Genomic DNA, 225,174 nt, shown 5'->3' on the forward strand with positions numbered 1-225,174 from the left:
AAGAAGCCATTTAAATCAGTAGATAGACAGACTGAAGTACTAGAACTTGTTCATAGTGACTTAGGTGATTTTAATAATCACGAAAGTAGAGGGGGTAAAAAGTATTATATTACTTTTGTTGATGATTGTTCACGTTTTTGTATGGTTTATCTTCTCAGGTCTAAGGACGAAGCTGAGGAAATGTTCCTCAAATATAAAGCTGAGGTAGAAAACCAGTTGGACAAAAAGATCAAGAGGGTTAGGAGTGACAGGGGTGGGGAGTACAGCCCTGACACTCTTAAGGCATTTTGTGAGCAACTTGGCATTGTTCATGAGACGACGGCTCCCTATTCACCCGAACAAAACGGTATAGCTGAAAGGAAAAATAGAACTTTAAAGAATATGATGAATTCTATGCTTATTAGTTCTGGGCTTCCTAATAACATGTGGGGGGAGGCTATTCTTTCTGCTTGTCATGTTTTGAACAGGGTTCCTCACAAGAAGCTTGACGAGACTCCATACGAAATATGGAAAGGTCGAGCGCCAAACCTGAAATACTTGAAAGTGTGGGGGTGCCTAGCAAAAGTAGGCATACCTAGCTTCAAGAGGGATAAGATTGGTCCCAAAACTGTTGATGCTATTTTTATTGGCTATGCTTATCAAAGTGCAGCTTATCGTTTCTTTGTTAAAGGTGCTAACAATTCTTATGCAGGTGGTCATATCATTGAAGCAAGAGATGCTGAGTTCTTTGAGAACATTTTTCCTTTGAAAATGTCTCCTTCTAATGATAGTGAATTGCATGCTAGTAGTTTTGTTAGTTTACCTATTGCTAATGCTCCTATTACTAACGATGATTCTGTTTTGGAGCCAAGGAGAAGCAAAAGGGCAAGAAAGGAAAATAGTTTTGGTCCTGATTTTATTACTTCTTATTTATCTGAATCTTCCTTAATTGATGATGATTTTGTGCATATTTTTGTTTTGGAAGATGATCCAAGAACCTATGATGAGGCAATGAGGTCAGTTGATGCTGTATTTTGGAAAGAAGCAATTGATAGTGAATTACAATCAATTCTCAATAATAACACTTGGGAATTGGTTGAACTTCCTAGAGGTTGTAAGCCCATTACTTGTAAATGGATCTTTCGGAAAAAATTAAAGGCCGATGGATCCATAGACAAGTATAAGGCAAGGATAGTGGTAAGGGGTTTTACTCAAAAGTTTGGCATTGATTATTTTGATACTTACTCCCCTGTTACTAAAATTGCAACCATTAGGACTTTAATTGCTCTTGCTTGCATTTTTGGTCTTGTTGTTCATCAAATGGATGTCAAAACTGCATTTTTGAATGGTGACTTGGATGAGGAGATTTACATGGTCCAACCTGAAGGGTTCGTTGTTCCAGGACAAGAGGAGAAGGTTTGTAAGTTAGTCAAGTCATTGTATGGGCTTAAACAAGCTCCAAAGCAATGGCATGACAAATTCGATAAGACTATGACTGGTAATGGTTTTCATGTTAATGAAGGTGACTCTTGTGTTTATTTTAAGCATGATAGTCATGGGTGTGTAATTATTTGTCTTTATGTGGATGATATGTTGATTTTTGGGACTAACTTGGATCGTGTAAATGAGACAAAACAGTTTTTGAGTTCGAATTTTGAAATGAAAGACATGGGTGAGGCAGATGTGATTTTGGGAGTAAAAATCAAGAGGACTCCAAATGGCATCTGTCTTAATCAGTCACACTATGTTGAAAAACTTCTTAAAAAGTTTGACTCATTTAATGTCGATCCAGTTAAGACTCCCTATGACCCAAGTTTCCACTTAAGGAAAAATAATGGTAATCCAGTTAATCAGTCTGAATATGCTAGAATTATTGGTAGTGTTATGTTTCTTATGAACTACACTAGACCTGACATTGCTTATTCTGTTAGTAGGTTGAGCAGGTACACTCATAATCCAAGCAGTGATCATTGGATTGCTCTAAGGAGGTTGCTTAGGTACCTTAAGGGTACTATGGATTGGGGTTTGCACTACTCCAAATTTCCTGGAGTTTTGGAGGGTTTTTGTGATGCCAACTGGGTATCCGATAATGATGAAGTTAACTCCACTAGTGGCTATGTCTTCACCCTTGGGGGTGGAGCCGTATCCTGGAAATCTTGTAAGCAATCTTGTACTGCTATGTCTACTATGGAATCTGAGTTTATTGCTCTTGAATTAGCAGGTCATGAGGCAGAATGGTTGAGGAACATGCTTGCAGATATTCCACTGTGGGGGAAGCCAGCTCCTTCAGTTGCACTTCATTGTGATTCGCAAGCTGCTATTGCTGTTGCACACAACCATGCCTATAATGGGAAGAAGAGACACATCCGTCTGAGGCATAAAGCCGTTAGAAATTTGTTGTCTGAAGGGGTGATATCACTGGACTATGTTAAGTCCGAAAAGAACATTGCGGATCCGTTAACTAAAGGCCTATGTAAAAAACTAGTTTTGGAAACATCGGAAGAGATGGGGCTAAAGCCCGTTGTATGAATTGTGAAATAATGAACTCCTACTCACTATGAGTTCAAAGGGGAACGTTATGTAATAATTCGGAAGCACATTTTCATTTTATTTGTCCATCTCTAGATGTTTGTTTTGTGCTTAGCTACATATGAGAAGGAGGTTGAGCATACGGCTCTTAATGAACCCATATCCATATTTTTGGAGGTGTGTTGTAGCTCACACTTGATGGAGTTCACCTACTTAGGTGTGGAAGTGTGGCCGCTTCCTATGAGTATTTCGTGGGCTTATACTCTAGAGCACCTATGAGCATCCAGGCTGGACGTATGGCCAGTATAATGCGTCATCTTTATTCGCGGAATTTCAGAATATTATACATGTTCAATTGTGTGGCTCAAAGTGACGGGTCCCTAACTCCCTATTGAGTTCAAGACGAAGGTCACTTGTTAGGTGAGGGATCATAGCTTGATGTCCACTATGTGTTAATTCAAGTCGCGAGACATTGACACTTATGCAATTGTTTTGTTTTGCCCAGAATTCATTTTTCCTTTCTTTCTTTTTCATATCTTCGAACCTGTGGGGGATTGTTGGAAGTTCTTGATATAAAACAAGAGTGTTGGGAAAAATAAGAGAGAAAGAGAGAGAGAAATAAATGGAAGGGGAAAAGTCCCACATTGATTGGGGAGGAAGGTTTTTCCTTGTTTTTATAATGTATTGCTTTAGCACTACTTAGTTGAGTGAGTTGGAGGTGTGTGTTACTCCACACACACACACGCGCGCGCGCGCGCCGAGCCGAGCCGGGTCGGGTCGGGCTCGGGCTCGGGCCTCGGGCCTCGGGACTTGGGGTCTTGGGGAATGCGATGCGCGGGCGTGGGTCCTTGTTATCTTTTTGGAGAAATTTTATTTCCCTTTTCTTTGTCAAACAGAATATTCCTTTTTTGTCTGTTGGGTTTATTCTTTTCTGACTGTTGTGAGAATTAATCAGCCATTAATTCCTTGATTGTAGCTGACTGATTAATTCCTTGTTTCTTGCCTCAGTTGTTGACTGACCAGATTAATCTGGTCGTTTTCTTGGCCAGATTCTTCCCACCTTTCATGCTTTCCGTTTTTCCTCTTCACCCTATAAATATTCGGTGGTTTTCTTAGCCAAAACACACAACACAATCAGTCTTCTCTTTTCTCTAAACTTATCTAAATACATGTTCTTTCTGTTCTGTTTTCTGGGCAAGTATTCTGAGTTCCAGTCGGGTTTGTGAGTGCACATAAACTCCGGCGCCGTGCTTATCCTGGAGGGCGACCGCAATTGTCTACTGCACCGGGAGGTAGCGCGGAATCGTCTTTTAGGTCAGTGGTTCTCCACGACGCGGCTATTGTCAGTTTGGTTCACGCATCAAGAGATAAGTTATTTCTGGTTTATTGCTTATTAGTATAACATTAACATGAATTGACAATACAACTAAACTAAGCATCCCCATCCATACTTTTGTTGACATTAAACCCGTAGTATATACCTACTTGTGAAAGTCTTACTTTATAAGGTATATGAGTTACTCATACAATCACCAATTAATTTTAGTTTTCATACTCGTGTATTGTAATATCCTTAATCATACATATATGACTTACATTATGCAGCTACGGTGGTTGAAAAGATGGCAACAACTTCTGACCAAAGGCCTATAATTGTATTCGAAGAAGTGGTGATAGTCGAACAACCAAAAATCGATCATAATAAAGGAAACCGAAAGACAAAGATGATGTTTATGGAACCAAATAGTGGTGGATTAGATGCACAAATTATTAAAGAAGTGACAGCAAGTGATAACGGGGTAGCTATAAAAAAATGCGCAGCACTAGGCGAGGAATGTAGTATTTTATGGAGGTGTTGTCCGGGTACCAGTTGCGTTTCAGCTACATTTTGGGATACAGCTGTTTGTACTGCGTAAAATATATGAACAAGATGCCTCGGCTCGAACAACGGATTGCTGAGCTGATGAGCTTATCTCTCGTCTTTAATTCTTGTTTTCAATTGTGGACTATGTCATCTACTTAATTACTTTCAAATTAAAGCTTTTAAGCTATATGTAATACTTCGTTCGTTCTTTTTTACTTGACCTGTTTTAATAAATACGTTTGCTAATGTGTGCATAATTTTGACTCCCAATAACTTTGATTCTCAAAAAGTAAAATTATTTCCTTCATTCCTAAATCATAGACACGTTTGACTTTTTTTCACTATTCATATATTAACTTTGTCCATCAATTTTCAGTAACGTATTAAAAGCATACTTTTTTATCATGAAATATTATTGTTAAAAATAAGTATTATTATAAAATTTCATAATATCAACTTTTTTTAATTTTATACAAAGTAAATTTTACAAATACTTAATCATGTATATTTTAGGTCAAACTAGTGCATTGGCATGTGTGTCAAATTTAATTTAATGTCAATTATTCAAAAACAGAGAGTGTATGAAATTTATATGATATAATTTATTAATATTTATTGAGATGGATCTAATAAAATTCCACATAGACATAGCATGACTTTTCATTACATGTAACTCACAAAAGATTATGAAAGAAAAAGTGTTGAATCCTGTAAAAAAACAATGGAGGAAATATACGATAGTTTGTTTGGTTAATCATGATCATGAATCATATCATGTACTCCCATACTATGCATGTACAGTATCATGATGGACCATAATATATAATTAAATAAGTTAAGGAGTATTTTATTATATTTTGATATTTGTTACTACTTTCCTTTTTTTATTATTAGCAATAACAAAAAAAATTTATCCCATAAATAATATCTTTTTGTTACAAATTCTTAAATGGACCTGGTTCACACTAATTTATTGTGGACCACTAACATTAGAGAAAGTATGGTTGTTTTATTAATAAAAAAAAGGGTCACTATAATTAAAAAAAGGTCACTATATTGAAATAAATATCATTTTGGTAATATATAGGCCTAAATGGTTATTTTTGTAATGAAATATTTTATATACTGATCAATATGAATAATAAAGGTCACTATGTTAAAATTAGGGTAATAGCGTCGTGTTTCAAGTTCACAATATTATTAAACGTTGTAGTAGTTTTAATAAAGGTTACTAGGTTAAAAATAAGGTTACTATGTTAAAAATAATGGTCACTATGTTCAATATAAAGTCAGTTGCGTGTGTATAGACCTCGGGTCCACAATAATATTATTGTGGACCAGGTCCACGCAAGTCTTTTTGTCTTTTTGTTGTAGATAATAAAAAATAAGGCAATATATAACAAGCATATGACAAAAGATTTAGGGATCATATAGCATGTATTAGAAATTTATATAAAAACGTAACACTATTACATCCTCACACATTTTACATTTTGCCAACTTAATTAGCTTGTGTACTAAACAAACATAAAACAGAAAATCCAGCAAGCAAACGAAGCATCATAAAAAATAAAAATAAATAAATAAATTAATAAAAAATAAAAAAAAATTAAAATCTAGAAACGAGCCCAATGATATACTAAGTTACGTGCATATACTTACTCTGTTCATAAAATTACAACACTTAGCTTTGACTAAAAACGTGCAGAGTTTTTGAATAAAATGTTGCAATTTTTATGAAATGGAGCATAGTACATATGTATCAATATGTGAACTGTGCTGTAGATCTTAATTGCAAAAACCGCCAGCAACGCCTGCAACAATCATACAAGATAATCCTGCGCAACAAGAAGGTCCGATAAACGGAATCGGGTTACAATACTCCCATATTTTGGCACACCCTAAACCGTTCTCCATAGTAGTTATTGAGACGTCGTCTTGTTTATTTTTAACATGACTATCTGTTTGTTGTAAAATCATCTTTCTGTTCTTATTTTCGGTCTCTATATTTGGTCGGACTATCACCACTTCTTCTACTTCGATGTCATATCTAACCGCCGTTTCTTCCGGATCAGCTGCGCGCATAAATACAATCATTAGAATCGTGAATAAGCTTCAAAATTAGTGCAAATAAATCAAGCAAATATATATACTACCTCCGTTAAATATTAGCTGTAATAACTTTAGAATATTTAATACGGAGTACCTCACAATGTACCTCAAAATTGCAACTAATACTTAAAAGAGGTAGTATAAGTATATATACATACATACGAAACCGAATAAAAAATTAACCTGTTGTGAAACTCATGAGCATGAATAAAATAGCTAAAACAGCAAAACCAAGGAGTTTGACTGAAACCCTCTTCATTTTGTTAAATTGAGCTGAAATCTAAATAGAAATCACAAATTATATATTCAGTTACTAATTTAATGCTTGAATGGCTGTATCATTTCCTCATACAACTCTTTCTATATATACTGTATATAATAATAATATAGTAAATATAACCTTTATATTATTATTCATCAAAAAATAAAAATAATAAGATCAGTTTAATGAAAATAATGCTCAGTTATGCTATTACATTTATATTATTATTCCTTCACCTCGGTCTGTCCATGCCTGAACACCTTCCTTCACGACTTGATCACTTCTATTATTATTCGATTATTGATGCCCCCTTATTATTTTTGTTGTTTTTATCTTTCGATTTGCATTTTGTGCGATCTTCAATGTATATCTTTATTGGTTTGTCCTCTAATATTTCCAATTCCGAAGCTTTCAATTACAATTACTTCATCCGTTTCATAAAATGTAACATTGTGCCCAAAATATTTTTACATTTTTAGTCAAAGTTTTGTACTAGAAATATTTGTGAACCAGGAGAAGTGTTTTCTTATACCTAAGTTCGTTATTGATAGAATTATCTAATGTGTGAATGAATAGTTTATTACATACAAGTGTTACAATTTTGATTAAATATATTATTGGTCAAAGTTTGCATTGACATACTTGATTGAGAGAAATGTTTGCTTAAATAAATATGAAGGGAATATATATATTACTCCGTCATATTTTATAAACCATTTCCCAATTAATTAAAAATTTGACCATGCTTTTTATGGAGTAATTTGTAAAAATAACATAAAATCTGTGCCTCTCCCATGTTACTATAGTGGGGTACAAAGAGTTATAGCATACAGAGTAGTAACATTTGATTTTTTACATATTAATAAGAAAATCTGGTCAAATTTTAGTTATTAAAAACGCCAAAATCAAACTATTGCAAGTATTCAGAAACAAACAAATGCAAAAGTCAAACTCAAAATACACCTTTGAAAATGGGTTTTGGTTACTCTTAATAAACTAGGTCAAAATAAAACCTTCCAAGAGTGGCTGAACTAAAAAACTGAAGATAATTTAGATCAATTCCTACAAGCTACTGCTCTAAATGAATTTCATGTAACTTAAGATCTATTAGCCGAACATAAAATTAAAAATCAGTACCCAAAAGTTGGTAATTTTTTAACATCTGGAAACCTGATTGAAATTGCTTCAAAAGCAGAACTCGCCAAAACCGACATCAACATAAACGAGTCAGTGAAAAACTCAGCTGTGAGCCTGCAATCCAAAGCACAAAAGCACTTTTCAGCACGCATAAAACTCTGTTGGACTGTCGGCTTGATTGTGCATGGTAAATGAGCTATGAAGGGCTCCTTCAAAACTTGTATCTTGTAATAACCTTCAAGTTCCAAATGCGCACAGACGCACAGTATCCACTAGGCCACTGGCAATCAATACAACAGGCAGTGAGGTTTTTTCATTTCTACTTATCAGTCACTTAGCTACACGACTAGACGTGGATCCCCCACTGTCATGAATAAACAGAGTCAATGACTACGAGTATCAACTATAACTATAATATAAAAGCAGCATCACCTGATGCTCACCCTCAAGGTTGAAAACTGGAAATACATATCTACTCAAACAAATATGACCTCAAACTTAGAGCATGGATTGTTTTCTATATGACTTCTAAAATCACTTTCCTTAAATTTAAAGGTATACAAAGCTTGTCTCTGTGTCATGCCAAGAGGATATATTCTATAAACTTTGAGCTCGTCTCTTCCTCTAATACTTTCAGGTCTTTCAAGTTTCCAAATAGGCACATGTCTTAAGTAACTAAACTTCTTCAGTACTGCAGACTCCAAGGCCTCCATTGTCAAATTGTTAGACCTACACGGCAAATTTTCAAATTAATCCATGCAAATCAAATACAAGTGACGCAACTAAAGCAAATGAAGTAACATTATAAAAACACTGAAGAATTATACAACTCATGTCCAGCCATATGCTATACATAAGAACATAAATTAAATATAACAGAAATTTGCTTGTGCTCTAATAGAACAGTTTTCTTTGATAATCTCAAATATAGGCCTCAAATTCTCTATAATGGTGAATGGAAAACTATATTTTACATGCGTTATTTCATGTAATACAGGACTGAAGTTTGCATATCTATCTCCAGTCTTTACACATAACAAAAATGCAGATCCTAAGATTCAAGAAAGCAAACAAACTGAACCTAGAAGGATCATGCTTATTCTAGATAACAACAATAATCTTGTAAGGCTGAGAATTTAACAGTAACAATATTGTTACCATATTCTACTGTCATTAAAGGCAGGATTTCAATCATCAATTAATAAAAACTACTCCAGTCCTGCCCTTTTTCAAGATTTCCTTAGGAATAAACAATAAAAATGAGAAAATAATCACTCTAAATTAACCGCCAAAAATAAAAATTGCCTGATCCCAATTGTTTAACCACAAACACCTCAAGCCATTGAATCTTCCAGTAATCCAGTTAATAGCATTGCAGTGCAATACCCTAGGAATACTAGTTCTTTGTAATATAGTTTTGCTTTACTCACACTATACATGATGCTGATAAGAATTTAGAGATCTATGCTGGCTGTAAGACGAAACCCTTATTAACTTACACAAGGCAGGAATAAGAAGGTAAAATTACAACAGAGAGATTCTTACTATGCAATAACGAGGCAAATATTTAAATAAAATACGAAAGCAAAATGAATCCTTACCTAAGGAAAATAGACTCCATCTCAAATCTGCCTCTTTCCCTTACATATATATGATGAATAGTTTCTGAGCCTTTAGAACACTTGCAAGGACGTTTCTTCAATCCTGGTCTTCTCTCTTCATCCTCACGGATTCTAGTTGCCAGGTGAATACAAAGGCGGCATGATGAGTGAACTGCAGCCATATCAACTAGGGCCTTGAAAGAGTCATCTGGGCCGTCATATTTCCACCTACCAACAGATAGCCAATGTCTTACAAAATTCTCAAAATACCAAACAGATTTCTGCAACAATACAGCTATGAGCCGGTGACTGTGAGACCACTATATGAGAAACAAATAAGTGTACCTCAATGACTGGTTGTATGCAACAGAATTTTCAGCAAGATACTTCATAGTCTTGGCAACTGGGTCAATATCTTCCAGCTCTTTTATATGCAGCACTGATCCAAGGCAAGGAGCAAAGTCTTGAATATTTGGAGCGCCAACAACAACAGGAATTGTCCCTACATCAATAAGAGCAGTCTCTAATTATATTATAACAGAAATGTGTAATACTGATTTCACTACATAGATTAATTTCCACTTCTGGGGAAAAAAAAAAACACTTTAATTTTCACTTATCTTCATTTTTGAGGCCTTATATTTTAAAAGAAAAAAGAGGTCAAACATATTCCTCAATAGCAGCCACTAAACCCTGACCCATCAATCAGTTTCTCACTACTTCACTGGTAGTCCAAATGTCCAATAGCATCTAGAACCCACATGACAAAGCATCAACTTGTCATAGCGAGGCTATTGATCAGCTAATACATGTAAGCCAACAGATTTGGGGAGACAACTACGTAAAATTGCTATAAATTAACTATTAGTTAAAATAGCCACCAACAAGTGACTATGACCCATCTCCAAGTGTTACATAATCTGTCTTTCACTAAATCCACACTATGAACCATGTGCAGATTTGCCACTTTAAATAAGCTTTTCAGAATTTACAAATTAACAATATACTAACACTGATGCAAGACCTCATGTTAATCATTCCCAAATCAGTCAAGAGTCATTGTCGAGAATTTTTAGCATAGAGAAAATTAAATTTAACCCTCCCTCCCTCCCTCTCTCTCTCTCTAGAAGAAACTAAGATATAAAAGGATGAATGATGTTTCGGTTGAGAGCCTATAAGTGAAGTTTAGGAGGAAACAAGCTTCATTTCCCTGGCTCGGAAGGAAAGGATTGTGACAGATAGTTGCAATTAATATTGGAATCTTCTTAGGTAGAATATAGATACTATCTACATTATCCTTCACACTGACCCCACTTAACAGTTCAAAACTTGACTTGACTTCCGTAAGTTGGACATCTCAGATATACAGAAGCAGTGGCCATGAAACAAGTATCCAAAATTCTAAATACATTTAACATATGCGTAAAAAGCACCAGATGTAGAAGATCAGCGTTCATACCAGCAACAAGGGACTGGAAGAATTTCTCCGTGACATAGTCCTCCTCGTTCGAATTTTCAAAAGCCAAGCTAAATTTATACCGCTTCAATGTTTCAACTTTGTCAACTGAAATGTTAACAAAATGATTTTGTTAACTAACAGTCACCAATCAGATGGTAATACAAATTAAGAAAGATGATGAAGAATCTGAAATGGATGGGATCTCTATTAAATGAATAAAAGGCAAGTATGTAAGAGAGTCGTAGTTAATAGTTATCTAGCATGAAACATTTTCTAGTATTCTATATCTGACAATCAATTTGAGAAGCCAATAAAAGCAAAATATGCACAATAACCACCATCCGCAAATACATCAAAATTGGCATCCAATTGTCACAAGGAGCAAACATGAATGCATCCTGCCACCCTTACAAGAGAGACCCAAATTTTCAAAAGCAACATTTAAAAAGGTATGAATTAGACAGAGGTGACAATACAACTGGAATCTAGCACCCGGTGCAAAGCAAAGGTGAGTACCTAACAAAGCAGTGTATGCATTTCTTATACCAAACTATAAAGAACATTCCAGGTAACCAAATCAAAATCTGGCTTTCAACTAAAGTTTTTGAATAAGAAGATGCCGCAAAATGGAGCACTCTATCATATGCTTTTACTTGAAAATTTGAAATATAAAAGAAAAGAATAAGATAGAAGCTCTATGCCTAAATCACCAAATTTTTTTTATAGAAATGCAAAAAAATAAGATGTAATAAGGCCCTTAAATGATATAATTTCACTTGGTAAATGATAAAAAGAATCAGAACATTTTTTTGTTAATAAGTTAGTAATGATTTAATATAGTGTCTTTGAAAACCAAAAATCATTTTCCAATAAAGATATAAGAAGATGGTAATTTAAAAGAGTGTCAATAGAAATGCCTACGGCATGAGAAGCAACTTAAGATGCCTAGGTTTTTAATAGATAAAAGTGAAGGGTTGCAGCATCATAAGTAGAAAGAAAGAAAAAAAAGAAGAAGAAGAAGATAATTCAAGCAAGCAGAAGACATAAAACAAGAGAAATTTCCTTGATTTCACAAACCTCTTCCATCTCGGTTACGGTGACAACCACCATAAGAATCTATCTTCATCCCACTCTTCTCAAGACCTTCAAGTGCTTGCAATCGAAAGTTGCGAGCACCACAATTAGAGATGAAAGCTGCAGCCAAAGCATTCTCGGTTTTTGGTTGCACAGGTGCCATGATGTCATACTCTGCCCAAGAGAAATATCCTACTGGAACATCAGACGACAGGCTAGTGGTCATAATGACGTCATAACCCTTCCTGACACAGAGCAACCCAAACATAATAAAGGGATCAAGAAGCATCCAACTCAATACAGCATTGGTAGAAATATGTCGCGGAATAAGGATATGATATGCATTATCATATATGCTTATATTGCCTACAATGCTAGGCATTATAGTCATGCATGAAGGATCACTCTCCACAGAGGTGGCAAAGGGAAGAGATGCTAAATCTACATGTACTTCATCCTATGAGAAAACACATGTTCTTACCTACCCTCGTGCATTGGCAATATTGTTTTCTGCATAATACTGAGCTGATTCCATTGAACGGAGCACACTAGTCGTTCCATGCCCTTGAGGCCAACCAAATGCAGCATCTGGTTTCCTACCAGAATCCTGTCCAAACTTGCATCCCACCGAGCAAGTATTCCACTCCTAAATGAGGAACAAAAAGACAATGTGGGCCAAAAGCATATCATCATAGTTTCAAAACATGTAGGCAAATCACATCTTGAAGTTAAAAATAATTTCTGGTTGACTGATTGATGAAATGACATTATTATTTACCAAGGCATAGCAAACAAAACCAAAACTTAGTAAGTAATGAGGAAACAGCACAGTCCCTAGACAAACTATCAGCTCATAAAACAGCATAACATTAAAAAGGTTATGGGAAAAATCAGCCAGGTATTCACTTTTAGAATAGGAAGCACGAGACATTTAGTTTTCACAACCATAAATGCGGGGTGGGGGTGGGGGGCACTTAACCATCTCCATGTTTGACAGTCACAGGACAAACAGGATTCAAGCAGTTCAGTTGCAATAAGAGAATTTAAACCACCGCTTAATTTTGTAAATTGGAATCTGGTTCTGTGGTAGTGATTCTGTTTCTACTTTGTGGAGCAGAGTTTCACCCAGCTTATGAAAATTCACTTATCATATACTCGTACTTATCATCAAGTCATTGATCAATAAATCTCCAACTCCAAATAAACCATATCAGATCAAAGGAGCTCAAATCAATATCCGAAATGCCATTGTCTTGAACTACAAATCTTTTCTGCCTTTCAGCAAAAAACAAATTTTATATTTTAGTTATATATAGCTTTGGACTATTGAAGTCAAGGTTTTTTTTTTTTTTGGTTGAAATAAAAAAGGCAGCTCACAATTTCCCTTTGGATCTTCTTAAGTCACAAATATCACAAACAGGTATGCCTTTCCCTTGCACACCAAACAGATCCTTGATAGGCGAGTAGGTGAGTCATTCTTACAGTCAGCAACCTTAATTTGGCAGATTTTTTCTTCTGAAGTACAAATTCCCCAACATATTGAGACACTGGTAAACCCATCAGATCCACTCACTCAACCAATTTCTGATAGGTAGTAGATTGGAAAGAAGGGTAGGAATGTATGATAAGAAGGGAGGGTAGATATTGATGGACCCAATTCACTTAAAGATATTTTGTATCAACACATCCCATCGTATGAACATTCCTAAGTTTAGAAAAATGCCAATCTCCTCTTGCATTTCTATGTGTACTAAGGCATGCACCTTAAGTCATGAAGAGCAGTCTTTACCAAGATTCAGATACATTCAAAACTTGTACTAGATTACCGTTTTACTTGAGCTATAGGCTTTGAAAGTAAGGGTAGCAAAAGGATCAAATTGACGCCACAAACAAGTTTCCACGGTCTAAGTTATATGCAATTTTGGAGGTTCATTACAGAAATCCAAACAAAAGTTTCAATATTGAATGGAAACCTAGAGAATTGGAAGGAAACCCATTGAGCTAACCCCAGAATTTGATGGACATTAAAGCCAAACAAAACTCGCGGAGGAAAAGGAGAAGCGAATACATCTGGACTCAAGCACACCATATGGGCAAACTATCACACCTAACCATCATCAACCTCCCAAAACCCTATTCATCATTGGGGATTTGAATTTTACTGTTTCTTTACCACATCTGACTACAAGTCGAACAATTGCTTCCAATTGTACATTTTTCCTCAACATAAATCCACCAATTAAACATAACAGCTAAAAAAACCAACATAACAAGCAAATTAAAATTTCAAAAACCCTAATTTACTACACCCACAAGTCAAATTTCATCATTAACTTCAAATAAAGCAAACAAATTACTACTCCTATCGAAAAAATATAAAAATTAAACATCAAAATATTGCTAAATTGATCAAAGTAATCGCACAAACCTGATCACCACCAGCAACCAAAACAGGATCTTTATCAAAATCCCTAGAATAAATCACAGTATCCTCTTTAAGCAACCAGCTCTCGCAAAAACCACCATCTTCCTCCGAATCGGCCGCCGCACCACCGCCATCATCGGTGGCCAGGAACGAAACTGCCGGCGATGATTGGCGCAACAACGAGTCCGCCCACGAGTTAACCATAGCAGCATTTTTAGCCATATCAAGGCGACCTAAAAAAGTGATTTCTGCAATTACAACTAAACCTATGAAAAACGGCATTAAATTCGTCCATTTTTTTCTGGAGTTTGCCGGAGTTTCGCCGTCGAAGGTTGTTTTCGGCGGCCTTCCGCCGGAAAATCCAGGATTCATCGGAATTTTGCGGAGTTAGAAGAAGGATTTAGTGGAGAAGAAAGCATGGAAAGATGAAAGGTTAGAAAAAGCAAAGTTGTTGGGTTGATTAGTTTGATTTGGTGAGTCAATGCCTAAAATACAATTCTACAAGTTTGAAGTTTCCTAATGGGATTGGTCATTTTAGATCATAGGAATAGAAATTGGATGAATGGTAGTTGATGTTATGGTACAACATCATTCAACTTTGAACTTTCCACAAAGTGTTAATTTCGAAAAATTAAGGATTTTTTAGGTTTTAGGTTTTAGGATTTAGGATTCGGTTGTTTTATTTGTTAAAAATCGGATCAAGGATTGATTTTTAATGCAGAATTAGTGAGTGATCCCGGGCGTTACCCGGGCTGTTATTGTTGTAGATGTACAATCGGTAATTTTTTAAAAAAAAAAACTTTTTAAAACTGCAATTGCCATTGTCAAATCAAAATTGAGTTTTTTTTTTTTTTTAATTAAATCTTGTGGTTTGTAGTTATGTGAATTTTTTTTCCATACAAACAATATAGTTGATATTGGCTTAGATGGTTAAATAGTCATGTGTTATTAGAGGTTGATGATTCGAACCTCCTTATCCAGTTCTTAATTCACAATCTCATACTTTTATTTAATTCTAATTTATATTTTCTCCGCATTACGATTGACTTTTACCTTAATGATTTTTTTTTTTTTTTTTTTTTTTGAGGCAAAGCTACGGACTTTTTTTTTTTTTTTAAATTTGTAACAAATTCAAATGTTTAATGAGACTATCTTCCTAAAATAAAATGACAATCAATAATCAATGATTTCATACGTGTCACTCCTTTCACCAAAACCATTGCATGTCCACCATTGACTCCCTTATTTTAGGCCTATATTTCTCCCACTTTCTCCTCCTCCTCCTTTGAAGAAATTGTTTGTTACAAGAAAAGTAGTTATGTCAATCTCCATCTTCATCCTATGGATAGCAAGCATCCCATTATCATTAATCCATGCAGATGATATTCCTGCTCCTAGAGGTAATATTTAATAACCTTTTCTATACATCAAATCATGAGTTTGTTTATTTCATACGGAGTATTAATTAGTAAGATAGACGATAATATTTTTGTTACAACACCCACGTATATGGTACACCTAGATAATGCGTGTGTATCTTGCATGCAATTGGAAGGGTGTGTGAGATAACGCACCCCACTAATTGATTGATCTTAACATAGGTACATTTTGGTATATAGCATAATTCGTGACTTTAATATAACTTTTATTTCAGGATTCTTGGTAAGTTGTGGATCTACGGAGAGCATAAACATTAGTGGTTTAAAATACATACCGGACCTAAGTTTTACCTCCGTCGGAAATGCAACAACTGTGAAAAACAATACAAATCAACTATTTCCTATATTGTCAAATCTAAGGTTCTTCCCTGACAAATCAGCTCGCAAATTTTGTTACACCTTCCAAGTGATTCAAGGAGCAAAGTACCTTGTTAGGACCACTTACTACTATGGAAATTTCGATGGAAAACAAGATCCACCCGTGTTCGATCAAATCATCGACGGAACTAGATGGAGCATCGTCAATACCACAGATGAGTATAGCAAGGGTCTTGCTTCTTATTATGAGCTTGTAGTTGCTGCCCATGGCAAGGTCCTTTCGGTTTGCCTCGCTCGTAACGAGTATACTAAAGGTGCTTCTAGCCCCTATATATCTGCCATAGAAGTCATGTTCCTAGATGACATTCTTTATAAGTCTGTTGATTTCCACAAGTATGCACTTAGCACGGTTGCTCGTCATACCTTTGGTAAGGATAACAAAGATAATGGTGAAGCCAATTTTATCAGGTACATAATCAATCTTATTAAAAAAAAAGGTCTCATACAATTTCCTTATATTTGCAAGTTTCAAGTTTCTAGCTAAAGATTTGTTTGGTATCATCGTTGTTAGTTTTCAGTTTTTGGTATGCACTTTGTACATAATGCAATCAGGAACCAAAAAACTGAAAACTAACGGTGGTAACTAGAAAGCTCTACGATAGTCGTTTGAAATATGACTAGCATAATGTTTTAAATATATAATACGTAGTTGATTGATTATTTGGAGACTAGTTATCCAGATGACGAGTATAACCGAATGTGGCAACAATTCAAAGATACAAATCCGACAGTGAAATGTCAATCTAACATAACACCATCAGATTTTTGGAACGTGCCACCAAGCCAGGCATTAAGCTCAGCAATAACAACAAGCCGAGGCAAAACCCTAGAAATCAAGTGGCCGCCAACGCCATTGTCCGATAGCAACTACCACATTTCTCTCTACTTCCAGGACAACCGAACTCCTAGCCCATACAGTTGGAGAGTATTTAACATTTTGATCAATGGCGACGCGTTTTATAACAAGATCAACGTATCAACTAGTGGGGTGAACGTCTATACACCTGAATGGCCTCTATCGGGTCAAACTCAGATCACGATGATCCCGGAGGATGGCGGTCCCGTTGGACCTCTCTTGAACGCTGCCGAGATGTTTCAGCTACTTCCCCTTGGTGGGAGGACTAGTGACAAGGATGGTAATATTATGGTACCAAATTTTCTTGCTTGGTTGCTATTCTTTTTACTTAATGTATGGTTGGTGCACCGGGTGCACCATGCGCATGGTGCACCCGAAAAGAACATAAGGTATATTTAAAAGAACATGGGAAAAAAAAGAACATTATATATATTTATAAAGAACATGAGCATAATATGTTCTTTAAGTTTGATGATTATGTTATTTGAGTTTGAAATATATGTTCTTTATATTATACAATATGTTCTTTATATTATACATATTCTTAATGTTTAATGTATGTACATTAAAAAAAAAAAATCAATCACTTGAGTAACCAGAAAAAAGAACATGTTCTTTAATGTATTATCATGTTCTTTTTGTAAAGACTTTATGTTCTTTGGCTAGAGGTGATCAAAGTTAGAACGGCCCGACCCGATTTTGGACGGGTTTTGGGCAGAATTTTTTCGCCCCCAAAATCGGGTCGGACCCGGCCCTTAAATTTAATTTATTGGGCGGGTTTGGGAATGCGTTTTATGCATTTTAGTTGATTTTTTTACTCGACCTGAAAAGCCCGCATGGCCGGACAATTTTGGGCACAAAAACTTTGGCCCAAAATTTGGCCCGACCCGAGAAGTGAGCTGATTTTTTAACCTTGGCCCGGCCCACCCAATGATCACCTACATCTTTGTCAAACACGAACATGTTCTTTTTTGTCAAATATAATGTTCTTTTTCAAACACGTTCAACACCTAAATAACCATGAAAAATAACATGTTCTTTTTGTAAAGACTTTATGTTCTTTGTAATGTCATGTTCTTGTCAAACACAAACATGTTCTTTAGTCAAACATAGGTATGTTCTTTTTCTAACACTAACATGTTCTTTTTTTTGCCCATGTTCTTTAAAATATGTCTAATATTCTTTCCGGGTGCACCATGCGCATGGTGCACTCGGGTGCACTATACTATTTTCACTTTTTACTAGTCTGATTTTAACAAGAATAACTAAAAAGTCGTGATAAGAATAAGATGAAGAGAACAGAACCTAAATCCAAAGGTTTTAACGTAGTTGTAAAATTTGGCAGTGACTGCAATGACTGATTTGGATCGAAGCCTGAACAATCCACCCGGTGATTGGAACGGAGATCCTTGCTTACCTCGAAAAAATTCATGGAGTGGCGTTACATGCTCCCAATCAAACGGCATTGCTCGAGTTGAAGCTATGTCAGTTCAATTCTTATAAGAAGAATTACAGTAATTTTCATCCCGGTACATTCACATTTAGTAGTGTTTCAGTTAAGCTTAGGGTCTGTTCTCATTGACTGAACTGAAATGATATTTTATAAGAAAAGGAAATTAGGAGCTGAATTAAACTGAGCTGAACTAAACTAAACTGAATTTCAACGTATGAGAACAGACCCTTAGTCCAACATAATTAAAATCTTTTGTTTAAAGACACCTTAATTTACAACAATCAATCAAATAATTTTGGAGAGGCCATGCTACTTTTGTCATTAATTAGGAAAATATTATACATAACCCTTAGGGCTATATATAAGTATTAAATTTACACTTGAGAATCGTAAAAAGTTAAGAAATCATCAAAATATAAACACTAATAACACTAATTTACGCTTGTTTTTGTCATGAATTCCTAATTTTATACAATTCCAAGAGTATATTTAATGCTTATATATAGCCCTTAGGGCTACATATATATAACATTACCCAATTAATAATTACAATGAAATTGAACTTACAATTATCAAAACTTAACATCACTAAATTACAAAAATACTCAAAAATTGAGGATGCATGCGAAGATGAACATACACTAAATGTGAATGTATCGGGATAAAAATTATATGTACTCAATACAACATATAGTTTTTACTCACTTATGTTGAAAAATTTTATATCATTTTTCTTTTCTAACTTTGATCAGGGAAGTTCTATCTTGTACCATATTCTTTGTATAAGTTGTGTAATATGTATACAACTTATGTGAAGAGTTTATTACAAGAAAGAATTTTCCTTTCCTTTTTTTTTTGGTGTTATAGGAATTTGACAGGTTTGGGGCTCTCTGGATCTTTATCAACAAGCATAAAAGATCTAACTGCAGTTGCCCATCTGTAAGTCGTAAACCAAATTTGCCTAGCCCATTTACGTGCACATACGTACTCCGAATCGAGGCATGGTACTCATTTCTTTGGTAGACACTAGATATTGTGTGTGCATTTTAGATGGACAACTCTACGTCTCTACTACTTTGTGATTTTATTTCAAAAATATTAAGACATAGTTTTTTCCAAACAACACATATAAGCCGGTTTCTTTATAATTCGGTTACATATGATGTTTCATGAGCTGAAGCGCATTATTTAAGGGATCCCTTCCTAGTGGGCTAGTGGTGTAAAGTTTAGTCATGTTAGCTGTTGTGTAACACCACTGTTATTCACCATGTCACTATAGTAGCGGGTATGACTCATTTTTATATTACGTATATATATACCATGTGCTCTTAAAAAGTACACTTTTATTTGACGAGGAATTCACTTAATTTGTTACCTCCTTTAGATGTGTCTAACCTACGTTACCTCTTTCAATTCTCATAATATGAAAAATAGTTGATTATGACATTACTACATAACTTTTTTTTTTTTTTTTGTTATTATAGTTGGCTTGGGCATAACAAACTCTCAGGTACGTTGCCGAATATGAGCTCCATGAAGATGCTAGAAACCTTGTAAGCTTGCTTAATAAAATGCGTGCATATTAAAATTATAAATCAATTAACCATTTTTTTTTAATTTGGAAATATTCTATCAATATTATTGTATTACTGTGTAAGATTTAACATGCAAAAATTTGATACAGGCATTTGGAAAATAATCAATTTGAAGGATCAATTCCTGAATCATTAGCCAAACTTCCACGAATCCGTGAGATGTACGTCATTATTAATCTTATTACAAAAATCACCTCTAAATTTTCTAATTAAATTTTGCAATTTCGGCAGTATAATTTTGTATTTATGCCACCTCTAATATAATTTGCTTATTAAATTTGATGGCAGATATCTTCAAAACAACAAATTCAAGGGTGGTATCCCTAGCAGTCTAAAGAATCGACAAGGCCTTACGATTCGGTAAGTACAAATTTCAATATATAGTAACATTATTTCAAGAACATTACAGAATACAGATGAACCCCTTCTTAGTTCGTGATTACAGAATTATCATACCAGGCCTTCAATGCTAACCAAAAATAACTAAGGATGTGTTTAGTATGGGATTAGTGTAAGAAACGGAATGGAAATAAATTTGGGGGGGGGGGGGGGGGGGGGGGGGGGGAAGGTAACAAATAGTGTTACCCTTACTAGTCGTTTGGTACAACAAAGAAAACGGAAACAATTATCACCATTTTGTTTGGCACTCATTTTAAATTTCGGAACATTGACTAATATGTCATTCATAATCATATCATCATCAAATGAATAATCCTCTAGGAAAACAAATTTATACATCAAAACTTCATAAACATAAAAAAGCTGTAAAGACCAATGAAATTTGAGTTTCAACTACTACCAATTCAGCTCTGCTTAAGCTATGAGTTTTTTTGCTTTATTACCAAAACCTCCACTTCTCTACATTTTCTCAAAGAGCTTCCTCACATAACAGCACGCAACCAAACGCTACTTCTTCTTAAAGAGATCAACTGCATATTGTTTTTTCATATTAAATGGAGCTTGATAGAAGATGTGAAGCTTATGTTGTTCCACCATGAGAATAGTAGCTAACTCTAAAGTTTCGGATGGAGAAATATCATCCAACTTCATCACCTCGTCCAAAACCTTGTTCACCTTTTCATCCATCCTTTGCTCCCTTTCTTCCGCTTTAGACCATGCACTAGCCATAGTCTTGAGATTAACATTGATATTTTCAAATATCTTCCCAATATTGTTGAAAACATCATGGAGGGAGGCAACCAAATCATCATCATCATTCCTACACAAACTCTTCAAATTTACCATGTTCTTTCCTTTTTCCTTAGCCTCCTTCGCCTTTACAAAGTGTTCTCCGGATTGAGTAGTCGAATCACTTGCGGAAGAATGAATTGTAGAAGCCTTCACATTTGCCATTTTTGAAGGAGTTGAATGATCATCCTCTATCTTCATGGAATGTTTTCCGGATTGACTTGTAGGAGAATAAGTGTCCGAATGAGTAGAATTCACATCTTCTTCTTCATCACTCTCGACATTCAATGGTTGCTTATCAATCTCTTGATCAATATCTTCTATAGCATCAACGAACGACTCACTTGCATCTCCGGTAGCTTTGTCTTTTGCGTATATCTCCGCAAGAGTTTCATAGTGAATGAATGAAACTCCAAACAACCCCTTAGCTTTCTTATGAGTCTGCCATATAAGAGATAATACAACTAGATTAATATATTTTATGCATACACTAGTTTATAAACTAAACTCTTTGTTCAGAGTTAAGAGTTTAGATTCCGAATAATCTATCTCTCTGCTGTATGATTCTAACTAAATATTCAGATATTCAATAATAAAATAAAAGTAAACTATCCTTGCTCAGCACCTGCACAGTTGCTCACCTACCTGAACTGCAAGGTGTAGACAATTTAGGCATGCCATTTATACAATCTTACAATATTAATAGTATTTTTCTATGATAATGTTGAACTACTGCATCAAGATTCAACTGCCCAGCATATAAAGATATATCTAGAGAAACCAAATATTTTATTTTATTTTTTGACAAGCTAGAAGCCAAATATTTAGAAGAAACAGCATCATAAATATAAATTCAGCTTAAGATTGGTTTATTCCAGAAACAAAAATGACACCAAAAACAGAAAAAAAAAAAAAAGTATAATACAGGTCAATTTTAAGTTGGCTAAACTCAGATTTGTACAGGTAATTGTTAGGTCTTTTTTTAAAAAAAAAATAGGCTTTATAACAGGCTGCAAGGCTTATATAAAATCTGTTCAGCACCATATATTTTTGTTCAAGTTCTGTTTTGTACAAGAATAATAACCCTTAATCGTACTGTTTGGTACAAAACTCTGTTAGCCTATGCCTGCAATTAAAGTCACTCCTCTTTCTTCCTTGCACTAAACCAGGATTTTTGAAATAAAACACTGCATATTTCAACTGCAATCTGAACAGAGAAGTCAAGTTATCATCTGAGAAGTCTATTAGTATGTAAATTGTCCCTATGATAAATTAACAATCCAATGAACCAAAGATTACAACTATGCAATCAAACAGTCACAAATAGGTAGTAGTGTAGTACAGTCCTACAGACCAAGCAGCACATCACCAGTAGACATTATTCTGAGAGCAGAAACAAAGAGGTGTGAAAGAGCAGTTCATACCTTCACCCATTCATCGAACATGGCCTTATCTACTTGCAACATGTTCTTTTCAGCATCCCATCCAAATCCTGATGTGGATAATGCACTATATTTCTCTGACCAATGCTTGATCCTTGACTTAATGTGGGGAACCGCTTTCAAGCCACAATTAGGAAGTACGCTATTGATCATCTCTTCTAATCTATTCATGTAACCATTCTTAAACCCATTCTTGCACTTCCACTTCGGATCACAACTCAAGTACTCAACTCGTGCAAATATCTTATTAGAACTGCATCTTCTTCATATGTCCAATCCCTTCTATTTTTACCTCTTCCTCGATTGCTAGCCTCCATCCTAAACAAATTGCAGATTAGAAGGTAGATTAGAAATGAACATAACACAAGGCAAATTAGAAATGAACATAACACAAGGCAAATTAGAAATGAACATAACATAAGGCAGATTAGAAATGAACATAACATAAGGCAGATTAGAAATGAACAGAACAGAAGGCAGATTAGAAACGAACAGAACAAAAAGCAGATTAGAAACGAACAGAACAAAAAGCAGATTAGAAGATTTAGTACTGTGCAAAGTAGAAGGCAAATTTAAAGTGGCAGTGGCTTCAAATTTTCAAAATGAACAAAAACAGGAAATATATACAGTCCAACCAATCCCATTCATTAGACAATTCATCACATAAACTTGCAAATACACCTATATATATACATAATGTAATCAAAGAATGAAAGAAAAAAAAAAAAAAAAAAAAAAAACATACACTTTGGGTTATTGACCATGTCTACCTCTCGCCCTGCAATCCTTAAACATATCTTGGGCTAATTTGTTTCTAAAATTGGTCCAATGATCCGAAGTAGCAATACTTGTAATAAATTCCCTTTCATCATCGGAATCACTTTCGGAATCATCATCGGATTCATCCAATTCATCTTCGTTTATATCATCCTTAGGCATGAATTTTCTAATTAGATTATGCAATAAGCAACAAGCCATCAAGATACGTCCATGAGTTCAAAGAATACTCCATCTTCTTAAGTAGGCCAAAACATCTCTCAATCACATTTCACGCCCTAGCATAATCTCCTCGACACTTTCAAGTTATCGATCCGTCCATTCCTTTAAATGGTATCTTCGGCCTCTATATGGAGCAAGAAAGCTCTCACAATTCGTATATCCCGCATCAACCAAATAATAGTTACCTTAAAAATTATTAGAGAAAATGATTACTACCTACCAAAACTAACAAAACTTATATACTCACAAAAAAATGAGCTTCACTTACCTGGACCGAATGCATATTGGGACCCAATACATTCATAGCAATTGTTCCTTTTCTTGTTCTATACTTTGGTCGTTCTTGTGCAAGCACATTTACATTAATGTAAATCCCATTTAATGCCCCTAAACAATTCTACAAAAATCAATCAATCAAAGCCTTAATCCCAAAAGGGGGGTCGGCTAACATTAACCAAATTTGATTATTCCGTGTAGTCATTGACATGGAAAAAATATTACGAGTACTTATAAACAAGAAGGAAAAAAAAAATAATAAAATAATCCTGGCAAAATTTAGGAGCTTAGAAAAAACCAATACCTTGAAAGATTTCCACCTTTCATCTTCACAATCATCCGATATTGGTATGGGATTGTAAAGGAGTACTTCATGCAACTTGAGAAAAGCCCTTAGACTTGAAATTGTCAACTCACGGTTTCTCCACTTCTAAAGAAGTATTGTCCAATAGACCTATTCTTCTTATGGTGAGCCAACGTGTATTAAAAGGCTACTATCTCTTGAAGCGCCATGTTTTTTATTCCACTCAAACCCCCAATGTCTCTAAGCATCTCACAAATAATATTGAAAGTTCTACTATTAACACGAAGCTCACTCTTGCATTTCACATCACTCTCCCTATAAAGCCCTCTTAATACTAACATTCGCAACAATTTTTTTGTTTCTTTTCCTTTCTTTTGATTGAACACCCCTTATTGTAACAACACACATCATATGCCACATCCAATACATCATCAAAATAATGATAACCATAATACATCATCAAAATAATGATAACCATTGAAACAACTCGTTGTATTTGTTTTAGCTTTTTCTTCCACATGGAACGCATAAGTCGAGGCATTATTGTAGAAACCTTGAAAAAACGGTCCAAAAAATATACATTAGTATCAATATAAACTAGTAATACATGTTGGGAATATAAACTTGCTAATACTTTTAGTTTTATATTAGTAAACAAAATTTATTCAACATTTAAATGGAATATATAAAAAAAAAATCCTATGTGATAAATCTTTTTTCTTATATACAACACAAAATTTGATTGTAGTATTTTTATATATAGAATATAAATTATTTGTAAGAAATTAAATTCCATCAAAATAATCTTTTAAAGTTTAATGATTAATAATTACTCCTACTCGGTATGAATGACACATATGCCAACATAAAATTATGACTAAGCTAATATTATCAATAATGTAAATGTTGATAGTTGAAAATCAAACTATACGTTGAGACAATTATAACAAGATAAATATCCATATCAATATGTTCAATGTACGTGTAAAACACCAATATATTAGTCAAAGTGATGCATGTGAATAGTAAAAAAGTCAAAATAAGACACTTACAAAAACCGGAAGGAATACACTTACGGCAACAAAACGCATAATATAAAAACTAACCCAGTTTGTTTGATTGACTGTTCTATTTTTATTTTTTTGGATCCGGTGCTACCCTTGGTTTGAACTCCTGGATCCGCTGCTGCCCCTGATGATCCTGGGTTTCACACCAACTTCACTATCATATAAGTTTATAGACAAAACATTCAACTCGAAAATCGCAATTACATTACAAAAAAGTGAAAAGCACAACTCTTCAATGAATAGAATTATTATGAATGAAAGAAAGTGACTCACTGGGAGCATTCTTGAGCCCATTATCCTTGCTACTATTGTCAAGAGACGGAAGACTCTTCTTCAACTCTGAAAAATAATTATGACTCTGCTTCTCCTCATCCTCCCAGGCTGATAAAAGCATGAACATAGATCCTTAAGTCCCCATTTCAAGAAGAGAGCTTTAACATCAAACATATCAAATATGTTCACTGCCTTCCATGTCTACAAAAGGATTTCACTTCCTCTAGCATTTCATACTTTTCTATTTTATATAACACATTTTAAGCCCAGAATTATCATGCCAGGCCTTCCATGCTTAAACCAAAAATAAACTAAAATTATATTCAGCCTTGAATATAAAATGAAACAATTTTCTACCCACCTACCCCAAGTCCCCAACTTAATCCCACACACAAGATGATCATAAGAGATAGGAACTATGAAATAACGAACTTCCGTAAATACATAAATCAAGTCCACGGACTGAGAATAAAACATCATTATAACGGAAGCATTGAATCAACATCCTTAAGCTCAACAAATTTGCTGAGATAACTAAAACAGTAGAGTGTTAAGTCATTTCTTCAAGCTCAAACAAAAACTATGAATTCATTCTTCAATACACAACACTTCAATATAACAATCCCAAAACCAAGCAAAGTCCATTAGCAATTTTTTTCCACAGGAACATTACAGATGAAAATAAAACAAGATGAGATTATATGATATTACCTTAGCATCAGAAAGCACCAAATAGGTGTATAACTAGGGATGTCAATGGGGCGGGGCGGGGCGGGGCGGATGTTGGCCTTCCCATCCCCATCCCCACCTAATATTTTCATCCCCATCCCCATCCCCATCCCATTTTCATCCCCATCCCCGCCCCACCGGGTACAACTCCAAAACCATCCCCGCCCCACTCCCCACTTGGATATCCATCCCCACCTAATCCCCACCAAAAACCCGCCTAATCCCCACCCAAGATCCACCTAATATCCGTATATCAAATACACAATCTTACATAATTAATACGAATTATAAAATAAAACATTATATACACATTTTTGTGTTATAATATAAATTTCGTACAAAGTATTATAATTAATATTGTATTTCATGTAATTATTTTATAAATAGAATAAAAGTATGTAATTTTGCTTTAAAAGATATATAGATGTGGGTATGAGGTGGGGATGGGGCGGGTGGGGCGGGGCGGGGATGGGGCGGGTACAACTTAAAATCCACCCCCGCCCCATCACCCATGGCGGGTATGATTTTTATCCCCATCCCCGCCCCACCACCCGCCAAACCAAGACCCATCCCCGCCCCATTGGGGCGGGGATGGGGCGGGTCTCCTACTTGACCCGCCCCACTGACATCCCTATGTATAACACTACTCTTACTTTGCTATGTCCAAAAAAATAACATTCATATGGAGTTTCCCACCTAGGATAACAAAGCAAACTAAGGGTTTTGACAATTGACATTCCAATAGAGTGTGACCAATGATGAATAGAATACAACATCCTTAATCCATCACAGTAAAACTATTTCTTTCAAATGTTTATTCAAAAGCAAAAAAATCACACCTTCTACCCAAACTAAGCATCATCCCCTCCAAGTCGTATATTCATGCTTTTAACAAAGAAGTCTGCCAAATGCATGAACATAGATCCTAAAGTTCCCATTTCAAGAAGAGAGTTGTAACCCCAAACATTAAACAGAGCAAATATGTTCACGCCTTCCGTGTCCACAAAAGGATCTCACTTCCTCTAGCATTTCATACTTTTCTATTCGATAACACATCTTAAGCCAGGAATCATCATGTGAGGCCTTCAAGGCTTCAATGCTCTAACCAAAAATAAACTAAAAATATATACAGCCTTGAATATAAATGAAACCATTTTCCACCTACGTACCCCAACTTAATCCCGCACTCAAGATGATCATAAAAGCCAAGTACAATGAAATGTTAACCTTCCTTGAATACATAGATCAAGTCCACGGATTGAGAATAAAACAACATCATTAAAACATAAGCATTCAATCAACACGCTTGAGCTCAGCAAATTTGCTCGGATAACTAAAACAGCAGGGTATTAAATCATTTCTTCAAGCTCAAACAAAAACTATGAATTCATCCCTCAATACACAACACTTCAAAATAACAATCCCAAAACCAAGCAAAGTTCATTAGCAATTTTTTCCATAAGAACATTACAGATGAACCCCTTCTTAGTTTGTGATTACTATACCCCTGATGATAGAAATCCTGGGATTCACACCAACTTAACTATCGTGTACGATTATAGACAAAACATTCAACTCGAAAATCGCAATTACAATACAAAAAAATGAAAAGCACAATTCTTCAGAGAATAAAATTATTATGAATGAGAGAAAGTGACTCACTTGGAGCATTCTTTGGAGCATTCTTGAGCCTATTGTCCTTGCTACTATTTTCAATAGACAAAATAGTCTCCCTCAACTTTCTAAAATAAGAAAGTGGTGTTGGAAGTTCTTGATATAAAACAAGAGTGTTGGGAAAAATAAGAGAGAGAGAAAAAAACAAATGAAAGGGGAAAAGTCCCACATTGATTGGGGAGGAAGGTTTTTCCTTGTTTTTATAATGTAGTACTTTAGCACTACTTAGTTGAGTGAGTTGGAGGTGTGTGTTACTCCACACACACGCGCGCGCGCCGAGCCGGGTCGGACTCGGGCCTCGGGACTTGGGTCTTAGGGAATGCGCCTTGTTATCTTTTTGGAGAAATTTTATTTCCCTTTTCTTTATTAAACATAATATTCCTTTTTGTCTGTTGGGATTATTCTTTTCTGACTGTTGTGAGAATTAATCAGCCATTAATTCCTTGATTGTAGCTGACTAATTAATTCCTTGTTTCTTGCCTCGGTTGTTGACTGACCAAATTAATCTGGTCATTTTCTTGGCCAGATTCTTCCCACCTTTCATGCTTCCCGTTTTTCCTCTTCACCCTATATATATTCGGTGGTTTTCTCAGCCTAAACACACAACACAATCAGTCATCTCTCTTCTCTAAAATTATCTAAACACATGTTCTTTACATTCTGTTTTCTGGGCAAGTATTCTGAGTTCCAGTCGGGTTTGTGAGTGCACATAAACTCCGGCGCCGTGCTTATCCTGGAGGGCGACCGCATTTGTCTACTGCACCGGGAGGTAGCGCGGAATCGTCTTTTAGGTCAGTGGTTCTCCACGACGCGGCTATTGTCAGTTTGGTTCACGCATCAAGAGATAAGTTAATTCTGTTTTATTGCTTATTAGTATAACAATCTAAAAGACGATTATGGCTTCCAAATTCCTTGTTCCTGATATGTCTAAACTAGAACCTCTTGATGGAAAGAATTATAAATGTTGGGCTGTTAGGATGCATTTTTATTTGGAGCAGATTGATGTTGCATATGTTCTTGATGATATTGTTGAACCTGTTGATAAAGATGATTTGTCTGAATCTGAGATTAAGTTTTCTAAGGATGATAGAACTTGTAAGGGCATGTTGTTGCATTATATGTCGAATAGTCTGTTGGATATTTATATGGGTTTTTATCATGCTAAGGATATTTGGGATGCTTTAGAGAAAAAATATGGAACTGATGATGCTGGTACTAAACGTTATTGTGTTAGTAAGTGGTTAAGTTTTCAAGTTGTTGATGATAAGCCTATTATTGATCAGATTCATGCTTATGAGAGTATTTGTATTAATATGGCTGCTGAAGGTCTGTCTATTTGTGATACTACCCTTGCTATTGTTCTGATTGAGAAACTCCCTCCCTCTTGGAAGGATTTTCGTAACCAACTCATGCACAAAAAGAAAGACCTAACCTTAGAGGAACTTGCTGCCCACCTCAAAATTGAGGAGGAAAACCGTATCAAAGACAAAACCCCTTCTGTTTTTCCTTCCTCTTTTTCTGCCAAAGCCAACCTTGTTGAACCCAAATCAAACAGCCAGTCCAAAGCCAAAAACAGTAACCTTAAGCCTAATGGGAAAATTCAGAAGTACAAGTTTAAGGGGATCTGTTATGAGTGTGGTTTGACTGGTCACAGGGCTAGAGATTGCAGGGTCAAGAAGAAGAATGGGCAAAGTCAAGCAAATCTTATTGAGGATTCTGACGTTATTGTTGCTGTTGTTTTAGAAGCTAACTTTACAGGTAATGCTGCTGAGTGGATTGTTGACACTGGAGCTACCAGGCACATCTGCGCCAACAAAGACATGTTCACTACCTATGACAAGGTTGAAGGTGAAAATGTCTTCATGGGCAACTCAGCTTCTGCTTCTATCCAAGGCAAAGGGAAGATCGTTCTCACTCTCACTTCTGGAAAATTGCTTACTCTCACTAATGTTTTGCATGTTCCATAAATGCGCAGGAATTTAATTTCTGGCAGTTTGCTCATGAAAGCTGGACTGAAGCTCTCCTTTGATTCTGATAGATTAGTTCTTACTCGCAATGGGGAATTTGTGGGGAAGGGCTTTTGTAATGGGGGGCTTTTTACTCTTGATGTTAAGATTGACACTATGAATAAGAATGCTAGTACTTCTTCTGCTTATATTGCTGAGTCTATTGATTTATGGCATGCTAGATTAGGTCACGTTAATTTTGATTCTGTTAAAAGGCTTAAACACTTAAATTTGATTTCAAGTTTTTCTAAAACTGATTTTTCGAAATGTCAAGTTTGTGTTGAGGCCAAATTTACTAAGAAGCCATTTAAATCAGTAGATAGACAGACTGAAGTACTAGAACTTGTTCATAGTGACTTAGGTGACTTTAACAATCACGAAAGTAGAGGGGGTAAAAAGTATTATATTACTTTTGTTGATGATTGTTCACGTTTTTGCATGGTTTATCTTCTCAGGTCTAAGGACGAAGCTGAGGAAATGTTCCTCAAATATAAAGCTGAGGTAGAAAACCAGTTGGACAAAAAGATCAAGAGGGTTAGGAGTGACAGGGGTGGTGAGTACAGCCCTGACACTCTTAAGGCATTTTGTGAGCAACTTGGCATTGTTCATGAGACGACGGCTCCCTATTCACCCGAACAAAACGGTATAGCTGAAAGGAAAAATAGAACTTTAAAGAATATGATGAATTCTATGCTTATTAGTTCTGGGCTTCCTAATAACATGTGGGGGGAGGCTATTCTTTCTGCTTGTCATGTTTTGAACAGGGTTCCTCACAAGAAGCTTGACAAGACTCCATACGAAATATGGAAAGGTCGAGCGCCAAACTTGAAATACTTGAAAGTGTGGGGGTGCCTAGCAAAAGTAGGCATACCTAGCTTCAAGAGGGATAAGATTGGTCCCAAAACTGTTGATGCTATTTTTATTGGCTATGCTTATCAAAGTGCAGCTTATCGTTTCTTTGTTAAAGGTGCTAACAATTCTTATGCAGGTGGTCATATCATTGAAGCAAGAGATGCTGAGTTCTTTGAGAACATTTTTCCTTTGAAAATGTCTCCTTCTAATGATAGTGAATTGCATGCTAGTAGTTCTGTTAGTTTACCTATTGCTAATGCTCCTATTACTAACGATGATTCTGTTTTGGAGCCAAGGAGAAGCAAAAGGGCAAGAAAGGAAAATAGTTTTGGTCCTGATTTTATTACTTCTTATTTATCTGAATCTTCCTTAATTGATGATGATTTTGTGCATATTTTTATTTTGGAAGATGATCCAAGAACCTATGATGAGGCAATGAGGTCAGTTGATGCTGTTTTTTGGAAAGAAGCAATTGATAGTGAATTACAATCAATTCTCAATAATAACACTTGGGAATTGGTTGAACTTCCTAGAGGTTGTAAGCCCATTACTTGTAAATGGATCTTTCGGAAAAAATTAAAGGCCGATGGATCCATAGACAAGTATAAGGCAAGGATAGTGGTAAGAGGTTTTACTCAAAAGTTTGGCATTGATTATTTTGATACTTACTCCCCTGTTACTAAAATTGCAACCATTAGGACTTTAATTGCTCTTGCTTGCATTTTTGGTCTTGTTGTTCATCAAATGGATGTCAAAACTACATTTTTGAATGGTGACTTGGATGAGGAGATTTACATGGTCCAACCTGAAGGGTTCGTTATTCCAGGACAAGAGGAGAAGGTTTGTAAGTTTGTCAAGTCATTGTATGGGCTTAAACAAGCTCCAAAGCAATGGCATGACAAATTCGATAAGACTATGACTGGTAATGGTTTTCATGTTAATGAAGGTGACTCTTGTGTTTATTTTAAGCATGATAGTCATGGATGTGTAATTATTTGTCTTTATGTGGATGATATGTTGATTTTTGGGACTGACTTGGATCGTGTAAATGAGACAAAATAGTTTTTGAGTTCGAATTTTGAAATGAAAGACATGGGTGAGGCAGATGTGATTTTGGGAGTAAAAATCAAGAGGACTCCAAATGGCATCTGTCTTAATCAGTCACACTATGTTGAAAAACTTCTTAAAAAGTTTGACTCATTTAATGTCGATCCAGTTAAGACTCCCTATGACCCAAGTTTCCACTTAAAGAAAAATAATGGTAATCCAGTTAATCAGTCTGAATATGCTAGAATTATTGGTAGTGTTATGTTTCTTATGAACTACACTAGACCTGACATTGCTTATTCTGTTAGTAGGTTGAGCAGGTACACTCATAATCCAAGCAGTGATCATTGGATTGCTCTAAGGAGGTTGCTTAGGTACCTTAAGGGTACTATGGATTGGGGTTTGCACTACTCCAAATTTCCTGGAGTTTTGGAGGGTTTTTGTGATGCCAACTGGGTATCCGATAATGATGAAGTTAACTCCACTAGTGGCTATGTCTTCACCCTTGGGGGTGGAGTCGTATCCTGGAAATCTTGTAAGCAATCTTGTACTGCTATGTCTACTATGGAATCTGAGTTTATTTCTCTTGAATTGGCAGGTCATGAGGCAGAATGGTTGAGGAACATGCTTGCAGATATTCCACTGTGGGGGAAGCCAGCTCCTTCAGTTGCACTTCATTGTGATTCGCAAGCTGCTATTGCTGTTGCACACAACCATGCCTATAATGGGAAGAAGAGACACATCCGTCTGAGGCATAAAGCCGTCAGAAATTTGTTGTCTGAAGGGGTGATATCACTGGACTATGTTAAGTCCGAAAAGAACATTGCGGATCCGTTAACTAAAGGCCTATGTAAAAAACTAGTTTTGGAAACATCGGAAGAGATGGGGCTAAAGCCCGTTGTATGAATTGTGAAATAATGAACTCCTACTCACTATGAGTTCAAAGGGGAACATTATGTAATAATTCGGAAGCACATTTTTATTTTATTTGTCCATCTCTAGATGTTTGTTTTGTGCTTAGCTACATATGAGAAGGAGGTTGAGCATACGGCTCTTAATGAACCCATATCCATATTTTTGGAGGTGTGTTGTAGCTCACACTTGATGGAGTTCACCTACTTAGGTGTGGAAGTGTGGCCGCTTCCTATGAGTATTTCGTGGGCTTATACTCTAGAGCACCTATGAGCATCCAGGCTGGACGTATGGCCGGTATAATGCGTCATCTTTATTCGCGGAATTTCAGAATATTATACATGTTCAATTGTGTGGCTCAAAGTGACGGGTCCCTAACTCCCTATTGAGTTCAAGACGAAGGTCACTTGGTAGGTGAGGGATCATAGCTTGATGTCCACTATGTGTTAATTCAAGTCGCGAGACATTGACACTTATGCAATTGTTTTGTTTTGCCCATAATTCATTTTTCCTTTCTTTCTTTTTCATATCTTCGAACCTGTGGGGGATTGTTGGAAGTTCTTGATATAAAACAAGAGTGTTGGGAAAAATAAGAGAGAGAGAAAAAAACAAATGAAAGGGGAAAAGTCCCACATTGATTGGGGAGGAAGGTTTTTCCTTGTTTTTATAATGTAGTACTTTAGCACTACTTAGTTGAGTGAGTTGGAGGTGTGTGTTACTCCACACACACGCGCGCGCGCCGAGCCGGGTCGGACTCGGGCCTCGGGACTTGGGTCTTAGGGAATGCGCCTTGTTATCTTTTTGGAGAAATTTTATTTCCCTTTTCTTTATTAAACATAATATTCCTTTTTGTCTGTTGGGATTATTCTTTTCTGACTGTTGTGAGAATTAATCAGCCATTAATTCCTTGATTGTAGCTGACTAATTAATTCCTTGTTTCTTGCCTCGGTTGTTGACTGACCAAATTAATCTGGTCATTTTCTTGGCCAGATTCTTCCCACCTTTCATGCTTCCCGTTTTTCCTCTTCACCCTATATATATTCGGTGGTTTTCTCAGCCTAAACACACAACACAATCAGTCATCTCTCTTCTCTAAAATTATCTAAACACATGTTCTTTACATTCTGTTTTCTGGGCAAGTATTCTGAGTTCCAGTCGGGTTTGTGAGTGCACATAAACTCCGGCGCCGTGCTTATCCTGGAGGGCGACCGCATTTGTCTACTGCACCGGGAGGTAGCGCGGAATCGTCTTTTAGGTCAGTGGTTCTCCACGACGCGGCTATTGTCAGTTTGGTTCACGCATCAAGAGATAAGTTAATTCTGTTTTATTGCTTATTAGTATAACAAGTGGCTCGTGGTCGCCTTTTTCATCCCCAGCTTTCCCTGTATTCATCTCCTTCTCCTTCATCTCCTTCCCAAACACCGACATTGGCAAATTCTCACTCTACAACTTTGCACTCGTATTACTCCCAGTATTTTTCCCAGAATTATCATTAGGGTTCCCGGCATTTCCGGTCTGAAACATCGTCTGCTTCTGCTGCTGCTCGAAACCCAGTGGCGGAACCGTCGATCGACGGCGAAACCCCCGACAAATTCTTCTTCATTTCATCAAATGAAGCAGCATTTTTGGGATTCAAAGACCCTTGAGGATTTACCCCAATATTCGAATACTTAAAGCCCGAAGTTTGCTGTTCTTGTTCTCGCTGCTGTTCAAGGATTTTCAGCTTGTATTTGATGCCATCAGAGTAAGATGAAAAGGGGTGCGACTTATCGGGGGGATTACCGCCGCCATTGTTGTCGTTGTCGGAGAAAGAAGATGAAGAAAAGAGGAGAGAGAAAGTGAGGTTAGAGGAAGTGGGTTTTAGGAGGAATTGAGAAGGTTTTTGATGGTGGGATTTAAGGTGAAGAGCTAAAGACGCCATTGATGAATGCTTGTGTAGTAGTAGCAGAAACAAACCCTGAAATTTTGGGGAAGAATGAAGGGTTAACCTTAGAAATTGGAAGCCATTGAAGAAGCTAAACAAAGGTGGTTAGCTGAAGTTGGGTGCATTTTGATTTAGGTGAGCTTGTGTTTGTATTGGGTTTTTTTTATCCTATAATGTTTGGGTTGGGTTGCTTGAAGCTTGACCCAAATGTTTTGGTTGGACTAAAGCAAACATAAATTGATCCAAAAAAAAAAAAATTGATGATGGTTGCACGAGTTGTAAATTTTCATCTCTTTTTAAATTTTTTGAAGTAAAATTGATTAATAAATAAAGTTATACTACATCTACAAAGAGATTTAAATTTAATAAATACATAATAATTAAATCAAATAAAAACATTCCGTAAGCAAAGTTACGATCGTTGTTGTAAATCGTACATTCTTCATACCCTCTTTCATATCACTGTGATTTACAGCCTTTATCGGTGAAGGGGTCTATCGATCTATTGTAGCCGTGTAGAAATTTTCCGTCTGATTTGTTAGATTGTAATCAAAATATTAACCTCTTTTTCGATCCCGCACAAAATTTTACCCATTAAACAAATCTATAGCAATCCATAAAATAAAAAAACAAATTCTCCCTCAAAAGAGAGAAGAAAAACTCGATTTTTCGAAGGAGCCAAATCCTCCTAAAGAAGAAGAAAAACCTTGTCTTTCGAGGGAGAAATATTCCTCCTAACAAAGGAAAATTATTATAAACCTAAAACAATAGAAAAAGCACAAAAAAAAAAAAAAAAAAAAAAAAAAAAAAAAAAAAAACCAAACAATTGGGACTTTCCACCGATAAAAATCGATGGAAGCCCTTCCAAAATTCAACAATGGAGGCTAGGATTTTAGAGAGAGAAGAGAGGAAAGAGAGGCTAGGGTTTTTTTTTCTTCTAGCTATCTAGACTCTAATTCTTTCATCTCTTTTTAAATTGTACTACGTAGATTTGTAGTCGTGCAATCTACCTTGTCGAATTACATGCACACTCCACTTCACATTAGTATGATGTTGTTCGTTTTAGGTTAGAAATTTGCTTTTAGGCACTTTTCCAAAAGAACTCGTACAATGACTCATACTAATGCAGCGTGTTTCCACTTATAAAAAAAGCATCCCTTCCTTATTTCTTCCATGTTGTCAAGGGTTAGTTGTTTGCTAATGCAAAATTATATATATAAAAAAAATGGTGTATTAAAAATACACTTCAAAAAAACAACAAGATCTTACTTTAAAATTCCCCATTCTTAATACATCACTATTTTATATAGTTTTATTTATAAATTGTTAAAGATTTGTATTTGAAACCATAAAAGAATCAACTCTAAATAATTTTAGTAATAGATGTACAGTAGTATTTAACAAATGGCACACATGACGGTTAATGTTCTGTAAATCTGTAATACTACCTCCATTTCTTATAAAGTGCAACAAAGAGGTATTATTTGTGAGACATAAAATATTCTATTGTTGCACATAATAGGAAACGGAGGTAGTATTATATTGTCAATTCTTGTTATTATGCCTAAAAAAAATCAAATGTAAATAAAAATGCATGTTATTATACATTGTTAATTACTCCGTATAAAGGTCGATTTCTCTCTTGATGCAGGTTCTGATTAATGTGAAATTGGTGTTGATCATGAAGGAGGTGTAAAGCTGAACTTGACAAAGTTAAAGTAACATTGTATATTTATCATGCATTTTAATTTGTAGTTTTATCTTAAGAAGAAATAGTATATTATTGTGTTATTATTGAGTATATGTATGTATCTTATATCGTGCATTTTGTAATACGTATAATTTTGTTTAATTGGAACTAAATTGATTGCATCTTTATCTTTTTTTAGACGAGAATGCTTTGAGAGGTTTCATACATTAGCTGCAATTCTGGCTTATATACTAAATATTTTTAAGGTGAACAATTCCTATGAGGCTATGACTTATATACTTATCATTATTATTTTTATTATTATTTGCACCAAAATTATTATTATTATTATTATTATTATTATTATTATTATTATTATTATTATTATTATTATTATTATTATTATTATTATTATTATTATTATTATTATTATATCTCAAAAATAGACAAAGTCATACAACTTATTGAAAATTAGGGGGAAGTCAAGACCCAATCTGGGTACCCACTCCTCTAGCGATAGCAAAACTTATTGAAAATATGAGCATCAGCACGTCCCCCAATATTTTGAGTCATCGAGAACTTCTGAACTCTCTTTAGCAACGCAATTGTCTCCTTCTCTAATTCTCCAAGTGAAGAAAAAGGAGAAGGGGAGGAAACCATATCCAATTGTCCAACTGGATTCTTACGTACTTGACCTGCTTTTGATGAGCCGCATCAGTCACAACCCCTCCAGGAGGAACAAATTAAAGTCAACCAAATTACAAGAAATTAGAGGAAAATCGAGATACAATTTGGGCCTCCACTTCTCTAGATATAGCAAATCCTATCCTAGTGAAGATATGAGATGCAACACGTGCCCCAGTGTCTTGAGTCTTCGAGAACTTCTGGATCCGCTTTAGCAACGCAACCACCTCCTTCTCTAAATCCCCAAGAAAAGAGGTAGAGAAAGAAAGGAAACCATACCTAATTTAATAGCCTGACAACTAGCTTCAATGCTTCATACTTGATCCGCTTACGACGAGCCGCATCAATCACAACCCGCCTAGGTGCGAAGTCACAACCCAATCTGAGTCAAAGGAGATGACCCAGTAAAGTCAACACACACATTGCGACCTTGTTCTCAAGAGTAAAGCAACACATATGCAGGTAGGGCTGGCACCAGTCCAAAACTGGACCGGAACCTGAAATCGACTTTTTTTGGGACCGGGACCGGACCGTAATCAACCGGTCCAGACCTGTTTATTCAGGTCTGGTTTTGGACTGGTTATATTCTTTTTTTTTTTTTTTCTTCGTGCTTTCCTATTTTGCACCTAGAATTCATAAATTAAAAGTTTTGTACCTAATTTTTTTAGAAATTTAACCTTCAAAATTAAAATTTTCACCCAAAAAATTACAAAAATACACTTTTCGATCCATTCCAGTCTGGACCGGGATATTCTGGTTTTTACCCGGACCGGACCGGAAACCCGAAATCGCCATTTTTTAGGACCGAAGACCGACTCGAAATCCCCCGATCCGATCCGGTTCGATATCGTTTAGTTTTCCGGTCCAGGTCCATTTCTGCACACCTATATTCAGGTATGAGGGCCCCATCGTTCCCCCTGACAACCCAATGTCAATCTCTTTTCTTGCTAAAATCCCAAACTGATAGCATACATCAAGAAGAGTATCCCGAACAACATTATGGCGATGTTTAATACCCACCATACCAGCACATGATACAGCATAATCCCTAAAAATATCCCCAACAAAAACCTTAGAGCAAGTAGAGCACGATGCCAAAATAGAGAATAAAGAAACACCCAATTGATAGCACAACACACAACGATAAGTCTTAGCATTCATCATTTGATCCAGACCAGAAATAGGGACCACACGTCCACACGAAGCCAAGTCGAGGTGTGTTCTCCTTGATGAGACTTCTAAAAAGCTAACTGACAGGGAGATAAAAACGTGGATATAGCAGAAGCAGTAACCTTTGTGAAATAAAATATCCGTCAATTTCTTCATAAGTTTTTGGGCAGCGATCTCACTAGGATTACTAAAAATTTCATAATCTACGGTTTTATTAAATGGACCTCTGCCTCATCAAAGGCACGACCAAGACCAACTATACTAGCACGCCGTAGAAGTTGAGTTTGCAAGCCAGCTGACTGCAAATGAGAAACGAGAAAAGCATAATGCCTAATATCACTCACAGAATAAACACCAAGCCCTCTAAAAGCAAATGACAAGGTAACAAGACGCCACTGCCAATCCCCAAATCTCGGCCCCAAAGCAATATCAATATGCTCCAAATTTTGGTAATATTGTTAAAGACGTGTAGGACTTTATTGTGATCCAATTTAGGAAAGAATACCATTGAACTTGAGTAAAGATTAAATACGGTCCCTAAACTATCGCATTTGTGCCGTTTTAGTCCCTCTCTAACTATTTGTGCCCTTTTAGTCCCTCAACCACCTTCTTTGGTGTTTGTCAACCAAAAGTTGAGGGACTTTGATGACTAAGCAAAAGTTTAGGGACTATGACTCATTTTATTTTTTGTTTTATTATTTTTTTTTCTTAAGATTTTATTAAAAAATAAATCTTTTAATTATTTGCTTAAAAAATATTAATAAAAAACCAGCCACTCTTAAAAAGCTCAGCCACCTTCCCCCTTCCGCTGCCGACAGCCAGCGCCGACGACGGCGACTAACACCACTAGCCACACCCATCACACGCACCACCAGCACCATAAAAATTCAACAAACTCCACTAATCAATCGATCATACAAATCAAAACCCCTAATTTATCACAAAATCATGAATTCTACACAAATTATTCAACAAATTGGGCAAAATCATACTTCCTCTGCTTCTAAATCATAATAATTAAATAGTTAATATAAATTAATCAAACATTATCAGTTGCCGAACCCACCACCGACACCACCTTAACACTTTTCCATCACGATAAACTTCACAGACCACCATCACCATCGATCCTGCTGCCCTCATCTCAACTACCCCTCGACACTCGTCGTCGTCGCCACATCTAGACCACCGTCGTTGCTGCCACCCCCATCTAAACCACCACCGTAGCCGCCCTCTTCTAAACCACCCCCCGCTGCCGCTCGACCCTCTTCTAAATTAAACTACCACCCCGCTGCCATCGTCCAAACCACCACCAACATTGTACCACCCATATTTATCCCTTAAAAAATGGCTTGAATTTTTAAGATCTGAAGAAAGAAAATCAAGAAATCCCCACCCTAACCCTAAACCCGCCTAAGCCTACAGCCACCACAAACCCAGCCTAAGCCACGCACCACCACCAGCACCACACGCACCACCACCAGCACCATCACACACGCACAACCACACCCACCACACGCACCACCAACACCATCACTACCCAAAAAATTTTAAAAAAAAATTCCTCAACGTACCTTATGAAATCTTCAACGTTTGGTTTATATGGTTAAATTCGACCATGAAAACCCCAGATCTGGAGTTTTCATGGTCGAATTCGACCTAAAAAACCATTAATTGATAGTGGTCGAATCCGATCAAAAGCCCTGGGGGTGGGTGGTGCTGGACTTCAAAAACCAAGGACAGAGAATGAGAAGGGAGGGGGGAGGCGGAGATGATAGAGAAAGAGGGAGGAGGGAGGCGGAGATCAGAGAGAAAGAAACTTAGGAGATGGAGAGGAGAGAGAATGAGAAGAGGAGGCTGGGTTTAAAAAATATTAAAAGATTAATTTTTTAATATATTCTTAAGGAAAAAAAAATGAGTCATGGTCCCTAAACTCTTGCTTAGTCATCAAAGTCCCTCAACTTTTGGCTGACAAACACCAAAAAAGGTGGTTGCGGGACTAAAATGGCACAAATAGTTTTTGAGGGACTAAAAGTGAGCGTAATACGAAAGTTCTGGGACCGTATTTAGTCTTTACCCCATTGAACTTTCTAATTTATAAGTACTACTGTATTTTATACTTCAAAATTAAATAAAGTTGTTATAATTAAATTAATAAATTTGAACTTTCTAATTTAAGTATAAAAATATTAATTCATTTAAATTGAAATTGCAGCAAATGAGGGATTTGAGAGAGCTGCATTTTATGGGATGGAGCCCAATATAATACTCCCTCCGTCCCATTATTACATGCCTGCATTCTCTTTTGGGGTGATCAAAATTAAGTGCCTATTTCTATTTATAGGTTGTACTTTTTGACAATATTATTCTCTTTTTGATGATTTAATTTGTCACCTTTTTTCTTTTTCTTTTTTGTACTTTAACATCAATTTCCAATACTTTCTCTCTCCTAATTCCCAACCACTTTTTCTTTCTCTCTATCTCTCTCTAACCCCACATGCATATTTATACTCCCAATTATTAGTTTTAAGGAATCTTTAACTTTCTTAATTCCCGTGCAAAATGAGAAACAGGCATGTAATAAAGGGGCGGAGGGAGTAGTTTATCTAATGGGAAATTATGGATTGGAAATGGCAGTCCAACATTCTTTTTTTTTGTGGGCTGCTACTACCAACTAGGTCCAAATATGTCTGAAACGACACTAGATCAAATGCGATCCAAAGTCCTAATTTTCCCCACGGTGATCTAAAACGATTGAAACTACGTGTCCTAAAACGCTAATCTATATCTATATCTATATCTATACTCTATACTTTATTAGTATTTAAAAACAAAAAACCATCATCCCTATAGTGCCACATATATATTTCATTTTTTTTCTCCAATGCCACATGTCACTTCATTTAATCTTTCTTTTTTTAATCCCTTTTCTCATATGAAAAAAAAAACTTTAATTCAATACATGTATAAATTATTGAATGTTGTTTAGTTCACTTTCCTCCGGTTTAATTTCTACTACAATTGCATTCAATTTTTACCTCTTCTTCTCCTTTATAAACTATTCATTTGCCAATATAAATATGTTAAAAAATAATTATTTATATAGTATACCTAATTACCTATAAATAAACCGTGCATTGCACGGGCCAGAAGGCTAGTTCCTATAAAATACGATTAACACTACAATAACACATTAACACATAGTAGAAGTGCAGAACATATATATTAGTGGTTAAAATGGCTCTAAAGGAAACAAATAAGCTCAAATAATAAGATCACGAAACAGGGGTGAAATTATCATATGAATTAGACACATCACTTATTACAATCGATACTGAGTGCAATTCTCTTGTCCCTAAACATGTATCACCACCTCCAAAAATGATACACGCGACATAGTGCATCTTGTAACCATTTATTATTGAAATTGAAAACTTAAATTGTACATAATAACCATTTATTGAAGAGATGATAAAGAGTACATAAATATAATAACCATATTACTTCGTGCATGTATTGGACGATAGATCCCCTCCCAAGTCAATTATCATCAGTATTGCACATTCGTCTATATTTTGAGTAGCAGCATTCAAGAAGTTTTCCTTGTCAGTAGTGAATCTCTTACAAAACCAAGTTTTGTACATGTTTAGTAGTGCAACGACGTTAACGTCACGCACAACAGCCCTAAACGTTGCAGCAGTGTTAGTAGTGTTGCGAGGATCATCTGCATCGACGACGATCCAATCACGGTCACCAAGCCTCCAAAACTTGCCAAGGTGATTCGATTTTATGCAAAGTGTACCATCATGAGTTTTGAACAACTCGTGGGAGACCTTAGGATCTTCAAGATTGTCATACGAAAATGATAGATATTGAATCCCTTTTTGTTCGAATGCACCTAAATATTTACCATTGTCCCCCTTGAATGCAACATGCTTAGGAAAATTAAACAACGATTCCCAGTTTATGAAAGTGAAAACATCATAAGAGTCTTTATCAATTTTATTTGACCCAGCAAATAAGCATGAATCGAAAGGTGCATTGAGCCTCCACAAGCATGCAAAATGACCAAGTTGGACATGTAAAAGTCGCATTTTTTGGGAATCGTTATTGATGAAATAGATTGGCTTGAACAATGTACAAGTCCAATTGGTTTGATCTTCATCTAATTTGTCGGCTGAGGCAGTAATCCAATAGTGATTGGGAGACCACCTAAAACAATGAATAAATACATACTTCTAAATTCTAACATAGAGATTGAATAATTAATCATGCAACTTAATTTGATTGAGTTTAGGCTGCACTCATCATAAAAAATGTTCCATCCAAAAACATTACTTGATTATTGAGTCATTAATAACAAAGTATTTAAGTTATAACTTAGATTATAACCTTTTGTTTGCACTAACTAACATTTTGGCCCGTTCAATGCACGGATTATAACTTAGATTATTTTTAGGAAATTTTGATTTTTACCACCTTCAAATAACGACTTTGTCGAATTTACCACCTCAAAAAAAAAAAAAAAACATTTACTTTACCACCTCATAAAAAAATTTAACATCAGTTTTACCACCAATCACCTCCAACTAACGGATTCCGTCCAAAAATCCGTTAGTGGGGCCTACCTTGCACACGTGTCGCCATATTATTGGGTAAGTTTTAAAAAAATTAAAAAAAAAACATAAAAAATTATTAAAAAAATCCCCATCAAGCAACCGGTGGTTGCTGCCACCGTCGGGACCCCCACCGCCGGACCGGCTACGACCAGCCCCACCACCTAACCGTTACGACCAGCCCCCACCACCTAATCGCTACCAGCCACCGTCGAGACCCACAGCCACCGCACTAATTTCGACCTCAAAACCCTAGCCACCACCTAACAGCTATGACCAACACCACCACCTAACCACTACCACCGCACCGCACACCACAGCCGCGCCGATTTCGACCCCCTTTCCACCAATTTCCGACCTCAAAACCCTAGCCACCACCTAACAGCTACGACCAACCCCACCACCTAACCGCTACCACCGCACCGCACGCCATAGCCGCACCGATTTCTACCCCTTTCCACCAATTTCCGACCTCAAAACCCTAGCCACCACGTACCTAACAGCTACGACCAACCCCACCACCATCCAAACCCAGACCAGAAACCACCGCCACCTAGACGCAAAACCACCGCGACCCGAAAATCACCACCACCTAGACGCGAAACCACCGCAATCCACCCCAGCCAACCTAACCCCAAAACCAACCTAACCCCAGACCAGAAATCACGCCACCCAGACGCGAAACCATCGCAACCCAAAATCACCACCACCCAGACGCGAAACCCACAAAAAATTCCGCCAACTGAGGTAGTTGATTTCGTTGCTTGCTGGTTGGTTGACATGGAAGATCGGGGAAGATAAAGAAGAAACGTCAAAAATGTGGGCCCTACTAACGGATTCATGGACGGAATCCGGTAGTTGGTGGTAAAATCAAATTTTTAGAAATTTTGGTGGTGGTAAAGTAAATCTTTTTTTTTGGAGGTGGTAAATTCAATTAAGTGGTTATTTGAAGGTGGTAAATATCAAAATTTCCTTATTTTTATACAAAAGTATGGTTTTCAATAGTTGAAACTACGAAATTATTGTTACATAACTATTGAGTCGAATGCTGTGAAAACTTATTAAGGAAAAAAAAAGTGAGGGTGGAATTATGGAAGAAGATGAAAGAATTTAGTTAGATATATCTACATGAATATTGTGGAATATGAAATGACATATTAATTTAAGCTATATTTTAAGTTTAAGAGATAAAAAAACTTTTTATTATTTAATTCAACTTTATTTTATCATGGTGAAATAAAACACTTTATTTTCTTACTTAAATGTGCAAGTTACGGAATGCATAAAGACTTTAACATTATGTAATACATTTACTTTAATTTTTTTAATATTAAAATGGCAAGAGAAGTAACATGTGGCATATGAGTGAGTTGTGAGGATATGTGGCATATGAATGATTGTGACTCTTGTTTTTAAATACTAACTAAGTATAAATAGATATATATAGATGTAGATTATGAAGAATTATTTTTATATCACGGTAAATTGGTAATACTATCTAATTAAGTACAGTACAATGTGATAGCAACAAACATTATTAGAGTTAACATTATTAGTCCATAGTCATTATATTTCTTCTATATCGAACCATACTGTGTAAAAAAAGAAAAGAGTATGTAGTACATACCTAACCAAATATTTATTATTGTACCGAGATTTGAGATGAACAAGACCATCAAAATCTATAGATTGCTGGACCTCAAATTGGGCATATGGATCCGTAACTTGATCAGCAGCAAACTGAAGAAGGCCATGTGTTTGGACATCTTCATACCTATAACGCAAAAATTTATTGTTTTTAGCTGATTTTAGACACATTATCTTCATACCTAAAGCCAGTGGTGGTAGACTCATTTTTATCACACTCTCTCTCTCCCTCTCCTTTGTTAACTTCGATCTACAAATATTATATCTTGTGATAGGTAAACTAATATTGTCATGCCATTTATAGATCTTAATTTTCATATGTATTATTATTGGACAGTCCAATACTTGGACTGAGAACATGTGTTTCACATATTTGTTGTTTATTGAGTGTGTGGTGTGTCGTACGAATGTATAACTGTTCATTTTTTTTTTGTTGAAAATATGTTACTTTTTATGACTGAGCGTGTTTTTAAGCTAAGCTAGAAAAACGAGGATTGCTAGGACTCTAGTAATAAGAGTCATATATGACTCTAATAACCCACATCGGCCACATGATACCAACAACAAATTATACCAATATTAACAAAAAAAATTTGCATTTGTTGGTATTAATGAATAAGGTTGTTATAAGTGAATGGACAAATATGCCCTTATTAGAGTCATGTATGACTAGTTCAAAACATTTGAAAAAGTACTCCGTCATTTTTGGCACGCTATCTTAGGAGTTGATTACAGTAGGTAAACAATCTACTTTATCAAAATAATTAAAAAATCAAGATTAGAGAAGGATTAAATTAGTTAGTACTCTTAGTAGTAGTAGTACGTGTATAAATTATTTTGATTAATTTGGCCGTTATCATTACTTAATCTTTTCCGTAAAGTTCGTTCATACTTAAAAGGTATGTTTCATTTAATATATATATATATATATATATATATATATATATATATATATATATATATATATATATATATATATATATATATATAATAATAATAATAATAATAAAAAAATAAAAAAAAAACTACACGTCATGTTGCTTCTCCTAATCTCCTTTGTTTGTTACCGTTGCATTCCATTTTCCATCCATGCCATCATAATTGATTAAAATGTGGCACCCTTCTACTCTTCTAGCCTCCTTTATTGGTTATCATTCCATAAGCCATACCATCACACATTCACACATACTACAAAAATAAATGTATGACTTTTACATTGAACATTTGAACCCTGGGAACAAAAGAGAGCATATGTAAATACATGTTTTTTGGTCTTGATATATAAATACATGTGATAGGCCTTTGCACCGTTCCGGCCCAATAACTCATTGATTTCTTAGATTGAGAACATAATAAATAGAGAACATACATAGTATATAAAATTATAAATACAATTTGTTTATTTCTTAAATAGAAAACATAAATATCAGAACCATTGAAGTATGATATATTTCCTTTGTTTTATTAGTTGTTACACTTTTATTTTCATAGTCTCTTGAACAATTTTTTTAAAAGGAGAGAGATAGAATGAAAAATAAAAGGAACTCATGTGGCTAGTATCATTTCACATATAGAACGGCGCGGCCCGTTAAGTTCCCAAATCAAACATCTCTAGTGGTGTAAACATGTCAACATGTTCAGTTTCAGCTCTCATAGAGTCTTCAATGACACGAGTCGTATATCTCTTGCAAAACCAAGTGTTGGACATGTTTATTAGTGCTACGACATTAAGGTCACGCACAACAAGCCTAAACTTTGCATCAGCGTTGTTGCTACTACCACAAGGATCATCTGCATCAGTTACGATCCATTCATTGTTACCAAGCCTCCAAAACTTTCCGACGTAACTCGATTTTATGCTAAGTGTACCATCAGGAGCTTCGAACACCTCATGGGCGACTCTAGGATCATCAAGATTATCGAATGAAAATTGAAGAAGCGGAAGACCTCTTATTTCGACCGCACCTAAATATCTGCCATTATTTCCCTTAAATGCAACATGCTTGGGTATTTTAAACAAGTTTACGATAGTGAAAACATCAAACGAGTCTTTATTAGTTTCATTTGACCCTGCTTTTAAGCATGAATCAAAAGAGGCAACATCATTGTCCTTCCACAAGCATGCATATTGACCGAGTTGGACATGCAGAAGTCGCATTTTTTGTGTACCATCATCACCACTAAAATATATTGGCTTGAACAATGTACAACTCCAATTGCATTGATTTTCATCTATGTTGTGGGCTGATGCACTAATCCAATTGTGAATGGGAGACCACCTATAAATAAACCATACAATCCATTATTAACGGAATGACATCGAAATTTTGTTAATTTTTAAATAAAGAAGTTTAATTTCTAATTGAATAGCATCACTTTCTCTTTTAATTTATAAATTCTCTCTATCTCACATCACATAGATTCGTTTGGCCTCTTTTCCTTCTCTACTCTATTTCTCTCATCACATAGGTTTGTTTGACCAGAATATAACTCACAAACTATTAACCTGAACCAAATCCGACTTGGACTTGAGAATGACCCAAACCAAATTTAACTTATTGAAACCCGGATCAATATTCATTCAATTCATCAATATCGACTCGACCAAATTCAACTTAACCTATCACTAACCAAACTCAAATTTGATCAACTCGACTTGATATTGACTAGTTGACCGTATTCAACATAAACATCTTATATATTTTGTATCTTATATAATATAGTTACATTACTTACATACATGCTCCTTTTTTTTAGAGAATATCAGAACTATTACCTCTGTTTCATATTTTTTGCAACTTTTGCCAAAAATGAATGCTACATATTATTTGCAACTAATATTTTTTTTTTCCTATATAGGTTGTCATTTCTCTCTTTCTCTCTCCTCATCACATGCATTCTTATTTTTCTCTCTCTATCTTACACTCACAAACAAATTTTGCCTAGGAGTCCATGCACCCTTCAAAGTTGCAAAAAATGTGAAACGGAGGTAGCATATCATTCTCCAAACAAAACTATATCAAGTTGTAATAAAGTCATCACTAGCAACGATTAGATATTATCTACGTTCGTTTTGAATTATTCGTAACGATCAGATATTATCTATGTAGTAACACTTTATTTAAAATCCTTGCAAATAATTAGAAACATATGCCTAAAAATGCATACCTAACAAAATATTTGTTATTGTAGCGGGATTTGAGATGGACAAGACCATCATAAGTCTTGGATTGCTCAATTTCAAAGTGGGCAAATTGATCCATTACCTCATCACCAGCAAACTCAAGAAGGCCATATGTTTGACTATCTATGTCATTCTTATAGCGCAGGAATTTGTTATTATAGTCTGATTTCAGACAGATTACCTTACTTGCAACCGTTGTTGGTACCGCCGTTGTTGGTATAGACGCCATTTTTATGTTATCTTTGAATATCTCTCTCTTCCTTATATTACTCTCTCAACTTCTACAAGTGCTAGTATTAATTTTCTTTGCATAGCTTGTTCCAAATTGCCATATTATTTATACCCACTTCTTATGCTGTTACGTAGAGTAACTGGACCCGAGTGGATAAGCTCACGTGCTTCACACATTGTTTGAATTGCGAGTTAAATAATTACATGACCATGTTACTTTTTGTTTTCATGATTACGACTAGGGCTGTACACCGGTCCAAAACCGGACCGGATCTGTTAGGACCGGGACCTGAATCAGCCAATTTTGAGGACCAGGGACCGGACCTGATTCAGCAGGTCCGGGTCAGGTCCAGACCTGAGAAATCAGGTCCGGGTCAGGTCTAGACCTGAACAGACCTGTTTTGTGTGTGTTTTTTTTTTTTTTTTTTTAAAAAGAAAATAAATAACCTTTTGGACCTGTTTATAGACCTGTTTATGGACCTGTTTACAGAAAATCCGAAAATATCAATAACAAAACTAAAAAAACCTCAAAAAATGAATCAAAAACAGAACTAAAAAAACCTCAAAAAAAATCATGAATTCGAAAAAAATGAACTACAAAACATAACTTACAAACATGCAAACATCATACAATCTTTATAAGCAATACCAAATCAGAATTATAAACCCAGAAAATCAGAATACCAAATCAGAATTATAAACCCAGAATTATAAGCAATACAATCTTTATAAACAATACCAAATATAATTAGATTTAATTTAAAAAAAAAAAACTTACAATTCACACCGTTTTCGTGCAGATGCAGGGTGTAGTCGTTGCAGACTCGCAGCCTCGCAGGTGATGCAGCGTGTAGTCGCTGCTGGTCTGGTGGGCGGTGGCGACTGCCGACTGGTGTCTGGGCGCCTGGGCGGTGGTCTGGAGGGAGTGGGTGTTGGTGTGGTGTCGGCTGAGAGAGAGAGAGTGAGTGAGGAGTGAGTTAGGGTTAGTGGGTTTACAAAAATGCAACTGACTTCTTTTGAAATTTGGGATTTTTTTTTTTTTTAATAAAAAAACGCATTTTTTACAGGTTTCAGGTCCAGACCTGAAAACCCCGGGTTTGGACCTGATCCGGACCGGGACCGGAAACCTTGATTTTCAAGGACCGGGACCGGACCTGAATCTACAGGTCCGGGTCAGGTCCGGTCCCAACAGGTCTGGGTCAGGTCGGTTTTCAGGTCCGGTCCTGTTCATGTACACCCCTAATTACGACTCCCTTGTCCTTTCATTTTTGCTCCATTGATATTTTTTTGGGTCAAAACTTTAATCATAAATTATCGTGAATGTATACTCCTTTTGTTTTTAAATACTTGTTCCACTTTTTTTTTCCGGTCATTTTTAAATACTTGCTCCGTTTCATTAATTGAAAATCTTTTACAATATTTAATTCATTTCTCTTACCTAAATCCAACATAAATCATATTTTATTAATTTTATATTCTCTCTCTTCTAATTTTCTCAACTACTTTTGCTTTTTACAATTTTTATTCTTTCTCTTACTCCATTACCTCCATATTTTATTTTTTTTCTTCTAAAAATCCGCACATGGAGAAATGGAGCAAAAATTTAAAAATGGAGGGAGTAAAAGATAATCATGTGATATCAAAGTGGCTTTGGATAAAGTGAAATTACATAGCTTTGTATAGATATGTAGTTTCATCAAAGCTCGTACAACCCTTCTAGCTCCACCAGGGCCGTCCCAACCTTTGGAGGCCCTGTGCAAATACGGAGTACATAGTATAAAATTTTTCCATTTAATTAATTTTATCATTAAAATGACATATATACTACATCTATTTTTTTTTTTTTTTTTTTTGGTGTTTAGAGAGCCACAAGGGCGGGGTGAGAATCGATCCCAAGATCTATTGGAATCGGGAGGGAAACTCTAACCACTTGAGCTACCCCTCACTCTCACATACTACATCTATTTCATATGAGGTGCAACATTTACTAAAAATAGATGCTACACTTTATTTACAACAAATGTTTTCTTTCCTTTTATTGGTTGTCAATTTGTCATTTCTCTCTATCTCTCTCTCCTCATCACATGCTTTTTTATATTTCTCTCTCTATTTACCACGCACTCACATACAAATTTTGTCTAGGAGTCTATGTCGATATTTTTGTTGCACATAATATGTAACGAAGGTAGTATATATATTCATCATTGCATTTTAATATATATATATATATATATATATATATATATATATATATATATATATATATATAATACTCATGACTTATTTTTATTTAATAAAACAAAAGAATGAATTATACTCATAATGTTCTCAAATGAAATATAAAGGCATTTTTTTTTTTTTTGAAAGCATATAAAGGCATTGCTTATGCACTAAAGAAAAAGTTAAAGGCATTACTTTGCTTTTTGGAAAGGAAAAAAAATGGAATTAAGAGACTTCAGTGGGTTTGAACATAAATTCATCCTAAGAGTAACTATAAACATCAAACCACCAAGCCACATTGAATATACATGCCACATATATATTGTAGCTGATAATTTATACAAAGTATATATTTCTCATAATTTAAGGCCCCATACATATTTGGGCCCTGTGCAGCCACACAGGCTGCACATGATATGGGCCGGCCATGAGCTCCGCAATGGCTTGCTAGTAGCTCACCTCGAACATTGTGGATGCTCTTAAAAATTTTAAAGTTTAACCCAAAAATTATTAATGGATAAAAAAAATAGAGATCGAGGGAATACATACTCTTTAAAATGTAGTCTAGAATCATGACAATAATGCAACAATTTGATATAAAGTGGAGAGGGAAAATGTCTAATCGTTGCACATAACCTATAACGGAGGTAGTATATACAATTAGCGTGTCAATTATGGTCCACATGTTATAAACAAGCTCTGATATTTTTTTTTTCTTTTTCTATTTTGGTTTTTTTATTAGGTCTATAATAACTCTTTCTTTTTTTGAAGGGACATCGTTTCTTTATTGAATAATGACAAGGTTTTTCATTATCTTTATTAGGGCGATTTTAAGCTTATGAAAGACCAAGTTCTTCTTATCTATTTGGAGGGAGGATATTTTTTTTTTTGCTTGATGAACTACTACATGGTGTGCCGTTGTGGTGTGTCGTAATAACGCACTTGCTACATGATGTGATGTGTCCAAATTATCAAATGAAATGCTTAGGCATGCCAAAATAGGCCATACCATGGGTTTCGTGAGATAGGTACCCAATTTAAAACTCTATCAAAAAAAATAAATTATTAATGATATATGAATTCATATCCGAAAATTTTAGATATCTTGTATACAAAAATTATTAGATCGAGTAATTTGGATATCCAACATTCGTAGTTTATTTAAAGGTAAAATGTATTACATTAATGAAAACTAGCAGTGCTAACTATTGAAGACTATTATAACTATTATTATATATATATATACTAGATGAAGCCCGTGCGATGCACGGCTTGTTAGTATTTTTTTTTAAAAAATCAGTTTCATATTTATGTGATTATTAAAATTATTATTATATTAGTTTAAAATATTATATAAAATTCCTAATCTCAAAAGATAATATTTCGTATTTAATAAATTTAAGCTTTAAAATCCCATTCGCCAATTTTGCTTATGTGACATTTGAATTATTAAATTATAAAAGAAATTGATAATCTCTCATTTATTTGGCTACAACTTAAATATATAATCCTACATGGCGCTCTAAGAAAATTAAATCCTACGTGACTCTCTAAAAACTCGGGGAAAAACTCTCCTTTATATATATACTAGTTTTGTGCCCATGCGATGCCCGGGTTGTTTATTAAATTTTAAGATATATTTTAATCTATATGTCAAATTTTAAAATATATCATTGATGCAAAATTAGTTAGCAATTGACGTATTTTTGTAACGATTTAAACTTGTAGACATGTAATGACTAATAATAATATTGGTGGAAAAACATTTCTTGACCCTGTCTGAAATAACTCGTGACCCGACCTGATTAACAGGTCTACACACAATAATAAAATCTAATATATATATATATATAAAGGGGAGTTTTTTCCCGAGTTTTTAGAGAGCCACGTAAGATCTAATTTTCATATTGTGTCACGTAGGATAATAAATTTTAGTAGTAGCCAATTAAATATGAGATTATTAATTTCTTTTAGAATTAAATAATTTAACTGACACGTAAGCAAAATTGGTGAATGAGATTTTTCAATTTAAATTAATTAAATATAAAATATTATCTTTTCTTATTAGGAATTTTATCTAAATATATAACAAATTTTAGCACATAAATATATGTATAAAGAAATTATTTTTAAAAATTCAAACAAACCGTGCATCGCACAGGCTTCATCTAGTTATATTAGATTGTGAAGTATATTATTTTAATTGATTAGAATATATTATAACCCATGTATGTGGTACATTTTTAAGCTATTTTGAACTAATTCCTTCGCTCTAAAAAAATATTATGATATAAAAAATAAATTTATATGATAATTTATGAGAGTTATAATCTAATTATTTTTTGAATAAAATTATAATTCAATTTGTACATATGAAATATTGGAACTTTATCAAAAATAAAACTCTAAATTAGCAATTTTATCCTAAAATTATATCCAAAGTTGATTGAAAATAAAATTCTAAACTAACTTTTTTATCCTACAAATTGAATGTTATATAACTCTATCCTACGTGGCACGACACTTGGCAAAAAGTTGGAACGCCAAGTGTCGCTGTCTCGTCACCTGGCTAAAAGTTTAGCTTTATATATTAGTTACTAGTTTTGTGCCCGTGCGATGCCCGGGTTGTTTATTAAATTTAAAGATATATTTTAATCTATATGTCAAATTTTAAAACATATCATTGATACAAAATTAGTTAGGAATTGACGTGTTTTTGTGACAATTTAAATTTGTAGGCATGTAATGACAAATAATAATAATATTGGTGAAATTTTTTTTTGACCTTGTCTGAAATGACTCGTGACCCGACCTGATTGACAGGTCTATACACAATAATAAAATTATATTAGATTGTGAAGTATATTATTTTAATTGATTAGAATATATTATAAACCATGGACGTGGTACATTTTGAACTAATTCCTTCGTTCCAAAAAAAATTATGATAAAAAAAAATTTATATGATAATTTATGAGAGTTATAATCTAATTTTTTTTTTTGAATAAAATTATAATTTAATTTGTACATATGAAATATTGATACTTTATCAAAAATAAAACTCTAAATTAACAATTTTATCCTAAAATTCTATCCAAATTTGATTGAAAATAAAATTCTAAACTACCTTTTTTATCCTACAAATTGAATTCTATATAACTCTATCCTACGTGGCACGACACTTGGCGAAAAGTTGGAACGCTAAGTGTCGTTGTCTCGTCGCCTGGCTAAAAGTTTAGCTTTATATATTAGTTATATGATATGATATATTAGATTGTACATAACTCAAAGACTATTATAATTAAACTAACTTTAGTAAGATCTCCCAACCTCTCGATCAACAATTGACACACAACTATTCACATTTTTAAAATTATAAAATAAAAATATACTATGTAAGATTAATTTTTTTCAAAGTATTTTATATGTATAAATAATTATTTTCAAATGATATGGAGTATTAGTTTATACATTTTCTTTATTTTTTTAGATCACAAGTTTTTTTTTTTTTATCATGTGTTGAATTGTTTATTTTTCCAACTCCTTATTTTTGTAATGTAAAGGGGTAATTTCATTGTCATTGATAGTTGATGAATTATATTACTTAATGCATATTTTACGATAAGATTGGAAAATTTGTTAATTACATTTTTAAAGTTTGTATTTTGCAATGCAAGTTGTAGCCATTTTTTTTTTAAAAAAAAAATTGCAAATTGTAGCCCAAAAGTACTAATAGATTGTAAATTAGAACCCAATTTAATTTTTTTTATCGATTTGCGTGTCGAAAAATGTTACATTAAGGTTTTAGGGATATTTTAGCCCTTAAGCCTCTAAATTGAGCTCAAAATTGTCAAAAAAATAATAGCATAAGTGCAATTTGCAATTTTTTTAAATCAAAATATTGTGGTTCTGTTTCGATTTGGGCAATAAACCAAACCGAAAATCGAAGTTTCACCCCTAAACACGAATGACTCTCTTGAACCTAAATAATATAATTTCACTCAATGCATTACATATACTACGTATAATTTTTTTGTGTTCCACCCGCTTCACCCTTTGGTCTAATCTGAATTCAGGGATCGGTTTTCAGTAGTTAGGTTCCAGTCCCCTCCCCATCACTGGATATATAACTATATAAGAGCAACTCCAATGGTTGAGAAAAGGGACTAGCTTGCAAATATTAAAAATTTTAAGCTAGTAGCTACACCATTGTTGCACATCTTGTTGATTAGCTTTGGCAAGCAAATTAGCTTTGTAGAGCTAATTAGCTTGGCAAATATTTATTAGATAAAAAATATTATAAATTTAAAAATAAATTAATTTACAACTAGCTTAACCGTTGGAGCAACAAATAGCTTGAATTGTTGTAGCTTAAGAAGATGATGTGGCATGCCAAGCTATTATATAAATTAGCTAACCATTGTAGTTGCTCTAAGGGAGTACAAACACTTTAAAATAAATAAATAAATAAATAAAAAGCGCACAACAGACCATGCATCAAACCTAACACACAAACCAAACATGAAACCTAAGAACACAATAAATTGCACATAAACATAACCGCCGTTGAAGAGATGATATATTACATCATACACAAGATGACCCCGTTCCCAAATCAATCATCTCTAGTATTGCAAATTCGTCAACATTTTGAGTAGCAGCATTCAGGAAGCTTTCCTTTTCATTAAGAGTAAATCTCTTACAAAACCAAGTTTTGGACATGTTTTGAAGTGCAATGACGTTAACGTCACGCACAACAGCCCTAAACATTGCACCAGTGTTGCTACTACCGCGAGGATCATTTGCATCAGTTACAATCCAATCACCGTCACCAATTCTCCAAAACTTTCCAACATGACTCGATTTTATGCAAAGTGTACCATCAGGAGATTCGAACAACTCGTGGGCGACCTTAGGATTGTCAAGATTGTCATAAGAAAATTGTAGACATGGAATCCCTTTGTGTTCAAATGCACCTAAATATTTACCATTTTCCCCCTTAAATGCAACATGTTTGGGTAAATTAAACAGTGATTCCCAATTTACGAAAGTGAAAACATCACACGAGTCATTATCAATTTCTTTTGACCCAGCAAATAAGCATGAATCAAAAGAGGCATTAGGCCTCAACAAGCATGCGTAATGACCAAGTTGGACATGTAAAAGTCGCATTTTTTGTGTATCATCATTATTATCACTGAAATATATTGGCTTGAACAATGTACAATTCCAGTTGCTTTGATTTTCATCTACTTTGTTAGCTGATGCAGTAATCCAATAGTGATTTGGAGACCACCTTAAAAGGATAATAAAGAACGGAATTATTAATAAATAATTGATCATTAGTACTAATGTTTGAGTAAAATTATCAATATCTTATAATACTACCTCCTTTTCTCATTATTTGCAACAAAGGGGTAATAATTGTGAGATATAACAAGAAACGAAGGTAATAAGAGAATTATAAGAGAAGTGAATGAATTCACGCCCTCAAAGAGTAGTTCTGGGTGGGAATATATCCCATTCCTTAACCTAACCTTTAAGTCTTGAGGTTAAACCCTTACCATTAGCCCACTAGGTTAATTTAAAAAAGAATACATACGTACCTAACCAAATATTTGTTATTGTAGCGGGATTTGAGATGGACAAGACCATCATAAGTGTTGGATTTCTCGACCTCAAATTGGGCATATGGATCCATGACATGGTTAGCAGCAAACTGAAGAAGACCATGTGTTTGAACATCTAACGCAAGAATTTGTTGTTGTAATCTGATTTCAGACAAACTATCTTCATACCTTCAGCCATTAGTGGTACGCCCATTATTTCTATCTCTTTCTCGTCTTCCATTCTTTAGTGTGAATAGCTTGTGGTCACTGAGATAATATTCTTTGCTTAGCTACTTCTAAATTGCCTTACTATTGATACCCTTCTTTGAAATTTATAGTGATGAGCCCAAATGTTTCACATATTGTTTGTTTTGTTCCAAGTTTGTGTTACACGAAATCACGAATACGTAACTTTCTGTGGTCCCTCAAGCTAATAAGCTTGATTACTACACTTTTAAAAGTAGTAATATTATGGTCTACTTTATATAGAAGGAGAGATTAAAGATGGATGTGGTTAATTTGTACACATATATTGTGATCCATCTAAATGACTAATTCGTTATATGTTGTGACATGTTAAAATAACTCACTTGTGATATGTTAACTTGTGATCTAATTAATGTGTCAAAAGTTGTAAAAGAACTATTTAGACATGCTAAAGTCCACGTGATCCCATGTCATGTCGTGTTGTGCTTACACGTTTCAGCTCTTGCTCTCTCCAATACATGCAAACTTAATTGCCTATGTTATCTAGCCACGCCTAGCACCACCCTCAGCCACCCACTTGTAAAATTCCCTTCCTTTATTTTCTTTCTCTATTTTGTCTCTCCGATCCTTGCTTCTTTGTCACTCTCGAACCCCTCTCTCTCGCTTTCCTTTGTGAAATTGTCAATATAGCCCATCCCATGACGACTATCATTCCTTTGCTATAGCTCAACTTGGAAAAAGTGACCCATAAAGTTGATTCGAACTTAGAATTTTTCGCATTTTTAATGTATTGTATCAAATAAATATGTTTGTACTATGTATAAAATATATAGTTTTTTTTTTTTTTTTTGAAAAACTACCTATTAAAGTCCAAAATTTGCGAAAAAGCTACCTAATAAAAAACATGTATTGTTGCAATTAACAACCTATTAAAGTATAAAATGTTATAATTGACTATCTCCCATCAAATTCTCAACCTTGACTTTTTTTTCAGAGTTGACCAAGACTCTTAATGACTCATTTTCTCCCCTTTTTATCCCCAAATTTTCCCACCACAACTGCACCACAATCAACCGCCATTACCAATCACCAATTCACGCCTCTCCTCCACCGCATACATCAAGCAGCACCAACAACACAAACCGCAACCCCATCCTTTCTTTTCTGTTGCCCACAACACGACAACTGCTGCCATCACTCACCACCATCAATTAACTCCACATATAAAGACTATTATATTCTTTTTTTTTTATTTATTATACTTTCTAAATTATCCTTCAAGTTTGCACATGCTTTGTACTCCCTCCGTCCCTAAATTACATTCCTATTTTTAACATTTATTTCTCACATAATAATAGAGAGAAATAAGAATGTAACGTAGGGGCGGAGGAAGTATTTTTTTCCCCCCTTTTTTAACAAAAATGAGAGGAAGAAATAAGACCTTAAACTACACATTTACGGTCGTTTTTAAAAAGGAATATAGAATTTTCAACTTTTGCCGCCAGTTTTAAGAGGTAGTCTAGGAGAGTACAGACTCAACATTCTCCGCGCTCACTAGTTCCTTCCTCAACACAACACCACACCACTTCAATGGAAGACGAAGAAGACCTAGTTTATCTAGCTTCAGATCTCTCCGATTCAAGCGAAGAATTCCAGGTTGAAGACGACGATGACGATGATGAACTCAACGAAGTATTCGAAGTTGCCGATGAAGAAGATGATAAACCTGTTAATTATGTCGCCATTAAAGACAACGATTTGAAATCTCAAAATGTCGCTGCCCTAATTAGGTATATCTCTATTTTCACCCCCAAATCCCTAATTCCAACCTCAATTTCATCCGATTTCGAATTATTTTCTATTTTTCTAGGTTTTATTGCGATTTTTAATTGAATTTTGGACTAACCTAACAACTAATTTTGTTTTTGGATGATTTTAGTTAGTTGAGTATTTAGGTTAAATGTGATAAGTTTCGCATTTATTTAAAGTACATAATTGTGATTAATTTGGGTGAATTATAGAGGGAATCTTGTGGCGGAACGACAATCATCGCTTCCGCGAGTTCTTTCAGCAAGGAAGCCTTTTAAGCCACCATTTGCTAATGGTTGGAGTAAATCAAATGAGGACTTACTCCGGCGGCTTTCGGCTCGTAAACGATTTGTCCCATGGGGCGCTAACAGCTCTGATGTGGTTCCATTAGTTAAATTTCAACCAATAGTAGTTGAAGAGGATGATGAACAGGAGGAAGTTGTGAATTTGCCTCCGGGGATCGAGCCGTTGGTTTTGTGGCAACCTGAAGAATCTATGGATGGAGGGAGTGTTTTGACACCTATAAGTGTTGATTCCTTGCTCGTTCGATTCCTTCGACCCCATCAAAGGTATAACTCTTCATCTGATGTAATGAAGTTACTTGGTTGGTGTTCTTAGCACCTTGGCATTGATGGAATGGTAATTGATTCAAATGTTGTTAAGACTGTTTGTTGAATTTAGGACTAGCTCAAATAGCACATTTTAATTCTGTCCTCTAATTGTTTAATCTTACATTCTAATAAGAAAATTTCTCAGTCATGATTGTCGCGGTTTTCAAGCATTTAGACCTACTTTCTCTTCGATGCTTGGTAAAATTGTTTGTAATTTCTGATTTCTGAAAGTTCTTATAAGCAGAGAAGGTGTACAGTTTATGTTCAGATGTGTCTCTGGGTTACAAGCTTCTGCCAATATCTTCGGTTGCATTTTGGCTGATGATATGGGGTAATACTCTGATAATTGCATTTTGGGAAATTATTAAGGATGGTATGATAATTGTAAGAATCTTTTGTGCAGTTTGGGAAAAACTTTGCAATCGATCACATTGCTTTATACTCTTCTCTGTCAAGGATTTGATGGGAAACCTATGGTTAAAAAGGCTATTATAGTTACTCCGACAAGTCTTGTAAACAATTGGGAGGCAGAAATCAAAAAGTGGGTGCAGGATAGAGTTCATCTTATTGCTCTTTGTGAAAGCAGCAGAGAGGACTGTTTATCTGCAATTGAGAATTTCACAAATCCTCGCAGTAAAACACAGGTGAAGTTTACCAGGATTATTTGGTTGGTTTTATTCTACTTATGCACCAATTTTACTTGATGTTATCACAGGTGCTGATTGTTTCATACGAGACATTTAGAATGCATGCTCCAAAATTTAGCCATAGTGGATCATGTGACCTCCTTATATGTGATGAGGCTCATAGGCTTAAAAATGGTCAGACAATCACAAACAAGGTATGTGTAAGGTTGACTACTGCAGGCAATATTTATAACCTTATCTGTCATCTTGTATTCTTGTGTCTTTTGGAATTTTATTTCATATCAAGCGTGTCTTACTTGTGTGGCAGGCATTGGCTTCACTTGTATGCAAACGCCGCATCTTGCTTTCGGGTACACCAATGCAGGTTCACAATCTTTTGATTTCGGAATGTCACATGCCTTCAATCCCCCCCTCCCTCCCCTCTATTTATTACAGCCTTGCATTTTTACTTGCAGAATGACCTTGAAGAGTTTTATGCCATGGTCAATTTCACTAATCCAGGAATCTTAGGTGATGCTGCACATTTTCGGAGGTATTATCAGGTATGCCTTTTCTTTATTTATTTAGTTTACTTTTAATTAGTTTATTTATTTTTTTCTTCTTACCACTAATTTTTGATTTAGGTAATGCACACCAGTAATATTCACTCAGTGATATTAAAAAAAAAAATAATAAAAAAAAAAAACCTTTGATGACTGGATATTTAGTGCACGTATATAAATGCTGCTTGAACTACATGCAAGTTATGGTTACTGACTTACCTTAGCTACTTGTAATCATCTCATATAACTTATGTTTTCAATGTCTTAATAAATTGTTTGTGTGGCATAGAAATTTGCACATGAGAACAATCTTTTGGTTTCTACCATAACTTCAATGTTATTTTGCATGTTATCTGAGGTGATAGTGTGTTTGACTTTGATCTCCTTTACTGATTGTAATGATTTGTGATTTACAATTCAAGGCACCTATTCTGAATGGAAGAGAACCCACAGCCAGTGATGAGGAGAAAAAGGTTGGTCATTCAAGATCAGAGGAATTGAGTGCCATAGTAAATCAGGTAAAATTTCCTATTAAAATGGTTTCCCTCAAATTATAAACTACATATTATTACAATATTACTTCACTTATGGTGAAAAACAGAGAAAAATAGTAAAAGGGTGGCCAATCTTAGAGTGATGTGGCACCAGTTTTTTGCTTTTGAAGAATGTGAATTGGCTAGTAGACTGCTACTATACTTTGTACTTAATACATTCACTTATCTATAAAAAGCTCTATTATTTATCAATTAAAGAATTTGCACCAATCACTCACTCTTTTTCTAAAGTGCTGACTGATTCTTTTCTTGCCTTTCTCCCAGTTTATATTGAGAAGAACTAATGCCTTGTTATCGAATCACTTACCACCAAAGGTATAACTGTTACAGCTCCAGTATGTGTTACAATTTGTTTTATATGATGCAATAAGTTGATTCACTTGATTGGGCTACTATTGGACCGTCAAGTTCTTCTTTTGTCTATTTGAGATAGGTATACTTTGAGAACTTCTTCATTAAATTCCGAGGAACACCTAAAACAATGGTGCTATATATCTTAGAGTTTAGACGGATCATGGGCGTCAGTTTCCACCAGAAATATTCTTGTGTTTTTTATTCCCAGGCTTATGTTACTCTATATATATGCTTTTTGATTGTGGAATGTAAAATGCATTTCTTATGTAATTAAGTAATTTATTTGTGCTTCTTTGTGAGTTTGCTATTGAAGTATGGTAATTTTGATTTTGGATATTGCAGATCGTTGAAGTCGTTTGTTGCAAACTCACCCCATTGCAGTCGGAGCTGTACAATCATTTTATACAATCAAAGAATGTGTGTCTTCTCTTGTTCCTAGTCAAATATGGCGTCTCATCTTCTCTTGTCCATTGTGCAAAAAATACTGATTGTTTCTTTTACATCATCAGGTAAAAAGGGCTATTACTGAAGGAACAAAACAATCTAAAATTTTAGCATATATTACAGCTCTCAAGAAGCTCTGCAATCACCCGAAGGTATTAAGTTAAGCTGTTAAAAAAAAGTCTCTTTATGCCACTGATAGAAATTTAGCAGCAGCTATACAAGCTGTAAGGTGTGGTACTTTTGCAGCCCTCATGTAAGTAACTTGCATAAGCACCAATCCACATTTTGCAATCCTATTTTATACATGCACATGCATTTATAAGGCTATGTCTTATATTAGACCTGAAAAATATACCCTTGTTTCCATACAATGATTTTCTAGAAGTTGCTGAAAGCCTGATAGGTTACCCCATTAATAGATTCTCTTACTTTAGTAAAGGGTTGGAAAATGTCTTAAGCACTGTAATTTTTTCAAGAGCATTAGTGTCAGCATTTGGAATATATAGAGCTTACTGTAATGTCACTTGCTTCTTTAGGTTTGCTGTAGTGTTGGAAAATGGGGTGGAAGGTTGAATGCGTGGTTACATGTTCAGACTGCATCAAATAAAATGATCATGGTTTATTTACAGACTATTGCAGTCTCAAAGGATGATGTGAAATGTTGATTGACTAAGAAATACAATTAATACTCTAGATTAGATGTTTGTATTAAAAAAAAAAAAGAAAAAAAAAAACTAATTTAACACTTTTCTATTTCTATCAACAAAAAAGTTAGGGCCCCACTCTATCTCATTTTCAGGAAAAAATACCCACTATATTCTATCACATCTACTTTGTCTATAGCTATCTCCTTTCACATCTACTTTTCTAATAGAATAACAATTAATAACGAAACAACAATCCTAAAGGCCAAAACACATGATAAGGTCAAAACTAATATGGGACGGAGAGGGTACAAGCTATACTTATTTTCTTACTGTAAATGTAATTTAAGAGATTGATCATATCATTTCTATAAATTAAACCAATCTCCTTGTCTCATTTTTTTACTGGATTGGAGTAATTGGAAAGTGACTACAATCTAAGGCCTAGTAATTCTTATAATAGAATTGTGGCATCTATAATCTGCTATTATTGACATCTTCTTGAAATATTCTTTCGATAATTTGGAGGCTGTTGACAATTAACGTACGTTCAGTAGACTTTAACAGAAGTTCATCTCTTAACTCAAGAAGAGGATGTATTATTTTGTCTTTCTGTTTCTCTTTTCCTTTCGTTTTATTCTTTCTCGTCCTAAACCCCAATCTGTCTGCAGCTCATATATGACACAATAAAAGCTGGAAATTCAGGAATAGCAGGCTTTGAGGACTGCTTGAGCTTTTTCCCTCCAGAAGTTTTCTCTGGAAGGTAACTCCTTGACACACCCCAAGGGAAACTCTGATATTTTTAAACCTCATTATTGAAGATCTCCATATTATGCATCCAGATCTGGAGTATGGAGTGGGGGTGATGGCCTTTGGATTGAGCTATCTGGAAAAATGCATGTATTAGCACGTTTGCTAGCTCAGTTGCGTCAAAAGACAGATGACAGGATAGTCCTGGTCTCAAACTACACCCAGGTTATCACTTTTTTCTTTGTTCTCTATCAATTGGAGTACCTTATATTCTAAAATGCTAGGCAGAATAATGATTAGACTAGTCTTCCTTGAGACCATGCTTGTTTAGTGAGGAATTTCAACTTAGTAGGATTATCCTTTAGAAACCTCCTATAAAGGTGGACTTACTGCTAATTATATCTTTCTATCCTCTTTCCTGGAAGCCCCTTTCCCCTTGCAAATGTACTCTACTGCTGTCTTTTGCTTCGTATCTGTATTTATATTTAGCTGATTATCTAATGCGATTTCAGACCCTTGATCTCTTTGCTCAATTATGTCGTGAGAGAAGATACCCTTATTTGAGGCTTGATGGGTCAACGTCGATCAGCAAACGACAAAAGCTGGTCAACTGTTTTAATGATTTTTCAAAGGTCATTATTTTGTCCATAAAAATCTACATAAAAACTTTTTTGTGAAGAACTCTCATTTGTTCAAGTGCATTGCAGGATGAATTTGCTTTTCTCTTAAGTAGTAAGGCTGGTGGTTGTGGGCTGAACTTGATCGGAGGAAATTGATTGGTCTTGTTTGATCCTGACTGGAACCCTGCCAATGATAAACAAGTAATTTATGTCGTATTGGCAGATGTATTTCTGTTTTCTCTTTCAGATCTATTGAGTCCAGACTGGAGCATTGTGTCAGCGTTATGTTTATGTTTGCTTGTAGGCTGCTGCAAGAGTTTGGAGGGATGGACAAAAGAAGAGAGTGTATGTTTACAGATTTCTGAGCTCTGGAACCGTTGAAGAGAAGGTTTTGTTGGACACATCTCTCATTTTACTCTATGCCTTTTAAGAAATTTAGGGACTTGATTAGTTTCTACTTTCAAGTACTTAATATGCATGAATGTGCCTTTAGATGACTGCTGATTTATGGCATTATTCCCAATGGCATTTTTGTTTATTCCTCCCTGTTTTGTCATAAAAGGACTGTTCATTCCTCACAACTGTATATATTCATACCTATAACTTGAATTATTGAGATGACTTTTTGAATCTTAAATCATGTGCAAAGGTGTACCAGCGTCAGATGTCAAAAGAAGGGTTCAGAAAGTTATTCAGAAGGAACAAGGTGGTTGTGATAAGGTAATTTAGTAGAATATTTTCATTTGATTGCATTTTGCATTTGTTACAATGGCAAGCTCACTGTTTTCCTCCCCTATAATTCAGGGGAACACCTTTTCAATGGAAGATCTACGCGATCTGTTTACCTACAATGTGAATGCAAGGTATATAATGCTCTACGTTTATGTTATTTACAACATTTGCTAAAAATGGATGTTTCATATTATTGCAACAAATGTTTTCTTTCCTTTTAAAGTAGTCATTCTCTATCTCTCTCCTCATCAGATGCATCTCTTTCTCTCTCCATTTGACACTTGCAAACAGTTTTACCTTGTAGCCTGTGCAACCTTCTAAAGTAGCAAATGGAGGTAGGTTTTTTTTTTTTTTTTTTCAATAAAAAAAAGACAATTTACAAATGCTGTGAGCATGTGAAGCAATTGGGTGATTAAAAAATTAGATGTTTCTCGTCTGAATTTCACTTAACAATACCTGAAGTTCCTTCTAAAATCCATTTCGGAAGTAGTTTAATAGATTGTGCTAAATCACAAATGTTCAATTTTGAATTTTAAGCCTGTTTAGTTTTATTTAACCCTGATGCCTTAAGTCCATAATGACTTGCTGCACAATAATATGGCATCAGTTTAAGTGTTGTGTGCTTTTTACAGGTCTGAGATTCATGAAAAGATGGATTGTGTTCGATGTAGAATTAGTGATACAACTGATAACATACAAAATGGCATGCTTGAGAACAGAGTGGAGGTCGATTGTATTGAATCAAACAGTGAAGGTTACCTATCTGGCCAAAATGCTGATGATATTAGTGGTTTTGCAGAAATTTCTGGATTGCATATGCTAAAAAGTTCTCAGAAACAGGTAGCTTTTCTAAAATTTCTAAAGAATTTGCCTTTCTTTAGTCTTGATTGCTTAAATATTTTGTTGGGGCTTGTTTCTAGGTGGGGTCTCCTTCTGAAGAGGATCTGCTTAACTGGGCTCATCATTCATCTCCCACTTCAGTTCCCGATGTTCTATTTCAAGCTGCAGCTGGTGATGAGGTTAGTCAAATTTTAAAAGTATTTCCAAATATCTTATGAAGTTTCGTCACCCTGTAAAATCATTTACAAGTTGAAAAACTGTATTAAAATGGATTTAACTGCTAATTTAATATTTCTCTTGTGACGTTTTTGAATCTATTTTTAACTATGCTTTTCCCGTCTTTGCTTAACTGATTTTGCAAAGAATAGTTGTATTGAAGGCCAGAAACTTTAAGACTATCCTTAACAAGTTCTGTAATAACGTTAAAAATCCAAAAGTGTTGCCAGACATGCATGTTCAAGGAATATCAGTTAGAGTAATGCAACATGACTGTAAGTTTTACAATATGGTAGCTGTTTGTGGTAATGCAGGTCACTTTTGCATTTACAAACCAAATAGACGGGAAGCTTGTCCCTGAAGAATCCATGCGCCCCCCTAAAGTACAAGGTATAGAGGAGAGTAGGACATCAGTCAATTTGAAATGGTCCAATTCAGAGGGTACTCTGAAGCACAAATTTTCGAAGTTATCAGAACAACAATCATCTTTGTCACATGGTAGAAATCCTGTGAAGAAGTTGCCACTGGTGTCAACCAAGCCTATACAAGTTGCACCTCTGAAATCAATCAAAAGTTCTTTAAAAGATGTGACAAATCTGTCATGGAGGTCTAAGTCGCCTCTCAGCAGGCAGCTACCTCTGAAAAGACCATGTCATGTTAGAGAAGTCGTTGATGTTGTGGACCTGCTGTAATTCTGCCCGGGCTGCATGGCTCTTTGAGAGAGTGGGTTTTGGTGACGGTTACATTTCTGGTGGTATTAAACAGTTAAAGGGCATAAAGGTTTATCTTACGGTCTACTTGTAACCAGTGGGAATTTCATGTTCCAATTTGGCAGTTTCAGGACTGTTTTTATGCTAGGACGAGTTCTACAAAAGCTGTACTTGGTCATGAAGTCCTGCATTCCTTTTGGAGATACTGTCCTCAAGACTAATCTGCATTTGCTCCAAGGCTCAAACTCTCAAAGCTAGGATTTAAGGTGTAATGACATGATGCACTTAGCTGAGTTGACATAAGACGACAAATTTTACCAGGAACTATAGCTGAGCAGCTGACACAGGTGTAGCAAAGAACTGTACAACCCAGCCATATGAGTCTGGGCTGTTTGGTGTGTACCACAGTTGCTATTTGGCATATTTGTCTTGAGTGTACAGTATATGCACTGTATCCTGAGTATAGTCAACGGGAGTTCAAAGGATGATATCTTGGATCTGCTGCGCATTGATACTGATAGTAGCAACATCCAATTGTGGTCGTTTTTCCCTTTTATGGTAAAATATTTCACTTATAGAGCTATACTTCTTCACTTCTTCCTTCAACAGCAGTAAACTAACTAGTAACCCTATGTAATAGAAGGATTGTTCACAATCTTAACATTATACGTAGTTCATTATACTTCATTTTAACATGTACTCTTCATATTGAAACTGGAACAACTACAAGTGCCGTCTGTTTGTGCAACAAAAGAACAATTGACGTATTCTTATACCTACGCATGACAAAGTATACACTATTTCAATTTTTTTTATGTATATTCAAGATGGGAAGTATGTGTAATTCACTCGCTGCCATGCATATACGATAAGGGTCAAAATTGTTTAAAAGAAAAAGAAAATCCATTCTTTCCTATTTAACCTCTCCTGCCTATATACTTTGTATTCTTTATCCAAAATCTGTAACAAAAATTACAATCACGTTTTTCACATTTAGTGTATTTTAGAAAAATACTCCTTCCGTTTTTAAATACTTGCTCCACTTTCTATTTGCAGCCGTTTTTAAATACTTGCTCCATTTCCTTATTTAGAAAGTTTTATAATATTTAATCAATTTCTCTCACCTAGTGGTCCCAACATATATTCTCTCTCCTCCGATTCTCTCCACTACTTTTGCTTTCTATAATTTTTTATTCTTCTACCAACTCTCTACCTCCATATTTTATTACTTTATCTAATTTCTCCTAAAACTCGGCGCATAGATAAATGGAGCAAGTATTTAAAAACATAGGGAGTACAAAACACCACCGACAGTGAGACATCGTCAGCTTTTATATTTTCCTTTGAATTTTGTTTGTTTTGTAATTCTTGTCAAAAAAAAAAAAAAAAAAAAACACCAAAGGTTTTGTGTATGTTGGGATCACAATAGCACTTTAAACCTTTAACCCTGCACAAAATCAATACAGTCAATCACTAGCTTAAAGTCTAACAAAATTTAATTACACAACACAAACCAAAGGTAGCCCAATCGACCTATCAGAATCCCAAATCCCTGTCAAAAATATACTTATATCTATATCTATCTATATATATATATAACAAACTATGTACATCAAATTGAAACCACATTCAAACATAAAGAATGCAGCTTCTAAAGAATAAGGAATGGAAGAGCACATCTCTAAGAACTATACAAGGCTATGTGCTTCTAAGAATTTAATCACCAACAAATGACTATTTACAATTTGCACAGGAACTACTCTTTAGTCTTCAGCCATTCCGATCCAATGGTGAAGACCGTTTGTCACAAGCCAAGTCTACACCTGAAGTAAAAGCATTGCAATTTGAGAATTTTGGTTCATGGGTGTTGAAACACAGATTTCATGATGTGCAAAGTTAGAGCCTAGAGGTTTCAGTACACTAGCCAACATGAATTACACAAGACATATATGAAGTGGAAATCTTAATCACACATTAGAATCATGCTTAACACCAAATTTAAGAAAGCAGCTAAAATTTTAAACATAATCCTGAGCCAACGTGGATACAAATGGCATAAAATTAAGAAATAATGAACTGAATTTAAATATTTAAAAAAACTCACTTTAAATCGAAAGTGCATCAGAATCCAACAAAGCCATTGTTGACTCTGCACAACTAATGCTGCAAATTTTTGAGAAGACATCAAAGCTCATCGAGAATGACTGGCAGTAACCCAAAGAGTTCATCACTAACTTGGTAGATTGTGTTAGCTAGTTCAACTTTGTTCCCAGGAGCGAGACGGGCCTAAGTACTTGTTCAGAGATTCCTCCTTATGTTCAAGATCAAGGCTGCAAATACATCAAGCATGGATGAGTATTTAAGATTTGTCAACGATGGCCAATGAAAAATGAAGAATAATAGATTTCAAGTAGACCTATTTCTGACACCAAGAAGAGCACAGTGCAGAGCTTGTGCAGCAGCAGATGCAGGAGCTATGGCTGCAACTGGAGCTCCCCTGACTGCACTCACAATAGCAGAACTAGCACCACCACCGCGCTGATACGCTTTCATGGGAGTATGAATCAGTGCAGAGGCAGTCTTTCCCAGACCATCACTAAGACTCTCATAAGCCTGTTGCAATCACAAGCATCAACCAATTACTAAAAGCATTGGATCTCTAAACAGTCAACTGTTTCCTTATTTATAGAGCTAACAGCTGAAAGAAGAGTGACAATGCTACTTATACACGTAATTCCACTATAAACCCGTAATTTTCATATATCACTTGCAATTGCCTTTTTAATCAGGGATCTAGCAGGTATAATCTTATTGAAATTGAAGGACAAGGATTAAAGCCAAAAAGAGCATCATTGGAACTTTATAGCTGTATTCAAAGACTCAAAGTTGAACATAGCTCATTATTTTGAACTACGAAGCACACGAAAAACTAACACAGATCCTAAAATCTCAGTCAGAGCAGGCCAATTTTTGCATATAACCTTAAATGATACACAAGATAATTAATCTTGTTACCTCAACTATAAATCGTCCAAAGCTAGTCAAAGTAGAATACATGTTGAGAGCTAAAGTCAAAGTGTTGCAAGTAAAATAAAAAACAGAGGAAGTAAAATATAACTAACAGCAAGATAACCCTGCAATGATGCCCTCCACTAATATTTAGAAGAAATTATGGATTCGCTAGGACAAAAAGTAATATCAACATCAACACAACACTAAAGCTAGTCCTCCCGTGGCAAGGAGGGGTTAAGGGATGTACACAGCCTTGCCCCTGCAATGATGATGAGGCTGCATCTAATAAACCTTTTGGCTAGAAATGCAATGCCCATTCAAAATGAGATATCTAACAGCTTTGTTCAAAGTGGAAAGCAAAAGGTATGGAAGATAAAAAAAATAAAAAAATTCTAAAAGAAGATTTCCAGGATAAGCAGCTTCCTTGCTTGTAAAAAGTCAAAAAACAGAAATACTGTAATTGTTGACTCAACATTATAAAACAATTAAATTAAACAACTGTTTTAAAGCAAGGTATGCAAATGCTGACCCGTCGAAGTCCATGTTGAGCATCTTCTGGCTGATCAGAGCCACGCTTTTTCTTGACTTTTCTTCTGACAGGATGGGGCAATGACGGCTGAATGCGTGTAACAATGCATTCTGCATGAAGCAGAATCTCATGAGCCCCTGCTGCCAAATGCACACCAAGACCAAGAGCTTCAACTGAGATACTCCTAAGAAATGCCACAGTCCCTGAAAAAAATCCAAGCAAGATAGTTCATCAGTTCATATTTAGCTAAGGGTAAGCAGCATTAGGGACCGTTTAATTCAGCAAAGGAAGGAATCAAGTGTGAGATTCTGCTTGGACTTGAAGGAAGAATATGACAGTGACAGTGTCTGTGTGTGTGTGTGTGCGTGCAAGTGTGTGTGTCCTCATTTTCCTTAATAGATTTAAGGCAATAAGCTTTGAGTTGAGTCTTCAACCCCTTTCTCTCTTTAACCAAAACCACCATGGCCACAGTCCTCTTTCATGAACCATAAAAACCACCTTCCCCTCTTGGTTATCATGACCAATGGACCATCACCAAGGTTGCTATTAAATTATCAAATGGGGTTTACAATCCTAGTCTTTCAACTGTGGACACAATGCAAGCAACAATATAAGGCAAAGTAAAATAAACAAACCAATGGAGTATATAATTTTCAAATGGGGTTTACAATCCTAGTCTTTCACTAGATTTTTGTTTTTTTTATTATTAACTTCATAATTTTTGAAGGGGTATATAATTGAAAACTAATCACTGGTGGCCTCAATTACAGACATAACTAGTAATTCAAAGGTGATGGTTGTTACCGTGATGGAATACAAGGGAGGACAGGATGAAAAAGACATATAGAAGTGGTTGTGAATATGGAAAGTGGTCACAGGAGGTTGAGACTATTGAGAGGCAACCAGGATAAAGGAGAGAAAGGGAGGGGAAGGAGGCAAGGAAAAGGTGGAAGGGGAATGGATTTTGGATGGCAGGAAGCAGTATTGCAGTAACGGTAATGATAGCGATAAAAGAGCAAGTATGCTTTTGAATAATAGACGGGGTAGATATTTCAAAGGAAACCAACCCTCCAACAGGTAAGAAGGAACCCTTACCTGGGAAGTTTATGGGGGTGGCTCACTGGTATTAAATTATTCACATTTGTTAAAAATCACTCTGTATGAATTTGATTTATTCTAAAAACCCAAATTGACCTGTTACTCCAGTACAACAAGGCCTTACAATTTTACTTTTTCCATACCACTTTTGTAATATTTTCAACTCATCACATAGATCTCATCCTAGAGATTCTGTATTTTTCATACAGAAAATTTCCAGTAAAATATACAAAAAAAAAAAAAAAAAAAAAAAGGTTCTTCTTCCAATCTCATCAGTTCCAAGACAATGAATTAAATCCCTCAGCGAGCAAAATACTAAAGGAAAACAAGATTAATAATTAACATTCAAGGAATCTACTAGGGAGCTAAATATCAGCTTTGGGGAAACATAACAAAGCAAGGAAGAAATGCACATTGCTCTACAACACCATAGCTGGAATTATATCAAAAAGAGATACAGCTGACATCTAGTTTAGTAGGCACACTTTAATGTTCTTCCACTGAACCAAAAATCTTATCCAAATTTCAGTAAACAAATTTTGATTTTCATTAAAAATGTAAGGAATTTCTTGGCAGTAGAGTTAGAGAATTATGAAGAATAACAACATAAAAACCAATAGGAAAGCAGCCAACAGATCTCAGTTTATATAATCCATAACATATAATCAAACTGATAGCAAGTGGATAAGACAAGTTAAAAAGCTACCTCTTTGTAAACCCTTCACTAATCTATGATCCCTCCTATAATTCTTCACTGGAAGAGAAACCAACTTCGCGGCACCAGAGCCCACAGCAACAAAAGATCGAATGGCAGGAAGTCCTCGCAAAAGTTTATGGATCTACATTTTCAGAACAATGACTTCATTAATTTACACTGGAGACACAGTGATACAAATCAATAAGTTTAGAATTACAGCTACAATTCACATGTAAATTAAACCAAATTAGCAAAACCTGATTTTGCGAAATATCTTCCAGCCATTCACCAAGAGTAGTTTCACATACATTGCCCCATCCATAAATACCAGCAGCTTGAACATGCTTGAGATGAAGCTCAACCCCCTGCATAGATAATGAGTAAGGACAGGTTATTTCACAATCATTACATAGCTATTGAGCGACATAGAGTGGGTCAGATTAAAAACTGAATGAATTAGAATTTCAAAAAATCAATATAGTACTAGGGGAAACACAATTTTCATACTAACATGTTCACTGATTTTCAAGATTTGGTGCAATAAAATTAACATGGGAATATATTACCTTCCAAGGAACAAGATTTACAAGCTCCACATACTTCCCTCCACTTAACGCCGCAAGGTCAACACGATTAGGACAGTAGTCAACTCGAAGAATAATAGGCCGGATGTCAAATTTCTGCAGGAACATTATTGGCATTAATCTCCCCAGTCTAAACATCCACATTAGAATAAAGACAACATATGGCTTACCATGGTGAACAATTGAGTACTTGTTATTTTAAACCCTCTTGTAACTGAAATTACACTTTATTTTAAGTTAATCATATGGCTTACCACGGTGAACAATTTGCACACTTATAAGAATTAACTTTTCTGAGTATTCCAGCATGTAAAACAATGTAGCACAATTCAACTATTCCCCAAGTCCTTAAATTGTGTTAGGAGTATTGTTAAAGGGTAATAGGGAAAATTTCAAATTTAACTTACTAAATTTAAGAGAGCCCTATTAGTTTTGAGCAGATATGTGACCAATTATTTTGGACAAGAGTTATTATTTCTCACCTGTGACTCCTACACTATGCACTTCGGAGAATCTAGATTTGTTCTTAATAAGCAAGATATAGCTTGTGTAAGCCACAACAAAATCCAACACATGTTCCACATCACACTTTTGACCAGATACATGTGATTAAAATCTTAAAAGGCACATGACAACTCCTTCTACATACTTCTTTCATTTTCGTAGTAAAATTATCAGCAATTCTTTCTTATGAACATCAGATTCAGACTTATATATGACAAGTCAGTCCTAAGTCCTAACACTTGTATTCCTTCAGCAGTTCAGTATCTTGCATTCATTTATTTTATTTTATTTTTTTATTTGGAGGGGAGGACAGTAAATGAGCAACTTTAAAACAAATAATCTCCCAAAGATAAGACTTGACAGGCAGATTAATACCTAGGTTTGAGGTGGGGAATCTGTAAAGCAATCTGGGTTCCTCCCAGGCCTAAGAAAGGCCGCAAGGTAGAGGATTGTTCGAAACAAAGCCAAGCCTTCACAGAGGGGGTAATTTACTACATGTTCAGATTCAACATTCAATTCCAACACAAAACAACCTAGGCTTCAAAAGCTATAAAAAAATTCACTACAAGCTTTCTAGCCACTCCCAACTTTAAGACTAGCTGACCTAGGATAAAATTGTGAGACATTTGGTTTCCTATTATTCTTCTTCACAAACTCCCTACAGATTTCTCAACAGGAGACAAGTGAGTATATAACCATAGAGCTAGTATCTATATAGTCCAGGTGGGCAATTAGATATTTGAATATAAAAAAAAAAAAAAAAAAATACACACACATGTGCTAAATACTTGCCTGAAAGTAGGGAAGCAATGCTTCATCCACAAGGCTAAGAGCTTTCGACTTACTATCTTCTGCTGTAATAACATCTGATGAGCCTGAACATTGTGCGTCACCATTTGAGGAATCGTCTGATGAATACTTGCCCCCAAAGAAGGAAATAAGAAAATCAAGCTGGCTCTGATGAAGATGCAATAATATTGGAAGGACAGCTATGCGTAACCTGCAAATCCAACTATTTGTTAAGAGTCATTGCAATCATTAAAAAGGGGGGGGGGGGGGGGGTAAGAACTGTCTGCAGTGAGATCCAATTTACATAAGCAATCCGGACAATGACCTGACAGACAGATCAGAACAGGTTACAGACCTAAAAGTGGACAACTAGCATGAATACAAATTGACCTCCCAAAATATAAACATTAATGGGATCTAATGATATGCAGGTCAATAACTAAAAATAAAAAAGAGAAGTTATAAAATAGAAGTAACAAATCTTTACAGCATAAACATATTGACTTTTCAGACCACAGTCATGCTCATGACTTTGACTAAAATTTGGCCGAAGCGGCAAAATACTTAGCTACCTAGTACAGCAACTGCACTGAAAGCATTCAAAAAATACCTAATAACTTTAGCTTCTGCCTAATCATGACATTATTTCCTCCATTTTAGATTATCTGACCTAGTGACCTCTCAGCTAGCACCTCATTATTTGTCACCTTAAGTATCAATGCACCATGATATGTTTATTTAAAATACCAAAGCAACATAATTTCTGAATGTTAAATAAATTTGTAATACATATGCATGACCTAAAAGACTTGTTTTGGGAGAGGATGACTGTTAACTAGACCTGCAAAGCATAAAATATTCTATGACCATCCTTTCATCATGCCAATCTCAACACAACCAATAACACACAACCAAGACCAGCAGCAAAGTATCCACAGTCAGAAAATCCAATTTTGCTAAAAGAACCCTTTCCCTTATGGATTTTCAAGGACATTGTCCCACCATTTATTTCCAACTTTCTTAACAAAAAAATATATAAAGTCACTTGCTTGGTTGCTCCATTCAGAAAACAAAGGAAGGTATCATTAGATGGAAAGTGTCTCTACTAATAGCAACAGAGAAGTCCCATTGACCAAAAAAAATAAAATAAAAATAAAATAAAATTGCATACCGATACTCCTCGAGAGGAGTCGTGGGATCTGGCCTGACAGCTTCCAAGTCGAGTTTGAATGCCTTTGAGAAAGATTGCCTAGGCCGGTCCTTAGAATGATAATATCCAAGCACCTTGTAGATGAGGAAAAATATGTAACTAAGAATGCTCTACAGAAAAAACAGCAAAACAGAAACCTGAAAAGGTGCCCAAAGGCCATACCAGTTTCCAAGGAGCATTTCTGCTTTTGTCATATATGTGAAGATCTTGGATAGAAAGACATAGTTTTGAAGCACACAAGTCCCCATCTGGAAAGACGTCATAATGGACATTCATGTTTGATAGTGAAAGCTCTAAACATATAGCTTCATCCCTTCCACAGATATCAGCAGAATGCCAAACAGTTTCCTCCAAGTCATGCCAGTCAGAACCAGCATACATCCGCCATTTAATGTCCACATTATCCAATAGTAAACGTCCTTTGAATCTTTGGCAAACGTTACCTTCCTCATGATTTTGCTTGCCTTCCAGAAGCTGTTTTGAGTGAGATTGACCAGTTTGATCAGGTACATAATTTTCCAAAATACTCAAGGATGTACTACCATACCATCCACATTTTCCTCTTTGGACATCCACATTTCCCCTACTCTCTGTATTAGATTGGTAATCAACTTCAGGAAAATGGCTGTTAATGGTTAGTTCTGATAAAGATCTTAAATCTGATAGGCAATAGCCTTCCATGATCTCCGTCTTCTGTAGAATTGACGAATGACCATCTTCCATAGAAACTCCATGACATGGATAGGTGAAGCTATGCCCCTCAAGAAATAGATCATTATCATTTCCCTCAACTGTATTAAGTTCTGACAAATCAGATGGGCTCATGGATTTTCCACTGAAAAGAAAGGCATCTTCAGATATTTCACCCATTAAGCCAACCAACCCAGAATCAAACTTTGAATCTGGACCAAGTTGCTGTACCTTCAGTTTCCTTGGAGAAGAATTGCTGCTGGTTTCTGATACTCCTTCACAAACATCCTCTCCTTGAACCTGTTTTAGAGAATTCCACCTGTTTTGCAAGTGGACAAGAGACTCCTCCATGTCTGGGGCATAGAGCTGCTGGAGTTGGGAAGCCAGGCGTATTAAACCAAGTGTTGTATCATGACAAGTACTGATGACCACATGAGATTCGGAACAATTTAGTTCCCATTTAACGTCATTTTCACAGTTGATCCTTAAAATAGCGTCAACCAGAGCCTCCCGAGCAACCTTGACATAGCCAAGTTTATGCAAGTATTTAACACCGTACTCACCCACAAGCCTTTCCTGCTTTGTTGCAACATGAACTAGAAGACCCACATCTTGAAACCGGATACTGTAGTCGTTTACTAGATTACCAGCTACCATTGTACAGGAAAGTGTAAAAGATGATGCAGCCAGCAGACAAGCAATATATGGCTCACATGAGTCATCATCAAGGTTAACAGATATACGAGATTTAGAATTGAGACATTCTCCACTCACTTCTAACTCGCATAAGTATGGCTCATAGCTCAATGCAACATCGATGAATTTTAGAACGAAGAAAAGCCTCTGAGAATCACCCTTATGCTGATCAGATTTAACATTTTCGCCTGTTACAGGAGATGGCAAGCTAAAGAACGAAAGTATCTTATCAAGCCAATCTAAGCGGCCTCCTGGTGCAACAATGGTCCCACATTTCAAACGAATTGACATATGATTATGGAGACTCTCTGGGTCAGACATGTGAACAATATCAAAGCCAGCATGGCTGTAGGACAAAACATTTGAACCTTCTCCATCACCACGTCCATTTGAACTATCGCTACAAGATATCAGAAGAACATCCTGATCAGCCAATGAAGTGATAGAACCCCACAACTTTCCTTCACGATGAGATACCCAAAGAAAACTAGCACCACCGATAGCTCCAACATCAGAAACAGAAAGCAATTGCAGATTCTGGATTTCCAGTCTTAACCTGTGCCATGAACCTGGAAGTTCTCTCTGTAGTGAGCTTTTAAGGCAGTCTCCTTGGTCAAGTTCAATATGAATTTTTGCCAGACCGCATTCCAGGAGTACAGATGACTGGTTTAAACTTGTTCCTCTATTTTCATAAGCTGTGTCACTACCTGCACTGGTTAACGCATCCATGGCCTGACTCAAAAGGTCAAAAAAGCATAAATACTGAGACCTGCGAAGAGTAACCACCATGACAGGTACACTAATATGCAGAAAGAATTTGGAGCTCAATATCAGCTCTTTTTGTTTTTGGGAAGATAGATCCCCTTTTTTGTCCCTAGTTGATACAGAAGTAAACTCATAATCACTTGTCGCAGATGACATTTTACCAGCTGACCCATCAGATGTTGCTAAAACCTTCGCAATCTTTGTAATCCAAGGACCAGTGACTGCATCTTTGTGCCAAAGCATACTGATCAAACTAACCCAATGAGTTCCATTCCCAAGGGCTAGAATTAGATGAGAGCAAAGTTTCTGACTCTCCAACTCAGTGGCCTTACCAGCATCATCATCCACAGCACTAACGATATGGTAAACATCAAGATTAACAACATTTAACTGCACTGAGTGAGAAGGTGATGGAGTATATTTCTTCCAAGGTGTATCCTCTCGAAAAAAAGTAGACCCTTCAGCCTTCAATTTCTTGGAATTTGATGGAGAAGAGAAATCAAGAGCAATAAATTGGTCACAGCTTACATAGCTTTTCAAACCTCTACCATTCATAAAAGGGAAGCATAAAATTATCTTAGCATGAGTAAGAAATATGCCCCCTGCCAAGCTTCCTTTAAAGGATGTAGATGTGACATCAGAATGAATAGAAGATTTATGCTTCTCTTCAAAGGCTCCAGATGAAAAAACAGCCTCTGGTTCTTCCTTTATTGCAGAATTAACAAGTGCCTTTGAAAATTCCAGGACCATGTTTACCACATCAAAGTTCAACCACAATATGAAAGGTGGAAGCTTTAACGAAAACGAAATTTTCGTAGTTGACTGACCATCAAAGGATCTCGAACTCACCGCTAAAAGACACTGACTAGCACCAGAAGTTTCAAACAAGGTAGCCTTCACTGTATTGTTGCCACAAGCACAGTTTTGTGTACTCGATAAGCTAGATGGAGCATTCCCAAGCTTAGTTGCATCAGAAAATACCATACTCAATGGTTCAGAAAACAAACAATTTGAAGGCAGAACACCGAGAACCTTATCTTGCAAAGCTCGGATCATTAGAGTCTGATCACTCAAACCCTTCTCTTCACCGTACAAACTGAAATCTGCAGATTCCTTTTGACTGAAGTGTTCATCTAAGACAATGCGCTTGACAGTTGTTTCCAATTTCCACTCCTGAAGATACACCTGTTTGATTTACCAAATGTTAAAAGTTTAGTGAATATAACTTGGAAGCACAAACAAGATAGACTATGACTTCAAGCACACAAATTTACCTGGACATCTATGAGAATATCTTGCAAATTTAAACACAGATGGTGAGCATCAAAATCAATACCACCTTGCTCATCAGCTGGCCTTCGCTGAGTCGACTGGTCTTCATCAGAAAAGGCTAATATTGTTGAAAGCCCAACAAGATTAATCTTGAGATTTGTTTGCACATGCTGCTGCTCTGCACAAAGAATAGAGAAAAAAAATATATTACTGCACTATAGAATGCTAATTTCCAAGCATAACACTAGTGAAAAGAACCTCTTCCAAATCACAGTAAGGGTTCAAGATACAAGCAGAGAACGTAATCAGAATCTCAGAGAGACCATAGGAAGTGATATCAGAAGCTTTTAGTGACCATAAGATCAAGAACAATATTTCTCAGAGCAATGGATGAAAATTATACTATTAGTGTACAACATATTAGCACAAAAGCCCTTCAAATAAAATTTCATTCAAAATCAATAGTTAAGAAAAAAAGATATTCTAGTTCTTTCATATGCAAGATCCTTCAACTCATCTAACAATTATTTTGAAAAATCAAATGCTAGATATTAGACTTACAAAAAGATCACGACTTCATCACTAATTAACAACTCCTTTCTACAATGCACAACTGCTAGTAACACAAAAATTTTCTATAGTTCCTTCAGGGTTTCTCTTTCAAACATTGGAAGAACAATCTGTTATGCTTTATTTTTTTTGCTCCATTGAAATTCTTTGGAGAGCTTCCAGATTAGTCCTTTAGTTACTCATTCAGTGCCAATGTTCTTAGTTAAAAATCATTAATAAAACACAAAAGTGATAACGACACGAGATCTTAAAGATGCAAAGTACAGCAAAGCAAACAACTAACAAGAAGACTGAGATAACAAGCTTACCAGCACCAACGTTCAAAGATCCAGAAGCAAGATTTGATGCAGCAGTTATTGCGCTAAAAACAGAGCATGTCCAGTTCCACATTCCACTACTGCCCATGAATTGGGAACTCCTCAACTCATCCAAACATTCGAAAAACTGATCTACACTGCAGACAGCAAAAGGACAACTTGATTGAGAATCAAGTAAATAAAGACTGTACTTTAAAAAATAAATCCTCAATATATATATATATATATATTCCTATTATATGAACGTATTAAAAAGGTTATCAGCATATTAAGAAAGAGAACCTGGCTCCTAGATTTGCCTCTTCAATTCCTGGATTGTCATAGTTTCCATTATAAAAGGGCACCCAATCTGATATGAAACATGACTCCTTAAGAAGAACATCTGTAACCATTTCTTCCCTTGAAGACAAATTTAATTTAAGAGAACTATCAAATTCTGGAGTAAGGTACTTGTCAGACAGCACTGAAGAAGGAAAAGCTGATGGACTGCACTGAGATGTTGAGTCAGAGACAACAGTGTCGACAGACATGTGATTGACATCATCAACCTTGTTATTCTCATATTTCTCAAGCAAATCCCAGGTAGCTTGTATCCACTTTAGGGTGCTGGGTTGCAATTTCACAATTACGGTGTCCACATTTACTTCTGCATCAACTTTGCAGGTATCCAAAGAACCATTCTTCCAAGGAATAGACAGCTTCATAGAACCACAAAAACCACCTCTTTCCCCAGTCAACAGAGGTTTCGAAGCAAGATGTGTTTGATTGTATCCACTATAAATCTGAAGAAGCTCAACTGTAGCTCCTTGAAATTTAAGAAAATTTGTCAGATGGCTTATACCCAGAAAGTCTTCAGAATTTGAACCATCAATTAAACTCTTGTCTTCAGAAATACAAGTTCCACATTCAATTTCTGCAACTCGAAACACCAAAGCATCATGAGACCCTTCTTCTTTATCCCTTCCTACTTCAGCATCAAATGCAACAATCACACTTTTTATTCTGATACAGAAGCTCGTCAACAACCACTTCACCATCTTAGCGACTGTCTTAACGCCTTCATGAACATTGACAGAAGCAGCTGCAGACTTGTAGACCATATCATGTTCAACTGTTCCCATGTCATTATTCACATGATAATTTTCATTTGAATCATGAGTTCCAACTACCTCTTGTGAATTGCCACCGTCAAATGGAAAAAGCACAAGCTCAAGCTCATCCACTTCAACTTCACAACCTTCACCATTCCAAGGCATTTTTATTAATAATGAACGGATTGATCCTTCTTTCACCCTAAATACTGATATTTTCCCCAACTGAAATGAAACAAGAAACTTTAGTTATCACAAAACACATTACCCACAAAAACAAAAAGATGATGGCTATAAAAGATGAGTAAAATGTGCAATCAAGACATATTAAGTACTTCCTCTGTTTTTATTTACTTGCAACACGGCACTTCGGCATGCACTTTAAGGGAGATATTACACCAGGTAAACGGGCAAATTAATTGACAATTTTACCACCGATAAGAAGAAAGTGATAAGTTACTACGTTTTAAATTTCATAGTTTAATTCGTCCGTTTACTTCGTCTAATCACTTCCTCAAATAACGTGCCAAAAAGGTGTTTTGCAAGTAATTAAAAAGAGCAATCATGGAGAACGATCTATTATAAGCCAATCTATGAGAAAAGCTACTTAAGAAATTTAAACAGCTTCCTTAAAAGTACTTATGTTTTTAAAACACTAATCTATTAAATTCATCAATAAGGTGGCCAACAAATCCAAACCACAGTCCCCTTCCCCTAATCCTAACATTTCTCCTCTCCCCATTGCTGCCGTCATTGTTATACTATCATCACCACCAATAAGGTGGCTTTTTACTGTTTTTAAGTTGTCCCACTGATCCAGACCTCATTCCCCTTTTACCTATTTCAAGCATATCACCTTTCATCACTGTTGACATTGCTCTAAACTAACACCACCCTCACATAGTGTCTTCCTCCATTTCCTCTATCTCTTCAATTGCCCGATCACTATGGTTAGTGTTGCCACATTTGCGATGACAGGTCATATTAGTGGATGTTGGCAACAGTGGCCAGCTTTGGAGGTCAGAATTTTGCTTAGGTCAATCGTTAATGACTTATTAACAATACTACGTTAGATCAAGTTTTTGATCATGAACTAATCTTATTAATTCCCTAATTTAACTTAATGACAAAAAAAGTACCCTTTCTTCGTTTTTCCCCCCTCTTTTTCTATTCTTGTAAGTAAACTAAAAGCCCCTTTAGTTTACCTAAGACTCGGTTCAAATATTTCACAAATTTTTGTACTAGATCATTGGAAACAAATATACTCTTTCTTAATGAGGAGGGAGGGGCAGGAGAGGGAGACAGAGTGCAAAGGGAGTGGTGGTGGCACTAATGGTGAATAGAGGCATAAGAGGTATAGAAAGCAAAAATAGGTTTAAGGTGGTGGTGATGCCATCTTGACGGAGGAAAAAAGGACTTGGATACGGTGCATGCATTGTGGGGAATCTGATGGTCGTGGAAGATTGGAGGAGTTGGGATCAATGCTAGAGATGTCTAGATAGTGGTGCTGGAATATACTGCGTTACTTAAACAATTATCTTAGTCATAGAAATTAATGATATTTCCATTATTTATAGTTTTGATAAAATAAGTCATAAGGTATTATTCCCTCCGATCCTAACTATTCTTTCCACTTTGTGCACTTTGTCAACGCATTACTTTGACTATAAACATCTATAGTTGCATATTGGTAACAAAAAGTAAAAACTTATGACAATTGAACATTAATAAACTACTCATTGAGATGAATCAAATAAGACCCAACATGACCATCTTATGTTTTATATATTGAGAGTAGTTTAGAAGGGTTTCTAAGTTGATGAATAGTGCCAAAATTCCAAATGGAAAGAAAAACAAGGATCAGAGACCTCTATGTGGAATTACTAATCATATTGTCCCAAGCCCCCGAGATTTAGGATTCACGATGATGCTACTTAATAGTCGAATTATAGAAATTTGACAATAGTAATACCAAATTTGGAACTCCGCCAGTGGGTTTCCCGCTGCCAGTCCCAAGCCTGGATAAAGGAGGAGGGTTACGGTAGGCCAGTGACAGCCAGTATAAAACTTCGTCACATCCCATGACATGAGCCAAACAGATATTTTCGTGGGGGCGTTCCCTACTCAGCGACGCGCTGCACTTCCTAGACCCGGGTGTAGTGATAAGTATGCAAGGGTTGCTAGGTCGTCGCCCAGAAGCGACGCGCCACATTGCCCGAGTGTGGTGTCAAATGAGCAAGGGCGTGCCATTGGGGCGTTCCCTACTGAGCGACGCGCTGCACTTCCCAGACCCGGGTGCAGTGATAAGTATGTAAGGGTTGCTAGGTCGTCGCCCAGAAGCGACGCGCCATATTGCCCAATTGTGGTGTCAAATAATCAAGGGCTTGGAGTTGGGATCAGGAGGGAGCGTGGGAGAAAAGAATTTAGTTTGCGGATTGGTTCTTGGAATGTGGGGTCTCTTACGGGAAAATCAGCAGAATTGGTAGAAGTAATGAAAAGACGACGCGTGAACATCATGTGCCTCCAAGAGACAAGATGGACAGGAGAAGGAGCTCGAGGCTTGGTTTTGGGGTATAAGGTATGGTATGTTGGGCAAGAAACGAGCCACAGAACAAGGAATGGTGGAGCTAGGAACGGAGTTGGTGTGGTTCTCGATGAGAGGTTGGCAAAAGAGGTGATCGAGGTCTATCGGAAGAACGATAGGTTGATAAGGCTGAAGTTGCTATGTGGCAAGGAGATTGTGAATGTTATCAGTGCTTATGCTCCCCAAGTGGGTTTAGATGCAGAAGAGAAACGACAATTTTGGGAGGACCTAGACGAGGTGGTGCAGGGTGTCCACCACTCAGAGAAGTTATATATTGGAGGGGATCTAAATGGGCACGTTGGGGCGAGCCGAGATGGCTATGAGAGTGTCCATGGAGGCTTTGGGTATGGGCAGAGGGACGCCGGTGGTGAAGCTATTATGGATTTTGCCCAATCATATGATTTAATTTTGGCTAATACTTGGTTTAAGAAGAGGGATTCACACTTGATAACTTTTCGGAATGGAGCAAATGCAACTCAAATAGACTTCCTGCTCACAAGGAGCATAGATAGACAAAGTTGCATAAACTGTAAGGTTATCCCAGGGGAGAGTGTGGTCACCCAACACCGGCTATTGGTAATGACTATTCGTCTGAAAGAGAAGGCGAAGAAAAAAGTTAGACAAGAAGAACCAAGGATAAGATGGTGGACCCTAAGGGATGCAAAAGCTAAGGTTTTTACAGAAAAGGTAATTGAAGAAGCGGATTGGGATGGAGAGGTGGATCCGGACAAGACTTGGTTACGAATGAAGAACTGTTTCCTAAGAGTGGCCAAAGAGGTCTTAGGGGAAGTAAGGGGAAGAACTTCGGTACAGAGAGATACTTCGTGGTGGAATGAAGAGGTGAAAGCAGTAATTAAGCAAAAAAGGGAATGCTATCAAGCCTTAGGAAAATGTAGGAGTGATGAAACCTTTGCAGCGTATAAGGAGGCTAAGAGTAAGGCAAAGGCAGCTGTTCGCCAAGCAAAAGAAAAGGCATATCAGGAGGTTTATGAAAAGCTTGATTCCAAGGAGGGAGAAAGGATCATTTATAAGATGGCAAAGAGAAGACAAGAGGCAAGGAAGGATATTGGCATGGTGAAGTGTGTCAAAGATAAGAACCAAATGGTCCTAGTGCAAGAGGAGGGCATCAAGGACAGGTGGAAGGGGTACTTCGATGAATTATTTAATGGAAGTAATGGAGTTGTGATAGGAGATACCTCTATGAGTGATGAAGAAATCAACATGGAGTATGTGCGAAGGATTAGGAGAGTAGAGGTGGAGATTGCACTGAGGAAGATGAAACCTAAGAAGGCGGTTGGCCCTGATGGGGTACCGATAGAGGTGTGGAGGTGTTTGGGTAAGATTGGTATTGATTGGTTAACAAACCTTTTCAACAAGATATGGACGGCTACAAGGATCCCACAAGATTGGAGGAAGAGCACCTTGGTCCCGGTTTATAAAAACAAAGGAGACGCTCAAGATTGTTCTAACTATCGAGGAATTAAGCTTATGAGCCATACTATGAAGTTGTGGGAAAGGGTGATTGAACAAAGGTTGAGGGCATGCACAAGCATTTCAGATAACCAATTTGGTTTTATGCCTGGGAGATCTACTATGGAGGCAATCCATTTGATAAGACAAATGATGGAGTTTTATAGGGTAAAGAAGAAAGATCTTCATATGGTCTTTATTGATTTAGAGAAGGCATATGACAAGGTGCCAAGAGAGATACTTTGGTGGGCAATGTTGAAGAAAGGTATCCCACGAAGGTATGTAGACCTAGTTAAGGATATGTATCGGGATGTGTCAACAAATGTGAGGACATGCGGAGGGTTGACAAAAGATTTCCCTATTACAATCGGATTGCATCAAGGGTCTGCATTAAGCCCTTTTCTTTTTGCAACGGTTCTAGATGAATTAACTAGACCAATTCAAGATGAGGTTCCATGGTGTATGCTGTTCGCAGATGATATCGTTTTGGTGGATGAGACTAAGGATGGGGTTAATGTCAAGTTGGAGCAATGGAGGCAAAGGTTGGAATCTAGAGGGTTTAAGCTAAGTCGGAGTAAGACTGAATATTTGGTATGTCGTTTTGGCACTCAGAGGGGGACAAGCAATGAAGTGGTGAGTTTGGATGGAAAGGATTTGACCATGAGTGAATGTTTTAAGTACCTAGGGTCGATCATCCAGAAGAATGGTGACATTGATCAAGACGTGACCCACAGGATTAAGTCAGGGTGGCTTAAATGGAGAGCGGCCACGGGAGTGTTATGCGACCGCAGCATTCCCTTAAAGTTGAAGGGAAAATTCTACAGGACTGCCATAAGACCAGTGTTGCTCTATGGTACAGAATGTTGGGCTTCTAAGAAAGAGCATATTAAAAAGATGGAGGTTACGGAAATGCGCATGTTAAGGTGGATGTGTGGAAACACTTTAAGAGATAGAATCAGAAATGAGGTTATTCGCAAGAAAGTAGGTGTGGCGGGCATTGTAGATAAATTAAGGGAAAATCGTCTGCGTTGGTTTGGACATGTAAGACGGAGACCCGAGGGTGCACCGGTGCGAAGAGTGGAAGAGTGGGACCATGGAGGGATTAAACGAGGAAGAGGGAGACCAAAGATGACTTGGTTGGAAGGAGTGAGGAAGGATATGAAGTGCATGGATTTACGTGAGGATGAAGTTTTGGATCGTAAGGGATGGAGGAGAAAGATTTATGTTGATGACTACACGGAATAATCAAATTTGGTTCATGTTAGCCGACCCCACTTTTGGGATTAAGGCTTTGATTGATTGATTGATTGATTGATTGAATACCAAATTTGGGCCATAATCACAAGTTGCACTATCTCCCTTAGGAATCCCAAATATATAATCCTTTCACATGAATTGATGCCTAATATTACATCCTATAATCGCCACTCCATCAATATCCTATCCTCCTCCCCTGCCAACACTGCCACGTTGACACCACCACTCTTGTTAATCAAATAACTACTCTAAAGTTAATGTACTTGTAAATAATACACAGTCAATTTCAATTTTTTGAGCATAATTACATATTCCAAACATCACATAAATACGCCTCTCCAATAATAACAATACACATGCTTAATCAATTCTCCAGAAAACAAACTGAATTCTGCATTTAATTCAGTTCTAACATCTAAGAACACAATGAAAATCAACATAAACATAGAAAAAAATCATTAAAAATCACAAAAACTGTAATTTTTTTTTAAAAAAATACCTTTTGATTGAGATAATCAACATTAAGGGCGAGATCAGTGAGCTGAAGCAAACCAGCAGAAAGCTGAACATCAAGTTGATCAAGATCGATATCGCCATGAATAAACTTACCAAGCTTTTTCTTCAACAAAAACTTACACAACCTTTTAATGGCGTAACGAGACAGAATTGCCTCCGCCGACTTAGCGAAATTCCATGAAAACATCTTCCCCCAAATTTGTGTAATTAGGGTTTTGGAAATTGGGGGTTTTAGTGTTGAAATTGAGAGATTATGGAAGGTATGTTGTTCTCCATTAAAGACGCAGCCTCCACGAGACGACTGCTATGATGATGATGATGAGAGAGAAGGTATGACAAGTAAAGGAAACTAAATAATCCCGATTTCTTGATAGAATTGGAATAAAGTTGTAATTGTACTGCTTTTAGGATTTATTTACTCCGGATTTGTTTTGTTTTTTTAATGGAACCGGACCAACCGGTTGGGGCTTGTTGCTACTCCTTCTGTTTCGAAATAATTGACGATTTGACACAATTTACCAACTTTTTTATTTGGGTCGTTTTTAGAATAATTGACACATAACCTTAAATTATATCACTATGAGAGTATGAGTTGATATAATGGAGTTTTTACAAAGTGTTGTGGAATTAAAATTGTGGTACGGTGTGAAATTTAACTAAGGTGCAATTTGCAAAATTATAAAACAAATTGCAATATGATATTCGGTGGTTCAGACCGCAAACAATTAATCATACGGAGTATCTATAATTCAAAAAAAAAAAAAAAAATTGTACATCCAATTTATAATAATATTAGTGTACATCAAATAGTGTTAGAATAATTTTAATCGATTGGGATAACTTTTAACTTTTTAGGTAACTAAAAACCTGATACTTCTTATAATTTTATTGTAAATAGGTAATTGAATAAGTTTTAGAAGGCTAATATTTTTTTTTTAACCATTAGAAGGCTAATATAGTTATATAGCTACATACTTTCACTCAATTAACTTTATTGAGTAACTTTGTTGATAAAATATATGGAGTAGATAACTTTTGTTGTATTGGTTAACATTTACTTATTTTAGGTAATTTTTAATAATGTTAAGTCAATTTTTTACTAAGGGTGTATAATATTTATTATACAATCAATTTTTGTTAAAAGTTTGCGTTTATGTCACTAACAAAAGTTTGATAAATGGCATATGTAGATTAATTTCAAGACTGAACTTTTAACCATTTAATGTCACTAACAAAACTTGCCACATAATTTTCATTTCTAGTTTACAACTTTGATTTTCTCCTGTGATACAAAGGAAATATTAATATGATACTCCCCATGGCCATCCTTATAAAGTTATAATATAGTGTTTGTTTTTAATTATTTTTTTTCCAGAACTAATTAAAGTTAATATTTTCTTCGTTTTTTTGGGTGTATTACTTTTGTACTTGCGAAATTCTAAGCAATTCATAGAGTTGAAAGAGATAGAGAGAGAAAAAATAAGGATGATACATAAATAATTTGTTAACTAAATGAAAAGTACTGCATCTAAATTAAAATTTTAATTTATATATAAGTGATACGTTCCGCATCTCATACAAATAGAGAAAATACAAAAAACATGTGTAATATTATGACAAGCAAGAGGTCATCGAAAACACACTACTCTCTTCCGCCTTATTGACAGAGAAAGTAGTGTTTTAGCAGCAACCAAAGGATGGAATAATGTGCATAGCCAAGTCAATGATGTACACTTTAATAATTGGATCCATCATCACTTAACAACCCACCTTGGCCACAATGAAAGATATTCTTATCCTTATTAATCTTGCTTAAACAATAAAACACAATACGTAGCAAATTGTATACCCGTTATTACTACCCCGTGTTCATTAATTTGGTTACACGTTTAACCCGTGTTGATCACAGGACACCATACACTGATAGACTTAACACGTGGTTATTATCAACAAGCAAAATAGTACACGGCGAAGTCCAGCAAACTGCGGAGGAGAGAGAAAGCGATCAATTTCGCCGGTTAACAATGGAGCTCAAACCTGGACTCTCGGCGCTAATCACCGGCGGAGCTTCCGGAATCGGTAATTATCTTTAAAATTTCTTGTTGTTGATTTCTACAATTACAATTTAATTCTGAATTCTGCAATTTTGTTTATAGTTTTTAGCCATTTTTCCTCTTAATTGAAATAATCATCAAATTTTGTAGATTGTGATTTCTACCTTATTATTCGTGTTTCATCAAGTAATTTTAGATATATTGATGCTATCCGGTGAGTGGAGTGTTCTCATAATCTCATTTGATTTGAAGAATTTGAGGATTTTTAGTTAATTTTTTGGTTAGGTTGAGAATTGTTGTGTTTCCTCATATTTTAATAGTAATAGCTTTGTAATTTATCAGGTCGTTTAATTTTGGGGAATCAGCTGTTGGGTTTTTGGTTAAATTCGACGAAAACAAACGAGAAGGATGGGGTGAGGTGGATCATGGAGTATACAGTTGCAATATTGAAAAATTGGAAACATGATTTGAACTAAGGACTTGTTCACTTCACCTTAAAAAAATAATATTTATTAAAAATAAGTTCAATTCAGTAAAATTGATTTAATTTCAGTTCAAAAATAATTTCACTTTAGTAAAAAATAAGGTGAAGTGAACGGGGCCTAATTAGGGACAAGGTAGTCATCTTTTTAATTTTAACGATTCGATCAACGATGAAGTTTGGAATATATGTAATGTGCACAATGTTTTTGCTTTAGAAAGTGCTAATAAGATGAGTTTTTATAGTGTTAAAATTAGGACCTGAGTAATCATAAAAAAAGCCTCACATAATCACATCATTTGTTCCTTGGTTTGATATTATCTTGTTGTAAAAGTGTAATTTATTAAGCCTTGTGTAACTTTTGTGGGAAAACTTTGGCAAGTTTGGGTTCTTAAATTATTACCTTCAATTATAAGCAAAAGTGTAAAAGGGTTTTCAATTTTCATGTGAAGTATTTTTTGGAAATGAATCTAGTAAGACGTGTTTGTGTAGTAAAACTATGTGGTCTGCGAAAGTAATAGTTAACAAGTTTTAACTGTAAATTTCAAATGTGGCCTATTATTTTGAGTCTCAACAAATTTGGTTTCAATACTTTGGGATGTTGCCATTTAGGTAAGGCTCTGTGCTTAGCTCTTGCGGATAGAGGTGTATTCATCACAGTGGTTGACTACTCTGAGGAAGAGGGTAAAAAAGTGACAGCTCTTATTGAAAAGCAGCTTTCCAAGTTTCATAAAAATCTGAAATTTCCATCGGCAACATTCATAAGATGTGATGTCACTAACACTGGTAACTTTCAGTATTCTCTCTGCCCATTATAAAGCTTCTTTCTACTATCTTGAGCCGCCCCCCTATTGTGGTGGTGTGAGATGCAAATAATTTGCTGATGCATTGTCATTAATGTTCCTCATATAAATTCCCATAAAATATTTATCTCTGGTCAGGAGAGCTGTCTTCTGCTTTTGCAAAGCATTTAGCAACTTATGGTGGGTTAGATATCTGCATCAATAGTGCTGGAATCGTCACTCCAGTACCATTGCACAAGGACCAAACTGATGGCTCTGGTACATGGAAACATGCTATTAACGTGAACCTAACTGCTGTTATTCAATGTACTCTTTTAGCGGTATGCTTTTATCTTTAATGCATCCTTTGCTGATTTTATGGTTTAAATTGATGACTTTCAATGACTTCTTGCTGGTAATGTTTATTATTATCTATTTTGCTTATATTTCCCTACAAAGTTATGGGGTTCTTGTCGGGTGTTATCTTTATGAACCATGATTTAGATTGATATTGTTTGTAATCTTTCAATGTAAAGGAGTCTGAGTTTTATTGATGAAAAGAATTTTTTTTTTTTTTTTTTTTTTTATTAAAAAAAAAATAAATAAATAAAAAATCTCTACTGCTATAGCCTTTATTACAGTAGTTTTGTGTCACTCTACAGAAGCTGACCTAACAAAACCTTTCTCCTTTTTGGGACTTTAGACTTTGGATATCTAAATAATTTAGATTAAAATGTAAAGAGAATGAAGAAAATTTTGCTTGTGTTTATGGAGGAATATGAAACAACAATACAAGAGAAGCCTCCCTGTTCAATCTGTAGAATCCAAAGGCAGAAGATTGCATCTCACTCGCCATATTGGGACAATGTGTATAACGGCTCAACTAGGGATTTGATAATTGGGTAAATTACATTGGAATATAACTTTTAGGGGAGGTCATTATCTTCTAGTTGGAAAGATAATTGGAGCTCATAACCTTTAACTGATTAAATAAATCTTGAGATCTGTTCACATGCAGAATTTAGGTTCTTGTTGTTTGGTGAATTTCGAATGTACTATTGATATATCTAGGATGCACAATTTCTGCCCATCCTTTTTAATTCTGTGTTTGTTGAATTGTTGGTGGAAATCTAACTTATCCACACGTTGTTGGATGTACGATGTCTGAAAGTTGCTATTGGAACTTGCCAAAGATGTCAGGTACTGTGTAAATGAAATGCCTGTGTTTGCTGCTGACCTGTGATCTAGTTTCTAATAATCTAATTAGATGGGTGCCTGACTCCTGGGGCTTGCATGAAAAATCTAGACTCTTTTTTTTTTTTTTTTTTTTTTTTTTTTTTTTTTTTTTTTTTTTTTTTTTACAAAAAAAAAAATCTATGTAAACTATTGTCATTCTTTGCAGAAACCCTCATTCTTTACTTACTATATGTTGAGTTCTTGTATGCATTTAAATTCTGTTCAGATCAAAGCTATGCAAGCTTCCAAGAGAACTGGTGTGGTCATCAATATGGGATCTTCTGCTGGGCTTTATCCATTAGTAGGAGATCCAGTATACTCTGCCGCCAAAGGTTTGATTTTCAACTTTTCATGTTTAAGATTGCTTCTGTCTGCCACTGCATAAACTATTGAATATCTCTCCCAGGATGTGACATTTATTTATAAATAAGGCAGGTTGTTGGTTATTTCTTTTTGTTTCCCCTGCTTTTCAAAGATGCAACTTAGGAATTTCCACGTGTGAAAGGGCATTTCATGGATTTGGCTATTAATTGCGTTCAGGAGTTAAATATTTATTTTGTAATTTGGAATAAGGGGGCTCTTTGGAAGAAAAAATAACTGTGCAGTCATGCTTTGCAAATTTTTTAAATTATTTTGGCTGCTGCTTTTTCGTTCTGGACAGCAATACTTGCCTCCTTTGGCAAACGACTTTCATTGTGATGAATTAAATTTAAAACAAAAGGTATACCCTCTCTTATCCAAAATGTAAGTCAATTTTGTTTTTTATATTTTATACACATTAATAATTTGGTTAAATTTTATTGTAAGATGCATCTATGTTGTACAATAGTCTTAAAATTACATTAATATAATGGTGATCCATAATGTTAACTTGGCTATTGTATATAGGATATAGAGGGTTCAAAGATGTTGTGTAGCCTGTATTGCAGAATTATTATTTTTTTAATAAAATGAAATGATAAAGGGTTGTGGTGGCCTTAGTCAATGAAATGATGCATTAACACTTTAAAGGCATAATGGACGCCTGGACGGTTCCATCCACCCAAATGGCCTCCCAAAATGATGTGGGGTCCATGGAAAGGACCTCGACTTGTTTCTTGTCTGAAAAAGTAAAAAAATTATCCAAAACTAAAGGTTATAATCCACGTTTTTTGACCGCTTCGGAAATTTTGGGTCCTGGTCATAATGTTGTTTGGAACCATATAGTCAATCACATAAAGGCGCATGGTGACCTTGAGTTTATTATGAGAGGCATGTAACTAAGCGGCTAAATTGACGGTTTAAAGGCAAAGTGGATAGTTTCAACCACCCAAATGGCCTCCCGAGGTGTTGTGGCCTTGTGGGGTCCGTGGGAAGAACCCCGACCTCTTGTCTGGAAAAGTAAAAGATGGTCCAAAATTGAAGGCTATAATACAAACACACAATTCGTAAAGTAAATTTAATGTAAGGGCACAAAAGAATATATTGATATAACTTTGCTTTGAAGCTGAATTCAAACATAAAAGAGAAGCAATAATTCATCCTTCAGTTTTTTTTTTTTTTTTTTTTTTTTTTTTGGTGGCAGTAAATGGCCATGGGCGACTAATCTTGGTAACTATTTGTTTACATTGTAGTGTTTCAAGGTTTTTGTCAAACCTAAAGGACTAAGTCTTCGAATTTTCATTTCTAAATGTTAATAGGTGGTGTAGCTCTATTTACCAGAGCCCTTCGTCCTTACAGGCATCAAGGGATTCGTGTGAATGTACTCTGCCCAGAAGTAAGATGCTTGTATTTGACGCTAATGCTTTACAATGCTTTATATTTATATTATATGCTTTCTTCGAAAACTACTGTGGCCTACAATTTTAGGTCTTAATACCAACAAATTTGGGTTTTAAAATATGCATCAAGGCCTTGTATATTTATATTTTCTAATTTGTGAGGGGGGGGGGGGGGGGGGGGGGAGGAGGAGTTAATGCTTTTTAAAAATGGAGTTGAGCTTCTCTAATATAAAAGCTCAACGATCCTCTTTAAATGAGAGGACTTAAAATCTCAAAGATCCTCCTTGAATGAGAAGAGGATTTAAGTTGAACCTTAGTCGGAGAGGGATATTAATTAAGATGTAGGTGACCTTTGAGTAAAGTTTTACAGAAATTCAATAATCTTGGTGAGAAAATTAGGTCTGGAAATTTATGCAACTCTATTTGTGTTCTGAAATTCGAATTTAGAAACTTGAAATCTGATTTAATGGTGGATAGGTTTAAAGAGATTTATTAGGGAACTCTCCAATGAAGGAGAGATATAACTGTTAACTTTGAATTCACTCCTGAATTGGGGGTCTCAGCTTAAACTAAACCTACAAGGTTATTCAGCACCATCCAATTTACAAGTTAGGTCGTTGCTTTATGTATAGACGAAAAACAGGTTATGCTGGAATGTGTGTCCAATTCGACTATTTTGTGCCTTTGTGGTAATTTTCCATGATTTGGGTCTAAATTGATAGGTCGAAGTGTCTTACGGCTCCTTCCCTTCTGGAGAGTGTCAAGGATAAGGTCAAATGAAGAGTTATAATTTTATTAACATAGCATTTGGGATTGGTAAAGATTAATTTGTGGATTTTGGTGGGTGAAGGAGAAGAAGTTGATTTGGCAAAATGCAGTGATGGCAATTTTGTGGTGTGATTGGCTAGAAAGAAATTTGTTAACTTGTAAGGATGTTACCATCCCATGACATTTTCTTTGGGATGAATTAAGTTCTCTAGCTTCTTTAAGTGTTTTTCTAAATTGTTGTCTACTAGTATAAAAGGAATCGGGCTAATATGTATCTTTAAGAGTTTCTATTTTTGAGGATAACTCGTCCTCCTTTATTATTCTACTACGTATTATGTTAATAAAATGGTAATTTTCTTATCAATAACTAATTTTCTTAGTCGGTGTAAATAATAACCAAATCCTCTATTTAAATAACATGCTTGGTCCGTATGTAAAATCCACTGTCCAATAGTTGTGGGAAACCCACAGCAGTTACTGCTAAAGCAATAAAGGATTAGTAATTAGTCCAGGTACCTATCTTCAACTCAAGTATCGCAAGATACATTTGCAGACTTGCCAATAGAATTTAAACCAAATTCCAAGGCATCTAAATGACCTTATGGTCACAACAGCAACCACCATTCTAAGGTATACTCTACATGACAATCTGACATTGTAGTTTAAGCTGCTCAAACGTCTTATCCTTGATTCTGCAGATATTTTGCATCTATTTGTCAATAAATGTCATCTTAATAGAATTTAAGGGAATCAATAGAAACATTGAATGGGGGAAGAGAAAAAAGTAAAGCTAGGACGCCTAGGAATGGGGATAAATCACAAGTAGTCCAAGTTTGTTTTGTTGTGTTTTGTGAGTGGTCACACAATACAACTTATAGCTTCTACATGGTTGGGCTGTGCACATCTTGTTGCATTCAGTCAAAGCTTCTTACATTTGCCTTTTATCTGCAGTTTGTTGAAACTGAAATAGGATACCACGTAGAAGCTAAATTTCTAACCTTGCTGGGTGGCTTCATACCTATGGACTTGGTAATTAAAGGTAGTTATTATTTAACATATCTCCCTTTTTTGTCTTTGGATATTAACTTTCTCTTTTGGTCATTGTGCGTTATGTACGTATGCATGTTGACTTGTTTTCATTGTATACCTTTTAGGTGCTATAGAGCTCATCACAGATGAGACTAAAGCTGGATCTTGTTTATGGATAACAAATCGTCGAGGGCTTGAATATTGGCCAACTCCTGAGGAAGAAGCAAAATACCGAGTCTCTTCTTCAAAATTAAAGAGCCAGTCAATGCTTAATTATCCTTTGGAGCTCAAATTACCTCAGAGCTTTGAAAAAATGTGAGAATTGTCTAATTACTCTAATGTTAGTTCTAAATTTGTCTCATAGGTCATCAGTATCACTTTTTCCTTTTATTTCTCTCCTGTTTAATTTAATTCTTGTAACTGCTATTTTTTGTGACATTAATCAACTTGTGCTACAGTGTTTTAGTGTAGTAATGTTTGGCAGGGGCCATTTGGTCATCTCTGAGATGTTTTAACTTTTCTAACTCCCAACACCCATTGGTGCTCTTAAAACCTCATCTGATACTTTAATAAATCCTAGCTACTGTTTTCTTCGCTATTTCACTTTTTCTCATTGGCTTGGCAAATATTGCTCTAAAATCTTCTCAATGTTTCCTGTTTTCAGAGTTGTTCACTCCTTAAATCACAATTTCCGTGCTGCTACGAGGATACAACGTACCCCTTTGGGCCTGCCTATCAAACAACACCATGTTCTGGTGAAAATATTGTATGCTGGTGTTAATGCTAGTGATGTAAGTTTCATTTTTATAAGATCATATGTGGAAGCATATGAAACCCACCTTTGCTTTTTTTTTTTTTTTTTTTTTTTTTTTTTGGTCTACAACTCATTGAGTTGGGAATAATGCCAATCATCATGGCAACTAATGGCAAGAGACTGTCTCTCACTCCTCCCAAGAACCCTTGGTATTAAAAAATTCATAGATCTAGGATTTTTTCGGAATTCAAGTTATGGACTCATCTTCATTTCCTGTTTTACTTTCCTTTTCAGTACTTGCCTATTTATATATTTTCTATTTTACTCAGTGTAGCATCTTTGAGCTGGACATTTCCTTGATTCAGGGAGCAACAATGGGTGCACATAGTAAAATTAGAGTAATTATAAATGTTTGCGATCAGATAGTTACTGCTATTTGTTAAGGGGGTAGGAACTAAATTGTCCTCAAAAGTTTGTAATGTTGGCTTGATCAACTTTGTGAAAAGTGTTTGAAGAGTACTTGATGAATGGTTGTTGTTCTTCAGGAAAACAAGACTGCTGGTAAAATACTTCCTTTGGGGTTGTTGGGTGAGGGATACTTCTGAATGGTGAATTGTAAGGTTTTGGCACCTGGAAGACTAATGTGTTTAATGAGCTTTAGATGCCTTTCTATGACTAAGCTTTTGTTTTGGCCCTTTTCTATGATTTGTTGTCGGTATAAAGTAACTTTCTTAGCATCATTATGGGTTAGGTTCTAGTAGCTGAAGCTTTCAAAAGTCATTTTAATTTTTGATTTGGTTTCCTGCTTAAGGCAACTTGTCCTCAAATCTTTACTTTTTCCCCCACGAGCTGAATATCAAAGAAAGAAGGTTGGCTTATACTTGTTTCAGCTGACATGTATATACAATCTTCACTCTCTCTCTCTCTCTCTCTCTCTCTCTCACACACACACACACACACATACACACACACATGATGTTATTATAGATTTTATTAGCTTTTTTATGTCTTTTTTTTTGTTGTTTTACGGAGGTTGTCAGCCTTAATTAAATTGAATTTAGTACAGTGAAAAGTGTATTATTGTATCATCAATGGGAATTTATGAACAATATGCTCGTTGAATAGTTGGATTCTTTCCTACATTGCTGTGTTTCTAATACTAGCATGATATGAATAGGTGAATTTCAGTTCAGGCCGCTATTTTAGTGGCAACAATCGGGATCTTGCTGGGAACCTCCCCTTCGATGCTGGTTTTGAGGTGTGTAATAACGCTTGAATTTAGTTGAAACACCTTTTCATTTGCTTAAAATATATATAATCAATCTGACATAATGTTGTCTACTGGGACACCTTGTAGTGCTTGTATTTCCGCCCCTTGCTTGCCTGCTCTCCCCACCCCCCCTCCTTTTCCCTTCCCCCCTCTGCTGGTACACCAAACAAATAATACAAGATGACACCTAGCTCTTATTGGTAAATAAGTGGGCTCTTATTGCTGAAGAAAATATGTCCATGGTCAGCCTATCAGGTCTTTAGTATGCTTTAAATGGGATGAATTATGATTAATCATGTAATATTTCTTCTCTTTGTGCCTAAATCTTCTCCTCCTATATATGTTCTCACATTGAACACCATCTATATACTTTTCTTATTGTCTAAACCCTTGCCTCACATTTCTGACCTACAGGAGCCACCTACCTTGTTTCTTATGGACTAATTGTTATACAAGGTGACTCTCAAATTTGGATTTTAATAATGTTTAGAATTAAACATAATGGTCATAATCTGTGTTTGACTTTAGATTTGATTATGGTTCAACTCTATTGCTGGTTAAAATTTTAATATTTTTTTAGTAGTGTTGAACGTTTGAAAGAGGATTTTTAACTTTCCCTCCTATTTTCTTATTGGATTCACTCATAATACGCCCAGCTATGAAGAAAAGATGACCTTATAAATGAGAAGTGAATGAGTTACTCCATTTGTTATTAGCTAGGGACTTAGGTCAATTGTAGTTCTTCGAATTGATCTCCTAGTAATCAGCGAAATGATCACTTATGCAACTTGAAAAAGACAAGGAAATGCAATTATTTCTTGCTCTAAAAATAGCAGTCCTAAACTTTAAATAGTTTTTAATGAACTTTTTTCTGTGAATTTACTCTCACTGTTAAGCCACAATAATTTAGTTAGTTGTTCTGACTTGTTTTACACAGTGAATTTCATTAGTAATCATGGAGAGAAGGGGAAGAAAAGAAAGGGAAGGGGAATGGATTAGCTTCCATATTTCCTAATACTTTCAGTAGTAGAAAATGGTTTATTGAAAGGGGAAGGAAGATGGATCCCTTCAATCTTATTCCTTTCCCCTTACCTATTTAATTTCCATGTAACATAACTGATCTCACTTTCCCTCCATTCCCCACCCCCACCCCCCCCCCCCCCCCCCCCCGCCCCGCCCCTCCCCTCCCTCCCTCATCCAAACACATTATAAGAGAGTGAATCTATGAGATTAGCTCTTGTTTATGCTGTTGCGCTACATATTCGTCAGGTTATCTGTGAGACTAAGTAATAATAAATTCAATTGATATTATGCAGGCTGTCGGTATAATTGCTGCAGTTGGTGACTCCGTGGGTGCCTTGAAAATAGGCACTGCTGCTGCAGTGATGACTTTTGGAAGTTATGCTGAATTCATGATTGTATGCTGCTGTATTAGTGTTTTTTTCCCCCTGAAAATTTCCTTCATACTACTTTTCAGTAGCTTGCTTATTTTATTGCTGTGGTCTCTTCTATGATGTAGGTTCCTTCCAAATTTATACTTCCTGTGTCTAGTCCTGATCCAGAAGTTGTGGCTATGCTTACTTCTGGACTTACTGCTTCAATTGCTCTGGAGAAGGTTAACATTCAATTTTTATCTTTTTTCTAAACTGTTATCCATCATCTTTAAATGGAATATAGTCCTTTGATATAGAATTTGCATTTTGTTGTGCAATGTCACTCTTTGTAATTCTTTTAGTGAAATTATAGGCAGCACAAATGGGTTCAGGAAAAACAGTTCTGGTTACTGCTGCTGCAGGGGGAACAGGACAGTTTGCGGCGCAGGTAATTTTTTTATTTTTTTATTATTTTTTTTCAGGTCTTCAGAGTTGTAATTTTGCAGACTCTTTCTATTGCCAATTTTGATTGATCCAGTAATTTCCTGGATATCTAAGTAGATCAGTATGAAGTTCATGATGAAAAATCCCCTTTTCTTTTTTGCCTGGAATCCTGGATGGACAATTTTCTTGCCTTTCATTTGCTTTCCAATCTATGCAAATTATATGTTTTCAAATATTTGATCAGCTATTTGATGCTGTTTGAGAATAACGAGATTGCAAAATTATGAAGATGTTTTGCAGTATAATTAATGTAGACAGGAGGAGTAAAGTTAGCATTTATTTCAAGTCTATTATTTTATTGATGTTTGCATTGTTCTTTGGTGATCAAAGCTTCAAAATATTGAATATTAATTATTTTAAAATTTCATTTGGAGATTGATATTTTATCACCGTCAACTATGTAATGCAGCTGGCGAAATTGGCTGGAAACAAAGTTATTGCGACTTGCGGAGGTTCTGATAAGGCCATGCTTTTGAAAAAACTTGGAGTTGATCGAGTAATAAATTATAAAGAAGAAGACATAAAAACAGTAAGTTCTAGTTTTTTTTTTCCTCTGAATGTATGCATATGGATTCAAGCATATAATTTGCTTATAGATATCATTTCCTCAATCTCTTTCTATGTTTCTTTTCATGAGTTTAATTATTAACTGTTTGCATATGGATTCAATGCAAGCATGTACTAATGGGTTGTGGATGACATCTTTCTGACAGTTCCGCAATGGATTTTTAACTTGACATTCTGCACGTGCTTTGTTAATATGTGCTTGAAAATCATATAAGTGACATCTGGTATGACAGTGCATCAGACCTGATATGCCACTGTTAAAACGTTAAGTGTATCCATACTATTGAATTCCGATGTAAAGAAGAGTTTATTTTGCATGTATGCTGCGTGAAACTTATCTGTGCAACAGGCCATGCACGACACCCCCATGTAATTAGCTTATATTATATGAAACTTATCTGTACTGCTTCTTTCCATTTTGTTTCTTCCTTTCCATATTTTTCCTTCTCTTGTAATTATTTATCTATGTTTTTCAATTTCCCAAGCTGATGAATTCCAACTTTCTGTGCATTCATAAATGTAAAATCTCTCTTAAATTAGTAATGAACTTAATTTAAACCAGCAAAGGTTTTATGCATTCACATAGAAGTATATGTTAATTTAAATACGTGGCCTAATATATTAGTAAAATCTACAGCATATTCCTTCGGTGCTGGATATAATTTTTTGTCATAAAGTTTGGCTGCAAAATATATCAATGACTTGTCAGTGTGCATAAGATCCTCCCTCCAACACACCCTAATTTATGTATTTTTCTTGTAACTCATAAGTCAAGATATGGTGCTTTAAATAGGACTGCTTAGTTTATCCTGTGGTGCTTTGTGTTTATCATGAAGGGAAAATGTTCCTTATCGCAGGTTTTGAAAAAGGAATTTCCCAAAGGAATTGATATTATTTATGAGTCCGTTGGTGGTGAAATGTTTGATATGTGCTTAAATGCCCTAGCAATTTACGGTCGGCTTGTGGTAATTGGAATGATATCTCAGGTATGCTTTCACTTGAAAGGCTTGCTTCAAATTCTATACAGTATTTTGTTTCCCATTTGCCACTTTGCTATTGGATGCTTCATGCTTGCAATGTATTTGACAATTTAAAACCCTTATAGTAATAGTTTGTTGACATTTTAAGTGACAATTAAGTTAAACAGACATTACAGAATGGAGGGAGTGATAATTGTAAATGTTGAACCTCTTTAATTTTGTGCAGCTCTTTCTTATTTTTCTTCACGTGACTTCTTTTAGAATTATATTCTGCCATAATTTTTGAGAATATAGGTCTCAATTAAGGGTGGTTTTAGCAAAAAAAAAAAAAAAAAAAAAAAAAAAAAAATATATATATATATATATATATATATATATATATATAATTAAAAATCTCACAGAATATTATCTTGGATGAATCTCTCTTTGGAAAAAATTATGCATAAGCAACACAATGCAGCTACTTAGTGATCACTTTGTTTAAGATAATGGTCTAAAATCCTCCATTTTCTGATCACTTTGTTTAGGATAATGATCTAAAATCCTCCATTTTCTGGGGTTCAAGGGGACAGTTAACATTAGTCTATCCTCCCAATCAAAAGAGACTTGTCAACATGATGAAAATCTCCAAATAAGTGACCCGGTCTACAATAACTTATTGTAGACCCAACCTTAACTTATTGTAGACCCAACCTTCTTGTATACCATACGAATGTGATTATATCATACAAGATGTGATTATATTACTACAAAAGTGATTAAATCATTTTGAAACTGTTATGTAAATGTATAACTAAAAAATGAATTTATCATTATGAAAAGTATCAAATAGTAAATTACATCATTCAAAACATGATTTTTAAATTTTATCATCCTAAAGATAATTATATAATCTCATTAAATATTTTAATATGAGATTATATAATTCAAAATATGACTCACAAAAAGATAATTATATCATCTAAAAAAGTGATTATATCATCCAGAATGTGAATATATTGTTTGAAAGTATCAAATTTTTGGTCTACAATAATTTATTGTAGACCGGGTCCATACAAGACCAACTAATCACTAATATCCCAGGCTGATTTAGATTGATTTCTATAAGTCTTAACCATTAGAAAATTCACCTGAATCTTCAGTGCCAGGGATAGTTAGTAATTTGATAATGTGAAATAGGAAGTAAAAGAACACTTACGTTCATCACCTAGCCCAAGCTAATGGCCCTGACCCAAGAAGAGCAAATAGATTCTTTCAAGGCAAATGAAATAATTTGCATAGATGGAAGAAAATAAGTGTGAAGCAGCCTAGACCTATAATATAGCAAATTAGCAATTCTTTATTACTGAGACTTAGATCCAGAATCCATGTTTTGCATGTGCTTGCTGAACTTAATTGCTGTCAAATTTGATGTGATAGATACACAAGCTGATGTTAAACTGTCATGCTTTGTTTAGTATCAAGGAGAGCATGGATGGAAGCCTTCAAATTATCCAGGACTGTGCGAGAAGCTTTTAGCAAAAAGTCAAACTGTGGTACGTCTGCTTTTGTTTTTGATTGTTTTTTTTTTTTTGGTTGTTTTTAAATCTTGGAAAGTTATCTTTGTTTGTTCTTTTCTTTTCACCAGTATGCATATGTGGTTACTCTGCTTTTATGATTGAATCAAACTTTTGACATGATTACTTGTTATATCAAGTAATTGTAATTTTTTCTTCACCTTTCTTTTAGGCCGGTTTCTTCCTCGTGCAATATAGTCGACTGTGGCAACAACATCTGGACAAATTATTTAACCTTTACTCCTCAGGAAAACTTGAGGTATATCTGTCACAAAGCTTGCAAGGGTTTTTTTTTTACTCTCTCTCTTTGCAATTTATGTGTCCAGAAACAATCTTCTCCGCTATATTTTAGATTTACTTTTCTTAACAGTACATTTTACGTTTTATCTCCTTATCCAGTCAATTTTAGAATAGTGGTCACTGGTCATCTATAATTTCATACGCTGTCTTTATCTAGATTTCTCACAGTAGTGTAGATATTGAATCTTATTTCAAGATGCATAAGATGCCTTATGGATTGTTATATTGATGCAGGTTAACATGGATCCAAGAAGGTTTGTGGGACTTCAATCCGTTGCGGATGCTGTTGAATATCTCCATTCTGGTAAAAGCATTGGCAAGGTGTGCACCTTCTCATTCTCTCTTGTTTTATTTAGTTTAGGGACCCTCACCATTGTTCCTTTGTGTTTGGCGTTATCAACCAATACCTTCATGTTTTTCTTTCTAATTGAGGTAATTTAATCCAAACAAGTAGTTCACATATGAATGTCCTCTTGGTCATCTCAGACAAATTTGGTCATCCTTTGTGGCTGAAGAGTTGTATTGTATGTCAATAATTCTTAGGTGCCAGCAGGGCAGGTGTAGGTATTTTGCTGTATACTTCATATACAAGTATATCATTAATATTATATCTGGAAACCTCATATATATACAAATATATCATTAATCATTATTATGAAACCTCATAATTGAAAGTAAAACCTTGGCATACGGTAGTCATGTACTGTTTCTGTGTTTAGTATTGTTTGCTCCCTTAAAGCCCTGTAGCTGAATTTGTGTCTGGTTTTGAAATTTTAGGTGGTGGTTTGTATTGATCCAACCTTCAGTAAAGCTATTTCAAAAATGTGAGAATTGGTAGCCTCATTCACAATGTGTGGCGCATTACACAGTTTTATTGTATGTTGCTCTTGAATATTGGTGTATAGTTTTTCGTATTTGAAAACATTAGTGTGCTCTCATGGAGTTTAACGAGGAAGACAGGAGATGGTGTATGAGTATGACACACAGATTTACTTGGGAAGACTGTTCTGTTACTGCCTGCCTACCCTTACCTAGTTGTGGCCTTATCTGTGTATGAGACCTGACTGTTTGACATAAAATACAAGCCAAAATGCTTCTAGGCCACAAGGGCAAGGGTATTGGATTGACACGGCTTCAATTGTGTCTCTTCTAAAAAGGATTGGTATAGGTGATCTCTCTCTACACTATACTTTAACTGACATCAGAAAGATGTGATGGGCTTTCAACAATCCTCAATTATAAAGGATGTTCAAGATGAAGTCAACCACATCAAATTGCAATTAATTGTTGTACAAGTATAATTGTTTTCTCTAATTCCATGTAATGTCCTTATTTTTGTTGTCAAAAATAGTAATATATTGCCTACATAATTTCTCTCTTTACTATAATCTCTTAACTTTGTAATATAGTTTCTAGAATAATATGATTTCATATTATAGGAGTTTGACATTTTTTTTAAGCTATCATAGTGGTAAATCAAATGCTAAAACTATAAGCTTGAAATAGCTAGGGTTTATGCCTAGCACGAACCTGCATGTACTCACAAACTATAAGCTTGTATATGTTTAAAAGGTACCATATTCACATTATATAATTACTTGGGTTCTTCTACAGTCAAAATATATTTCTTCATTCAGTCAACTGCATACACGAGCCATAGCGTATCCGAAGTCAAAATGGAAGATAGATAGTCTTCAAACGCAAAGAAGTAATGAGCCTATGGCCATTGTTTTCAGCAAAATGAACCTGGAAGTAGCCTCAGCATCATCAGCAACATTTACCTGCCAAAATGACGAAACTTTAGAGACAACAAAATGGCCTAGAAGCAATTTGTATGGAGGAAATAGGCATATCCTCAATACAAATTTATTAGCAGGCTAATCCCCTAATGTTGGTCATTTAGCTCCTTTCTTTCAAGTTACAGTGTAATCAAGTATTGTAATATTGTACTATATATTTTAATGTAGTACTACTTACGTTTTACTCCCTCCGTTTTTAAATACTTGCTCCATTTCTCTTGGACACGCATGCCGATACTAAACTTTAATCACTAATATCTTTAATTATCAATAAGTATAAATTCTAACAATTGAAAATTAATATTCTATTAATTGAGATGATTCTAACAAGTACCCACAAGACTATATTTTTTCTTATGCATAAATGATAAACATTAGTCAAAGTAGGACAAATGAATAGTGCAAAAAATAGAAATGGAGCAAGTATTTAAATACAGAGGGAGTATATCATTTGCAACTATTTGACATAAAATAGAGAGGAAAAATGTCTAATCATTGCAAATAATATAAAACGGTGGTAGTATGATTTTACATTCTTAGGTTGTAGCCACGTAAGGAGGGTCTCCTAATGAATTATTATCATTTTTACCATAACAATCAATCTGGTCGACTGGTCCTAATGCTCACATTCTTAGGTTGTAACCACATAAGGAGCCATCAAAATAGAAGCCAGAACGGCCTCAAGTAATCCACCAGACAGGATCTGGAATAAAATTCATTCTGGGGATTTTTTTTTTTAATGAAGCAATTGTTCTCAATCATCAGAGTAAGAATTACCTGCTCTTTTTTTTTTTTTTTGGAAGCCTTTCTTTCCCCTCACTATTCCTGCTCTTCGTCTTCTTCTTCAGTGGAATTCACCCGAATGATGTAGACCTAAGAAAATAAGTGAAGTTACTAGTGTTACGATAAATATTTTAACAATCAAAGCAAAACTGGTTCATTATTATGTAGTTCTATAAGTAGAAAGACCAAACATGGGCTAAAAAACCTCAAGAAATAGACAATCAAACCGAGCTTATCCATAGACCAAACAGATGAAACTTCTCAACCCTTACGAAATTCTGATCATCATCTATATCTATACTTCTATACTAATATGATTTGGTAATTGTACTTAAATGCTATTGAATTAAAAGGCGTTGTCTCTCATATAAGTGTGTAGTGTGGTATACAAAGTAGTATACTACATCTGTATGAAATTGTTTACTTGGTTACGACATGATTCAGGTGTTATGTTAGGCAGTGAAATTCAGACTGTTGTACAGTAGTAGTAACAAGAGCAGAAAGAGACTGAGGTTACCTTAAAGGTAGTTGGTTCAATGAGCTGGAAAAACAAGGGCATCTCCATCAACCAATTCATGATCAATAGAAAATCCTCTCCATCCACCACTAAGTCCATTCTTCCTAGCAAGGTACTTGGCCTTCCATTCATCACCATCTTCATCAATTAAAGTGACCATCTCGTCCTCGTCTGGAAGATGGACCTTGCAAAATGGGATAGGAAAACTCTGTATGGCAATAGAGATTTACTTAAGTATGTGAGATTTCCCAAGATTTCTTCTTGAACCGAAGTTGTTCAAGGGCATAGAAAAGTTGGTTGTCTATTTTAGTAGAGCTATTTTTCTGAATCTAAAAAGTGCTTGTTTTTCACATTTTTCTTAAGCTAAACGTGACATTCAAAATTTAGCTAAAAAAATTAGACCTTAGTGTATAAGTGACAATCTTACAACTAATAATTCGAGCAAAAAGTAGATAACTTTATTACTTTATCATCAAAAAACATATCCAATGCAACCGTTGTATATTCTATGTGGCATAACATTAACATTTCAACCCGTGTAAATTTAGACTTTTCTTCATCAATTCCAATTCCTCAAAACACCTAGTAATTCTTTTAGGGGTTGTGAACCAATATTTGGGTAATGTTATATGTAGCCCTAAAGGCTATATATAAGCATTAATTATACTCTTGGAAATTGTATAAAATTAGGAATTCATGACAAAAACACACGTAAATCAGTGTTATTAGTGTTTATATTTTGATGATTTCTTAACTTTTTACGATTTTCAAGTGTAAATTTAATGCTTATATGTAGCCCTAAGGGTTATGTATAACATTTTTCTTGAAAGGGTTTAAAAACTGACCAACCAAAACCCTCCAGTAACATGAGATTGAAGCATTGGTTTGATAAAGGCAGGAAATTCCGAGCCTAATTGTTGTTCAAGTTCTTCAGCTCTCTCAATAGCGTAAACCCTATCTTTATCCGAGGCGTAAACTCGATTCAGAATATCCCTTCTCTTGTACTTGTATATCCTAGCAGCAATTTAGCATCCATCAAAAAATAGAAAGAACTAGTTTAGTTCATTAAAGTGCTAGATGATACACAACATCTAATATCAAATCTCGTTTATATCATTTGCTCTTTGTGGCTTTCTCTACGCCAAAATAAAAACCCGAAAAGTGGAGAAAGTAGAGATGAACTAAACTCACCTTCTACCTTCCGACATAGGCTCGATTGCATACTGTAAAGACAAAAACAATTAAAATGAAAGAATGTAAATAGGGTTTTTAGAAATAAATCAAAGGGTATTCTAAATTGTACATTGTAAACAAATTGAAAATAAAACCTCTTTGTAATTGGGAGGAGGTTTATCAGCCGTTCGAGACGAACGACGAACAGACGAGACACCGAAATCGGTTGATCTTGCCTTCACCTTCTTGGCCTGAATCATAGAGTGATTACATGAGAATTGAAAAATGAAATACTAAAAAAAAGGTATAAACTTTATTAATTAAATGATTAAATTACAGGGGAAGAATGATGGGTTTTTCTGGGAGAAGGTTTAAGAGCTTGAGCAAGTTTATGGAGATTAAGTTGCTCCATTCTCTTCTTGTTTTCCTCCAATCTCTGCTTCCTTTTGTCTTCATAGCTTGCTGTTGTTGTCACCATTTTCAATCCGAACGCGAACCCGAAACCGAAAGCGAAAGGGAAAGAGAAAGGGAAAGGCCTTTCTGATTGATGAGTTCTTCCTTCAGAAATTGATGGAACTTTTGGAGTGACTTTCTAATTCTCAAATTGTGACAATTTCTGTATTTAATTGGAGTAAACTTTCTATTTTAAGGCATTTTGTGTCTTTTTGAGCGCCTCTTTCTTACATTTTTTGAATTTGAATCTTCCTTTTTTATTACTGTATTATTTTATTATGGTGTTTGGATAAAAAGTAGGCTTATTAGCCATTTGGGTTGTGGGTTATATGGTCCATTTAGGCTTATTAGCAATTTTGGCTCACATTTAGTCACAAGTTTCCTAAGTTGGTCTTCAAGAAATTATCACCCCTTTTGCCCAAGTTTCCATGGCGGTAAACCGGTAGTCGTCGTTTTTTCATAGGATAAAAACATGAATCTGATACGAAGGGGAAAAAAGAATTATTACAAACGCTTAGGGTTTAAAGGCATAGCGTCGCTCAATTCGGTTCTTTTGTTCAATATGAAAAGACCCAAACCATGCAATTAATTCCCTTATGGAACATAAATACGCTCGTAGTAGAGTACAAATGAGTTCGATTAAGAGTGTGTGAATGTGTGATAGGAAAATTGTTAGGCTATGGAAGAAAAATTAATCATCCTTTACATGAAATTTTCTCAAAGTGGCTTTATTATTTCAACTCCTTTTGCATGCCCCCGGTTTACAATAATTTTATTGTACATCGAACATTTTTGCGAAAAGTGACCCTTTTTCTTTATAAAAGTGACCCTTTTTCTTTACAAAAGTGACCCTTTTTATTACAAAAGTGACCCCTATTTTCACAAAAGTGACCTTTTTTTTTACAAAAGTAACCCTTTTTTTACACAAAAGTGACCCTTTTTTTCACAAAAACAGAGTATCAAAATAAAAAAAATAAACACAAAATGCAAAAGTTAACCCAATGGCTCTACTTTCATCCCGTATCTTTATCTCTCCTCAAAACTAAACATTTCCACCATTAACAAACCTTCAAATTCTCTCTCCTCCATCAAAACCTCAACCCCCTTCTCCCTCTCCGTTACCAACTGCAAGTCCTCATATTTTTCCCTTCATAGTTGTCGTCATCGTCACCTCTGCCGCCATAGTCATCACCACCTCCGCCACTGCCATGTTTGCCACCATCAAAGTAGATGAGGTGAAATGATAGATACCGACAATAAGGTATACTGTATATGCAATTGGGGTCGAGGCATTCGGAGTTGTTGTAATCCCGGACTTCAAACTCGACAAGATAGATGGGACGCCGGATTCTTGGGAGAAGCTAAGGGAGTGGTGGTTTGGCGGTGAGTGTTTCAGCCTGATTTACACTAATTAGTGTAAACCGGATGTTTTTAAATATTTGTGTTATTATTTAGCACAAATGTTTATTAAAAGCCGGTTTACAATAACATTAACGTGTGGCGCACTATTCTTTCCAAAAACTGAATCTTACACGTGTGAACATATTTGGTGTAATGTTTTACTTTTGTACTTTCTCTCTCTTCTACACTCCAGTATTTCCTATTATGACTTTCACTTTTTCTCCTCTTCACTTTCTCTCTCCTCTGCACTCAAAGGTCCCATTATTTTCAATTTCAATTATGTTATTGTTTTCGATTCTGATCATTTTCTCCTGTTTTGATCTTTGAAATTTCAATTTTATGCAATTTTCTTCAGATTATTGCTTTTTTTTTGTTGTTGTTTTTCCAGCAGTTCAAGAACTTCGAGCAAATCAATAAAGAAATCGGGTAAAAATACACCTGCTAGTGAAGCCGATCAAAATGCTAGTATGTTTTTTTTTTTTTTTTGCGCTTCATTTTTAGGTATTTTTCTTGCTTGATATTGTCGATTTTTGTTTTTTTTATTATTTTTGGATATTTCTTGATATTTATATTTATTGCGTTTTTAGTTTGAATTTTAAGTTTTATTCATGATTCGTGCTAATTTGTTGTTCATTGTCAATTTACCGTTAATGTGCTACAATTTTGTTGATTTTTGTCCAATATTTAGAGGCTTGGGATCAAATAATGGTTAGGAAATCACACTCTGAACATCTTACGATGAGTTCTATAGGGTGTGTTGTAAATTTCGATTTGATGGAATTGCAATTGCACAACGCTAATCTAGTGTGACTATCCACAGGGAAATTTGGTACTGTCATATGATAATGATGCATGTATTTGCTGAAATTTGACCTACAATTCAACAATAAATTGAATCAGAACTCTTAATCAAGAGATCAATTTAAGGACTTGGAGCAGTTAATTTGACAATGTTCAATATAAGAACAACTATGTTAATTAAGTGCTTGAGTCATTTCATTGATGATTTAGAGGTTAATTAATCTGAGAATATCAAAGTGAGTAAATTCTTGTTGTTGATGAAGATATACTCTCCATGGGCTAGTATGGTCAATTTCTGTGTGAATTGTATGTACAACAATGTATATGGTGTGGGTTCAAGCCCCGAATAGCCTACATGACACTTGTTTATTGGTTTATTTTGTGTGTCACCATTGTTGGTTATTATAAGTATCTTCTAATTACTGAGCATAACCCTTTTCGTTGGGGTAACTTTTAAATTAAAGTCACTTTTGTACTCATTTGGGGTCACTTTTTCTTTCGAGTAAGGTTATTTTTTCTCTCGAGAAAGGGTCATTTTTTTACTTGGTTAGGGTCACTTTTACCTTTGATTAGGATCACTTTTGCCTTTTATTTCAAAATGATCAAATCAAGTTTTAGAAGCAATGCATTTGTGTTTTATATTGACATTGGTGGGTGGATTGTGGTGACTGGTGGAGCATCTATTAAATATGAAAGTGTTTTATTCAAGGCTATTAGCTCAATTGGTAGAGCAATGTACAATAGGGTACATGGTGTGGGTTCAAGCCCCGCATAGCCTACATAATACTTGTGTATTGGTATGTGTCGTTTATCACCATTGTTGGTGTACCAACAGTTGTCGTTATAATTTCTAATGGGCATAGCGCTCACTTTAATTAAAGTCACTTTTGTACTGAGTTAGGGTCACTTATTTCCTTCGTTAGGGTCACTTTTGCCCTTAATTAGGGTCACTTTTGCCCTTGATTAGGGTCACATTTGCCCTTGGTTAGGGGTACTTTTTCACTTGAGTAAGGTCACTTTTGTCTCGATTAGGGTCACGTTTGTCCTCGGTGAGAGTCATTTTACTTTTGTCTCGGTATATGGTTATTTTTGCACTGGTTAGGGTCACTTTTATTCTTGCTTAGGGTCACTTTTGTCTCGAATTAGGGTCACTTTTGCCCTCAATTAAGGTCACTTTTTGCCTTGCTCAAGGTCACTTTTGTCCCAGTTAGGGTCACTTTTGCACTTGGTTAGGGTCACTTTTTCTCTCGCTCAGGGTCACTTTTGTCCCACTTAGGATCACTTTTGCCCTCAGTTAGAGTCACCTTTATCCCCAATTTGTGTCACTTTTGTCCTCAATTAGGATCACTTTTGCCCTTAGTTAGGGTCACTTTTGTCCCACTTAGGATCACTTTTGCCCTCAGTTAGAGTCACCTTTATCCCCAATTTGTGTCACTTTTGTCCTCAATTAGGATCACTTTTGCCCTTAGTTAGGGTCACTTTTGTCTCTAGTTAGAATCACTATATTTCATAAGTTAATACTATGGTACAACAAATAGCCTACGTAGGACTCGAACCTACATCCACTGTGCGTAGAAGCATAGAGTGCTCGACCAATTGAACTAATAGGCTTGTAAACAACATAATAAAAAATTATTTTTTGTACTACTTCCGTTACATATTATTTGTAATGATTGGACATTTTCCCTTTCGTTGACGGAGGTAGTATATAATGATTTTCTCTTCCAATTAACAAATGGCATATTTACAGAGGGCTATGAATATACTCTTATATTCAATAAAATTGCATAGTACCATGATAATACATAAGCATTAAGCACCAACAACAATTTTACAGAGGGCTATGAATATACTCAGTATCAATAAAATTGCATAGTACCTTGAGCGACGTTGAAGCTATAAGTGAAAGACAACATCACAAAATAATCAGAAGCATCACCAATTCACCATAAATATTAGCGAGAATTGCGATAAATGAATACAAATACAATAACAACAGGACACTAGATAATTCTGACATTACCAAATACTAGCTGTAGTCGTTTCCATCATGTAGCTTCAGTTATGATTTGAGAGTTAAATATATTAATTTCACGCCATGATTTGAATTGAAGGTTCGGAAATATGACCGGAAAAATAACTGGAATTGTTAATCAATAAAATTTGAAAGCAAGTATTGCAATCGAGTAATTTAGGGTTCGTAATTTGATCATCGACAGGTCAATCAATTGCAGGCTGAAAATTACGATTAGTGGAATTGAAATTCTATACAGATACAACTATCTTTTTTTTTGTGGTTTGAGGTTGAATTTGGTTGCAATATTCTTTTGTTTGGTTCGTTGAAGAAACATGAGAAAGAAAAATATTGGGGACTGTGATTGTTGTTGTTGTTTTCATGAATGAGTTGATTGCTTGTGGGAGTTGTGGCACGTGTGAGATTTGGATGTACAATAATATTATTGTACACCCGGGGCACACAAAAACTTTTGATTATTTAGTTATTTGTTGGTTTGCTCTTTAACAAAAAAACTGTTACTTTTTTTTTTTTTTTTTTTGACGGGAAACATTCAGCAAAATTATTAGGCAGTAGGAGGCAATAAATCAGCCTCAACAAGTTCATACAAAGCATTAGGAATATCTTCAAGCCAAACTCGAAGACCCTCATAACTACTACTCAACTTTGCTAGGCTATGAGCTACCTTGTTTCCATCTCTCTTCACAAAGGAGAAAGTGCAGGAAGAACATTGGCGAGACAAAGCCAAAATGTCCCTCACAATTGCCCCAAAAGCAGTCGGGTTCACTATGCCTTTCACCAAAGAATTGTGCAGCTTCAAGCAATCAGTTTCAAGACATAAATTTCTGAATCCAGCTTCCAGGGAGATGGTTAGAGCATGTCTCATCGCCATACCCTCAGCCACATCCACCTCTCCTGACCCCTTTACCATTACACATGTAGACACCACAACATCCCCCTCACAATCTCTCAGTACCCCTCCCAAACCAAGCTGATTATCAGAGAAAATAGCAGCATCAGAGTTACTTTTATCAAGCCTACCTCAGGGCTGCTCCACACAGCAGGGAGTTTTGTACTTTGGCCCTCGACATTGCTTACTTCATTTGCCTTCTCAAATTCAGCCACCAGACCCACGGCCTTAGAGATAATATCCCCTGCAATTTTTCTTTTGTTCTCAAAAGACCACGCATTCCTTCGAAGCCACAGACCCCAAGCAATGGACCAGAAAATGTCCCACCACTGAGCATCTTTATACTTCACACGCACCTGGCTGCACCAATCTCTGAAATTTTCCCCATTAAAACCATCCACATCCAACCGGAGTGGGGACAGACGCCATACTTGCTTAGCTTCAGTACACTGAGCGAGCATATGAAGAATACTTTCATTTGCCTCTCCACACATAGCACATATTACATCAACACACACACCTCTATTGTGGAGATTTTTACGAGTAGCAAGACCTTCTCTCACAGCAAACTGTTACTTTGAATAAGTAACATTTTATATTTTTATGAGTTATAACATCTTTAACTCCATCATGCATTCATCAATAATAAAAATCGAAATTTTAAAAAAATATATATAAATCAAAAACACCAAGTTTACAATGATTGTTTGATTGAAGCGCGGTTGGACAAAATGAGAGACATACTTGGTGTAATCCAACTTCCAACCCAAGTTCAAACCAGTTAACTATCCAGATTTGGCACCTCTAAATAGCATTGGCATTGCGCGGTTGCACATATAAATGCAATCGTACACAGATCAAAAGCCCCTCACTGATATAGCTTACATTCCACTTAGCAGTCCAATTCCAGGACATATTCTCAATCATCTAAACACAAATGTGTAAATTGGCACATTTCAAATGTCAAATAAATAGAGCTGCATCAATAATCAAGTTACCAAAAGGAACCCAAAAACTTTCATGACAAAAATGTTCTTTATTAATAGTTTTTCCCTCTGCACGTGTAACAACGAAGCGAGGTGAACTGTGTAGCTGTACAATAATTGAGACTCACATCAACATCTGGAATACTCTAAACACTGTGTTCATATAGACTAATCAAGAAAATTGCTATTCTATGATCAACTATCATGGGATTTGTACTTTGTAGCTATAAAAATAATTTAATCCCAAACGAAAAATCAAGGCATAAGAACTAGTTGCGATCTTGTCAACTGCTTCCAGTCTATTTTGAACTCCATGAACACCAGCAATACCTTAAAGCACTTTCTTCACTTGTAAGAAGTCAGGCTTTAGCTTCTTTGCAGCTTCAACATCTTCCGGAGATGCCACTGCAACCACAACTCCTTTATCTTTGACTACATCAACTGCATCTGCAAATTCCTTGAAGTCCTTTACACTGCACAACATAAATAACTTTCATAAGATTCCACCATCACTGTAGAGATTAGGACCTACCCCATCAACTGCAACGAAAAGAGTTCAGGGAAAGTCTAGCACAACTAAATAGTATTTGCGTCAATGTGATTATTTCTACAGCAAAGTGATTGAAAAAGCTTTTCTGCTGGTTTTGATATTCAAGGGTAGCGCCATATGCATCTTGAACCCCATTCTGCAATCCGCAGTAGATGAAAGCAGTCTTCTACTAATTAAAAATTTGTATAGAATGTTAGTAGCATATCCAATATTACCTCGTTGAAAGTATCTCCTCACGTCTTTTTTCTCGTTCTTCTTCTGTGACTCCCAACAAGTGCCGTAACATACTGGAAAAGTAATTGGAAACTAATCAGTATTGATTACTGAATCCCTTTTAATAAGATAAAGCATCTCACAAAAAATAAGCCATACCTAAAATTATTTTTCTCAAAGTCTACCAGAATTACAACTTACCAAACAAAAAACTAATATTTGACTTCATACTCTTCAAGTGACAAATTAAGCAGTGACAACAAGTAAAACTATCCCCAAACTGCCCCATAATCGGCATAGATGCCACAATAAATTTTAAGGAGCCATAAAAACCAGAAGAAGAAAGAAAAAAGTAAATAAATGAAGAAGATATGGAGCCAGTAGTTTAGAGTATATTTGTATTCCTCAAGAATACATCTGTGTGTTCCAACTAGATAACTTCTGTTTCCTTTTATCCCCCTCTTTTCATGTTCAAAACAAGAATATTAGTTTTTTGGAGCAAGGAGCTTCTAAGAGGCATTTAACTTCGAACTGACTTATCTAGACTTCAAGCGCAGCCATGGTACTGGCAACTGGCCTCCTCATTTTACAGTTAAATATACGTCAAAAAAAAAAAAAGAGCATGCAAACTCATCTCGATAAACAAGGAACCATCTACCTCTCCATAACAAGAATTGCACATTACCTGCTATAACCTTTGGCATCAGGTAGTTGATATGAGTCAACATCACCAATGGTCCCAATAATTGCCTTGGCGAGAGCTTCATTATCTAATTCCAACCCACGGAGGAAATCACCCGTTCCATCATAAACTTCAAGTGTTTTTAACAAATTTGGATCTCGATAGGACAAATATGTGAAAACCCCTGGAAACATGACAGATGTAAGAAGTGAAAACAGCAAGAACTTACAACTTATAGATATTACTCAAGCTCACAGGATATACTAGTCACCTGAATGAGTATCAAAGTCACAAAAGCCTCCATAAGCACCGCCACTCACTCGTACACGGTCCCACAGCCATGTATTACTGATATATTTCGAAATGACATAGGCACTTCCATTGAGCTTATAACCATCTCCATATACATTCGCAGCTTTTCCAACATAATTGACCTAAGGAGGATCAAAAGGAATCATTCATCACTTGCAATAAAACATAAAACCAAAAATATATGTACTAGCTCATAAATGATGGGTTAAAAATAAAATAAAAAATAAAAACAATGGAAATTACTTGAGTGGGTATCACAATGGCTTCATTATGAGAAGAGAGTTGAGTATTCCACTTATTTGGTTCAGAGGAGAAGTCTGGAAGTGAGTCGAGAAATTTGCCAATATACTTTTCTGAGTTTGTAATATTTTTCCCATCAGCAGTCAAATTGACCAAGCAATGCTTCTTTGTAAGTAAAGTTTTGCGAATCTCTTCCAGAGAGAGAGAAATTCCTTCCCAATCCTTATCAACTTTCTCTTCCAGGCCTCTCAGGAACTCAAGGTAACTAGAGGCACACCACAAAAAGATTACTTTCATATCAAAACATAAATTTGTTGTAAGCTGCAATCCAATTTACAGTATTAATTTTGCAGAGGAGGATAAAATGTACAGTTGAATAATTACAATACTGATGTGAAAGAAGGCATGGTCTCACCTGACACCACCCATTTGCTCAGAAATCCAACCAGCAGCATTCAACTTTGCATCTATCCTTGCAGCTGCGATCCCATGACCACTGCCCCTCAGTCGATTCTGAAGACAAGTTTTTTGGCTATGGTATAAGTACAAAAGCTATTGCTTCATGACCAGTTTATCAACAAAGTCTTAAAAATGAATTGCAGTAATAGATACCTCCATTCTTGCTTTACTCTGAGAAACAAATTGCTTGAAGCGCTGTTGATCATTGAACTGAACCTCCTGAAGGACAAGATTCATCTAGAATATACAAGAAACCAAATTAGTAAAAGTTTGGAACAAAGGCAACAGTTGGCTTGGATTGGCAAAGGAGAAGTTAATGTTGTGGTGTATTTTTTTCATGGAGATTCAGTGGCGTTTGTGGTTAGAAGGGAATGCACATGTTTTTCTCAATAACTGAATAACCACCAGAGTATACTATACATTAGCGCTGACCTTACATTTTTACTAATATATAAAAATTAAATATTGTTTGTAATCCTTCATTCTTTTGAATATTGCAACATGGGGGGGGGGGGGGGGGGGGGGGGGGGGATTACATTTCCTAAAGCAAAATTTAATTAAAATACTCTATCGTTAATTACATGACAATTACCATAATAAATTGATGACATTGTGATAGTATATATCAAGATGAGTCTAACAAGACCCACTTGACTATGCTTTTCCTTAAGTATGAGACACAATATGTAGATACAATTACAGAGTAGTATGTGAATAGTCAAAAGTGCAAACATTGTCAATCAATCAAAGCCTTAATCTCATAAGTGGGGTCGGCTTAGTCAAACGACAACAACAAAGCCTTAGTCCCAAAATGATTTGGGACTGGTTAACATGAATCATCATAAGGAACCGTACGATATAAAGAAAGGGACATAATAAGAAAATCAGTTTAAAAGAGTTTGAAAAGATGAGAAAAGTGAGAAAAATGAAGGGAATGTTGATAGAGAACCAAGAATAGAATTCAAGAAAGTTTTAAAAGAGTGGTTAAAAAGTTTGGTAAAGGAAATCAGTATTCAGTACAGTTCATGAAACACTAAAGGGATCAAACCAAAAAAAAAAAAAGTAAGATAAATTTAAAATATATATATGTAATCATAACACATAATTGACGTGAATTTTCTCCCTCCACACCACCCTATCCAACACCATATGTTCCTCTATCCCCAAAGCACTCATGTCACTCTCAGTCACCCTCTTCCAAGTTTTCTTCTTCCCCTACCTCTCGCAATCCCAATACTTTGCAATTCTTCAAGCCTCCTTACCGGAGCGTCACTTGGTCTCCTTACATGGCCAATTTTTTTAAATATATATTTTTTCAAATGCCAATTTTTTGATAAGTTTTACTGATTTAAAAGTACATATTTGATCAGTCAAACTTATGCATTGGCAAGCATGACAGTCACACTGTTGCAAACATTCAAAAAGAGGGAGTGTTTAACAGTCAGTGAATATTAAAGAAACTGGGATACTTTGTAATTTATGGAGCTAATTTAAGGATTTGCCCCTCCGGTTCTGGGTTCTGGGTGACTAGGGTTCATAAAAGTGTAGCGTACCAGATTAAAAAGGTCTTCAGCGCGTTCAGCCATTGCTTTCCCTCTGACAATCAGCTTAGCACATGGGTCCTTACTATCCCTTACAGATGATGAAAAAGGGTAAACAGATATTCCTCCAGTTCTCCTTCCAATTAATTGATTAAGTTGCACAAAATCCATGTCTTTGGTACCCATCTCCAACAACGATTGACTGCATAGAGTTTGGAAAGAATTAAAGCTCGGAACCGAAGAAAAAAAAATCATGTGCAAATGGAATGCATCATTAATTAAAATTTAAGTTGAACAAAGAATTCAAAAAGAAGAGACAGCAAACAAGTTCACCATGATTAACAAGTTTTCACTATGTAAGCAATCTTACCAAAATAAAGGTATATATTGGAGAAGCTCATGTTTCAGGGTACTCATATCAAATACAACTTCACTGTAAATGACATCGTTTGTGAATAAGTCATGCTGCAGAACCGTCACACCATTGATATTCCCAATCTGCAAGAGAAAACACTTAGAAAAGATTTTCAAATAAAACAATTGACAGAAAATTACCCCCCCCCCCCAGACACACTATAAATGAAAAAAGGGAGTCCAACCTCAGTGGGGATATGAATGGGTTTTTTCGGGATGTCATGCAAAGATAGACATGGAACACTCCGCAAAGCTTCAGGTGGATCTGGAGTTTCCTGCTTTAAGCGCAACTCTTGAGTAGCACGAACCAATTCTGCTAGATCTTCCTCTGTCATACTTGCCTTGAGCTTCTCCAAAGATTCTTGTTCAACAGCCTCATCATGAGCAGCCTTCTCTGGATCAGGCTGGCAGCAACAGTGTTAGAATCATATGAAAGCTGATAGAGCAACCTGTTTATGATTTATTGATTTGTGTTATAAATTCAGAATAAAGGAGATGTAAATTGCAATACTCACCTGCATTTCAACTGTTACACGGTGAGGGTTTTTCAGAATATACTTTCCAATTAAGGGAGAGAATACAGCTTTAGAGCCTTCTGCTGCTACTCTTTCCTTAAGCTTCATCAGTGGTTTCTCCCACCTCAATGGCTCAAAGGGATCCATATCATAAATCCATTTTCCCTACACCAACCAAAAAAATGGAAGTTATAATAGTGAGTCATAAATATTAACACACAATTTATTTTCAGACGGTTAGGGGCAGTCATAATTTAAAAAATTTCAGAATAGAGACATATGTCTTACAATAGACCGAAGCATTAAGGATAGTCCACGTGGGAAGGAGCCAGTGTTATTTTCCCTTAGAGAGAACTCAATAGTATTCATGGACGCCTCTATAGCATCTGAATTGAAACCTTCTTCCACCAGATTTTTAAGAGTTGTTACCACTAGTTCTTCTACTTTTTGAATGTCCTCCTCTTGAACACCCTTCAATCCAATACTAAACTGAGGCTGCAAAAGATCATCATCAATGCCACCTCCAATGATAGCTTCTCCAAGGCCACTCTCCAGCAAGATTTTCCTTAAAGGAGAGGCTGGTGTTCCCAACAAAAGGTGATCCAAAAACGCAATTGCAAGCTCGGTCTCCAAATCTAGAGGCTTTTCAGACAGCAACCAATTAAGACAAACCATGTGCTTTTTCTTCAAATCCTCACCATCACCAGCAGGATATTTCTCTGTAATCCTGACAGGTTCTGAGAATAGTTTTTGCGGTTGAATTTGTGAGTCATTGGGAGCTGAGCTCTCATCAAACTTATCTAGATATTCTGCAATGAACATTCACCAGACGAATGTCAGATAAACAAATTAAGTGGAACTGATGGACGACAAAGGGCTCCATCAGAAATAAAGCTCAACACTGACTGCAATGACATACCACTCAAGAGGCGAAGACGCTCATTTGGATCATCATCTCCATAAAACCATATCCTTGCATTGCTAGGGTGGTAAAATCTTTGGTGAAATTCCTGTTCATATGTATCACATTAGCAAAATGCATCAAATTAAGCTCATGACAGGGCTGCTCTGAAAAGAACCAGCAAAACATTTGAATGTCACATACCTTAAATTTCTCAAACGTGAGCTTGGGAATAACATTTGGGTCCCCACCACTATCTACACCATAGGTGTTGTCTGGAAAGAGTGCCTAAAAGTCATTGACACCAAATAAGCATTCTTTGACAAAGATGTCTTTTTAAAGCAATAATAATATACTTTAGGCATTGCTATACAACAACCAGTCCTTAAAATCCGCATCAACAAAAGAAAATTTTCCCAAAATATTACTTAAACAATACCAAAGAGAAAGCATGGTATAGAAGTTAGGGGCAAACCAAAAATTAACCTGGGCAAAATATGGGAACAGAGGAAGTACAATGTTTTATAATTAGCTTTTCAAAGTATCAATATAATCCTTTGTCCCTATATATATTTCACACTAGCTTTGTAAAGATATCACAAATTATATTTCACAATTCTCTTTTGGGTTCATAAACATCTAGTCTGTTCCTCAAATACCCTTACAACCACAAATATCAATGAATGATTACCTTTCTTTCCCTAAGAATGTCACTAGTTTCAGTATCTTTCTTTCAATTTTTGTTTTTTCAAATGCCAGACCACACCTTTAAAACTTATTAAGTGTGTTTATCCTATAGTAAAAACAATAATGGGTAGGGGGTGAAACTAAACAGCGATTGTCATTAGTACAATAGCATAACAAAAAAAATGAACAAGAAAAGTCACTTATTGTTGAATCACTTTATATGTATATTACGTAGTTGAACATATTAAATGGGTCAATAGCTCAGCACAACTAACATAATTATTAAGCGAAAAAAAAGGAAATTTTAGATTTTAACACCAGAAGCAAACCCGAAAATTGTTTTAACACCCCAAAAAAAAAAATTAACACCAAAAAAATTTTCTGAAATATGATTTTACCACCACTTAAGGTCTGTTATGATTGACTGAACTGGCTGAGAGAAGGAAATTTTTATGACTGAACTAGCTGAACTAAATATTTTATGAGAGAAGGAAATTAAGAACCGAAGTGAACCGAAAATAATCTAAAGAGAACACGCCCTAACATATTTTGTCCAAGAATCCATTAAGTGGGGTCCACACTGCCACGTGTCGCTTTTTGTTTGGTAAAAAAACAAAAAACAAAAAAAAACTTAACAATCCTACAGCCAACCAACAACCCCACCACCACATCCCCACCCCACACTCGTAGCTTCAACCAGTCGGCACCGAAACCCACCCACCTCCACTGCCCCGACAAGCGAAACCCGTCCCCTTCCAACACCCCCCCGACACTGGAGCCCATCCCCCTCCCATTCCGCACCCATAAACCGTCCTAACCGAAACCCTAAATTCTAAAATGGCCACGAAAACGGCTAGTTATGACCAAAATCGGCCGGTTTAGTCCACTCAACCACAAAACCGGCCAATTTCGGCCATAACTGGCCTTTTAGGATTTAGGGTTTTGGTGGGGCTGGGTTAGGTCGGGGGAGAGGTGTGTCGGTGATGAGGTGCGGGTCGGCGGTTGTGCTGGGTAAGGGCGGAAAACAGGGAGGCGGTGGTGGCGCGGGGTGGCTGGCCGCTGGGTAGTGTTAGGCTTTTTTTTTTTTTTTTACCAAACAAAAAAGCGACACGTGGCAGTGTAGACCCTACTTAACAAATGCTTGGACGGAATCTGTTAAGTGGTTGTAAAATCAAATTTTTGAAATTTTATTGGTGTTAAATTTTTTTTTTTATTTTTTTTTTTTGGTGTTAAAAACCACTATCGAGGGGGGGGGGGTTTCTGGTGTTAAAAACCATTATCGGGGTTTTTTTTTCTGGTGTTAAAAATCTAAAATTTCTGATAAAAGGAAAAAAAAAAAAAAAAAAACAAGTTAGAGTCAAGCATTCTATCTTGTTTAATTAATGGGCATCTTAGAGTCAAAATATAATGCAGACAATACCAAATCTTATTTGGCATGGACGCATAGAAGCAAAACAGTTCACCATGTGAAGTCAATATTACTACTCATAATTCATAAGACACCTCAAAAATCAAGGAAACCAACTTTTTCTTTTGTAATAACAAGGTAGCTAAATGTAATTGGGGAAAGTAAAATCGGTGAAAGACATGCCTGTTGAGCAGTGCGACCTAAAACATTATCTGGCTGGGAATAAACACCCTTCATCTCATTAAAGACAACACCTGAAACATGCATTTTAAATTAATCAACATAAAGAGAATTAGAAGTCAAAAGGCATTATTCATGACATCACCAACACCATGGCATGGATTATGGATTTTTCATAAAATTATTGGCATCAAAAGTGATATAAACAAATAAACAGCTGAAACCTTTATAAGATATTGGTTCTGAAGGATCATTAAGCTCGTAATGCCAGCCTTCTTGTTGGAAAGTCCATTTGTCCTCCACACATTTGGGAAAGAACACCGCATCCAAGTAAACATCTACCAGATTATAGAAGTCCTGTTTAACAAGCAATTCAATATGAATTAAACACATGAGTCTAAGGATGACATCAAAAATAATTTCAGGAAAAGCACAAACCTTGGTATTAGTAGATGCAACAGGATAGCAAGTCCTATCAGGATATGTAAAAGCATTCAAAAAGGTATTCAAGCTCCCTTTCAAAAGTTCAACAAAAGGTTCTTTCAGAGGATACTTTCTGGAACCACACAACACACTATGTTCTAATATGTGAGGAATCCCAGTCGAATCACTCCTGCAATAACAGACAAAAAATTATAAGGAGACTGGGACAAGATAACTGCAATAAGTACCCCAGATTAAGTTGACTTTTATTGCAGCCAAGGGTTGACGTTAATACAATAGCATACCCAAGTAGGCTGCAGCAATGAGAGGAAACAATTTCAACAAGCCAAAAAAGTAGAAAGTTTCAAGGACCACTTGAATAATTGACATCATAATTAAGCTAAATAGCACCAGAATACTATCCTTGATAATTGGGCATGAAGCAGCTTAAGTTGATTTTTATTACAGTAGTCAGCAACAGGAATCAGCCAAAGCTAACAAGGACATACATTCAAAGCCTAGGGTCCTCTCCTAATTTCCGAGGGATCGTTTTCTAACCTTTATCTGGACTTTCAAATTATGTTAGAATTTAGAAATCCAGAAAATCCCCAACCTTGTACAGGTTTGCCATCTATATTCATCGCGTAATAATCTAGAGTACTTCTTGATAGATTTCAGGTTCCCCACTCAATATTTCGCCATAATCTCTTATTACCATAACAGCAGGGTAGAAGAATACTGTAAACCAATCAAGCTCATATCGAAAAATACAACTCCAGCTTATAAATGCTAAACTTCGCTCCTCAACTCTAGATATAAAATTGCGAGTATAATTCATCATAAAATTCAAATGTTAAAATACGTAGCTAAAATGCGGATGTCAAAAACCTATTAAACATCGAAGTATCAAACACCATTATCTTGACCAGCAATGTAACAGACACAACACAAAGTAAGCCAATAACAATAGTAAATACACAAGCTACGCCCCTAAACATATACTCGGCATTGCATAAAGCTAAATTGATAATTATAAGACAAATATGGAGAAGTTTTCAACTTACGGAGGAGTTCGAAAAACGATTCCAAAAACCTTATTCTCATCATCATTCGAAACCGACATAACCTGAGCACCAGTTTTCTTATGCTTAAACAACACAGCTTTCGATTTACACTCATCGATAAACTGCTCCGCAACCTTCTCAAACCCAAGCTTCTCTGCAAACTCAAAATCATGCTTTCCAGACTCTACACCACCAAAAACAACCACCAATCAATCATATAATCAATCAATTAGTTACTGAAAACAATTCAATCATTACAAACCTGAAGTAGCGGCGGAGTCGGAAGTCGCGACAGCTGAAGGAGAGAGAGTCGAGAAAGTATTGCGACGGCCGCCGGAGAACGGCGACGGCGGCGGAGGGAGAGGAAGAGATAAGGAGGAGATAGGGCGGAGAATGGAGTGGTGGCGGAGGAGAGAGACTGGTTTGGAGGAGTTAGGGTTTTGGCTATGGAAGTTCCGGCGAGTTAGGAGGCGGCGAGTGGCGGCGGTGAAGAGGCGAGTTGGTGTTGAAGAGGAGAGAGAACGGAGTAGCATTGCTCTCTCCATTGGTAGAGACTGAGGTTGTGATAATGAAGCCACAATTTTATGTTTTTATGAAATGAAATGAATTTATTTTAGTTTTATTTTTTTTTGGGGAGGGAGGAGTTTTCTGCAAGAAAACCAGTGAAACAAATTATGGTAGATGATAATAATACTATGTACGAGTATATTTTTTTATTGAATATAAAAGAGTTGTAAATTTGGTTTTTGAGTTTTTTGATTGATGATTTGCTTGGTTTGGAGGTCTGAAGCTGTTTGTGGTGTTGTGGATATTTGGAGACCACGTTTTTTGGCTCCTAATATTTGTGAGAATTTAAGATTTTCTTTTCCCATTTTTTTTGCTTTCTTGTTTTTATTTTTTGTCTTTTCATATTGACGTGTTTGGATTAAAGTAGGGTTATAATGACGATCGTCTTTGAAAATTTTGGTCATTACAATTGATTACAAAAATTAGTCACAAAATTCATTCATACTAATACAATGTTAAAATACTAATCTACTTCTATTTAAAATAAAGTGCTAAGAATTATGGAGTAACACAACACTATGTTGATTATGCATTTTATAATGAAATTATGATTTGCATGGGGTAAAGGGAGTGAATTTAAGTGAGAGAGATAGGGAAATGAAAGAAAAGTCATTTAATATACGAAGTACAAGTAATGTGTGTTTTTTATAGTGTTCAGACATCCACTTCCTTTTTTCTGCCTTCCGTCCTTCACCATTGCACCACCACTCTCTTCATTCCCTATTCTTATGTTAATGTTGTCACTCTTTGTCGTTGTTACCTCCTTGCCCAAACCTTTGTCGGGGCTCCATCTCCGAAACCCCCTTATCTTTCTTACTTCCCACTTTGATTCATACCCACTAATAAGATTTTGATTGTCAAATTCGATTAATATGTAAAATTTTCATGATTGAATCTCACAGTATAAAGCCACAATTGATGATCTAAAATGGTTATTTCCTATTTTCTAGTCTTTCTTTTTATTGGATTTCGGACGGTTGTTGGTTTTTTTTATTATTTTTTTATTGGAAGGGGATGGTTTCTCCTTTGGGTGTGGCCGTGTGGATGGTGGAGGTGGTGGAGGTGGTGGAGGTGGTTCAAAGATAAGGTAGATATGCATTGTGAGGGTGTAAGCTTTCGAGTGTTTGGGGGTGTGGCTACATTATGTGAAAATTATTTGGGTGTATGATTTCATGGTGGGTTGAATTGTTATGAGTGGTCGTGTGATGGTGTCCATGAACGTAGAGATGATGCTTGTGTGGTTTTGTGGTGGTTGGTGCTAGCAAGGTAGTGTGTTAGGTGTGGTGATAATGGGTGTTGTATAAAAAAAGACGGAATTGGAAACTATGGTAGAGATTGAGGGATGCGAGAAATAGGAGAGGGAGTGCCTCTACTTGAATGTAGAGTATTTGGTTTGATATAAATTTATTTTGTTGCACACACGGACACACCTTTGTTTAAAACATTAGTCATATTTAGACTTATCCTTAGCTGAGGAGGGGAGAAGATCATACATAAATTATTTTGAATACACATTTCCTAATACCAGGGCAGCCGCAGGTGGCTTGTCCTTTCTTGATGTTTATATTGGGTTGTGTTTAAACTCTTCACGACATTGGGTTTTTAGAGAAAATAGTTTGATAAATCAATGGAATGTGTATATTGGGTTGTGTTAAAACTTTTCATTTTTCTTGCACAACTTTTCAAGTTGTGTACAACTTTTTTCTTAGGAAACATCTATGCAATTATTCAACAGTGCAATATAGCAAAAATATCAACAAACTTAATTTGGAATAGATTGAATATAATTAAAAATATCAACAAACTTAATTAGTAATTTAACATTGGATATGCATATAAAAACGGAAAAGTTTTCCCGAATCATTTACTATTTTGCAAATGTATACTCTCACCAACCTTGTAGTTGCTCTACATAAAGTATATGTGATTAACTATATGAAACTAAAAAGGAGAAACAATTACACCCAGTTTGCATAAACATTAACATTTAGACACTCAGAGAAATTACAGTATCAGCTTGCATTTGCAATTTTCTTCCAAAAACGTGGATTTAGTTGTGTAGTAGAAAAAAGCTTTATACAGCCCCATTTGTAGCCTTTAAACCCTTGTTAATTCCCTTGATTTACTTCTTGCTTTTTTCCCCTTTTCACCATAGTCAATTTGGTTTCCTTTCTTCCTAGTACATCTAGTTCCGCAAATCATCATATTCATTTCATTGGTCTCAATGTCATTAACACAATTATATGTAAGTCTTTAATTTTGACCTTCACAAATAAAAATCATTTGCTTGTCTAGTTGATAAAGTTGTCATGCAATTAAACTATAACCTTCATTCACTGTCAAACATTATAAATTTCAATATTTCATTTTCCATTTAATATAATTAATTGAGTAAAAAGATCTTTCAAATTAATCAATCCAATAGTCATCTTATTAATTTTGATCATGAGAGGTGAACTTTAAATTTACCTATGATATAAATAAATAATATAAAAGAGCATAAATGTAAGGAGATAGAAAGCTCAACACTCATTATTAAATCTGTACGCGTGGAATGACATAAATGCAAGAAATTACATATGGGGGTAAGAACGTAAACAAACATTTTAAAGGGCAATTTTGGTTTGTACATTATTCATAAGCATAATCTCTTACTTTTTATAAGGTGGGGATTTTAATCATTTTGTTGATTGAATTTGAAATGCCGCAAGGGGTGAATTTCTATTATTTGTAGTGCTTTAGCTCATTTTCACCTTTTCGATGCGATTGTCATCGTTAACCATCTCATTAGATACATGCCTTACGCCTCTTCCTCATCTGGTCTCCTAGCTTCCTCGAGAAACTTTGGAGTTTGGTTGATAATAGATGTGGCAAACGGGTCATTCGGGTTAGGTCAATTCAGATTAGGTCGAGTTCGGGTCAGCACTTTGGGTCGTGTCTGTTCGGATTGGGTCAATTTTTAGGATTAATTTTCAGGTCAATTTTGGGTGGGGTCAATTTCGGGTCGAGTTAATTCAGGTCGGGTCTATTCAGGTCAAGTTTGTGTTGGGTCACCAAAATGAATTCACTTAAAAAAATAGTTGGAAAAATAAAGTAAAGTTAAAAAAATATATATAAAAAAAAAATAATTGTGAGTACCTAATTACTCAGGGAAGAAAGAAGCCCTAAACTAAGTAATTCACCATTTCACCCTATTCATTGTAGGATTTGAGTCAATTTGGGTCGGGTTGATTCGGGTCAATCAATTCAGGTTAAAATCGGGTCGGGTCACTTCGGGTTTCGGGTCATTTCGGGTCGGGTCAATTTCAGGTCAGGTCATTCAGGTCGGGTCAATTCGGGTCAACTCCATTTTCGGGTCGGGTTAGTTCGGGTTCAGGTCACTTCCGGGTCAATGGTTTCGGGTCAACTTTCGGGTTATGGGTCGGATCATTCGGGTCGGGTCAGGATTGCCAGGTCTAGTTGACAACATAAAATGAGGGAAAAGAGTTGTTTGGTTGATACAAAAAAGCAAAAATGTGAAAAGAAGAAATTCATGCGATAAAACAAGGGAAGTAAATTACCTAACCCCCTAGGTCAATCAAAATTCATGGGATTTCTAAATTCCCACATTGCCAACCAAACAAATTTAATAAATTCCTAGAAATTTCACGAGGGAAATAACTTTCCATGAAATTCAATTTCCTATGAGAATTTAATTCCCACGTCAACCAAACATGCCATTTATTTTCGACGACTTCCTCTAGAAGCCTTGTTTTCTCATATGTATTTTTAATGTACAAAATACTTTTTTTTTTCCTTGTACTTTTAGCTATCTTTATACGATAGACCATTAACAATTAGAAACTTTTTTTTTATTTTTATTTTTTTTTTACAAATAAAAATTCCACTAATCAAATTATCAAGCAAGAATAAACAAATACCCCATATTAAAAATCCGTAAAATATCATACACATAAGGAAAATTTATAATCCGCAATTACGCATCCAACCCAAAAGATCCAAACTCATTTAAGAATCAAATCAACCATACAACCTTTCTAAAAGGAATCATTAGATAATTCATTAAAATGGGTCGGATTTCATTCTAAAACTTTAATTAGTGTTTCCTTAATTTTTCTTTTATTAATTTTTTTTTTTTTTTTTTTTAAAGAAGGTGTTTCCTTAATTCAGCAAAGGCAAAGCGCGGGAAAATGAAAATTCCCAGACACACTTTCCCTCCTCCCATAAACAGTACCAATAAATACTCAATTAAAATACCCACAAAAAAAACCCAGGAAAAAATAAACCGCTCAAACAATCACAATCCCCTCTTTCTCTCTCTCTCTAAAACCCTAAAACCACCGTTGAGCCGCCGTACTCCGGTCACCGGAATACCATTTTCCGGCAAGAAAAGGGTATTTAAGGATGTTTTATTCGCATACTTTCTTGGCCCGGAAAGGCCCGCTTGGTACTGTTTGGTGTGCTGCTCATCTTCAACATAAACTCAAGAAATCTCATTATGCTTCCACTGATATTCCATCCACTGTTGGTTAGTTTTATGTTTCTTTAATTTTGATTTATTTTTTTGTTGTTTGCAGAAAAATAAAAATTCAATCTTTATTTTTTTTGGGTTATAAAGTAAGTAACTTGAATGTTTTTTGTCATTATAAATGTAATAATGAATTGTATTGGAACCAATAATACTTCCTTTTCTATAATTATGTTCATAATTGTACGGGATGAGGCCGAGTTATTAATTTGAGGGTTTTTGATTTATTAATTACAAATTGCTTCAAAAAAAAAAAAAAAAAAAAAGAAGTACAAATTTGAGGGTTCTTGAATCTTCATTTTATAAAAGGCCTGCGAAATATTTGGGTTTAATGCATAAAGATTCAATTTTTACCTAGGTGGAACCTAATATTTAGTAATTGTTGAGAATTAGTTGATAGTGATTATGTTAATGGTGTTTTTTTTTTTTTTACTGTTTTATAGAGAGGATTATATATCCAGAAGTTCCAATTGCACTCAGAATGTCAGGACATCTTCTATTGGGTGTTGTTCGGATATATTCAAAGAAAGTTGAGTACCTTCATCATGATTGCAATGTTCTTTGTGTGAGTTTGAGGAATGCCTTTCGCCATGTCGATGTTAATCTGCCTGAAAATGCTAACCAGGCTCAGTTTAATGCCGTCACGTTGCCGGAGACTTATGCACTTGATGCTATAGATTTGCATGATGATATGTATCTTATTGATGGGTGAGCTTGGTATTTCGATTTCGGGCTCATTTTATGTGCAATGGAGTTTCACCTTTGAATTTATGTAAATTAACTGTGATTTTGCTTGCTCAGATCCCAGGATGATCACCATAAAAGCCAAGAGGATATAACACTTCAAGGTAGCATTTTGGTACTGTCAGTGTTTTGTCATTTTCATAATTGTTCTAACTTCTAATGTATTGATATAAGCTTTCTGAATGTGTTACAGAACAGTATCATTCCGAAAGAGAGCTTTATGTCAGGATTACATTTGACGATGTAATGAGTTTCCTTCTCTTTTCCTTTAACTCCTGGTTTGTAACAATGATATGCTACTTTTGAACCTAAGAGTGCTCTTGTATTATCTATGTTATAAGCATGTCACGGTTATAAACTTGGCAAAGACTTGCTGTTAGTCTTTCTTGGTTTCTATTCTTTTCCCTCTCTTGGAAGAAATTAACATGTCGAAATTGATTTCTGTAGGATATCATTCCAGGCACAATGGACACTGAGCACAGGGAGGAGAGTGATCCAATGCAGATAGAGTAAGCTGTTTACTGATGTCTCTATATTGGTGTATAGGAGTATCCTATTGTTATGCTCATTGTGAAACTAAAAATTTAACATTTACTTATCCCCTCATGATTGCAGCATTCCTCCTGAAGCTCCTGCTCCACCTATCCCCAGTCCTGATAATCAAAATGGCGAAGGTCCCAACCAAAGTGAAGAACATGGGAGGCCTGAAGGTGAAATTGTTCCACCATTTGAGGTCATGCGTGATGCTACTGACTATGATGTACATGTGCACAGCCCGATTCTACGGCCACATAAGGAGAATGTTGACCCTAATATTAACATATCTCCCCCAAAGGACACGACTGAGAAGGAAATTGATACTCCGCCATCAATTCCAATGCCTTCTCATGAACCACTGCAGTATAGTGGTCCTTCATCTCCCCCTACTGAAGTTCATGTAGTTACCGATTCTCATGGTGAGCACATTCATCCTATTGAAATTTGTGTACAAAGAGGTGTATGAACTACTCAAAACTAAACACTTTGATTTTTGTACAGCAAATGTTCCATCAACTGTGTTGGCACTCCGTCCAAGTCCACCTCCTGAGCAGCCTGAGCAGCCTCAACCTCGCCAGAGAAACAGAAAGAGAAAGCAGCTGTTTGATGAGTCTCTGGTCTTGACTAATGAGTATGATTACCTGTTCCATTAGGCTACCTTTTCTTCCCCCTTATTTATTGCAGTTGGATTCTTATGAGTTTGTATTGCAGGGCTTTGAAAAATGCACTCAATGATTGCTCTGATTTGGTAAAGAAGAAAAAGAAGTTGCCTTGTTCTGCTTTGGAATTATGGAGGTTTAGTGAGAAAAAGAAAAAGAATGAAGAGGTTTTCTCAGAGCCACTGATATCTGGTAGGTAGTCTCACAAATACAGTTAATAGCATGATGATTTTCTCTCTGCCTCAACAATCTGTAATGGATGAAAAAACTTTGTTATGTTGCAGGAATGGGTGCCAATCTCCAGAATCTTTTAAGCAAAGACTTAAAAATTTCATACCTGAAATTGCCTGTGACAGAAGAAGCTCAGTTGGAGTCTAGGGTAGCAGAATCTCCTGCACATACTCCCAATGTTGGTGATGAAATTGAGCGTCTTCGATCAGCAGATCGTGAGCCTGGACACAACATTGAGCAATTCCTTCCTTCCTCTCCACTATTAATGTCTCCACAGCCCCAAACTGCAGCGACTTCCTCGTCCACAATGGTTCCAAGTTCAGTTTCAGAGCCTAGATTTGGAACTACTGATACACAATCAGATATGGGTATGTATACCCGGTCTGCTGCCACGGAGATAGAAACACCAATCTTGAATTTCGAGGATAGGGATGATGATGGAGGTACTGCTCCATCAGACATTCCCGAGTCAAGAGCTTCTATGAAAGCAGATGTAAGTATTCTGAACTACTTTTTTTTTTTTTTTTTGGCATTGATAGAGAAAGGCCTTAGAAGGGAAAGGAGATAATTTGGAGCACAAAGGAAGCCACAATGACAAAAGAAGGAGAAACATTTGTTCTTTTCTATTTCTGAGACAGGGGACGGAATAAGTTATAGATTATGAGAGAATAGCAATGCAACTGTACTTTTAAGGAAGGGTTACACAGTGTAGCTCATTTTTGTGCAACACATTCAAGAATGAACACATCTTGTAGTACTCTGCTACTCAACAACACAGACACCCAGCAAAATTTAGGACTAGTGGCTTAACACACTTTCGCAGTCTCCTCAGTGCACTTTTCAGTTAATCAACCTTATTGTTTCATATAACTACAATTTGTGCCAACCATTTGTATGGAATTACCAGACTAGCGACTTAGGACACAGTTGACTAGTTGCACTCTCTTAGCACAGACCTAGTGCCTGCCCCCCTATTAATTATTTCCTGCCACTACCTTTCAATAAGCTTGAACTCAATTAACCACTGATCATCTGTCATCTCTTACAAGAGTTGGGCACCTCTGGACCCTGGTTCTTGAAAGGCAAGCAAGGAAACTTAGATTAGCCTTTAGACTTCTCCATTTCCAAATATTTAGCATATTCTTCCTAATTTGCTTTTAAGTACCAACCTAATCAGCTGTAAATGGGCTAGAACTTAGCCAAGCTCCTAGGCACCAAGGCCAAGAAAGCTCATCCCGTCTCATAGCCAACAACTAACATGATCAACCCAATGAATATAGCAGGAGAATGTAAGCAATCAATAGATCCTTGGCAGAAGCCGCCGAATTCTATTGAATGCTATTATTAGGAATACTTTTGATCAACTTTTATCGCACACCTAGGACTCCTAGGAGGGATGTACCTATTTCCACAGTGCTTAAGGATTTCCTGGCAAGCTTTAAAGTTTTGCAGAGGCCTGTTCTCAACAAGTGCTAAACACAATTAGCTTGCCTATACTTGAGTCCCATTGCACATTGGTGTCTAGCTACATGGTGTCATTATAGTAGTTGGCTTCATTTGTTAGTCTGGAAGACAACATGCTGACAAAGATCAATATAACTGCCAATGTTATACTTTTAGTCGGAGGGTTATTTTGATATTCATCTACCATTTTGTTATTTAATCTTTGATGTAGCGTTGGAATTGTATCTTATGGGTCATTCTTTTTAGGATTTAGATATATTAAGTTCAAGTTCTGAAATAATCTTCACTGCCGTGATTGCATTTCTGAACCTTTCTAAAAGTTTTCACCTTTGACATGTCCAAATGATGTCTTTTCACCTTTGACATGTCCAAATGATGTCTTTTCGCCTTTGACATGTCCAAATGATGTCTTTAATTCTTGGCTGTGACATCTTTAAGTTATTAAGCTGCCTTTAGCACACTGTTAGTATTTTTGCCTATCATTGCTGAGATACCTGCCTATTTCGATTGCAGGAGCTCTCTTTTTTGGAACTAGATAACAACAGCCCCACTGGTAAGCTGCATGTACTACTGTATTAATAGTTGTTCATATCTGGTTAGTTATATGCAATTCAAGAATTGTGGTTAACATTAGCTTCCTGTATCAGATTCTCAAGGGGCTCAAACGGGAGGTACCATGTCTGCGAGGACAAGGTCACCATTATGTTTCCTAAACATTTTAGGCTTCATTAGCATTTTAGGCTCAATGCTGTGAGATTAAACTTGTGTTTTTGGGTTGCAGGGCAGTGGCTCAATTTCTGAAAAATCATTCTCCTGTATCCAACTTCACAGATGGTTCTGTTAATTTAAGTCTAAGTACCATATTGGAAGGAAGACAAAGGAAGTTATGTGCACGGATGTTTTATGAAACTTTGGTAAGTCTTAAAATGCTATTTCAAGGTTTTCTTAAATTGGATTAGGACTTTAGGAGTACCTCTCTGGTTCATGAAAGCCCTCACTGACTATTTGATTGAACTTTTATTTTTTGTGCTACACCGTGACAGGGATTTGTCTCTTATTGGCCTGTTCTCATTTCTAAGCTTTCCCCTAGTATCAGCTGCCTAAATTCTAAAGATGGACAGTTGTAACTATGAGGAATAATATTTTTCATCAAATCAGTTGATTAATATACACTAAAGTATTCAAGATTTAACTTAAAATGATTTAGTATTTTCATTAATCACATTTCTGATGGTTTCTGTTGACTTCAGGTTTTGAAGGATTGTGGACTGATTGACGTTCAACAGGATGAGCCCTATGGGGATATTTTATTGAAGCTGACTCCAAATATCTCTAAAGCCCAACTATGAGGCTGCATCAGATTAATTGGTGTTTATCCCTGATAAAACCATATATACAGGTATGATCTCTATGGATTTACTAGTACCACGTTAAATGAGCTTGTAGCTAGATTCAGCTATTGATTTATTTATGCATAGAAGTTCGAGTTAGTTTGTTTTGTTCATGTGCTCTGATTTCTTTCATTTTAGTTTTTCACATCAGTTCATCTACTTATGGTCATCAAATTGTATTCATACGCTAAACTTTTGGTGAGACTAATAAGGTGTGTTATTAAATTTGCAGAAGTGTACAGCAGTTCGAGTAAAAACTTTTGTTCAATCATAAATAGGGAGGGATCGTTGCACATAATAGTTGATACCATGACATGATGCTGATTGCTTAAGTATTGCAACACAGCTCTTTCCTGTACTAGGAAATGTTTCTTGTAGTCTGTAGTGTTCTCGATGTTTAGAAGCCTAGAAGGACTCTTTTTGTAGTGCTACCATATCAGGTGTAACTTGTAGGTTAATGTTACTGATAACTTAAGCTTGTTAGTTGTTATTTGCTATTCACAATGCTTGATGATTCGCTTGTTAATTGTTAAGCCACAATTGCAATTCTTGCATTATGAATTCAATAATCTACGCGAAAATGGCTAAATTCAAACCAATTAGATACAAAACAATTGCAACATCAACAAAAACAAAACACATTGGAAATGCCTTAACTCAGCACATGGACCGAAAGCATTGCATTAATTATAATAATTAACAAGGCATAGTACAATAGTGTCATTTATTATGATAGTCTAAAATTCAGAAAACTCAGCTTCTACTGCATCAGTTTAAGATGAGTTGAGGAAGGCAACAACCTGGTCCATAAAAGGGGCAGCATTGGGTGAGCCAGGGGTGAGCAAATGGAACACATGGCTCTCACCTAATGTCTCCACCACTTCAACATTAGCCTTGCAGCCACTCTTCTGCAGGACCTCCTTGTACTGGAAACCCCTGTCCCTCAGTGTATCCAACTCCGCCACGCACACCATCACCTTCTCTACAGCCAAATTGGCCAACTCCGGGTCTGTGGCCGGGTTTATAAGCGGATCATCCAACCCACTCGTTCCAGGGCATACAAATCCCCACAGCTCATCTGCCAGGTTCCCCCCAGAAGCCTTGATCTTCTGAAGCTCAGACCCAATTTTATCCTTACCCCAGAAATATGGGTGGACTAGTATAACACCTTTCAACCCCATGTTCTCAATCTTTTCTTTTCCTAGGCGCTTGACCATATGATGTGCTATATTAGCACCAGCACTGTCCCCTGCCAAGAAAACTCGAGACAGATCAGCGCGATCCTTAATCCAAGGGTGAACATCCTGCCCATCTCCCTTACCAACCCAATTAATCGCCACCCACGAATCATCGTAGGCAGCAGGAAGAGGGTGCTCAGGAGCCAACCTATAATCAACAGACACAATCAACACATTGGCCTTAGAACATAAGCCATTCAGATAATTATGGTACATAGGTGATGCAGCTGATTCAATACAAAATCCTCCTCCATGAATGTAAATCAACACGGGTAGCCGTCCAACGTCTCCTCCTGCAGGCTTGTATAGCCGCACCGATACACCGCCTTCTTCCTCCGGGAGCACAGCCACGTCTAGGGACTCCACCCCCGTGACCGTGTCGGTCGAGGCCGGAACATGTTGGGTGCCAGTGAACCTCTGCACCCTTCCATCTTTGTAGACCACTAGAAATGGACGAAGATCATGGGTTACATCTTGTACATTTACAGTAGCCATTGCTTTCATTGCTTCTTCCATTTTTTTTTGCTATCCTATTTTTTTTAAATGGTTGTTTTAACTGCTTATTTTGGAGTGTCAATAATTTGATTGCCTTTGTCCTCTTTTATATTCAACGTGTGGTGTTAACTTGAGCAAGAATTTCCTGGATTTTTTTAACAGAAACCAGAATTTCAGGATTTTCTATCATTTTTATTTTCTTTCCTAAATCAAGTAAAATGTGACTCATTTGAAAGATGAGGATGCTTGAGGAGGTGGAGTTTCTCTTATCTTTCCCCTTTATTTTTCAATTACATGACTCGTAAATATCGGATAAAAAAACCCGTAAGTAGGGATGGCAATCCTGTTCGGATCCAATCCTACTCCGTCCCGATCCGAGGTAAAAAAATCGGCTCCGAGTCCGAGAAAAAAAGTAATTCGACTTCGACTCCGTTAAAATAATCTGACTCTGAGTCGGAGGAGGGTCGAAGTCGGATCCTACAAAAAATCCAAGAAAAAATCCGACTCCGACAAATGTTCGACTTTGATGGATTATTCGACTCCGTCTCCAATAGATAATGGATTTTTGTGTGGGTCATGGTGACATTGGGTGTGGGTTTTAAAGGCCCAAATAGCCCAATTTCTCAAACTATATTGAATAACGAAAAAAAAACTCGGAGTCGGAGGTCGGATATTGAAGTCGGATGTCGAATTCGGATATAGCCTCCAACTTCCTGTCCGGTTGGAGTCGGATTTAGCATAATCCGCTCCGAGTCCGACCAGTTGCCATCCCTACCCGTAAGGCTATAAGGGTTGAAATCTGATCGAAATCTTTCTAGTTATGTACTACCTCCGTTTCTTTTTAGTTGACACGTTTTGACATTAGCACCATTCATCCACCTCCATTTGACCGTATTTTGTTCTTTATACAATTATACGTAATGAAAAATATAGTCGTGTGGGATCTTATTAGATTCGTAACGTTATATACTTTCAAAATATCAACTTTTTAAAATTTTTGCTTATCAATAATTAAAGATATTAATGATTGAATAAGTGTATTGACAAACGTGACTAAAGAAACGTGTCAACTAAAAAGAAACGGAAGAAGTATAGTATTAACCTAATAGGCTTGTAGCAATAAAATTTTTTTCCTGTTTCATAGACAATTCTTTTCACGCCAACTTTCTGATATGACCTAATTTCTTGCATAATGTTGACCCTTGGTACAATCACACCAATATTGATAGCCTACTCAAGGTTGTTTGCTGCAGTTGGTTAATGAAATAAGGTCACCTTTGGGTGTACTAAAGTTGTTATAGTATCACTCATCTAGACATTTACGTTTTTCAAGTAATGTTGTTTCCAATATTTTTGTGGTCTGAATTAGTGAAAATTAGAAAAGAAGCTGTTAAACAATAGAATCGTATTTCATAATAATAAATTGACAAGATTTTTTGATAAATTTAATACTCCGTATTAAAAAGTTCACCTGAATTTTGAGTATTCATTAGTGATTAGTCTTTATACCTTATTCATTACCATACATTAAATATCATTAAAAATTATATATATTGCCAATTTTCTTCCAACTAAATCCATCCAAAAAATGACAATGTCTACAATTATTATTGCGCAATATTTTTTTTGGTTAAATTCGTGCATCGCATGAGCACTAACCTAATATAACTACAAAATAGAGGTATTAAATTTAAAAAAAACATTGATTACACTAATTAACGCTTAATCTTAATACTTATATACTATGTAAAACATAACATAGTCATGTTTGCTCTTAATGTATTCGGTCTCAAATTCTCAATGAGTAGTTTAAGCCTTTATGGTCAAAATAATGCGTTGACAAATGTGTATCGTTAAAGTGGGAAGATCGGTGTGAAACGGAGTGCGTAAGTAGTTATGTGACGACTATGAGACACTTGTTAGCAAGATCTCTACTATAAAGATAATTAGATAACCCATGCATAACACAAAAATAGACGAATCTATACTTTATTAGTATTTAAAAACAAAAACCATCATCCCTATAATGCCACATGCCTACATGTACATTTCATTTTTTTTTTCTCCAATGCCACATGTCACTTCATTTAATCTTTCTTTTTTTATTCCCTTTTCTCATATGAAAAAAAAACTTTAATTCTATACATGTATAAATTATTGAATGTTGTTTGGTTCACTTTCCTTCAGTTTAGTTTCTACTACAATTGCATTCAATTTTTACCTCTTCTTCGATCTCCTCTATAAACTATTCATTTGCCAGTATAAATATATTAAAAAATAATTATTTGTATAATATTCCTATAAATAAACCGTGCATTCCACGGATCAGAAGACTAGTTGATATTTAATACCTCACCTGAGATATGCACTTATTAATAGAGAATTTTTTTAGCAATCTACGGAGTATTTATTACTTCATGGATTAATGTTAGGCATTAAGGAAAAAAAAAATAGACGTTCAAGATTTTTATGTTGTTGTTTAATTTACTCTTTTGTTTTATGGTACTTTTCAACGTCAACAAAGCGTAGAATTACCCCATTTGAACCATCCCAGCATTGGGTAGGTTGACGAACTCTCCATTAACATAACATACTTTGATTTTTTTTTTTTTAAATTAGATGCTTACTTGTTATGGTGTATTTTTTAATATATATATATATATATATATATATATATATATATATATATATATATATATATATATATATATATATATATATATATATATATATATATATATATATATATAAATTAAACATGATTTATTTCTAGCTAAGATGGTAATACATACGATTTTCATTTAATGAGGTTTAATTTGGTGTCCAAGAGTGAAATTATTCTTTTTAATTTTTTTAAACATTGTCCAAATTAAACTTTATTCTATTTTAAATACAAGTAATTCCTCTGTTCTTTTATTGGAGTCCTATTTTTCATTATTATGTGATTAATAAATGTTAGAAATGGGACTTTAATAAAAGGACGAAGGGAATATTATTTTTTACCACCTTACTTTTCAATCCTAATATTTTTTTACTCAATTCGTATTTTAATGCACCTTTTTCATACATACACCCATTTTTTGTAAAAGAACTTTTTTTTAAAAAAAACACACACACACTCACTTTCCTTGGCTTTGTGAATGTAAGATAAGTGTGTAAAACAAAAGGAAACAAAAGGATAATGATGAAAACAGGAACATACCTAATTTCCCATGCTATAATAAAAATTGCAGGCAGTTTTTTGAACATTTTAAAATAGTATACATATACATACTACGAGTAATAAAATACGTTATAGTATTATGGAGTGCTTATTATATATAATAAAACAAATGAAGAGGTAATTATTAATCTAATCTAATCTAATCATCCTTTCTAACAAAAGAAACAAGTTTAGCCATCAAATGTTCTATATTGGGAGATTTAGTATTTAGCAAATGAAAGCAGTGGCCTTCCCCCAATGTCTCCACTAATTCAACATTCCCTTCCCACCTTGATTTTAAGCTGTAATAATATGTTAATCCTCTTTCCTTGAACTTATCATTTTCCGCAACACAAATCAATACCTTATCACACGCCAACTTGCACAATCTTGGATCAATATTTAGATTCAACTTTGGTTCATTATTCAATTCTCTACTCGACGGATACAAATATTGGATTAATCTTGTGATTTCTCTTGTGGCGAAATAAGGTTGAATGGCTAGTAACCCAACTAGTTTTAATCCATCACCAATGGGTTCAACACTAGCCCTAATTGCCACATCATGGGCAAGGTTAGCTCCACTACTTTCCCCACCCACGAACACCCGATTAAAATCCACATAATCATTTAGCCAAGGCTCCGACCCATTCCCATTTGTATGCGACGCTATCCATTTAAATGCGGCCCAACAATCGTCGTATGCAATGGGTAAGGGGTACTCGGGGGCTAGCCTAAAGTTCACTGTTATGGCAACCACTTGGGCTCTATAAACGAAATGGGTCAAGAATTCCTTGGTAATTGGGCTAAAGGCTGATCCGGTACAAAAACTCCCTCCATGAAAATGAACAAACAATTGTAAACCCTTCTTGCTTTTCGGGTCACCCGTATCATCACTGGTTTCATCCATTTTAGGGAGAAATATTCGACCCGTTATTTCAGGATCATTTGATATTACTATGTCTTTGGTTTGAACTCCGGTAATCGGATCAATACCTGGCTTTTCTTCAACTGTGAGGATGTACCTATCAACGTGACCATCTTTACAAACTCTAAAAAAAGGGAAAAAATCTAGAGTAAATTCTTCTAAATCTAATTCCACACTTAATTCCCTCTTGATATTGGTGGCCATTTTGTGTAATTTACTACTTTATCACCCTTTTATTTTAAATTTCTTAAGTTGGATGAGAAAATCTTAATATGTATATTTTGTGTAATTTTATAATTACACCTAATCTTCACCAACATTTTCTCTAGGCCATTCGTTTTTAGATGGTCTTATTCATTTCTTTTCCCTCTCTTTCTTTACTGTCATTGTCATTTTCTTTTTTCTTTTTGACAACTTTATTATTGTCATTTTCTAATCGCTATTCTTGGAAATTTTGTTTGGTAGGTAACAAATACAAGTAACTAATAAATTTAGATGTGCAATATGTTTCTATGTTATTATTGCATGGACTCTCAAGTTGGTTTTAAACTTTAAGATTCTCCTTTTTACCCTTCAATTAAACAGAGAAAATAGGTATGAAAAACAAATTCAATTCTAATATTCTATGATCCTTTAATAAAAGATATACGGTATAATGATCAATTTTTAATTTTAGAAATTATTAGCATAGTTACAACTTAGTGATGTTAATTGGAAAATTTACAACAAAATGAGTAGAAGTCAAAAGTAGAAAAAGTATCTACAATTATACAACAACAATTAAGAAAAATTAAGTTTTATTTATATAAGGTCTTAACAGCCGTCAAAAAAAATATATAAGGTCTTAACAAATTTTGGTTATTGTTAGAGGACTAACTCAATCAAAATATAAAGGTAATGGTTAAGGCCTAAGAATAAATTTTATACTCTATTATGTCCTTTCACACAAGAGTTTGTTGGGTTTGAAATGTGAATGCATCATAGGCCCTTGCTACACCTACCGCGAAATATTCCACTTGAAAGTGGGGGGTACGGTGTATGAGATTTGAACTTGTGATCTTTGTATCACGCTGGCTCTGATATCATGTTAGAGGGCTAACTCTACAAAAAAAAAAAAAAAAAAACTTTAGGTAATAATTAAGGGCTTGTTTGGCATCATTTTTGGTTTTCAGTTTCCTGTTTTTTTTAAAACCAAAAACAGGAAACAAGAAAAAGGTGTTTCCACTTTTTTGTTGTCAGTTTTCAAAATTATTATAATTTTAATATGTTTAAATAATTTTTTATTCATTATGGGACTATATCCTATACTTTTAAAAACCAAAAAACAGAAAACCACATCAATGCCAAACGAACCCTAAGGTCTAGGAAAATGTTTTATACACTCTCAATTAACGTTTCCATATTCTCAAAATCACCTTTATTTCTAACTATTTTTAATTACGTCAAAGTTATAATTTCATAAGTTTTAACATATTTCCTTGCTTATTATTGTGATTTTGGTAAATCTTAACAATCACGAGATTACAAAATACAATAAAAACCCACAAATTTTTGTATGTGGCTGGCCACACGGTGTGGCAACCACAATTTTTAATTTTTATTTTTTATTTTTTTTTAAATACCACAACTCTTCTATCTCCTTTTTTTCTTAGCTTTTTCTCTAAGCCAAACCACACATCACCAACAAGGATATCTCTACTCCACCCATTTTCTCTCTCTTATTTTCTTAGCTTCTTCTTTAAGTCAAACCACACATCACCAACAACTATATCTCTACTCTACCCATTTTCTCTCTCCTCTTTGCTAAACTGCTACAATTAAAGCCCGAAATTGTAGAAATTGGGTGTAAATTGTTGTGAAAAATTGTGATTAATTATCCTTAAGTTCATCAACAATATTTGAAGTAGTGAAATCGATGAGAACCAAAGAAATTTCAGCTCTTTTTCTTTGTGGAATCTTAGATCGAACATTCTACGTCAAAAATTGTAGGGTATTACTAGTTTGTTCAGGGGTTATGATGTGTCCATTCTATATAGTATTTTACCCCCGTCCCTTGGTCATAATTAGTAGTGTTTTTGGCTCTTTAGAGCCACTTGTATTACTAATTGGTGTTTTCTAGTGTTTTCGTAGATTTGGTTGACTTTTGCAGGGATTTATGCTTTTGGAGTATTTTTCCGAGATATTTTGGAGCAATCACGAGCACTGGAGAAGCACAACCAGATTTTATAGCCCAGGGCCGGTTGGAGCCATCGAACCGGTGATTAAGGGCTCGGTAGAGGTGATACCGGGGCGTTTGGACCGAGTATTCAAGACCCAAAGAGGAAACCCAGATTGGCCCGAAGAATTGGAGCCCAATCGAAGTCCAAATATTGGCCCAAATGATCCGCCCGGCCAAAAAGGGTGGCGCCCGGAGGCGCGCCTGGCCGGGCGGGAGAAGCGCCCGGTGACGCGCCCGGCCGGGCGCGAGATTAGCTATTAAAGATAAAAAGGCGCGCCCGATCGGGCGGTGCCTCGCCCGATCGGGCGCGTGTTTATTTAGGAGACAATTAGAGTCGTATTAATTTGTTTTAGTTTAGGATTTTTGTTAAATACTCCTCCATAATACGATTTTAGGACGACTTCTTCTCCTCTTAATCTTTTCTCTTAGACTTTCTCTCTCTACTCAGTTTTCTCTCTCTAAACTCTCTCACTAAACCTTTGTTCTTATTTCTTTGATTAATTCCAGAATTATTTTGGTGACGATTTCTCTTCCCTTAATCTTAGTTATTTATTTTATTCCTTTGATCATGATTTATTTTATTGCTTTGCTTAGTTTATATTTAATTATGTGTGAGTAGTTCAATTTCTAGGGTTTATGGGGATCTAATAAATGATATGAAGGGGTAAATTATTGTTGTTGATTATCAATGCTAGATTAATTTCCTATTGATTGATTTAATACTCTGTGACTAGATTAGGCCTATCTTTTATGCATGAGTTTGACAATATTGATTCAAGAATCGAGAGATGAGAATCAATGTTTAGGTCTAGTTTCAATAGGCAAGTTAATTTATAAATGGTTAGGTCAAGATTCGAGAGATGAGATTTAATACCGATAAATTAATTGTGTGATTGTAATACGTAGCGAGAGCCCTTTACAATCTGGTTAATTGATGCATTGATGATTGACTACTATTGATTATTGGTATTGCATGATAATTTCTTGTTGAATTGTTTTAATGTTTTACAATTGCGGCTTGTAAAAGTATAGCAATATTAAATTGATGAATCGAGCAGATGTTAATTTGATATTAAAGACTATTTTCAATAAGAACTTAGATCTAGTAAATTGCGAGAGCCTGTTAGGTCTATGTTGGTTGATCGGGCGCGAGAGCCTGTTAATCATGTTATTTATGCAATGTCAATGACTGATTACCCTATTTTGCCCCGGAGTATTATTTATTGGTGAACCTATGCCCTAGATCCTTTTATATATTATTTTCTTCCTTTTCCTACTCTTTTTAGTTTAGTTTCATATTTAACTTTTAATATTGGTTACTTAAATAATTTAGATTATAATATTTAATTAGGAGTAAAAAGACTTGTTTCCCTGTGGAGATCGACCCTACTTCCCTATCTACTTTAGTTAGTGAATTAGGTAATTATTTTTGATTAGGGGATACGACTTTACCCTGTTAGGTTACTTGTAGGGTGTTACTGGTTTGGTCAGGGGTTACATGTAGGGTGTTATTGGTTTTGGTCAGGGGTTACTTGTAGGGTGTTACTGGTTTTGGTCGGGGGTTATTTGTAGGGTGTTACTGGTTTGGTCGGGGGTTACTTGTAGGGTTTTACTGGTTTTGGTCGGGGGTTACTCGTAGGGTGTTACCGGTTTGGTCGGGGGTTACTTGTAGGGTGTTACTGGTTTGGTCGGGGGTTACTTGTAGAGTGTCACTGGTTTTGGTCGGGGGTTACTTGTAGGGTGTTACTGGTTTTGGTCAGGGGTTACTTGTAGGGTGTTACTGGTTTGGTCATGGGTTACTTGTAGGGTGTTACCGGTTTTGGTCAAGGGTTAATTGTAGGGTGTTACTGGTTTGGTATGGGGCCTACAAGCAACCCTTGAATAAGTAACAAGTAACCATTGAATAAGTAATTCATACAAGTAAGTAAGTAACCATTGAATAAGTAATTCATACAAGTAACCTTTGAAGTAACTTATATAAGTAACCCTTGAATAAGTAACTCATACAAGTAACCCTTGAATTAATCCATACAAGTAACCCCTGAAAAAAAAAATACAAGTAACCCTTAAATAAGTAATCCATACAAGTAACCTTTAAATAAGTAATCCATACAAGTAACCTTTGGAGGAAAAAAAAATACAAGTAACTCCTGAAAAAAAAAAAAAAAAAGTAACCCCTGAAAAAAAAAAATACAAGTAACTCCTGAAAAAAAAAATACAAGTAATCCCTGAAAAATACAAGTAACCCTGACAAACCAGTAACCTCGTTATGCGCGTGAATAGTAACCCCGTTATGCACGCATCATACTCCGTAATCCGTTATTTTTACTGACTTGGCAGCAGGCCATACCGTGTGGCCTGCTGCACCAAAAAAGCTCTGATAAAAACCATATAATTTTTTTTTCCTAGAAATATAAGTTGACAATCTGAAATTTTTATTGTCTAGAACAATTAATTTAATCAAATACAACTCAAAATAATTAAACAGATAACTCTAAATCTCCGATCCGACGATCCCCTCTTCCTATATTCTTTCCAGGGTTTCAATTTTTAGGTTATTTATTTATTAATACTTTGTAAATACTATACTATGCATAGAATTATAATTATTTTTTTGACCCTTTACCCTTTTTATTATGGCAATATAACAATATAATATCGTTAAAAGTTTCCTCAATTTCTATTAGCTAGATGTGCAATTTAATTATCTATCTTTTGTCTGCAAGAGATTATTGGCCCTCGAAATTTAACTATTTGAATCAAAGATCATCATCTAGTAAAATAATTTGTTTCTATTTGCCATATTTTCTTTTATATAAGTAAGAACACAAATTGTCTTCAAAAAAAAAAAAAAAAAGCAAGACCACAAATCAAAGGTATATTAGTTATTTATTTGTTCTAAAGAAGAATATACTATACGACGATTAAAAAACCAATTCATAATTAGTCTAATAAATTAAGAGTAATGTTATATAAGTCTTAATGGTTGTAAATAAGTGTTATTATAAAATGCATTCGCTAAAATGATACTTGTATAAGTTTAGAAATCTATAGTAAAATACCCATATAAAACACATGGAGAAAATATTACTCGAAATTTAGATCGAAGTCAACAAGGATATTTTAATTTTTTTTCATACAAACAGAAATGATTGATGTCTTTAATTAATTTGTAGAAATCACAACATATTTTTTAGATAGAAAACTATTATAATATGCTGATTATCATACTCATATATATAATGGTAAAATCGATCACAAGCCACTACTATAAGAAAAATTGGACATTTTATTGGGATATTCAATTCAAAAAAGGTATAGATGAGATACGTATAGTGTCCATTCCTCAATCTTTTTTTGTTCTTCCACTTTGAAATTTTTTTGCGAGAAAAAACTCAAAATTGTAGGAAGAACTTAAAAGAACAAAAAGGAATTTAAGACTTATGATATACATATATATATTTACAAATATAAATAAGGAAGTAATAAATCATCTAATAAGAATCCTCATTTATAAAAGAAACAAGCTTAGCCATCAAAGGGTCAATATTTGGGGAGCCAGCATCAAGCAAATGAAAGCAATGGCCTTCCCCCAATGTCTCCACAAGTTCAACCTTGCCTTCCCATCTCGTTTCTAAGGTATCATAGTAATCAAATCCCCTTTCTTTGTACCTATCCTTTTCCGCGACACAAATTAGTACCTTATCACACGCCAACTTGTATAATCTTGGATCTGTATTAGGGTTCAACCTTGGTTCCTCATCCCTCGACGGATATATATAATTAACTACAGGTTCACGTTGTTGTTTTGTGCAGAAATACGGGTGAATGGCTAATAGACTTTCAAGTTTTAACCCCTCTAAGGGTTCAACACTACCTCTAATTGCAACATCATGGGCAAGATTAGCGCCAGTACTTTCTCCGGCCAAAATAACTCGATTAAAATTCACATAATCATTTAACCAAGGCTCAGGCCCGTTCCTATTTACATGGGACGCAATCCATTTGAATGCGTCCCAACTATCTTCATATGCAATGGGTAACGGGTTCTCGGGTGCCAACCTATAGTCTATAGTAATAGCAACCACTTGGGTCATAGAAACTAAGTTACTCAAGAATTGCTTAATTATTGGACCAAAGGCTGACCCGGTACAAAAGCCTCCACCATGGTAATGAACAAGCAATGGTAGACTCCTATCCTTTGGTAGACTCCTATTCTTTGGACTATCATCTTTGCTATCCGTATCATCCAACCTAGGGAGGAACATCCGGCCCGATATTTTCGGGTCTTTTGATATTACAATGTCTTTGGTATGAACCCCGGTAAATGGGTCAATACCCGCGGGGACTTGGGTTGTAAGGATGTACCTATCAATGTGACCATCTTTACAAACCCTAAAAAATGGGAAAAAATCACGAGCAGTTTCTTCAATATCGCATTCCATACTTAATTTAAGCGATATTTATTGTTGTTTGTGTCTATATTGTGTAAGCTACTACATGCATTTTTTATTTCTTTGTTCTTTGATGATAAATTTATATGCATTGAAAACTTAATTTTCACCAAAATTTTCTCTAGGCCATTCATTAAAATATTGTTTAATAATTAGAGAGAGATTTTAGTAACGGTTTAATTAGTTTCTTTACCCTTCTATCCCATTGCTACCATTGTTTTTTTTTTTACCCTTCCCGTCATTTTTGGAAATTATGTTTGAGAAATTAACTAATAATTTTTTTTGGACATTGTTTCAAAAAATAAAATAAAAGGACATGTTATTGAGTTCTATTTGTGGTTAATTGATTCTAAACTCTTCCAAGCATTATTCAACATGAAGTACTCCCTCCGTCCCAAATTACTCGCAACGTTTTGACTTTTTGCACTATTCATATATCTCACTTTGATCATCTTTTTTAATTATTATATGAAAGTTAATGTAATCATGTAAGATGTTGCTAGGTCTATTTTAATGTATAGTTTCTTAATATAAACTTTTTACAGCTTATATAAATCTATAATAAAAGATATTGACGGTCAAACATGTGCATCGGCAAGCGTGTCCAGTCAAAATGTTGCAAGTAAACTGGGACAAAGGGAGTATAAAGTACGAAGTAATATTTAAGTAAATTACTTTTTTTTTTTTTGGGGTTTCAAAAAAAAAAAAAAAAAAAAAAAAGTTAGGAGTAATATTTAAACTACTGGCGGACCAACTTATATTTCATTTTCCCCCTAGTAAGAATTTTTTTTAGCAAAGATGTTTCTTTTGTTTGTATTAATAAAATTAATTTTGTTTTGTTTTTTTTTTTTTTTTGAAATAAATAAAATTAATTTTGTTAAATCCAACTATATTAAAAAAAAAAAACAATTATCAAACAGTAATTAAAAACTATTGTACCGATTATTTAATCAAAGTCTCGTGATAAATAATTTTCTATATAAGTAATTGAAAGTTAGTTTCTTGAAGAGTAAATGATCAAAACAATTAAATAAGACGAATAATGAAATTAAGGCCTGTTCTATTCACCTTATTTTTCACTTATTTCAAGTCTAATAAGTTTAGTGGAGTTAAAATAGGTTCGGGAAAATAATTTCAGCTAAGTTCAGTTCACGAAAAATAAGTTTTGATAACGGTCATCCAAGTTTAGATTACAATTAAATTAAGTTTTAATAAGTTCAAATAACTATAATCAGGTGAAGAAAACAATTAATTAAATGACCTAAAATATATTAGAATTTGTTATTTATACCAGGGTTATTTGATCATTTAATTATTTTTGCTCATTTAATAATGAGCAAATATTTTTACTCATTTAATAAAGAGTTGTGCCTAGTTAATTTTCCAGATAAACAAAATTTGTTTGTTTGGGGGTATTATTGTCTTTTCAAGTACCAGTGGACGGATACATGTGTAATTTTCTCACCAACAGTAAATGCAAGTTGCAAACAGTAATTGGACAGCTCACCAAATATACTAAATAAAAGACCATGCTTTTTCAATATATTTACAAAAATGCCATCAGATTAACAAATTTCGTTTATCTGACAGATAAACTTGTATTTGCCATTTAATAAATGAGCAAATATTTTTACTCAATTACTAAATGAGAAAATAATCTAGGTCAGTGGGTGTACGATAGTCTTTTTATATTATTAATTAATATTTTGTTAGTCTGTATAAGTATGGGTTTCAAGATGTATCTCCTATTTTCATGTTATAAGACTTATAACTCGCCCATCCTAGAAGCTAAACAACTTCTTCAGGGTGACATCATTAGATCGAAGTAAACAAAGTGTTGTACATCTTTGTAAGAAAACAATAATGTCTCGAAGAAAACAAAGTGTTGTACATCTTTGTACATCTTTGATACACCCGTGGTTTTGACTTTTCCCATTGATACACTCCAAAATTTTTGCCTTCCCATCGGTACACCCATGGTTTGGTCTTTTTCCCAACCGTGACTAACACCGTTAAAAAGTATTTCATTAAGTTAAAATAATTAAGGAAAAGACTATAATACCCCTTTTAAACATCTAATGTCTCGATTTGCGTGTCGAAAATTGTTCAGTTAAAGTTTTGGGAGTCCTAGTCGTTAAGGATCCAAATTAACCTCGAAATTAGCAAAAAAAAAACACAAATGTCTCATATGCGTGTCAAAAATATCTCGATTTGCGTGCCATTACTTTTTTTTGATAATAATTGTTCGGTTAAGGTTTAGGGAGTCATTTTGACCCTTTATGGGTCTAAATCGAACTCGAAATTGTCAAAAAACTAACAAAAATATCTCATTTTGCACGCAATGATATTTCTTTTTTGTTTTGTCATGACACGCAAAACGAGACATTTTCGTTAATTTTTTGACAATTTCAAGTTCGATTTAGACCCTTAAAGGGTCAAAATGACCCCTAAAACATTAGTCGAACAATTACTATCACAAAAAAATAATAGCACGCAAACCGAGACTTTTTTGACACGCACGTGAGACATTTGCGTTATTTTTTTTGGCTAATTTCGAGGTTTGGATCCTTAAGGACTAACATGACTTCCAAAACTTTAACCGAACCATTTTCGACACACAAATCGAGACATTAGATATTTAAAAGGGGTATTATAGTCTTTTCCTTAATTATTTTAACTTAATGAAATACTTTTTAACGGTGTTAGTCACGGTTGGGAAAAAGACTAAACCATGGGTGTACCGATGGGAAGGCAAAAATTTTGGAGTGTATCAATGGGAAAAGTCAAAATCACGGGTGTACCAATGGGAATTTCCCAAACAATAAAAGTGTTGTACTTTATTCGTAAGATAACAAATACGGAGTACTTGAATAAAAATAATGAATGAAGATGAAGGAAAAGAAAAATTGATACACTATTTTTGTTACCATCAAACAAAAAAAAAAAAAAAAAAAAAAGAGGGTATCCAAAGTGGCAATGTTTATCTTCCCTTAAAAAAAAATAAAATAAAAAAAATCGCAATGTTGATCTACATAAATCATCAAAGGGGACACTTAAAAATTAGACTTGATCCTAATTAGCCCGACCTAGCTTGAAATTTACCCATATTGGGCCGGCGTGTTTTTTTTTTGTTTTTACTGGGAATTTGGGGCAACCAAAAATTAATTTCTAGTTGTAAATGGCTTGTCTAAAAGAAAAAAAATCTTAAAAAACTGCTATTTTTGGTCTGGTTTAATTTGTCCTGATCAAGCCTATTTTTAATAGGTTAAACAGTTTAAATCACTCCCTCTTACCATCTTTCAAAAAAAAAAAAAAAAAAAAAAATCACTCCCTCTTACCATAATTGACACGATTATGCATAATTTTAGTTATTGCGAAATGAGGATTAGCATAAATAAATAAATTGATTGGGTTTAAAAAAAAATTCTTTGTTTGAAGGATTTAGGGTTTGTTTTGTTCATCATATTTTTGCTTATCAGAATTGACAACCTTATGTGTACGATAATCTATAAAGAACAAATATATCAAGCGGGGTCTTGTTATATTCGTAAATATTGTATATATTTTATTAATGTATACTTCTCATAATTTTACACTGCAAAATTAAAGTTATTTAGCGATAAAAAAGGAATATAAAACGATAAAGTATATTAGAACTTATTATTATTTTCTTCTAATCTAATATGTACTTATCATTTCTGTGGTTTTTTTTTTTCTCTTTTTAGGAAAATATTTATGACCTGATCTAATTCGAACTTAAATTTCATGAAACAAGTTAAAAAACAAAGAATTAAAGTTACTTCATACTTGTATTTTTTTATATCATACTTGTATTTTTTTTACAATTTTATTTTATTTTATTTTTTTTTGCAGAAAATACTTGTTAACTTGTACTATCATGTTCATAATGATTTTATTTGAAAAAAAAAAAAGTAAAACGGTGTCGCATTAATGGGAGTGAGTAGACCGAAGGTGTGAGGTGTGACCTCGATAATCGCTCCAGCCATAATCAAAGAGAGGGGTTTTAGGAGAGAGAAAATTGAACCAAAAAATAAAAAGCAAAAAAGCTTTAAAATCGTGAGAAGTGTTATGATTATGAATTGGTCCGACCAATTTGTTGCTTAAGATTTCCTCTTCTCACTCTCTCTTTCTCTCTCTCTCCTACACAATTTCTAAGATCTCTCTTTATGAACTTGAGCTTAATTAATGACATTTCCCATAAACCCAGAAATTTTTAATTATAAATCGTATTATAATTGACAGAAATCTGAGCTTTCTTTGAGATGCGCGGTGCTTTTTCACCGCTTTTCTCTCTCCTCTTCATTCATCATCTTCTTCAACAACTATGGCTGATGATTCTCTTCTTTCTTTCAAGGTTTGCTTGATTTTTATCATTATTTTCTTGTTTTTATTTGGGTTTGATAAATTATATTTATTGCTGAATCTTGTAATTTTAGTTGTAAAATGACTATTTTTATTTGTTTTTTTTTGTGATTTAAGTATGTATTTTTAATAAAACATGCATTTATACATAAATAAATATATATAAAAAAAATTATTAAGGCATGCAAACAGCACACCTGAAGAACCCAGATCTTTGTTTTGTTTGTACTATACATTTTTATTAGATTCATGAAATCTTTTATTTAGTTTTTATTTTAAAGAATTCAACTTTCCTTTAGTTATGAATCAAATCTGGGGTTTATTTGGACTTAGTTGTTATATTAGTAGTTCAATTTAGTCTATCAACGTGACAATTAATTCCGGACAGACGGAGTATGTAATAATTAGTATGTAGGAAGGTAAATCAAGTAAATTAATTGGGTTTTTATGAGTAACATTTGGGTATCTTTTAAAAGAACAGGAGATTTTGATGAGTAACATTTGGGTGTCTTTTAAAATTACAGGAGATTTTGGTGCCCAAAAAGTCTCCACTGCTGTTGAGGTTGATTGTATTAGTGTTTGCTATGGTATGTGGAATCTACATTTGTTTTGTCTGTCTCAAGCAGTTTAGTGTTAGTACGATTACTACTACCGGGTTTTTAAACGTTCAAGTGAGTGATCGGCCGTGTCCTAGGCCTGATCTTGAAGATTGGGAGGTTCCTTATGTGCATTACCCTAAACCTGTTACTTATAGCAGGTATATACCATTGTTCTGTGTTTTTTGTTGCAAGAAATGATTCGTTGTCGATTTTCAGTCGGACTTATATGCTAGTCTGTTATCAGGGCGGAATGTGCATGCCATCCGGTCCGGTACTTTGCTATATTGTCAACTCAAAGATCAGGTAGTGGTTGGTTTGAGACCTTGCTGAATAGTCACATGAATGTGAGCTCAAATGGGGAGATATTCTCTGTAAAAGTTCGGAGAGCTAATGCTTCGACTATTGTGGAGACTCTTGACAAACTTTACAACTTGGATTGGTTTAGTAGTGCTTCTAAAAATGAATGTACTGCTGCAGTTGGCTTGAAATGGATGCTAAATCAAGTGAGTGTATTTCATTTAGTACTCGCTGTTTTCATGTTTAGTGGATGTAATTCTTGATCATTTGACAATTGAACATCGCAATGTGAATCTGCTACACCTATCTGTATTGCTACATACAAGTATCTATCATTTTGAGAAAAACGACGTTAATTTAAGAGAGCATATAACTCAAATATTTAAGTTTCAGCAAAACTTTCTAATTATCTTGCATTTCATGTCATAAAAAAACAGGTTATCTTGCACTTAGAACTGTATATTGTGACTGATATTCTGGATTGATATTCACCTTGAAGCTTAGATCATTAGATGTTGATGATTCGATGTGGATACTTTCAGTATCAAATATGGTCGTCTACCAGCTTTGTTCTTTGTTCTTTCAGTATGATTTTTTACTTAGGAAATCTGTTTAGTGGAACATTTTCCCCTTCCCCAATGTAACAGCTTGAAATCATGTTCATTTCTGTTAGCACCACTGTCATTGACGTGTGTAGGCTGTATCTTTATCTACTAATGTTCCCACCACTGGCAATGACAAGAATAGGCTGTATTGTTACAACCAAACAATTGAAATATGGTATGGGCAAGTTCATGCGTTTAATATCCAACCCCATTCTTGATATAACTAATACTCTATGTCAATTTCTTTGGGAGCTGCTAAAATGTGTCATGAAGCAACAAGTTTGCAAATTTAATCCCTGAGCTTTTGCCTCTGTTAGTGATCAGGATGTTAGCAGGTTTGCCATTTTGCCATGATTGTTTTGCTGCCCTTGGTTTCCTATTAAGTGGATTGTGGATATTAGGAGGGTGGGGGTGAAGGGTGTGGAGGGCTGTCCCCTGTCCTTTTAGGCTGTGGCCATTTTTTCCATGTTACTTTATCATAGTGCCCGTTGATGTTGTTGTCGATGAATAATGATTAATGAGTGTTTGAGTATTTCATCATTGTTTGTAAAGATAAGGAATCCTCACTGGTTTATTTTACCACAATAAATATGGTAATGTACTTTTGCTTTGTAGAAATAGACTGCCAGGAATTTCTTTGTGAACAGTATAAAATGCCAAACCCTGCAATGTTTCCTGTACCCAAGCTAACCTTTTGTTTTTGTTAGTTGAACCGTGAGCTGTAAAAAGTATATTTTGGTCAATTTATACATATAATTTTGGCAGTTAAAGGGTTATTGTTGCTTGTGTAGCTATTAACAAACCAATTGGATGAAGGAAAAGGGGATTGCTAGAAAGTAGAAACCCTCCATTCTGTTCACTGTTTTTGTTAATATTTCAGCCACTAAGGAACTTGTTTATAAGAAATCTGATATTGGTAAGGTAGCACTGAGCAAATGGAGTATTACATGTCACCACAAATGGAAAATTGTTTGTGATTTGGACTTCTTCCATTATCAGATGCAATTCTTGCCTCATGTGGGGAAAACTTATGGTCTTCTGGAAGACGACAGAATTGGGATATCTCTTAGTGTATGTTTGCCATTAGGTCTAGAATGGCAAATTTTGTTTTGTGCAAAGTGTTGTGTCTTTATTGTCTATAATTTCGCTGATAATTTAGTGTTTTTAAGAAGATGCTTTTCCTTAATTGTGTAGAAGTAGACTTTTGCAGACTGTGATTTCCAGATTGGTAGCTTTACGTGCTGCATTTGGACTCGCTCTCTGAAGCTACTTTTTTTTTTGGCTGTTGATTTTTCTGGGATGTTAGTGAAAAATTCTTGTGCATGCCTTGTACAGTACATGCTTTATTGCTTGAATATCTACAAATCAAAACATACTGGGGAAGGATTACTTTTATATAGCTTTATTTTGCAGTTGTTGGATTTTTCTGGGTACATATTAGAACTTTTTTTGGCAAGAAATAGGCAGCTGCTTTTCCTTTGCTTAAATCTTTTGTATAAATTTCTGTCTGTTAAACCTTTAAACTTATGGACATGATATGTATGCAGGGATTAATGCAGCAGCATGAAGAAATAGTTGATTATTTCACCAAAAAAGGCGTTTCTGTAATTTTTCTCTTCAGAAGAAATCTCTTGCGGCGAATGGTATCAATTCTTGCAAATTCATATGACCGTGATTTTAAGCTGTTAAACGGGACACATAAATCCCATGTCCACTCTCCCCATGAGGTATGGTTTTCCAATTCCTCTGTTCGCACTTGCACAGACAGCTTTGGTAACTTTTGTAGATAGATGTTTATTGGATTGCACGGTAATCTGTTGCAGGCTGAGATACTTGCAAGCTACAAACCTTACGTAAATGCCACAACTTTGATACCAGAGCTTAAGAAAGTCCAACAGATGGCAGCCAAAGCATTAGAGTACTTTAATAGCACCAGACACACATTGCTCTACTATGAGGATGTAGTGAATAACCGCACTGTAAGTCTTCTAGGACTATTACCCCAGAAAGGTTTTTGGTTCAATGTTCATGTTTGAAATCAAACATAAGTAATATTTCTTTCTTATCAATTTCCCTTGCAGAAATTATTAGACGTTCAGGACTTTCTAAGGGTCCCTAGAACTAATCTAACTAGTAGACAAGTGAAGATACACAAGGGATCCTTGTCAGAACAGGTCGCAAACTGGGATGATGTTCAAAGGACTCTTAACGGGACCGAGTTTGAAGGGTTCCTACATGCTGATTATAGATTGTAGACTTCTGCATTTACAAATGTATATAGCTTCAGTTTTTAATCTCATTTCTTCCCCTTCATAGTTCATTGCAATGTCGGCATGGGGGGCGACAATTTTGGTAGCAGAAAATTTGGTCATCAGAAATTTGCAGCTGCTTGACTCTAATTTAATGATTCATTTATTCTTTTCTCTTGGTAGATCCACTTTAATGGAACACAAGTTTTGGCATTCTGTTTCTTCTTGCTGTTCTCACTGCTTTTTGTTTGTGTTGGTCGGTTAAATGACTAGATTGGATGGTAACTGGTGAGAAAGGAGAGTGTTTGTATCAATAGACATTTAATGTGTGATGAAATAAATACTTCCCATGATTTGAATGATTTTATTGCACAAAAGAGAAAGTATGCAATTATTCGACTTTTTAAGTTGGTCAATGTATAATATTTGCTGTTTTGTTACCCCGCAACAACAATTGGGAGGGGACTAGAACCTAATCACCCAGAAGTCCAGAACTGATCCCCGAATCCGAATTAGCCTGAATTAGGTAGAACACCAAAAAAAAAAAAAAATAAATAAATAAAATAAAAATTTTGTGACTATCGAAGGAGAGGTGGTGGTATTGAAAATTATTTATTTTTGGAATTTTGATATATTCTTATTAGACCTCTTAGATCAAAACCTCCTCTTGCTACAATTATAGGTATGAATCTATGATATAGAATAATGTAAAATAGGAAATTTTATTTTATCTTTGTAAATATTATCTCATCATAACAAATTTCCCATAGAGTTAGGACTACTCTATCTTAGAGTTTTATCCTTATAAATATTAAAGAATTTTATACAATCTAACAAAAATTGAAAAACAAAAAACCTAGAAATTCCATCATGGCTACCAAAATTCCCATGGACATAATGTTCACAGAAATACTCCCTAAATTGCCTACAAAATCTCTTATTCGTTTCAAGTGTGTTTCGAAATCATTTAACACCGTTATTTCTAATTACAAATTCATAGACCCTCAACTCAATCACTCTCACAATTTACTCATCATCAAAGGTTTCGACAATGATCTCTACTTGTTCGACTCGGACACCCCGAAATCTTCCGCCATCAAACTACCATTGCCTCCGACTTGTTCACGATTTTTTGTTGGATCGTGTTATGGCTTACTTTGTTTAACCGATATTAATCACATTTTTAGGTTATTAAATCCATATACTCAAAGTTACCATGATATATTTTATCCCTATGATTCTTTCTCCCTTACATTCGGATTCGGATATGATCACGTGAACAAGGATTATAAGATTGCTATACTATATTCTAAATGTGTTACGATTTATAGTTTGAAGGCTGATTCATGGAGAGACGTGGTACAAAAAACGAGGCTTGAAGATTTAGGAAGGTTTTGTGGTTCGAAACCTGGTATTCTCGTCAATAGTAATAATCATTTACTCCATTGGTTGTTTTCGAGTTTGAAAGATAATAATATTCGAATTCATTGTTTTAATCTTCGTTGTGAGCAATGGGAGGAGGATGACGTACCATTACCTGAATACAAATGGTGTGGTATTAGGACTGATCCAGTTTTAGGGGTTCTCGATGAATGTTTGAGTTTAATGGTGACGAATATAGAATCAGTTGATTTGTGCGTTATGAAGGAGTATGGAAATAAAGGGAGTTGGGTGAAGTTATTTAGTGTTTCGCATTTAAATCATGGTAACCCGTTATTACAATATATTCCCTTGGCACGCAGTAGAGAATCTAACTCGAAATTTTTGATGTTGAAGAATTCGTGTGCAATAACGAGGTGTTTATTGTGGTATGATAGCGAGGACAATATATCTAAGAAAATCGAATTCCATGGGGTTACTTGTGTTTCTCAAGCTTTTATGTGTAAACCAAGTCTTGTTACTATAGAATAGAAAGTTTGAAATTAAGTTTTATGGGTGGTATGATCGATTTGAAGAGGATTGAAGGAGGCTTAGGAAATAAACACATTTACATTTATTTATGATTTTATATCTACTAATATTTATGGAGTATTGCGCAAGTTCTTCAAATGTTGTGTTTTTATATCTGCCAATGACATTATTAATAATCATTGTAAATGTCGTATTTTTTTTTTTATAATCATTGTAGATGTTTTATAGCTTGTACTATATTACAATTGCTAATGCTAACTTAGGCCTTTTCACACCAAACCTTCCAACTTTGAAGTTGGGAATTCAATCCCCACTAGAGACACTTTGAGGATGGGGATCCCTTGCCCTTCACCGTCACTTTTAAAGTGTATGACCTGCAAATACCGGAACAAAAAAACCGTGAGGATTAAGGGCTTGTTCTCATTGACTGAACTCAGCTGAACTGAAATGAATATTTTATAAGATAAGGAAATTAGGAGCGGAGCTGAACTGAACTGAATTTCAGCGTAAGAGAACAGGCCCTAAGTATTGTCACGATCTTTCTCCTTATCGAAAAAAAAAAAAAAAACTTGGGCCTTTTTACCAAAGTAAAATTCTACAATTACTGGAAGAATTTTACTTTCACTTCCTCAAGACCTAAAGTAGTTAAGGGAGTACACTTTACAGCTTTACAATTATACTTTTTTTTGAGGAAAACTTTACAAATATACTTGTATAAACTACGATGAGTGAATAAGTAATAATGGTCCACAACTCCACATATTAGCCAACAACTTTAAAACAAATATAAAGACAAAAACACAAAACTAAGAAAATTCATGCAAATCCTTCTATGCTCAATCATGACAGCTTCATATAAATCAATATTATAATATGATTAGTTAAAAAAGAATATAAATAAATTATTTAACTAAAATATAAAAAATTGTGGATCATATTGATTTATATATGAAAGGTACTAAAATGGTGCATGTCTAAAATCAAATAAACTAACAACTTTTATACAAAAGGCGGCCTAAAATAAAGCCAAAAAATATATAACCAAACTTCATTTCTAGCTAGCTTCCTCTGTTTTTCTTGGTCAATTTTATCAATCAGCCCCCAAAAACATACTATCTTTAGTTCACCAACTATATTTATCAAACCCAAAAAAATAAATTAAAAAGCAGAAAATTAAAAAATACAATGAAATCTTAGTGTTATATTTCAACTTTAAAAACATACTTCTATATTAGTAGCAAAAAAAACCAACCAAAAGAAAGTGTGGGTTAAGGAAAAAATGGAGATGAGAGTTTTGACAGCAGAAAACAAGTTACCAGCTGCAGTTGATCATATGAACAGCAACTGCTCAACTCCATACATGAGTGCTGCTTCTAGCCCTCGCCGCCCTCGGCCTCAGCTCGATTTCTTCTTCTACAGCGCTCCCACCAGTCCTCGGTCTTATAATCATCAATCTATGTTTTCTGATGTATATGATGATTATTCAGCTGAGGATATCGCGCTACTGAAGCATGATCATTCCGCGGCTGTGCCTTTTGATTGGGAGCTTAAGCCGGGAGTTGCGAAAAGTACTGGTGTAAGTTACAGCAAAGAAGATAATCAGCAGCATGAACAAGTGATGGAACATGAAAAGGAAGAGTTCGAGTTTGATTTCAGTGGGCAGTTGGATATGATGGTTAGGCCTTCTTTGTCTTCTGCTGATGAGCTTTTTGATGGCGGTAAAATTCGGCCGTTGAAGCTGAAGCCTCCTCCTAGCCTGCAGATCAGTAATGACAGTAAGATCAGTTCAGAAAATCATTCTCCTAGATCTCCAAAATCTGCTATGTCTAAGTTTAAGGACGCGCTTAATGTGTCACCTAAACATAGGAGAAAGGGGTCAGACGAGGATCCGTTTGAGGCTGCTATTCGCAGCAGTAAGAAATGGGATTCTTCTGCGGCTGCTACTGCTGCCGCCAATGACGATGACAGTGTTCAAGATAGAGGCAGAGGTAGAGGCAGAGCTAAATTGATTACGACTGCAAATACAAATATGAATAAAAGAGGAAGCAACAGCAGCAGGAAAGGCATCAGCAGGTCACTGTCTCCTTTAAGGGTGTCTGAATTTGCTCTGCTTCATGAACAACAGTTACAAGAACATCAGTATTCGAACGAAAACAGCAATTCAAGCAGGTTTCTAGGAAGAGGTACTAATACTTCTTCCAAGAAATGGAGGTTAAAAGACTTGTTTCTTTTCAGAAGTGCATCAGAAGGGCATTACAAGGATACTCAATCCTTTTCCAAGAGATGGAGTGTCAGATCATCAGTCACAGGCTCGGCTTCTGGTTCTGGTTCTGGTTCTGTTTCCGAATCAGGATCAGTATCAAAGCGAAGAGGGCAGGCGGCATCTGCTCATGAAATGCACTACACTACCAATAAAGCTGTCTCAGAAGAGATGAAGAAAAAGACTAGTCTTCCTTACAAACATGGTCTATTGGCTTGCTTGGGTTTTAGTCCTATTCTTCCTCAATTTTCCTACACTTTTCCTTCCTCTTCTTCTACTACTCTTTCATGAATTATTTCATTTTATGTTTTGTTTGATTAATTTGTAATTTGGCTATACTGTTTTGTATCTATAGCATCCGAAATTGTTCGTTGTTTTGGCTTGAAATAATCAATTTCTAGTCCAACTTTGTTACTCAAAAGGTTGTTTATTACATTTATTCATACAAATAGTTTTTTTTTGGTACTTACATGTTGATTAATCATAGATTACATTTCTAAGCAAGAATATATGAAAGACAGACAGTTAAAAGGCTTATCCAAAATTAAAACTATGATCTTGATAGGTTTGAACATTCAATTTCAGATTTCATTGAATTTAGACTTGATATGATGAACCAATCAATTTACACAACTAACAGGAGATGAAATATCCTATATACCCTTAATAAGCACTATTAATAATTCACCCCCTTAAGAAATTGGGTAGAATCTTAAAAGATTAGGAATTATTAGCATTGTGGCGATCAAAGTGGCTCTTACATTGTCTTATTTGCTTTGATTCGGTCAAGTACAGGGGCGATCCTGGTCCACAGTAGCCCCGCGCCATGTCTCAATCTCAAGGTGGCCGATGGGGTATCATGTCTAGGGCCCTAGGAGATCAAAGTGATTCGTACCAGTGTACAAGTTGCATTGATGCACTAGGACGACGTGCAAACTATACAGGAAGTTTGGGAGCTGGAGACAGGACGGTGTCACCCGCTAGGCCGCAATCCAAGCAAATTTGCAACGTAGTGCACTAGTGCATCAATGTCAAAAAAAAAAAAAAAAAAAAAAAAAAAGCAAAAAACAAGCCTGATTTTTTCAAACAAAAAGCCAAGATTAGACCCCCAAAAGATTTAGTAATCATTTTGTTTGCTTTCTTCTTTTGACCCCTTTGTTTTTGAGGTGGAAAAAATTTACGCAAAGGGAGTAAAAAGTTGGAAGTATATGGTATAATTCACCCACCATAATGTGTAATAATAGCTGTAGGGATGGCAACGGGTCGGACTCGGAGCGGATTATGCTAAATCCGACTCCGATCCGACAAGAAGTCGGATGTTAAATCCGACATCCGACTCCGACTCCGACATCCGACTCCGAAATCCGACTCCGACTCCGACTTCAATATCCGACCTCCGACTCCGACTCCGATCCGACCCGACTCCGAGTTTCTTTTACATTATTTAATATACTTTGAGATGTTGGGCTATTTGGGCCTTGACAACCCACACCCAATGCCACCATGACCCACACAAAAATTCACTATCTATTGGAGTCGGAGTCGGATAATCCGTCAAAGTCGGACATTTGTCGGAGTCGGATTTTTTTCTCGGATTTTTTTTAGGATCCGACTCCGACCCTCCTCCGACTCGGAGTCGGATTATTTTAATAGAGTCGAACTCGGATTACTTTTTTCTCGGACTCGGAGCGGATTTTTTACCTCGGATCGGGGCAGAGTAGGGTCGGATTCGGACTGGATTGCCATCCCTAAATAGCTGTTTACACAATCAGTACAATAAGTCAATGCAACAAAAGTTTGATTGTATGAATTTGTTCATTCATTGCTTTTAAGAACGCTTGTCATCAATTATCACCAGTTAAGTCTATGATGGTAACTTCAATAATGCTGTCTTTTTACTGTGAATGAGGCTCTACAACTTCAATGCATTCCAATAATGTTTTATAATAGGCATCATATATAGTGTTCTATAATTACTATGGAGTACTATGTATATCATGGAGGAATTTTATGGGAGACATTGGAAATATGGACAGATGTAGCAGTTACGTACCAAAGAGCTCGAGTGTTCTTTTATAGACTCATTTTGTCAATACAAAACAAACCGAGTTTCATTATGAGTTTTAGCTAATCAGTCTAGCATGGACTTGATCATGATTGATCTAACTTAAAAATGTCCAAGTTTGGGCATGGTTTCTAAGAATAATTTTCGGATCAAGTCCGGCCTAAACCGATTTTTTTTTTAAAGTACTATAAAAGGCAGTTTAGATCAAAACCTAAGCAGACCCAATCTGAAATGAACCCTTCGTCGATTGAGACATGGCCTAATCTGACCCGTAACATCATGGAATACAAATCAAAAAGAAGAAAGGGATAGGATGTTTCCCATTGGTCCTCATGAGTCATGAAATGAATGAATTGAAGATTCAAGAAAGAATTTATGGAGTGTATTAAACTATGAAGTCATTTTCATGGTGTTATCAAATGAAAAATGATAACGTCATGAATTAAAAAAAAAAAAAAAAAAAAAAAAATTCCCAGTGTGGGCATCGTGGTCTTGGATCGTCATTAAATAACATGAATTAATACGCAATAACACTTGTCTCTTTACTACTCCCGTAGTCATAGTCGTTGTGTCACTTGTGTAGTTTCTTTCGTTTTCGCCGTCATCTTTGAATATAAAATCCACGACTTGAAAACACATTAATTATTTTAATAAATCCACTATTTATCTGCTCCACAAATGGAACCTCGTGTTTTTTTTTTTTTTTCTACAATACTGTCTTATTGCTATTTAATTTAATTGGCAAAGCTAACGAACGCCCCAGGGGCGATGAATAAGCTAGCTAAAAGTAGAAAAATTAAATTAAAATTAACATTAATTACACCGGTCGACGCGTGATTTTGTCATGCTTTCCCAAATTAATATCATTTTAAGTAATATTTTAAATGTTTATTCAACACCTCGGGGGCGTTCGTTAGCAAGATTCAATTTAATTTTATCAGTTCATATCATTGTCACCTTTACTATTTCAATTACAGAAATACAGAGTATATAAAATAATGAAATTAATGATGTATGTAGCCATAAGGATTGCATATAAACTTTTACAGTTTTACATTACTCAATTTTAATCGGTAAGTTGTTGTCTTGTGTGCTCTATTGTAATGTTGTTTTCATTATACATTGCGTTTTCTGTGTGAATGAGCACACCGTGTGGTCAAGGTTACTTATTTAGTGGTTACTCAGTTGGTTAGGGGTTACTTGGTCAAGGGTTACTCAATCAGGAATTATTTGGTCAGGGTTATTCAGTCGATGGTTATTCGGTGAGGGGTTGCTTATTCAGGGGTTACTCGATCAGGGGTTACTCGGTTGGTTAGAGATTTCCCTTGAATAAGTAATTTTCACCACACGGTGTAACCAACCACATATTAACTCCATTTTTATTTAGTTGACACGTTTTGACTTTAGACTATTCACACACCTCTCTTTGACCGTGTTTATAGGTAATGAAAAATATAGTCATGTGAAATCTTGTTAGATTCGTCACGTTATATACTTTCAAAATATCAACTTTTCATAATTTTTGTTATCGATAATTAAAGATATTAATGATTGAATAAGTGCATTGGTAGACGTGATTAAAGAAACATGTCAACTAAAAAGAAACGGAAGAAGTATAAAACTTTGTGTTCATTATATTTTTTTTAAAAAGAAGTTAGTACGATTGCTTATGCGTTTTACATCTCTAACAAAGTAAGCACTAACTAGCTGATTGATACTGAAATGCAACCTATAATCGTTACAAATCTCGCAATATCTCACTTCCCAATTATTTACAGATCTACTTGCATTCCTAAGCATTAGATACATTTTCGAAATTGATATAGAAATATATGCATTGCAAACGCACACATCATTTGGTGATATTAATAGATGATTCACGCTTATATTTCCATTTTAAATCCTTATATATAACCCTTGTCATTTTCATATCGTTAAAGTTATAAGTAGTACCATCATTTGTTAAATTAATCAACAATTCAACAATGTTCTCCAATACTCACTCTTCGTACTCCATAAGTATCTTTAGACAAAGTCAATTACAGACAATAGTTTTTAAAAGATATGCGAGTATGTGACATCAATTTCCTAACGGAATTAGTACTAATCTACATACATTAAACATTGTATTATGATAAAGAAACCCCAACAAAACACGTAACAAGTTGAAGGAAATAATACATACTCAGCACGTGCAATATATAATTCAGAGTAATTAAAAATTTATAATTCCATACTTTGGTAAGTAGTTAATGAATTTAGTTCCAATTAAACTTTTGACTTGTGAAAAGAAAACGCATCAAAAACAAACAAAGCAACTCCCCAAAGATTTTCAAGCCAACTTTATAGCGTAAAAAAGTCATCAAAAGTTAGGTTTACAACTTTATATTGCTACTAACATTCATCTAATCTGTAATTAAATGTTAATTAGTCAGTCATCATATATGAATAGTATAATTAGGCTTCCCTTTCCTAGAAACTTGATGCTAATTTCTGATTCTATTCATATCTTCAAGTGGGTTATTTCATAATCATGCCCGACTAATGCGCCACATCCAATGATGGGCGGAAAATATGTTACACTTTTAACAATCACACTATTTTTCTGCAAAAGAAAACATAGAAAATAGAAGAAAAAACAGCATACCATGAGAAAAGATGCCATTTCATTCATTTACATGCAAGTCAAATGTGTTCTTGGCATACAATACGAATTGTTCAACAGGGGGCCTAGTAAAGGGCCCAGACCCAATAGGGTGAATTGGACAGGCCCAACTAGGTTTGAAGTTACACGTATCACAATTTAAATCCAATGTATGATGCAAATTCTTGATCTAGGGGCGCTAACTGTCTACCATGATATAGTGCACAACCATTATTATGATACAGAAAATACAATTTCTGATTGTAGTCCTGAGAATGTTCAACTAATCATGGATTATTCTAGCAAAAACTTTTAACCAGGGACAAAAAAAAAATAATTATTACTTGCGTAGGATCTTGTGATGTTGACATTAACGTTCTGTAACAATTTGCAGTTGAAGTGTAACTGCATCGTACTCTGTAGTAGGATCACGAATGACATCACTGATCATATGGTCCAAGCAAATTCATTTTTACTTCCATTGTCTTCCAATCAGCCACCCTCACCTCTAGCGCAGCCATTTCTTCTCGGGTACATGCATAAATCCTATTTTTTCTCAACTGGCGTTTTCTACTTTTCAATCTCCCACGTCAAGATACAGAGGACCATGCCAAAGCATTATGTTCAGGTGCAAGCTTGATTATCCAAGTTAGCATCGTTTTATATAGATTGTGCAGCTCAGCACTCCAAATGCACTATAAGAACATCAATAAACAAGGATACAAGGAAGTGAATCCTTACAACTGCAACCATGTCGCAGAAGAAGCCTACAAACATATAGGAACAATATATAAGGTAAAACTGGTAAGGGAAAACAAGAAAATTACATAGCAGGCCAGAGAAAAATAAGAAAATGAGTCTCAGTGGTTATAAACAAGTGGTTTTGTAAGAGACATCAGTTAAAATAGATTTTTAAAATCCTCCTTATAACAGAAAGGTGACTGGAGAATAACACTAATGTGCATCTAACAGATTCTAGCAAAGTTGTGTGGTCAAGAAACGAGGTTACATGCCTCCTACTAATGCAATCTGTACAAAGAAGCTTCAGAAGCTCCCAAATCAGAGCTTATAGGCTGTCCATTCTCCTTAATCCAGCCAAGATTGAATTTTGTTATATCTCATTTGGATGGAACAAATGGGCAGATTACAAGATTCAGATTCATATATGTTACAGTTCCCTTTACATATACACAGCTAAGTGTTTAGACAACAAATACGTAGAATTCAGTCAACTCTTCATGGATTGACTCGAATCCATGCACATTATAGTTTTCTTTAAGAAATATAGCCTAAGTGAATACACAGGCCCAAAAGTTCAAAGAAAATCTTACACGAAAAAGATTTTTACTTCAAGTCTCTACCTTTTCTTTCCAATTTCTAAAGTGTCTTTAAAAACTAAATCATGTGTTTGTGTGAGTGGGTTGGAGGGGGGGGGGGGGGGGGGGGGGGGGAGAAAATAAGAAGTTGGAATATTATAGGCTGTAATATGCACATGCTCCATTATCTACACTTCAGTGAAACTTTAGGTCCGTTTGACTGCTATTGCATTTTCATAACTTTTAAACGGTCAGAGGTTGTTCATAACAAACCAGAAACAGGGTTTCTTCTTATATATAGGTAATTTAGTCATTTGAATAATCAATCCTATATCCATTCCAATCAACCAAGAGAGGTTACATAAAAAATTTAAACCTAACCTATGGTCTGTAAATTAGTTTGCTCAACTTCACTCCATTCATATAGCCTTAATATTGTGCCAAGCCCTTTTGTGAAAAACAATAACAAGGTAATACGTAGGAAAACCGGTTAGCCTTAAGAAGCTTGGAGGATTTTGGCAGCCAAGAGCTAGAGAAGCAAAAAAAAGTTAGAGCTGGAAGGATCCTGTCGATATAGGTACTATGAAGGCAAAGAAAAAGAAATGGACAAAGGCCTTGCACAATAAACTGATTTAGAGAAGATAGAGATCATAACGTTTAATTGAGCAAGATCTGTACTACCAATTTGAAAATGAGTGGTGACTTTTGACTTGTACCATCCATGAAATCATTTAAAAAACTGCATACAGTTTTCTGTCAAAAACATTGAGTGATTAGCAGAGAAGGCTAGATGAGGCATCAGATCCTTTTTTTTTTTCGGATGGGAAAATCTAGATGTTAGGTGCAGATTACTGGCATAGTCAACGCTTCTTTTTATGCTTTCTATTTGAGGTAGTTCAAGAATAAATTTTGTATTTTGTCTGTAAACATTATTTGAGATATATTCCCTCCGTATTATAAATTGATGCTTCCGCCTATTAAAGTAGGAATATTGGTGCACGAAAACAGATGGAGTGTATACATTTTCGATGGGCAAGCACTTGCAACCATACTGACCCTCACAAATCTGCTATGCAAGCAATTGAAATTCCCTTTTAACATTGTTGAACACAAGTTCCAGTGTTCCACAATTTAAACCGAGGAATATTCACATTAACAGCAAAAATATTGTTCTTGACTAGCAATGATCTTTGGGATGCAACATACAAAAACCATTATAATTTAGAGGAAGGCTACATATTCAAGATGTAAAAGCAATAATTGAGAAACGTAAACTCCATAGCTAAACAATAACCTACCTTTTTTTCAGCAAGTTTGGAGGGCAGAAGCTGCGATCAGTTCCAAAGAGTTAAAGTTGTAGGTGTGCACTGTTGTTGTCCTGGTTGATCCTTGATAGGGCACTGTAGATAAAAACAATAGCAATTTGAATACTCAAATACTGTATCTGGCACACCACCAACAGCTCATTAAGGCGAAGACAACAAATCCTTAACTACAAAAACCAGGTTTCTGTAGTCCATAACAAAGAAATCATCATACATTGTCGAAAATCACCTCCTTGCCCTTTGCTAGCTTGTAATACAAATGGCTATGTCTGCATGCTCCACATAGAAACCTATATATGAAGCACATTGAAGGCTTTCAAGCAAGCTCAAACACTGGCACCCTCACAAATTTATCGCTTATAACTAGCAATTCTCCCACTTGTTGGGAGCAGGCCATCCTTGGCCATATCAGTAAGCACATTAAATACTGCATCCATATTGCCTTCTTTATGGTTAACCTCAACAAGAACCTTTCCAAGCTCTGCATCACTAAGCTTACAGCTTCTCAATACATTGTGCAGGACTTCCTCTAGCTCCTTGTTCATTTCTCCTTTGAAAAGAGCTTTGATCAAAGCTATTACTGTTATAGTGTGAGGACTGAATCCAGAACTCATAATTTCCTTGTACAAGACATACGCTTTGTGTGGATTCCCACACTTAGAATGACCATGTATGAGTACATTATATACAGCTTCAGATGGCTTATGGTCTTTCTGAAGCATTGACTCAAATACTCTATCCGCTTCTTTCATCAAACCTTTCATGCAAAATCCCTTCAACAGAGCCACAATGCTCCTAAATTCAATGTCACCACAGCTCTCTATCAGTGTGTCATAGGTGATTCCAGAAGGGATGGAATCATCATAAAACATCTTAAGCAGAAGCTGCTTTGCTTCCTTGGTCCGAGCTTGTTTATTAAGACCATTAATAAGTACACTATATGTGACAACATCAGGAAGGAGACCCTTCTGTATCATCTCGTCATGAAGTTTAAAAGCCTGCTGGATATCCCCTTCTATACAGTGTGCATTTATCAGTGTAGTATAGGTAAATTCATCAGGTGGCAAGCTTGCATTTAACATATCATTGAAAAGAACAGAGGCTTCAGCAAGCCGGTTCTGCTCACAAAGTCCTTTGATAAGTGACGAATAGGTAATAGCATCCGGCAAAATCCCCCTCCCAACCATCTCATTTTTCATCTCAAAGGCTCGGTCCACGTCTTGATTTTTGCAAAATCCAGATATAAGTGTACTATAACTCACAACATCGGGTACCAAACCTCTCTCCACCATATCCTGAACCACACTAATGGCCTCATCCATCCTACCCAAAATGCAATGCCCATTGAGAAGAGCATTGTAGGTCACAATAGACGGTTCAAATCCACCGGCAGTCATCTCATTCAATAAATTATAGGCTTCATTCAGTAGACCTTGCTGGGAAAATCCATCAATCAAAGTAGTATATGTTTTTCCATTGGGTCTAAGCCCTCTAGAGCACATCTGCTCCAAGAATTCCATTGCCCGATTCATATTACCCGCCTTGCACATGCTATTAATAAGAGAAGTATAGGTAACAACATTGGGAGATAAACCATTTTTAAGCATATCAGAATGCAAAAGGAGTGCCTGGTGAAAGTTACCGTCTTTACAATACCCATTAACAAGCGTGTTATAAGTCACCTCATCGGGTATAAGCCTCTGGCGGTACATATCATGAAACACCTCAGAAGCTTCCTTCATCTTCCCCTCACAACACAACCCATTTATCATAATATTATAAGTAATCAAATTAGGCTGCAGACGGTTCGACTGAAGCGAACGAAACAAGCTAATTGCATCATCCGCCTTCTTAAGCTTGAAATGAGCATCAATTAGAGTATTATAAGACACAATATTAGGCAAACACCCAGTTTTCTGCATATCAGAGAAAAACTTCAAAGCCTTAGGCAAATGAGCAGCCCCAGAAAAGCCCCTCATCAAAATATTATAAGTAAACACATTAGGAGAGACACCCAATTTGTTCATATCATCAAACAACTCCATAGCCAACGACAACGACGACGAAGACGGCGGCAAATTCCGAAGAATAGCATGAAGAATCGAATTATACGACAAAACCCCAGGCATAAAACCCTCAATCTTAGCCAAATTAAGAGTATTAATAGCTTTATCTACCATATTAAGCGAAGCATAAGACTTAACCATCAAATCAAAAACATCAGACGAATTCGAATTAAAAGATTGATAAGAGTTTTTCAGAAAATCAAACACTAACCCACCACTTGAATCAACAAGGGAAACTTCGCGAGCGAGTTCTTCAGCGAGGGATTGCGCGGTTTTGAAGAGGCGGAATTTGGCGAGAATGTGGAGGGCGTAGCATTTGGATTTGGGGTCTAAGAAACTGGGTTTTGAAGAAGTGCGCGCCCAATTGAGGAATTGGAGGGTTAGGGGTTGGTCGAACTGGGTTTTGAGGAGGACGAAGCAAGCGGATTCTGAGTTGAATTCTGGGAGTAAGGAAGGGAGTTGTTGAGGGTGTCGCCGGAGGTAGGTTATGGCTTTGTCGGCGAGAAAGGCGTTGCGTGGGGAAGATGGTGTTGTGATGGGGGAGGAGTGGTATTTGCATTTGCGCAGCAGCATTTTGGTTTGCTGGGTTTAGGTGATTGCACCACTGAGATTGTATTAGATTACTACTAGTAGTGCTGGTCTTGACATTGAAAGAGGGAGATTCTAACTTTGCCACAAAATGAAATTTAGTGTAGTACGGCCAGTCCGTTTTCTTCTCTCGTAAACAATTTATTTCAGCTCTATTTAGTTCGGATTAGCTTTAATCCGTTCAATTCAATTATTTTCCGTAAATTAAAACATGTCCTAGGTCTAGGTTGGATCAATTGACCTATTTGGCATGTGGACATTCTCTTTAAAACTAATCCAATCTATATATTCGACTTTATATGGAGACAATGATTTAGCATGACTTAAACGTAAGCCTCGTTCACTTCATCTTATTTTTGCTGAACTGAAATTATTTTTACTGAAACAAAATTATATTTGCTGAACTTAAATTACTTTTACTGAACTTAAATTAATTTTACTGAACTTAAATTATTTTAACTGGACTGAAATTATTTTTACTGATTTTCTATTATAATTCTTCTTTAAGAAAACTGAATTATACTGAACTGAACTGAAATTATTTTTACTGAACTGAAATTAATTTTATTGAACTGAACTTATTTTTACTAAACTGAAATTATTTTTACTTAATATTATTTTTTATAAGGTGAAGTGAACAAGGCCGTACATTGTTTAATAATTATAACTTAACCCAACCCGATTATTCGAATTGACACTTATGAATAATGAATATGCAAGAGCGGAGCCAAGGGGGGCTAGTGGGGGCCATAGCCTCCCCTTGGCTCAAGATAAAAATTAAAATTTGCTCCAACTTGTTATAAGCTATAGTGTGGAGAAGTCGGTTTTTGCCATGTATAGTGGACAAGATATGAAGTGTTCAAATCGCAACTACACAAAATTTTTATTTATTTATTTTTATTAGTAAAGGTAATGAATTCAGTAATAGTTGCAAAATTATACATACATAGATATGATATGATCTTAGCCTCACTCACTTAAAAGTTTTGGCTCCGCCACTGTGATATGCATGATTTGGTTCATCAGGTCATGCCTAATATTATGCTAATTTGCTAGTAAGTTCTTGGAATGTTTATCATGACTTATATTTACCTGATCCAATAGGCATAATTGAACCAACTTGATTGTTTGGATTGATACATGTGAATAATGAATATGCATGATTTGGTACATCAATTTATACCTAACGTTATGTTAATTTGCTTAGTAAGTTTTTAGGATGTTTATTTTACTTTCTTATAACTATTTGTGAAGTTCGTTTTATAAGTATATTTCAATTAACCGTGCCGGATTTGATTAGCTCTAGTAGTATTGGATCATATCTAATTCGGATTTAAAGCACAATACAACTTAGGCTTTGTTTAGTTTAATTTATTCTTACTAATTTCAGAAAAAAAAAAAAAAAAAATTAAAGTTCATATTAGATTATCGTTTTATGTACACTTTTTCATTGCTAAAAAAATAGGATTATTTAGATTACTTATTCATAATGATACGTGTCGTTCGATGGTTGTGCCACGTGTTTGTAGAAGAGCACCAAAATTCAAGACCATGTGCGACAAAATGCCACAAATACACAATCAGCTTATCCAATATCCAATGACTCGAAAGGTAGACCTTTGGAGGAGAATAACCATGGAGTGGGAAACACCCTCAAGGAAGCCTTTCCGATGACAAATTCCGATTCCGGGGTTACCAGAATCAAACTTCGTCGTCAACAACAATGGCGGCTGCACCCTCTTTCACTACAACTACGTTCTTTTCCAGAAATGGCAATGACAACACCAAAATATCTCACACTCTCTCAAATCACCTTTGCGCCATGCCACTCTCAACTAATTTAACGCCGCCAATTTTACGTTACGCCACCCTCCTCCGCCGTCATCGCCGCCGTATACGACGCTACAATTTCAACGGAGTAGGAGATGATGATTACAGTACCACCACCACCAGCGGCGGCGCCGGCGATGGAGAAACGCCGGCCACCCCTGATACTAATTCTCAGAAGGGGTTTCTGGCAGCCGCGATTGAAAGTCTTCCTCTTCCGCAAGGAGAAGCTAATACTGCGATTATCTCTGCTTGTGTTGTTGGCCTTCTTACTGGTGTCAGTGTCGTCCTTTTCAATTATGTGGTTCGTATACCCTAACCCTTTTTCACACTCATCATTTCATTGTCTTTCGATTTTATTACTCCCTCCGTCTCAAATTAATTGACAATGACAATGTTTTCGAGAAATTTGACATTAAATAAAGAATATTTTATGATATATGAAAACAATCTAACGAGATTGTACGTCACTATAATTATTTTTTTTTATGTATGGATGAGAATTGCGTGTTTTGAAAAATAGTTGTGGCAGTTATTTTGGGACGAGGGGAGTAATTTTACTAATTTATATATAATTTTTTACTTTGACTGTTATCTGATCAATGAACAAAAGGCTTTAGGTTCATGAATTACGTGATTTTTGTTGGGATGGAGTACCATACCGAGGTGCATCATGGTTAAGGGAGGAGAATCTTGAAGAAACTTGGAAGAGGACTATATTCGTACCGGTTAGTGGGGGTGTGGTTGTTGCTGTATTGAACTATATTCGAGAAGGGCTTGATTCCACTGAAGGAGGTGACTTTAAAACCATTCCTCAAATTCGGGCTGTGTTTCAGCAGTTCCTTAAGTCGTTGGCAGCATGTGTCACTCTTGGAACCGGGAATTCGTTGGGCCCTGAAGGTCCTTGTGTTGAAATTGGTTCTTCCATTGGCAAAGGAATTGCTTCTTTGTCCGGTAGGAGTGCTGGCAAAAAGGTTCCTCTTGTTGCTGCGGGATCAGCTGCTGGGATTGCTTCTGGTTGGAATTCTTCAACTATAGATTGTAATGCACTTACCTACATTGTTTTACATTCTTTGCCAGGATAGTAGCCCTGCTCTTTTATGCTAATTACTGCTCTCGTAATAACTTTGTGTCTTAGTTTGTGTATGTGGTGTCTCTTGTTTGTGTTATTTAGTTTTGATCATAAAGATAGAGGAGTCTAGGGGTAAATTTTATAGTCGGGCCAATTTAGAGTCATCAGAAGGTCAGACTAAGCCTTTTAAATAAGTTAACTTACTTTAATTAAGATGATGAAAATTGAGGACTAGTGGAAGCCTGGTTATATGTTCTTGCAAATGAACCTCAGAGACTTAAGAAAAAACAAGAACTGCAAAGTGCAGGATAAAGGCATGCCAACTCTATCACGTATAAAGATCTCTTCAAAGCAATATTTGGGTTCAATTTTTTTTAGTTTGGTTATACTGTATTTTCTAGCATGTAGTTCAAGGCATTCCAACTTAATCACATTTTAAAATCTCTTCATAGATATTTAGTTTTTTTTTTTTTTAATTTTTTTATTTGGTTATTTTTGCTAACATTTAGTTCTGAATTCATTTGTGTGCTTCTAAAGGCGAAAGGTTATACTTGCTTTTTTGGCTGCATCTTTTTCAAGGCTATTTTCAGTATCTTAGGAAAGTAGTATTTTTCGTACATGCTCTTGACCTGTATAAGTTATTTTCACACAGGATTCAATGCTGCTGTAGCTGGTTGTTTTTTTGCTGTGGAGTCTGTTATACGGCCATCACCTGATTCAGATGTATCTCTTACAAATACAACCTCAATGATCATACTAAGTGCTGTCATAGCTTCTGTATTGTCTGAAGTTGGTCTTGGTGCTGAACCAGCATTCAAGGTCCCTGATTATGATTTTCGTTCTGCAAGTGGTAAGTTTTTAAACTCCTCCTGCCTCACTTATCAGCTACCATTGTATGTACAAGTAGATCAGCAACTCCTTAAAATAATCTATCCATTTGTATTCAGAATTTAATCCCACAGCGTACAAACATGAATCAACCTTCTATTTTCACTGCAATTTTATATACAAATTGCCAACATTGCTTTGAGGGTATCATATGTAATATTCAGTTCATCATAAAGAGATCATTCTTTCCAAACATTTCTAAAGACTCTTTTCACTTAAGGAGCTTATCTTTAATAGTTGTAAAATTTTCTGCGTGAGTTTCTGTAATTCAAAGTTATGATTTTAGATTCATCTAGTTAGCTTTTGACTTTTCAGAGCTCCCGCTGTATCTTTTGCTGGGAATTCTATGCGGCTTGGTTTCTTTGGCCTTGACTAGGTGTACTACTTTCATGTTACACAAGGTTGAAGAAATTAAGAAAGCTGGCCGAATACCCAAAGTTGTTTTTCCAGTAACTGGTGGCTTAGCTGTTGGACTCATGGCTTTGGCATATCCAGAAATTCTATACCGGGGTTTCCAGAATGTTGATATTTTGTTGGAATCTCGACCGTTTGTGAAAGGTCTATCAGCTGACATATTGGCTCAATTAGTGGGTGTTAAAATTATTGCTACATCTTTTTGCCGAGCCTCTGGATTAGTTGGGGGATACTATGCACCATCACTTTTTATTGGTGCTGCTACAGGAATGGCATATGGAAAATTTATTGCTTTGGCAGTTTCTGAAATCAGTCCAATCCACCTTTCTTTCATTGAAGTGGCATCCCCACAAGCATATGGCCTGGTACCTATGTCTCTTGATGACCTAAGCTATTATGATTTCGATGAGTAATATATAAATGCTATTGTTGCTTTGACCAACATATAGTATGCAGATTTGTAAAAATTTTATATCAGTCATCATGTTTGTCCTTAATTGTGGATTTGAATTTTCTGAGTTTCTGGGAGCTTGAGACTCTAAATGCTTTGTGGTGTGTTGGTGTGTCTGAGATTAATGCCGCGAGTTTAAAGAACTTGCTTTTTTATCTTTTAGGAACACAAAACACTTAATATAGTTCCACAAAGAGGAACTAAAAAAGGGTATTGTCTTTACTTTCAGTAATTTTTATTTGGCCTGCATTGATTTGATTGACTCTATGAGTAGTGGAAAAAGGAGCTATCATAGTATTTGTGTATCTGTGTAAATTGTCAATTATCCATGGGTTGTGGTCCTTGTGGTTATTTACACCATTCTTTGTCTGTTTTTTTATGCTTATGTGTCCAGTTAGCTTACTTAGATATCAGTCTTATTATTTTCATAATATTGAATTTTACCATTTGTCATTCCTGTTGTTTCCTGCTTTCTTCAAACCACGGAGGGAGAATAAACATTTAGACAAGAAAATCCTTTTCTGGAGTTGTGTGTTTCTGAGAACGGACCTTTTGCAGCCATCATAAGTTGCTCAAAATGCCTCTCTTTATCTAGTTTATGAAAGTTGCTTCTACTTAGTGGCCCAAATAAAACTCTCACACTAGCTCTATACTATCCTAGTTGGAGGTTTAAGAACATGAGTTGTTCATGTTTATGGCCCTTTATAGATTGGGCTAAGATTTGATTTTGTCAACCTAGGCATTGTTGCTGATCTAGCTGCAAATTTAGGAGTTATGATTAATTAATATATGTTAACTTTTGAACTACAGGTTGCCATGGCTGCTACTCTTGCAGGGGTTTGTCAAGTACCTCTGACATCGGTGCTGCTACTTTTTGAGCTTACTCAGGACTACCGTATTATTGTACCGCTTTTAGCAGCTGTGGGCACGTCATCTTGGATTACATCTTCAAGGATAAAGAGAACGGATTTGAGAGATGCCAAGACAGTTAATGAAAGTTCCCTTAAGATTCAAGAAAGTAATGCATCAAACAATAATGCTAGTTTACATTCTTCTGGCAACTCATACCCTGTAAAAGAATCTAATGCTGATAATATCTGTGAAATTGAGAGTTCAAGCTGTTTTGATGATTCTGATGCGGAGAGTGATGAAGTTGAAAGGAAAATTTTTGTATCGCAGGCCATGAGGACAAGTTTTGCGACTGTCTTAAGAAGTACATCACTTATTGAAGCTGTGACTCTGATGCTTGCAGAAAAGCAGTCTTGTGCACTTATTGTTGATGAGTATAATTATTTGATTGGTATACTATCTCTGGAGGATATTCTAGTGATCAGCAAATCTGCACAAGCAAATGGAAGAAAATCTGAGGTATAGGTTCCCACTTCCCAATTCTTCTGTTGCATGTGAAGCTAATGAAACGAAATTATCCTTCCTCGTTAATATTTTAAGCAGCACAAGTGAGTACACGAGTCTGGTCTCCTGATGTCAAATTTTAGTTACTGTCACGCGGAGTAGCTTTTAATTGCTGGACTAAACTTTCTGTGTTAGTTCTTTGTTAAGGCTCCATTCTTTTCAACTTATTTTGACTTATCAGTCATTTCATAATCTATGAAAAGACTTCAGTACTTTCCAGAAAGAAGGAATTCCTGAACATGTTTATCTGCAGAATGAAGTTGACTATCTTTTTTTTTTTTTTCTTCTTCTTTCTTTTTACAATCTTGCAATAGTGGCCAATTTCATTCAACTGCCTTTAATGTTGCAAAAGAAAACTTAAGAAATAAGCAAAGATGTTTAAGTGGAAAAAAAAAAAGGTTGGAAAGCTATTTATTTAGTTTTTTCCCCAATATTTACTATTTTACTGTATTTAAGAAATATATTATATTCTAACAAAGATGATGAAATAATAAAGTTTTTCTTTCTGACAATGGAAAATTGTTCTGTGGTATATTCCCTAGTGCAAGACTCATTCCATCAACCCCCCCCCCCCCCAAATTTGCTTTTTCCATCAAATAGAAAGTGTATCACTTTAGGTTTGTATGAGAATTAAGTAGGGATTGTCCTTTGAAGTTACCTCTAGCTTCTAAATTCTAATAGACGAAATTGAAATGGCCTTTTCTCATAATAAAGTGAAATTTAGTGTAAATTAGCAGGGAAGATAAAGTAAGTGCTATATACATAGTGTTACACTTTTGGTCTTGGAAGGATGTTTAAGTTAGCATTTTGTACTTGACGTACATCATCTGAAATCAAAATCAGGGTGGTTATCACTTCATTGTCTACTCTCTACTCTAACCTTTTTACAGGTTAAGGAAATCAAAATTGAATTAGTGAGCAAGTGCAATGCTATAGAGGATGATTTTGAATAGTGCTGCTTTAAAGTGTGCTATTCATTCTCTTGCTTATTTCCAACCTAAGCCTGCTGAGATTTTGCTTATCCAGGAGTTCTGCATGACATGTTAGCTACCGCTGTTCACTTGTTTGTTGTACCAATGAATTTGACTGATCTGTACATATCACAGGAAATTTTAGTGGCAGATACTTTTTCTCTTGATGGTGAAAAACATGAGGTGTTGTGGACAGCAACCCCGGACATGGATCTTCTCTCGGCTGAAATAATTATGATTAGGCATGGTTTAAGTCAGTTGCCTGTTATCTCTGAGGTTGGGGAGGGGTGCAGAGGTAAACCAGTGGGCATTATAGACATGCAGTGCATCAAGCTAGCTTGCAGGTATTACTATGCATCTGCTCTGTTAGACATGCATTGCACTGAGGCTGGAACTAGATTAGTTTAGCATATTAAAAAATGGCTTTAAAACCAACTTCTGTCTATGCCAGGTATATGATAGTACTTTTGTCAAATTGATGGCAAGTGTTGGTTTTACAGGGATAACTAGTAGTTTGTGCATGTCATTATGCCATGGTTGTTTAAGTGAATGCCTTAATTACATTTACTACCTCCGTTTCAAGTTTTTTGCAACTTTGGAGTCGACACGGACTCCTAGGCAAAAAATGAGAAATGGAGATTAAGAAAAGGGAGGGACATGTGATTAAGGAAGGAGAGAGAAATTGGGGATAAATTAATTTACCACCTTCCATAACACCAGCCACACGCATCACCACCTCGACGCACCACCACCTTGACGCACCGCCTAGTATCAGCCACCAACACTAGCCTCACGGACTCCGCCCAACCACCACACATCCACTAGCGCTCAAACCCAAAACCTAAAACTCATCCCGTAGCCACCACACACACACCCACACAAACCCGAAACCAACCCCGCTGCAACCATACCACACAAAACCAAAAACCAAACCCAGAACCACCACACTAACTCAAACCACTTACTCAAACCACCACCGACACCAACCCTCATCGAAATACCCACCAACCCATATCGCCTTAATTAAATTCGTTTGAATTTGGTGGTTCGACCACCACCATAACCGCGAACTTTCGGTCATCATTGTCCATGGGTAAATCTTCACCACCGCAATGGTGCGGTGGTTTGTCTTCATGGGAGAAAGAGAAGGGGTCAGATTGAAGGGTAGAGAAAGAAAATGGGGAATTGAAGAAGAAGAAGTTCAAGAATTGGGTTTGATTTTTCTGGAAAGATTCGATGATAGATGAATTATGAATATTATTCAATGAACTAAAATATTCAGATTAATTTGGTTGGGGGAATTAATTAGATTTGGTGGAAATATTTAGATTAATTAAGTTTTGTTTTAAGTAACTAATTGAATTTTTGAAAATTTTAGTAAGGGTATTTTAGTAAATTTATTTAAAAAAAACTTTACTAAAAATGGAAAATTTTGGAAAGTTGCAAAAAATGTGTAGCGGACATTTTTGATAAAAGTTGCAAAAAACTTGAAACGGAGGTAGTAGACATTTCTGTTGCCTTACATACCTATGTTGTATGGAGTGCATGGCACCTTTTGGCTTCGCTGTTTTCACCCTCAAAAAAATCAAGTTTGAGGAATCAAGTAACTGCCAATTTACTTAGTTTAGGTCCATTTAACTCAACTTAGTTTAGGTCCATTTAACTTAACTTAGTTTAGTAACTGCCAATTAACTTAGTTTAGGGCCTAATGGCAGTAAATTCAGATTAGGTCCATTTAGTCTCAGAAAAGGGCAGTAAGTTTAGAATAGGGAAATTCAGTCTCAGATTTACTCCATAAGGCTAATAAGTTCAAGTAGGCTCTTATTAGCTCAGATAATGGTCCCGTAGGTATAAAGAAGGGTGCTTACATTTGCTGACACTAGACTCTTTTTTCTGGGCAATATTCTTTAAAATGGCTGATTCAGAGTGGACTTGTTTATACGAGTGTACAATATTACTCTGGGATCGCTGGCATTTCTTCCATCTAAAAATCAGTTTAGGAAATCTTGGTTATTTTGATTTATTTTATTTATGTACTTTTTTGTGTGCAGAGCTGTTGCCATCAAAGAATATCTGAACAAGAGTATTAGATCAGCAGAAATGGATCCCTTCAAGCCGAGGAGCAAGTCTGCACCTTGATTATATCTTTGAAGGCCAATGTGCCAGTCATCATCATGAAATTTAAACCTGGAAGATGAAATAACCTCAACAAGAGTATTAAGTGGTGACATAAATAACTGCTTCTTTATGCCTAGAGTATTTTGTAACAACGGCATGTGAAGTGGTTAAGTCTGTTCACCATAATCAAGAGCTACAAGGACTGGTCATGTAATCTTTGTCGATTTTTTGTCCACACTTCAAGTTGGCTTGTTCATCGAAAGGTTTATATATTGGCTAGCTGCTATTTAGACTGGAATACAAATTTCATACAGGAATGTCATTGAGATTTGAGACAGTAGTACACATTGTACAGTATCACTATTACCATACGAGTAAGTTTTTTTGCTGAGGATATTGAGCTACAAAGGACAATACTCTTATTGTGTAATTGGCTTAGGAACCCAAAGCTCTTGTACCAAGTGTGGTTGACTTTCTAGGCTGTAATTGGATATCTGTTATTTTTCAATTTTCATTTATAGTACTTGGTTATCAAATGATTGACTTTTCTCATTGACTTTATTACCTTAATTAAAGTAATTAATTATTTAGTATAAATCACTTTGAATAAACCTTTATGCATTACTTGAAACATGATGACCATAAATATAGAATACTGTAGCCTGATCAGATACTATGAAATTATCAGCAAACATGTTACATATCCAAAATGCAAAACGTTCAATTTTCTCAACACAAAATGTCTTATTGATTCAAAACAAAATGTAAATAAAACACAAAAGTATAAAACCAAATGTAATAAACGTGTCGTGTTGTGTTCTAATCCCCTTGCACAGTAACATGCCTTCGGCTGGTGGTGGGACTAGAACATAGCAGTTGTGGCGAACTGTTAGTAACTAGTTCCAGTAGTGAAAGATAGGCATGACAGAGAACTTCATCATGCCAAGGTTGCAGTGGATGCCATTGTGTTCTCCACAAGCAAAGTAATGAGGCTGCCACTTGGTGAGCTTGAACTCAAATCCGCTTCCACCTCCTTGGGTTGTAGTAGCCACTCGCTTTCCTCTGCTTAAATCGCAATTTAAGTAGCTCTGTAAGTCCGGCAGTAAGTATACACTGTGGCCTGGTGCCCCGTTTACTGGTGCATTGAATTTGAACACTGCCAATACCATTAATGTTAGTTTATATAGTAGCATGCATGCATTATAGTATTACTTAATGAACAGATTTGTATACAACATTATGGTCACGCATGTACTTACCTAGGACATCATTGACATAAAAGGGTCCATTTTTCAGAGCCCAATCACTATAATTAAAGCCAAAGTTCCAATTGTTCGAGCCTCCTACGACAATCTTGTTAGGCCCGTCTGTGCGGTTTCTCTTAGAGAAAGGGCAGTCACCCTGAGGGGTACCTGCAGGAGGACGCGACTCAGCCTGTCCCCGAGGGGTACCAGCAGGAGCAGGCGACTCACCTTGTCCCCGAGGGGTACCAACAGGCGGTGCATGATGACTCCTTCGGGCCCTTCCCCTACCCCTTCCCCCACGCCAACCCCAACCACCCCACCCCCTTTGAGGGGGAGGAGGCGGCACTTCCTGACCCCTTCCCCAACCCCAACCCCAACCTCGCCCTTCAGGAGGAGCAGGCGGTGTTTCCTGTCCTCGACCCCAACCCCAACCTCGCCCTTCAGGAGGAGAAGGCGGTGTATCCTGACCTCGTCCCCACCCCCAACCCCAGCCCCAACGTTGTGTTGTCAATGGTTTTTCCTCCTTGTTGGCCATGCATGTTCCCAACAAAGAAGCTCCCAGTATTGTAATAACTAGGATACATACTGATGAATTAACGATATTCATTTGTGACAATTGGTATATTTCTTACACTTACAAGTAATACCAATAAAATGTACTACTAGCTAGCAGGATTAATGTTGCAATGATCATCTCTTTTGCTACACAAGGCTTATATAGGGGATATAATGCACATATGTGGAGCAAAGATTTACAAGTTTCGCCGAAATTTGGTTTGTCAAAATTAGACAACCCTTAGACTTTGCAACTGATCTGAAGAGAAGTATTATTGTGCCAAATATTCCAGCATTGATCAAATCAAAGTCAAGAGATATACTGCTAAAGTGCTAACTACACAGTTTTAGTGGGTTGGTTTAAATTGTTGGTAGAAAACAGGAAATTAAGTTGATAAACAAGTAGCCTTTTTTTAGCTTTAAGCAGTAAATTTTTTACCATTAATTGGTTAGAAGAAGATAAGTTGAGTTCATTTCATACATGAATGGCTTTAATTAGTGCGCATTTGCCAAATTTGGTGACAAGTTTTAGTTGTAATGATGCAATGGATGTACTACTGTGTTAAAGTTGACCAAATAAAAGTTTGGGGAAGTAGCAATTTACTACTTTTACTATACTGAGTCCGTAAGAACTTTAGGTCTTACTAGAGACATAGATTATTGTAGTGAGTTAATATAATGACGTTTTTATGACATACTAATGATGCTATTAGCTAGTAATAAGACTAATAACATGGGATTATCAACATCATTGCTATGCAACAATCGCTTGACCAAAATGCTAGGGCAATAGCAATTTTCTATGAACAAAGTGTTGACTCACTTGATAAGATTCTTACCTCAAATATTAGAGATATGAAGTTCGAATCCTATTAAGTGAGACTATTTTGGGTAGAGTTTTCCTTACCCTCCCCTCTATATCCATGTGTCGTAAGTACTGAATTAAAAAAAATCATGAGGGTTGAGATCTGGTCAGAAAAATAACAAAAGGTTTTTTTTTTTTTTTTTTTTTCATGCCGGGCTATACCGTGCCACTGCCCGACCGTATGCTATCGGGCCTAGGATTATTGGGCTAAAATGATACCAGCTTCTCTGGGTCGGAGTCTAAGAGGGATCGGCGTTTGGATGACTGATGTTAGAAATTTGAAATTATGAGAAAACACAACTAAAAATAGAAAATCAGACACCATTTTTCACCAAAGCTCTGATTTCCCCACTCATCAACCCTACGCCATTGTTGCAGCTTCAAGGTAGGAGAGAGAAAGTATGGGAGGTCCAGCGACGAAGAGGACGATATCGCAAGAAGCATTCGATGAAATTGTGAAAGAAAACATTGAAGATTATGAAATGGAACCTGCTGAAGCTGTTCAAGACGCCATTGATTCTCTCACTCTTCAAGGCGTCGATCTTTCTGGTAATTAATTAATTCTTTAATTTCTCAAAAATTTGTCTCAATCTTTGAGTTTGATTTCGAAATTTGAATTGAATTTATTGTTGATTTGTGTTGAAAAAGGTATAATTACCTGTATACCGGGGGAAAGCTCGGTGCAAGATAATCCAGTGATGAAATCAATTGATGATTTGATGAAATTTTATGATGAATTTGAGGAGAGAGAATTGCAGAATTTGACGCCATTGTTGCGTAACCTTGCCAATCTTTGTGATCCTAATAATAGCAAGGATAAAGATTCGAATGCGAATGCGGCGATAGCTGCTAGAAATGGAGGAGTGGAATTGGTGACATCGATTTGTGAGAAGGTTTCTGGTAGTGGAAATGAGGAGGTTGTTGTTGCAGCTCTCTTGGCACTCACTTCTTTGCTTCGTGGTATGGATTTTTGTCCTTTTGTCTCGAGTTCGAATCTTCTAAGTTATTATTGATAATGTGAATGAATGTTGTTCAAATCTTGATGATTTTATTTTTCAAATGTGTTATGTTTGCATTAAATTTTGCAACCTAATTGTGTTTTGATACTTGTATGATCACTTTTTCGCAGTTGCCAATATTTAGAATGTATTAGATTGGACTTGAAATTAGTTATTATAGATTGAACTTGATGATTAGTTATAATAGATTGTACCTTAGAGATTTAGATATTAATTTATTGTAGATTGGATTGAGAATTGCTGATTGTTGCGTTTTATGTGGTGAATTTCTGTGATTCAGATGTTCAGACTGCTCAAACCTTTCACAAGTGTGGTGGCCCGGATATAGTCATAGGCATTTTGAATCAAGATTCTCAAAGTTCTGAGATATTGAATGCTTGTTTTTCTGTCATTGCTGCCTCGGCAACTGAGAATGAAATTCTCAAGGAAGCATTTGTTAACTTGAAGATTGATCAACACATGGTCAACACATTGAAGGGGGATAATAAAGGCAGTGTTCCTAGTATGCATGATGCCATACGCGTTTTACTGACTCCTGATGACTTTCGTGTTGCTGCTTCTCAAGTATGTCAGTGTCACCCTTACCTAAAAAGCTTTGACGTTATGCAAATGGTGTTTGTATTTGGTTCATTTAGTAAATTATTTGTTGTATATATGCTTGTAGGTTTATGGATATGCTCGTCAGTTTGCAAACGCTGGAATTGCTGAAGCTCTTGTGGATGTGCTCCAGGAGGGCCTCACTTCACCCACTCTAGTTTCTGCAAGTGTTGCTTTGAAGGCTGTTGCTGTAAATGTAAGTATATTGCTTTAAGTGGCAGTTCGGATTCAGCTCTAATTGCATCCCTTTTATAGATGTGATGATTTTGTGTTCTATTAGTCCTGGCAAATTTTTGTCTATCTTCCACTAGCAGACGGTAGCATTTCTTATATTGGCAGCCAACATATATGGTAGTTTATTGAACTGAACTTAGCATGAAGGAACTTTGTCAAAACTATTAAGCGCTTTTTTTTATATATATATATATATATATATATATATATATATATATATATATATATATATATATATATATATATATATATATATATATATATATATATATATATATATATATATATATATAATAGATAGATTTCTATGTAGTTTTAGAATGACTGCAGATTGGAATGAATAAATTAGCCTGCAAGCATTGACCTTGTACTTGTCTGCTTTTGCTTTTCACTATCATTATTCAACAGCTTAAAATGTCAAACATATTTTTTGCAACTTCTCTTATATTCACTTTGACATCTGGTTTTCTGAAGTTTCATATATGTATAGTCTCTGCCTGTCATTAATAATTAGTTTCAGATTCTGTTGAGATTTCTATGAGTTTTTGGTGTCTTACATTGCATTTCTATACAGTATGTGTGACTTAGTGGCTACAATGTCGGGTTAAAGCGAGTCTTGGAGATTAATCAATGATCTTCACCTTGCTCACTCCTTCACTTTTGGCATTGTGTGGTCACAGGATGAAATTTGCAGAAGTATAGCCGATAGGGGTGGTATTGATGCTGTTCTCCGATGTATTGATGATAGTGGTGAACAATTGAACAAGTCTGTAGCCCGATCTTGCTGCATTTTACTGACTAAGGTGTGCATTTACTGCTTATATTGTAAAATAGTTTCATGTTTTTTTCCAAACAACATAACTAGGGAAGTTGGAGACTTTAAGTGAAAAAAGAATTTAACTAACAAAATAAAGTGCACTTCATTATGTTTTGTCATTATATGTAGTTAAGTAGCTTCACAGTTAAATTTATCAATTAATCATGGTGTCAGTTTTTTTTCATTATTAACTTTGTAAGCAAAAAAAAAAAAAAAAAAAGATTATAAAATTAAAAATTATACTTTTATTTACCTTCAGATTTCACAACCTATGCCAGTCTCAATTAAATAGGGGTAAAATTACAGTCACGACTTCCTTAGATTCCACTAGTTACCCTGTAGGAACTATGTTGGGTAGTGTGATGTGAGTAGTGCTTTGATTGCTGAGTTTGGACAAAGAATTGGGAAGACTTGCACTTCAGTATGTGACTATTTTTCAGGATCTAGACATAAGCATCTGAAAAAAGGTGAAACCTGCCCAGGGGTTGTTTGAGGATGATCCTCCCTCTGACGGTTGACAAGTGACTATTAAGTAAGCGTGGGTGAATTTAAGAATATACTTCAAATTACCATTAGAGTGGAAGTGTTCGCTAAAGACCCTAGAGTGAATGTCTGGCAATTGTAGGGAATCGGATTTACGAAACATTTTATTAATGTGTATAAGTCTGCGTCATAGGCTCATCGCATTAATTGATGGAAAATTCAGAGTTTTATAACCATACTTGAAAGGTGGGCATTACTCAATACACTTAGCGTTGCCATCTTCAATGGACCTCCTTTTGAGTTATAGATTTGACAATCTCATGGGTGTTTGACTCATGGCATCAGAACTCAAGAGGGTAATTGACACTTTTTCCATGCAAGTTCAGCTTATCCAGGTCTAATAGGAAACAGATATATGGCATGGAGTGCCATGCGCACCAGTGTGTGCATGTTAGGGCATATTTGTGTGGGTTAACCACAGGTCTATAGCAGGGTGGTTTGTATTGGTTTTGTGACTTTGGTTTTTTGGTTGAGTAGTGTTTTGTTTTTACTGGAGGGAAAGGTGTACAACTGTGAACTGTTGGAATTACTTGTGTAGTTTCGAAAACGTTAATTTCTTGATGCATTTGTTGCTTCGTTTCTTTTTTTTTTTTTTTTCCCTCACTCATTTGACTGTAGCTTATAGTTTCTGCATCTCTGTTGCTCGTTATGCATCACTTAATGAAGCTTAACCGTTGAATATTTTTTAATAGTTGGCTGGAAGCGACTACAATAAGAGTGCAATAGTGGAGAAAAGAGGTTTGGATAGATTGATCAGCCTCTGTGGCAGATTTGCAGATGAGCCATCTGTAATACAAGAGGTGAGGAATGTGCAAATTAGTGTGGAACTTGTATGGTCCTTCTAGTGACCAGTCATTGTTTGTTAAATTAATTTAAATGAATTCCAGTAACTCTGCCTGCCTTATTGAGCACTGATCAGTCATATACTTTCATTTTCCCCATAATATTGATTCATCCTTTGACCTAGCTTGCAAGCAACCATTATATGTCTTTTTCAATGAGCTATCTTAAGTTAGCAATTATTGTATATTTGTTGTGCTGATGTGTGCTTTGACAGTGGCACAAGGATTATGTAGTAATAATTTTCTTGTTCTACAGGTTATGTATATAATTAGTGTGCTCTCCCTTAGATCTCCTGATCATGCATCTCGTGCTATAGAAGCTGGAGCAGGAGATCTGGCAATCCAAGCCATGCAAAAGTTTCCTTATGCGCAGCAATTGCAGAGATATGCATGTATAATGATACGGAATCTTGTGGTCAGAAACCCAGAAAATAGGTAAGCCAGTAATCATTGGGTTCACAGATTATGACATGTAGTTCCAAATGAGCTAGAAGTCTATTAGTTTTGCACTTTGCAAGAAGCATAGATTCCAGGGCTAATTTTTTTTTTTTTTTTTTTTTTTTTCATCTGCCATCGTTCACAGAAAAATTTTGCTTGACAATGGCATTGAGAAGATCATCAGAAAGGGCAAGGAAAACCATCAGAGTTGCAACGCTGCTGCAACAGATGCTCTACGAGACTTGGGGCTTGATAATTACAACTTGTAACTCCTACTGATGCTGCGGTACAAGAATATGTTCCTCTGGAATATAAAGAGAAGCCTCATGCCTCCATAAGAAGTGAATTTCTGCACTTGACTTTAATCAGACTTGCTGTTATTGTCAACGTGTCTTTGTGTGATATGAGGAATCTGGCAAGAGATGGTATGAATGATCATGTGGATGTACACCTGAAATCCTGAAGTGGTCTTATATTGTTAGCCGTTACTAGCTTCAATACCTAGCTATAGCATGCTTATGAATAGAGAATCAGCTGTCCAGCATTTAGTCTATAGTCTCTATACGCTAGTTTTTCGTTTTGGTTCTTTTACACTTCTGCGAATGGATCGCATGTCTTATTCCTTTAGAGCCATATATTGGAATTGACCTATTTGAGAGGATTACAATGCACCTTCTGTATAGATTACGTAAGCACCTCTTTGGTTCAGAAACTTTCTAGGTGCTCTTAAACAGAAAAAATGCCATGTTTTGGTTGCTTCATTTTATTTTTTTTTTATTTTTTAAAAGTTTATTTGTCATCTCTCTGTTAATCATTTCTGAGGGTATTGAACATTCTCAATCATGTTGGTGGGAGAACAACTTCCAGGGTCTACCACCACCACTTGACCCACTATTACCCATCAGGCCATCACCAACCTCTGAATTCGACTTGTTCATGACCCATCTACTAAAACCTGGCCAAGGATTTGAATTCGTTCATGGCTAGATTACTAGATAAGTAGATATGGCAAGTGTGGGGGGCTAAAACAGCACCCTCTGAGCTGAGAAAAGTAGATTGTTGGATATAATAATTACTTCGTATTATACACTGCCCTAATTTTTACTTGAGAAAATACAAGTTCCTCAACCTGAGAAACATGTATTGTATCTCAAAGGGGTAAAATCGTCATTTCAATCCACAAGTTGGGTAGTATTTGTAATTTTGTCTGATAAATAAATTAATCTAAGTTACAGCAGAGCAGTTTTAATGGAGAGCCGAAGAACAACTTTCATGGATATATGTTTTTTTTACTTATGGTACCAAACACCAAATTTGAAGTATCAAATCATTCAATAATTTCAATTCTTACCGATTTTTTTCGAGCATCCTGTCAACCAAATCTCCCCTAATTCTTTGCCAGAGGTTAAATTTTGAACAGCATTCAGTAAATATTAACCCTCCTAGTATGATACAGTATTATCTAAGGTAAACAATGTAAAAAAAAAAAAGCACTCATTTCTGTTACTGATTTCTGAAGAAGTGAAGAGTGAAGAATAAGAGAATGTTTATCGCAGATGGTTGGTTAATGATCTAAAATGTCGGTTTCCATGGCTTTAGAACCTGTATTAGGTAATCTGGAAAAGTAATTAAAAAAAATTGAAACTGAAAAAATGAGTTCAATTTCATTCCACCAGTTTTAGTGGCAAGAATGGCTATCACCATTACCACTCTACCAGTCACCACCACATATCAATTAAAATGGAAAGACAAAATTACAAATAGATTTCGACATTTTTCGTTTTCAGTATAACTGTTTTTTGTAAAAGAACTGAACTCTTTTGTCCTCCAACCCCCCCCCCCCCCCCCCCCCCTCTTTTCCCTCTCAAAGGCTTTACTGAAACAGAGTTCTGATTTCTGAACTTCCCCAGCAAAACCTGGCTCAGGCTTTGTACTTTGCAGGCAGCACCCCGATGTTTTCATCAGCATTTCACCACAAACTTTACGTCGCTGTGACGAGAGAGGAAATTTTATATCAGATTAATGGATAAACTAATCATAATGCTTAATTAAAAAAAATAAAAATAAAAAGCCTAATAAAATCCAGTAGAGCATAGACCACAATGAAAAAAATGACACAAACATCACATAATTACTGGGATTATACAAAATGTTATAAAAGGGATGTTCACTAAGAACAGAACAAGAAGCTACAAACAGGAGACTCTTCACTTGTAAAATGTGTTAACTAGAGCATGTTCATACCTCATTTAAGATGGAACGAAGCCTGTAAAGAATGCCTGAACCCGCTGACAGCATCAACCCTGATATATTATTCAAAACATTAGTTATACAACTCAAAAATTAATAAATCAGAGTTTAAAAGATGGTACAGAGTATAAGTCATACTTCATATCAACAAAGAGAATTTCCACATACCAAATAGTGTAGGAGAGCTATTGGAACATCTTAGAGAAGGCTTTCTTCTCCCGGTCACGTCGATCAACAATCTGCATCAACACAGTATCTTTTGAATTCTCCCTCATATCTTAAGTGCAGTATCACGATTCATAATTACACACACAGATACACTCTTACCTTCTTTTTTGCTGCTGCTAGTTCTCTCTTTATTCCAGCTGAGCAAACACAAACATTTCAAGTATATTTAGTGATAAGCGAGTCACAATTATTCCAAAATGAACAGCTTACGACTCCAAAACACAATACACTGTTTTATAGTTATCAGGAATAAATTTTACTTACCATCGTTAGGCTCCAGATCTAATGCCTTCTTGAAACTTATAACCGCAGCGTCTATGTCGTTCAGAGCCATATGGGCCTGAGGAACAGACAGATTACATCAGGTCAAACATTACCTTGCAGCACAATTTTTTTTTTTTTTTTAAATTGAGATTGGAGACTAATATGGTGCCCAAAACAAATGCCTGGAGTCTAGGCGCCTAGCACTGTTTGTTACTGCCAGACTTCTAAGGAAACTATATACAAGAACAGAGTACTAAACACCCGTTTTAAGTCAGTTAATCTATCATAAAGATAAGTCCTTCTAACGGAGAAAAAACCCCGTTAGAAGGAAGTGAACACCCCTGTTTTAGGAACAGAAAAAATAATTTTGGGGTATCTGAAAATCAAATATCAGACAACTGTTTTCAGAAAGAAATGGTATAGAGGCAACCACAGCAATACAACATCTTACTAGTTCAGAAAGGAAAACTTTTGGAGTAAAACACCAACCTGTCCTTGGCGAAACAAAGCCTTGGCATTATCCTCATCACGCATAGCGAATTCAGTGTCCAACAAAGCACCCTTTAAATCTCCAAGCTTCAACTTACAAGCCTAGAATATCATAGACAAACAAACAAGCTCAAAACAGATTGGTACTCCTTACTACTACTTCACCATGCGGATAATCAATCCTATGTGAAGACTAGATACTGAATTTCTTTCCTACAATCCCTCACAGTAAACAAACTTACTGCTTAATCACTGATAGAGTGATAGTTAAGACATGATTTATTTCAAGTTCAGATAACCTCCCATAACTCTAAATTCTTACATTTCAACAACCGCTCTAATCATCTGCATTTTCTCAACATTCTAAGCTTAGTGCCCGGGAAAAAAAAAAAAAAGATATATCTATGAAAAGCTAAACACTACACAAGAACAAGTGAGAATGGCAGCTTACAGAACTGTTTGTGAAAATCTGCGACTTAATCTTTCTCAAGGCTGCACTTTTCTCTGACGAAAATAAAAGGAAAGCGAGTCAGACTTTAACCGAGAACAAGTAGGTTACTGAAGCATCATAATAACTACTCATAATCACAATGAACAGCAATAAATCGTTCACCTTCATCAACCCCATCTTTCTCCCAGCATAAATCCAAATACCGTTGTGCTTTCCTGTACTTTCTGAGCGCCATCTTATAATCTTGTTTCTGAACAAAAGAGAAATCATTAGAATCGTAAAACACTGTAATAGCAAGTAAAAGACAGTCATAAAACCAACTCACCTTAAAATGTTCATTACCAAGAGACTTAATAGAGTCAACAGCATCAGTCCACCAAGAAAGTTCATCAGGACAATGGTCAAGATCAGCAGGCCAATCCGGATAACTATCGCCATCTTTAAAGAAATTCGAGACTCCATCATCACCCCCCTCAAGAATTTCTCCACAATCAACAATAATAAGATCCTTGCAAGGGCGTTCTTCATCATCATCATCGCTATTGACATGTTCAATGGATCGAACAACACCCATACCTTTGATCACTCTACCAAACACTACATGTTTCCCATCTAAATGCGGAGTCCTAGTAGTAGTAATAAAAAACTGAGACCCATTAGTATTAGGTCCACTATTAGCCATTGACAACATTCCTTTCCTTTCATGTTTTAACTCAAAGTTTTCGTCCTCGAATTTTAATCCATAAATAGACTCCCCTCCAGTACCATCCCCAGCTGAAATGTCTCCTCCTTGAATCATAAAACTCTTGACAACACGATGAAATCGACATCCCTGCAACAGTGCAACATAGATTTGATAATTCCCCTTACTATTATTAGTAACATATTTGATCTATATTTTTTTATAATTTTATCTCAAAGTTACCCAAATTAGCAAGAAATGAAACAATAGTACAAAAACCTTCCATATTTGATCCATACTTTTATAAATTTATCTCAAAGTTCCCCAAATTAGCAAGAAATGAAAAATAGTACAAAAACCACCATATTAGATCCATTCTTTTATAATTGTATCTCAAAGTTACTCATATTAGCAAGAAATGAAACAATACAATAGTACCAAAAAAAAAAAAAAATACTTATCCTACATAAAGTTGAAGATTTTAATTCACAAATTATACTAAGAACTTAGAAAAATATGACAAAAAATAAAGAAAAGAATTTGAAGTTGACAATGATAACAATTAAAGTACTCTTTATTTTCTTTGAATGACAACCCATAAAAAATATGTACACTACATTTAAATCAATGGCTCAATAAGACAATAAGTCTTCTATCTAAGGCAAACTCCATTCGAGTCAATCTTGTAATCGGGTACACCTAGTGTTACAATACTCGTAAAATATCCTTGGGTACACCTAACTCTAGAACATTTAGTCGAATCGATTAAATCGAAACACGATTCGCTAAATCAGAAGCTAAAAACACTCAACAGAATAAAAGTGAGAATCAAAGGAATAGAAAGAAGACCTTGTAATGAAGAGGGACGCCGGTATGAGGTCCGATGCCTTTTTCGCCGGTACAAAGAGCTCGGAAATTCTCGGCGGTTTTGGGAACGACGTCGTTGTAAAGCTCGACGACAATCCTACCTTCGAGTTCATCGCCAATGCTTACATCAAGGTAGCATCTATGTCTTGCCATTTTTTCTCTGTTTTTTTCAGTTGCAGTTGAGAGTTTACTTTTCCTCTTCTTGGAAGTAGTTAAAACAAAAACAAAGGAACCTTATAAAGTTGTAAAAGGTGTATGGCTGTATGGTGTCGAGTCGTCTATTATATATTCGGGTGTATCATGCGTTATGTATGTTTGTCATACGGGTACATAGAAGCGAGAGTATATTACTCTGTACAGTAATTTTTAAGTGAAAGGGTTAGATGTAAAACAAGTGGAAGAGGGTTTGGACTTTGGAGTAGTTAGTTTGATGGGTTGGTTGGTCCTGCTTTTTATTTCAAAGCTTATGTAGTAATGTACCAAATATGTCCCTTGTTTACTATTAATCCTGTTAGATATTGACTTTTGGTTTTGTCTGTTAGTTTCTTTCAAGTTGTTCATTTGTCGTTTCATTTCATCTTAATATTTGACAATTATGTGGAGTGTAAACTTGTAATTATATGTTTAAAAGTGTTACATGTAAGAAAAAATACGAGTACAAAGTAAAATAACTATAAACTACTCGTTACTTTTAAGTGTGAACGTATGATTGTATGTCCATCAATTTAACATACATTATTCATGGATTTCAAATGTTTATATTTCCTTACTTTTTAAAAATTGTATTATTCATGGGGCATCTATATATAGTTATGTACTTGTGAAGTCATGAATGTCGTGACTCATGTGTGCTAACACATGTAAGTATATACTTAGTAACACGTATTCAATCCAAGTAATTCAAGGATGTATAATTGAAATTGCAATACTATTGGGAAAGAGAATGGAGTACGGAGTAATACTTAAGCTAACTAGCCATATTATTACACTTGCGATCTGTTGATCTTTTTTAGCTTCTAATTAAAGCTAACTCACAAACAATTTTACTTTTCATGAATGGTCCAATGATCAACCTTTGTTTATCTAAAAAAAGGGTGAAAATCGTCGGGTCAATTTACAAATTGCCTTTTTCCTTTCTATAAAAATGTTTGAGAAGCTTCAAGAAGATTAAACCCCTGGCCCTGGCCCTGGCCCTGGCCTTCCCCACAAGCGGACCCCTCGGTCTCGACCACCCCCACTCTCCTAATTAATCACATTGGTAGATGGTGTATGAAAAGAAGCTTCAAGATCACAAATACTAGTACTCCTCATTATAAAATTGGTCCCATAGGTATTGTATACAGCAGATTTAACCAACTATTATCTCTAATCACGTTTAGAAACATGCAAATAATTTTATTGTACAAGGAGTATTATACGCGTACACTACTCGACTACCCTATTGTATTGTATATAAATACAAGTTTTTGTCATTTTTGGTTTATTTTTTTGTTATTTATTAATCACGCTATTTGATTTGATGTTGTTAAGGTGACTAAACTTTTTTTTTTCTTTTTTTCTTTTTTTTTTAAGGAGAATTCCCTTGCAAGTAGGAGGGAAATTGGGACATTAGTTGATTGGGGTGAGAATTAAACCCCTCTCACTGGGATAAAAGGAGAGTCTCCAACTAACTAGGCTAACCTTAATTTTTCCATATACGATGTATTATGCACATACACTACACTACTCAATTACTGGTTGTATACAAATTTTTGCCAATTTTAGTTTTAAATTCTTAAATTATTCCAAGAATTATGTTTCCTGAATTCACACTCTAGTCTCTGGCATGTAGTCAGTGTCTGTTTAAGAGGGGGAAGGATGGTCGTTAAGTCAATAAATAGGTCAGAATGTGAAAATAAAAAATTAAATCTCAACTTGTTTTCTGCTACTAAGCTACTCGTATCCGTCTCATTTTCTTGACTATGTCCCTGCTTTTTAGTTCATGATATAGTCACATTGGAACTAATAGTTGAATAATAAATTAATTGCAGTAAAACAGTTGAAAAATTAAGTAATACGGAGTATTACACAAGGGATTAAACAAGTTTATTGCATTATTCTAATTAACAATGAAATTAGCAGTTTTTGTCTTCCATTGATTTTTCTTGTTAATAGACTAATTAATTCATGCATTATATTGAATTGGAGCAATAGTACATTAATAATCACTATTGATTTAGATTTCATAATGTTGACATATTATCCAAATGTTGTATAGATAAACTACAAAGACAAAAATGGAGTTAAAATAGAAGTACCTTTTGCAATTTATTTAATTTCTCTACTATTAAAAAATTTTGTTTTAGTGAAAAGAAGATGCTTGTATGTTCATGTAGCATCGTGCATGGTATTATATTCATTTTTTTTTTCTTACAAAAATACTCATTTAATTAAAGTAGAAGGAAAATAGTACATGCTACAAAATCTTCTTTAATTATTATAAATCTTCGTTATTGTATTGCGCAGTTTATGTAGATCGAGGAATTTGAGTTACGGTATGGTGAGAGAGATTGTTATGCTCATATCCATAGATTATAGTTGCAACATTTTCTTAAAATGAAAATGTCACAATAGTTGCAATACACTATAAAAAGAAGGTTTTTATGGTGAAAATTGTATTACTACCTTTATTTAAAGCTCATAACTCACTTGTTTATACTCCTAACAACCTCTTAACTTCATTTTAAGTATATTATATTACATAATGTCTACGATTCGTGACAAAGTGTGTTTAGGGGTGTCTATTCGGTTTTGGTTTGGATTTAGGCCAAATCCAATCCGATCCGAAATGAAATTCGATTTTTGATTTTTAAATCCAATCCAATCCGAATTAAAATTCGGTTATTTGGATCCGATCCGAAAATTCGAATTAAAATACATTGCAAATTTATAGGGACTAAATTAATTATAAAAATAAAAATGCAATTATAAAAAGCTTAGTCTTAAATACATAGTTGTACATGATTAATACAAATAGTAAATACATAATTTTACATAAGTTATATTAATGTAATTATCAACATAATTTTACATGATTAATATAAAGTATCCTTATGTGTAAAAATATGATTTCATATTTCGGTTAATTAATTCGGTTTTTTGGATCCAAACAAGGTCAATCCGATCCGTTCCGAAAATCCGAATTTTCAAAAAATTTTAATCCGATCCGATTTAATAATTCGGTTTGAATTGGATTGAATTTCGATTTTTATTCAAATAATGGATACCCCTAAATGTGTTGCAACTATAAAAAAAAACAAAGAAAGTATTCTAAATAAAAAGTAACAATCCAATTCTGCAAGTGAGTATTTATTTATTTTGGGGGTACCACGGAAAGTGCACTAGTTAGTAGTTTAGTGTCACTAATTAGTCTTTTCTAATTGGATATGTGGACCAACTTTCCCACTAATTTAAATGATTAATATTAGAACCACCAAAAAAATGACAAATAATTGTACTTAGCTTGTGACACTTCCATTATATTGATCATAGAGGCATTGTTCATATGAAGTATGTTCGTTTATTGTTGCCACTAACAAAAGCAATTTTGTTTCTATCATTATTATGAAGCTTATAAAATTCTGCGATTATGTAGTAAATTAATAAGTTGTAAATTTGAATAGGTTTGCTTCGAGGACTTAGCGATGGAACTTTTAGTGCACAGAGTGTATACTCTTGTTATTCCAAATTAGTTGTATCATAGATAAGTCTCATTTTTGTTCTTTGATGTCTATCAGTCAAACCTGTCAATTTTTTATCCGACCTGCAAACTCGACCCGATTTTGTGGATCTTGAATAAAGTTTTTTGACCCGTAACCCGGTTTAAACCAAACCCGTTTAACCTGCAAATTGCGAGTCAAACCCGACCCGGACCCAAACCTGAACCGTCGACCCAATTTTATGGTTTTTTTTTTATAAATAAATAAATACATTTGAAAATTAATATTAGTTTATTGACTAAGTTTAATTTTTTGTTTACCATCGGACATTCATTTTATCACTTTCTTATTTATCTATATCATACAACTCTTGATCAAATCCACACCAATCACCTCCTACACCAATTATCGACACACACTAATTGCATGTATATAATCACATCACTGCCATATCACCGATTGAAGGTCTATTGATATTATGTCAAAAGATATTATAATTATGTTGGTCTCTTCCTTAAATTTTGGGATGTTTAGAAGTGTTTTTTTTTTAAAAAAAAAGTTTAATAAATTATCATTTTTTAATAGTTATTAGTTAGGAATTGATGTGATTTGTTGAAATGGTGATAATTTAAATTATTACCTCCATTAACTATTATGTGCACAAAGGGGTATTATTTGTGAGACATAAAATATTCCTTTGTAGCACATAATAATTAACGGAGGTAGTATGTAGTATGTAATGACTAAAATTAATATGGTGAAAATGTTCGATTAAAAAATTGGGAAAAAATAGCAAAGTAAGCTTTAAAAATCAGAAATTTTTAAAAATAAGCCAAAAAAAATTAAATAAAAAATTGTTCTAAACCCGTTGGATTGACCCGAACCCGAAACTTTGGGTTAGGGTTAAGCATTTTTCAACCCGTTACCCAAAGTGACCCGACCAACCCAATTGACTGGTCTACTATCAGTTTATTTGATGACTAATAAAAGTAAATATGAATATAACATAATTATCAATACGAAGAATAAAAGTAAATAAGTATTACTACAACATAACTAGCTAGCTCGTTGTTTCAAATATACTTTAGTCTTGTAACACTTTTTAACTTAATAACTTATTGGCTAGACGATTGCACCACAATAAATGGTTTTAAGAGAGATGGGTTTTTATATGCCAATAGCTCCATTATTTGATTATCTAATAAACCTTTTATTCTTTAATCTTTACACTTAGTTCAATCACTTTTAGAGTATAGTAGTTCTTAAGGCCGATGTCAATAATTATTTAAAAAGCCTATTTAAAGCATGATCGCCATTATTGCAACCATCATTGCAAACGGCATAGATTCATAACATTTCAAAAACAATAAAATTAAAACACCTCAAAATCCATTTTGTACGACTATATATTTGATTTTTTTTTTTTTTTTTTTTTGACAAGGACTATATATTTGATTAAAAGCATATAGTACGTATAAATTTAATTAAAGTAGCTAGCTTTATCAAAAATAATCTTAGCATCACTTTTGATGTTGGTGGTTATAAGTCAAGCAAAAATCAGATGGTGAATGGGTCATTGTTAGACCCAACCCTGGTTCTTTTATCATTTGGGTCAAACCATGCACTTCTTGACTTCTTGTCTAAGGGTAGCCAAATTTATGATTTTAGTATGCTTAAGAAGCTCGCATGTGAATCGATAAATACTGAGTAAAGCTGTAAAGGTATACCGAAGGATATTTATAGACTTGTAAGTAATTTGTATGCGCCTTACTGGTCTTTTTAGAGTTTTATAAAGCGTTTAGGAGCACCAAGTAAAAACGTAAATTCTTGTTGGGTTTGTTTTTATGTGTGACTGTGTGAGCACGTGTGCAAAGGAGGGCAACATTTTCGTATTTAATTTCTTTTTAGTGAGAATGAGTGAGATGTGTAAAAGCTTCTCACAACTAGCTAGAATAAGCTCAACGTAATGCGGTAATGTGCTGGACCAATACTAATCATGGGGTGCGTTACACTATTGTTACTCGTATCAGTTTATCACTACTAGTTCTTTCCTATTGATTGAATTCATGGACCAACTTCCCTACTATCCTACTAAATCAATGTAATAGGACCACCAAATAAGAGGCAACTATTATGCCATTAATTAAGAAAAGCAATCAAGGCTTTATCATTATGCACCTTAAATAGTTGATTAATAGCTAGTAATTATAAGCAATAGTGCTTAATTTTTTAGGAGGGGAACGGGTTTATAAATAAAAGTACGTAATTAAAAGACAATAGTCCATTACTTATTTAAACCCATACAATTTTTAAGGGCATCAGTCTTCACATGAGCTTTATACTCTAAGGGGGTGTTTGTCTATGGGGATAAAAAGGGAGGGATAAGGATAAAGGATGAGGATAGAAGAAAAGTAGTGTTTGTTTAGAGAGATGGGGATTAAAAAGGGGTTGAGGATAGGGATTAAAACACCCCCTTATCCCTCCATTTCTATAATTAAGGGGAGGTGGTATAAGGGAAAGGAATAATAAATAGGCTAAAAATACCAAATTACCCTTAATGAAATTAAAAGGATAAGGAAAAGGGTAGAATTTAGTAAGGGTATTTTTATAATTTTACTATTTATCCCTAATTTATTTCCTATATTACCAAACATGGGATATAAATTATTTATCCTTGTCCCACTTATCAATTCCCTATCTTTATCCTCCCTCCTTATCCCTCTTATTCCTATCCCTCCAACTAAACACCTCGTAAATATAACCTCTTATATAATCATTATATCCTAAGATTATTTTCTATGTACTTCAGATGAAATTTAAATTTAAGTATAAAATCTAGTTTAATAATATGAATTAGTTTAATAATTTGAATTATTAAGTCAATAACAATTACACATATACTCAGCCCTAGCCTCAATTATAGCTTGATCACAAATAAACTTAACACCGACTCCTCTTACGTACAATACTACCATGGAAGAAATTGATCCTGCACAAATTCAACAAATTAAGCATAGGCCTAAACCCATCATAAATGCAACTGAAGTAATCCCAATCTTTGATCCTTCTCCCATTTTCCCTCAAATAATCACTTCTTCTATGAAAATCATGGCGATATTGACAACACTAGTGTTCTAATAGCTGAGATCGGCGTTTCTATGAGAAACTCGAGCTCATGGCTAGGAATAATGCTTCGCGCTGCCTTAAGACAAGAAGAGGAAGGTTGGTCGAGATGAAGTCAATCCAATGGAATACTATGACTCTAAGCATGTACCAAGAATGTTAAATAATATTTCCAAATTCAGGTATCTCCATACTCCATCTGTATTTAAATAATCGTCACATACTCACATTTGATTTGAAGCCATTTAATAAAAATTTGGCTGAAGTTTGAATTCTATCCTTCACTTTTTGAACTTTTTGTACTCTTTGCAATTTTCATCTTCCTTTAAAATTCCTTAGGGTAACATGTGCATGTACAATTTATCAATTTATTTAATTATATTTAGATTTAGCTACACATATAATATTAATTGATATTAAGTGCATGTACGCATTTTTTATAGAAGAAATCATGTACGCATACTATGTACACATGACTTTAGTAATATAGGACGAGTAGTACAACACAAAAGTAACAGCTAATTCGGTGATGGTGAGCTCGAATAGAGATAGGTTAATTCCAATTTTCACTCATCACATAGTCACATACGCACACGAAGTCATGATAAAACCCTAGGAAGATATGACTATCAATCAAAATCCTCCCAGTTCTATAGAATATTTTCTTTGGTGAAGAGCTCTAGAAAATATAATAGAAGAGTTCGAACAAGATATACTAATAAGTTTGAAACTTCGGATGAATAAAAATTATATACATAGTATGAATCTTTTCTACGTAGTAGTTTAATTAATGTATAATTGAATAAAGTTACTCCCTCCGTTTTTAAATACTTGCTCCACTTTTTATTTCCGACCGTTTTTAAATACTTGATTCATTTCTTATTTGAAAAACTTTTACAATATTTAATTAATTTCTCTCACCTAGTGTACCAACATAAATCATATTTTATTAATTTTATATTCTCTCTCTTTTAATTCTCTCCACTACTTTTGCTTTATACAATTTTTTATTCTTCTACCCACCTCACTACCTCTATATTTTATTGTTTTCTTCAATTTCTCCTAAAATTCCGCACATAAAAAAATAGAGCAAGTACTTAAAAATGGATAAAGTATAAAGTAATACTCAGTATATAAATTAACTTAGGGGCAATACTACTATGTAGTACTCCGTACCTACTATCACTACCAGTTTCTTTTTACCAATTGGATGAATCGTGGACCAACTTCCCCACTAAATGATTAAAATGAGGACCACCAAGAAATTGGTAAATATTAGTCCAGGCTACTTCAATTCCTTTGATGATAAAGCCATTATTCTCAAGTTTATTGCTGCCACTAAGATAAGCAATCAAGTTTTATCACTATGCACCTTAATAGTAAACTATAGGCTTATAGGCATATAGCATATTGCAGGTGGTGCTTCTTCCCTTGATCCCCTGTAGTCCCGTAACGAAAATGACACCATCTAGTATAATATTACAGTAGCTACTTTATCTCATTTAACTTGTGTGACGACAAACAATCAAAATGAACACTAAAGAAACACATTTTGGAAATAAAGGAAGATGTAACATGTTACATACCACTCGTAATAGTAGTGACTTGGTTATGAAAAAAAAAAAAAAAAAAACACTCAATTTCATCCTTAAAATTAGGTTACAAGGCCGATTATCAATTTATTAGAAATTGGTTTGGTTCGGCACCATAATAATTTGGCATAATTTGTTCAGAGTTAGCAACACATTGATTGAATTAGATTGGATTAACTTAAAGTTGAAGCAAAATGAATTGTATATTTCATCCTCAACGATCATCACAAAGTAAGCATAAGCATGCACCCGAGTGTGACCACTCCAATCCCATCATCACTAATATATAGTCATACATGATCTTTCTTCTGATTGGATGAAGAAAAGAATGAAAGCAAAAGTCCCATCTTAAGATTGATGCCCACGATGGTGTGAACCTTGTATGTAGCAGTAGTCGTCATACTCTAGGAGACTAGGACCCAAATAGAAGGTATGGTTCTTTTTTTAGCATCACAAGTTAAAGCTACCTATATGATAGGTCGGATGTGTGCTGTACTAGCGAGCCTCGTGATCTAGTAGACCGTGACAAAAATGGGCTAAGGTCTATGGATATTTTGTGTTGTGTCAATCTTTGATAAACAAGGTCCAAACACAATCCGTCGTTTCACATATCGTGTTGTTCTACTAAGCCTCTTAATAATTTTAGATATTTTTATTTAAAAATGTGCAAATCGACAATCAAGCCGACCCCTTAGGCTCATGCCACAATTTAAAATTGATCTGCATGCTTGACTTATGTAGTATGTCTCATCAATGTATCTCTTATGTAATTTTAAGCTCATTATGGACTTATGTTGGGTCTTCTCAATTTTGTACTAGCTTGGCCATGTTTAAGGGTCTATTCACTTCAGCTTAATTTCAGTTCAGTTCAGTTTCTAATTTCCTTCTCTCATAAAATATTCAGTTCACTTCAATTAAGCTCCAATCAGTTTAATTCTATTCTATTCAGTTCAGTAAATGTGAACAGGTCCTAACTTTAGATACACTGAACCTATATCATAAATTTGTCCAAGTCCATAGTATATACATCTAATCAAAATATTGATCTTTCTTTCTTATTTATTTTCTCATTTCCATTTTGTAAAAATGAGTAGTTAGTTATTTACGTAGGATGAACAATTACACACTATTTGTCCCTATATTTCAGATGAACTTTATTTTGTGTGCATTGTTTAACTGAAATTTGAGATAAATACATCAAAATATATAATCGATCAATCGAAAGTGTGACTTTGTATCTATCACATTTTCACTTGGTCTACTAAAGTACTACTGTAGTACTGTATGACTTAAGTGAACTCATCTTTGGGCCCCCATCTTTGGGCCTCCATATAAATTCCACCTCAAAAATAGAAGCTAGTTTTAGAACTCTCAAAAATTAAAAAGATCAAATTTTTGGTAGGTCTCAAGACTTCAAAGGATGAGCATGCAACTAGAGAGTACACTACAGTTTACATGAGTAAACCAGCTGTAGTGCTAGTAATTCACCAGTTTCAGATGTTTAGAATGTGAATGGGGGACCTGTTAGATCAGGTGCAGATTGTCCTGGTAAAATTTATGAAAGAAACAGCATGATTTTGGGACACCAATAATTTTTGTTTCTCATAAACATTATTACAGTGGATTTTTGCCAAACAGACCTATCTACCTTTCTTGCAACTGTTGTAACGTCGAACATATTTCTAGGAAACAACGTCTAGTAGCATAATTGTATGCGTTCTAGGTCATAGAGTATGCATTACAAGAAAAACGGGCAATTTTTAAGTTAATGTGACACTATCTTACTAAAGACTTGCTCATACGTACGAGTAAGTATATCACACGGATGGCCTAGGGGGGTTTGATACAAATCAATAGGATCTAACATGGATTAAATTCTAATTCCAATTCTAAAATATTGGAATAATCAACAGTAAATTAAAAAAAAAAAAAAAAAAAAAAAAGGATGATCCACACATACACACATAAAAATTGGGTTGGTAAATAGACTAATAATATTTGTACCCGTAGTATTTTCACTTGGTTTTCTACAAGATGACAAAATCAAAAACTAGTATCACCAATTAATCAACAAATCAAACTACATCAATGCGGTGGATATGGCTGTTGTTGTTGCTGCTGATGCTGATGCTGCTCTCGTTGTTGCAACTGCTGCTGATGTTGTTGCTGCTGCTGATGTTGTTGCTGCTGCAGCTGCAGCTGATGTTGCTGGTGCTGCAGCAACTGCTGATGATGTTGTTGCTGCAGCTGCTGCTGCCGATGAAGCTGCTGTTGTAATTCGTGTTCGTGTTCATAATCGTGGTCATCATGGTCATGGTGACACTCTTCATCTGAAAAATCACTCATATCATCCTCATCCTCAACACCTTCATCCACTTCCTTTCCACGCTTCTCTTCTTGATCCCTTACTACTCTTATCTCACCCTCCGGACGCCCAACAGCACCCGGCCCCTGTTGAGTAGGAAGCGGCCGCAACAGCACCTCTGAATGCTGCTGCTGTTGTTTCTGTTGCTGTTGCGGCCGCAACATCACCTCCGGATGCTGCTGCTGCTGCTGCATCCGCTCCACTTGCCCTTGCAGCCGCAGCGAACCATTCTCACCACGATCACGACCACGACCACGACCATGACCATGACCATGACCATGACCATGATCAGCACTGCCACCAGCGCTGTGAACAGCAGCAGGAATACTCTCCATAGCAATGTGCGTATTCATATGCATATGCGGCTGCGGCCGATGCAAAGAAGGAGCAACATGACCATCAAGACAAGCAGAACACTTCGCCTCTAACCAAGCCTCAACATCGAAACGTGGGCCATACCCCATTACAGACCTCCCACCACACAATCTCCCAACCAACCCAGCTAAAATACCCAACACTGCAATCACTGCTAACACTCCTATTACGGGCCCCACATGCCCGCTTGGGGCCCGGTAATGGCCCGCCGACTGTTGGTTTATCACCGTCACCGGCGGCCCTTGTTGATTTGTTATGTACCCTGGTGGGGCCGTGCTCGCTTCCATCTTCGCCGCCGACTTTTCAATCGATAATGATCACTTAACCATTAATAGCAGTGATTTACACTGCCAAATTAATAAACCCATTAACAATTTTATGGGATAAGTTTGGTTTTATCAGCTTATCTTGTTGTTTTTCTTCCATTTTTTCTTTTGGGGTTTTTCTTTAAAATTGATTATTGGAAATTAAATTGAAGTTGTTTGTAATAATTTGGTGGGAATATGATTGAAGAAGAAAAGGGGAGGTTAGAGAAGAGTAAGAAGAAAGTAGGGAGTTGCAGAATACAGTTTTACAAATGGGAAAGGAAGAGTGAGTGACTCGTAAAGTGGCTAATTCGACTTCAAAAGGAAAGGGAAGGAAGATGGGGTAAGCAAAGGAAATACCGAAATTCTACCCTTTTTCATACCTTAGGTTTTTACAGATGGGATTTTCTTTTTTTTTTGGACTGGGCCTTTATCATTATTATTGGTTAGACACCTAAGAAATTTAGCGATGGCAAATTAGTCTTGTCATGTCGAGCTCATGGTCATGTGTAAAGGTGTCAATTCGGATAACCGGATGGAGTTTGGGTCGGGTCTGTTCGGGTCGGATCTGTTCGGATCAAAATTATCCTTTTAACTCGGGTCGGGTCGGATCAGATCAAATTCGGGTCGGGTCAAATTCGGGTCATGGTCTATCGAGTCCGGGTCGGATATGGGTCGGGTCAACTCCAGATCGGTTCACTTTCGGATCGGATAAATTTGGATCGGGTTTAAAACGGGTTTAACCGGATAACTTCGGGTCGGATGAATTTGAGTCGGGTTGATTACGGTTCGGATGATTTCGGTTCGGTCAAGTTCGGTTTGATTAAGATAAGGTTGATCCGTTGATTCATTAAATGGTCAGTTTCAATTCAATTCCTTTTTGTGTTTGGCTGGATTTTGGTCGAGCTGACCAAATTCATATCCAAATAAGGTTATTTTTAATCTAGAGATATTATTGAGTTTTTACCTTATTATTGGTTCAATATGATTATTAATTACGAAGCACGAAGTTTTAGTTTTCTCATTTGATCAAGTTATGTATAATTTTTATCTTAAAGAAAAATTGAGATTGAATAATTATTGATAACTTATCATACTTATATAAGTGAGACCAAGCTAGTGATAATTAAGTTATTAACGAGTAATAGTTACATATGGTGATATATACAAAAAAGAATATCAATTTTTTAAGGTTATTACAAGGTTACAACTCTTCATCAATTGTACAATCTTACGAGGTTATGAGTACTGTACTATTAGTTTAGTTTATTACTAGTTCAATTTGTATAAGATATTTGTTAGAGTTGTTAGAATTACTTTATTACTAATTCAATTTTTATATTAAAAACTTGACATTATACATATTGATAGTTAATTGTTACTATGTACATTCTTTTTATTTGAGCATAAATTATTGCATATGTATGTAGTGTGTATATAACCGTACGATGTATAATGCCTATAATTCTAGGATAATGCACAGTTGTAGAGGAAGTAGTAATGAATGAATGTTGTGTATTTGTAAATACATAACAATGATTAAAATGTTCTAAAAAACACATGGTAGAGAGAGGAAAAAGGAGAGAGATAGGAAGAAAGAGCTCTTTATATGGACCCCACCTACTTTTTGGTCAGATTGTCTCACGTGATGGGTTTGTAGTAAATTTAAGACTTCAGACTATTTTTTTTTAGTAAAAAAGTTAACTTATTAATAATTAGTAAATATATTTTATAAGAACTTGAATAAAAAGGTCAATAATCAATTATGGTCGGGTTAAATTTGGATCGGGTAAAATCAAATCGAGTTAAAATTGGGTCGGGTTAATATCAGTTCGGGTCAAAACAGATCGGATCTGATCGGTTATTTGTCGGGTCAATTTCGGATCGGGTTGAGCTCAGGTCGGGTCAAATCGGTTCGGGTTGAGTTCAGGTCGGGTCAAATCGGATTCGGGTTGAGTTCAGGTCGGATCAAATCGGTGTCGGGTTAAGTTCAGATCGGGTCAAGTTCGGATTCGGGTTGAGTTCAGTTCGGTTACAGTTCGGGTTTGGGTCTTGAATTTCTCGGATAAAATCGGATCGGTTACAGTTCGAAACGGATAATTTTTTTCGGGTCGGTTCGGGTTTGACACCTCTAGTCATGTGTGGGGGATAACTTAGTTGTTAGAGTTTTCATCTCAGTTTAAAGGGATCTTGGAATTAATTTTTATCATCTGCCCTTGTAAGTTGTAACAAAGTTTAATAAGGCCCTGTTCTTTTGAGCTTCTGGGCAGAGCAGAGCAGATTTCAGCAAAGCAGAGCAGAGCAGATTGAAACAGAGCCGAGCAGAGCAGAGCAGATTTCATTATTATTATTATTATTATTATTTTTATTTTCATTATTATTATTATTATTACTAATATTGTTATTATTACTATTATTATTATTATTATTACAATTATTATTACTACTACTACTAATACTATAATAATAATTGTAATGCTTTATTATTGTTATTAAATATTAAATATTATTATTATTATTATGATTATTATTATTATTATTATTATTATTATTATTATTATTATTATTATTATTATTATTATTACTACTACTACTACAACTACTACTACTACTACTATTATTACTATTATTATAATCATTAAATTTTATTATTAAAAATTAATTATTATTAATAATATTAATATTATTAAATATTAATTATATTATTATTAATATATTATTATTAAATATTAATTATATTATTATTAATATTATTATTATTAAATATTAATTATATTATTATAAAATATTAATTATTATTATTATTAAATATTAATTATATTATTATTATTAAATATTAATTATATACTTCCTCCGTTTTCTTTTACTTGCAACACACCTTTTAAGCACGCAGTTTTAGGAGATGATTAGTGAGGGTAAACGAGCGATTTTATCAATATAATTTTTACACGAAAATTAGAATAGAGTTAAGTATCATTTGTAAAAATTATAATGAAAAATTTGTCCATTTACATTACATAAACCAGAGCTCAAAACACGTGCCACAAGGCTGTGTTGCAAATAAAAGAAAACGAAGGAAGTATTATTATTAATAAATATTATTTATTTATTTATAATTATTAAATATTAATTATTATTATCATTAAGTATTAATTATTTATTGTTATTTTTATTAAGTATACATTATTATTATAATAATTCAATATTAAGTATTAATTTTAAGCAGAGCAGGGCAGAGCAGAGCAAATTTCAGCAGAGCAAAGCAGAGCAGATTTCAGCAGAGCAAAGCAGAGCAGAGCAGCTCTAAAGAACGGGGCCTAAGATTGTTAAATATAAAAGTTGGGGCTAATCGCATCTACAAGAAAATTATACTTGTATGCAAACACTAATTTGACCCACTTGTTTAATGGAGTCAATATGTTTATCCATTATAGTAACAAAGAGTTGAAAATTTCCACCACTATCAATGTGGATCGGGCCCTCTAAGAGCTTGATTTGAATAATAATGTAACAACAAATCAATACTGAGTACGAAATAAGAGAGTAAGTTGTACAAGTATAACAAAATTGGGTCACTATATTGCAAAAGTATCACCTGACCTTCAATTTCTACAAGTATAACCTGTTGCACTAGTGGGGACTTCATACTAGTAATGCCAAATTCAAGTATCATCCTCTGTCAACTATTAAATGTTCTTTGCCTACCTTACTAATCTTAACTGTTGTATACTCTCATTTTTCGAGTATCCGATGTTGCTTCTTCCTCTTTGGTGGGTATGAGTGTCTCTAAACTTAAACATGTTATGTTCAACTGAAAAATCCTTCTAATACAAATTTACCTACTAATAGAGTAATAGTTAAATCTCAAATCATACAAATTCTTTTCACCTTTCGAAACATATACCATACATGAATTGAAATTGATCACACATACACACACATACATATAGTCTAGACACATTATACTCGATATCTTTAGTGTAGATATGTCATTATAATAACACATCTAGTACATTATATGATTTTTCTCAAGAGAAAAACATCTATTTAAGACATGCGATGTCATTAAGTAATAATTTAAGTATCCGATGAGCTTTTCAAATAACACCTTTAGCTAGTTTAACTTTTAAACGATTGGAAGGAACACGAACAAACTCAACCTCAATAGAAAACGTACCTAAAAATTAACGTAAGTCCTTAAAGTTTTTTTACCATTCCTGGGTTATAAAGAAAGAAAGAGCCCAAAACATGAATTATTGCCAACCGCACTATGTTTGAACCAAGAGAGGTGCATAGGTCCCAAACACTGATCTAAGCATAACTAAATTATTTCCACCCATAAGTTGCTTTATTATAAGTCAAAAAAGTTGCAACTTTATGTGCTGAAATCGAGCTCATCACCTCAACCTTTTCTTCCTTTTTATTTTTTTAGGGTTTCTTTAATTAGTCAAGTTTCTTTTATTTGATCTATAATTAATGGGAGTCGTATTTAATTTGGCTACATTACATATTATAACAAGTAAATTTAATTAGGATAAACTATAGAAGAGAAAGGCCCATATTTTAGAGAAGTTTAATCATATGGATTCTTTAGCAAATGATATTATACTTAAACCGGTCTAACAATTATAAGAGAAATCTAAACCAAAACCGACCAATAGATAGATTAGTCTAAAAAAACACATATTTGGGGTTTTTATAATTTTATTATTACAGATTATCTAACATTTTTCCCCTTGTAGTAAAATTTAATATGAGTAGACCTGACAAAATTGACTCATATTTTATTACCCTACCTTAAATTTTATCTAAAATCATTGTTTTATCCAGATTCATACCTAACCTGCTGGTCCGACCTATTAATTTATTAAGATAAGCATATTGTTAATAAACCTGTAAATGCCCTAACCCAACCCGAAGTTTTACCCGAATATGACTTGACCCAAACCTGTCCAAAAGATCCAATTGCGACCTCTAATCAGACTTGAAATCGATCTAAAACCAAACCCGAACCCCACCCGCTTAGACATTCACTCCAATCTTCTACGCCATAGGCAAGGAATGAAAATGGAGGTCCAAGAATAAAACACCATAGACAAGAATCTGACAAAATACAGGCTGAGAAAAAAGAGGAAAATAAAACAAGTAAATAAGCATGGAAAAGCCAAGCATGAGTAAGACAAGGGTTAGAGAAATCGAGATGTCTTTGTTTATGTTTTAGTACACACTACCAAGTCGTTGGTCTCAACTCTCAAGTAGCTTTGCTTTTTACGCACTCCTTTTTAGCCCAATTAACCTATGTTTTGCCGGCTTCTTTTTTTTTTTTTTTTTTAGCTCGAATGTTTAGCTAATTCTTGCCATTTCTTAGGGGGGAAAATATACCTTTTTCAGACATTTGGTGAATGATGGTTCAATCAACCCAAGAAAAAAAATAAATGAATTTACTTTAAGGAGGATGTCTTTGTTTTATGATTATTACTTAAAATACTAGTATTAGTTACTTTAATCGCAAAGTCATAAATGGAACAGTTTCATATAGAGTTTTTCGTGAAAGGCAAATGTTAGATGATTTCAGCCACCAAATAAGTCTCTTGGGTGTAGGAAGTATCTCGATGCCTAATACTACTGAATTTCAAAATATTTATTAGAGGCAGAATAAAGTCTTTATAATACGATAATACACGATATCGAACCTTTTAGGGGCTTTTATTTAGATGTTTGAGATCGATGTCAAAAATTCAAGTGATGATAGAGAATGTTTTTTTAGGTTGTCAAAATTTATTTGAATTCATATACACTCACTAGTTGATCACATAAGGCTTAAAATGATCTTGAATCAATAACGAAAGCAGGCACGTTCATACTTCATAGCCAACTAGTTAAAAGGCAAATTAGATATATAGTTCCAACCTCTCAAGACTCTAGAGTCTCTAATTTATGAGAGACACACCAACCTTTAAGAAAGACACTTGGTTATGTTTAGCCTTTTGTTATGAAACAATAAGAACCATATAAAATGTCACACTTACTGTCATGTGTAACAGTCATACTAGTTCATCAAAATATGATTACCTACACATATTATTTCATTGGGTGCTACGGTTGATCCACATATTTGAATTCACCCAACATATTTCGATTCACCATACGATTACAAATCAATTGCTAAATCACCTATGTTTTGCTCAAGTCATATACTCATTTGGTGTGTGATAGATTGCGGAGTACATTGTTCAAATTAAAGCTCCAATTAGCAATACATAAACATAACCTAGCTAACATACAAACTTAGCACTTACTTCATGGAGAAAATTTTGTTAGATGCTCAAAGGTCATATATATGTCAGAAGTTTTTGTCAACCAAATAGCCAATATTTTGTCTTAGTTTGGGCAATCGCCATCAAATAAGACAAGGTCAAAAGGACCACCTGCGCATTTGTCCAACCAAACAAGCACCGACGTACTCTTTTTGCATTGCTCCTTAGCTTGAATAATTAGCATGCAATTAAAGATGAGAACACCATGAATATGATAGTATGATTGATTGTGATGTGAATAAATTTTTTTGACTTAGATATTATATATATGTGGTTTTTGTATGATATTTAATTTTCGACATTAAATTTACTTGTGATTTGATCGACATTTAAATGGTATAATAAATTGAACATTTTAAGCAAGATCAAGACACTTCTTGGCATGGATACTCTATGGTATGTATATCCCTCTATTGCTCATATCAATCATTTTCGCCTTGTAGTTGAATTGTTTATTTTATACACGTGTATCAAAAATTGTGTTAATAGTTGAGATCTATTTGAATGCATGTATGTAATAATGTAAAGGATTTTAGTAGACATTATATCTTGTTTTTATCTCATAACATCGTACCAAACTAATCCGTGATAAGACTAATTAATTACGCATGAGAGTGGGACATTTGAACAATACAAGGATTTAAACCAAAAAAATTAAAAACATTGGCCCATGCAGGGGTCGAACCTGCGGCCTTGGCGTTATTAGCACCACGCTCTAACCAACTGAGCTAATGGGCCTTGTTGAATAATAATTGAACCATTTAAATATTAATCTTTTGTTTTGTTAATATTTCTTACACATCTTAATAAATACGTTCCAAATGAGAATATAATTAAGATTAAAAATTTTGATTCCATAATTAAACATCAACGTACAATGTAAGATTATCTAAAGAAAAAATACGTAAATGCAAATAATTTGTACATAATTTTCTAAAGGACAAAAATGATAAATGAGCAAATTAAAAAGAACTGAAATAAATTTGCCTCTTTGATGGTGAGTCATTGATGGTGAGTCACATGACTATTACTGTCGAGTTTCATGTATATTGAGATTTAAGATTTTGGCCTTTCTAAAATGCTTTAAGTTAGTCTAAATTTAATGTTTATTTTTTTCTTACGCTCTTTCTCAACAAGGTTGATTCGTGCCCTTATTTATATGGTTCTTTTTATTTCAGTAATAATGACGAAACTAAAAATCATCTGTTAGTATTCGACCTATAACATCATCCTTTGATTCTTAGCTGCGTGTTTGATGCTAGATGTTAGTTAGGCTATCGATCTTGGTTATGGCTTAAAGCAACTCAAAGTACAGATGTACTAATGGCTTTCCACAGCCACTCTATAATTCGTCTTAATATTCGACAACCTCTTTTACCATTAATCAAGCATGCATAGTACAGAACAAGAAACAACACCAAAGAATTAAAGCAAATAGAAAGAATGCGAAATCTTATTATCAAGTAATATCAGCCCTAGAAGTTCATCAAGAACCCTGTCTTACAAATTGTGTTGCATATTTAAAATTTGTTTTCATTTTTTTTTTTTTTTTTTTTTGTTCTTTTTGTTTCTTTTTTGATGGTTATATAGTAATCAATCTCAACATACTCGACTAATAAATGGACTTCTTAGCAAACAAAAGAATGAACCAACAACCGAATTACATATCATTGTTATCTATGTTTCACCCCACAGGTGAGCTTGGAGTCGAGGAAGTTATAATCGGTTTCCCTCGTCCCATAGTGAAGCCTCTTGTGCCATCAGGCATTCGCGGTCCCTTGTTGATTAGCTTTGTTGTTAATGTATCAAATTGCGAGACACCAATTGAATGTGTGGGGGAAGAAAGCAAGCCACGATCATTTAGACTTTGAACAGCTCGTCCTTTGGTTTTAGCACGCCCACGTGGAGATGCCAATTTTTTTTTGACACCAGAACTTTCTTCACCCTGCAATCAGAGTATGTAACTAATCATCTGTAATGTAATAATTACTCGAAATTCTATCTAAGACAGTATTTACCGTGTCATGTTAGATTCTGTTCTCCTCGCCTTATTTAAAAAGTTTCAGCAAATGTAAACAATTTTAGCCAAATAAGTCAAGTTCAGCATAAATAAACTGAGAACAGAACATTAACAGATGCGATTGTCAATTTTAGCTTTGTTGTTAGGAGTTGTTTAATTGTCGCGTATTTATGATGTTCTTATCAATATCTATTACTAGTAAAGGAATGTTACATTATTACTTACAAGACTGTTTTCTTTAACCAATTCTGAACCATTTGGTTGGGAGATTTCTTTAGGCGATTCACCATGTGTCGATTCATCATCATCAGTAAGCAGATCAAAGTCCGACTTTCTGGTCTTCAGGATAGATTTTGGCTGCAAATTTCAAGTTCAGAGATTGTATAGTAAGATGTACCATGATATATCTATACATCTGCAAAATTTTGAAAGTAAATAATAGTGTGCTGAAGCTATTGATCAGCATATATACCGTGCGTCGTTGCATGACCCTAACTCGCAGTCCTTTTCTCCAATCTCTCTCGTCAGTCAACTTTTCAGCCTAGAGATGTGAATCAAAATTTTAGATGAGGCAGAATGAAATAGGCTGTTACATACACTATACAAAGTAAGGGAGTATAAACATATACCGCCTTTTCTGCAAATTCGGCATTCTCATACTCTACAAGTGCATGAAGCTGTCATTACAAACACAAAAGTCATATACTTAGCCATCCTTATATATCAATAATCTCTTGAATTAAGCATGTAGCAAAAATTATCTCTACCTTATTACTAATGATAATAGCTTCGTTTTTGGACCGAGAAGGATTAGCTTCCGGGGGATGGCATAGCCTGATGGCCTTCACACTGCTTATGCAAAATTCAAAGAACCATTATGTGTGTACTACTACTAAACATTGCTAATAAAAATGTAGCAAGATTAACACATAGTTAGGTACTGACCTGCCAACTACACTAAATATTTTCTCAAGGTTCTGGTAAGAATGATCATCAGGCAAATTCTCAACCATTACAGTACGACACTGCAAAAACAAACCCCGAATCATAAGTTTCATCTATCATAGGGTCTACATTCAATACGTAACTAGAAAGTTTCTCGCGTACTTTGCTAATCAAGATTCTGGAAAACAGAATAGCTAAAGTGGAAACATAGACAAATCCTTACAAACATGGAAAATATGTCGAATTAATTGTTCAAATTCGATGCAGCTATAGACAATCAATATATGATCTACAGGGAGAAATATACAATCAGTACCTGAAGCTCATCTCTGTAACTTTCTGTAAAGGGGCTTCTTCTTTTGACCTTCTTGTTTTCCTTACTTACAACCTTAGAAAATATTCCATATTAATAAACACCCAACCCAAAAATCATCAGTACATAAACAAAAATTAAAGAATTACTTAAAAAATATATTTTACAGTAGACTTTCTTAGACTATTTACATTAGAACAGAACATGCATATGCTAAGTAGGAGTGAGTAATGAGAGATTAAGACTAACAAGTTTGGTAGATGAGCGAAGTGCTTGGACGAGCATATGGTGGTCGGTAACAAGGGCTTTAATCTTCTTCATAGATGCAATGACAGGAATAGGAACTACGATATGTAACACATGAATGACTTTAAGAATTGGCCTTTTCTTAGGAAAAAAAAAAAAAAAAAAAAAAAAAAAACAGGACTAATTTTGTAATGTTGGTGCTTACCATAACCTTCAGGGTCTTTGCTTACATGTTTTGCCATTGTATCATTTGCCATCAAACTCAAATCACTGAATAGGTATTCCACCTGCCACGTTACATCGAAAACAAGAATCGATCATTCTTATCTTTCGAGTCTCAAACTCTCAATCTGTACTGTGTTACGACAATGTTGCAATTGAACCGACAAATAGCCAAATCTAGTAATGTATTGCAATTCGATTACATATGTTTATGCCACTAATCTCAGTAGAATAAGAAAAACAGCACCATAATGTCCACATTAGTTAATATGTAGAATTATAGCAATCAGAGTAATATAGGCAAACAAATTATGGAATGCATTTAGGATGTACTGTTCTTTTTAAAATATCGACACACTATTATTTGCTTTTAGAGTATCATCTTACGGAATTCTAAACTCGTAAGTTTTGTATACCTTACAATATAATCATCAATATTCCGCCTTTCAAAAACTTATGCATAACCTTAGACAATACTATCGCTAAATGCAACATTCATGCAAAAACTTGTTTTCATAAAGAATCAAAATCGATAATTCTCCACTTTAAAGTTACATTCATACAAATATAGCGCATGATTATGTTATATGTACAAATTGTTTATTCGTCCCTAACAATGAATAAACAACAAGATTGTATGAAAAACAAAAACGTAACACGTACCATATCAATTGAGCAATGTAGATGATCAAACATAATACAAACATGATGTAAACATTGAAATTAAGGCCTTGTTATAAACGATACAAAATTAATTCTAACCTGTTTCACGATCTTTTGATGTAGATCACCATTGAGGGAATTCGACCGAGACAAGCTAGATTGAGATTGGGAAGTTGGAGAATTGGAGAAGTTGGACGGGTGTACCGGACTCAAACCGTTACTATTATCGTCGTCGTTATTATTATTATTATTATTATTATTATTATTATTATGAGGGGAAGGAGGGGGCGAAGGACTAACATAGTACCAATCCGTAGACGGGGTTCCCATAACATGATCCCCGTCTTGCAAAAATTGCACACACGGGTAAAAATACCCCGTCAATAACATTTGATGATTGCCATAACAACTAGTAGTAGTGTATGACCTTGGCACAAATCCCGCCGCTTGTGCATTGAATTTGAACCCCCCGTCTCCTCCGCCTCCGCCTCCTCCACCACGTCCGTTATCTTTGTTACTATCACTACTAATACTAACACTTCCTCCGCCACTTTTTATTTCTTTTTCCGGACTCCTCTTCATTTGTTCTTGTGCCATTCTAACTCCAAACAACTTTTTTTTGTGTTATTAAGGGCTTTTTTCTCTTCTCTAATTCCTAATGAATGATCAAATAATGCACGTACAAAAATTTGTTAGGTATTTTTTACTCTAACATATTTCCGTGCTCTTAATCTTAACTATTGTTAAGAGGGAGTAATAGTTCGGGACCATATAATAATTTTTCGATCTAGAGGGATGCCCATGAGTTTAGTAACAGTAATTAATGTCGAAATTTTTTTTTTTTTTTTTTTTTTTGGGTCAAAAAAATTTCGACATTTCATCCACGTTTCTAGTCCCATTTATAAGCATCTGTCATCTATTAGTTCCCTTACATTCTTTGTGTGTTTTCCTCACACACAAACCCCCCGAAACTCTTGCCTTATGAGTATTTTGACCACTCATTTTCAACCTTCTATTTTTCATTTTTCAATATTGCTAATTTATCAAAAAATTCCACTAATGAAACCAATTTTGATCACTCCAAATATATAAAGATACAAAAGCAAATCCTTGACTAATAACAATATTACAAGTTTCTACTCGTAATAAACTTTAGACATTTTTTGTGTTTCATAACTTTTTCTCACCTATTAATGTAGCCAAAGTTTTCAAATTTTGACTATTTTTTGTTATGATAAATTATAAAAAGTAATTTTAGATTCCATTATTTTTATCCCCTCAAAAAAGATTCCATTATATTTAATTTTATATAATATGAAATGTTATTAACATTGACTCAAAGCTAGAATTTAAACATATAGACAAATATAGACTTTTAATTCGATCCATACACTGGAGACACAAATGGTGTACTAAATCCAATTGAAAAGAATTTTATACACGATAGATGGAAAGATTGAAAAAATAAATGATTAAGTCGTAGAAAAATTTCATTTTGTAATCCACTCTTTCAATTTTATGATATTTTATTATGTTAGTTAATTTGAAAAGTTCCATTTGAAAAACTTAAATACATCACACGGGTCAATTGTCAAGACTTGTTACGCTTAAATATAAGTAAATTAAATGATAAGGCTTGAACTTATAATTTCAATTCACAAATTGTGTTCCCGGCCTAGCCCACCATCCACGAATCTTGATTGGTTCACACAGTAGAAATCTGTATAGTTTATACAAGTGGATGGTTATAATATGCGCAGGAGTGGAGTCATTTAGCAATGTATTCGAAACTATTGATGAAATTTTAGCCATTGAAATCAAAGTATGGAGACATATAGTTGATTGATGTCTAAGAACATCTACATTTAAATACATATCCAAATAAACGGATATGTCTACTAAACATACAAGATCTCTCTTTTTATTTAAATCACCAAATTTCTAGAATATATACCCATTGTAAAACCTTAGCACTTAGGCAAATCAATCAACTAAATTTATTACTACCTCCATTACAGGTTATGTGCAACGATTTGACATAAAGCAGAGAAGGAAAATGTCTAATCGTTACACATAACCTGTAATGGGGGTAGTATATCATATTGGAAATATAAACACAAATATATAAATTGGCTGGTGTACTTGACACTAACAATTCCCTTATTTTCTTCTCATATTGATTCGATTAGTAGGATACGTCTCCTTTCTATAAAACATAAAACTAGAAGATTATAGATTCATAGGCAACAAACATAACGGAATGGGCCAATTGATAAACTCATAATAATGTAATGAGTTTATGAGTCCAACTACCTGAATGATATCTTACTGAACAATTCATTCATTGTATTATTAATAGAAAACCCATGACTAAATAAAATCGTAAATGCAAGAAAAATCAATTTGAGAAGTAGTGATTATAAATTCCATCATTTTCATTCACATGTTTCACTCTATTAAATTATTGTATTAATGGCCCCTTATTATCTTATATATTTGTAGGGTCCATTGTATCTTGTCTCAAAGATTCTCCAACCTCCTACTACACCCATCATTAAGCTTTGTGAGTGTGATTGGTTTGTCTTGCATGATTCATTTTTAACGTTTTATATCCCTAGTTAGGTGTAGTAACTATTACAATTACGTATACTATTAAAGAATTGGAAAAGTTGTTAAAAATCTACAACGTTTCTTAGCTCGATTGATTAGATTTCCGTACATATCTCTACGTAACCTAGCTAAGTGATAGAGAGGGGGTTGGATATTTTATAGGTATGCTACCATGGATCATTTATTATGAGTACGTAGATAATTATGTATAATTATATTACGTCATAATTTTGACTGTGATATCTTGATATGCTGTGATAACTAATTCTTGATAGAGGAAATAAGTCTTGTAAAATTGATTATGAGCTTTACAGGCTTATAAGGAGTGGATGGATGAATGAGAGAAAAGCCCACAAACTTAAATCAAATAAAGTTTCATATTCAATCAGTTGGCTTGGATGTGAAAGGAGTAGCCAATTTGATTCAAACTAAAAGTTATCGTCTTCATTTTCAATATGAAATGGCATACTTGATAACACTTGTACGACTGTATCTAACTATATACGACCGTGATTCTAACAATTGAACAAGCATACTAAAGTTTATTACCCAAATAATTAAGATACATAAAAATGCATATAGCTTCAACCTATGAGTGCTTTGTTTGCATAATTAGGATAGAAGCATCACAATTTAATTATCAAAGGTTTATTCATGAAACATCCCCCGGGTGCTCATAGGTAGACAATGATGTTACTTGTCAATTACTTTATAAAATAATAATGCCTTTTAAGACATGCTTTTTCATTCATCTTCTTTACGTGTAGCTTTTATGATGGATTGATGGATGATTTATTTTCAATGAGATCTATTAAATATGATTAAAAAAGGTATAATAGTCAAAATGAGATTGCTTTGTCTTGGTGGTATATTGGTGTCAATAACGTAAACTTCTTATTCAAAATTTAGTATTTTATACACTTGAATATAATTAGTTTATTAAGGCCTCCACACAATAGGCTTAGAAAAAAGGGGTTATATTAGGTCAATTTTTAAGAGTTTCATAAGTTATTTTTTAGAATTTTCTCTTTACCGATATGAGATTTTCATAATGAATGATAACATTAGTGTTTAATTGAAATTTAGCTTCGATTACAAATATGATTTTATTAAAAAAAAAAAAAAAAAAAAAAAAAAACAGTTAAAAATTTATTAAAGATGGTTCAAATTATACATATGATTTTGCTTAGAAAAGGTTCATAATCTCATAATTCAGTAGCCAATTATAATTATAAATATGATTTAGAAACAGCTCAAATTTTCACAATGTAGTAACCAATTATAATTTGATTTAGAAATGGTTTCAAATATCATTATGTAGGGACAAATGAATCTATAACTATTTAATTAATATCTTATTGTAGAAAAACTTTTTTAGAGAAAGCAACTATGGAAATTAAAAATACAGCCTTCCAATACAAGTTAAACTTGTATGCATCATGGGTTGGTGGCTATTCAAAAGGTATAGAGAATCCGATCCACTCAATGCAATTTTCAGCCCTCCAACGCAAGGAAGGAATTTAGCATATTGACTAACTAGACTTTCTAAATTCTAACTGCCTTTGAACAAAATATGTTTGTGTCTTGTGTGGCACCTAAATATTAAGATTTATACAATAAATATTTCACTCGAATTCTCACATCAATCCCTAATATAGTCATACGACACATGTTATACACAGGCTAATATTCTAATGGAGCGAGATACAAATAGTGTCCTATGTCTATATGATGTGGACAATTATCGAGTATTAAGTGAATTATTTTTCAATTTCATTCTCAAATAGTTTTACAACTTTAAAGTTTTTGAATTCTTCAGAATACGGAGTGCTTATAGGTCTAATGTATGAGACGGTTTAGTGAAATTTTTTTTAGGTCCGCCCGCTAATAAGTCTTACACTTTAAGGGTTTGTTTACATTTATTAAACTGAACTGAATAGAGTTGAAATGAATATTATATGAGAAAAAAAATTAGAAATTGAATTGAATTGAACTAAACTGAATGAACAAACTCTAAGTTTTAATTTTAATTCTATGGGTTACCTAAAGTCTTACAACTTTGAAGATACTACTAGCAAACAATAGGGATTCTATCTAACTCAAATTAAAAATAAAAAATACAGGTGTCAACTGTATATAGTCAACTTTTAAAATTGTCCATTCCACCTATTTCACGCCAATAAGTACACTATCACGCATCATGGACCTCATGGCAATCTCCTATTGGCTCGAATACCTTTTTTATCAACCAGAACTGACATCAACCAATATACCATTGCTCAGAATATCTGACATAATCCATAGAAAACTATCTAGATCCCATTTTGAGTATAGAATTCTGTAAACTAACAAATTATTGTTAATTTACGCGGAAAATATAACAGATGTTGTACGGATATATCCAAACTTAGTTGTCACATTATCGATTTGAATTACACCGTCGGTGTGAAACAGAATAAAGCATCATACACATGAACAAAAAGTTCGACCTATACTTGTAAAATACTTCAACAATGCACGATCCGCGCCTTAGCCACCCAACCCCCCCCCCCCCCCCCCCAACACCAAAATGTTCTGTTTTCACACTAAACTCTCTAGTTCGCACCTGGATCTTGAAAATTAAGCCGGCGAAATTACAAAGACTAAAAACAATGACTCAAGAAGATACAGAGCCAAGATCCAAGGGAACTACACTCCTAATCCTGCAAAAATTCATCAGTCCATCCCAGATTGCCCTCTATCAAGTATAAACTCGAACCCGGGTTATTAGGCTGTAATAATAATCAACTTTAAGTACTATGTTCGTTCTTGTTTGGAATTCTCCATGTATAATTATATCTGCCAAAACTTGATCTAGTAGTAGTTGTTATACATTTACTATACATCATCCTTTCCTGTTTTGTGGGCATGACCTTTCCAGCTATGGCTTTCGGATTTATCATCATCTTCATCGTCCATGCTATCACCTCCAGTGGTTGAGGTACACCCTGTAAGCCCTGGAAACTGTAGAGGACCCTCGGGTGAGGCAGACTGCGAGCTGCTTGGCTTCGAGGATTCGCTGTACTGGTCCTGAGCTGTCCATGAACCACTCAAGGCCTGCCCATTTTTGTTCCCTGAATCACTCGGGACTCGTCTACTATGAAGCCTGTATTTCTGCACATTGTAGGGTAGACAGCATCTTAGTGATATGCTCAACAAGACATCAAAAGAGATTATCACAAACTACACAAAAAGGGTCCGAAACTCACTTGCAAATGGCTCTTAACTTCATCATTTGTTAGCCCATCCACCCTCATCAGCTCTCGAATTTGTTTTGGAGTTGCCACTGCAATCATATAGTCACAATCACACATTAATGCAAGGTTTTTGCCACAACCAACAATCAAACAATGAACTAATGATAAATCTCAAAATGTTCAACCAAATGAATTCCTCCTTCCTAAACAAAACTTCTATGCTTATAAAGCTTTACAAAATACAGTTTACATTCTTGTGTTCTTTACAAGATGGAGGAAGCCAACTAATAAACTCGAACCTCTACCAAAAACTACTGATAATTTAACCCCAAATTCAAAAGAAACAAACACCAATACAAATTAGCAAATGATTTTAAAACCACATTCATATGAATTATGAAAACAGTATTGACATCATACATGAATGAAGAAAGTGTACTACCTTGTGGACCACCAAGTTGTGTCAAGGCATCAACAAATCTCCTATGCAACTCAGGTGACCAACATCTCCTCTGCTTCCGAGCAGACGGCTGCTGATGGGAAGGCCGTCCAATGGAAGCAGGGGGAGATGAATTCGAAACCCGGGTGCTCCCTAATTTAGGATTAAATACCCTAGAAATGGAATCCTCTTCCAGATGATTGATCATTCCAGGAACCACCAAAGTTAGTCCTGAAACACTTACATCCTCCTTATCCACTTTCCTTCTTAACTCAGGGAAATTACTAGTAGGGTAATTATTATTATGAACTAAGGGCACAAACCCTTTTGATCCTCCCCTAATTTTACTAAGATCATGTATTTCACTCCCCAAATTTTGATTTTGTTTCTCATCTTCCTGCAAACACATAATAATCTAATCAATATATAATCCCAATTCCCAAATCAATCAATTAATCTATGATCATAATTATAGAAGTATAACCAAATTGCATACAATTCAAAGATAATGCTACCTTTGGTGATTCAGAAACATGGTTTTGAACTTGGTTTGAATTCGAATTGCGAATCAAGTGAGGCGAATTCCATAGTTGAACAGAGCTCATCCAATTCTTCTTATCTTTCCCAGAATCATCCTCACTTTTGTTGTTCAATTTCGTGTTTTCAGCCTCTTTTTTCAATGGAATAAACTCTTCCAAAACTGGTTGATGTGCATGTCTTGTCTTGTATTGTGATGATTCTTGCTTTAAATATGAAATTGCTGCACAAAATCATCATCTTCATCAATTTCAGTTTAACAACATTAAGAACAATATTTAGCTAAAATAACAAAATTAGACAAAAAACTGTAACAAAAACAATAACAAAAAAATTTCAACTTTAAGCCACATTTATCAAACCCAGAAAAAAATCAAAAACACAAACAAGAAATTATATGAATTAAAAGGAGCCCATTTCAATAAAATCCCATTTTAATACGATACACAAACTCGCTTAGTTAGTTAAAGTCTTAACACGGGTACCCGGATCAAATCTCGTCTACATCATTTCCATCCGAATAAAATAAAAACGGAAATCGGATTAAAATAAAAACCCACCCTCTTTTAAGAGAAGCATGCAAAGAGGAAGTTCTCGTTTAAAAACTTCAATCTTGTTTAATTCAGCTTCTAATTGGGTGACAAATCCATCAACCTTATTTAATCTTTCAGAGACATCACCGATCATCGAAACTTCACTAAGAAACCCATTAATCGTTTCAGAAACATAACTCGGTTTCAAATCTAAACTCAGCTCAGGACATACCAACCCCATTATTTATTTTCCTATTTTTTCTGGGAAATAATAAAAATAATAATAATGGTGAGAAATATGAAATTTGTGATTCAGTGAATGAAAAGCTAAAGTACAGAAATGGAGGAAAGGGATAGTGAAGGTGATAAATAGAGGAGAGAGAAAGACAAGAAATGGAATCAAAGAGGAGAGAGAAAATTGAAATTGAAATTAAAATTAAAATAAAATGAAATGAAGGGAGCAGAAGAGTGGTTTAGGGAAAAAGCTGGAAAGTTGGATTGAAATGCGAAGAATCTGTTTTGGTGCATCGGCGATTTTTCACACACCAGGATTGCGTTTTCGTTTTTTTTTTCTTTTCATTTATTTCTTTTTTTTTTTTTTTTTTTTTGGATTTCTATATTATTTTATTCTTTTATTACAAGACATTTCCTTTTCGGTAGTCATACTTCTCACGTAATAAGCCCAATACTCTTGTTAGGGTTAGACTTGGCAAAAATAAACCCGATAAATTTAACCCTAATTGGCTAATTCACTTGACTTGATTTTAACTTGATTCAATTTGATGGGTATTTTTTCGTTTTGTTTAGTAGTTAAAAGTTAAGGTCTGAATGGTGTGACATCTTTCTCCACCTTAGATTCATGTGGTTTAGACTCTATTTGGTATGGTCCATCTAAATTGTTTTTTTCTTAAAAAAAAAAAAAAAATCTTTTTTTTTTTTTTTATATGAACTAATTCTGTGCTCTTCTAATTAGCGTTTTCATTCCTAAGTCGAAATATGACTATTTCCAACCCTTCCCCTTTACTTCTTCATGTTTTTATTTACATTATTTGACTGTAAAAAGTTCCCTTAAGGTGTTGCTAAAAAATAAATAAATAAATAAATAAATAAAATAAAAATCCCCTAAGGTGGATTTTGTTCAAGTTAGTTGTATGAAAATTCATATAGAACGAGTTGTTTTATGAATAAAGATTTTAATGGGATCCTTCAATTATAAATAGATAAATCAGATGAGAATTTCTTCACGACTACAACATATTGATAAGCCCCCTTATGAAAAAGAGAGTATGAAAAATGTACGATTTGCAACAACAATCGTTAGCTTTTTAGAAATAATATATTTTATTGAATTCAATTGTCAAGTTCTCGTGAGATTTAGATCTCTTCGCAAATTTCATATGATTTTTATTTGTGAATTAATCTTTTTATTTAAAAGAAACTTATTCTATCATTTATTTTATCTTATTTTATTTGAACTTAATTTTCAAAAACATAACAAAATAATATGAAATAAACTGTCAAAAGTTGAAACAAACTCTTAAAACTCAAATCTCATGGGATTCATTTGAGAGATTTCCTTGATGTCTGTCTTGTTTTTTACCATTAAAAAAACAAAATAAAACCAAAAGCCAAGGAAAGTTCAAGATTTTCTTGTCATTAAATCAAATCCCACCATGGGCTATTCTAAATTGAGGATTTACATATCACTCGCACTCTCTTTCAATGTCAGTTTAAGTTGGAATATGGATTGGATTGCATGGGGTCAATCTGGTCTCTAGGTTTGCTGAGAAACTTGTGACCTATCGTACGAAATATATCCTCAATCTTAATCATTGGGTGCGTTCTATTCACCTGATTTTTACTTATCTAAACTTATCTGAAGTTAATAGAATTTATCTGAATTTATTAAAACTTTTTTTTAGTTGTATTTTGAACTTAGGGTGTATTTAGATCTATTCACTTGATTTTTACTTATCTAAACTAATTTGATCTTATCTGAACTTATTTTAAATTATCTAAACTTATTAAACTTTATTAAAACTTACTTTAGTTGTAATTTGAACTTGGACAACCCTTATCATAACTTATTTTTACTGAACTGAACTTAAGTGAACTTATCTTAAAGTATAGGCCTTAAATAAGTGAAAATAAGGTGAACATAATAGCCCCTTAGGTAAACTTTATCAGAAGTTATTTTTCTTGATCAACTAAACTTATTTTTCTTGCGTTGAACCTATCTTGACTTATATAAACTTATTAGACCTAAAATAAGTGAGAATACAGTGGACAGAATAGGCCCACTGTATTATATTTTTCCATATTATCACTAAACTGATTAATTAGTGTAAACATTGAGATAATCTATTTGACTTGGACAATCTTTAAAAAAAATATAAGAAAAATAAAGGACACGAGCTAAAGGTATAAATAAAATCTTTTGGCTAATTTATGTAGTAATAATGTATTGCACATGATGATCATCGCTAAGTTGGATTATCAAGCACTCAATAATCCTAGTTGGGCCATGTTTACAGATTTTCTTGAATTAGATTAATAATAATCAATATCTAAGCAGTCAATTTTATTCCTAATTATATAGAAGATGAATTGGCCTGGCCTGCAATTCCAAAGTCAAAGTCTTCATTCCTTTTTACTAATTTCTTAGCTTAGCCCACTATAATAATATTATATGTTCAAATTCTTAGGTCAATGTATGAGTGGTAATAGTTATGAAGTACAAGTATATACTAGTAGTCCCTCCGTCCCCAAAACTTCGACCCTTTTCGCCTAATTTTAATTCCAAAATGATCGACTCATTTGCATTAAAATACCCACCAATTTACAATAATATTTGTGCAAAATTAGCTTTTCATATAAAATTTTGTTTTTTTCATGTATTTTTATACTTTTTTACAAACCCCATGTAAATTAATCTTTCAAAATGTTTTTAGTTCTTTTTATTTAAGTTTCTTAATAACCGCGAAATCAACCTTAGTTTTGGGGACGGAGGGAGTATTGATTAGCCCTTAAAACAATCATTTACCTAAATTACCATGCATTTTCTATATGATCGCTCCACCCAATTGAGATTGCTTTTTATTCACCTGATATCAATTTATTTGAATTGAGAGCTTTTTTTACTTGTACATTGAGCTTAGAGTCCTTAGACGACATATTCATAAGTGACCATAACTTTTACTAGTACGAGACTTTGATCATAATTTCATCACATTATTATATATATTATTAATATTAAATTTTTATATTTTTTATATATACAGTATTAAAATAGAGATATATTTACGTTTTAAGATGCGTTTGAGATAAAGTAAAAAGTTAAAATAATGAGGTAATTAAATATGAATGGAGTGAATAGATAAGAGAGTTAGAGATAAGGAATCTAAGATAGTGTGGGGTTTCTTAATTAATTAATTTTTCCAAAATTCTACAAATTCATTCAAGAAGAGAGAAGAGGAAAAAGGACAATGAATGAATGAATAAATGAAGATGCTTCCCTTTCAATCAAATACACCCAATTTTCATAACCCGACAACCCTTTTTCCAGCCATCTGATTCCCCACTTCTTCATAAGAATCTCCTCACCTTTTTATTTTATTTTATATGTATTTTTTCTTGCTTAAAGACTAACCAATCAATTTATTATAGTACAACTATAATTTTTTTTTTTTCCAAATTCATTTTATTAATATTTTGTATTTGTACGTTCTTGGTTGGCTGCTCCTACTCCATACATCTGGCGATTTTTGGTCAAAAGAAATAAAATATGGATTAACATTTACTTATTTTGACAGAATATAATCAAGCCGCAAAGTAATCTTTGATTAACCGCCTTTTGTTATATTTTACTAATTTTTTGTACTATAATTATGAAGACCAAAGTTATTACTTGTATTATTGTCTTTCCTATATTATTAGGAAAATGATAAACATAACTCCAAATGCAATGTATAAGAAGCTAAAAAGGGAAATATTGAAGAAAAATTAACATTAATTACACCGATCTGTACGTGATTTGTCATTAGTTTTCAACTTAATTCCATTTTAGGAAGTATATTTAATGCTTATATACAGCCCTATATAACATTACCCATATTATTAAGATCGATCATCATCTTATTAGTACCATCTGATTCATTTTGGATTGTTTTTACTACGAGTAGTTTGTATAAACAAACATTGTTGATTGTTAATTAGTTACGTACGAACTAACAAACTATTGGGCATTTTTAGGTCAAATGAAAAGTTATTTATTGAACTAGTTTTTAGTTGTTTGGCCTCCTGAAATAATTAAGCTATTCGAGTTTAAACACTTGTTGTTTCTACTTTGACTCTTTTTTGGGGAAGAATGGAATAATAATAATTGAGAAATAGTTAAGTATCAAAGATGATGATCGTCATTGCTACTTTGTATCGATAACTCTTGTTCCTAGCTCACACTGGACAATCTCTACTTCACTGGAAACTAGTAATACTCTTCTTGATCTAGTAATTTGCACATAAGATAACAAAATCTCAGACACTATACTTGGGTGGATGTTTTACTACTCTTAAATTCATACTCCTTCAGTCACAAAATAAGTTTCATAATTGGCGATATATGAATGATTAAATCGCCAATTATTCAATTCAATTAATTAGTTGTTTTTGTAATGAATCAATTAAAAAAATGTACAACAAACTTGCTAAAGTGGGAGCCCAAGTGAAAAGGGGAATTTCCTGTTAAAAGGGTGTAATTTAGAGGTTTTATCACCCTATTCACCCACGAGCATTTTCTATGAGAAACAGTCTTGTACATTGAAACCTTTATAGAAAGAAAAAAAAAACAAAGTATGAGTATAACATTTTCAACACAATATGAAATGGAAGTACATAATACTTGGTATATCATATTTGAGCTTTTAAGACAAGCATGTCATCCCTTAAAGTAATACTCATGACAATCGATAAAAAAAGTATTCCATCCGTCCCCTTATTACATGCCCGTATTCCTTTTTGGGGTGGTCAAAATTAAGTGTCTGTTTCTATTTATAGGTTGTACTTTTTTACAATATTATCTCTTTTTGATAATTTGTCACCCTTTTTCTTTTTCTTTTTTGTACTTTTAACATCAATTCCCAGTACTTTCTCTCTCCTAATTTCCAACCACTTTTTCTTTCTCTCTATCTCTCTCTAACCCCACATGCATATTTATACTCCTAATTATTAGTTTTAAGGAATCTTTAACTTTCTTAATTCCCGTGCAAAATGAGAAATAAGCATGTAATAAAGGGACGGAGGGAGTAGCAATCTCTTTTACTCCCATATAACCCTTTGCTGTTTACATATGATCATATTGTAGCTTATGATTAATGCCTCTTATATGGGCCATAGTATGGCATGGCCATAACTATATTAATTAAAATGATTGTACATAAGCTATAATTGAAAGAATAAGTAAATTGATTGATAAAAAAAAGAGTGCAAAGTGTACAATTTACTCAAATTGGACGTATATTGAGAAGTCATTATTAGATGAGCATCTTTTAGCATACAGCATATAGGAATCCAAGAACAATTACCCAAAAAAAAAAAAAAAAAAAGGGTATCTTTGTGTTGTGTTGTTCTCAGAAGTGTACCACCATGAAATGTTTTATAGTATGAAGCATTATTACCACCTCGCTTTCCTACAATTTTCAAAACAATTTTTATTTGTGACCCATAAAATTAATTAATAAATACAGTATTAAAAAAAAAAAAAGTACAGTTTGAAGAATCATCCAAAAGCTGTTGAATTCGTTTGTCACAGAGAATCTCTATTATTGGATTCTTGGGGTAATTCTATTTATTTTACATTTACTGCTTGTTGGATTGGAGGATAACAAGTTGCAACTCTAAACATTGAATTTTTATTTTGGTATGGCAACAAGAATGTGGCAACCGGTAAGTCGGCAACAATTTAACTCCTTATATATTTGTACTACGGTATGGTGTTTATGAACATATAATGGTATAAAGGTATAACACTTGTGTTTAATTTACGTGTAATTTTATAAGAGTTTGTGTTTAATAGTAATATGTAAATGAATAGACTCGTGTACAAGTTGAGTTAATGCTATAATCGGATCACTAACATCATCATTTTTATGTAATCATAAATGAAAGTGAAAAAAAATGTACATTAGGTAGCTTAGTTTGGTGCACCTTTTGGCTTGCAAAGTTATATTCAGAAAAACATTTAATTGTCTAGTGATTAGTGTTATGCCTATTTTGGTTGAATTGAATTTTTGTCCATCATCAATAATCAATACATTATGTCAAAAATAAATTACTCGCAAAAAACAAAAACAATAAATAAATAAATAAATTACTCGTAATAATTATCAATCTAAGTACGTTACTCCATAGACAAGGAACAAGTGTCTTCTACAAATGATATTGAATGTAGTAATTACTTTTATTTAGTTTTTTTAAATGGCAAAAGCTAACAAGCGCTCTGAGGGCTTTGGATAAGCTAGCTAAAAGTATAAAGATTAAATTAAAATTAACATTTTGTCATGCTTTCCCAAATTAATACCACTTTAGGTAATATTTTAAATACTTATACAATGCCCTGAGGGCATTCGTTAGCAAGATGTAATTTTACTACCTCCTACACATTTTTTACTATCTTTGCAATTAGTAATGTAATTTACTATACCTATTCATATACGGAGTATGTAATTTTACTACCTCCTACACATTTTATGTTAGCTCTATATAAAAATATTTATTGTTTCTTTCCATTACAACTAAAAATATCGACATTATGAATTTTTGAAAATTGTTTCATTGGTGATAATTACATTTCTGACACAGAATAGTAGCATTATTCCTTATGATTATGGATTATAATATAAGCAAATAATCAAGCACAATAATAAAAAAAAAAATTAATAAATAAAAGAAAAAAAAAAGCAACCTAATAAATTTTAGGCTAATCTCACAAGACGAAATTGTTATAAAATGGGGAATTTTTAGATTAATCATATATTCAATTCTTATCATACATTCATACATATCTTCCTAATGGTATTCTCTTGTGGGAAAATTATTGGAGACTTTTTAATGGTTAATGCTAACGCAAGAGAAAATTAGTGAAATCAAAGTAAAATATGTATGCTACTAGACAAACTCAATAAGATATCCGGCCTAAAAAGGAATATGAAGTAATCCCATTAGAATGAAAGACAATACGTAAACATACAAATATTTATTTATGCCACTAGTTTGTCTTTAAATTAAACGACATATGTGCTATTATTCGTCTCATCATTTTAAGTTTAACTATGTATAATTGGCAAATAAAATCAAACAATTGAAATTATGTCTTTATAATTGATGGCATGAATTATGATATAGTTGGAAATATCTAAGCAAAGATTCAATGAACAAGGCAAGTTTTCCCTTACTTGATGTAGTAAGAAAATCTTAAGCAAATCAAAAAATATATTTTAGGATTCTAAAAAACAAAATAAAAATGGGAAGAGAATAAATAGTGACGCAAAAAAAAACTACAGTTTGGATTACGAAATAGAAAAGGACAGAAAAAGGCGTCGTAAGCAAATGAGAGAAAGCATCTTACACGTGATGATAAGTTGATATATTCATGGAATTTTCATGAATTGGGCCCTCTACATGGTACCTTTTGTCCTTCTATCAATTTCTTTCTTGTTTAAATGGAATCTTTCTAAAATCATCGAGTTGTACTAACTACTACTCCTAACCTAATTATTAATGTCTTTATTTTTCACTTTTTCACAATTAATTACGGAAAAAAAATATTATTGTTTCGATAATAATATAAAGTTCCGGTCCTCTCAAACAAACCTTCTGGCCGAGTAATATTACGCAAGTCCGATGAGCTACTCCATCTATTACTAATTGATTTACACTTTATTGATTCATCAAATACCCCTCCCTCCCTCGTTCCTCCTTTTAATGAGGATTAACCTAATGAAAATTTATCATATTTCATACTTACAAATGATACATTGATAAATACATTCCACAAATAA

General features: G+C 34.9%; 18 protein-coding genes, 1 non-coding gene and 6 pseudogenes across 26 annotated transcripts; 8 read left to right on the top strand and 17 right to left on the bottom strand.

Moving 5' to 3' along the window:
• Nucleotides 1-7,694: 7,694 nt before the first annotated feature.
• Nucleotides 7,695-15,025, bottom strand: LOC145588074 (putative fucosyltransferase-like protein). The gene is made up of 7 exons (XM_081644719.1): nucleotides 14,446-15,025; nucleotides 12,503-12,663; nucleotides 12,021-12,262; nucleotides 10,944-11,048; nucleotides 9,830-9,986; nucleotides 9,485-9,712; nucleotides 7,695-8,612 (listed from the first exon to the last, which is right to left on the bottom strand). The coding sequence occupies exons 1-7, from the start codon at nucleotides 14,812-14,814 to the stop codon at nucleotides 8,360-8,362; spliced, it is 1,515 nt and encodes a 504-aa protein (XP_081500845.1). The 5' UTR covers nucleotides 14,815-15,025; the 3' UTR covers nucleotides 7,695-8,359.
• A 611-nt stretch (nucleotides 15,026-15,636) lies between these two features.
• Nucleotides 15,637-20,527, top strand: LOC145589071 (putative LRR receptor-like serine/threonine-protein kinase At1g67720). Its single transcript, XM_081645639.1, has 8 exons — nucleotides 15,637-15,842; nucleotides 16,097-16,667; nucleotides 16,932-17,395; nucleotides 18,461-18,599; nucleotides 19,436-19,507; nucleotides 20,053-20,121; nucleotides 20,253-20,324; nucleotides 20,452-20,527. Exons 1-8 carry the CDS (start codon nucleotides 15,761-15,763, stop codon nucleotides 20,525-20,527), a joined length of 1,545 nt encoding a protein of 514 aa, XP_081501765.1. The 5' UTR covers nucleotides 15,637-15,760.
• A 258-nt stretch (nucleotides 20,528-20,785) lies between these two features.
• LOC145588075 (uncharacterized) lies at nucleotides 20,786-28,200 on the bottom strand. 5 transcript variants are annotated; one of them, XM_081644721.1, is made up of 7 exons: nucleotides 28,104-28,200; nucleotides 25,713-25,820; nucleotides 25,479-25,572; nucleotides 24,373-24,925; nucleotides 23,539-24,189; nucleotides 22,776-23,111; nucleotides 20,786-21,792 (listed from the first exon to the last, which is right to left on the bottom strand). In XM_081644721.1, exons 6-7 carry the CDS (start codon nucleotides 22,962-22,964, stop codon nucleotides 21,070-21,072), a joined length of 912 nt encoding a protein of 303 aa, XP_081500847.1. In that variant the 5' UTR covers nucleotides 22,965-23,111; nucleotides 23,539-24,189; nucleotides 24,373-24,925; nucleotides 25,479-25,572; nucleotides 25,713-25,820; nucleotides 28,104-28,200; the 3' UTR covers nucleotides 20,786-21,069. The 5 variants fall into 5 exon arrangements, with proteins under 5 accessions (XP_081500847.1, XP_081500846.1, XP_081500849.1 ...); XM_081644720.1 differs by having other exon boundaries at nucleotides 23,539-23,977; nucleotides 24,061-24,189; nucleotides 24,373-25,572; XM_081644723.1 differs by having other exon boundaries at nucleotides 25,479-25,588.
• An 8,856-nt stretch (nucleotides 28,201-37,056) lies between these two features.
• Nucleotides 37,057-44,907, bottom strand: LOC145589072 (uncharacterized). Its single transcript, XM_081645640.1, has 5 exons — nucleotides 44,644-44,907; nucleotides 41,905-42,612; nucleotides 38,625-38,763; nucleotides 38,115-38,301; nucleotides 37,057-37,241 (listed from the first exon to the last, which is right to left on the bottom strand). Exons 1-5 carry the CDS (start codon nucleotides 44,868-44,870, stop codon nucleotides 37,057-37,059), a joined length of 1,446 nt encoding a protein of 481 aa, XP_081501766.1. The 5' UTR covers nucleotides 44,871-44,907.
• Nucleotides 44,908-46,233: 1,326 nt separating this feature from the next.
• On the bottom strand, nucleotides 46,234-48,166 carry LOC145588076 (uncharacterized). The gene is made up of 2 exons (XM_081644725.1): nucleotides 47,832-48,166; nucleotides 46,234-46,942 (listed from the first exon to the last, which is right to left on the bottom strand). The coding sequence occupies exons 1-2, from the start codon at nucleotides 48,074-48,076 to the stop codon at nucleotides 46,252-46,254; spliced, it is 936 nt and encodes a 311-aa protein (XP_081500851.1). The 5' UTR covers nucleotides 48,077-48,166; the 3' UTR covers nucleotides 46,234-46,251.
• Nucleotides 48,167-54,694: 6,528 nt separating this feature from the next.
• LOC145588077 (uncharacterized) lies at nucleotides 54,695-56,216 on the bottom strand (annotated as a pseudogene). Its single transcript, XR_014101533.1, has 2 exons — nucleotides 55,905-56,216; nucleotides 54,695-55,594 (listed from the first exon to the last, which is right to left on the bottom strand). The product of XR_014101533.1 is annotated as an uncharacterized LOC145588077 (transcript).
• A 1,467-nt stretch (nucleotides 56,217-57,683) lies between these two features.
• On the top strand, nucleotides 57,684-66,362 carry LOC145589788 (protein CHROMATIN REMODELING 25-like; annotated as a pseudogene). The gene is made up of 21 exons (XR_014101816.1): nucleotides 57,684-57,904; nucleotides 58,136-58,492; nucleotides 58,779-58,865; nucleotides 58,938-59,178; nucleotides 59,250-59,375; nucleotides 59,489-59,545; nucleotides 59,637-59,723; nucleotides 60,146-60,241; nucleotides 60,542-60,592; nucleotides 60,974-61,048; nucleotides 61,141-61,227; nucleotides 62,391-62,482; nucleotides 62,562-62,694; nucleotides 62,982-63,101; nucleotides 63,177-63,290; nucleotides 63,394-63,477; nucleotides 63,739-63,809; nucleotides 63,894-63,952; nucleotides 64,454-64,661; nucleotides 64,742-64,840; nucleotides 65,192-66,362. The product of XR_014101816.1 is annotated as a protein CHROMATIN REMODELING 25-like (transcript).
• Nucleotides 66,363-67,048: 686 nt separating this feature from the next.
• On the bottom strand, nucleotides 67,049-85,723 carry LOC145589789 (autophagy-related protein 2-like). The gene is made up of 14 exons (XM_081646474.1): nucleotides 85,222-85,723; nucleotides 78,603-79,636; nucleotides 78,312-78,457; nucleotides 77,436-77,611; nucleotides 74,173-77,346; nucleotides 73,972-74,084; nucleotides 72,804-73,011; nucleotides 71,490-71,603; nucleotides 71,181-71,288; nucleotides 70,933-71,065; nucleotides 69,129-69,331; nucleotides 68,004-68,200; nucleotides 67,692-67,917; nucleotides 67,049-67,410 (listed from the first exon to the last, which is right to left on the bottom strand). The coding sequence occupies exons 1-13, from the start codon at nucleotides 85,423-85,425 to the stop codon at nucleotides 67,845-67,847; spliced, it is 5,883 nt and encodes a 1,960-aa protein (XP_081502600.1). The 5' UTR covers nucleotides 85,426-85,723; the 3' UTR covers nucleotides 67,049-67,410; nucleotides 67,692-67,844.
• A 1,404-nt stretch (nucleotides 85,724-87,127) lies between these two features.
• LOC145589790 (uncharacterized) lies at nucleotides 87,128-102,246 on the top strand. The gene is made up of 18 exons (XM_081646476.1): nucleotides 87,128-87,317; nucleotides 88,386-88,559; nucleotides 88,715-88,896; nucleotides 90,018-90,123; nucleotides 91,471-91,547; nucleotides 93,271-93,358; nucleotides 93,474-93,663; nucleotides 94,013-94,139; nucleotides 95,280-95,360; nucleotides 96,689-96,790; nucleotides 96,892-96,987; nucleotides 97,119-97,193; nucleotides 97,659-97,778; nucleotides 98,674-98,802; nucleotides 100,254-100,331; nucleotides 100,525-100,611; nucleotides 100,887-100,973; nucleotides 101,430-102,246. The coding sequence occupies exons 1-18, from the start codon at nucleotides 87,263-87,265 to the stop codon at nucleotides 101,478-101,480; spliced, it is 1,905 nt and encodes a 634-aa protein (XP_081502602.1). The 5' UTR covers nucleotides 87,128-87,262; the 3' UTR covers nucleotides 101,481-102,246.
• A 148-nt stretch (nucleotides 102,247-102,394) lies between these two features.
• LOC145589791 (B3 domain-containing protein At3g19184-like) lies at nucleotides 102,395-105,600 on the bottom strand. The gene is made up of 7 exons (XM_081646477.1): nucleotides 105,262-105,600; nucleotides 105,080-105,175; nucleotides 104,943-104,974; nucleotides 104,597-104,765; nucleotides 103,752-103,959; nucleotides 103,229-103,324; nucleotides 102,395-102,433 (listed from the first exon to the last, which is right to left on the bottom strand). The coding sequence occupies exons 1-5, from the start codon at nucleotides 105,400-105,402 to the stop codon at nucleotides 103,768-103,770; spliced, it is 630 nt and encodes a 209-aa protein (XP_081502603.1). The 5' UTR covers nucleotides 105,403-105,600; the 3' UTR covers nucleotides 102,395-102,433; nucleotides 103,229-103,324; nucleotides 103,752-103,767.
• A 4,558-nt stretch (nucleotides 105,601-110,158) lies between these two features.
• LOC145589073 (uncharacterized) lies at nucleotides 110,159-110,997 on the bottom strand. Its single transcript, XM_081645641.1, has 2 exons — nucleotides 110,635-110,997; nucleotides 110,159-110,584 (listed from the first exon to the last, which is right to left on the bottom strand). The coding sequence occupies exons 1-2, from the start codon at nucleotides 110,995-110,997 to the stop codon at nucleotides 110,159-110,161; spliced, it is 789 nt and encodes a 262-aa protein (XP_081501767.1).
• A 522-nt stretch (nucleotides 110,998-111,519) lies between these two features.
• Nucleotides 111,520-121,866, bottom strand: LOC145589792 (presequence protease 1, chloroplastic/mitochondrial-like). The gene is made up of 19 exons (XM_081646478.1): nucleotides 121,341-121,866; nucleotides 121,079-121,262; nucleotides 120,030-120,204; nucleotides 119,816-119,948; nucleotides 119,595-119,665; nucleotides 117,521-117,604; nucleotides 117,335-117,425; nucleotides 116,704-117,224; nucleotides 116,416-116,580; nucleotides 116,086-116,304; nucleotides 115,857-115,984; nucleotides 115,499-115,688; nucleotides 114,099-114,182; nucleotides 113,902-113,999; nucleotides 113,490-113,751; nucleotides 113,206-113,368; nucleotides 112,938-113,118; nucleotides 112,255-112,326; nucleotides 111,520-111,962 (listed from the first exon to the last, which is right to left on the bottom strand). Exons 1-19 carry the CDS (start codon nucleotides 121,621-121,623, stop codon nucleotides 111,821-111,823), a joined length of 3,246 nt encoding a protein of 1,081 aa, XP_081502604.1. The 5' UTR covers nucleotides 121,624-121,866; the 3' UTR covers nucleotides 111,520-111,820.
• A 3,920-nt stretch (nucleotides 121,867-125,786) lies between these two features.
• On the top strand, nucleotides 125,787-131,689 carry LOC145589794 (sister chromatid cohesion 1 protein 3-like). The gene is made up of 14 exons (XM_081646479.1): nucleotides 125,787-126,173; nucleotides 126,617-126,881; nucleotides 126,975-127,021; nucleotides 127,111-127,160; nucleotides 127,365-127,426; nucleotides 127,533-127,873; nucleotides 127,956-128,085; nucleotides 128,166-128,305; nucleotides 128,398-128,837; nucleotides 130,322-130,361; nucleotides 130,456-130,501; nucleotides 130,590-130,722; nucleotides 131,059-131,207; nucleotides 131,432-131,689. The coding sequence occupies exons 1-13, from the start codon at nucleotides 126,050-126,052 to the stop codon at nucleotides 131,155-131,157; spliced, it is 1,917 nt and encodes a 638-aa protein (XP_081502605.1). The 5' UTR covers nucleotides 125,787-126,049; the 3' UTR covers nucleotides 131,158-131,207; nucleotides 131,432-131,689.
• Nucleotides 131,690-131,770: 81 nt separating this feature from the next.
• LOC145589793 (putative carboxylesterase 2 pseudogene) lies at nucleotides 131,771-133,024 on the bottom strand (annotated as a pseudogene).
• Nucleotides 133,025-136,294: 3,270 nt separating this feature from the next.
• LOC145589074 (2-hydroxyisoflavanone dehydratase pseudogene) lies at nucleotides 136,295-137,266 on the bottom strand (annotated as a pseudogene).
• Nucleotides 137,267-142,774: 5,508 nt separating this feature from the next.
• On the bottom strand, nucleotides 142,775-143,725 carry LOC145589075 (2-hydroxyisoflavanone dehydratase pseudogene; annotated as a pseudogene).
• Nucleotides 143,726-147,764: 4,039 nt separating this feature from the next.
• Nucleotides 147,765-152,123, top strand: LOC145588078 (uncharacterized). Its single transcript, XM_081644726.1, has 6 exons — nucleotides 147,765-148,109; nucleotides 148,642-148,874; nucleotides 148,961-149,219; nucleotides 151,166-151,345; nucleotides 151,442-151,597; nucleotides 151,700-152,123. The coding sequence occupies exons 1-6, from the start codon at nucleotides 148,080-148,082 to the stop codon at nucleotides 151,871-151,873; spliced, it is 1,032 nt and encodes a 343-aa protein (XP_081500852.1). The 5' UTR covers nucleotides 147,765-148,079; the 3' UTR covers nucleotides 151,874-152,123.
• A 2,722-nt stretch (nucleotides 152,124-154,845) lies between these two features.
• Nucleotides 154,846-156,503, top strand: LOC145588079 (uncharacterized). Its single transcript, XM_081644727.1, has one exon. It carries the CDS (start codon nucleotides 155,058-155,060, stop codon nucleotides 156,327-156,329), a length of 1,272 nt encoding a protein of 423 aa, XP_081500853.1. The 5' UTR covers nucleotides 154,846-155,057; the 3' UTR covers nucleotides 156,330-156,503.
• A 7,153-nt stretch (nucleotides 156,504-163,656) lies between these two features.
• Nucleotides 163,657-166,041, bottom strand: LOC145588081 (pentatricopeptide repeat-containing protein At5g39710 pseudogene; annotated as a pseudogene).
• A 1,568-nt stretch (nucleotides 166,042-167,609) lies between these two features.
• On the top strand, nucleotides 167,610-175,743 carry LOC145589795 (chloride channel protein CLC-e-like). Of its 2 annotated transcripts, XM_081646480.1 has the most exons (7): nucleotides 167,611-168,173; nucleotides 168,490-168,886; nucleotides 169,594-169,791; nucleotides 170,145-170,608; nucleotides 171,505-172,062; nucleotides 173,214-173,422; nucleotides 175,130-175,743. In XM_081646480.1, exons 1-7 carry the CDS (start codon nucleotides 167,766-167,768, stop codon nucleotides 175,215-175,217), a joined length of 2,322 nt encoding a protein of 773 aa, XP_081502606.1. In that variant the 5' UTR covers nucleotides 167,611-167,765; the 3' UTR covers nucleotides 175,218-175,743. The 2 variants fall into 2 exon arrangements, with proteins under 2 accessions (XP_081502607.1, XP_081502606.1); XM_081646481.1 differs by lacking the exon at nucleotides 173,214-173,422 and having other exon boundaries at nucleotides 167,610-168,173.
• A 2,413-nt stretch (nucleotides 175,744-178,156) lies between these two features.
• Nucleotides 178,157-183,136, top strand: LOC145588082 (uncharacterized). Its single transcript, XM_081644729.1, has 8 exons — nucleotides 178,157-178,409; nucleotides 178,509-178,820; nucleotides 179,160-179,443; nucleotides 179,544-179,672; nucleotides 180,391-180,513; nucleotides 181,763-181,870; nucleotides 182,169-182,347; nucleotides 182,496-183,136. Exons 1-8 carry the CDS (start codon nucleotides 178,262-178,264, stop codon nucleotides 182,617-182,619), a joined length of 1,407 nt encoding a protein of 468 aa, XP_081500855.1. The 5' UTR covers nucleotides 178,157-178,261; the 3' UTR covers nucleotides 182,620-183,136.
• A 1,045-nt stretch (nucleotides 183,137-184,181) lies between these two features.
• Nucleotides 184,182-187,832, bottom strand: LOC145588083 (peptidyl-prolyl cis-trans isomerase CYP40-like). The gene is made up of 10 exons (XM_081644730.1): nucleotides 187,564-187,832; nucleotides 186,358-186,864; nucleotides 186,195-186,282; nucleotides 186,033-186,085; nucleotides 185,582-185,683; nucleotides 185,093-185,168; nucleotides 184,928-184,965; nucleotides 184,769-184,839; nucleotides 184,595-184,653; nucleotides 184,182-184,339 (listed from the first exon to the last, which is right to left on the bottom strand). The coding sequence occupies exons 1-8, from the start codon at nucleotides 187,732-187,734 to the stop codon at nucleotides 184,786-184,788; spliced, it is 1,089 nt and encodes a 362-aa protein (XP_081500856.1). The 5' UTR covers nucleotides 187,735-187,832; the 3' UTR covers nucleotides 184,182-184,339; nucleotides 184,595-184,653; nucleotides 184,769-184,785.
• An 18,188-nt stretch (nucleotides 187,833-206,020) lies between these two features.
• TRNAI-AAU (transfer RNA isoleucine (anticodon AAU)) lies at nucleotides 206,021-206,094 on the bottom strand. The gene has a single exon. It is a non-coding gene; the product is annotated as a tRNA-Ile (tRNA).
• An 849-nt stretch (nucleotides 206,095-206,943) lies between these two features.
• Nucleotides 206,944-210,362, bottom strand: LOC145588084 (la-related protein 6C-like). The gene is made up of 10 exons (XM_081644731.1): nucleotides 209,865-210,362; nucleotides 209,086-209,167; nucleotides 208,884-208,978; nucleotides 208,638-208,709; nucleotides 208,322-208,401; nucleotides 208,144-208,225; nucleotides 208,006-208,053; nucleotides 207,849-207,917; nucleotides 207,590-207,733; nucleotides 206,944-207,301 (listed from the first exon to the last, which is right to left on the bottom strand). The coding sequence occupies exons 1-10, from the start codon at nucleotides 210,360-210,362 to the stop codon at nucleotides 207,041-207,043; spliced, it is 1,431 nt and encodes a 476-aa protein (XP_081500857.1). The 3' UTR covers nucleotides 206,944-207,040.
• A 4,646-nt stretch (nucleotides 210,363-215,008) lies between these two features.
• LOC145589796 (transcription factor HHO6-like) lies at nucleotides 215,009-217,579 on the bottom strand. The gene is made up of 5 exons (XM_081646483.1): nucleotides 217,148-217,579; nucleotides 216,566-216,810; nucleotides 216,054-216,447; nucleotides 215,624-215,700; nucleotides 215,009-215,528 (listed from the first exon to the last, which is right to left on the bottom strand). The coding sequence occupies exons 1-5, from the start codon at nucleotides 217,359-217,361 to the stop codon at nucleotides 215,253-215,255; spliced, it is 1,206 nt and encodes a 401-aa protein (XP_081502609.1). The 5' UTR covers nucleotides 217,362-217,579; the 3' UTR covers nucleotides 215,009-215,252.
• Nucleotides 217,580-225,174: the final 7,595 nt, after the last annotated feature.

This window comes from Chenopodium album, chromosome 17, assembly GCF_948465745.1.
Source record: "Chenopodium album chromosome 17, dcCheAlbu1.1, whole genome shotgun sequence".
Taxonomy (NCBI): domain Eukaryota; kingdom Viridiplantae; phylum Streptophyta; class Magnoliopsida; order Caryophyllales; family Amaranthaceae; genus Chenopodium; species Chenopodium album.

Bases quoted from the DNA above. Each gene is read 5' to 3' on its own strand.
- LOC145588074 (XM_081644719.1), bottom strand. From the start codon at position 14,814: ATGAATCCTGGATTTTCCGGCGGAAGGCCGCCGAAAACAACCTTCGAC. The intron at 11,049-12,020 runs GTTTGTGAAATC...TTAACATTTCAG, and splicing joins CCGTAACCGAGATGGAAGAG to TTGACAAAGTTGAAACATTG. The intron at 9,713-9,829 runs GTACACTTATTT...ATCTGTTGGTAG, and splicing joins GCATACAACCAGTCATTGAG to GTGGAAATATGACGGCCCAG.
- LOC145589071 (XM_081645639.1), top strand. From the start codon at position 15,761: ATGTCAATCTCCATCTTCATCCTATGGATAGCAAGCATCCCATTATCA. The intron at 18,600-19,435 runs GTCAGTTCAATT...TTGGTGTTATAG, and splicing joins ATTGCTCGAGTTGAAGCTAT to GAATTTGACAGGTTTGGGGC. The intron at 20,325-20,451 runs GTACGTCATTAT...ATTTGATGGCAG, and splicing joins CTTCCACGAATCCGTGAGAT to ATATCTTCAAAACAACAAAT.
- LOC145588075 (XM_081644721.1), bottom strand. From the start codon at position 22,964: ATGAATAGATTAGAAGAGATGATCAATAGCGTACTTCCTAATTGTGGC. The intron at 21,793-22,775 runs GTATGAACTGCT...CTTATATGGCAG, and splicing joins TGTTCGATGAATGGGTGAAG to ACTCATAAGAAAGCTAAGGG.
- LOC145589072 (XM_081645640.1), bottom strand. From the start codon at position 44,870: ATGAGTCTACCACCACTGGCTTTAGGTATGAAGATAATGTGTCTAAAA. The intron at 38,764-41,904 runs GTAATATGGTTA...ATTTGCTTTTAG, and splicing joins TCGTCCAATACATGCACGAA to AGGGCTTGGTGTTTATTCTG. The intron at 37,242-38,114 runs GTGTGCAGAAAT...CATCAAAAGCAG, and splicing joins GCCCTCATACCTGAATATAG to GTCAAGTACGTAAGAATCCA.
- LOC145588076 (XM_081644725.1), bottom strand. From the start codon at position 48,076: ATGGCGTCTATACCAACAACGGCGGTACCAACAACGGTTGCAAGTAAG. The intron at 46,943-47,831 runs GTATGCATTTTT...GTTTATTTATAG, and splicing joins AATAACAAATATTTTGTTAG to GTGGTCTCCCATTCACAATT.
- LOC145589789 (XM_081646474.1), bottom strand. From the start codon at position 85,425: ATGTTTTCATGGAATTTCGCTAAGTCGGCGGAGGCAATTCTGTCTCGT. The intron at 78,458-78,602 runs GTTCTCTTTCTT...TGCTGTCTGCAG, and splicing joins GAGGCAAATCTAGGAGCCAG to TGTAGATCAGTTTTTCGAAT. The intron at 73,012-73,971 runs GTATGCAATTTT...TTGGATTTGCAG, and splicing joins ACTCCTCTCGAGGAGTATCG to GTTACGCATAGCTGTCCTTC.
- LOC145589790 (XM_081646476.1), top strand. From the start codon at position 87,263: ATGGAGCTCAAACCTGGACTCTCGGCGCTAATCACCGGCGGAGCTTCC. The intron at 90,124-91,470 runs GTTTGATTTTCA...AAATGTTAATAG, and splicing joins AGTATACTCTGCCGCCAAAG to GTGGTGTAGCTCTATTTACC. The intron at 91,548-93,270 runs GTAAGATGCTTG...TTTTATCTGCAG, and splicing joins TGAATGTACTCTGCCCAGAA to TTTGTTGAAACTGAAATAGG.
- LOC145589791 (XM_081646477.1), bottom strand. From the start codon at position 105,402: ATGGTGACAACAACAGCAAGCTATGAAGACAAAAGGAAGCAGAGATTG. The intron at 104,975-105,079 runs GTTTTATTTTCA...TTGTCTTTACAG, and splicing joins CTCCTCCCAATTACAAAGAG to TATGCAATCGAGCCTATGTC. The intron at 104,766-104,942 runs GTGAGTTTAGTT...AATTGCTGCTAG, and splicing joins CCTATGTCGGAAGGTAGAAG to GATATACAAGTACAAGAGAA.
- LOC145589073 (XM_081645641.1), bottom strand. From the start codon at position 110,997: ATGTGTGGAGAGGCAAATGAAAGTATTCTTCATATGCTCGCTCAGTGT. The intron at 110,585-110,634 runs GTAGGCTTGATA...TCTGATAATCAG, and splicing joins CTGTGTGGAGCAGCCCTGAG to CTTGGTTTGGGAGGGGTACT.
- LOC145589792 (XM_081646478.1), bottom strand. From the start codon at position 121,623: ATGGAGAGAGCAATGCTACTCCGTTCTCTCTCCTCTTCAACACCAACT. The intron at 121,263-121,340 runs GTTTGTAATGAT...TTGGTGGTGTAG, and splicing joins CGACTCCGCCGCTACTTCAG to AGTCTGGAAAGCATGATTTT. The intron at 113,369-113,489 runs GTAATTTCCATT...GATCCTCCTTAG, and splicing joins CCATTGTGATACCCACTCAA to GTCAATTATGTTGGAAAAGC.
- LOC145589794 (XM_081646479.1), top strand. From the start codon at position 126,050: ATGTTTTATTCGCATACTTTCTTGGCCCGGAAAGGCCCGCTTGGTACT. The intron at 126,882-126,974 runs GTGAGCTTGGTA...TTGCTTGCTCAG, and splicing joins GATATGTATCTTATTGATGG to ATCCCAGGATGATCACCATA. The intron at 127,022-127,110 runs GTAGCATTTTGG...AATGTGTTACAG, and splicing joins AGAGGATATAACACTTCAAG to AACAGTATCATTCCGAAAGA.
- LOC145588078 (XM_081644726.1), top strand. From the start codon at position 148,080: ATGGCTGATGATTCTCTTCTTTCTTTCAAG. The intron at 148,110-148,641 runs GTTTGCTTGATT...TTAAAATTACAG, and splicing joins ATTCTCTTCTTTCTTTCAAG to GAGATTTTGGTGCCCAAAAA. The intron at 149,220-151,165 runs GTGAGTGTATTT...ATATGTATGCAG, and splicing joins TGAAATGGATGCTAAATCAA to GGATTAATGCAGCAGCATGA.
- LOC145588079 (XM_081644727.1), top strand. From the start codon at position 155,058: ATGGAGATGAGAGTTTTGACAGCAGAAAACAAGTTACCAGCTGCAGTT.
- LOC145589795 (XM_081646480.1), top strand. From the start codon at position 167,766: ATGGCGGCTGCACCCTCTTTCACTACAACTACGTTCTTTTCCAGAAAT. The intron at 169,792-170,144 runs GTAAGTTTTTAA...TTGACTTTTCAG, and splicing joins TGATTTTCGTTCTGCAAGTG to AGCTCCCGCTGTATCTTTTG. The intron at 173,423-175,129 runs GTATTACTATGC...TTTTGTGTGCAG, and splicing joins TGCATCAAGCTAGCTTGCAG to AGCTGTTGCCATCAAAGAAT.
- LOC145588082 (XM_081644729.1), top strand. From the start codon at position 178,262: ATGGGAGGTCCAGCGACGAAGAGGACGATATCGCAAGAAGCATTCGAT. The intron at 178,821-179,159 runs GTATGGATTTTT...TCTGTGATTCAG, and splicing joins ACTCACTTCTTTGCTTCGTG to ATGTTCAGACTGCTCAAACC. The intron at 179,673-180,390 runs GTAAGTATATTG...GTGTGGTCACAG, and splicing joins TGAAGGCTGTTGCTGTAAAT to GATGAAATTTGCAGAAGTAT.
- LOC145588083 (XM_081644730.1), bottom strand. From the start codon at position 187,734: ATGGCAAGACATAGATGCTACCTTGATGTAAGCATTGGCGATGAACTC. The intron at 186,865-187,563 runs GTCTTCTTTCTA...GCACTGTTGCAG, and splicing joins GCGTCCCTCTTCATTACAAG to GGATGTCGATTTCATCGTGT. The intron at 185,684-186,032 runs GTAAGCTGCCAT...ATGATATTCTAG, and splicing joins AGATTTTCACAAACAGTTCT to GCTTGTAAGTTGAAGCTTGG.
- LOC145588084 (XM_081644731.1), bottom strand. From the start codon at position 210,362: ATGGCACAAGAACAAATGAAGAGGAGTCCGGAAAAAGAAATAAAAAGT. The intron at 208,226-208,321 runs GTCAGTACCTAA...TTGCATAAGCAG, and splicing joins ATATTTAGTGTAGTTGGCAG to TGTGAAGGCCATCAGGCTAT. The intron at 207,918-208,005 runs GTATATGTTTAT...TCACATCTCTAG, and splicing joins CCGAATTTGCAGAAAAGGCG to GCTGAAAAGTTGACTGACGA.
- LOC145589796 (XM_081646483.1), bottom strand. From the start codon at position 217,361: ATGGGGTTGGTATGTCCTGAGCTGAGTTTAGATTTGAAACCGAGTTAT. The intron at 216,448-216,565 runs GTAGCATTATCT...ATGTGTTTGCAG, and splicing joins ATGTTTCTGAATCACCAAAG to GAAGATGAGAAACAAAATCA. The intron at 215,529-215,623 runs GTGAGTTTCGGA...TACAATGTGCAG, and splicing joins AAGTTAAGAGCCATTTGCAA to AAATACAGGCTTCATAGTAG.